Source organism: Ctenopharyngodon idella, chromosome 19, assembly GCF_019924925.1.
Source record: "Ctenopharyngodon idella isolate HZGC_01 chromosome 19, HZGC01, whole genome shotgun sequence".
Taxonomy (NCBI): Eukaryota; Metazoa; Chordata; class Actinopteri; order Cypriniformes; family Xenocyprididae; genus Ctenopharyngodon; species Ctenopharyngodon idella.
The window spans coordinates 10,939,490-11,157,845 of record NC_067238.1 but is presented as its reverse complement, the minus strand read 5'-3'; the positions used below and the strand labels follow the sequence as shown (position 1 = coordinate 11,157,845).

General features: G+C 36.7%; 18 protein-coding genes, 2 long non-coding RNA genes and 1 pseudogene across 29 annotated transcripts; 9 read left to right on the top strand and 12 right to left on the bottom strand.

The window, feature by feature from the left end:
* The first annotated feature begins 736 nt into the window (after positions 1-736).
* LOC127501353 (uncharacterized) lies at positions 737-6,978 on the top strand. The gene is made up of 2 exons (XR_007926586.1): positions 737-1,722; positions 2,821-6,978. It is a non-coding gene; the product is annotated as an uncharacterized LOC127501353 (long non-coding RNA).
* A 936-nt stretch (positions 6,979-7,914) lies between these two features.
* Positions 7,915-18,143, bottom strand: si:ch211-171h4.5 (sialoadhesin). 3 transcript variants are annotated; one of them, XM_051873296.1, is made up of 10 exons: positions 18,048-18,143; positions 17,723-17,779; positions 17,130-17,480; positions 16,819-16,979; positions 16,590-16,737; positions 14,731-15,000; positions 13,184-13,277; positions 9,827-9,845; positions 9,542-9,616; positions 7,915-8,779 (listed from the first exon to the last, which is right to left on the bottom strand). In XM_051873296.1, the coding sequence occupies exons 2-10, from the start codon at positions 17,766-17,768 to the stop codon at positions 8,693-8,695; spliced, it is 1,251 nt and encodes a 416-aa protein (XP_051729256.1). In that variant the 5' UTR covers positions 17,769-17,779; positions 18,048-18,143; the 3' UTR covers positions 7,915-8,692. The 3 variants fall into 3 exon arrangements, with proteins under 3 accessions (XP_051729256.1, XP_051729258.1, XP_051729257.1); XM_051873297.1 differs by lacking the exon at positions 7,915-8,779 and adding an exon at positions 8,816-9,442; XM_051873298.1 differs by lacking the exon at positions 17,130-17,480 and having other exon boundaries at positions 18,048-18,116.
* Positions 18,144-20,343: 2,200 nt separating this feature from the next.
* LOC127501232 (uncharacterized) lies at positions 20,344-24,743 on the bottom strand. Its single transcript, XR_007926561.1, has 4 exons — positions 24,307-24,743; positions 23,527-23,566; positions 23,383-23,424; positions 20,344-21,166 (listed from the first exon to the last, which is right to left on the bottom strand). It is a non-coding gene; the product is annotated as an uncharacterized LOC127501232 (long non-coding RNA).
* A 365-nt stretch (positions 24,744-25,108) lies between these two features.
* On the top strand, positions 25,109-36,612 carry LOC127501507 (C3a anaphylatoxin chemotactic receptor-like). Its single transcript, XM_051873504.1, has 3 exons — positions 25,109-25,297; positions 30,274-30,826; positions 32,862-36,612. The coding sequence occupies exons 2-3, from the start codon at positions 30,275-30,277 to the stop codon at positions 33,372-33,374; spliced, it is 1,065 nt and encodes a 354-aa protein (XP_051729464.1). The 5' UTR covers positions 25,109-25,297; position 30,274; the 3' UTR covers positions 33,375-36,612.
* A 10,903-nt stretch (positions 36,613-47,515) lies between these two features.
* On the top strand, positions 47,516-52,482 carry LOC127501506 (C3a anaphylatoxin chemotactic receptor-like). The gene is made up of 3 exons (XM_051873503.1): positions 47,516-47,856; positions 49,663-50,188; positions 50,281-52,482. The coding sequence occupies exons 2-3, from the start codon at positions 49,664-49,666 to the stop codon at positions 50,767-50,769; spliced, it is 1,014 nt and encodes a 337-aa protein (XP_051729463.1). The 5' UTR covers positions 47,516-47,856; position 49,663; the 3' UTR covers positions 50,770-52,482.
* Positions 52,483-54,688: 2,206 nt separating this feature from the next.
* LOC127501291 (formyl peptide receptor-related sequence 3-like) lies at positions 54,689-55,769 on the top strand. The gene has a single exon (XM_051873235.1). The coding sequence runs from the start codon at positions 55,026-55,028 to the stop codon at positions 55,635-55,637; it is 612 nt and encodes a 203-aa protein (XP_051729195.1). The 5' UTR covers positions 54,689-55,025; the 3' UTR covers positions 55,638-55,769.
* Positions 55,770-63,240: 7,471 nt separating this feature from the next.
* On the top strand, positions 63,241-65,680 carry LOC127501235 (formyl peptide receptor 2-like). The gene is made up of 3 exons (XM_051873145.1): positions 63,241-63,412; positions 64,268-64,817; positions 64,924-65,680. Exons 1-3 carry the CDS (start codon positions 63,264-63,266, stop codon positions 65,419-65,421), a joined length of 1,197 nt encoding a protein of 398 aa, XP_051729105.1. The 5' UTR covers positions 63,241-63,263; the 3' UTR covers positions 65,422-65,680.
* Positions 65,681-68,810: 3,130 nt separating this feature from the next.
* Positions 68,811-75,336, bottom strand: lim2.4 (lens intrinsic membrane protein 2.4). Of its 2 annotated transcripts, XM_051872771.1 has the most exons (7): positions 75,237-75,336; positions 72,474-72,509; positions 71,292-71,505; positions 70,976-71,041; positions 70,673-70,822; positions 70,396-70,530; positions 68,811-69,128 (listed from the first exon to the last, which is right to left on the bottom strand). In XM_051872771.1, exons 3-7 carry the CDS (start codon positions 71,464-71,466, stop codon positions 69,067-69,069), a joined length of 588 nt encoding a protein of 195 aa, XP_051728731.1. In that variant the 5' UTR covers positions 71,467-71,505; positions 72,474-72,509; positions 75,237-75,336; the 3' UTR covers positions 68,811-69,066. The 2 variants fall into 2 exon arrangements, with proteins under 2 accessions (XP_051728731.1, XP_051728732.1); XM_051872772.1 differs by lacking the exon at positions 70,976-71,041.
* usf2 (upstream transcription factor 2, c-fos interacting) lies at positions 74,491-86,946 on the top strand. Of its 4 annotated transcripts, none has more exons than XM_051872767.1 (11): positions 74,491-74,687; positions 76,759-76,802; positions 76,913-77,031; positions 78,391-78,510; positions 78,634-78,796; positions 79,106-79,193; positions 80,163-80,207; positions 80,746-80,804; positions 80,949-81,043; positions 81,124-81,252; positions 85,802-86,946. In XM_051872767.1, exons 1-11 carry the CDS (start codon positions 74,506-74,508, stop codon positions 85,886-85,888), a joined length of 1,131 nt encoding a protein of 376 aa, XP_051728727.1. In that variant the 5' UTR covers positions 74,491-74,505; the 3' UTR covers positions 85,889-86,946. The 4 variants fall into 4 exon arrangements, with proteins under 4 accessions (XP_051728727.1, XP_051728728.1, XP_051728729.1 ...); XM_051872769.1 differs by lacking the exon at positions 74,491-74,687 and adding an exon at positions 75,312-75,533; XM_051872768.1 differs by lacking the exon at positions 80,163-80,207.
* A 931-nt stretch (positions 86,947-87,877) lies between these two features.
* On the top strand, positions 87,878-88,945 carry si:dkey-211g8.4 (barrier-to-autointegration factor). Of its 2 annotated transcripts, none has more exons than XM_051872774.1 (2): positions 87,878-88,115; positions 88,519-88,945. In XM_051872774.1, exon 2 carries the CDS (start codon positions 88,560-88,562, stop codon positions 88,827-88,829), a length of 270 nt encoding a protein of 89 aa, XP_051728734.1. In that variant the 5' UTR covers positions 87,878-88,115; positions 88,519-88,559; the 3' UTR covers positions 88,830-88,945. The 2 variants fall into 2 exon arrangements, with proteins under 2 accessions (XP_051728734.1, XP_051728733.1); XM_051872773.1 differs by having other exon boundaries at positions 87,973-88,115; positions 88,515-88,945.
* Positions 88,946-93,791: 4,846 nt separating this feature from the next.
* On the top strand, positions 93,792-105,672 carry si:dkey-211g8.8 (uncharacterized protein LOC108004533 homolog). Its single transcript, XM_051872030.1, has 9 exons — positions 93,792-94,015; positions 94,606-94,645; positions 96,513-96,561; positions 96,731-99,818; positions 99,901-99,991; positions 100,225-100,291; positions 103,447-103,518; positions 103,802-103,871; positions 103,959-105,672. The coding sequence occupies exon 9, from the start codon at positions 104,022-104,024 to the stop codon at positions 104,793-104,795; it is 774 nt and encodes a 257-aa protein (XP_051727990.1). The 5' UTR covers positions 93,792-94,015; positions 94,606-94,645; positions 96,513-96,561; positions 96,731-99,818; positions 99,901-99,991; positions 100,225-100,291; positions 103,447-103,518; positions 103,802-103,871; positions 103,959-104,021; the 3' UTR covers positions 104,796-105,672.
* On the bottom strand, positions 105,080-109,717 carry si:dkey-211g8.6 (uncharacterized protein LOC794045 homolog). Its single transcript, XM_051872029.1, has 2 exons — positions 109,628-109,717; positions 105,080-107,365 (listed from the first exon to the last, which is right to left on the bottom strand). Exon 2 carries the CDS (start codon positions 107,323-107,325, stop codon positions 106,339-106,341), a length of 987 nt encoding a protein of 328 aa, XP_051727989.1. The 5' UTR covers positions 107,326-107,365; positions 109,628-109,717; the 3' UTR covers positions 105,080-106,338.
* A 3,704-nt stretch (positions 109,718-113,421) lies between these two features.
* LOC127501390 (free fatty acid receptor 2-like) lies at positions 113,422-114,449 on the bottom strand. Its single transcript, XM_051873346.1, has one exon. It carries the CDS (start codon positions 114,447-114,449, stop codon positions 113,508-113,510), a length of 942 nt encoding a protein of 313 aa, XP_051729306.1. The 3' UTR covers positions 113,422-113,507.
* Positions 114,450-116,209: 1,760 nt separating this feature from the next.
* LOC127501157 (free fatty acid receptor 3-like) lies at positions 116,210-119,875 on the bottom strand (annotated as a pseudogene).
* Positions 119,876-120,022: 147 nt separating this feature from the next.
* Positions 120,023-123,532, bottom strand: LOC127501315 (free fatty acid receptor 3-like). Its single transcript, XM_051873264.1, has 3 exons — positions 122,692-123,532; positions 121,320-121,351; positions 120,023-120,055 (listed from the first exon to the last, which is right to left on the bottom strand). Exons 1-3 carry the CDS (start codon positions 123,530-123,532, stop codon positions 120,023-120,025), a joined length of 906 nt encoding a protein of 301 aa, XP_051729224.1.
* Positions 123,533-125,132: 1,600 nt separating this feature from the next.
* si:dkey-211g8.9 (free fatty acid receptor 3) lies at positions 125,133-126,773 on the bottom strand. Its single transcript, XM_051872229.1, has one exon. It carries the CDS (start codon positions 126,650-126,652, stop codon positions 125,621-125,623), a length of 1,032 nt encoding a protein of 343 aa, XP_051728189.1. The 5' UTR covers positions 126,653-126,773; the 3' UTR covers positions 125,133-125,620.
* On the bottom strand, positions 126,645-139,912 carry tekt2 (tektin 2 (testicular)). Its single transcript, XM_051872228.1, has 11 exons — positions 139,640-139,912; positions 136,995-137,162; positions 136,566-136,691; positions 135,716-135,921; positions 134,859-135,002; positions 133,909-134,023; positions 133,199-133,306; positions 132,537-132,680; positions 131,908-131,987; positions 131,567-131,797; positions 126,645-126,777 (listed from the first exon to the last, which is right to left on the bottom strand). Exons 1-10 carry the CDS (start codon positions 139,763-139,765, stop codon positions 131,599-131,601), a joined length of 1,416 nt encoding a protein of 471 aa, XP_051728188.1. The 5' UTR covers positions 139,766-139,912; the 3' UTR covers positions 126,645-126,777; positions 131,567-131,598.
* A 149-nt stretch (positions 139,913-140,061) lies between these two features.
* Positions 140,062-145,242, bottom strand: olah (oleoyl-ACP hydrolase). The gene is made up of 7 exons (XM_051872230.1): positions 145,150-145,242; positions 144,524-144,657; positions 141,660-141,798; positions 141,441-141,540; positions 140,948-141,117; positions 140,750-140,832; positions 140,062-140,557 (listed from the first exon to the last, which is right to left on the bottom strand). The coding sequence occupies exons 2-7, from the start codon at positions 144,651-144,653 to the stop codon at positions 140,415-140,417; spliced, it is 765 nt and encodes a 254-aa protein (XP_051728190.1). The 5' UTR covers positions 144,654-144,657; positions 145,150-145,242; the 3' UTR covers positions 140,062-140,414.
* A 533-nt stretch (positions 145,243-145,775) lies between these two features.
* On the top strand, positions 145,776-168,584 carry ago3b (argonaute RISC catalytic component 3b). Of its 3 annotated transcripts, none has more exons than XM_051872226.1 (19): positions 145,788-146,526; positions 151,590-151,761; positions 151,911-152,031; positions 152,898-153,106; positions 153,336-153,472; positions 153,812-153,946; positions 155,521-155,608; positions 155,837-155,984; positions 156,192-156,311; positions 156,462-156,584; positions 158,422-158,555; positions 158,653-158,837; positions 160,214-160,373; positions 160,481-160,571; positions 161,527-161,721; positions 162,549-162,683; positions 162,774-162,875; positions 163,011-163,210; positions 163,712-168,584. In XM_051872226.1, the coding sequence occupies exons 1-19, from the start codon at positions 146,508-146,510 to the stop codon at positions 163,818-163,820; spliced, it is 2,583 nt and encodes an 860-aa protein (XP_051728186.1). In that variant the 5' UTR covers positions 145,788-146,507; the 3' UTR covers positions 163,821-168,584. The 3 variants fall into 3 exon arrangements, with proteins under 3 accessions (XP_051728187.1, XP_051728186.1, XP_051728185.1); XM_051872225.1 differs by having other exon boundaries at positions 156,462-156,605; XM_051872227.1 differs by lacking the exons at positions 162,774-162,875; positions 163,011-163,210; positions 163,712-168,584 and adding an exon at positions 162,044-162,131 and having other exon boundaries at positions 145,776-146,526; positions 156,462-156,605.
* Positions 168,585-169,899: 1,315 nt separating this feature from the next.
* Positions 169,900-186,582, bottom strand: slc9a3.1 (solute carrier family 9 member A3, tandem duplicate 1). The gene is made up of 17 exons (XM_051873537.1): positions 186,054-186,582; positions 183,976-184,278; positions 183,529-183,689; positions 182,105-182,183; positions 181,797-181,974; positions 181,429-181,649; positions 180,632-180,834; positions 180,448-180,537; positions 179,964-180,034; positions 179,744-179,873; positions 179,378-179,535; positions 179,054-179,171; positions 178,791-178,964; positions 178,662-178,710; positions 171,577-171,648; positions 171,186-171,444; positions 169,900-171,104 (listed from the first exon to the last, which is right to left on the bottom strand). The coding sequence occupies exons 1-17, from the start codon at positions 186,280-186,282 to the stop codon at positions 171,086-171,088; spliced, it is 2,514 nt and encodes an 837-aa protein (XP_051729497.1). The 5' UTR covers positions 186,283-186,582; the 3' UTR covers positions 169,900-171,085.
* Positions 186,583-187,808: 1,226 nt separating this feature from the next.
* Positions 187,809-204,742, bottom strand: slc9a3.2 (solute carrier family 9 member A3, tandem duplicate 2). The gene is made up of 16 exons (XM_051873536.1): positions 204,226-204,742; positions 193,679-193,981; positions 193,438-193,598; positions 193,201-193,279; positions 192,560-192,737; positions 192,239-192,459; positions 191,930-192,132; positions 191,114-191,203; positions 190,878-190,948; positions 190,666-190,795; positions 190,335-190,489; positions 190,030-190,147; positions 189,703-189,876; positions 189,492-189,543; positions 189,303-189,383; positions 187,809-189,127 (listed from the first exon to the last, which is right to left on the bottom strand). Exons 1-16 carry the CDS (start codon positions 204,473-204,475, stop codon positions 188,862-188,864), a joined length of 2,532 nt encoding a protein of 843 aa, XP_051729496.1. The 5' UTR covers positions 204,476-204,742; the 3' UTR covers positions 187,809-188,861.
* Positions 204,743-218,356: the final 13,614 nt, after the last annotated feature.

Here is a 218,356-nt window from a genome sequence, read left to right as displayed (position 1 = left end):
AAATGGTGAATGACCAGAATGTCCAGCTACTAATTTTAATATTTTGCCTGATATTGGCCAACATGCCCGTACAGGATAGTTTTAGTCATAACAGTCTACTATGACTGCATGTCTCACTATGGCCTCACAGACACAGACTTGCTCTCACACGCACATTTTTCGGGGATGATCCAAGCATCTGTCATTATCAGTGAGTCTAAACCAAGCACCGGTCATTTGTGACATCATCACGAGACTTTTCCTGTAGCGTAAACACCATTGTTATTGTTCCATGACCCTTAACCCATTCAAATGTATTGTCTCTAGGCACTGAAGGTGACGCTGTATGACGTTTTGTGTCTGCTAAAAGTCTTACACTTTCATTCCTTCTTTAAATTTCCAAGGCTAGACATTTGTTAAAAAAAGCTGTCAGCCAACAACTTAAAGAGTTTATATACTTTCCTTGTTTTATGTGTAAATCCACCACTGTTGAAAGTATTTACATCCTAGCCTAGTAGTTAATAGTTTCCAGGTGTCTGTATGCTACCACAGCATAGATTAATGCTTGATGATTCTGATTGGCTGACGGACTTTGATGTAACGTAAGCCATGCGCGCGCACACACACACACACACACACAAAACATTAATAAAACAAACTGGATAAGAATGAAAAACAGTTATTTTTCCCCCAAAAATATTTTTAATGTCTAAAAAAGCGCTCTTGAAAAACTGGAAAATAAAAATAACTGACAGCCTGCCTTATTTAGATTTCTTAACATGTTGATGTTGCATGATTTGTTCTTCATTCACAAATGCCTTGTCAAAAGTTTTATTAATCAGCTATTTCAAATTATGAATCTTTCTTCTTGCAGATGGAAATATACAAAGACAACCTCATACTTAAGTGCTATTCACCAGTCACCGTCTCAAATGATGACTTTCCTGTGATGCACAAACACACCGACATCCTCACACACACAAAAAAGGCTGATGGGAGGGGAGTGTGAATTCCGTTTTCGTCACTCCGTTTTTCATCTCTAATCTGCTTGTCAATGACTAACGGAATGCAAAGAATGCGGGAGAGAGACAGACGGACAGAGAGGGTGAAAGAGAGTGACTAAAGGAGTGAGTGAAAGTGAGAGGACGAGGAAAGTCTTTCATCTTATTTATTTTCCAAAGTATCTACAAGTTCACCTAATGTTAAGACGTCACAAAACTTCAACCCACATAACAGTCACAAACATTAATGAAAGACAAACACAAGGTACTGGTGGCCAAAGATGACGATAGGTGCTTCTGTACTAACCCAGGGAGTTTTTTAACACTTGATGACTGTAACTTTTTTTTTTTTTTGCATTATGTGTCTCAAAGTTATATGTAAAAGTGGCATATAATGCCACTTTTACAATATGGAAAATAAGTCACTGATGTCCCCAGAGTGTGTATGTGAAGTTTTAGCACAAAATACCCCACAGATCATTTTTTATAGCATGTTAAATTTATCACTTTTTGAGGGTGAGCAAAAACACGCCATTTTTGTGTGTGCCTTTAAGTGCAAATGAGCAGCTGCTCCCAAGAAGAGGGCAAGAGCCTGTGTTAGCAGCTCCGAGTCCGATTACCTCACGCAGAATCACTGAAAATGTCAGAAACTGTTCAGCCTTTTGTGTTCAAACCCGAGTCGGACAATGACGGAGAGACTCAAGAAGAAGTGACAACATGTGAAACAGGACATTTCTGAATGGTTAGTTGATGAATTTATCGAGCGGATGTGGAGTTATCTATCTTAAAGTCATTGTTTAGCATATTCTATCATGATAATCTATAAATCGCTCCTGTGGGAACTGTTGTAAGATGCCTAAAGAGTCAGAAAAGATATGCTGCATAAAGATAGAACAGGTATAGTTTAGTTTAATAATGGTTATAACTTTTATGACATGCTATTGCATTTGTGTTATGTACTGTATTGCAATAACATGGCCTCACCCCTTTGTTGCATGTTCTTGGGGGCAGGGTTTATGTACATTTTAGGGTTAACCCTTATAGGGTCTTTGGGGTCTTTTTGACCCCAAATGACGTTTGCTAAAATAAAAAAAAAAAAGTTCTCTTTGTACAAATGGCATGAAACTTTGTACAGTGGTTAACACTTTCTAGATCTACAAATAAAAAAAAATTGGATTCATATCTTGTTTTTATGTTAGTGTAAAAAAAAAAAAAAAAAGTCACACTCAGGGTCTTTGGGGGACCCCAGGCAACAAAATGTAATTTTGTAACAAAATAATTGTTTTTTGTAATTTTACTCTGTTTATTAATGTTTTTACTTCATATTTGTAGTTTTTGGAAGATTTATCATATCTTTTAAATTTATATAAATAAATAAACAAATATTTTTTTTGAATAGGTTTTTATACAAAAACAGATTTTTATGTAAAATTCACTTTATAAAAGACCCACATTTCTAAGTTTCATTCATGGGGATAACATGGATAATTTGACATGGTTTAGTGTAAGATTTTTGCCCATGCAGTTTTAAAAGTAAAAAATGATCACTTTTACCAGCAGATGGCTGCAGAGCTCCACTATTTGCTATGTGCTATTTGACTAACTGAAAGACATCTTTTCACAAGTTTTCTTCAGTTGGATTCACATCTAAATATTATGAAATCACAATTATGACAATAAAAATTACTTTCTGTCAAAGTTAAGCATTTTTTTGTACTGAAAAAAAATATATATATTTTTTTCAATAATGTTGATTTTGAGGATGAATTTTGTCTATTTTCTAAGCGGGGTCTCATCATAATGAAACAATATTTATTTTTTTTTTTTTTTTTCCTGGAAGATCCACACTACTGGATGTTTTGACTACATCAACGCTTTCCAAGAAGAGGGAGAAAATGGTGGCTTGAGCGGCTTCAACATGCTGTCTGTCAGAGATGATAACGTACCTAATTCATAACGTATAAATTTGTTCTTCCCTCACTGAAACTGAATTGGAATGATCAGGGAACTGAGTGAAATACTTCAGTTGAAAAGCTTTGCTGCGTTAGTGAACATTGTTCAACTTGTTGGTTTTGACGGACATTTTTTTATGCACGAATTACGCATTCTGATTCTTACATTCCTGATTTTAATATTTTCAATACTTTTCTATTCTTGATTAACATTTTTTCTTGAATCTTGAATTTAACTCTCCTATGCTGATGTAATATATATTATAAATTTGATGTGATTTTTAGTTTGATCACTATCTTTTCATTTGCAATTATTAGTTTGATAAAATGTTGTTTAATTTTCCAATTAAATGTGATACATTTTTACATGATGTGTAACATTTTATTACCCCTTCGCAGATTTTGACTCATAATATTTCCATATTTGTCAGCTACAAATCAAGGTATTTCAGATCTTCATTATTATTGTTCAAAATAATCATTATGGCATCACAAATCTATGGCAAATGTCAGCTTATACACTGCCCCATTTTGTTCAGTCTTTGTTTTGGACAGTGTTACAACCCTCCCTGTCTGCACAGAAATGATATTTTTTCTATTTCTATGATATGATCTATTTCATGATATTTTTAACATGTAGAGGAGTGGATATTATACAATATGATTAAAAGGTTGTTAAAAGTCAGGTACAATTTTTTTAACCACCTTTCAGGATTCTTTGATTTAGAAAGTTTATTAGATATAGAAATCTACATTATAAATGTCTTTACTGTCACTTTTGATTCATTTAATGCATCCTTGTTGAATAAAATTATTAGTTTTTCTCAATCGCTTTGGCACATTTTTAGAAAATTTTAACATTCTCTAACTGTAAGTGCAATTGTCACAACTGTTTGCTGGAACATCAGCACTCTATTGTATGTCTGCAAAATGTAGTAACTCACTCAAAACATTTAATTAATACTTAAAAACCTAGTTCTTGTATCAGTAAATTGGCCAGTGCCACCAAAATAGAAAGTGTTTTTGTCATCGTGTGAGCCACACTGGTCAAATGTTTAGATGTTTTTCATTATGGAAATATTTGTTATATGTGTTTTCTACTTTTTAGTTGACACTGTCTGCTTTCAACACTATACAAGAAAATCAGTTTTGTCTATCTGATTGCTCTTGTGTATCACACTGACCCCCGGTTTCACAGACAAGGTTTAAGCTAGTCCCAGACTAAAATGCATGTTTGAGCTGTTTTAACTGAAAGCAACTTGTACTGACATATCTTAAAATGTCAGTGCCATTGTTTTGTCTCAAGATAAACATCAGTAATGTTTTTTTCTAGTGTACATTTATAAAAGCTTCTTAAATATCCTAATTGAACTAAGGCCTAATCCTGGTTTAAGCTAATCCCTGTCTGTGAAACCGAGCCTGAGCTTTTTAGATACAGATTCCAGCAGTAGGTAAACATTTAATAGGAAAAGTCAATAGTACAGACACACACACACACACACACACACACACAAAATGGACATTTGTCCACACTTTATTTTAGGTGTCCTTATCTACTATGTACTTACATCAAAAAATATGTACAGTGTACTTATTGTGTTCATGTTGTATTGCAAAACACTTGTGCTGCTATTGAGGTGGAGGACAGGTTTAGTGGTATGGGTAGGTTCACGTAAGGGTGGGTTAAGGGAAGGCTCAACAGTGTAATTACAGCTGTATTTTTTTTTTTTTTTTTTTTTTAAATAAGTACAATGTAAAAACATGTACACAATAGGTGCATTGTATCAAATTATTCATTTACAGTAAGTGTTAGACCAAAGTAGTTAAAAACACCTAATATAAAGTGGGACTGAACATTTTCATTTATACAGCACATTTATTTTTGTATTTTTAAACATAACACAGTTATGTTTAGTTTGTCTTAGTTTATCATGTCTTTTTAGTTTTCATTCATTCTCATGTATTCCTTTGTTCGACTTTCCCACCACTCCTTTGTTACCGTGGTCACCGTAATTATGAGTTTGTTTGGTTCAGCAAAGTTCCAGTAATTATCTTGTTTGAGTTCCTATTTATGTACCCTCATGTTCATTCCCTGTTCAGTCACGTTCACATTTACTGTCTGTTGCTACCTTCTGGTAACCTTGTGGATATTTGATATTAAACTTGTGTTGGAACTAGGGCTGCACGATTTATCGCAATTTTATCGCATGCAATTTGGCAAAGGCTGCGATTATTATCTGCGCAGCTTGTCAGAGCTATACGGCTTTGTGATCAGTAGTAAATGCTTCTGAAATCTGAAAGCCAGAGGGCGCTCTCGTGCAGAAATTGCAAATATGCCCTGCAGCAGAAGTAGAACACGTGTCATTCCAGGAAATCCCATATTATCGCTGTAGCTGAATAAACAGAATATTGAAACGTTTGATTAAACATGACTAATAAACACACGACTGCCTTATTTTTTGTAAGAAGCCGCATCATTTCACAGAAGGATGCTCAACTGTTGTTGTGAAGTGAGTTTGGAGTAAAAACATGTTATTAAATGTCTTTTGTTGGACAAGATGTTTATAAACGCTTCTCATGTCTGTAAAGATGTTTGACGCGTGTTGCTTTTCAAATGCACATTATAAGCGATTCAAACTCGCAGTGCTTTCAGATGGATTAGCATTTGGAGCCATAGTTCATTGACAAGCTGCGCATTAAAAAATAATCGCACAAAGCCAAATCGTTTAAGCGTGATTTCAGTGGGTTTTTTTTCTAATCGTCGGATTAATTGTGCAGCCCTAATTGGAATCTTATTCTTCATCTTCTTTTTGCCTGCAACCATGTGCCACCTGCCCTCTAGACGACGAGACCCTGAAGAACCTGTTCTGGATCGGGCCAATTACCATCAGCATGTTGACCTCCCAGACACCTCTGGACTTAACTGGAGGAATACCATCATTAGGTGGCTGGAGAGTGTCTTGCCCCAGTCGAGAGCACAGCCAGACCCAGAGCCTGAATCACCATTTTCGACTGAGGAGAATTCATGTGAGCCCCCTGCAGACAGAGAGCTACCACCTGCCACGACGCGTCAGCTAGAGCCCGAGGAGAAGAGGACAGAGCTGACCCTTGCCCTGGAAGTGGAGCTCCATCGTGAGTCTGACCAGGGGTGTGAGCCTGTGGCATCAGTGGAGTCTCCGGGGAGTCCTTGATGTGACGTACTCTGCTTCCGCCACAGACCTACGGGCCGTCCGCTGCGCTCCGTTCCTCCACCCCTATGGCTGCAGGGGGCTTCTCCTTCCCTTCGGCGTTGCTTCTGTCCTCAGTCACACCGGCTCTTCGGATACTCTGGCTCCATCTTTGACACTCGTCACCGCAGCATCGCCGAGGTCTCCAGTGTCTGCGACACTCGTTTCCATCGGCTCTCTGTCTGTGCTCATGGATCCATCGCCATCATTTCCTGCAGTCATCCACCAGCTGTCATCAGCCACGACACCATCTGGACTCCCCCCCACCTCGACTCTGCTGTGGCCTGTCGGCACTGGCAAGCTCTGGGTCTGTGCCAGCGAACTATCTCCACCATTGCCGCCAGGGGATCGTCGTCTTCTATCTGCCACCATCCTTCTGTCGACACCATATTCCATCACCATCCCTTTGCCACATCTTGTCACCACATCCACGTCCACCTCCAATCCCTTTCTCCCTCTGCTTTCCTCTGTTACTGCACGAGATCGCGCCTAGCCGGAGGGGGGAGTTATGTCAGTTATGTTGAGTTTGTCTTAGTTATCTTGGATTTTTAGTTTGTTTTTATTCATTCTCATGTGTTCCTTTATTTGACTTTCCCACCACTCCTTTGTTACCAGGGTCACCGTCATTGAGTTTGTATGGTTCAGCTGTTTTATTAATCATCTTGTTTGAGTTCCTATTTAAGTTCCCTCATGTGAGAGTACGTTAATGTAGTACCCTCATGTTCATTCTCTGTCCAGTCACGTTCACATTTACTGTGTGTTGCTACCTTCTGTTAACCTTGTGGATATTTGATATTAAACTCGTGTTGGAACCGTATTCTTCATCTTCGTCTGTTTGCCTGCCACCACCCATGACAACTTTATTATATCTTCCCCTAATACCAACACCACACATTCTTACCTGTCTTCCTATTGCTCTTCACAACAAACAACTGTGAATTTTCTGTTTACATGTAACGCATTTCTACAAATAAACTGCTGTTGCTGCTTAGGCATTTAGACCTTCCCCAATGTTTAAAAATGGTAGTGATTGTGCTGGGCGAACTCCATATGGCCTAATGCAGGGCTATTCAACTGGCGGCCCGCGGGCCGAATCCGGCCACCGAGCTAATTTGTTCCGGCCCTTCAAGTATCCTAGTGTGAAAAAGACATCTCTAGAATAAACTTTTAAGTCGGACAATGGGCCCTACAGTTATGAAGTGACACGCATCTGTTCCATACAGCAAAAGCTGCAGTCGCAGCGCAGAGCATGAGTCACGTGACGTTAGGCGAGTGGCGCGAGCAGCCTCTCCCGTGAGACGCGATGAGAGAGAAAGCAAGCGCAAATCCTGGCAGCGGCAGGTCGCAGTGCCACTTCCGGTGGCATCCCCATACCACGGATTTCTCTGGCAGCTGCCCGAATTGCTGCTGTTTGCTCTGTAAAAAACTACACTGTTCTCGGTGGCGTGTGGTGGTGTTTTAAAATAATGAGGCAAAGTGTGTATTATGTGTATTATACAGGTGTATTATTATTATTATTATTATACATTTTTAATGTATCAGCTGCCAGAGTTCGTGTCAGGAGTCAGAGGCAGCTGCCACGATCGTTTGTCGCCGTTTCTGCTGTTAACTACACTGTTTTTTTGTGTTTTTTTTAAATAAAAGATTTGATGATGCATATTATATACCAGCAAGCAGATGTGACCAGAATATGAACCCAATAAGCTAAATTAAATCTTCCAATGTTATGCAGTTTCAAAATACAACATGAGCATGTTTAAATGCAGGAAAAAAGTTTACTTGGGTGTCTTGTGGTGCAAAAATACAACATATGCTTTTCATGAACTGGCCCCCATGACAAACTAGTTGAATATCCCTGGCCTAATGTATGCTTCCAAACTTGATTAGTAAGATTGTGATTTCATTACAATGGCAGGCCATTTGCCAATTTAGCAGACATTAAAAATATTTCACATCATAGGTATTTATGGAATATACATGCATGTCCAACAGATTTTGATAATTCAATGGATAATTTTGCATGTGAAGACTCACACAATGAAAGAATTCTTTAAAATTGTGAAGAGTTTGACAATTCACTGAGAATCAACGTATCAGTTTTGATAAGTAGTTATTGTGCAAATTGTAGACAGTTGTACTTACTCTTTTGCACACCTGTGCCAAAACACATGCAATTTGCTTAAATCAAGAAATTCAAATCTGATGTGAACAAGAAACTAATCTTCTCAAGTCTCATTCAAGAATTGAGCCCAAGCAATTGAGAAAAACTGTAATATCATTCAGGGGGAAAAAAAAATCTTACAGTCCCTGAACTTTTGAATGGTAGTGTATATAAAATTAAACAAAATAACCTTCAAATTCAGATATCATCTGCACAGTCATTGTGATTTGATTAATTATTTGGACTTTCCCATTATATTGTTTGCAAAAGCAGAGATACAAAACAAATAGTGCAGAAAACCACATGACACAAGCCTCAGAACAGATTGGAACCTGCATCTCCAACATGGACACCACAGCATTTTGTTTCTAGCTAACTTCTAGGCCATGGCTCCAACATGGGCTTATGTTTACTCAAGTTTCTGTTTTCGTAGTCCTCTTCAGTTCCGCTGCCCCTCGTCTGCAGTAGAGAAGGATAGAGAAGTCCACAATGCATCACATACACACTTTACTTACTATAAAAAACACTATGCTTAGTACATACAGTGTGTCATACACTGCATATTAAATTAATGTAAACAAAATGCAGATATATTTTTTCAGATGAGAAAACTGATGATTGCTGCACAAACATTTTAGTCTTTCATTCAAATTTGAAGGGAATAAAACACAAATGATGATATTTTGGTGTCTTCATTATGGTTTGTAATGGAACTGATGATACAGCAGTTCATAAGAAATCAGGACAAATTTCTCCCCTCTATCTTGCATGTACACACTCCAAAGCAAAAGCTTTTGCACATGCCTCATGTCAGCACTGCATCTAGTCATCAGCCTATCAGTGTTTATTATGCTTGCGCAACTCCTGTTTTCTGAGAAATATATCTAACTATATCCTGTCTCAGGAAATTGATAACCATACAACTAGTTGATTTAACAGTTGATTGAATTATGTCATCGGAAAAAGCCTCATAATATCTAAGCACAACTTACATGGAATATAACGGCTGCTTTCCAGAGAAATAACAAATTAAACTGTTGCAGCAGGTCTTCAATGCATCTTTAAAAGTATACTTGCATGCCAAGATGCATAATCACGTTCAAATAGAAGAATGTTGTTTTTCTGTGTGGTTTAACAAATTACCCTTTAATACCAAACATTTTTGGCAAGGAAGTAATTTCTACATATGAACAGAGCAAAAATGTATATGAAAACACTGACCTGTATTACATTGTACACTGAGTCACTGGTCTTGCGAAGGGTGGCGTACGTCAAGGGTGGCATACCTTCGAACCCCTAATAGCACGAAAGACAAATGCAGTTTATGGGTCTTTGAAAATGATAAATATCTTGAATCCAGTGAATTTCTTCCATTTCATCATTTTAACAATAAATCTTTCACTTTGTGCTCTGCGAATTTCCCTGAGAGCAAAGTTTGTGCTATATCATATTACTCTGTTTTTCTGCTCTGAGTCTTGGGATGATTTATGATGGTGTCATACTTACTTTAAGTCTTTTTAACAGGCTGAAAGAGAAGAAATAATGTAATTTAGTAACACTTTACAATAAGGTTTCTTTTTAGTTTTAGTTGTCATGAACTAACAATGAACATTGCATCTACAGCAGCATTTATTAAAGGAGGAGTTCAATTTAAAATGAAAATTACCCCAAGATTTACTCACCCTCAAGCCATCCTAGGTGTATATGACTCTGAAGGTGGTCTGGCAGAAGCTAGATATTTAGGGCCCAAGCACCGATGGTGTGAGGACCCTATTTGAATTGCTCAGTCAATTATTCTTCTTCTCTAAATTGAATTACATTTTTGAGGGCCTAAACACGCTCGAAAACTCATGAAACTTTGCACACGCGTCAGAAGTGGTGAAAATTGATGTCTGATATGGGTTTCAGAATTAGGTGTGGCAAAATGGCTCGATAGCACCACCTACAAAATTTCAATTAAGCGCCTTTCGTGCTACGTTTCATGTACAGGTATGAAATTCAGTACACACATGTAACAGCCCAGTACCTACAAAAAAGACCCTGGGTGCAAAATCTGAAAACCCAACAGGAAGTGAGATATTTAGAATTTTCTCTTCAAAATTTTTGCAGTTTTTGTCATTTCCAGTCGTTGTACTTTAACAAACTCCTCCTAGATATTTTATCAGATTAACATCATATTTGGTCAGTCTAATCTAAAGGCTTTAGCGATGTTAAATTGCGAAGATCTTGAGTTTTCGCTGAAGGGCGTGTCCGTGGCGGCCTGACAAATTTCGATGTTTCGCCATGAAATAGGAAGTTGTTGTAACGCAGGCATGCAGTGTCCGATCTGCCCCAAACTTCACGTTTTATTATAGTCCTAGCCCGAAGACATCTACATGTTACAGTCATAGCACCACCTGCGGGCAACAGGAAATGTCATATTTTACACTGTGATTAACTCCTCGTAGAGATTTAACCAGATCAACATCGTATTTGGGCAGTCTAATCTTAAGGCCTTAGCAGTGTTAACTTGCGAAGATCTTGAGTTTTTGTTGGAGGGCGTGTCCGTGGCGGTCTGACAAAATCTGATGTTTCGCCATGAAAGAGGAAGCTGTTGTAACTCAGGCATACAATGTCCGAACTGCCTCAAACTTCACGTGTGATAAGACTCATGGCCTGATGACAATATTCAGTTAGTCATAGCACCACCTGCTGGCAACAGGAAATGACATGCTTTATACTGTAATTCACTCCCAGAAACACATTTAAATATCCCATGAAGTACCAAACATACTAGAAACACGCTAAATCATGCAACACTTGGTTAAGTGCTAATGTTTGCGATTAATGCCACAAAACAGGAAGTTGTTGTAACTCATGTAACTACATGGCAACATTCAGTTACAGTCAAAGCGCCACCTGTTGGCAGCAGGAAGTGTGGCACTTTGAAACAACTTTGCCATAATTCTCCTGTATTTACTTGATTACATGCATGTCGCCCACTGTTCACTGTTTTCCTAAGGCCAACGAGTGGCGGTGAGGTCGGGTGCTAGGGCCCTTTCATCGCTGCTTGCAGCTTTAATTTACTTTATAACTTTTCTTACACAAACGCATCGATTTGCTTCAGAAGGCCTTTATTAACCCCCCGGAGCCGTGTGGAGTGCGCTTATGATGGATAGATGCGCTTTCTTGAGCTTCATACTTGTTGGTCCTTGTTGGTTCACTGCCATTATAAAGCTTTGATGCGTCAGGATATTTATTAATATATCTCAGATTGTGTTCATCAGAAAGAAGAAAGTCATATTCACCTAGGATGGCTTGAGGGTGAATAAAGCTTGGAGTAATTTTCATTTTATAAAGTGAACTAATCTTAGTCAATAGTAATTTCAACATTTACTAATACATTTTTAAAATCCCAAGTTCACATTTGTTAATGCACTGAAAACTAACAGGAACAATCAACGAATAATTAGATTTTTTTTTTACACCCAATGTAATGTTTTGTGCCACAGCTTCCCTGAAATAACAGTATTTGGTGATTACCAAAATCATTTTTTATGTTTCTGTAATGGTTAATCCACACCAGTATGTGTAAGCTCTTTAGTCACAGTTGTGTTTCTACTGCTAAAATATAATTATTGTTGGGATTTAATGGATTCAAAGACAGATCGTACAAAAGTTTAATCAAAAGCAAGTCTTTGGGAACAACTAGAAACTATCTGAAAGTCAATAACAACAGAGACTGTGGAAAAGTACATAAAAACAATGCCAGCAAGAATGCAAGCTGTTATCAAGGCCAAAGGAGGCCATACAAAATAAAATATATACATTTTTGGTTATTATCTGTGAATAAAGACTATTTAGTTGTTTCAGTTTGTTATTTGCCTAATAAATTACAATAAAATTTTTAGTTTTAAACAAGTTTTTGACAGATCACTCATTGTTAGTTCATGTTAGCTAATGCATTTACTAATGTTGACAAATGTGACCTTAAAAGCATTACCAATATTTTGCATAATATATATACAATTAAAACACCAGTGATTAGAATTAGAATAGAAACACGTCAACATTATTGCAATATTTTTGATTAATTTAGGTGTGACTATCATTTAGGTGGTTTTAGAATCTGAATGTTACATAAAATATATGTATAATAAGAATTAAATGAAAAATGTTTGCGACTAAGTCAATAAACCTGGAGAAATGCCAAAGGGATCAAGCTAGCCTCTTTAGCCCCTGCTGGTGGATGCTATAACATATTACAGGTTAGGGCTCTAGAAGGGATACAGCTACGGCCAGATTGTCCTACTGGGCATGTGCACATCAATATTGCGTCATTTTTGTCATACTGGGAAGGTTTGGGGTTGGGGTAGGTGCAGATGTTAATAAAACACAATCTGATAAGTAACAAATTTAATTTATTGTTATTTTATGGTGAGATTTTTGGAGACTTCTGGCCGTAGCTGTATCCCTTCTAGCCACAACCCATATTACACAAAATCCATCTTTCTCTGTTGGTGGCCATTCAGAATTAGTTTTGTATTCTGAATTAATCCTTTTTCAAGTAACATATAAATCACAATAATTTTCAGGGGGGTCATGCGTTAGCAGAGCTACTGCCATGCTACTGGATATAGCTTTCCTTAGATATATTATAGACCTTTTTAAACCAGTCAAACCCTGACCTATTTTTTTTTTTTTTTTCATTTCGTCTCTATTCATTTCAGGATGTGACTCCTTGATTACAGGAAATAAAGGTCTGCCTGGACATGGAGATATCAGTGAAGTTGATCTTACACTGAATCATATTTAAAAACAGGCTGAACATCATGCTATGAGTGTCAAAGTTCTTGCTGTTTGTAGCCTTTTTTCAAAACCCACCTTTTGTATTTGACTAAATCCACTGCAGTAATGAGAATTAAGAAAAGCGTCAGAAGCCCACATACAACGTACAGTGCAATGGAGCACTGGCAACCTGAATCAGACAAAAACAGAAGAAAAATGGGTTTAGCTGGTTTTACGTCACTATATTATGACATCTTATTTACTTACATACCACTACAAGAACACCCAAGGAGATACATAACTCAAGTTCACATAAAGCACATTACTTTCCACATTGCAGTTACACATGGTCTGAGAATGAACATTCTTAAGGTTAGCAAGTTTACACATCAACTAATTGCCTGCTGATATTCATACGAATGTATTTTGATGTGGTTTGGATGTTGTTTGTGATTTAATTGCTTGTTTACACTGAGATCTGACCGTGTGTCCACTTATTGCCTCTATGCAGCCACATCAATACTGCCATTCAAAGAGTTTGCCATGAATCACCTTCATCATTAGTGAAGCATAGATGAAATCATTGTTCTAAAGTGATTATGGGTCAGTGACACATAAAGACGTCCAAGATGATGAAAAGAAAGCATGAAAGCATGAAGTAATCTCCTAGACATGTAAACAAGCAAACAAAAAACGTTTTGATTTAAAGTCAAGTAAACAGCATATTTTCCTAACCCCTTAAACTGAATACATATTTGTACACATGTAATCATATTTTCCTTTTTTACTTACTAGAATTCTCCAAAGCTTATTATGGTTTGACATGTTATGTCTTGTGTTTGATATTGAGCAAAAAAGCAGCTAACTACATTAAAGCTATTATATTATGCTATATTATTTAGCAAAATTTTGTATATATCACTACAAAAAAGAAGACAGAAATTGCACTGCAATCTGTTCAGGTACTCAAATAAATTGTGAATGATTGATTAAATGAACCAACCAGATGAATCAAATCACTAAAATGAATCAAACCTCCCAATGCTTCTAGTGAGAAAAAGAATGGATATTTTAGCAAGCATATTTGATTATAACCTCAGGTCGCTCAGTTTAATCACGTTAAACTGATGATATTTCTTAAAAAAGTAGCTTGTTTGCTTGCAAAAACCTGAGGTACAGAAAATAAATTGTTATACAAGTTAACTATATATAGCCCCTCTAGTTCACATCTGCCTGCTCCAAGCGGGACACAAACCCAGGCCCGTCCGCATGGGAGGTGGGCGCTCTAACAAGGAGGCTAATGACCGCAGTCTCTAGCATCAGTTGCTAGAGCACCTCTTGAGTTCAGGGGAGTGAGGTTTACACGCACAGCTCTTACTAGCCTACACTCACCCCCCTAAACCTCACTCCCATCCGGGTCACGACACCAATGTAGCCCCTCTAGTTCGCACCTGCCCGCTTCAAGCAGGACGCGAACCCAGGCCTGTCCGCATGGGAGGAGGGTGCTCTTACAAAGAGGCTAAACACCACGGTCTCTAGAGCACCTCTTGAGTTCAGGGGAGTGAGGTTTATACGCACTGCTCTTACTAGCCTACGTCTGTTACATATATTAGTAAAGGTTCTGCTAACAGAAAGATATTTACTATTTATGTCCACAGCAACAGCCTTCGATTGGTCGGTCCCGTGGTTGTTGTAGACCTTGCAGACATACAGACCCTGAACATTATTTCTGGCTGTCATTGTTAGAGTCTGTCCTTGATTCTGCAATTCTAGCTCCCCAGATCCACTGTCTTTGTACCACTCATAGCGCCTGACTGCAGGGTTGGCATCACTATGACAGCTCAGTATCACCACACTGCCTTCAGACACTGGACCCGATGGACTCACAAGGGCTATGGTGTTTTTGGGAGCATCTGAAAGAGAAGATTGACCTGTGTCCTTAAATTGTACATAATAGACACGTTATTTAAAAAAAAAGAAAGTCTGAGACCACCTAAAAAATCAGGGATTCAAAATATAATTTAAATCAACAGAATGTTTTGAATTTTGAATAAACAAATAAACACTATGATGTCAACTGAATAATAATTAAAGATTCTGTACTATTTCATGTGACTCCTTTCTACAGCACTCAGATGTTCTTGCTTCCATTCAAGCTCAATATTTTCTTTGGATCATTCTCGAATAATGCTGAACATTATCATTATTGTCATTATAAGCATTTACACAAACTTCATACAAACTGAAAAAGCAAAAGAGGGACAAAAGACATTATGAAATTCTTGTTTGTTTTTTTAATTCAACTTAATCAAATTGCTATTCTTGTAATACAATTTTTAACTGAAAAAGTTTTAACTTGTGTACTTTTGGACACCACCATGTTAAAAAAAAACACTCAGCATTTTAGTTTCGGTGGACTTGAACTTGTGTGTACTGACGTCTTTCTGCGGTTGAAACAACATACCTTCTGATGTTCATTCATGTTTATTTTGTGCAAAAACTAAGAAGAGATGATCGGTTTACGTGTCGCTAGAACTGAAGCGGTACAGCAATCTGTCACTACACATTAAAGAGGCACAAAACGGCATTAAATGACAAAAATTCAAAAGCTAAGACTTTGTTTCATACCAAAAGTAACCTCCTCTGTCTTGTCTGTCTGCGTGTTGTTAGTTTCAGCGTTGTCACTCTTGATGAAGTGTGGCATGAGAGCACCATGGCTTGTCAGACGTAGCAACAGTAACTAAGGGGGGGGTGGGTCTTTGCAAAGCGTCAATTATCTGAACATGCTCCTCCCGAACTTTGTTAATAAAACCTCATATGAGATGAATGCGGAAAGATGCTCCCTTTGTGGCCAATAGGCACTTTTGCCGAGCATACCCGTGAGCTCTGCAGCAGACTTCTACCTGTCAGTCATAGTGCCATTACGTCATGAAAGTGTACTTCATTTTTTCACACATATGCTGTATGCACAGTTGAACACACAGCCTTTCAAAGTAGCTATAACGTTACTCCATTTGATAGCGTGCGTGAACGCAGGCAGTCGACACATGCGCTCTAGAAAGTTTAATCTTTGTCCAATGTCTGTGCTATTTTTCTCCAGAAGTTATGACTGATAAAAATGTCTTTGTATTCTTTTTAACTAAAGTTGCGCTATCTCATAATAACCCTCTCACACAAGTGCGGGCCAGTGTTGCCACCTTGTGGAACAACTGATTAGTACAAAACAAATTAAATACGCATGTGCGACCTGCGTGTACAAAATATGTGTGGTTAAAAAAAAAGGAGTGGCAAGCGAACAGTAAGCTTCGAAAAATATTCTGGTGATGAAAATAGCATCTTGTGCATTGTAGGCGGATCTGCGTGTACACGTAAAAACCAAAGTATATAGCTTACTTTGGTTATTAGGGTTCCATCTGGGACATTTCCAATAATATTTGCTCATAAATAAAAATAATTGCTTTTATGCTTATAGTAATTGCTTTTCTTTCTCTGTTTCACATACAAAGCACTCTGAGGATAATGCTGGTCTCAACAGGTCTTTTGGCGCCCTGGGAGTACAAAAGAGAGCAGGAGACTTTAAGGCGGTCATTTAGAGGCGTGGCATTGAGCATCTGAGAGGAGACCAACAGTGTCTGTCCAAATTCATCCTCCTTAGGAAAAAAGAGGTTAAAGCATCAGGACACAGAACTGTAGTTTACAATCATCATGCCTTGCCTGGTGTTATATTTCACCTGTAGGGCTGGTGTGAGCTGTTCTCCTAGTAGTGGGTTCCACTGCATCAGAGGTTGTATTGAGGGACATGAGATCACAGTGGAACAGGTCAATTTTAACTTGGTGCCCTCTAGAACTTCCAGCACCTGAACATGTGGGTCCAGGATAGGCGGTGGAACGTCTTGGAATTAAGAAGAGAGTTGAGACATTAACTGTTTCACCCGCTCGATACAATACATCAAAAAAAAAAAAAAAAAAAGGATGGGGGTGTGTGTGGGGGTGCATTTTGGCACAACATGCTGTTATTCTTTAATAAAATAAGGATTCCAACCTTTATGGACTGTGATGTTCACTCCATCCTTATAACTGTATATGAGAGGTTCAGGACCCTGAAGTCTTAAGAAATATATGTCACTGAATTCAGCAGGAAAGTTATGAAACACTGTGGTGCAATTTTTGTTTAAGATGTTGCCAATCACGTTTCCTTTTAGAAGAGAAAACTCTGAACTGAGAACATTTGCCCCATATACGGTTGTTTTCTTCCACATTACCTCAACAGACTTGTTTAGGAACTTTTTGAATGAGTCGGGAAACTCAAACTGACATGGAATTTGAACACAGAAACCACTTATCGCATCTATCTTCTGAGGCATTTTAATGTCCCATGTGTTGCTGGCAGCACCTTCATACATAAACACAAAGGGCATGTTCTACATTAGTTTAATACAGTACATAATGGCAACGTATAGATCTGCTTAACTTTACAACACAATGAATTAGAAGTGCGAGTAAAATCGCCAGCCATCCTTATAAACAGCATCATTTCGCCATAGACACTCATTCAGTATTTGTTCATGGATTAATCTAAAACTATGTAGGCTAATATTTCAAACCCAACAGTTCAACAAAACTAAAGTATCTCACCTCTCAACATCCAGATTATGACAACCAAGGCTTTAGGTCCACTCATGTTGTTAAAATCTGGAAAAAAACATATGAGAAATTTCAGTCAAGTAAACAGATGTGGCTTTTTAGACTTTGTTTTATCCTTTTTGACTTTGTGTGTAGACATACATTGGAACATACATAGATTGTAAAGGAACACTTAACCACTTTAAATTATTAAATTAATACTGATTATTACTGATTTTTACTTTGTAAAATTTCTATTGATATATTTATTTATTTATATATATATATATATATAATATTATTTGGTTTGTAATCAAAAATAATCAGAGACTTTTACCTGATGCAGAGCTGTCAGACAGTCACTCGGCAACTAAATGGATTACTGGAAACTGGAACTGGAAACACTAGAGTTTCACCATTAGCTTACTAAAAATTTTACTATTACAAAAAGATGGTGAAACAGGACATTTGTTCTTCCTTTTAGGGTAAAATAAGTTGTAAAAGGAATTTTATGTAAAATATACAGTGGTGTGTATTGAAATATGGTGTGTATTTATAATCATACCTGTATATTATTTTAAACCTAATAAAAAAAAAATAAAAAATAGTCCACTTTAATGTACAAATCAATCAGCCTAACAACAAAACTAACACTGAAACTACATTTTAGTAATGTTTATATTGAAGGCACCACTGGTGAATAGGGTAAATATCGCCAGACTTCCTCAGTCGATTAATTATAGAACATTTATACAATCATTTTGTATGTTTTTCTGAAATGTTATGTTTAAATAGGCAAACAATCTAATTAAGTGCTAATTTGCATATAGAAACAAACATTTTGGTTTTGGATATCTCTTTTTAATCACTCCATAAAAAGAAAATACAGAGAGTCAAAAAAATAGACATTTTAAGAATTAAATGTTATATAACTCAGGTTTGAAAAACACACAAACAAACCCCTCTGTACAAACTTTAAGAATAAAGATATAGGCTAGAACTGGAAAGTGCTAATGAAGTGGAGATTTGTCTCGTTTTGAGAAAATAATAATCTTTAAATAATCTATTTATTAATAATCTTTATTATATCTATCATATTGAGAAATCATGTGGGAATATGCAAAATGAAAATTTTTTATACCTATACATCTTTCCTTCTTACAAACATCTCGTCACTGTTTATTTTTCCACTTTTATCCAATTTTTTTAATGTAATTTTTTAGTGTGTAATTGTTTTAATCCCAAGACATTTACTTTAAACTCTATAGATTGCAAACTAACCCTCAAGCTTCACTGTAATAAAACAACCAGTTGATAAAATATTGTATTACTAGTCTTAAAGGGTTAGTTCACCCAAAAATAATGTCATTTATTACTCACCCTCATGTCGTTCTACACCTGTAAGACCTTCGTTCTTCTTCGGAACACAAATTAAGATACTGTTGATGAAATCCGATGGCTCAGTGAGGCCTTCATTGCCAGCAACGTTACTGTACCTCTCAAGGTCCATAAATGTACTAAAAACATATTTGAAACAGTTCATGTGAGTACAGTTGTTCTATCTTAATATTATAAAGCAACAAGAATATTTTTGTGCACCAAAAAAAACAAAATAACGACTTTTCAACAATATCTATATGGGCCGATTTCAAAACACTGCTTCAGAGCTTTACGAATCGAATCAGTGACTCGGAGCGCCAAAGTCACGTGATTTCAGCAGTTTAGCCATATGATAGGAGATCTGAATCATTAATTCGAAACAAAAGATTTATAAAGCTCAGAAGCTTCATTAAGCAGTGTTTTGAAATGAGTAAAAAAATGACATTTTCAGGTCATTATAGCTTAATTTGACATTTTGGTCATTTAAGTTATTACTTTTGACAATTAATTGCATAAATCAGTTCATTTTGACCTTAAACCATGTAACTATCTATTATCACCCACATTATTATGATATGTCAAACCACAGATTTTGAATTTTGTTCTGTAATACTAAATCTCAACAGTAAGTGGCAGCACAGTTCAACATTTAGATATTGATGCTCCTCCAGATATGTAGGGTAATACCAATTTCTCATATCTCAGTTTAAATTAGTTTCCATTAAGATGAAACCACATTCACCTAAAACAATCACTTATAATTCACCCAAAAATGAAAATTCTGTCACCATTTACTCACCCTCACATTGTTCTAAAACATGTATGTTGTACACGAGTTTCTTTGTTCTTTTGAGAAAAGAAGATATTTTGAAGAATGTTGGTAACCAAACAGTTACTGGTCCCCATTGACTTCAATAGTACTTTTTCATGGTTACCAACATTCTTCAAAATATCTTTTGAGTTCAACAGAACAAAGAAACTCATACAGGTTTGGAACAACTTGAGGATGAATAAATGATGACAGAATTTTCATTTTTGGATGAACTTTCCCTTTAACAAGAAGAAGGCATTTTTCAATGACCTGATACTAGTGGCTCTAATGCCATAACAATCAAGTTAGTTTTAGTGCATGGTATGCTAATAGTCTTAAGTATATAAACTGTATATATATATATATATATATATATTCTGTTTAAATATAAACAGAAACAGAATTCAAACCATTTTCATTTTCTGGTATGTGGTTGGAAACAAAAGGGGCGCCAGAAATATACAGGAAAATAACGGAAAATAAATCTGTAATTTTCCGGTAATAAAATACAGTTTATATAACCATAATTTTTCATAAAATCTTCTGTATTTTCTTTAGCTTTTTAACGTTTCATGAAAGACATTTACTTGTGTAAAATCAATAAAATTGCCTATATAAATTTGCCTTTTTATTTTATAAAAAGCCAAAAACAGTTTTAAAACTAGTAATGGTTTTAAAACAATTGCAGCAGTAAACTTAATATAACAATACAACAATTTGTTACAAACGAAAAAAAAAAAAGAGAAAAAGGAAAACAGTCGAATAATAATTAAACCGTCTGCGTTCAAAACCTGACCACTGGTCGACAGATGAATTACAAGGAGTCATTAAAAACAAAGCAGGAAAGAGTGAGTGTTCTCAAAGTCCATGTGACACTGATGAACATTTCTGTACAAGTGAATGGAGGGAGATTGGACTCCCTTCTGAAGAATGTTCTCCATGCATGCCTTTTATTCATAGTCTGCCATTTTGGTTCAAAGTGAAAGAACTTTTTGAACAATGGTGTCAAACTCAGGGATGGAGCAAAACTCTGCAGGACAGTGGCCCTCCAGGAACTAATTACACACACATGAACCAGCTAATCAATGTCTTCAGGATTGCTAGAACCTTCCAGGTAAGTGTTCTGGAGCGGGTTGGAGCACTTTGCAGGACAGTGGCCCCCCAGAAGCAGAGTTTGACACACATGCTGTGGACTGACCATCATCTGCTTTCTTGAAGTGCTCTTCTCAGCTTTCGATCCCTTGGGGTTTATCTTGAAAAGGCATCTGTCAAACAAACAACATGAGTAATGAAACAGACTCTACTGTATAACTCTGAATAAATTAACAGTAAAAATATCAGAATAGTGGAAAAGGGCACAGAGCATGTTTGTAGAGGGAATTTGCAAAAGAGACAGTGTTTATGCCAGAGGGTCTACGTCTACATTAACCCAGATACTTTTGCATATTTTTCACACTGAGATTTTTTATTTTTTTATTTCCTGAGAAAACATTATTATTTCTTACATTTTACAGTATGAGCAGGAAGATGATTTAAGAGTTTTCCAACATCTCAGTGTGAAAGAGAAACTTTTGGAAAATGCTAGAATGATAGTGTGGTCTGGGAACATATTAAAAATAAAACAATTAGGGCTGATCCGAATGCCATTTTTTGAGCTTCGAAGCTCGGTAGTAATCAACACCGAATATTCGAAGCTTTGGCAGGAGGAGGCTAAAGATATTCTTCTCTCTAATAAAGGCATGTGTAACGAGTAGAAACATGGTGTGGCCCCTTTAAGAGCTGCGCGCTCCCGGTTGAACTGTGTCGAACGACACGAGCGCCGCATGTATGCGGGTTATTTCTGTTTTTCTGTTGCTCATTTAAAGATATTTTCTTTATTAAGTAACGCTATAGACGGCATAACATTTGCGACGGACAGTTACACGTGTTTCATGGGGAATAAAGCGCCAGTTGTGAAATGTCAGTCGCCTCTGTTAAGTCTGTGTGGTATCAATAACTCAAGCTAAGTGAGCTAACGTTATCCCTATTTGCTCCGTAGACAAAGCGTTACAGCAGGATTCTCTGTGTCTGACTGCCTGTTTGCATTTTGATTATGTTGAGAACACGTTCAGAATTAATAAACTTTTAATAAACTACAGAACAGTGTGAGCCAGAAGCGGCGCACCTCACGCGGACAGGGCTTAAATGCTACGAGAACAGACACTGCACTAGTGATATAAAACACAGGTCTGTTAAGAGCAATACTTTTAAAAAGGTAGCCTAACATTTTTCTGACAAACAAATCACTCCCAAATCAAAAATTAGCAGCACAGTAATTACTGACACAGTAAAGGGTAGGCTATTTAAATAAAAAAATAAATGGTACGTATGGTAATAAATAAAGTACACGCTGTCCCAGTAAAATCTCACGTTTGAGTTTTAACAAGCTCCTATATTTCGCATTAGATTCATTTAGACTGATAATAACGGGTAAAAAGGCTATTACATTTTGTTTCTATTCTATTTTCCACAATGTCAAAGCAGCGCAGCTTAACCCAAAATACGAGCTTATGCAGTTGTGCGCTTCAGACAGAATACTCCAGTTGCAGGGAACACATTAGAGGGGTAAGAAGACAATTTATATTTATTAAGTATAAGAAGGTTGGGTTCCTTAAAATGTCCATCATATTAAAAACGGCTAGGCTATATAAGATAATTATAAAAAAAAGAGTATTGTATTGCTGGGTACAAGATGCTCAGGTAGTTGTAGGGCCCAAACTCAACAGTATCACCGAAAGTGGTGCTGTGGCTATTAACAATGATTTGGTCTAGAGGGTGACACGGGAGTGGATTTTCAAACCTCTCCCATCCCACTCCCACAAAAAAAAAAAAAAAATCCCATCCCATCCCAATCCCACAAAAAAACTGGGGGGAAATTCCATCCCGTCCTAATCCCAGAAAATTGACTCCCATTCCCTCCCACTCCCGTTTTGCGTTTTTTTTTTGGCCGGAATATTTTTTGGCCATCTCATAGACAAATGTCCTAATATTATTGCATATAGAAACAGCTGGCGACTCTGGTGAGATAGAATTAGCAAGATAATGTCTATATAGCAATAATAAATGTATGTGTATTTTCTTCATAAATTCTCCAGTACCGATAGCAGAACCGTTAACGTCAGAGCTTATCGATACACCAATTTAGCCACGGGGCCCATTTAATACCAGGTTTCGGTACTTACCTCTACCCACACCAAAGCAAACAGAAGAGCATAAAAAACAGGGCAACTAGAATTGAGTTCAAAATTAATTTTTTTGATTAGAGGCTGACATTTTTTTGGGAATCCCACGGGAAAATGTCAGCCTCTAATTTGGTCTACAGAAAACAAAGTACCCTTCCTGTTATTCATATTGAGAAGAGATCTGTAACTTTTTGTAAGAAACAAAACATAAAAACATAAATTCCAGCAATTATATTATCTTTAAATGGTGCAACTCTCACCTTTTCACCACACCTTTAATATCAGAAACTCACACAACTTATCTGCAGAGAGAGAGAGAGAGAGAGAGAGACTTTTTGTGAGAAATAAAACATAAAAACATAAATTATAGCAATTATATTATCTTTAAATGGTGCAACTCTCACCTTTTCACCACGCCTTTAATATCAGAAACATACAACTTATCTGCAGAGAGAGAGAGGGAGAGAGAAACATGGGACATGGGAGTGCATGGGACACATTCATTTACAAATCCATAATAATCTAATGAAATGTGCATTGAGTAATGGCTGATGAAAATTCAGCTTTGCATCACAGAAATAAATTACATTTTAAAGTATATTCAAATAGAAAACTATTATTTTAAATTGTATTAATATTTCACATTACTGTTTTTTTTTTTTCTGTATTTTTGATCAAATAAATGCAGGCTTGATGAGCATAGGGACTTCTTTCAAAAACGTCAAAAATACTAAGCCTAATGTTTCCAAACTTTTGACCGGTACTATATATATATATATATATATATAAATCATGTAGATTCGTGTATATCCCAAAAGTCGATTTTTTTCCCCCCTCAAAAAAATTATAAATCCACGCTATTCGTCGCCGGCTGTTTGGCAAAGTAAATTTTTCCCTCAGATGGAAAAATGGCAGTAAGGCCTACAGTGGAAACAAAATGCAACAGAAAGCCTAAACAAATTAGGGAGTAATGTTAGGACTTGGATAATGTCAAATACATAACAAAACTACACCTTACCGTCAACTGAGACCTAATTTTAGACATCATGAACATTTTAAATGATTAACGGCCCGCACCGTTTAAAACACACACAGTCACTGGTTTAACGACTCAGTCATTTGGACGGTTCAAAATGCTAGAAACAACATATAATAAAGAGAAGTTTAGAAAATGTGTATTTTACCTGCTTATTTTCGTTCACATCCATACGGCTGCAATACTAACGGTCGAGTGATTCCAGGCAGCTCCGCTGCTCTACTCACCGTGTGCTTTGAAGAGACTGTATCCATGCGCCGGGCGGGAATTCCTTCAGTTCAAATATTTAAATTCTTCATTGTTAAAATGTCCGCATATTTCAACAAAGAATGTATGAGTATATGATATTATAAGATGATATTGTGAGAAGAAATTCGTAAAGAAAAGAAACATTGAACGCAGTAGAACTACTTTGACAAGCGGAACAGTCAGAGTAGTGATGGGAAGTTCAATAAAAAAACGGAAATTTTGTTATTTAACAGTTACATGTTTTTCACATTATTTTACATGTATTATTTTATATGTAAATTTGCATTCAATTTCTGTAATTTTACGGAATTTTCAAAATACAGGAAAAATCTGTAAAATAAAACAGTAAAATTCTGTAAAATTACAGTGTTTTTGTTGTTGTTGTTGTTTTTACAGTGTAGCCTACATGTGAAACATTGTACACACTTAGGTGTTATTAGTATAGTAGTAGGCTAGTAGTATCAGTATTAGTATTGGTGCTATTCATTCTTTACTTTCAAAATTCAGAAAGAAATGGGATGTTTTGATATTGTCATGTGTCTTATCTACAATGTGTGCTTTATAAGTAATTTACATATGGTTTACCTCTCCCACAGGCACAATGGAGTAAACACACATAAGTTTCTGTGTTTGTTCGTGTGTATGTCTCCTCCCTCTTCCTGCTTGTCTCCTCTTTGTCTCTAGAGATTACAAAAAAGGGGAGAAAGCAGTTCAGAGAGAGGGAGAGCAGCTGGAAGTGATGTCAATGAACCCTTTGCCTGCACACCGAACATGACATCATAACACATACTCAGTCTCTGCTGGACACATTCACAATTTTCTATGCATTGGTGTTTCCTCAAAGACTAATTGTGCTGAGTAGTTCATTGAGCAAACCTTCATTAAGACAGGTAAGAACACCCACAATTTATAACAATTCAAAGTTGTTTATAAATCTTTATGAATAGTTTTTTTTTTTTTTTTTTTTTTTTTTTTTTTTATGCAGTTGTTATGATTTTTACTATCGTTTTCAGGTTGTGTGATAATTTTATTCCATTTTTGTATTTTATAATTATATATTATACATTTAATTAGATTTTTAATGAGAATTGTTACTGTTTTGTTTTGAACGATAAAAGAAGAAACACAACTAACTCTGACGCAAGACAACAGGTTTATTTTTCAAGAAGTATAATTGGGTTCCTTGCCGGAACATATTTAGTTTGACTAAATGCTAAACGTAATGGGAATACTGTAATAAGATCTTGTGACCTCTCATGATTCAGCACAGCAATTCAAAATATATAACTCCGGTTTTATATGCTGAAACCTCTTAGTTGCCAGACAACTCATATTTATCTTACTACATGGTGTAGCTCACAATACAAGCATGCACTTACACTTTGAACAGACTTATGATAAATTGCTCATGGCAGTGTACCAGAAAGACATCTTCACTTGTGCATGTTTGCTAACGTTAAGTGCAACAAGTCAAGATTGCAAGTTTTATGAAATGTTATCTGAGATGCTCTGGGGAGAAAAACAAACTGTATGCTTGAATCAGGTGCAAGAAGTTTATTTTTAAGATATGTAAGAATCTATGCAGCTGTTGCCATTTAAAAACATTGATTTCAATTCCGCTTCTGTATTTTGTTGAAGGTAAAAGGTTCAGAGTCCCCCCCCTCCACCCCTCTTTTTTTCCAGACAGATATTTTGAAACAGACTCTGAGTAAGAGCTGGGTGGCTTCTGTCATGTGAGAGCCCAAACTTTTACGTCTAGTTTAAACTGTATTTAAAATATATATAAATATTTAAACTATAATTTAAACTATATTTAAATATATTTTAATAACCACCCTGTAAATACACAAAGAAAATGTCTTGGGTGAATAAGGGAAAATAATTGTAGATGCTTATATTTGTGTACCCATATTTACTCATGTAGTTCTTGGGAATTCTTTGAACATACATACTTTACACATTACAGACTTTCATTGATGCCGAAAACTTAATTTTTTTAAGTTAACAAACTCAAAGATGAGTAGAGATTATTATTTTTTTTACTTTGTACTACACATACTAATTGAAATACTGAAAGAACAAACTCATAATCTTTATGGTTAAATGTTAGTTAGCAACAATACACTAACATGTGCTGACGTAACTATCAAAGAGCCCTTTGCTATTATATGTGCATAAATTGTTCCATTCTCGACCTAACCGCAGGCACTACTCTTCACCACAATGCTAACCCTACAAAACTTCAACATATCAGAAACAAAATAACAGAGCATTAAACAATAACACATCTCCCCTATATTAATCTTGTTCAAAAACACAAAAAATAACACTTCATTTCAACATTTATTCTCTTTACACTGTCTGTAAGGAGATCTAATAAATCTAATACCGCTAAATAATATTGGATTTTGAGTTCACATTAAAGGAACACTCCACTTTTTTTGAAAATAGGCTCATTTTCCAACTCCTCTAGAGTTAAACAGTTGAGTTTTACCTTTTTCGAATCCATTCAGCTGATCTCTGGGTCTGGTGGTACCACTTTTAGCATAGCTTAGCATAGTTCAATGAATCTGATTAGACCGTTAGCATCTTGCTCAAAAATGACCAAAGAGTTTCGATATTTTTCCTATTTAAAACTTGACTCTTCTGTAGTTACATTGTGTACCAAGACCGACGGAAAATGAAAAGTTGCGATTTTCTAGGCCAATATGGCTAGGAACTATACTCTCATTCTGGCGTAATAATCAAGGAACTTTGCTGCCGTACCATGGGTGCAGCAGGCGCAATGATATTACGCAGCGCCTGTGACCCCCTGCTTGCACAGGAAGCGTGCCTTGCAACCATGGAGACATTTGTGAGAGACTGCGTAATATCATTGCGCCTGCTGCACCCATGGTACGGCAGCAAAGTTCCTTGATTATTACCCCGGAATGAGAGTATAGTTCCTAGCCATATCGGCCTAGAAAATCGCAATTTTCATTTAGTACACGATGCAACTACAGAAGAGTCAAGTTTTAAATAGGAAAAATATCGAAACTCTTTGGTCATTTTTGAGCGAGATGCTAACGGTCTAATCAGATTCAATTAACTATGCTAAGCTATGCTAAAAGTGGTTCCGCCAGACCCGGAGATCGACTGAATGGATTCGAAAACGGTAAAACTCAACTGTTTAACTCTAGGGGAGTTGGAAAATGAGCCTATTTTCAAAAAAAGTGGAGTGTTCCTTTAAAGGGTTAGTTCACCCAGAAATGAAAATTATCCCATGATTTTCTCACCCTCAAGCTATCCTAGGTGTAGGTTTATAATGGTTGTGAATTGTTGTGGATTTGTTTGAACTGCGAGAGGCGTCTAAGCTACAATACTTCATCCTGCATCATCGCGTCAGAGGATTACTCATTTGGCGCAAGCCGACTTGCGCATACGGTCGTCCTCCGGAAGCTAGTCATTTGAATTTATAAAGTTTTAAATATAGATATTTTTCTTACAAAATTGCATCACTTCGCTTCAGAAGGCCTTTATTAACCCACTGGAGCTGTATGGATTACTTTTTTTATGAATGGATGCATTATTTTTTACTTCAAAATGCACGCGGCCCACCCATTCACAACCATTATAAACCTTGGAGGACTAAAGATATTTTTAAATATATCTCTGATTGTGTTCGTCTGAAAGAAGATAGTCATATATACCTAGGACGGCTTGAGGGTGAGTAAATCATGGGATAATTTTAATTTTTGGGTGAACTATCCCTTTGAGTACAACGAACTTTCAGTAGAATTTGAGTGAAACAAACTCATTTAATTTAATTAGTTTAAACTGTTTGGTTTTACAATGTAACTAACAAATTTATTTTGAAAAAACATTGTGGGAACAGTGATTTGCTAAATATTAAAATGTCCAGTTTTCTTGATGTGATTAGAATGTCATTTTAAAAGGTTACAATAATGCTAGTACAACATTCTCCTAGACTTATTTTTACTTACAATATAATATTCTTCAAACGTTTATTTCATATTCCAGGTACAAAAATAAGGATGTTCCGAAAATGTTGTTTTAAGGGCATTTTTTTTACATTATGAGAACATTCATCAAGTTTAAATAACATCATAAGGACAGTCTGAAAATGTTGTTTTTAGAACATTTTCTATCAACATAATGAGAATGCATATCAAATATTAAAGGGATAGTTCACCCAAAACTGAAAATTCTGTCATCATTTACTCACCCTCAAGTTGTTCCAAACCTGTACGAATAAGGTCTCATTTGTTAATATTAGTTAATCTATTAACTAACATGAGAAATACATTTGTTACAGTATTTATTAATCTTTGTTAATGTTAGTTAGTACAAAATATGTACTGTTTGTTCATGTTAGTTCATAGTGCATTATTTGGTGGCCGAGAGAGCTCAACACACTGCAACTGAAGAAAACACAAGCAAATAGAAAAAACTCTAGCAAATTAAGAAAACAACTTCATCAGTTTGACAACACATGCTGCAAATACTCACAATGCAACCAAACACAGAAATGCACTGCAACTAAATACAGAAACGGGTTGCAAAAGTTCACAATGCACCCAAATACAGAAATGGGCTGCAAATAGCTCAACACGCTGCAACTGAAGAAAACACATGCAAATAGAAAAAACTCCAGCAAATTAAGACAACGTGTTGTCATCAGTTTGACAACACGTGCTGCAAATGCAACCAAATACAGAAAAGTGCTGCAAATATCAGAGACCACAACGGAGATGTGTCAATGGGAGCCAACAAGTGGTGAACCTGGCTGGGACATGCTTATTGTTCAACGTCTACCAGTCAGCGGTGTTGTTGATGAGTTTTTTGTTTATTTTAACATCCCGATCGTATGTGATTTGTAAGTATTTGCAGCACGTTTCTATATTTGGGTGCGTTGTGAACTTTTGCAGCACATTTCTGTATTTGGTTGCGTTGTGAATATTTGCAGCACGCTTCTGTATTTGGTCGCAGCGCATTTCTGTATATGGGTGCGTTGTGAACTTTTGCAGCATGTTTCTGTATTTGGGTGTGTTGTGAATATTTGCAGCACGTTTCTGTATTTGGTTGCGTTCTGAGTATTTGCACCATGTGCTGTCAAACTGATGAAGATGTTTTCTTAATTTTCTGGTGTTTTTTTTATTTGCATGTGTTTTCTTCAGTTGCAGTACGTTGAGCTCTCTCGGCCACCGTAGCATTAACTAATGTTATCAAATACAACATTTGATTTTGATAATGTATTAGTAAATGCTGAAATTGACATTAAGATTAATAAATGCTGTAGAAGTATTGTTCATTCTTAGTTTATGTTAACTAATGAAACCTTAATGTACCATTGTTACCATTTTTTTCTTCTTCTGCTGAACACAAAAGAAGATATTCTGAAGAATGTTGGTAACCAAACAGTTGATGGGCCCCATTGACTTCCATAGTATTTTTTTGTTCCACACAATGGAAGTCAATGGGGCCCATCAACTGTCTGGTCTGGTTACCGACATTCTTCAAAATATCTTCTTTTGTGTTCATCAGAAGAAAGAAATTCATACAGGTTTGGAACAACTTGAGGGTGAATAAATGATTGCAGAATTTTCATTTTTGGGTGAACTATCCCTTTTAATAATGTTATAAGAATGTTCTATAAATGTTATTTATCTTAACAGTTACATAACTTTTACAAAACGTTAATGAAAATTAAATGTAACGTCCCCTGTTAGCTGGATTAAAGCTTATCATTAACATATTACCTGTACATGCATTCTGGAAATTGAACCAGTGACATTGCTGCTAATCTATCTATCTATCTATCTATCTATCTATCTATATACACACAAAACTTTTATTTGTCTCACAGAATGGCCTTCAATACAACTATTCTTTTGCACTCTCACTTGGACGTCTCAACCCACTCTGAGAAAACTACAGTGGATATTGATGCCATTATGGATAATATTACTATTGTCCTCTACACCATTACCATTATCTTTGGCATAACCGGGAACTCTGTGGTGATCTGGGTGGCTGGTATCCGTCTGAAGCCCAACGTCACTAACATTTGGTTGGTCAATCTGGCTGTAGCTGACCTGATCTTCTGCCTGACAAGAGTCACTTCACTCATCAAAAAACTTTTCTATGACCACTGGCCTTTTGGAGTCTTTCTCTGCAAGTTCAATGGCTTCTTCAAGTACGCCAACATGTTCTGCAGTGTTTTTCTTCTGGCTGTCATCAGTGTGGATCGAGCGCTCTGCGTCTGGTGCCCAGTGTTCACTAGGAAACGACGGACGTTATGTGCTACTCGTGTGATCAGTGTGGGAGTTTGGATTTTGGCGGTGATCTTTAGTTCACCGTACTTTGTGTACCGGCAGGTCTACCTTGGTGACAACAACTTGACCAAGTGCTCACTGGAGGTCAGAACAACTTCTGTGTGAAAATTGTTTTTTCTAAATTTCTAAATTGTTTCCAATTATCAACTCTAAACTATCTTGAATACTAAAAAAAATCACTTTCTAAGCAGACAAAACAGGTAAAAATATAAGGCTTAAAGAAATAATTCACCCAAAAATGTAAATTCTGTCATATTTACTCACCCTGTCAATCATTTAATCACCATCATTCTAGGAACGTTTGACTTTATGTATTAATTTTATTTCCGTATGACTTAGTTTTACAACTAAACACTTTGGGATGATAAAATAATGGCATTTGTGTGTGTGTGTGTGTGTGTGTGTGTGTGTGTGTGCAGTGAACTAACCCTTTAAATACAGTGCTCAGCATAAATGAGTACACCCCTTTTGAAAGCAACATTTTAAACAATATTTCAATGAACACAAAAACAATTTACAAAATGTTGACAAGACTAAGTTTTATATAACATCTGTTTAACTTATAACATGAAAGTAAGGTTAATAAAATAACTTAGAGAACAAAATTTTCAGTTTTACTCAAATTAGGGTGATGCAAAAATGAGTACACCCCACTAAAAGTCTCTGGAGCAAAGCTATATTTTAGACTACAAATGTCTAATTTAACAAGAATTCAACCACAGGTGAGTCTAATTATTCATTACACAGGTGTCCAGCAGACAGTTGACTATAAAAGGGTGTTAAAACCACTTCCCATTTCATGCTGTCAGCAATGGCACCACATGGAAGGGAAATGTCACAAGAAAATAATTTCTTTACACCAGAAAGGTGAAGGCTACAAGAAGATCAGCAAAGCTTTACTCTGAGTCATCAGTCAGAATACTGTAGCAAAAGTGGTAGAAAAATTTAAAAAAGATGGAACTGCAACCATCTCACAGAGACGTCCAGGTCGTCCACAGAAGTTAACACCTCGACCGGAGCGTCTTCTGATGAGAAGAGTTTGAAGAAAATCGGCATGCAAGTTCACTGCAGTTATCTAAAGAAGTAGAAAGCCAAACTGGGGTGACTATTTCCCGTGACACAATACAGCGTACACTGCAGAGGAATGGCATGCATGGGTGCTGTCCACGAAAGAAGCCTTTCCTAAAGCCCAGGCACAAAAAAAGCCCGCCCGCCAGGGCCCATGCTGACAAAGATGAAGACTACTGGGCCTCTATACTCTAGAGTGATGAGACCAAGATAAATGTTTTTGGAACTGATGGCTTCAAAACTGTATGGAGTCACAAAGGTGAGGAATACAAAGAAAAATGCATGGTGCCTACAGTGAAACGTGGTGGTGGCAGTGTCCTTATGTGGGGCTGCATGAGTGCTGCTGGTGTCGGGGAGCTGCATTTCATTGATGGCATCATGAATTCACTGATGTACTGCTCTATACTGAAAGAGAAGATGCTACCATCACTCCGTGCCCTTGGTCATCGTACACTTTTCCAACATGACAATGATCCTAAACACACATCTAAGGCCACTGTTGGGTTTCTGAAGAAGAACAGGGTGAAAGTGATTCATTGGCTCCTGATCTGAACCCAATCGAACACCTATCGGTAAGAGACAAGTTGAGCATCACTCTCCATCCAGCATCCAGTCTCTAAAAGAGGTCTTTCTTGAAGAATGGAAAATGATAGATGTTGCAAAATGTCGCCAACTTGTTCATTCCGTGCCTAGAAGACTTGGTGCTTTCATTAAAAATTATGGAAGCCATACAAAGTACTAGATGTAGTAGTTTTTGTTGTGGGGTGTACTCATTTTTGCATCACCCTACTCTGAGTAAAACTGAAAAATGTGTAATCTAAGTTATATTATTAACCTTACTTTCATGTTATAAGTTAAACAGATGTTATATAAAACTTAGTCTTGTCAACATTTTGTAAATTGTTTTTGTGTTCATTGAGATATTGTTTAAAATGTTACTTTTCAAAGGGGGTGTACTCATTTACGCTGAGCACTGTATGTACTTCCTTTTAGCATAGTAAACGAGGATTAATTTATCAACCTTCTGAAATCTGATTAATACTTTGTGCAGGTGAAAGAAGCATCAAAGGGTGACAACACAGCAAAGAATGCCTTATACAGCATTCGCTTCTTGTGTGGATTCCTGTTGCCCTTCCTGGTCATCCTGTGCTGTTACATTCTAGCTGCTGCTGGAATACGCAGAACAAGGTTTTCTGGCAAATCAAGGCCTCTCCGGATTCTCGCTGCACTGGTCTGTGCCTTTTTCTTTTGTTGGGGACCCTACCACTGCCTACTCCTCGCCAAGATGGTGGACAAGAAGAGCCATGCAGTCAAAGTGGGTCTTCCCATTGCTAAGGGCTTCGCGTATTTCAACAGCTGCGTGAACCCGCTGCTGTACTTCTGCATGGGACTGAATATTAGGCAAAGCTTCAGACAAAGCCTATCGAGTATTTATCGCAGAGCATTAATGGAAGAAGGACACACTGTGCAATCCCAGGAAGGCACTGCTGAAGAAAGCTCTAATTCCATTCCAAAGACTACAGGGTTAGTTCGAGGTAGACCCAAGGGCATGAGTAAAGTTTAAAAGAGCTTTATTGTAATGTTACTTTAGTTTTTTTTAGCAGTGGCGGTCTAACTGATTAAATCAAAATGTGACCCTGGACCACAAAACCAGTCATAATGGTAAATTTTAAAGCTGAATAAATAAGCTCCCCATTGATGTATGGCTTGTTTGGATAGGACTATATTTGGCCGAGATACAACTATTTGAAAATCTGGAATCTGAGGGTGCGAAAAAAAAATCGCCTTTAAAATTGTCCAAATGAAGTCCTTAGCAATGCATATCCACTCACAAAAATAATTTTTTGATATATTTACGGTGGGAAATTTACAAAATATCTTCATGGAACATGATGTTTACTTATATCCACAAATAGCACAGACCACAATTAGGATATATACTATATCCTAATGATTTTTGGCATAAAAGAAAAATTATAATTTTGACCCATACAATGTATTGTGTGACATATACCCGTGCGACTTATGACTGGTTTTGTGGTCCAGGGTGACAAATGTGAAAAATCAAGATTTTTTGCTGACAATTATGCTCCTTTATATTGTAAAATAATCTTTAGAATTTTATAAGAGAAAAAAAATCAGTAAGAGTAAAATCAATCATGTATATATGAAGTGTGATCTTGATAACTAGCTTTCATAATTTAACACTTTTGTAGGGAAATGATATATGCTTTTGTACATGATAAACTGTTTAGATTTAGAAACAGTGTTTCACAAATCTGCTTCTGTGACCTCTTAGCGTTAACATGCAAGCCACTGTTTACCAGATAATATATTTCCTCGCTATGAAGCCTATAAATTGTGGTCAGGTTTCCTGAGAAAATCTCTTGATTTAGAGTTTCGTGTAGTTCACTTCTGCCTTACGTATAAGAGTGCAAGAAACATAGACTTGTGTTCCTCTTTTCTGATCAAGACATCCTGCTTACTTCAATGAATGAAATTCGATAATTCTATTTAACAATATTATGCTGTTTTATCTATTCTTGATTATTTAGGCATTTACTAAATTGTTAAATCTAAATGCCGCAAAAACACATTATCTTTTTGATATTCAAACCAACATAAAATTGAAGCGTGTTTCTACATTAGCCCTAAACGGACAAACTGCTCATTGCTTGACTGGCTACTCTCTGCTGTCTCAGACAATGACATCTTTGTCCTGTGTCGGCAACTGTAGCAATTCGCAACCTCACCCCTAGATGCCGCTAAAATTTACACACTGAACCTTTAAATGCATTTTTGAGGAAGCTCAGCCTCCCCATATTATCTTCTCCGATAGACCCACATTATCATGATTATCTTCTCTGATGACTAAGGAGTCATTTTACATGACAGTTTTCAGCTAAAAACTGAACTTTTTATGCATCTTGGTCATTCATTTACACGACAACAGCGTTTGGGGGCCTGAAAACGCAAACTACTTGTAAACTACAAAAACGCAAATTTTTTAAAACAGTGATGTCATGCGCACGTGTATTACTTGTTTAGTCTATAGGCATGTGGTGTTACTTTACAAAGTGAAATCGCCAACTACTGGCCTGGCATGCAGAATACAGCGTTTTTAGTCGTTTTCACGTATCTGTGTACACTGTAAGCACGAACAGTACTACTAACTCATAAAGATTGAGTACGCTGCTATTAAAGTCTGTTAAATCATTGATGCAACTTAAAACAATGACATTTTCTGAATGAGGAGTTTTATTTTTGTGTAGCTCAACATTTTTGAGTAAACCCTTATACTTAAATTATTATTTTTAGTTTACTGAGCGATATAAAGTGATGTCACCCATGTCACGTCGTTGCCGATGTTACCGGCGTAACCGACGTTATCAGAAGAATCCATTCAACATCAAACTGAGTTGCAGCAGATTTCAAGTTCCCAACATGCTTTGCGTCACACTCTGTAAGGGAGAATAAATGTTGAAATTGAGTGGTATTTTGTGTGTTTTTGCACAAGATTAATACAGGGGAAGATGTGTTATTGTTTAATGTTCTGTTATTTTGATATTTAAATGTGTTTCTGTGATGTTGAAATTTTGTAGGGTTACCACCGTGGTGAAGAGCAGTGCCTGTGGTTAGGTTGAGAATGGGCTGTGAAACATCAAGGCTACCTATATGGCATGTTAATGCAAGTAAATGATAGTTTCTTTGATGGTTACATTAGTGCATACTGGTGTGCTGTTGCTAACTAACACTTAACTGTAAAGATTAGGTATTGGTTTATTCAATATTTCAATTAGATTGTAATTACAAAAAATAATATATATTTTTTTAGGTTCTACTAAAATAATCTTTGAGTTGTTTACTTAAATGTTTTGAGTAATCTGAATTTATTGGGTTTTACAACCACTGCAACAAAATAATTGAAAAATAAGAAACATTACGTATAGTTTTAAATACAGTGGACTTAAACATTAAATAAAACTAAAATTTAAAAATTTCAGTTTGACTTAATTGTTATTTATAATTATTCTTTACTTAAAAGATTTGAGTTGCTTTACTTACATTTTTTGAGGTGTCTACAATACAGAACTTATCGGATTTACAGTGTATACGGGGATCGTTTTGACAACATTGGCATCTGTACACAAACCTTTTCAAAAATGCAAAGGAAAAACATTTCCACTTTTAGTACATCACGTGTAAACATACCCTTATGGTATGATATATTTTTTTCAAAAGAGTGATAATCATAGAAGTGTCGCTTTGTTGGTCATCCTATGTGTCTTTTTATAGTAGAGAAAATGAAACATGCCTATATTGATGCCCTCTTTTTTTAGTCTCTTGCCACTTCCTCTACACCAATGAAACATGCAGAGTTTTCTGCAACTGCACTGCTGTGGATTTTTCTTTATTTCTCTTTTCCTATAATGACCTGAGTGTAGTTGTGACTGCAGTCTGATTTTAGTCTAATTTTCTTTCAAATTTTGTCCCATATAAGTCACCAGAATGTTTTGTTTACTGGGTGGCAAAACCATTTTAAAAATGTCAGCCAGTTTCCACTGGTGGTTGAAAACCTAAAAGTAAACAATAATCAGCATTGTTTCTCCAAAGAGTTTCATAATGACTGCAACACAACTTATTGAGCTGAACTTGCAGTAGAGTAAGTGAAGTTTCAGTTTAACAAGCAGCAATGCTTTCTCAATGTTGTCACTGGTCTTAAGGAAAGTGTTGTTGTCTTAATTTCCATTCCCATTTTCACATTGCATATTCACTGCTTTTAATAAAGTTGTTGATACTGATATGTTGATATCAAACTGTATCAGAAACATCTTTCTACAATTGTTTTGTGTTATGATAGATAACAGTACAGCAGTGGTTTTCAACTGGTGAGTTGTGGCACGAAAATGGGTCACTGATCTTTTTTTTTTTTTTTTTTTTTTTTTCAATTGAACCACATTGAAAAACAATGCAAAATGCAAGTAAGGCCTAATAAGTAATTATTTACAGAATTATATTACAGCACCAGCTTTTGTGGCTTAAATAAAACATTCATTACAACAATAAAAATTAGTATTATTATTTTTTTTTACTCTCTGGAGATTTTAGATGTTATGGGGGAGCTGTCAGAAGAGGTGAACAGAGAACTCAAATGCTGAGGGTTCATGAAACAGAGTTTATTTGAACATTTTGAGGGGAAAAAACAACCTCCAAAATGAAGTGACACATAACAAAATATGTGACCCTGGACCACAAAACCAGCCGTAAGTCGCACGGGTACATTAGTAGCATTTGCCAACAATACATTGTATGGGTCAAAATTATAGATCTTTCTTTTATGCCAAAAATCATTAGGATATTAAGTAAAGATCATATTCCATGAAGAAATTTTGTAAATTTCCTACCGTAAATATATCAAAAATGTATTTTTGTGAGTGGATATGCATTGCTAAGGACTTCATTTGGACAACTTTAAAGGAGATTTTCTCAATATTTTATTTTTTTTCACCCTCAGATTCCAGATTTTCAAATAGTTCTATCTTGGCCAAATATTGCCCTATCCTAACAAACCATACATCAATGGAAAGCTTATTTATTCAGCTTTCAGATGATGTATAAATTCAATCAATTCAAAAAATTGACTTTGGCTGGTTTTGTGGTCCAGGGTCACATATATGGGAGCTCCAGAGCTGTCCATACAGCCACCAGCAGACACACAGGCTGTGGAGACCATGCAAAATGCAGAGCCCAACGGACGGGGAACGAGACGAGACTGAGAACAGCGAGAGAACGACCAGCTGTGTAACTCCTTGTCTAAGCGTCCTGGGCACAGCAGCAAAAAGAGGCAGGCTAAGACAAAAATAACACACAGAACAGTTCCAAGAACACATGAGACGAAGCACGAATGATCTACTGACAACAAGGGGCAGAAAAAGCAGAATAAGTCAAACGGGAACAAAGACAGGTGAGGGCAATCAGCTCGTAATCCGCACGTACCCGCGATGCTTCCGCTGCAAAGTCAGCGCTCATTGCCCAGGCCACGAGCTGCAGAAAAGGACAGGACAAACACAGACAACAGGGGAAGACGATGATGCACCCTGAACCATGACAGGAGCTTTACACAACCGTTTGAAGCTATTTGGATAGCACAGGGTGGAGGGTGACGTCACTGTCCGAAATATAGAGGGGATACAGTGTTTCATTCGTTTTACTATTCAGCAATTATTGTAATTGGCTTGATTACACAAGTTTAATTTCTCACCTATTCATTTGTATTACTTACAGGCTTAATTATGAAGTTTTTTAATCTGAAACAGCACTGTGTAGAGAGACTGAAATACAACAGTCAGAAATCCCCTGACACAAGTCAAAGCCTCCTGACAAAAGCAAAGAGGAAGAAAGAACTTCTGTTTATGTCTCTCTCTCTCTCTCTCTCTCTCTCTCTCTCTCTCTCTCTTATGTTTCTTATTTCCCTTTGTCCTTCCTAATTTGTACTCTTTAATTACACTTACAGAACTGGAGATTTTTAATATCCTCATGCATGATATAAAACATGTATAAACCTTGAGGCTAAGCTGTGATGGTACATTACTTTTTCAATGTTTTTTTGTAAATACAGAAATGAGTCACAGAGAATAAAAAATACCCTGACGCATGTAGATGAGGCTCTACTATTTTGTACTATTTTTTTTTTTTACTATATTTTTCTACTATTTTTTTGTACTGTTAGTGTCATTTTATTCATAATCAGCTTTAATAAGATGTTAAACATTAACATCTAATGTGGCCTTCGGAGAAAGTCTGAAGAGGAAGTGAATTTTCACAACAGTGTTTTGTGTGGTCATTTCTGCACGCACGCATGCACGCACACACACACACAACCCCCCCTTCCCCATCACAAAAAACTTTCAGCATTTTTACATTTCCAAAAAAAAAAAAAAAAACTTAATTCCATGTGATTTATAAACTATTTTCCTCATGGGGACCAAAAAAAAAAAAAAAGACATTTGGTCCCCATAATGTAAGGAAAACCAGGACCACACACATACACACACACTTCCACAAACACTGGATATTTCTATCCTGTATATCCTGGAATAAATGAACCCTGGAAAGCAAACATTAGTCATTCTTCTCAGTTGAACAAAGATAGAGACATGGATACGCACACACAGTATTTACCACAGGGTGTATTACACTTGACTATAAATTAAGCAAATAAGGAACCACAAGCTTTCACTAATGACCTCGCTCAGAAACAAAAAGTATAGATGAAGCCATGCAAAAAAATTTAAAATAACCCATAGATCCTAACAGGGCCAAGCAAAACTTGACGCATATAACTCAGTGTTTTTCACCCACCTGCCAGAATGTTTTAGATGTCTTACTAATTAAAACACTTGATTCAACTCACCACCTTCTTAGCATGTTGAATAGGGAGACATCGGAAACCCAAAGACTGGAGCTGAGAAACACTGATGTATTAAAGTGTAAACTCATATGTAAAGCAGTCAACATTTCAATCAAGTTTTTTACATGACCTTTGGGGTATGTTGATATGAAGTTGATGACAGACAGTGGTGAAACAACTGATGGCTTATTTAGATAAAAGCATGAGACATAATGTTTTGCAGATCCAAACACTGATCTGAAACTGTACATTCTCAAAAAAAAAAAAAAAAAGGTTCCAAAAATTTGGTTTTCACAGCAATGCCTCAAAGAAACTTTCAGTGAACTAAAAAAATGGTCTTAGTGTGAAGAACATTTTAATAATCTAAAGATTTTTTCCCCCATTATTAAGAACCTTTTGTGCAATAGAAAAGTTCCATGGATGTTAAAGATGTTTCATGAAACCATCAATGCCAATAAAGAACCATTATTTTTTCCACTGCCTGTGTAGTTCCATTGCCTTACCACCAGAGGACCACTTCTACTAAATTTTCATGTCACTCATTTGAAATATATGTATGTAACATAATCATTATGAAATCTTGACTGTGAGCCTACAATTCTGACTGATTTACTTTCTGTTATTATTTTACATTTACATTAAATCATTTAGCAGATGCTTTTATCCAAAGTGACTTACAAATGAGGAGAATAGAAGCAGTTAAACCATTAAAAGGAAACAATATTTGCTGTGACAAGTCCCAGTTAGTCTAACACAGTACACATTGCAAGTTTATATATATATAGAAGGCGTTAGTATTAATGGGTCAAGTGTTGATGAAAAAGATGGCTTTAGCCAGTGAAAATGGTCTTGAGAATCTTTTGCTAGGCAGGTCATTCCACCAGCAGGGAACAGTCAAGGTAAAGGTCTGTGAAAGTGATTTTGTGCCTCTTCTGGATGGCACCACAGTGTGCCATTCATTTGCAGAACACAAGCTTCTGGACGGCACATATAGAGCCAGCAGTTGTTCTGTATGTAGGCAAACATCAGTGTCTTGAATTTCATGTGAGCGGCTATTGGCAACCAGCGCAAATTTTTGAAGAGAGGTGTGACGTGCGCTCTCTTTGGCTCATTAAAAAACACTCTTGTTGCCGCATTCTGGATCAGTTGCAGAGGTTTGACTGTACATGCTGGAAGGCCTGCCAAGAGAGCATTACAATAGTCCAGCCTGGATAGAACAAGAGCTTGGACAAGGAATTGTGTAACATGCTCAGATAGGAAGGGACTGATCTTCTTAATGTTGTATTAGGCAAATCTGCAGGACTGGGCAGATCTAGCAATGTGGTCTTTGAAGTTTAACTGATCATCAATTAAAACTCCAAGATTCCTGGCTGTCCTGGAAGGAGTTATGGTTGATGAGCCTAGCTGAATGGGTTGGCCGAACCACAAGCAGTTCTGTCTTGGCAAAGTTGAGTTGCAGGTGATGGTCTTTCATCCAGCAAGAAATGTCTGTCAGACAGGTAGAGTTGTGAGCAGCTACCCTTGGATCATCCAGCTGGAATGAGAGGTCGAGTTGTGTGCCCGGATAGCAATGATAGGAAAAGCCATGTTTTTGAATGACAGAATCTAGCAATGTCATGTACATGGAGAAGAGAAGTGGTCAAAGGACTGAGCCCTGAGGCACCCCAGTAGCTAGATGTGACACCCTGAAGGACCTACCTGCACTGTTAAAAATTGTCCCGTTAAAAAACAGTAAGTAACTGGCAGCACGGTTGCCAGCAAGTTACTGTTAAATTAACAGTGTCTTGCTGTTGTTGAAATTTACAGTTTGTTACTGTTTTTGTAAATACAGCATAAAGCTGTTATTTTCTACATTAACAGTAAATTACTGTCAAAAGCATTAACAGTTAATTAATGTTTATTTGCACTTTTTAACTGTAAGCTACAAATATGTTGTTATATTGAGAAATGGACTGCTAAGAAAAAAAGGTGGAATTATTTTTCTAGATTTTATGAATTACCCCTTAGAAGTCTTGCTTTAAAACCATGTTTTAATACAATGTACAAATATATCCTTTGAAACATTAAACATTTAACACAATGCAGTGTAACTTCAAAATGTGCTTTATTAAAACTTTGAAAAACTTGAAAAAAAAAAAAAGCCACTTTAATCACAAAATATTCTCAAAATTAGTGGCTGATGCAATTGGAATGACTAAAACTTAAGCTTCACAATAAAATGTTTAACTGAATAAACAAAACATTTATATAACATTAGAAAAAACTAAATGAGTGACTCAGAGAACTACTGAGTGAATAAGAATTACTGAATTATTAGTGAATAAGAATTACTGAATGAAGAAAGAATTCAATGAAGAATGAAGTCAAAATTTAGGTATTCAAGAATGAACACCTGAAAAAAATTGTGTGACTAACACACTAAAAGCATGTTTTTGTTGTTCTTCGAAGAGTATGTGTGAGGTGTTTGTGTGTGGTATGTTAGTGAACGAGTGGGTTCACTTATATGAAGTCCCACTCAAAGTCCATTAGCTTCTTAAGTAGACTGGCAACCCGAGTGTTGACTGATTTCTTTTAGTGGGCGACCTTCCCTGTCCGCTTTGATAAGACTTGTCCACCCTTGGTGCCTTTTTCAGGATTTATTCCAATGAAGCGCCTGAAAAACAAATGCGTACATTCAGAATTAGTGTGGGTAAACGTTTACATAACGAGAATGTGAATAGAAATTAAGGTAACACTTTACAATACGGGTGCGCTAATATGCATTAATTCATGCTTAACTAATGCACAGATAATCATGAGTTAATGTATGACTTATGAAGAAGTAAACCATTTATTAATGATTACTGCATCAGCAACTAATGAAGATTCTACACGACTAATATATTAAGTAATCATTAAATTGTTAAATGTGTCATAATGTATTAATTCCCTAATAACATATTATATTAACTAATAATGTAAATTAATGTGTTAATTACCACAATCGGTCAAAGCCATGCATTTCAACTTACAGTTGTCTGCTTTCATTAACCATTAGCTAATGATTTACAAAGGTATCATGTTATGACTTTACTTGTTGAGGCACATGACTATTAACTAATTCAAAATTAATTCAAAACCCATAACCACAATTACATATTACTTTTAGATTAGATTAACAATTATTTAATAGTCAGTGGCCTATGAGAAGCACATGAGGATTCACAGCAATATCCCTAACTTGTTTCTTCATTGTTGCATCCAGGACTGTAACAGGAAGTTTGTGAAATTAGCAGCTTTGAAATCACATCTTTACAGACACCACAATGATTCTGTGCTGGTGCCTAGATCACATGTGTACCCTGCAGTAGACTTTGCGTGCCATGTTGACTTGTGTAGTGCTAAATGTGATACACTAACTCAGTTTTATTCCCATCTTAAAGTGCACATTAAAGAGGGACGAAGAGTGACATGCCCTTTTAAGCAGTGTGATAAATCATTTTCAGTGATATCCACCTTTACCTCTCACCATCAATTATAGTAGAAAAGGCAACTGAATTTTTTCCATGTGTCCACATAACTGACACGCAAACATGCTGACAAGTCAAAATGGACAGTCTTTGGGCACGAAAATCTCAACAACAAAAAAATCTCCACTGAAATAAAATGTCCTTTAGCATACTGTACTGGGCAAAGTAACATTACAATACAAACCATCAACATAAAAAAATTGAACAGGAATTATTCTTACTGAGTATTGTAACGCGCCACTTATTCTATCAAGCTAACTTAAATCTAAGCAATCCAAAATACAGCCAACACTAAAGAAACAAAACAGCAACACTAGTAAAGAAAAACTCCCCTCATAATACAGTTATGTACAAATTAGAACAAGCTTACCCAAATTTGCAAGCACAACGTTATTGAAATCAACGTTTTGTCTAATATAAACTAAATGTATATTAGGCAATAAATGAAAAGATATCAATTACTCTATTACTTTGTTTCTATGATGTTAAAGGCTTACTTTGCAGAAGAGTTTATAGTATATCATATTTGAAATACTTATATAGTTATATATTGAACTCACCTTGTAATCGGGAAATATCTGAATCAGAAATCCTGCTCCACTCTGTGACGCAGTTTGCACGTTGACGGGTTTGTCACTGAAATGGACGTATAAAACAGTTACAAGCTCAGCATCCACAATTATTACAGTTATTTGCAGTTATTTGCAATTGCAAACGTGTAGCCTATCTTGTCTAAAATGAGCAAGGCAAAGGTGCACTCACCGGTTAAATCACATTGTAAAGACGGATGAAAATCCACATGTGCTCGCTGCAGTTTTCAGTTCCAAAAATACTGTTAAGTACTGTTTTCTTTCCTTCGTGGAATAAATACGGTAAAATGCCGTTAAAATTTGTCTACGTCATTTCACCAACTGTAAAAAAAACAGTAATGCGCTGCTTTTTAATATAACAGGATTATACTGTTAAAATTTTGCCGTAAATTAACAGCAATTTTTAACATTGTGAGGTAAGATTTGAACCACTGGAGTGTGGTTCCTGAGATACCCTTTGTCATGAGGGTTGACAGGAGGATCTGGTGGTTAACTGGGTCAAAAGCAGCAGACAGATCCAGCATGGTGAGAACTGATTATTTGGAAGCTGTTCCTGCTAGTCTCAGCTCTTCAATAACCAAGAGCAGGGCAGTCTTGGTTAAGTGGCCGCTTTTGAAGCCAGACTGGTTGCGGTCCAGGAGGTTCTGTGTGAGAAAGGCAGAGACTTGGATGAACACGACTCACTCAAGTGTTTTTGCAATGAAGGAAAGAAGGGATACCGTTCTGTACTTTTCTAAAAGTGTTTAGAGTGGGTTTCTTAAGCAGTGGGATTGTCTGAGACTGCTTGAATGCTGTGGGAAAGGTAAGAGTGTGAAGAGATGTGTTGATGATGTGAATAAGTGCAGGTACAAATGAAGAAGAATTGGCTTGAAGGAGATGAGTGGGAATAGGATCAAGCTGACAGGTAGATGGGCGATCGTATGGAGACTTCTGCCTCTGAGAGCGGAGAGAAGGAGGGGATAGTGTGTGTATTTGCTGTTAAGATGGTGTGGAGAATTGGCTGCTGATGGCTGTTGTTTTATTATGTACTGCCTTGTGTCTTAGATTTATACTTTTTTAATGTTAATGTTAAAGGCTATGTCTTTACTTAATTTGAGAATTTCATGGTTTACTTGTTTACTTTGTATTTGTGTTGGCTTGCTGTTTTTCTTCAGTTCTGTTAATTCTATTAACCCTTTCATGCCTAAGTTTAAAATATTCTAGCAACGTATCATGCTTGTCATGTCACACACCGCAACCATAGTGTTCATCCTTCCGTTAAGAAGATGACCAACTTCATCCAATGTCGTCTAGGGATGGGAAACACACACACACACACACACACACACACATATATATATATATATATATATACATATTGTTTAGGGGGTAGGCGGATGTAGACGCTATTCCTCCATGCAAGTCATTTTCCACAAAAATAACAAATTAGTGCATTCCTTTTTTTTTGTAAATAATAGCCTACTTGAAATGTACTGTACAATTCACAAATGTACACTCACTACCAGTCAAATGTTTGAACACTCATTTTTATTTAAACATTGTACATTAATCACCATGTCTTAGTTCATTTTGCAATATGGCCAGCTGACTACTGAATACTGCTTATGCTGCTATTAATATGATAAACTCATTTCAATAATATAAACAGAAGTCTTTGTGTCTGAACATTTGACTAGTACTATTTATCTTCATTATTTCTAATTTCTCTCCCTGTACAGTTTGCATTGGGCCCCCCGACCAGCCAAACCCGACCAGTTGTCCTCCGGCCAACCTTTAGTCAAGTGTGTTTAAACTTGTCGTGTAGGTGATTTATCTTCATCATTTCTCTTTGCAGATATGTCATCCTCCAGTGGTCCATTGACTGAGGAGTTTCAGTGCTCTATATGTCTGGACAGCTCTAGAAACACCACTAAGGCCAATTCAAGCCCAAAAGTGTCTCTGGCAATGTGGGCAGATCAGGTGAGCTGGAGTGCTCTCTGCTATTTGACTGTTGCATACAGCATTTTTTTTCTTTGCTGTCTCAGTGCGCAGCTGCTCTGAGAGAGTGGCCCCATTAGTTACGGCAAGGTGCTACGCTGAGTGTTTTAGGGCAAGGTCTTCCCATGAAGAGGGGTCTATGCCAAAGTCTTTCAATGAGGCTGCGCAATGAGGGTGCGCCCAATTTCAGCTCTCCATACAGGATGCGTATTGGTAGGCATTCGTTGGACATTCTCACAATATGTCCGGCCCAGCGGAGCTGAGATTTTTGCAGTATTGTAAAGATGCTGGGCATGCTTGTCCGTTCGAGTATTTCTGTATCTGGAACTTTGTCCTGCTACTTCAATTTCAACAGTTTGTGGAGACAGCAGAGGTGGAAGCAGTTCAGGTACTTGGCGTGTCACTGATAAACTGTTTCAGAGGCGTAAAGGAGGGCAGACAGGACTACAGCTCTATAGACCTTCAGCTTGGTGGTCAGGCTGATCCCTTTTCGTTCCCACACTGATGAACGAAGTCTGCCAAAGGCAGCGCTGGCCTTGGCTACTCTAATGACTGTTTCATCATCGATATGCACACGTTACATGAAAGGGTGCTCCCCAGGTAGGTGAACTTGTCCACTGCTGATATTGTCTGATTGTTTACAGTCATAGTGGGCTCCTGGTATGGTTTTCCAGGGGCAGCCTGGTACATCACCACAGTCTTCTTTGTACTAATAGTGAGACCAAAGCTGTTACATGCTGTGGAGAATAGGTCCAGGCTGTCCTGCATGTCACAAGCACTTACCGCATTCAGGGCACAGTCGTCAGAGATCAAATTTGAATAAGGAATAATAAATTTATTAAGTAAAAATTATAGAGACAAACAAATTAATCAAGTAAATAATAGTTTATAATAAAATTCAGAGTATTGTGTCTAACAGATGAAGAGTGAAGATCAGAGTATAGAGAAAGAAGTAACAAAAGTATTTGCAGAATGAAATGAGAGGTAGAAGAGATAAAGCAGAAGCAGAAAGAGTAGAAGCAGAAGGAGGAAACTTACACCTGCTTAAACTTATGTTTTCGTCTAATAAGAAAAGGTCAAACGGACTTATCCATTATGTTGGTGTAACGGCTAGGTCAGAATGACTGGTTAAATGTCAAAGATAGATGAAAATAGATACAGAAGGTGTTTTGACATCTTTAAGAGAACATTGCAGATCTTGCATTATCCCATGTCTGCAGAAATGGAAACAGATTTTGATACAAAGGTACATCAAGTTCAAATCTGAAAACATTATCGCTTCTGCAGTACTTGGCATGCATCCAATATCTAATCACAAACGTGTCAATATTAACTTGTCACATTGGAACACTTAAAGAACAACTGAATATAGCAAGCATACTCTCAAAAAATAATACCTTGAGAAGATGAAAATATAATGAAAAATAACCATAGGGTATGATTACATGATTATATGAAATCAAAGATAATATTGATAAATTGTAAGCCATAAATGATTACATGATTAACATGAAATATGAATAAAATGCATGAATATGAATATTGAGCATTTTGGATCCACCACCTTTTTTATTAAAAACGTTCACAAACTTGCTTACCATGTCATCAACTATCTGATATTCCGATTCTCAAATACGTGTGATTGTGTTTTGTAGTTTAAAAACCTTTATAAGTGATCTTGATCTATAATGTGAGATGGTCTCCACCATCTTAGTTTGTCAGTCGGATTTACAGCACGTGAATTCATCGGTTTCTCCCCAGAAATACATGCAAGTAGCAGGTGAACTGGGAGAAGAATAGAGTGTGTCATCAGTGTGTATTTTACAAACTCTACATGTATTATTTTACTAGAGCTTATGTGTATTTAAATGCCTGAAACATTATGTGGTTGAAAACACAGAGTAGTTGTGATAAATGACAAGCGCTGAACGCGTCCGTCTCGGGCTCTGAACCAGTCAAAGTGCAAAAGCACAGTTTGAATCTGGCAGTTATGTGACGTTACTGAATGTTCTAAGTCCCATATGTGGGACCGTACTCTCGGGGCACAGAAATAAAAATCCCATATGTGGGACCGTAGCGCTCAAAAGGTTAATAATTTATGCAGACTTATAATATTATTAAATATACAGTAGTAAAAATTCCTGAGTTTGCCTCATACACACATTGTGCCAAGGAAATGCATTGTTTATGTTCTTGAATAGCCTTTAGCATACACTTTAGCTATTTAAATGGCTTTGTGGAGTACTCTAGTGCAGAATAGAATCTCTTTGTAGACAAACTTTGCACATCTCCACCCTCTTCCTGCCTGGGGTTGTTGTCAAATTGCACGTTTTAGAATGACTGGGCAAAAGATGCAGTGAAAATGTATCACTGAAGTTGAGATGTCACTGAAGTTGCTTGTATGTTTATCTGCACATTGGTGGTACAATGACTATTTAATACTCAAACATAGTCTATGCTGAACATATTCACAAAGGATTATGGAATGCTGATTATCCTGAGAACAACAGTTTGGGCTGGTTAGAAAAAAGAAAAAAAAAGCTCATCGTCACTGTTCAGGTAAGAACATAGAAATTCATCACCAGACTTAGTTCACCTTTTTGAAAGAAGTACTATTTTACAAATAAGGATAAAAGACAAACTTAATTTTTTTATTGAATCTGGTGTGTGTGTGTGTGTGTGTGTCAGTGGTCTGCAGTGGTGTTTCAAAATGAGGAGGCAAAGTCCTCATTTATGTCACTGTTACACAATTTTAAGTTAACATTACATAAAAAGAGAGACCAAATACAATTCTATGTTGTTATTTTTACACTATGTAATGTTATGTTTATTAAAACCAAGTATAAATTTCATCAAGTTAGTGTTTTTACACATTTTTACATTTATTCCAAAATAATAACTAAAGGCAGTAACAATTTAAACAATATATATTTCTGTATATATACGTCTGTCGTTGCTATGCAACCATGAACCGCGCTCTCGAAGACGACGAGGAAGTTTCAGCAAAGGATAAATTGATTTCTAGCCCTTGCATTAGCTTTACTACTAGATATATTAATGGAGATGAGATACAAAAACCACTTTGTACAGCTATGATCAGCTGTTCGGCTGAGCTTTCGATGTTTTGTTATGGAAAGGTCAAAGCTGATCGGTTGGTTCTTGTCACATGACCTGCGGTGCGCTTGCAGCATTCTGAAAAGTTGAGAATTTTTCATCTCGATACGCCTGGAAAACGCACCGCATGCATGTAGCGAATGCATCGCTTCCATTATAAGCGCGCCTGCCGCGCGCCTACATTTGAAATAACGAATTTGAGCGCGCAAAAGACGCGATATGTGAACGGCCCCTTAAACAATTTTTACGTTTTCATTACAAAAAAAAAATTCCCTATGGAGAAAATGAAATACTTTTTAATAGTTTTAGTTATGATTTTTTTCCTCCCATTTGATTTAGTCTAGTAGGTTTTGTATCAAATACAATGTGATTTTCAGTGATCGAGATCTGGCAGCAAAGCTCAATTTCTCCCTTGGGCGAGTGATCCGCTCACAGCTTAGCCTGCCATGAAATCCGCCATAGACCAGCAAAGCAATGAGAACGCGGGACGATGATGACGTTCCATAACAAAAGCGTGAAGGCGCAAAAGCTGCCGTAGATCAGCTTACCCGGAAGTCTCCGTAACTGGCAGATTTAAAGAAAATTACCGTTGTTTGGCAAGTAAATAAATTATGGACAGTTACATACGCATTACCAATCATGTAGGCTTTATGGTACACCTCAAACAAGGGATTTAATCATAATTTATAATGTTAATATTAATCGCCGAGTCCACGAATGGCTTGGGTATGCAGAGCATTCGCAGCTTATATGGACCCCACGCCACTGATAGATATATATATATATATATATATATATATATATATATATATATATATATATATATAAAGTAAATAAAACTTCAATAATTCGTTTAATTTAAATAAAATATAAATAAAATACATTTATTAAAGTGTGAATAAGGTGTGAATGAAATCCTAAATGTAATTGGAGGAGAGAAGTCAAATAAGTTGTACTGGTTTCCTATAATTTAGTAGGGAAATTCGAAATCTATAGCTGAAAACAATGCTCCTATTATGACTTCTAAGTAAACGTTATCAGTTTAATAACCTAGACCCTCTTGGTTGCCAGACAACTCTCATCATGTTTATCTATCTGTGTGTTGAAGCTTGTGAGACTTGCATGGCAACCACAGGCTTAATTTGTACAGAGTGCGTGGGCAGATCAAAGTTGAGTGCATAAGCTTATGTAGGTTGCCCGTAAACCAAACTGAAAAAGCACCTTTTAAGGATTTATCTGTCTTGCTTGTAGAATGACCTCGAACACAACTCTGTCCTTTCACTCCAACTCTAAAATCCCAAACCACTATGAGAAAACAACAGTGGACGTTGTCTTCTACGCCATCATCGTCCTCCTTGGCACCACCGGGAACTCTGTAGTCATCTGGGTTGCCGGCTTCCGCATGAAGCCCAACGTCACTAACGTTTGGTTGGTCAATCTGGCTGTAGCTGACCTGATCTTCTGCCTGACACGAATCACTTCGCTCCTCAAAAAAGTTTTCTATGACCACTGGCCTTTTGGGGTTTTTCTCTGCAAGTTCAATGGCTTCTTCAAGTACGCCAACATGTTCTGCAGTGTTTTTCTTCTGGCTGTCATCAGTGTGGATCGAGTGCTGTGCGTCTGGTGGCCATTGTTTGCCAGGAAACGACGGACGTTATGTGCTGCTCGTGTGGTCAGTGTGGGAGTTTGGATTGTGGCGGTGATCCTTAGTTCACCTTATTTTGTGTACCGGCAGGTCTTCCCTGGCAAGAATAACTTGAGTCACTGCACACTGAAGGTCAGAATGGCTTTATAAATTACTGCATGTACCACCTTGCATAAAAATCATATTTAATAAGTATGAATATATATTTATGAATTCATTTACAGGATAAAGGAGCAGCAGATGAAGCTGGAAATTCTGCCAAGTATGTCTATTACTACATTCGTTTCATCTGTGGATTCCTGTTGCCCTTCCTGGTCATCCTTATCTGTTACATACTAGCTGCTGTTGGGATACGCAGAACGCGGCTCTCTGGCAAATCGAGGCTTCTTCGTATTCTTGCTGTACTGGTCTGTGCTTTTTTCTTATGCTGGGCCCCCTACCACTTTCTAGGACTGGTCAAATTGGTGAATAAAGAAAACAAGATGGTGAAAGTAGGATGGAGTATGGCTTCAAACTTAGCCTATTTCAACAGCTGCATTAACCCGGTGCTGTACTTCTGCATGGGACTGGATTTTAGTCGATGCTGCAACCAAACTCTGTCTGGGATTTTTCATAGAGCTCTTATGGAGGAAGGCCAATCCCTGTCCCAGCAGGGCACTGGGGAAGAAAGCTGTAGTTCCATTCCAAAGACTGAGTGTGTCACTAGAGTTTAAGAGATTTAACTTTCATTTTTTAGGTCTATCAGAATTTTTATTAGTATCTGACACATTAAAAAATTAACATACCTCAGTGTCTGGTCTTCTGGTTAGCTTTCATCAGTAGTAGCCTATATGAAATATATTGCAAAATAGTCAAAATAAGATCATTTGTAATATGTGTAATTATTTTTATACAAATGTTTATGCAATAATTGTACATTTTTATGATCGGTTATGTTTGTCTACATGTGTATGTTTGTTAATTATCAGGATGACATAGATAAGCCCACCTGAGGCAGGAAGAGAAAGCAGAAATTATTGGTGGCCTAATATAAGGGAAGGAACCATTTTTTATCAGTTTTGTATGAAAACTGTGGTTAATGTAAGCTCATTTTTAATTATATTTTTTATTTCTGTAATATTTACTATTGCAATAAATGCACAGTGTAAAAAAGCTTCTGATGCAATTTCTCTCCATCAGAAAAAGCAAAAAACAAACTTGTTTTCCCGGTTTAAATGTCTACTAAACTTTTAGGTCCTCATAGCATGACTGAGCACACTGAAACTAACATCTGCAGTGATACTGCAACATTAAAAGTTGTGCAATATTGCAAAATGATGTGAAGAAAAGCAATACTGCACTACACTAGTCAGAACTTAAGTTGATAATAATTTCACAGAACCTGTGTTATAATGTGAAACTTTTCGAAAAGATAATTTGCACATTTGCATAACCACTGAAATGAGATGGACTTGATATTGAATATGATTTCTCTGCAATAACCTAGTAAACTTCACTACTAGTTGTCAGCACAATGAAGCATTTATTTTAGAGATTCGTCCTAGCATTCCTCTCTCAGTTCACTCAGGGTGCGTCTCAATCAGCTCCCTAGCTCGTGAATCAGTTTACTGTGTAAAAAATTTTGAAAACGCATTTCAAAGTTCAAGTTTTTTAAAATGTTATTGTCTCCGTGTAAACAGAGTATTCATTAGGAGGACCATGTGACATCAAAGTGCTTTATCGCTGCCATTTTTGTGCCCAGTCACAGCTGTGCGATCTGTTTCAGTCTATGGTCCATGCTATGGTCACAGCAGCCACAACTACCAGAGGAAGATCAATGAAACACTCCCAGAACGTTCACAACAAGGTTACAATATCCCTGGGATATGTTGTGCTGTTAGCTGCAACAACAGTCATCAGAGAAACCCCGAACTACAATTTTATTAGATCCCAAAGGAGATCGGCAGAATAAACGGTTGGCTTCAATCAGAAGGGACCACTGGCAGTCAAACAGCAATGCACAACATATATAACTACTGGGACTGTCATTTACATAACATTATAATGAGAACACTATTGTAATAAAACATTGTGAATTCAATGTGTTTAGTTGTTGTTTTAGCGTGTTGTTGTGGGAAGAGTGCGTCTACTACAGGAGTTAAACATTCTGATTAGCACATAACTTAGTTCAAGCTTCACTTGTGCATCCGCATCATTTTGTGCAGATATAAGTTGTAATATTAAATTTATGTATTATAAATATCTGATTAATCTCATATAGGATGCGTTGACTTAAATAACCTGCAGCGCTTTAATGTACTGATCATCTTTAGCTTCAGTGTGAGCTCTCAAACAGCAATGCAAAACATTAATAACTATGATTGGGGCTGTAATATACATAACATTATAATTGTACACACTATTGTAATAAAATGTTGTGAATTCTTTGTGCTTAGTTGCTGTGTTTCAGCGTGTTGTTACGGGAAGAACGCATCCACAACAGGAGCTACATTCTGTAACTTAGTTTAAGTTCATCTGTGCATGATTTTGTGCAAATATAAGTTGTAATATTATGATTATTTTGTATAAATATCTGAATTATCTTATAGAGGACTTGTTCCGTTGAGTTAATTAACCTTCTAGCAAAGCGCTTCAGTTTACGGGTGTTCATTCTCTTCAGCCCAGTCGACTCCACCTTGGCTCCTCCCTCCTTCCCTAGGCTCCACCTGGGACCATCGTCCTTACGTCTCCACCAGGCTCTGTCATCCCTCCGGCTTCGCCTTGGTCAGTTGTCCCTCGCCTGCACCACGGACTTGCGGGTCTTCAGCTGCGCTTTATCCTTCCACCCCTTTGGCTCTGCCTTCCCTGCAGCTCTGCCTTGGTCCTCAGTCCCACCGGCTCCGTCTCAGTCCCCAGGCACCCTGGCTTCACCTCGGACGCTTGTCACTTTCACGTGTAAATGAACGGCCAAAATGCATAAAAAGTTTTTAGTTGAAAATGGTGTCATGTAAACGGCCCCTAAATGCAATCCTATTCAGCGCAAAATCAATCTCCCACTTTACAACAATTATCCTATGTGCAAGAAAACATTTCTCATATGTAACAAATTTTATAAATAAGTGAATAAATAAGTAAATAGGCTGGAAAGTATATATAAATAAATATAATAATAATATAATAATAAATATACCTTTTACAGCAATATTTGCATATCATATGCAGCACAATTAAGGTAATTTATAAATATATGAATATAAATAATTACAAAAGAGGCATTCCACTCACAAAAAGAGGCATTCCATTTAGTGTTCATTTAAAATTAATATGAATTTATACTATTTACATTCATTGGGCCCTATCATACACCTGGTGCAATGCGATGCCAGGTGCAATGCAAGTGTTTCTTGCTAGTTTCAGCTCGACGCAGTTATCATCTTCACGTCCAGCGGCCACGTTGTTAAAATAGCAAATGCACTTGCACCCATCTGTTCGCCCATGGTCGTGCTGGTCTAAAAACGAGGTGTGTTCAGGCGCGTTGTTGGCGCATTGAAATTTTGAGGCAACTGAAAACGACTGCGCCATTGACCAACAAAAGCCTGGTCTAAAGTCAATGGCACAATATATATATATATATATATATATATATATATATATATATATATATATATTTTTTTTGTTATTTAAAAAGACTAAGACTATGCGCTTGATGCGTTTCCTTAAAAGCCTATCTTTTTATGTGGGAGGTACAATGAAACCTTTAGCTGAACATTAGCTTTTTTTTTTTATTTAACTTTAGCTTTGATTGAATTACTTATATTTATAACACATTTTTTTTTGTTTTTTTTTCCACAAAAATATTTTATGTTATACCTTGTTGTGAAATCTTTGTTGTGTCTTTGTGTATGCTAAGTACCATACTTAAATATGCAATATAAACATGAATAATACATGAATGTGCCAAAGCCACACTTTACTTACAACATTTGTTTACATAAAAAACAAAAACAAAGGTTTTTTGCTCCTCCCCCTTTCCGCCTTTCTCTTATCTGTCTTCAGTGAAAACACACAAATGGCCTGATCAATTAGGCTACGCTGAAAAAGGGAGAAGGGAACAACTGCGAGTGATGCCAATGAACTAGCCACAGATTTATTTATCAGCATAGCAAAATTACATTTTAATAGTCATACACAGCTGTTCTTTCGGTGTTGTTTCTCTCAAGATTGATGGTTTGGCCTGATTTGTGAAAACACTGATGTGTACAGGTAAGAAATTCCACACCAATTCCTAACAAGATGATCTATATTTCTGTCCTCATTTTGAACCAACAAGTTTTTTGTATTACTACTACTATTACTACTACTACTACTACTACTACTTTGGTATCCAGACAATGCACAGCTTCCCGTTTTAATACAGCTAACATATCTGAAGCAGGGCAACAGTTGTGTTAACAACAACACTGGGATAAAGTAACTATGATTTATAAAATCTTGAATGTTTGTATCTGTGATTTCATAGAGTAATTTAAAATATATAACTGACCTTGTTTTTAGTGATGCACTGATATAACATTTCTATGGCAATATACCAATATCCGATTATTTAGAATTATCTCTGCCAATACAGATAAGGATAGCCTACTGATAGTTTCATGTTAATCGGCCCTGATCATCAGCTGTTTTTAAACAATTGGCCGAGACAATTATTGGCTGATACATCAGTGCATCCCTTGTTATTGCTGTTAAGTAACCACAATTTGAATACACTTTTGGTGTAACGGGTGCTCCTAAAACCACATTAGACTGCAAAGTGATTTTCTACCGCCTGATGCATATCGTGGTTGCATCTTACAAAATAATGAAAATTTTGTCTCTTTGAGCATTTTAGAAATTGCCAAATTAGTCTTACAAGTTGTCTTAGAAGTATCAATACAGATCTATTGTTTAAACTAAAGTAACATTTACTTATTTATCTTGTCTTGGTTGTAGAATGACTTCCAATACAACTCTTCTCCTTCACACCCACTCTGAGGTCTCAAACCACCATAAGAACACTACAGTGGACATCGAAGTCATCATGAATGAGGTCAGCATTGTCTTTCTCACCATCATCATTCTCTTCGGCACCACTGGGAACTCTGTGGTCATCTGGGTTGCCGGCTTCCGCATGAAGCCCAAAGTCACTAATGTGTGGTTGGTCAATCTTGCAGTAGCTGATCTGATCTTCTGCCTGACACGAGTCCTATCAGTAATCTCAAGCCTTTTCTATGACCACTGGCCTTTTGGGGTCTTTCTCTGCAAGTTCAATGGCTTCTTCAAGTACGCCAACATGTTCTGCAGTGTTTTTCTTCTGGCTGTCATCAGTGTGGATCGAGCACTCTGCGTCTGGTGCCCAGTTGTTACTAGGAAACGACGGACGTTATGTGCCGCTCGTGTGGTCAGTGTGGGAGTTTGGATTGTGTCGTTGATCTTTAGTTCACCGTACTTTGTGTACCGGCAGGTCTTCCCTGACAAGAATAACTTGAGCCACTGCACACTGAAGGTCAGAATGGCTGCACAAAATCATGCATATACATTATTATATAATGATTATATTCAGTAAATATATTAATGTATGTCATCTTTTTTTTTTTTTTTTTTTTGCAGCACAAAGGAGCAGCAGAGGGTGACAATTCAGCCAAGTATGTCTATTACTGCATTCGCTTCATCTGTGGATTCCTGATGCCCTTCCTGGTCATCCTTATCTGTTACATACTAGCTGCTGTTGGGATACGCAGAACGCGGCTCTCTGGCAAATCGAGGCCTCTTCGGATTCTTGCTGTACTAGTCTGTGCCTTTTTCTTATGCTGGGCCCCCTACCACTTTCTAGGACTGGTCAAATTGGTGAATGAAGACAACAAGGTGGTAAAAGTAGGATGGAGTATGGCTTCAAACTTAGCCTATTTCAACAGCTGCATTAATCCGGTGATGTACTTCTGCATGGGACTGGATGTTAGTCGACGCTGCAACCAAAGTCTGTCTGGGATTTTTCACAGAGCTTTTATGGAGGAAGGCCAATCCCTGTCCCAGAAGGGCACTGGGGAAGAAAGCTGTAGTTCCATTCCAAAGACTCAATGTGTCACTAAAGTTTAAGAGTTTTTACACTCTTTTTTCTTGTTCATTTGTCAGGTCTATCAAATAGCGTTTAAATGCATTTTTTTTTTTTTTTTTTTTTTTTATAAATATCTTACAGAATGAAAAATGAATCTACTTCAGTGTCTGGTCTTCTTTAATCAGTAGTTGAAGCCTATATGAATATTGTAAAATTAAAATTAATTTAAGATAATGTAATGCATTACATGTATTATGATTTATGAATTTATGCAACAGTACATTTTAATGATTGCTTATGTTAGCCTATATATGTTTGTTAGTTATTAAGATGATGTAGATAAGACTACCTAAGGTAGGAAGAGAAAGAGCAAATTATTATGGGCCTAACATAATTTTTAGACCATGTCTGCATGAAGATTGAGGTCATTCTGAGTTTATTTATCATTCTGTTTCTTTTCTCTGTAATATTTACCTGTGCAATAAATGCATGCCAATGAAAAAAAGCTTCTGCTGCAGTTTCTCAAAGGCCACAACATGTTTTCCCACTTCAAATGTCTTCTGTGATTATGATGCATTGAAAAACCTAAACATTTATACACTACATTGCCAAAAGTTTTGGGACGCCTGCCTTAATCCGTAGGGTTTAATATGGAGTTGACCCACCCTTTGCAGCTATAACAGCTTCAACTCTTCTGGGAAGGCTTTTCCACAAGGTTTAGGAGTGTGTTTATGGGAATTTTTGACCATTCTTCTAGAAGCGCACTTGTAAGTTCAGGCAGTGATGTTGGCAAGAAGGCCTGGCTCGCAGTCTCCGCTCTAATTCATCCCAAAGGTGTTATGTCGGGTTGAGGTCAGGACTCTGTGCAGGCCAGTCAAGTTCCTCCACACAAAACTCGCTCATCCATGTCTTTATGGACCTTGCTTTGTGCACTGGTGAGCAGTCATGTTGGAACAGGAAGGGGCCATCCCCAAACTGTTCCCACAAAGTTAGGAGCATGAAATTGTCCAAAATGTCTTGGTATGCTGAAGCATTAAGAGTTCCTTTCACTGGAACTAAGGGGCCAAGCCCAACCCCTGAAAAATGACCCCACACCATAATCCCCCCTCCCACCAAACATTACACTTAGCACAATGCAGTAAGGCAAGTACCATTCTCCTGGCAACCGCCAAACACAGACTTCTCCATCGGATTGCCAGACAGAGAAGTGTGATTTGTCACTCAAGAGAGCACATCTTGGAGAGCAAGGCTTGGATGCAGCTGCTCAGCCATGGAAACCCATTCCATGAAGCTCTCTATGCACTGTTCTTGAGCTAATCTGAAGGCCACACGAAGTTTGGAGGTCTGTAGCTATTGACTCTGCAAAAAGTTGGCGACTTCTGCGTACTGTGCGCCTCAGCATGCGCTGACCCCGCTCTGTGATTTTACATGGCCTACCACTCCATGTACTCCATGGCCTACCACTCCAGTTGCTGTTGTTCCCAATTGCTTCCACTTTATTATGATACCACTAACAGTTGACCGTGGAGTATTTAGTAGTGAGGAAATTTCACGGATGGACTTGTTGCACAGGTGGCAACCTATCACAGTACCACGCTTGAATTCACTGAGCTCCTGAGAGCGACCCATTCTTTCACAAATGTTTGTAGAAACAGTCTGCATGCCTAGGTGCTTGATTTTAAATACCTGAAGCCATGGAAGTGATTGGAACACCTGAATTCAATGATTTAGAGGGGTGTCCCAATACTTTTGTTAATATAGTGTAGGTCCTCATAGCATGGCTGAACATAATGAAATAAAACTAAATGTAGTGACACTGCAGCATTGAATGCTGAGCAATATTGCAAAATGATGTGAACAAAAATGTCATTTGAAGACATTTCTGTTAAATAGGCTATTGTATAAAACTTTTAAAATTTGAACAGATTTTAAATTACTAGGCATTATACACTTGCAGAGTTGCATCTATAAGACTCTGGAGACTGAAACACGGCAACTTACTCCCACTGTCCAATGAGAGCAGTATGTCGCAAACCGACTAGCGAACCTAGGCGAAACCACTAGAGTGAAGTAGCTGGTGAGAGCTTGGGGTGGCGCCGGTGTTGTGCCGAATTTCGACTCCCTGCCAAATTATTACCCCCCTCGTTGAAGTCGCTATCTGATTGCCTAATCCTAAACCCTCCCCCACACCTAATCCTAAACCTACCAATACTAGGGGGGTAATAATTTGGCGGGGATAGGAATTCAGCACAATACTGGCACTCTCAATACCTGCCAATCAGTAGCATGCCAATATAAACTTGTGTAAGTCTGAAGCATTGCTTTAAGCAGACACATAGACTGAAAGCAGCAGCACTGCTGGCGCTATACAACAGCTGGCGCTATACAACTCAAGGAATAAATGACAGCATCACTGGCATAAAACAGAACATGGCAGAGTCAGCATAGTTGCATAAAAGCCATCAGTGACAACTAAACGTGAGAATAAACTGCTCCACTGTGTATTTAAGTTATTTCACATGCGCGGTTAGTTGCCAACACATGTTGTCATTAGGGGCTTTTGCACCGGAGGAACCTTTTCTTAGTTCCTAGAACCACTGGCGGAAGTACCTGGATTTGCCGTGTTCACACTGCAGGAACTAATAATGATTTTAGTTATAGGAACTCCTTTTGGGGGAACTAAATTAGCTCCTACTTCAGAGTAGGGTCTAAACCAGCACTATAAGAACTACCAATAACGTAAGTGTATGCTGATTGTCCGAACGCACGCGAAACACAGGCACCCGCCATTTTTAAAAAACATTTTTACATACAGTTTATAGCCTATATTTACTCCACAAACTAACTCTATGAACATGGAAAACAGTGATAGATGGACCTCTCGATTCAAGGAGAAAATCCAACCCAACTTTGAGAGGACAAAGCGAAACATGATAATGTATTTTTGCTCAACTAGTGACATTGGACATCAACCACACGGCAAACGCTAATACTTTTTCATATATTGTCTTCTTTCTCTGTATAACAGTTCTATCTATAACATATTAGACAGGCTGTTAAACAAATTGTAAACCAATGAAAATGGAGAATGTGAGCGCTGTGTGCTCAGGCTCTGGCGTTCTCAGCGCTGTCACAATAAATGTCCAGCGCGCCGTCAAAATAACAGTCACAACACAGCTCACATCACTTCATAGTTCCTACTGGTGGTGCAAATGCAACCAGGAAAATGGCCCTATAGGGGAACTATTAGTTCTTGGGGAACCACCCTGGTGGCTAGTTCCTATAACTAAGTTCCTACCTTGTGCAAAAGCCCCTCTTAGCCAACTTCTAATAGAGTAATGGTCAGAAATAGCATTCACAGAATGGCCGCGCCGGAACGCATGTATAGGAACGCAATTTCCAGGCATACGACCTAGTTGAAACCATCTCTTGCCAAGTAGGTGGCATAGCCTAGGCATATATGGGCAGCAAATAGCTACCTAGCTCAAATGACCTTGCACAGATAACACATGCAGTGCAAAAAAGGATTTCTAGATGGTAAAACCTAGCAAAGGTCCTAAACAGGCATCATAGAAGGACAAGGGGGTTCAACCCATGGGCGTACGGGACACCCCCGCAGCCCCCGCGGTGCGTGGGGGCCCCCACCCTATGATGGGCCCCGTCGCAGATTCACCTATTTACTATGTAGCCTTTGTTTTGTTTTTTTTAACTCAATTGAACTCAATTGTCTAAAGATGAAAATAAAGCATCCAAGTGAAGCCCAAAAAATGAAAGCAGAAGATCATAGAAAATAGTGCTAAATTATCACAAAATGGGGGAAAATTCACCACTGTTTCCTTCACCCGTTTGTAAGGTAGCCAAGACAACAGCAAGCCTTGACGCGCTGTGTTACTGTTAGCGGACGTGTGCCGTTAACTGAGACAAATAAATATGTTTGGTCTTTGCTGAGACATCGTTGTTATTATTATTATTAATATTATTATACTTTGCACAAACGTATTTACCCCATCGCCAGCTCTGCTAACGGTCAGCTACCGGAATGTATAAAGTCCAAATGTTGCCTAGCCAATAAGTCTAGAGTTATTTCTTTATTTTTTTACTGTAAATACATGAATTTAGTTTAGGCCTATATCATTTGATGCACCGATCGAAATTACTGAAAATTTGTGGCCGAAACAGCAATTTTTGTTTTTGATCGAAATAGTTTTGGAGGGCTGAAATCATTGACTGAAACAACGAGGTTTGGAGCTTCTCCTCACGTTTTGACTGCGTTCTAATTCGTGCACATCGTGATTAAAACCACAAATATGTCGATTTTCTTTTTTTATTATTATTATCATTGATAGCCTATATGTATTTTCAAGATCAATCTTTCAGTCTGTCTTTTTTTCTGTTGATGCGAACAAAACTCCACTAAAATTTGTAGCGCACCCATCCAATAATAACAATAAACTCTGCTTTAATATGAAACAGAGTCTTTCTCAAGTTTTAAATTCTGTCGAAAACAATTCTGACTTCTTTTCTCAGAATTGAGAGATATAAAGTTCAATTCTGAGGGGGAAAAGACTTACTTTTTTCTCAGAATTGCAAGTTTATATTTCACAATAACTTTATGCACGCATTTTCGACCTTTTTTTCATGCAATTCTGTTGGGGGGGGCAATTGTTCAGTGACGGAAAACAATTGCTTCCATAGCGCCTCAGGCTCAGCTCAGACTTAGCGCGTATCAAGCGTGAACTAATCTCTTCCTCTTTACTACTATTACAGCAGCAAGTAAACATGAATGAACAGCAGAAAGAATGTTGAAAGATACAGAGCAACTTCCCGAAATGTATCGCGTATCAAACTATTGCGTAATCGATCAATTTCAACCGCGGAAAGACGTAAATAAAACAGCTTGTGAACAATGTCACGTAACGCCACATTACCTCATTACCTCAGAAAAGCCATTCAATGACCATAAAGCTATACCCTAAAATAGTATTTAATATACAGCACTGTATATTTATTATATTTTGACTTAACCTGTTGTTGTCTTCGTTAATGGATGTTAAGTATACAGCCATCATTTAAATGTTTATATTTAACCAACAAATTGGAGTAGAAACAATTATATTAAAATGTTTATATAAAACTTCCTTATATAGCTAAATGTTTTATTTTCAAACTTTTATTTGATTGTTGATTATTAAATGCATTTTATTTAATTAATTAATTGATTAACCAAATTTATTTTCATTTTCCTTTTAGGTTTTTGACTAAACTAATAGGCTATTTTAATTTATGTTTCGGGGGGGCTCACAGATGTGCAGTACACCACTGGTTCAACCGCCTTTCTCCCTTCAAAAAACCCATAATTAAATTATGCCTCCTGACTGAGCATTGTTCTACCTGGGCATGAAATACTGCAATAGCAGCCACATACAGTACACCGGGTTACACAGGGCAAATGGACAAACCAGTGGGTCTTCATTCTGCACTAAGCAACCAAGCCACAAATACTGCCTATTTGTAAGCATACAGGCAAATAGTAGAAGGGGTTCTAGCTTCCGCTGTACTATTCATCACCCATTGCAACACACCTAACATTCACGAGCTCTGGAAACCACTGCTGGAACATCCTGAGAATAGGCCATGATTAACCAATCGTCCAAGTAATTAAGAATGCGAATGCCACCCAGTCTGAGAAGGGATAAAGCTGCTTTCACGCACTTTGTGAAAGTGCGAGGGGCCAAAGCTAACCCAAAGGGTAGGACTTTGAACTGATAAACCATGCCTTCAAAGGTATGAACCAATCCCTGGCCTGAACATGGTCAAGGATTTCTCTTTCTCAGCTCGGGGTTACCACCTCTATCGCCCGTTTGGCAAGGAGCGAGTGGATTTCCATCTACAGCACTGGGGCCTTCTGGTCCGACACCGCTGATGTCATCACACTGCTGAAAGGGGGTGGTCTGCATGCAAACTGAAGCATATAGCCTTTCTCTATTGTATTCACCACCCAATCTGACACTGCTGGCAGTGCATGCCACGTATCTACGAATCGTGAGAGAGGCTGCAATGACTCATGCTGAACTCAAAGCAGCTCATCACTCAGAGGAAATCAACTCTGTTGATTTCAAACAGAGTAGGAAACATATGTTCTGTGCTCTGCATGCCGACGGGGGGCTGCTCACACTGTAAACTGTAAAAAAACACAGGACTTACATTCTGCATGACACCACCTGAGGGAGGGGAACCGCTTACACCGTGTGAGAGTGGAGGAATGAGAGGAGGAAACAAATTGATATTGAGGCTTGCTTGGTTTTGTTTTTATTGCAATATTTATTACAGGCAATACAACATTCTAGACATTCAACATGACATGACGAGACTCTGGTGTGGCGGCCATGACTTGACAAGACTGTGATGGGTAATGCGGGGTTGCAAGGTTCCTCTTCTGCATCTCCCACAGTAAATGATAAGCCACTCAAAAACAGTCTATGTACTGTGCAAGGTTCCAGTTGTAATCACATCAGCCAACTAAAATCATAGTCCAAGCCACTCCAAAAACAGTCCATAAGTGTAACGTCATCCCAGGAAACAATATGGCTATAAGTGAGGAAATCTTCCACAAAATACCCCATTGGGCACCCATTCTGATAAATGGAGCTCAATTTCTCCTAGGCTCAGCTCCTTTTATCTACAATTTCCATACCTTTCTTTCTGATGGTCTTGTGTTCTGTCACGCGCTGGCTTGACGTGATAATCCAAACAGAGAGGCTTGATGCAGAAGAACGATGAACTCACATTTAATAAACATCAGGAACCATCAGAGACAAACACCAGCACAAAACTTCAACACAAGACAAAGAAGATAAATACACAGGATGATGAGGAACAGGTGAGACACTAATCAATGAAACAATGAATAACCATGGCAACCAAGGAAAGAGGAACTAAACAAACAGGAACTGAACACAGGCAATACAAGGCAAAAAGAATATCAAAATAAAAGTCCATGAACACAGACACAGGGTAATTGTGACAGATCGCTATATAGATACACTTGTAGATGTCTCCTCCCCCTTCCTGCTTGTCTCATCTTTGCCTACAGAGAAGATACTTATTAATGACCAGAAAAGTTAGTGAAAAGTGGAGATGAGCTCACCCTGGTGTGATGTCAAAGAACCAGCCACTGAATTATTTATTGGCGTAGCAAAATATTACTCTAATACACACACTTCCATTCACAAAGGATTACATAAGCAGTGGTTCAGTTTTGTAAAAATGCCTTATGCTGTGAACAGGTAAGAACACCTACATCAACTCATCACCAGATTATTAATAGTAATAGTTTATTTTTGTTTGCTTGTTTTTCCAGGCCATGCAATATAGTGTATATATATTTTTTTTCTGAAAGTGTCAAATTGTATTCTTTCTACATTACTGCCTCTAGTTTTCAATAACTGGTAACACTTCACTTAAAGCCTTTATATAATGCAGTATAAATGTATTCATAATGTACGCTGTAGTGCATTATATTGTTTAATAATATATAATAACCAAAGTTAAAATGCATTATAATATTTGCACATTCTTTGTTACATCTGAAATTGGTTGTTTGTCATTTGTTTTTATGTATTATATTTTATAAAGGTGTAACAATGTATAATAATATATTAGAACTGTGGTTACGATTATTCATGGGATCATACAATGTATTATAAGGTGCATTACAAGGCATAATTAATGCGTAAAAAAACTTTTATAATGCATTATAAAGGCTTTAAGTAAAGTGTTACCAAATATTTATAATCTATAACTGTACACCCTATCAGTTTCAAAAAACGACTACTCCCATTGTGTTTATCTAGCAGTGCTTGCAAGATCAGTACTTTGAATACACTTGTGGTATAACAATCACGAAAGGGTTTTCTCTTGTCTGACACAGATTATGGTGCATCTTCTGTGCAAAATTATGAAAATTGACATTGATATTGAATGAAAATATTGATATTGAATATCTCTTTGAGCATTTTAGAAATTCCTGTAGCAAAGTAGTCTTCCTAGTTGGCTTACCAATTTTTTGCATGAATGAACAGATCTATTGTTAAACAGAAAAACTGAAGGAACATTAATGGCTTTATCTCTCTTGGCTGTAGAATGACCTCCAATACAACTGTTCTCCATTATGCCCGCTCTGAGGTCTCAAACCACCATGAGGACACTATAGTGGACACTGATGCTATTATGAAAGAAGTCAACGTTGTCTTCCTCACCATCATCATTCTCTTCGGCACCACCGGGAACTCTGTGGTCATCTGGGTTGCCGGCTTCCGCATGAATCCCAGTGTTACTAATGTATGGTTGGTCAACCTCGCAGTAGCTGACCTGATCTTCTGTCTGACACGAGTCACTTCACTCATCAGAGATCTTTTCTATGACCACTGGCCTTTTGGGGTCTTTCTCTGTAAATTCAATGGCTTCTTCAAGTACGCCAACATGTTCTGCAGTGTTTTTCTTCTGGCTGTTATCAGTGTGGATCGAGCGCTTTGCATTTGCCATCCAGTGTTCACCAGGAAACGACGAATGCTAAGTGTTGCTCGTGTGGTCAGCGTGGGAGTTTGGATTTTGGCGGTGATCTTTAGTTCACCATACTTTGTGTACCGACAGGTCTTCCCTAAAAAGAACTTAAGCCAATGCTCAGTGAAGGTCAGAATGGCTTCACAAATGCCTGAAACAGTATTTTTTACTCACAAATCTGCATTTACTACATTATAGAAAATATGTGAATATGAATGTGTGATTTCATTTACAGGAAGAAGGAGCAGCAGAGGGGGGCAATTCAGCAATGTATGTCTATTACTACATTCGTTTCATCTGTGGATTCCTGTTGCCCTTCCTGGTCATCCTTATCTGTTACATACTAGCTGCTATTGGGATACGCAGAACGCGTCTCTCTGGCAAATCGAGGCCTCTTCGGATTCTTGCTGTACTGGTCTGTGCCTTTTTCCTATGTTGGGCCCCCTACCACTTTCTAGGACTGGTCAAGTTGGTGAATAAAGACAACATGGCAGTAAAAACAGCATGGAGTTTGGTTTCAAACTTAGCCTATTTCAACAGCTGCATTAACCCATTGCTGTACTTCTGCATGGGACTGGATGTTAGACGACACTGCAAACAAAACCTGTTAGGGATTTTTCATAGAGCTCTTATGGAGGAAAGTCACCTTCTCCAGTACCAGGAACGCACAAGGGACGAAAGCTGTGATTCCATTCCAAAGACGGCAGACGCTAAGTGTATGACTAATGTTTAACAGAAATTAGTTTGAAGCAAACTTTGTCATGTTTGCTTATCTGGCATTTGGAATAAATATAAATAAAATCATTATCTTAGAAAAAGTTGCCTAGTTGAATAATAAATGCTTTTTATGTTTTTAAATGAGAGTGTGAAAATTATTCTTTGCTGTTTGCGTCTTCTGCAGTTTCAATTTGAAGACATATTTACAAAATGGAAATCATATATTCACAAAATGAAGCCAGAACTATTGAACCATTATATTATTAAACTTTACATTTCAGAAATATTGTTCAATTTGAAATTCTTTGTTCAATGTGTTTGACTAGTTGGGACAACACATGGGGGAATTCATTTTTTTCTTGCATAACATTTCCAAACCTGTGGCACGGTTTCACAGACAGGGCTTAGATTAAGCCAGGTTTAGATGTTAGTTCAATTAGGAGCTTTTTTTAACCCTTAAATGCATGAATGTTTCGCCAATCATTCTTACATATTCTGAGCTTTAGTGACCTGGATCTATAGGCTATCTAACACGGATGGATCACTACCTGTTGCGATAATATAAAACTCCCCTGATATTAGACTAACAGTTACAGAAGAATAAAATAAAGCATATTTTGTTACTTTTTGGAGCTTGGAAGGTTTCAGATTAGAGCAGATGTTTTGTGGAATCATCACTGTCCTCGTCAGAGCTCATTTCTCAGTACCTTCAGCTTTTTTTTTAATATGCTTGAGATAGCGAGTAGGCTATTTAGCCCATTCGCGATCTCAAAACATTTTCTCAAAATCATTTTAAATAATCATTTAACATATTTTGATCACTGACAGCTTCACCAGATCCACCATCAAGCGACAGTGACACTCTGATTGCGTTCAGTACGTTAGGCCTACTTGCTCTGCAGTACATCGCTGACTCCCGGTTCAGACTACACGATTTTAATCCGATTTTGCCACGATCTGCTTGACGTAGGGTGTCGTGGGGATTCGTAAACAACAATGGGCGTGGGGACACAAGATTAGATAATTTCAGCTCGTGTAGTGTGTCATAGTGGACAACAACCGATGCCGTGTCTGCAATGCTTCACGACTTCAAGACAGAAAGACTAGCATGTTTAATTTTTTTTTCTGGGTCGGCCACAACGAGTTCAGTCACATGTGTGACACTGGCCAATAGAAGCACAGAAGCTCCTTCCTACATGCTTTCAAACATGTCAAAACGAAAGAGAGACAATGGTATCGTTCCTGTTTGGTGTAATTTACAGTGGTGGAAATGTTTGTGGAGCTATGGCAACAATACTCCTGTGTTTATAATGTTTCCTCGAGGGACTAAGTTACCTCGACAGAGTGAAAAAAGGTAAATAAAACATATGTTACCTCAGTTCTCTTTCGAGGAAATCCAAATATCCATGCAATCCAGATATGTTTCCACTTTTGGGATTTTCTGACGACAAGACGGAGCAAAACACACTGCTAGCCATTGTTTGTACCATGGTTTATACTCACTGCACCTTCTGTCAGTCGATAGTCCCGCCTTCTCGATGATAGCACGCACGCGGTTAATGACGGCATGCGATGAACAACGTGTAGTCTGATGACATGTTTCTTGTCCAAGACATGACGAGATTTTAGGAGTCAAAATCGTATAATCTAACACAGTGACTATCGTGACCGACAAAAATATCGTGTAGTCTGAACCCTGCATGAGCCATTTCACGTTTTGCTAATGATACTTCCTATTCTTTCGTTTTTTTGTCTGAATGAAATGTCACTTCATCATTGTGTATCAGACATCGCCACCTTGTAGAATAAAGGTGAATTGCGCTTATTCCGTCATCAAAGATTCCATTATTATTGTGCAGAAAAAAATATAAATATAAATATAATATAAATGTATACACTGATACACACCTCGGGTCGTTAGCGACCCTATACAGTTTTTACAAAAATGAATGGGAAAACAGGCCTTCTTTTATATTTTATGACTTTTTATATATTTTATGATTTTTTATGTTTTATATTTTATTTGTTATATTGTTTATAATGAATTGATTGATGAATACTAAGAAGGCTGATGTCTAACTTTAAAAAAATGATTGAGGAGGAGGGTTTTGAATGATGTCCCGGCTCGATAAAGACTCGAGGTATGCATATAAGGGTTAAAAATGCTCAAAATGTTGTGCATTTTGAGACAAAACAATGGCACTTTAACATATTTAAATATATGTCAGTGCAAGTTGCTTTCAGTTAAAACAGCTCAAACATGCATTTTAGTCTGGACTAGACTTAAGCCTCAAAAGTTTGAAACCGGTATTTCATAACCTTGAACTAAACAGGAACCTTTTTTGTTATCTGTCATCAATGTTTTTCTAATTCATACGTTTCTTATAATAAAATGTTACATCCGCAAACATTTCTCCAAAACTTTTAAGTCCTAATGGCACAATGTATAGGTATATAGGTACATATACTGTATATAGGTAGTATATATATTTTTTTTAATATGGTGCCACTTCATCTTACTTTAGAATATGTGGCCTTCGTCAGAAAAAAACCCAAAGGAGGAAATGAATTGCATTTTTATAGCAGAAAATATATTAGATGGTCACTTCTACATTTTGACCTCACTTGGTAAAAGTTTTATTTAAAGAATTGTTCAGAACTGTCAGGGTTACATTTTGTTCAATGTGTTTCAGTTCTGTTCTTTCTGTGTTTGTCATTTTCCCAGTGTGTCTGATTATTGATTCCTTTCACCTGTCCTGTTAATTATCTCATTAGTATTAATACTTTCTGTTTGGTTCTGTTCTTGGTCTTGTGTCAGACTTGCTATGTGGATGTATTGTCCCCATTATTCGAACCTGTATTCTGTGGATTATCCGATTAAAGCCTGTTTCTGTGAATTCCTCTTCTTAAAGCCTGTTTCTGTGAATTGCTCATCTTCGTGCGATTAGTAGCACCCACGCATGACAAGAACAGGAAGTACCATAGCTCATTTCTATGAATAAAAAGCCAAACAACTCTGAGCATTTAAAAGTGCTGAAATGATAAAGCTCTGGTAAAAACTGAACTTAGCAAAAAACTTTCTCTCTCTCTTATTTAATTTTTTCACACACACAGTGTTTAACACAGGATGCTCCACACTTGCTGACTATGTAATTAAGATGGTGTGAAACTGCAAGTCTGATACTTACGGCCACATGGTGAAACATATGCAAAGAGGTTGCAACACTGAAGGTGAAACTGTATTGCAAAACAAATAGTTACATAACTACATGTGCAATCTACAGCATGAACAGATGCTCTAAACATGATAAATAGCAAGTATTTATGTGAGATCATAAATATATTCCATCCAATGCAATATATCAAGAGAGAAATTTCACAGAAAATGATTTTAATTGATGTGGATTTTTATTGAAAAAAATTATGAAAAGTGAAATAAACATTTGTGAAAACTGGTATATTTATCTGTGCAGAATTATACAAATATATTTGCATGTGTAAAAAAGTCCTTTAATGCTGTTTTAGGCTATTGATATGGTGTATTTTTTGCAGTTTAGTGTTTTAAGGCATAACATTAAAGCATTCCTCATAAATCTGCTGAAGGTCCTGATGATTTCCGGGCCAAAACTTTCTGCTGCTTTGCAGTTTTAACTGCTTCAGGTTAGCGACTTCCAACCACTCTCCTGGATTCATACATTCTGTGGGCACACATGTAGAATATCCCTGCAAAAGACATGTAAACAAGTGTGAGTATTTCTTCAAGTTTCACCTAAAAATTAAACACTTTAAGAATAAGCAATTATGTTTACTTAGCTCTTTTGTATGTTTTAACCATTGTTAATAAAGTGAGCATGCATGTCTACATTTTTAAGTACATTTAAAAGTGGGATGCATGCACTTGCTGGTGTTGCGTTTATGACAGAACTTCATCTTGACATCTATCAAAGTCCTTTCAACCACACCCTGAGGCATAATCAAGGCAAATTTCCTTGATTATTTCCATTCTGCACCACTAGAACTTTTCATTACTTTTAAAGGGTTAGTTCACCCAAAAATGAAAATTCTGTCATTAATTACTCACCCTCATGTCGTTCCACACCCGTAAGACCTTCGTTCATCTTCAGAACACAAATTAAGATATCTTTCATAAAATCCGATGGCTCAGTGAGGCCTGCATTGCCAGCAAGACAAATTAACACTTTCAATGCCCAGAAAGCTACCAAAGACATATTTAAAACAGTTCATGTGACTACAGTGGTTCAACCTTAATGTTATGAAGCGACGAGAATACTTTTTGTGTGCCAAAAAAACAAAATAACAACTTTATTCAACAATATCTAGTGATGGGCGATTTCAAAACACTGCTTCATGAAGCATCGAAGCTTTACGAATCTTTTGTTTCGAATCAGTGGTTCACACTGCCAAAGTCACATGATTTCAGTAAACGAGGCTTTGTTACGTCATAAGTGTTTCGAAATTTCAATGGTTCACCACTGGGGGGCGTGACTTTGGCAGTGTGATACGTGCTCCGAACCACTGATTCGAAACAAAAGATTCGTAAAACTTCGAAGCTTCATGAAGCAGTGTTTTGAAATCGCCCATCACTAGATATTGTTGAATAAAGTTGTTATTTAGTTTTTTTGGTGCACAAAAAGTATTCTCGTCGCTTCATAACATTAAGGTTGAACCACTGTAGTCACATGAACTGTTTTAAATATGTCTTTAGTAGCTTTCTGGGCATTGAAAGTGTTAATTGTCTTGCTGGCCATGCAGGCCTCACTGAGCCATCGGATTTTATGAAAAATATATTAATTTGTGTTCCGAAGATGAACGAAGGTCTTACAGGTGTGGAACGACATGAGGGTGAGTAATTAATGACAGAATTTTCATTTTTGGTTGAACTAACCGTTTAACACTCCCTCTGTTCTACCATTTAAAGAGCTTCTGTGGGTCAATCTTTGCCCCTTAAATAGCAGTTTTATTATATCACCTGCAAAGAAGGTCATGAGCATGGCCACCCATCCTAGTATGTAGGACCAGGAGAAGCGCCAGTCTCCGAAACGCTTGCCCAGGAAGCTTAGGGTTACGCCAGTGTAGATCGCCATAGCCAGCAGCACAAACAGAGCTGGGTGTGAACAAAGAGGTGGATTAAAAAATGGATAGAGGATGAGTAGTACCATCAATATTTGACCTTGACCTTTTATTTACAGTTAAATATGCTAAAATGTCACATTCTACAGCTCATTGTGCGTGCGTTTGTGACTTACTGGAGATGAAAAACATGATTCCTGCAGCAAAGGAACGACTGAATCTCTCAAAGGCAGAAAAATGGGCAAATGAGAGGATGCCTGCGATGATGCCCGCAAAGCACGCCATTCCTGAGAGGATCATGAATGCCCGTGTGGCATTCCAGTATGCTGAAGACAGAGACAAGAAATGTTCTCAAAGCAAAAGTAAAGATGGGTATCCTCCTCCTCTTCTCATCCCTCAAAAAAATCCCAACCAATTCTTGTCATTGTTTGTTTGATTTTTCTCATTTGATCTAGGAAAAACTGTCCCTGCAGAATCACCTTGAACGAACCACAGTACAGCTCCCGTAATCTCAGATGCCATCTTATTAGACCACTTTGGAGCTCCTGTTCAGAATACGAATGAGCAACACAAACCAGTGTATGGAGCTCTGTATAGCAAAAAGAATAAACCACTGCCATCTACAGGCAAAAAATGGTCTCAAATGAAGGTGCCAAAATTCTTGTATAATGTTATACGAGACTTTACATCTGAGTTTTAACTTCACATAGATGTACAATAGCCATGATAGCGCATATTACAGACACACACAAAAAAAAATATGTTTCTGGGGTTTGCATGAATAAATTCGCTTACCTATACTTGCTGTCTGCATGTAGCACTTGTTGGCCATGCAGTACCTCCACAGGCCCTGATGGGCATAGCTGCCTGAGAGGCGATACTGCATCCAATAATCTGTCGCCGTGGAGACCACTATTAGGATGTTCCCCACGATGGCACAGAAAAGGCCGCCGCCCATAAAGCTGTACATCCTGACACACACTGTTACTATGCAGGAAGGAGATATACACTGAAGAGATATGAGAAATGAGTAATGAAAAAGTTTTGATTTTACTACAGATGCTTATACTGTCCACACATTCATGAATGGCTCTTAAAAATGTAAAAATTAAAATGTATTAATATACCAAAATTACCCAGTTACTCAAATTAAAACATTTTTTTTTAATATAAATTTGCAAATTAGCATTGCGCAAGCTTCACAATAATAGATTTCAGTAACGCTTTTACAATAAGGTCTCATTTGTTAACTTTAGTTAATGCATTAACAAATGTGAACTAACAATGAGCAATATATTTTTACAGCATTTATTAATCTTTGTTGTGTCAGTTAATAAAAAATGTTCATGTTAGTACACAGTGTATTAACTAATATTAACAGATACAACTTTTGATCTTAAAAATGTATTGGTAAATGTTGAGATTAACATTAAGAATGATAGTAACACTTTACAATAAGTTTCATTAGTTAATATTAGTTATACTTTAATGAACTAAGAATTAACAATACTTCTACACCATTTATTAATCTCAGTTAATGTTAATTTTAACATTTAGCCTACTAATACATTACTAAAATCATGTTAATTAATACACTGTGAACTAACATGAATAAACAATGAACAGCTGGAATTTTATTAACTAAAATTAACAAAGATTAATAAATACTGTAACAAATGTATTGCTCATTGTTAGTTAATACATAAATGTTAACAAATGAGACTTTATTGTAAAGTGTTACCAGAATAATAAATGCTGTAGCAGCATTGTCCCACTGAGACATCTGAACTTTATGATATTCCATGTTATATAGTAATTAAAAATGTCTGTAATGTCCGTAATGGACATGCTCATCATAAAATAACTAGTTCTATTTCTCACTGCATTGACGTTTCAATCAGTGATCTGAATATTCAGAATATCTAGGGATATATATACAAAAAAAAAAAAAAAACATGCAAGTTTTTCATCGCTTACCTTGTTGCTACTGAGGCAAATCCCTCTTTGCTTATCCTGTGGGGAAAGAGGGAGTGAGAGAGTGGAGAGGGAGAGAGAGATGTTAAGAGGCAAAAGAGAAATGAACAACCTCTGTTGCCCTTTTTTTGTTGATGGTGGCAAAATCTTTTAAATGCTACCTCCTCTGTGCCTGAAACAAATACACTTGAACTGGTTAGGGCAGGGGCCCTGGTGTGTCTGACTTTTCACTGTGTGTATGCATGATGTCAATAGTGCTTCTTTTGTTTAAAGAGTAGACTGTTCTGTAGCTGCACATATTCAATGGATTGCTTTGGTGCAGCGGTCAATGCAAAATGCTGAGTTGCATGGTTGCTTTGACAGGGGCCACAGCGTGGCTATACACACAGGCATACCTATAGTTTATAATGCAATAAACCCAATGTTTCCCATTCCCAAATCGAATTACTGAATTGGTTTTTCAGTATAGTTCAGGCATTAGGGAAAATTCCATGTGGATAACATTTTGATCTGGAAAAAATCTATAAATATAAGTAAATGAACTATAAAACAAGCTAGAGAACCCAAAGAAATGTATTTAGCATATGTATTGCATGATTGCATTCACAGCTGTGTAATCAAATATGATTTTATTCCTACGAATTATGTAATGTCATTACACATATGTAATGAGTGAAATTCTTAGGTTCTTGTTTTACAACAAAGCAGTAATGACTCCAAAATGCAGAAAAATATCCATCCATTTTTACATGCTTATTTGGAGCTTAAGTAAAAAATCCACACATATAGGATATGATATAGCTTCTCTAAAAGCACTTGGATGCTTGCATTTTAAAAAGTAATCTTTGATTTTAGAGTGTCAATGAATGCTGAATGTAAACTGTAAGAATAACAGCAAAGTTTGTACTGTAGGGAGGAGATCTAGTGACAATTTATCACCAGTTAGTATCTTTCCTGGTGATGTTTTGCCAAACAGGAAAAAATAATTATTCGTTTTCTCTTCAGGGTGTCTGTCCTTGCATCAGATCTAAATTAAGTGATTGGGTACAATTCACAATTTCCCACATTTATTTTGATTGAGGAAAATATGGAACCCTTGACAATTTGCAGGTTGTGGTGCATGCATGGTGAGGTATGATTTGCATGTTCAAATCCATGTTGGATGGTGAAATGAACACAATAGTGGCCAAAATTTACATCTTAACCCTTTATTCAAATATTATTAAAGAATATGTAAGCATATTGTGTAGTTGTGCTTGGAGCCAATTGTTTTATTTGTGATAACGCAATGAAACAAGCCAAATTGTGCAGCAGACATCATTTTTGGCCAGGCTGTCATACAAAAAATTTATGCAAAAACAAGAGACAAACGACAAAATATTAATAACTGATTTTGTTGTAGTCGGTGTAGGCATTTTCTTCTGAGCTTTTGGTTTTTCTATGCATTTTCTTTACTTTTTTCCATAATAAAATAAAACCTGTAGCTGTAGTTTGGCTTTTTTTTTGCCAAATTTTATCAGATAAATAGGCCTTACCTAGTTGCTTTGTTCTTCCCTTATTTTTAAATGATATAAAAATAGACTATTTAAAATATTTTCGTCATATTTTGATGGTTTGATTTAACTTGTAGTCATTAAAACCAAATATCCCCTCTGGACATCACTTTTGGTCACTTTTTGCCATTGAGATGACTGAAGAAAAGTGTCCCAATCAACCTGAATTCACCCTAAATAGGCAATTATGACAAGGCTCAAATAAGACATTTGTGTTGATTTCGACAGCTCAATTTGCCATGCAGCACAGCCTCATGGCTAGAGCAGTGGAAGTTCAGGAAAATATAGTAGGCTACTACTGGGAAAACAACGCTTTTACCACTAGCAACAAATCTCATATGTGTATTTACGCAAACGTGTTACACGTATATCGAATAAATAATTCTTATCATATAGTCCGTGTAGATCATTCGTTGTCCAGTTTATTAATGTCAAAGATTAATAAATGTCTATTTCCTATCCACAGCTTCTGCATTCGTGTCATGTGGTTTGACCAAAAACCCGGATTGGATCGCAGCGGTCACCTGAGAAAAATCACCACTCGTCATATTTGCGATTCCTTGTGCTGGTGTGACCAAGGGAAAAACGTTTATTTTGTAACGTTACATGTTAAATGTTTTGAATTTACACAAGGACAGATTTTAAATCGTAAGGAAGACACAAGGTAAGTTAAGTTCATTCAATTATTAAATGCGATTTAAAAGCATTAACGTTATGTCATTCATCATGAAACACGCGAGGTTGTAATAGCAATATGCTATATATAACGTATCTTATTTGAACTTTAATTTTCAGTTTCAGGGTGGGAAGTATATCTCAATAATTTAGACTACCTGTTCCTTATGTTTCTACCCCGTACCTGTCAGTTTCAGAATACGTACACAACCATGAGCGTGTTGTAACATGTCCACCAAAAAAAAAAAAAAAAAAAAAAAAAATGTTTTATTCTTTTATTTAAAACTAAACCGCACTTGTTTATAATAAGCACTCCACTCCATATCTTATTAGCGGCAGCGCTAAAATGTGGCTGCTAGTTAAAAGCTTGCGGAAGGATACGTGAAAAACTATAGCAAAGCAATGCAGCACGGTTTCGAAATAAGCCGAAAGGGTGATTTTTAAGTATTTGTGAAAGCCTAAGAATAAACCAACAAACACGCCTAACGTTGACCTAGAAGCAAAAAGTAAATGAAAAGAAACGACTAAGACACTCAACAGGTCGAGAGCTCGTCTCGAGAGAAGGGCGGGAGGGAGTTGTATACGCAACAAAGCCGCGCAATGAGCACAACAGCAACCGGTACACCTTCCGTCTTCCTCCACAGCGGTCTCCATTTTAACTCCTCGCCCAGCCTGCACCTCACGTGTCCTGGACTGTCTTTCTCACATGACCCGTGTGTTTGTCCCCGTGATCAGCGCTTCCATCTCCCGTATTTCAAGTGTCGCTGAATATCGCATTTTAAAATCCGTTCGCCTTCATGGATATGCTCGAACAGAGCTTGGACACCTCGACGAGGTGAGAGCGCGTCCTTTATGTACGGCCACCCTCAAGGCCCAAGTCAACCATTTTCTGCTCTGTTTTTATAGCGAGGCAGTTAGCAATCATCTTTTAACTTTATTTTCTGACTTTTATTAAGTTTTATGCATGCCATCAATATAGTACGTTAAACGTAAGGTACGAATAGCAGGAAGAAAAGCAACAGTTCGCAGGCCTTTTAACATTGATCGTCGACATATTTATATCACTATTAGCCCGATTGCTAATTTGATGATTTTTGTCTATTCTTGGTTATTAAAAATACACGACCCCAAGCCGGTGTATATTTAATTTTAACAAGATACTTCAATATTTGTCTTTTCCGAAATATCAGGTTCATTTTAAAGGATTTAAGTAGAAATATAGCGTTTAGAGCTGTCGGAACAAAAGCGCTTCGGCAGTTTAATGCATATATTCCCTTCAACCTGCAACCAACCCCAAGTCTTTTCATCCAAAGGCTTTATGTGCATTTAACATATTTGTTTTTGTTTTTTTAATTCCGTGTTGTTTATTTGGCTACATTTGTTATCCGAAGAAAAAATACCAACAGCAACGTTTTTAAATTTCACTTTAAAAACTGTGAACATTTGGTTAATGACGCGAAGGGGGGCGTTCACCGTTTCTTCACCAAGTTAAGTCGACAGACGTAGGTTAGATGTATATCGACTACAACGTCTTGCTCCAGTCATTTGGAGTTTTTAATTGATTTTCAAGTCATTTAAATGCCTCTGTTTTTTTGCATTAAGACTAGTTATGTCCGATTCTTTTACGAATCGTTCTTTAAGTCGGATCTTTTTATTGAATCAGTTGAGCCGGTTCGAAAAACCGCTCTTTTCGATTCTTTCGGAAATCTGCGCGGTTCTCGAGTGAACAACAAAAAGGGAATTTAATAGCAGTACATGTAATAAAGACTGCTTAGACTAGTATTACAAGTTAGTAATCTAATTATTTTCTTCAAGATTGTTCATAACAAGCCAGTTACATAACTGGCTCCAGGAACTAAAGGGTTGAAACACATACAGTTGCAATAAACAATTATTTTTTTTGAAACTCTTTTATATAATTATTTGGCAGAAATGGGTCCGACTTTCCATCACTAGAATGTGTCAAAATTCTATATGGTATTTCTCTGTATCTCTAGAGTTTCATTAGAGAGGTGAGTGGTTTCATAAGATGACCCGAAACATTTGCTCTCTTTTTGCAGTCACGAGAAACAGGAAACTGAGGAGGTTGTTCAGCTGCAAGAGGGTAAGTAAAACATGCAGCTGTAAAGGATGTACACATCCAATTAATGTTTAAAAGAAGAAGATGCATCAATATAATGCAGTCCATTAAGACATTTCTTGTGCATTTCTCAGGAGAGGGGGTGGGGGCGGAGGAGCAGGCAGCGGTTACCATAGCGAGTGTCCAGCAAGCAGCAGCGTTTGCAGACCACAATGTTCAGTACCAGTTTCGGACAGAGAACACTGGTGGACAGGTCAGTGCAACCTTTGACCTTTCCTGGGTTCAGACTGTGGTCATTCTGTAATAAAACATGACTTGGAGTACTGTGTCCCAGTAATTGCTCTTATGAGAATGCTTTCATGTGTAAGTGGTATTTTAGTTTTATTTATATACTATTATAGTATTTGTTAATATTTTGACTTATAGGCAAATAGCTATATAGCCATTCTTTTAGCAAACTTGCATTCTAAGTATGTAACACCGACTAATCATTATGTAATCAGTTTCTAATGGATAAGATGAATTCCCATCCTGCCTTTTTTGTTGTTGAACATCCTGTTTCAATTGTAAATTAACAAATTATGGAAGTAAAATGTGTTTCAAATGGCAATTGATTTTGACTTTAAAGGGTTAGTTCACCCAAAAATGAAAATTATTCCATGATTTACTCATTCTAAATGTATATGACTATCTTCTTTCAGACGAACACAATCGGAGATAAATTTAAAAATTATCCTGGCTTTTCCAAGCTTTATAATGGTTGTGAATGGGGGGGACCACATTTTGAAGTAAAAAAAAAAAATGCATCTATCCATACATACTAATCCATACAGCTCCAGGGGGTTAATAAAGGCAAAATAAAATATTTAAAACTTTATTTACTATAATAACTAGCTTCAGGCAGACAGGCAGGCAGATTTGATTTGCGGTGGAAGAGTAACCTCTGACCTGACGCATGACGTAATGATGAACGCAGAAGCGCATAGGATAGTCTAAAATGAGAATTTTTAAAGAGAAATGTCAGAGGATTTCGATATAAGAGAAGAGGAGCTTGAGTTTATTGCCCAGCCCTATTTGTGTGAATCATGAGAGGCGTCTAAGCTTCCGCTACTCCTACATCCTGCGTCATATTTATTCTTGTTGCGCATGTCGACTTGCACAGTATACGTACGGTCATCTGCCAGAAGCTAGTTACTTGAATTTCTTACAAAATTTGAATTTTTAAATATTGAAGTTTTATATATATGGATATTTTTCTTACTAAAATGCATCGCTTTGCTTCAGAAGGCCTTTATTAACCCCCTGGAGCTGTATGGATTACTTTTATTATTGATGGATGCATTTTTTTTTATTTGCTTCAAAGTGGGGTACCCCCTTCACTACCATTATAAAGCTTGGAGGAGCAAGGATATTTTTAAATATATCTCTGATTGTGTTCGTCTGAAAGAATATAGTCATATATACCTAGGATGGCTTGAGGGTGAGTAAATCATGGGATAATTTTCATTTTTGGGTGAACTATCCCTTTAATACTTTTTTTTTTTTTTTTTGCTTAATTTTAAAGATACAAAAAATCTTACATCAAAGTTCTATGTGTTCTTTTCTGATACAGGTGACGTATCGTGTGGTCCAGGTAACAGAGGACCATTTGGAGGCGGCAGGAGATGGAGGTGCGGCAGTCAGTGTAGTGTCCACGGCCGCCTTTGCGGGTGCACAGCAAGCAGTAGCACAGGTGTGTATGGATCAGACTGGAAGGAAATATGGACAAAAAAAGCAAAATATACAAAAAGTGATATGAATGCAGTGTCATATTTGCCAGCATGCATCTTATATTTCTATATCTATCTCTCTATAGGCTGTCATCCAGAACCCTTTTAGTAATGGAGGCAGTCCAGCAGGGGAAACAGTGGGGGGAGAGACACGCTTCGCCTACTTCCCAGCAGCAACTGTCAGTGACGGTACAGCTACGGCCGTCTCAGTGCAGGCCACGTCTGATCCAACCCTCACACAGGCTGGAGGTCAGTTTCACATGCCAAAGTCCAAAAAACAGTGTTGTCCATTGGCACTGTTAGTAGGTAATGTTGATTCTAGTATGTCAGCAGCCCCAAAATACAACTTCTCATGCAGATGCTGTTTTTCTAGCATCTGGCATTGCATTGTATTGAGTACATTTAGTAATTTAATGTATAATTACACAGTAATTAATGTGTAATAGCTGCTGTAAGTCGTTAGTATGTTAGTCTACTTTCTTCCTCATACAATATTGATAAGATCATTCATGTTCATGTTTTTTAAACATTATTTTAACCTTTTTTTGTTTATGCTAGGTCAGTTTTACGTGATGATGAGTCCACCAGATGTTTTACAAACTGGAACACCCCGGACCATCGCCCCTCGTACGCACACTTACTCTACGTAAGTACCGATCATGGGTCAACATCCCTTACTTTTCCCCAGTCTGCACGGCCCAGTCCATCCTTTAAACCCAATGCTTTGTACGTAATGTAATTTTTTCCCTTTAGGGCTGTCACTAACAATTATTTTGGTAATAGAGTAAGCGGTCGATTATTTTGACAAGTAATCAGATTTTTTTTTGTGGTAATAAAAATAAACCCAAGCAAACAATAGCCTTTAAAATGACTTAATATAATAATACACATATATAATAACAATGAGGCAATAATTTTTGGTTCAAATAAAGTATCAAAAGCAAGTAATCATGGTTTTATAGAACAACACTGTCAAAATACATAATATACATTATACAAACAATCATCTTATGTACATTATAGTGTTGTCAAAACCTTAAAAATCTGATGAAATGGCGCACAGCGCGTTCCCAGATGAACGTTATAAGCAACCTGAACTCACAGCAGAACTGAACGGAGCCGCTCTGAGACGCACGTAACCTACACGCATGTAAATAAAGCGCATATACACTAAACACGCAGGGCATCTATTTATTTAATTGGATCGCAGCCTTTGTGAATTCACAATAGCACAATGCAAAAGTATGGTTTTTAAATGGTTTTAATATATCGTGCAGCCTTAGAAAACGGTCTAATAATGCGGCTCATGGATTCTTGTCTGTGGAATGCGCCACTTCTGGTATTTTGACACGGGTAAATTGCAAACAAGGATTTTTTAAAATCAAGTACTCTAATTGAATCGAGTAATCGTGACAGCCCTAACCCCTTTACGTCCCTCAAAATAATTTCAGTTTGCAGAACAACGGTAAACATGGAGTGTGGAATTTGATTTAAATATGACAAAACTGTCCAATGCAATGATTTCAAATACAAGTATGCAAAGTATTGTCCAATCAATTTGAGTGCAGTCAGAAAAACAACCAAAAAATTTGTCCCACTTGCCTGCCATCCCCAGAGACCTTGGTGAACATGAGACTCTTCAACACAGCAGATCAGACTGGTGAGGAAGACCTTTTACATCCCCACCCCATTTCAGCCGCCAGCCTGTCCTTCTCCTCTAGATTCTGCTGCACAAGCCCTTTAATCACTGCTGGGCAGCTGGCTGTTAATTCAGTACTGTGTAAATACTGTATGTTTGGTGCTATTAAATTATTATTATAATATGTTTGGTGGCGTTTGAGTTTTCTTCATATTCGGAAGACATCAGATATGATAAATCAGATAAATATGAATTAATTCTTGCCTGCCTCTCAATAAAACGAAATGAGGAAAAATCAAAGGGTTACTTGTTTATTTCAGGCTTATTACCTTTTTATCCAGATTTAAGCAAATCTTTGGTTAAATTTAATTGACCTGACTGAAATTTGTGCTTCAACTGTGGTGATATTAGCAAACGGGCTGGAGAAATGTTTGTTTTCAAGTAGGCTTAAGCTGTGTTGTGTTGTGCAGATTTGTTTGGTGATTTTTGTAGTTTAATAGTGCAATAGAGCAAACTAACACAAGTCTCCTCTTTTTCTCGTCTCTCTGTACTTGTACAGGAAGATTGATGGCCCCCGGGCACCTCGTGATGAGAGGAGGAGAGCACAGCACAATGAAGGTGAACTAATGCATGTTTTTTTAGAGCTTTCCTTATTCTCTACACAATAGTGCAATTACTCAATGCACTGAGTAACTCAGATCAATTTGGACTGTTGTTAAATGTTTTTTTTTTTTTTTTGTGTGTGTGTGTGTGTTTCTGCAGTGGAAAGGAGAAGAAGAGACAAAATCAACAACTGGATTGTCACACTGTCTAAAATCATCCCAGACTGCAATATGGACAATACCAAAACAGGAGCAGTAAGTACCAGATCTTTTCTTCTTGGACCTATATAACCTCTTTTCACCTGCTAATGTTAATGAACACCTTTCTTCTCTAGAGTAAAGGAGGCATCCTGTCTAAAGCATGCGACTACATTAGAGAACTCCGACAGACTAACCAGAGGCTGCAGGAGAGCTACAAGGAGGTGGAGAGAATACAAGTGGACAATGAGCTACTAAGACAACAGGTATGTTTGTTGGTATCATTGAATATTAGGGGTGTGATGAGACAGGTAGCTCACGAGACGAGACGAGACACGAGACACGAGACACGAGATTGAGTTCACGAGAACGAGACAAGATTTTTACACACTATTTTTAAGAAATCCTCAAAGATGAAATACATGACTAGAAAAATAATCTTGCGTGTATTTGAAATGTTTTAACTAATCATCTTGTAATGAATGTCATTTCGGTTCTACTTTCTAAGTATGAATTATCATATGCAGTAAAAGACAATAATACTATATATACTATATATATACTTTGTATATATAAGTACTGTAAAAGATTTTGCCACAAACTGTCTTCAGACCTTACTGTACATGATTTATGAGCTTCTACAACTTTTGACCTCCTAACTGAACTCCTTTCCACAAATTGATCATAGAAATAAAAACAGTATAAATAAAAATGGTAACACTTTACAGTAAGGTCTCATTTATTAACATTAGTTAATGTATTAACCAACATCAACTAACAATGAGCATATATATATTTGCTACAGTATTTATTAATCTTTGTTAATATTAACTTATGTATAATCCAAGGCACTCGAATCTTGTAAAAAAAACTATTTTAAAAAGCCTTTATTTCATCTTGGCTAAATCTTAAAAATAGGTGACACATACAGACTGCACACCTACACGTTGCGGCTGGTATTGCCTTCTTCAGGGTGTGAGTAACAAACACATTGAGAGTTCATTTTGAGCAGCAGTTAATTAGTCTAATGACAATCACTTGGTTGTACTACACAGGACAAACAGAGGAGAGGAAGTTTCAACGATTACATATCAAATGATATCAAACACAGTATAATCAATATATATAAAAAAAAAAAAAAAATTAAAAAAGATGAAATGTTAATTAAAATTGTCATCCATTGTTAGTTCATGATAGTTCACAGTACATTAATTAATGTTAACAAATACAACTTTTGATTTTAATGTATTAGTAAATGTTGAAATTAACATTACTAAGATTAATAAATGGTGTAGAAGTATTGTTCTTCTTTAGCTCATGTAACTATATTTTACTAATGTTAACTAGTGAAACCTTATTGTAAAGTGTTACCATAAAAATGATTAACAGATTTCTTTTAGTCTTATTAAGTGCAAACAATAAGTGCAACCATAATCAAAGCACTCTCTCAATATTCAAAGTGTAAATAAGGCCAAATTGTTCTTCAAGCATGATACAGAGCTGAGAGATGGTTACAACTACACAGCCCAGCCTAAGATAGCTTTCATATTGGGAGATAGTTGCATGCATCAGGGAGCTGCTTTCAAAATGCGGGGTATTGAAATTGCGTTTCAATACGCGTTTAGTTTACTTTCACTTTCGCGATTGCGCGTACTTTGTGAATAGGGAGCGGCGGCGACCGTTATCCAACTGAATTAAATGGTTTTTATTTCTATAAAAAGCAAAACGACAGTGAAGGTGTAATGTAAACGTAGCGTTGGCACATTCTATCCTAATTTCACCCTCACGCTCTGTCATGGCAATATCACGAGACTGCTTTTCACCTCGACGAGAAATCTCGTCACAATTTAATCTCACGAGATCTCGTCACACCCCTATTGAATATGTAAAATAGACAGTGGGGTCTCAAAGTCAGACTACCAGTTAAGATGCTTCTTTTTTTCCTAATTTATTTTTTTGTTGCAAATTGTATTACTGTATAAGCATAACAGTGCTAGTTGACTTGAAAAATGAACATTTAGTATTTAGTTTGTCACTTCTTTTGCTTTAATGACAGCAGCACTCGAGCTGCATGAACTCCACAAGTTCGTGTAAAACCTGATGAATATTTATCCCCGAATTCCATTTTATTTTTAATAATCAAAATATCTAATCCTATATCTTCATAAAACTTTAACAATTGAATAATTTATCAAAATGTTTAAAATAGGGCCCTATGAAATTATTATTTTTTTTCAGAAATTGTTTTCTGTTTTAATTTTTCTGGATTCTGTGTTTTATGGTTTAATATAAATGTATTAAATAAAACAATGGATGCATAAAATGAATTCATAAAACTTAAAATAAAATTAAGTTAAATTAAATAAACTAAATCAATTAAAATGTAATCAAATAAAATTTGAACAATTCCTTTATTTTTATTTATTTTTTATTTTTTGCAAACAAAGTGCTACATAGTGCGACAGCTAGTTATTCTAATTTGAAATGTGTGTTTCATGTCGGAATGTCTGTTTTTGTTGCCAATTTACCCAATAGTATTTCGACACCCAGAGTCACCAGTTGGCAGAAAACACAGCTTATTGCAGCCATGGAAGCCAGCAAATGAACTGGGTCAGAGATCAAGGATACTATGTGAATTAAAAAGCCTTGGCAATAAAAACATTTGCAAACGTATACATTAGCTGATTGTCAATTGCGCACGTTCCTGTTGTGTGTCCTCAATCTGGCAATCCGCGTGAACATCAAGTCTGAGGAGGAGGGAGCAGGGGAAACCACTCTCTCCAATTTTTTGAATTTGCACTGCAGTACCCATTTCAACCACTAGCTGTCAATATTACAAACTGCACCTTTAAAACATGGATGAAAAATTGTGTAATATTGTATGATATTCCTTAAAGTAAATGACCTTAACAAACTGTATTATTATTATTATTATTATTATTTTGTTAAATTATTAATAATAATAATAATAATAATAATTAATAATAGTTAAATCGAACTTTGTGACTGGATTCTGTGATTCCGTCCACATTTTCCACATCATGGAATTCATAGGGCCCTAGATTGTGTTGAATCTTGTGCTTCAATGGGAGAACGTAATAATGCAAATATAAATAAATGCCAAATAAATAAATGCTGAATCTTAAGATTAGGGGTGTAACGATACATTCAGCTCACGATTCGATACGTATCATGATACTGGGTTCACGATACGATACACATTACGATATTTTTTACATCATTTTGAAACTGAAATTCAAATAACAGATTTATTTCCAAAACATTAACAATTTTTACTCTTGTAAACAATTTTGTGCTCTAATAGTAATTTATTTATAGGTGATGGTAGGGCACATTAGTCATGTACACAACATATAGTAGGCTAAATGATAATTCATAAGTGGTCAAACATGTAGAGTATACATTTAAACCATTAAAAATATGTAGCAAAAGAGGTTACCTTTGTTGAATTAATTTATTTCTAGAATAATTAGTGGGGGCCTGTATCTATGCATCTGTATTTGTGGAACTAATGGTCACTCTGGTTTGTTAAACACAATCCAGAATGCACTAAACACACTACTTTATTATAGAGAAAAATAACAAATGAATAAAAATAAATATATAATATATAATCATAAGCTGACCAAAAAATAAATAAATAAATAAAATCTAGGTAACTATATAATTCAGCAGCAAAAAGTATGCTAGCCTAATTCTTGAAAAACACTTTGCACAGTAATTTTATTAAATCTAAATATGTTAATAAAGTTTAAAATACTATTTGCATTCTTATGATATGAAAAAAAACTTTATATTTGATTTATTTATAAATGAATGTAAATAATTATATGTATTTATAGATTAGATTATAAGATTAAAAGATGTTTATTTTAAATGTATTGTGCAGATTTTTAATGGGGCAACAAGATATGATAGATACGACAGAACAAAATAGGCTATTAGTAATCTTTCAGTATGTAAAACGATGATAATATGAAACGCTTCAAAACAGCAACACAAACCGCTTATGCGCATCCCGGGTGCAGAATGATGTGCTTAAAGCAATATGGAGTCACAGCGCTGCGCATTGAAAAGTTCACGGCACAAAGAGAATCCCTGTGTATATCTGCATCTAACAGTTTATTAATGTTTCTTCTCACTTTTAAATTCCAGTTGTTGTGCGTGTGACGCCAATTCATAATCCTTGTGTTGTGCGATCTAACAGACAACCTGTAGCCAGTATGATGACATCATTCAGAAACGGCAATAAACTCCAGCAAGATAAAGTCGTTTTATGCAAATCCACAGCCCTTTATCTACACATCAAGTATTATAATGGGAATATATCATATTGGAGAGTTTTACCGTGCTGACTGTCATTACTGAACGCGACGCGCTGTTTGAGTGCTGAACAGAGAATGATTGACAGCTGCAGCGGAGCTATGCAATGGCTTCAGATGACTTTGAATATAGTAGGCTACACGAAAGACTAGCACCCAATTAGGTTATTTCTTTTGCTCCATTTTTGCCGTATAAAACGGCGCAATTATCAATTGGTTATTTAAATATCGCAACAGGCCTAATTTCCGTTTAATTTTGAGACTGTGGCGGGACAAATTAGAATGTGGTGGGCCGCCACAGTCTACTTAATGTGTGGGAAACACTGGTGCTCTCTTGACTTTTGAACCCCTACAATGATACTGTTATTGTGACTAAAAGACAGATTAGGTAAGGTTTATGAGATCTGTGGTGTTTTGCTGACCAAGTCTGATTGGGCACATTGTAATATGTTGAATGTCCATTGTTCTGCAGATTGAAGACCTGAAGAATGACAACGCACTGCTCAGAGCTCAACTACAACAGCATGGCCTGGAAATCAGTGAAACTACTTCACAGTGACAAAAAAAAAAACATTCTCACGAATAAACAGTCTCAAGTGGAGAAATAACCCCTCAATGACTCACTTGCTCACGCCTCATCACAGACTTAAGATGTTCTGCAACTCTAGTAGGGTATGAATGCTTGTTTGATACACAGACACACTTCCTTCTGACAAAAGACTCTCTGACCGTTGTGAAAATAAGATCTGCTGTAAAAGCACACTTTGTTTTTTCCTTGACTCCCGTGAGAACTCAACAACCTGGACTGATCCGTATGGAAAAACCCTCTTCTTCCAGAAGTATCCCGCTTGCCACAGGTCTTTGTCTTTAGTTTGAATCTTGGAATTGTGAACCAGTTATATGCCTGCTCATGCCTAATGTTCATCTTTTGTTCTGTTTGAAACATTTTGTGGATTTTATTTTTGCTACAACATGCAAATGTTACTACTGTCTCTGACATGACAGAAGGTCTTTTTTCAAGGGTTTTCGTCTGTATCGTATTTATTAGCTTTCAAGACATTGTGCAGCAGCAGGTATACAAAACAGCAGGTATACCTTTTGCATTTGATTTAGTTTTCTGTCCTGCAGTCTTTCCATATATCAGACTTTCTGAAATAAGTTCATCAGGCTGATCAGAGACTTGACTTCGTGGCACATCAAGACTAATTTACAGTATGAATATGCTTAGAATGTAAATGAAAGTGTATGTTTTCATTTAAAATAGAGACGTATGATACCTAAAACTGCATTACCTACAAATTTCAGTTTTCAGAGTCCATCATATTTAATGCACTGTGATTTTAGTGAAGGATGAACGAGTAGCTCAGGGTTTTGAGGTGCAGGAAAATAGCCGAGGCTCTGGAACTCCCCGCTAACCTTGTAACCCTGCACTTTTTGCCCGTTGGCTTTAACATACTAGATTCTAAACGTGTACTGTATATATCGTATGTTTCAACCAGTTGTTCTTAAGTCAATTAATTCAAAGAAATGTTCTTTATAAATCCTATTTCCCAGACTCATTTATCTACAGCAAATAAAATGGAAGATGCACAGTAGAAACGGATAGAAATGCTACTATTAGTAGTGTTCTGACTCATTTTGTTGTAGCTAATCTTCCATCTTATTTTGTAATGATCTCATTTGGTTTAAACATTCATCAAGAACAACATTTTGAACAATAAAATCGAAGACGAGCTATAAAACCACTTAACTTTAAAGAGTATGAGCATAAATGTCTGACAGCAGTGGGAGTTATTGTTAATGAGCTATGCATAAGAAAACCAAACAGTTTAAAAGCAAACCGATTTATTTTCTTATACCCTCTTGACCTTCTAGTTTTAGTTGGTTTATCTCCTTGGTTTCAAGGCCGATTCAGGCCTGTTTTTCCCCTTTCTAGTCAGACGGGCTTATTGCAAGGCTTGGATGATATAATGCTGGATTATAAAATGTTACTATTGACTGTTTACTAGCACCTATTAGTTTATCTTCCCTTGTCTCTGGTCTTGGGGGTGGGGGGGAAAGCATAAGATTTTAAACAGATCAGCAAATAACTATTAAACATTCTGTGATCATAGCAAACCACGTGTTGAACCAGTGAAACATCAATATATGTTTGAAATATTCCATATAGCAATACAGAGAGTGCACAGATAACCTTTAAACACTGTCCTCTTCACAGTATTAATGCTGAACTTGAATGACTGTGATTTACAGAGTCCAGAATCATAGTCTAATGCACTGCTGCTTTTAAAATCAAAGTATGGTAAGAGAATATTTTTTATTCATGTACGTCTGGTTGAATTGACGAACCCTTAGCATGGCATTCTTACCACTGGTTTGATATCTATAAGCTATACTACACAGTTGCTTTGTTTATACCTAATGACTGTTGATGTTTATGTATGTACTTACATAAAAGAGAAAACCAGAGTTACAATATGTAGGTTTTTTTTTTTTTTTCTTTGAAAGAAACAAGTGCTGAAATAAATTTGAAAAATAACTCATGCATTTAAAGGATTTCTTATCTTCAACTTCACCACTTAAATACAATCGCATGACAAGACATGTGTGTAGAGTCATTGTGTTTCACTGGTTCTCGCTGTTAGGTCATACAGATCTTCTAGAGGAACTCTATATATGGTCTTCACGTAGGCAGGTCATGATTACATCAACCCAAATGAAATGGAAAGCAGCACAGGCAGGAAACACCTCTGTAAAAGTGTGGCCTCTGTAAAAGGGAAAAGACGGTGAGTCCGTAACAGAATTATTAAGTCGCAGATTTTTAAAGATAAAACTTTTATTATGAAGGTGTGGAGGGTGCATTGGCATCCTTATACTGATTTTGCTGTATATTTATAGGATCAATACTACAACTACAAGTGGGACTCTTAATGATATGCTTCATCTATCATTGTTAATATTTTTTTCAGCATTAAATGCATCCTACTTGCATGAGAACTATATGAGAATACATTTATGCATCTATTTGGAACATATTTTAAAGAATAGTGTAAATAACCAATCAGAAAGTGTCCCAGTTTTATCTGATCACATATTATAAAACACATATTTCATATTTAGTATCTAGTAATCATGAATCTTTTTCAAGCTACAGATCTCACTTATCTTGTTTATTTTCTCTCTAGACAGACTTTGCAACAAATGTCACTGTCGACCCACAATTAGCTGCAATGACAACGTCCCAAAAACACAGACGTTTCTGTTCTGAGCCGATGGGGGATAAACTTGTATATGAGCTTCCTGGAATTGGTCCTGTGCTGGGCGGAAGACTGCAGAACAGGGGTATAATAAGAGCGCGAGATGTCCTGGGGCGATTCCTGGTCTTGAACAAGGATGAGTGGAAGTTTAAGAACTGGCTTAGAGACTCATGTGGGGCAAATGCAAAGCAGCAGAGGGACTGTTACAACTGTATGAGGGAATGGACAAGTAATAATTTGTAAAGAAGAAAATATTAACAGGTTTGTCAAATAAAGTAATAATAATTAATTTAGCATATACCCAAATTGGTTTCTGTGTTATTTTCAGTGATATGGAAATAAACAATACGTCTTTGTCACTTTTTGTACTGTCTCATCCATGCCTTCATCTGTCACAGTAATAATGTCTTTGAATTATTTTTGGTTTAAAATCCCCCATGAAACAATACTGCATATTTTGCGGCCATGTTAATTACTGTTAATTATGAGTAATTGAAAAATTCTGTACCTGATGCAACGGGATCCAGGCAGACAAGCAATGATTATGACAAAGATCAAATTTGAATAAGAAATAACAGATTTATTAAGTAAATTATTTATTCAGTTATATTTTCAACAAGCCTGCTCAGTCCAAATTTGACCGAACTGTATGAATGGCCCTATTATAATTGTTGCTGTTGTTGTTCTTAAAAACCCTAGAAACATCTCCGATTTTGGGGGGCTTAAATGTGGGAGGTGTTTTCTGTGGAAGTTTGATATCATTGTGTTGATTTGCATTCTTTATGTGTAATTTTTTGTGTGATCTCATTATAGCAAATGTTTTCTCGTGTTTTATTTAATCTGTTAAACATCATTTCATTAGCATGCAGACATCCCTAATCATAAACCAGCCAGCACTTACTGGAGACAGTAGGGAGTCCACTTATATTTCTTTATTATAGTCCTTGGTCAAAAAAGTTGTTTATATGTGGTAAGATATGTGCCAATATTGCGTTTAGAAAAAGCTTTTGTTACATACAGTCCAAGAAAATACATGATAAACAACAACAACAACTTTAAAGTTAAAATGCAGAACCTGTTAGTGCTTCCATAGTTTGAACAGCAGGGTGCCTTCTCATCACTCTGCTCAAAGAGTGAGTTGTGTATGGCAAGCCGTTTTAACATTTAATCCTTAAAAAATACTAGTATCTATTTTCATGCTATAGTACTTATTTTTAGATACTGATAATAAAGTTAATAACTAAAAAGCATTAGTTATTAACTTAGGGGCTGCTTACACAACACTTTAAAAACCTTTAATGCATTCTGGCCTTTCATTTACACGACAACGGTGTTTGGTGGCTTGAGAACGCAAACTTTGAATAGGTTATGTGTTAAGTCTATTGGCATGCGCGTTTGTGTGTAGTCTTTTTTTACAAAGTGACATCACCAAATGACTTGTCTGGCCTGCAGTGTTTTTAGTCATTTCCGCGGATCCATGTGAACAGGAATCATTCTGATAACATTTTTATCTGTACAGAGGGAAAGGGAAGGGAAAGAGGCCTTCGCAGGGGATAGTCTAGTTGACGCTTCAGGGCTGCATTGTGGTCGTGTCTAGGCGCAGGTCCTTCATCTGGTCTGGATACGGCCCGGATCCGGCAGACTACAGTAAACCTCAGGATAAACAAAGAGACTAATATTAGTGTAGATGCCATTCATCTTATGAAGTAACGAGTACATGAGGTGTTATGGGAAGTATTCCTGGTTCTGGCAGACCTAATTTATGCAGAAACTGATAATGTGTTATGTGTATGCCAGGTTAAAGAGATGTATTTTTAGTCTAGATTTAAACTGACAGAGTGTGTCTGCTTCCTGGACAATGCAAGGAAGACTGTTCCAGAGTTTAGGTGCTAAATAGGAAAAGGATCTACCGCCAGCAGTAGATTTTGATATCCTAGGTATTATCAACTGGCCAGAATTTTGAGATCGCAATAGACGTGAAGGACTATAATGTGTTAAGAGCTCGATCAAGTACTGGAGAGCTAAACCATTTAGTGCTTTGTATGTAATTAGCAAGATTTTAAAATTTATACAATAGGGAGCCTGTCAAGATCACTAGCTGGAGTGCCCATGAGAGCCACCAGGAGGCACTCAACCAAGGACTTTCACCATTTCATCAAAGACTTCATTTCCCATCATCCTTTGCCCGGACTCATCTGCCATTATTGTTTTCAGCTGTGTCTCATTTGTGTCATTACCCTTAGTAGTTTTGACTATAAAAGCCTGGTCTTCACAGTCACTCATCGCTAGATTTTGTTTGTCTGTTAGACTGCACTTCAGAGCCTTTGTATTTTTGTTTTCCTGTCTTGGTTTCTGGTTTATTTCCCATGTTCTCTGGATTTTCTGTTTCGCCTGTGATTTGGATTTCATGATTGTCTGGACTGCTCAGTGCTGTGTATGACCTTTGCCTGTTTTTTGACTCTGGTTATGCATTACCTTTCAATAAATGCTGCACTTGGATCCTCAGCCTTCATGTCTCTGAGCAGCTCATAACAGAGCCAATGCAGTGTTGACAGAACTGGGCTAATATGGTCAAACTTCCTGGTTCCAGTAAGAACTCTAGCTGCTGCATTTTGAACCAGCTAGAGTTTGTATATTAAGCGTGCAGGGCAACCAGCCAGTAGAGCATTACAATAATCTAATCATGAATGCATGAACTGTTCCACATTTGTCATTGAGAGAGTAATTTAGATATATTTTTAAGTTAGAAGAATACGGTTTTACAGATGCTAGAAACATGTCTTTCAAATAAAGATTGGCATCAAAGAGCACACCCAGGTTTCTAACTGATGACGAAAACTTAACAGAGCAGCCATCAAGTGTTAGACAGTATTCTAGGTTATTATGTGCACAAGTTTTTGGTCAAATAATTAGAATCTGTTTTTTCAGAATTAAGTAGTAGGAAATTACTAGTCATCCAATTTTTATATCAGCTATGCATTCCGTTAATTTTGTGGATTGGTAAGTTTTGTCGGGGCATGAAGAAATATAGAGCTGAGTATCATCAGCATAACAGTGAAAGCTAATGCCATGCCTTCCTAATGATATCTCCCAAGGGTAGCATGTACAGGGTGAAAAGCCATGGTCCTAGTACTGAGCCTTGCAGTACTCCATACTGAACTTGTGATCGATATGACACCCCTTCGTTTACTGCTACAAACTGATAACGGTCAGATAACTATGATTTGAACAATGCCAATGCAATTCCACTAATGCCGACATAATTTTCGAGTCTATTTAAAAGAATGTTGTGGTCGACATTATCAAATGCAGCACTAAGATCGAGTAACACTAATAGAGATACAACCATGATCGGATGATAACAGCAAATCATTTGTAACTCTAATGAGAGAAGTCTCAGTACTATGATACGGTCTAAATCCTGACCGGAAATCCTCGCAGATACTATTTCTTTCTAAAAAAGGAACATAGTTGTGAGGATACTGCCTTTTCTAGTATCTTTGACAGAAAAGGTAGATCCGATATTGGCCTGTAATCGACTAATTCTGTAGGATGAAGTTGAGTTTTTTTTTAAATAAGTGGTTTAATAGCCAGCTTAAAAGTTGGCTATTAAAAATTTTTCCTCAGGGACACTACAATGCACTACTGTCTGATGCTACTACTGCACTCGTCTGATGCGATACTGTAGTAGACATAGTTGGTTTTGCAGTGGCTAAATGTAGTTTACACGAGACTAGATAATGATTTGAGATGTCATCACTCTGCTGCAGAATATCAACAGCATCAACATTGATTCCATGTGACAATATTAGATCTAATGTATGATTACGAAAATGAGTGGGTCCTGACACGTGTTGCCTAACTCCAATAGAGTACAGAATGTCTCTAAATGCCAATCCCAATGCGTCTTTTTCATTATCTACATGGACATTAAAATAGCCAACAGTTAGGACTTTATCTGCAGCCAGTATTAACTGATAGAAAATCAGTTAAATTATTTTTATCAATTATTTGATAAAGTCTGTATGGTGCCCTGTATACAGCAGCCAGCACAAATTTCAAAAAGGATTTATCACTTACACTAGATAGTGTTACATAAAGCACCATCACTTCAAAATAATTATATTTGAAAGTAGATCTCTGAGAATACTGAAGATTACTTTGAGTAATACTTATTCCAAATGTTACTAGTAAGATTTTTAATTGAACTCTACAGTGATCACTCTGACTAGTCATAACATAAGATGAGTGAAATCAAGTGTAACGTAAGTTCTGGCAGGTCACATCAGTCAAGCTCGCATCAGCTGACTCCCAGGTGACTCATCCATATATAAGCTCCTCAGTATTATCAGCAGCTATCGCATTTCTCAGGAGCTAATTACTTTCCTCCATCCCCAGCTCCTCCTCTCGTCAGTCATGATTTGGACTTCTGTTTCCCCTGAATCAGACTAATTGTTGAAATATGTGTACATGTTAAATTATTGACATTAATGATATCTGCATATGTTGATTCTCTTATTCATGCTAGGCCTAAGGGGGGTAATTGCTGCTCTCTCTGCTCTTGTCCATGCTAGGCTGCATGGATGCGCAGGGAGCTCTTGCCTGGAGAACTTGCCCATGCCAATACAAATTCTATGCAATTATCAATCATATTTGATAGTGGTCCTGACAGAAGTGAAAGTGACGTGACATGTAGCCAAGTATGGTGTCCCATACTCGGAATTTGTGCTCTGCATTTATCCCATCTAAGTGCACACACACAGCAGTGAGCAGTGAACAAACACACACACACACACCGTGAACACACACCCGGAGCAGTGGGCAGCCAATTTTTCTGCGGCGCCCAGGGTTCGGCGCCTTGCTCAAGAGTCTCACCTCAGTCGGGGTATTGAGGGTGGAAGAGAGCGCTGTACATTCACTTCCCCCCACAGACAATTCCTGCCGGTACTGAGACCCGCAACCTTTGGGTTATAAGTCCGACTCTCTAACCATTAGGCCACGACTGCCCCAAATAATAAGCACTAGTACCTAAAGAATAAGCACTAGTAGCTATAATGAATAAGAATAAGTACTAGTACCTAATGAAGATACTAGTATCTAAAAGATAAATATTAGTTGCATGAAAATAGATACTAGCAAGTTTTAAGGATTAGATGTTAAAACAGCTTGCCATAGTTTGTGAAGTTTCGTTTCTCGAGAAAAGGAAACTTAAACCTCACATCATTCTAAAGCAAATCCTGTTTTTATATATCTCAAGTCTCAACTCGTCGATTTTGACATAAATGACAAAATGAACGATTTATTCAGCTATAGGTACAGTTTTTGATTGGACTATACGGAAGGGTATGTAAATCATCTGTGACAGTACAGGTTTTATAAGAGGCGGGGCTTCCCTGGACTCACTCATTCAGAATAAAAACGATGAACAGGTAAGTCCTTCAAAACTACTGACTTTATTACCTGAATATTATTTGGATTCAAAATAAAAAACAAACAAAAAAAAAAACAGAGATGTGTTTTGGAGTTGACAAGCATTGTAAAATAGATGTGTTAACAGGAATTGAATGTTTTAACCAAATCTTAGTAGTAGATTATGTAACTCTTGTCTCTAAAGCCGGGGACTCACTTAATGCTAAAACAATCTAAGACTGAGCTCAACACACAGACTGTTTCCTTCGACTGAAGCAGATTTAAATACTTACACATGGAATTTAAACACTGACTGTAAACACAGACTGAACGCAACTGGCTCTGACTCGGGGCATTTGATCAGTTGTAAGTATCAAATTACATTCATAATCAGCCTTACAATCGTTAAATGTGTCCCCGGCTTAACGGAATTTAAAGGATGTCAAGGAACATTACCATTTTACTTTTATTTGACAAATTAAGCACTCTGAAGGTTTTAGTTCTTGGTCATTTTTACAGCTTGGTGCATTTTGGACTGAGCAGATTTGTCTTTTTTAAAGCACAAAGCACAGAGAAGATGTTTTGACATCAATCTGACATCTTTTCACAGAAACAGTAAAGGACGATCTTCACACATGCCTGAAAAAATGGTATTATTTTAAACAATTTCATTTTTTATACTTTATACTGTATATAACATGCTAATGATCTGACTTGTATAATGATGTGATAATGCATTATGCAGTATTTCAGTTTTCGTTTCTCAGCGATTTATTGTACAAAAAGAAAAAAGCAACAATAAATAACTAATTTTAAACAGTCTTAATAATCCTTCAGACTGATATATGCATTGTGGTTTGACGTAATTTCAAAGATACATCAGAGTACACAGTACTTGAATTATTTGAATTCTATTAAAGTTTTTATCTTGTTTATATGTCTGTGTGATGATTTAAATATGCTTTAAGACAAACCATGTACAAATTCATCAGTCAGCAGCACCATTTCTGAGTATTTTCTCTTTAAAACAGCAGTTTACCAAAGAAAGTCTCAGAAATGCAGTTTAAAACCATCCATAATTCCTACCATCACAAACATGTAACCAATCCTGTCAACATGCAGGGCGGGCTTTTCTCCACTGACTTTCTATGATGTTCAAAGAGTTTCTAAGGATGCTGTTTTTTTTAAGACAGATATCTGACTCTGAGATGGCGAACGGGAACATGATTTGTGTAACATTAGCAACACATTATTAGCTGTTTGATAATGTAATCAAGTCAAAGGCTAATCATATCAAATACCGCTATGTATCCGACGTTGTAGAGAGCAATACATAAAATGCATTACCATTCTGATAGATCAACTTGTAATTCGCTCTTCCTCCAATTCTTTTTCTGAATCAGTTTCTGGTTCAAACATATATGGCTGAATTAAACCAATTGATTGAGTGGAGGCGGGGCCTAATTTGCTTATTCATGAATTCACATAGGCTATATTAAAGGGTTAGTTCACCCAAAAATGAAAATTCTGTGATTAATTACTCACCCTCGTGCCATTTTATACCCGTAAGACCTTCGTTGATCTTCGGAACACAAATTGAGATATTTTTGTTTAAATCCGATGGCTCCGTGAGGCCTACATAGGGAGCAATGACATTTCCTCTCTCAAGATCCATAAAGGTACTAAAAACATATTTAAATCAGTTCATGTGCGTACAGTGGTTCAATATTAATATTATAAAGCGACGAGAATATTTTTGGTGCGCCAAAAAAAACCCCAAAATATCGACTTATTTAGTGATGGCCGATTTCAAAACACTGCTTCAGGAAGATTCGGAGCATAATGAATCAGCGTGTCGAATCATGATTCGGATCGCGTGTCAAATCGCCAAACTGCTGAAATCACGTGACTTTGGCGCTCCGAACTGCGGATTCGACATGCTGATTCATTACGCTCCGAAGCTTCCTGAAGCGGTGTTTTGAAATCGGCCATCACTAAATAATTTGTTACTTTGTTTTTTTTGGCGCACCAAAAATATTCTCGTCGCTTTATAATATTAATATTGAACCACTGTACTCACACGAACTGATTTAAATATGTTTTTAGTACCTTTATGGATCTTGAGAGAGGAAATGTCATTGTTCCCTATGTAGGCCTCACGGAGCCATCGGATTTAAACAAAAATATCTCAATTTGCGTTCCAAAGATTAACGAAGGTCTTACGGGTCTGGAACGGCATGAGGGTGAGTAATAAATGACACAATTTTCATTTTTGGGTGAACTAACCCTTTAAATAAAGCAAGGGTGTGGTTACATTAAGGCATGAAGAAATGAAACATTTAAACATGTCTTTTTGATGATCAACGATTTTTAAGAGATAACATTATTAACTGCAGGGCGACTTTAAGACATATGAAAACTGAAATTGCAAACATGCTTCGTCAGAGAGCAAGTTTCTTTTTGCTTTTTCTGTTCTTTGCTTTTAATATCATGCCATCTTGAATCAATCCTTTGCAGGAACCACAAAAAGGCAAAAAAAGGAGGAGGGGGGCCATCAAAGATGAAGGTAAGAGCAAAGACTTGCAGGACCACAACTGAAACAATATCACCATCATCAATGCCCTGTACCAAAAAAAGATTCACACAGTTAGGCAAAAGCTACACCAGCTAAGCAAGACCTTAGTATCTTCTGTTACAGCACTATGCAACTTGTATAATGTGTTTTTGTCTATCAGAAAAAACACATTTTGATGAGATGTGCCATAATCCAAAACTCCACTGTCAGAATCAGTGTTGCTCCAAGGATGGAAACAAGAGCAACAAAAGTGCACAGAGCAAAGCAACGGGTTTGTTTTGTGTTGTCAAATGTTTAAATGTTACCTTTCGTACTGTATGTTTTACCTTTCGTACTATATGTTTTACCTTTTGTACTATATGTTTTATACTGTGTAACTGTTTCAAGGGTGGTTCCACAATTGCTCTCTAGAAATTGTGGGTTGAATATCCAATTCATAACACTTTAGATCAAAAGATGGGTTACTTCAATCCAATTTATTTTTACTGGTATAATATTAAAGAAAACAAGTGATGTACAACTTTAATTGTCTAATACCCATTAATTTTTTAAATATTAAATATATTTTTAAAAATAATATTTTAGTACAAATAAATATAAATATAATATAAAGAAATATTATCAAATAATATATTGAATATATTTTAAAATACATATTTTTTGGAAAACATGGATCCATCCACAATTGATGCATTTGACAAACCCAAAATAACCCAGTATTACCAATGGGTTAATAAAACAACCAAGCATTTTCTAGAGAGTTTTGTTTTTAGAGGAGTCTGTTTGGATGGAGATGGTGTATTTCTGGCTGCTGAATGTGAAACAAAAGTGAAAGAATAAAAATAAAATAAAAATGAATAACAATAATAATAACAATAATGATAATACTTTGATTTGACATCATATAAAGCCCATATACTAGTAATGTAATAATGTGAACACACATTCTTAGCATTTTGGCGGCCAGATATACAGTGCATTGCGCCTACAATGAGACATCATTCTTTTAAAACAATCAATTATTCTACAATACGGGATTGAAATGTAAATAGGCTAAGTAATTTATCAGTTAATTTATAAAAAATTTCAAATGAATGTCTCAGATTCTGAATAAATAGAGATTGAAATTCAAACTGAAATGGCTTGATAAGTATTCAACCCACTCCTCCCATAACCAGGTGAACATAACACCTGACATCTCAAAGTCGCGTTCCATCCACCATGTGTCAACATTCCTTGGAACACAGTCAGCTTTTGAAAACTTCACAGCTAAGGCTGGAAAACTTCTTTGGAAAGTTTCTGACAGCTTCGAAGAACTACAAAATACACAAAATCCAACTACATAAATGTCTGAGGAAAAAAAGCATTCTGCACAATCTTGCTTCTACATTGTCTTGACTGAGGTGGCGATAGGCCTATAACTCATCCCAGGATCTCGTGATGAACACTGGCCATTTTTATGCCTTTACAGCAGTGCTGACAAGTATTGACTTAACGCTCAAATGATCATGTGCTGCCAGCAATAGGACCAATGATGATGATGTGCTCTGAAGCAAATCCTCAACAGTTTGTTATGGAAGATTCGCCAAGCTAAACGGGGAATACGGTGATGGACAAATCTAACAGTCACAAAGTGGTTGATGCTTATCAAGTTATATTAAGATGTAGATGTGCAGTGCTTGAAGTGCAGGTTCACTGTCTGGCGTGCATGACACGCTGGGACTCTCTAGCACGACCGCGGACACTTATAACTTCAAGCACAGGATATATCGATACGAGAAGGGTGAACTTTCTGGAGGTACTCTGTCCAAACTGTAATACTTCTGTCTGTTGAGCCAATAATTCAAATGGAACCACCTTTTAAACTACAAATTAATAAAAATCTACAACAAAATGTCCAGAGTACATTTTTTTAACAACATTTCTTTGGATGTACGAACAGCATCGGCCATGTCGGTCACGCTGCGCAATCGTGAAAAGCGGTCCAAAGACGGGTCTACATGCGGGAAAAAGGTTGCAACAATGTAAGTGCAACCTTTGGTGTGGTAAAACTCCAATTAAGGTACCAAGGACAATACAACTGTATGTCAATGTGTCAGTAGCCCATGCTGCAATGCAATTATGGTGGATGAAGATGGACTCACCAGTCAGAAAAATAAAAATAAAAAAAACAAATCATCTTAGAAGATTTTAAACATCTCTGAAATAAGGCTCAGAGTTGGAGATGTATTTGGAGAAATCATGAATATTGGAGAATTTGTAGCAACTTGTTTTGCAAGCAACATTATGTCAATACCCCACTTTATACTGGAGGGCACACACCTTCTCATCCCCTGCCTTGGTTATAGGCAAGAACAAGTTCACTATTTCGTCAAATGTTTGAGGTACAATAGAAGAAGAATGCATTGGGAAAAGGACTAGATGATTGCTTTCTGAAAAAGCAAAGCTTAACCAACCCTGTTCCAGTACATTATCAAGGACAAGACCTGCAAGCAATTTGATCCCCACTATAATGCTTTAATATCACTGAATGTGTTGTGTGATATGCAATCTGACTGGATATATCAGATATTTTGGAGGGAAGTTTTCTTTGTTACATGAACATCAAGACGTTGTCAACGAATGGACCAATAGATTTTGATGCAAATGCCTGAAACGGCCACAGCACATGGCATTTTCTTCAAGATTTGTCTCAAAGGAATGTTTTACCAGCAACAACCTTTGTTGCCAGCACTTTGGTAGATGGTTACATGTATCCAAAAGCTTCCATCCAAAAATATTTGGGACACTTCTCCTGTTTTGAAGAGAAGGAACTGATGCCATTTAAAAGTGTATTAATTATGCACCTCATGATTGAGTTTCTTTGAGGAAATGTTCTGCTTCAGCTTTTCTTCCTTCATGGATTCATCAAACGGACCACGTGGCAGCATGAGCTCTGAACAGTTTCTCTCTTCTTGTTCTCGTTCTGAAGAACATACAATGAAGAAGACTCGTCGAGGACCACACCTGCCCGATCATTCACATCGCCTTCAGCATCTCACGCGTCAAACCAAAAAGACCAAACAAAGAAGGCCATTTATAGGTAAGAATAATGTGCGATTGCGACTGATTCCTTTTTTCTTTTCTTTTTTGAATGCATATTTCAGATCTTCACTAATCGTCAATAATTTTTCAGCATCAACAAAGCAGTGAAAACTTCTTCTGAAAATGCAGTCCCAATTGAAAACTCCTCTGCCAAAAGCCTGAAAGTAAGTAACATTTAGTTATGAAACTATAGTTTGATAATAATAACAAAAAGAGTAATTTTGTCTATTTGACATCAAACATCAGAACTCTGATTCAGAAGAAGTGTGTTTTCCTGAGACCAACCTGAATGCTGGGCCTTCATCTGAGGATGACACAATTGAACAGAACAAAAGAGGTCCATTTTTATTCATATGTTGCTAAACATTTTGTGGCATTGTATGAGGATGCAGTACATTAGTTACATTCAGTCAAAGCTTGGGTAATATTTGACAAGTTCCTTTGGATGAATGCTTGCTAAATGATAAAGACAGCTGCATTAATATCATGGACTGGACACAAACATGAACTTACAGGGTAAACTTCACACAATATATAATTTTAATTACTTGTTCTTTGCCTGTAAAACAGATACTCCCAAGATCACATCGCTGTCTCGTAAAGAGGAGCCATGTTTGTCATCTCTCAAGTCACCAAAGTAGGTTCTTTACCTCCCTCAGTTTGTTCATATAGTAATCAGTTGCATAATATTATGACGTTTACATTAAGGTATAATTTTCTCTCAGAGGTTTATATTTCAAATTCACTGTACCTCAGTTTACTGTAACGCATTTGCCAAGTACATAAAGGCAGTTGGTTCATTCCACATGTTTGTATATTTATTACAATGTAAATGTACAACCAGAATTCCGGAAAAGTTGGGACGTTTTTTACATTTGAATAAAATGAAAACTAAAAGACTTTTAAATCACATGAGCCAATATTTTATTCACAATAGAACATAGATAACATAACAAATGTTTAAAGTGAGAAATTTTACAATTTTATTCACAAAATGAGCTCATTTCAAATTTGATGCCTGCTACAGGTCTCAAAAAAGTTGGCACGAGAGCAACAAATGGCTTAAAAAGCAAGAAATTTTGAAAAGATTTAGCTAGGAGAACATCTAGCAACTAATCAAGTCAATTGATATCAGGTTTGTAACATGATTAGCTATAATAGGGATGTCTTAGAGAGGCAGAGTCTCTCAGAAGTAAAGATAAGCAGAGGCTCTCCAATCTGTGAAAGAGTGCGTAAAAATACTTTAAAAACAATGTTCCTCAATGTCAAATTGCAAAGGCTTTGCAAATCTCATCATCTACAGTGCATAACATCATCAAAAGATTCAGAGAAACTGGAGAAATCTCTGTGCGTAAGGGACAAGGCCGAAGACCTTTATTGGATGCCCGTGGTCTTCGGGCCCTCAGATGACACTGCATCACTCATCGGCATGATTGTGTCAATGACATTACTAAACGGGCCCAGGAATACTTCCAGAAACCGCTGTCGGTAAACACAATCCGCCGTGCCATCTGCAGATGCCAACTAAAGCTCTATCATGCAAAAAGGAAGCCATATGTGAACATGGTCCAGAAGCGTTGTCGTGTCCGGTGGGCCAAGGCCAGTGGTGGACAGTAACGAAGTATTTTTACTTCGTTACTGTACTTAAGTACATTTTTCAAGTATCTGTACTTTGCTCGAGTATTTTTATTTTGAGCAACTTTTACTTTCACTTCACTACATTCCAAAGCATCATACTTTTTACTCCACTACATTTCATAAAACATATTGTTACTCCTTATTTTAAAATGAAGAAATCGTCACATGCTCAGAGATGCAGAAAAGCGGCTTCCGATTTGTGCACAAACTGATTCTTTTCAATCATCCTGTTAAATCGATTCACAAATCACATCAACAATTCATTCGCGAACTGGACTGATCGTGTTGCAGCTGTTCTCGAGTCAACAAATCATTGATTCAATGATCCGTTCAGAGCACGTCTCCAGTGAATGAATTTCATTGTCTGACTGAAAATTAGCTAAGAACTGGGGGATCCTCTGAGTGCGTGCACAACTGATGATGAAAAGTAAATCAGCCTACTAATGTTGAATTTTAGGATGAATTATTGTAACTGAAAATCATATTTAGGTCAGTTGTTTTTGAGCTAAATCTGCTGTAAAGGGCGATCTGTTTAAGCCCACTGAAAGGCTTTAATGCGGACACGTCCACAACAATGTGTCTACAGATCGCGATCTCGATTCAATCAGATCAAATCACATTTTAAAACTAACTTGCCGCTTCAAATAACGGTTGTATCGATTACATCGTTACGGCACTAGGAGGCGACAAGTGACTGTTAAAATGTATTTGACATTGAATGATTCATTCAAAAGATTTGTTCAAAAACATTCATTCATCCAGTAATGAAACAAGTGTAATAGTTATGAGTGAGTCATTAAATCATTCATTCAAACCTATTTTTTTTAAATTAATTAATTAATATTTTGTCCTCTAGTAATTAATTATATGCAATTTTGTTTAGTTGTCTATTCAGAATCATGGGAGAATCATTTCTTTTTGAAAAAAACAAATAAAAATCTTGATTCTCATTTTATCCAGAATCAACTCTAACACAAATTAAAATAATGCATGCACGTTCATCTTCCCCGCTGCTGCAGCAATTTTTTTTTAAAAATGTTATGTATTTAGCCCTATAAGTTTCGTCTGTTTTTATATTGTTTGTCAATACACATTACATATTATGTATCTGAATCCACTAATCTTCCATCCATACTGACTAGTGCTGGCTATTTGACAATTCATAATCATTCATAATTATTTTGAGCAATAGGATTATATAAAATATATAATATAAAATTAAATTATATAAGTGGATATAAAATTACAAAATAAACATTCATCAATCAGTACTTTTTTACTTAAGTACATTAAAAATCAAGTACTTTTGTACTTTCACTCAAGTAAAATTGAAAAGGAGCACTAAATACTTTCACTTGAGTAATATTTTATGATACGTATCTGTACTTTTACTCAAGTTCTTGATTTGTGTACTTCGTCCACCACTGGCCAGGGCTCATTTAAAACGGACTGTTTCAAAGTGGAAAAGTGTTCTATGGTCAGACGAGTCCAAATTTGACGTTCTTGTTGGAAATCACTGACGCCATGTTCTCCGGGCTAAAGAGGAGGGAGACCTTCCAGCGTGTTATCAGCGTTCAGTTTAAAAGCCAGCATCTCTGATGGTATGGGGGTGCATAAGTGCATACTGTATGGCCAGCTTGCATGTTTTGGAAGGCACTATGAATGCTAAAAGGTATATAAAGGTTTTAGAGCAACATTAAACGAAAAATACATCAAAGACAACCACAAACTCTTCAGCAGCTAGAAACCTATATTAGGCAAGAATGGGACCAAATTCCAGCACCAAAACTCCAGAAACTCATAACCTCGATGCCCAGACGACTTCAAACTGTTTTGAAAAGAAGAGGAGATGCTACACCATGGTAAACACGCCCCCGTCCCAACTATTTTGAGACCTGTAGCAGGCATCAAATTTGAAATGAGCTCATTTTGTGCATAAAATTGTAACATTTCTCAGTTTAAACATTTTTAGGTTATCTATGTTATATTGTGAATAAAACATTGGCTCATGTGATTTGAAAGTCATTTAGTTTTCATTTTATTCAAATTTAAAAAACGTCCCAACTTTTCCGGAATTCGGGTTGTATATCTGATACTATATGATAATCATTGTTGTCTGCTTCTACATACTGAAAAATTTTCTGTTGCAACCAGGAGACCTTTATTTAACTGCCCACCTGAAGATGAAACTTTCATTGCGGGAAATGGCAAAAGGATAAGAAAAGGGTAGGCCAAGTCAAAGAGTTTCTCAACACTTTTATTTGGGATTGACACTTAATTTCCTTTGACTCCAAAAAATGATGTCAAAATTATATTGACAGCATGTCAAAATAAAAGTCCTTTAAAATAAAATGTAATCTGTTACCCAAATACAAAATAAATCAATTCCACATTAAATTGATTATCAGTGGATATATTATATATAGTCATTGTTGGTCAAGATTATTCTCATGTTGGATTTTATGAGGATTCAACTTCACAACCTAACTACAGTTTGTTTACATTTTAGTGACTACAGTCAGCCTGAGGACTACAAAGAGCCTGAGGAAAGCTCATGTTTGGAGGAAAGAGGGAACAATGTAAGTTAGATCTGTTATACAATTATCATTTAAATATCAATATCAATCCTGACTGTGCAGCTCATGTTTTGTGTTTGAAATTTCTAGCAGTCTAATCGTGAGGGGACTGAAAGCAGGCCAGAAGTTGTTCTGTCATTCGAGCAAGAGGTTATGAACGAGAAGAAGTTTTTGAACGATACTCCTGATACAATTGATCAAGGATCAGATAATCAAAACTCCACCGCAAAAATACCTGACCAACCATTTGAAGTGCGTACATCCTGGGAAGGGTGTGCGGTTCAGAAAATTAAAAACATTGCTGACAGGAGCATCGAAGACTTAGACATGAACAATAACAACGGTGCAACCATCAAAATAATCAATTTTTTCCACTATGCCAAAATAATTATTTTTCTCCTTGAATTTTGGTATAAACAAGAAAAGCATAATAGGCAGGATATCATCTTTCAAGTTGGTAGATTCACAATACGGTTGCAAGCAAGTGATCTGTACTGTTGTCCAGTCGGAAAAGATGAAAAAGATAACAGAAATCTTAATTATGCAACAATGAAAACATCAAAAGAGTTCAATAAAAAGTATTCTGAGACACTTTGGAACTACATGGTGGGGAACCATGACAAAGTTAAATCTTATGTACAGACCCCTGAAGACGCCACTGCAATATGTGCCATTTTGTTCTCAGAAGTGATTCGGTATCCTGACATGTTTTTCCACAACATCTTAATGATGATACATTATAAATCATGGGATAAGTTTTGTGACTATCATCCCATGGTAACCGGAGGAACATGGAAACATCAGAGAGAAGATGTCCCAATAAAGGTTAAAAAGAGAAAACATCAAAACCTTTTGTTTTGTGCTCAGAAGATAATAAGGAATGAGGGAAAAAGAGACACTCTATTCCAAGTTACCTCCACAGTTTGAAGAAGTGCCTTGGAGAACACCCTCTGATTGCAATTTTGTTTTTTTCTCTGGTGTTGGAGAGGGAATGTCAAGTGAGCCAACTGCATTGGCTTGACTAAAAGAAAAAAAATAATAATGCGGTTTAGACTGCTTTATAGAGCTAAAGTTAACCCCGTGTTATGCTATAGACTGATTAACGCAGTTTGTTGTTGTAGTTTGTTATTTTAGTTTGTTTTGTTTGGTGTGTCGGACGCGGGTACACTGCTTTGCAGTTGAGCTGCATGTGGGCGCACTGAAGAGGTTTCTTTTTCTTTTTTTTTTGTTTTCTTGATGGGGTAGCTCTTAAACATTCTGAAAATAATTCTTGCACTTGCAACCTCTACAGTATTCTGCCAATCAAACACCAGTAAGGAATTACTTTCTAAATCTTATTATCAACTTCGACCTTAACCAGATTAATTGCTGAAGGGAAAGTGGTGTCGGATCTGAGAGTTCAACTAATGATCATCAGGGTTTGATTCTCAGCCCTGTAATATTGTGAATATGGTTAAATTCCTACCTACATTTAATGAGAAAAATCCAGATGTGTTTTTCTCTTTATTTGGGAAAATTTCTGAAGAAAGAGCGTGTGAAGAGGCTTCTATTGCCCTATCAAAACCTGAACGAAGAGATTATGCAATCGTTTTAACTCATAGAAGCAATAACGATGGTGAAATCATGGGGTTCAATCTGTTAACCCAAAATTTGATAAAAATCGAAAAAAAAAAAAAATGTATTTATTTATTTAAAACAAAAAATGTATTTATTTATTTATAATATTTATATATTTTATAATTTTATACTAAACATGTTTTACATGTACATTTTGTATTGTTTCTTTAATAAATATGATTTTTTATCTTGTTGTTGTCATTTTGTGACTGTTCATTAAAATGTATTACATAGAAGGGGTGATAACATTTTGATAGGAAAATATAATAAAAATATAACAGTAGGATTTCAATAACAGTATCTGTATTATAAGTATTATTGATTAGACATTTGTTATCAGCAAATGTAAATATTGTGCCATCATTAAAGAGGAGTCTAAAGGCTCAACACAATGCATCAGTAAATTTTGGTTATCAGCTCCTTTAATGTCAGATGTTTATAGTTCTTACCATTGAGAAAGTCAATTTATGGGGACTAATAACATAATGTGAGGAAAAATTACTTTACTACTAACTCAGAAAGCTTTGTTTATAATTTGATGTTGTGTGCTACAACATGTGAATGCACATGCATGCTTGGGGTAAGAAAGTCACCTCCATAAATGGGTATTTGACATGATACTTTTGGAAAGATGACACACTGTTGTGAATAAAACAAAGATTACTGGTTTTACAAGAAATATTCAAGAAATAATCCAAATGACCACTCAGAATTCATAAACTTTCTGCAGGAAATGTATAATCTAAATTCAACTGAGATTTATTTTACCTTTCATAACATAAACTTCACAGTACATGCACACAACACTTTCTAAAGGCCTAAATGAAATAAAATACTCTCTGTGGCTCGGTGCTCACCCCAGGTCAACGGGTGGGTTTGTCTCCTTGTAGGCCTCAGATTTGGAAGGGCCAGCAGGACAGCATCTTCTGTATGTTACAATGTGCATTTTCTCTTTTAGACCATTAACACATGTTCGTATCGCACTGCGAACGGCAGCCGAGGAAAAGTAAAAGATGATGGGGTCCAAACAGGCATTTAGAGTGCTGGTGATTAAAGCCAAGTGACGCCACTCCTCGCTATTTTCGTGGATGAAACCAACCACGTGTGAGACGTTATAGGGGCTGAAAGAGATGGTGAAAACCAACAGCGTCCCAACCGCAAGCCCAATAGCCCTGAGTCTACGACGTCTTCCGAGATGGGGCAGATTGGAGAGAATTCGAATGAAGTTTATGTAGCAAAAGCAGCAGATGAGGAAGGGTATACAGAAAAGCACGAGAAAAAGCTCCAGACGAACCGGAAGTAGAATGTTCAGTTGCTCTATGGTGAAATTATCATAGCAAATTCTCACGTGGGGATTGGGCTGTAGCTTGCTGTTGCTTGAGTTGTCAGTTGAGTTTATGTATGGCACAATGTACACGATGCTGAGGTTGAGAGATCCTAGAAGCCAGAGGAAGCAGCTTGCAATCACAGCGTTGCGTGGTCGGCGGCCTAAAGCGTATCGGATCGGAAACGCAACACCTAGATAGCGTTCTATGCTTATCGCAGTCAGAAATAGTGTGCTGGTGTAGATAGTGGAGAAGAAAAGAAAACTGCTAATGGAGCACAGGTAATAGGGAAGGCTCCAGTTGAAGCTGTCAATGGTCTCCTTCATCTTAAATGGCAGGACTGCGAGGAAGATGAGGTCAGATATTGTCAGGTTTAGCAAGAGAATGTCAATAGGGGTGGGTTTGTGGTAAACTTTTCGACAGAAGGTAAAGAATGCTAGGATGTTGGCAGGAAGGCCGATCAAGAAGGTGAGGATGTAGAATACCAAGAGAATCTGGTAGACCAACTTGGCCATTAGACTGTACCTCACAGATGGTCAACAGGTGGTAGAAACACTGTGCAGAGAACAAAACGGTAGAAGTCAATAAGGTACAAAGAATTATAACGGACAAACTGAAAAATTAACTCTCAACTCTCATCCACATCCACCCATCATAAACATATTCTACACGGCTCCAGGGGGTTAATAAAGGCCTTCTAAAGTGAAGCGATGCGTTTGTGTAAAAAAAAATCCATATTTGACAAGTTATGAAGTAAAATATCTAGCTTCTGTCAGAACGCTTTCCATATTTAAGTTACGAAGAAAGTGTAAAACTCTAGCAGTTCAAAAACCTTAAGGCCTGTACACACCGGGACGAATATCGCACGCGCTTATCGCCAGTGTTTTTCGAGACGTTTTTTGTGTTCATACCCAAGTGATTTTTACTGGCGATGCGCAGAGTGAACGTGCAAATTCACTCCCTGACAGTATATGGCGCTTGTGCTGAACGGTAGTGCAAATAAACATATTTATGATATTAATAAAGTTAAAGAAGACAAAAATACAGATATAAAATGTCATATATGGCATATACATGACATATGAGAGATGGTAGTCAGAAATGGTAGTGCAAATAAGTCACAATGACAGTAGTGCAAATAAACATATTTATGAAATAGACATTCTCAACTATATTTCTTGAATGCAAAAGAAAAAAAACGAACAGTAAAAATAAAGAAATAATACACATCTATTGGTGTGGCCAAGAACTGGCAGAACACCCATAGCGTGCATCTCAATTAGTTCAGTAGTCAGGGCACTGATCAGGGAGTCGGCCACATTCATTTACACGGTATACTGATACACGACCTAGGAAGCTAGAGAGCTGATTGAGACGCAGGGATAGTTTGTAGGGGTCTTCCTCGTCTACTTACTTCCTCTTCGTCGTCTTGGTATCAATGTGTGCTCGGCAAGACCGTTTTGTGTTTGAGCGCCACCAAGTCGTGTTTTACTGTAACTTCAGCAGCTCCACGCACGTGAACAAAAGCGGCAATCTCATTGGTCAGCCAGTTTTTAACGCGGCGCGTCAAACCAAAAAAAACGAACCCGAGGCGTTTTTTAAAAAATGACGCTTTTACCCCTGCCGTTTTTCGCACACTCACATTGGCGCCCTTTGTTTAGTCACGAGGCGATAATCGCACGCGATATTCGTCCCGGTGTGTACAGGCCTTCACGCTACGTCCTACGCCTTCTCTATTCAACTTACGGAAAAAGTGTAACCGACGCGACACCAGTTTACACTTTCTTCGTAACTTTAATACGGAAAAGAAGTCTGGTGAAAGCTAGATATTTTACTTCATAATTTGTTAAATATGGATATTTTTTTTCACACAAATGCATCGCTTCGCTTCAGAAGGCCTTTATTAACCGCTTACTGCCATTATAAAGCTCGGATTCGTCAGGATATTCATTAATATTTCTCAGATTGTGTTCATCAGAAAGAAGAAAATCATATACACCTAGGATGGCTTGAGGGTGAGTAAAGCTTGGGGTAATTTTCATTTGAAAGTGAATTAATCCTTTAAAAACTCCTACTCTTACTAAATTAATTGTGTGTGTGTGTGTGTGTGTGTGTGTATTACACTTTCTAACAAAGTCATGAAAATTAACACCACAGTTTCATTTCCACTAAATTTAAAAGTATGAATTGTATTCAATAGTATTCTGATGGAAATGACAGTAGTGGAAATTACATTTTTGTAATAAAATGATTGAATCCTTTGTCTTGCAAAGGGTCATTTTCATAGCATTTTTGCATCATACTTAAAACATATTTACACACATAGCTTAACTGTAAATGCCACAAAATAATAATGACATTTACACTGATTTTACTTTGTTTTCTCAATATTACTAATGCTCTTCACATTGCCTCCTTGGCAACAAGTCCTACTAACTTTATTGGGGCAAAATTCTACTGTGTTGTGGAAATGACGCCACAACTGTAGGAAAGTATGAAATATTTAAATAAATAATTTTTATACAATAAAATTCAAAATTGTTTTATTGATTATTGATTTAAGCATTATTGATTTTCATATTTTACATTTTAAAGTCTGGCTTTTGTGTGAAATAATACATAAAAATAAAAGGCAAAAATTATAAAAGAAATGGAAAAGTTTCCACTTTAGTTTCAATTTGATCTTCATATAACAAAAAAAGTTTATATTTGTTAGTTTTAATAAAAATCACTCCTTGCAACATTCCCTATGTGCCTGAAGTTGAAGAAATATTCTCTGTTCATAAATAAACATGTCTAATAAACAAAATTACTCACCTTTACAATGTAGGAAAATTAGGATCTTCAGCATTTTGTGTCTCTCCAGTATCACACAAAGTGTCTGCGAGCTCCCTTCACCTCTGTCTTAGACATTCTGAATGCATAATTAGACTACGTGATGGGTGCGATGTCTCAAAACAGCGGAAATTTAATCAATTCGGAACATAATCTGCAACACTGAGGCTCATCAAACAATGTCACTTGGCAACCCTGGGAACAGTTAGTGAGAACACAGGAAGTTGTCATTACTGCCACATATGGGGTATATGAGGCTCCCCAAGAACATAAAGAACATACTGGCAAGATAAGAAGCAAGTGTTTGTTTTGTGTGTTTGTGTGTGTGCGTCTATGGTTCTAGTAAACCCTATGCATGGGGACAAAATTTTCCCACAAAGATGTCAATATCCTTGTCCTTGTAGGGATATTTTGGTCCCTATGAGGAAAACAGCTTATAAATCATATTATGTGATATTTTTTTAAAAATGTAAACATGCAGAAAGTTTTCTGTGATGGGAAGATTAGGGGATAGAATACAGTTTGTACAGTATAAAAGTCATAATGTCTATGGAATGTCCCCATAAAACATGAAAACCCGACATTCAATAGTATATAGTGAGTCATTTTCAGCAAGATGAGACAAGTGTAGGCTGTTCTAAAAAAGCCAAAGGGTAATTTCTTTTAATGTTTAAAGAATACAATATGATTAAGACAACTAAATTTCACAATGTACTAAAGTACGTCTAAATTTAAACAAAGCATCAGTATGTGCAATTTATAAAATGAATACAGCAGGTTCATTATGAGAATAAATAAAACGTTCATTTTACAGCTTCCACAAAAGAGCCTGTTTCCTGTAGCTCAGGGTTACTCATTTCTTCTAGAGAGTCAACTTCCTGCAGAGTTTAGTTCCACACCTGGCTGTAATTTTAAGTAAACCTAGTGTCCTTGGTAAGTTGATTCAGTTTCATTTAATTACAGTCAGAACTAAACTCTGCTGGAAAATGGGCTTTCCAAGAACAGAAAGAAGTATTGCTATAGATTAAAGGGATAGTTCACTCAAAAAATAGAGTGCATTTTGGTGTCCTGTCTCAGACTGGAGCTGTCACTGAAGCTGTTTTTTTTTTTTTTTTTTTTAACAGCACGTTCAAAACACCCTCACAAAAACACTGCAAAAAAGCCTACAAACACATCCTGCTTGTTACCAGAGCAATCGTTTAGTGATTATTTTCACCAACAGAGGGAGCTGCAAACTACACTGATTACTTAGAGTCAGCAGAGCAGTATTAGCCTATATCAGTTATTAAAAGAGACACCATCATCATCGGTTTCAAGCAAGGGCGTTTCCTCCGAGGAAAAAAACAACTGGATGAGAAAATAATCGATATTACAAAAATAAAACAACGCAAATGTTACAAAATTTGACATTAAAAAGTGTAAAAGTCACTCGTTTTTCTAAAGAAACACTGTCAAACAGCGACACCCGCAGGTGAAGTTACAGCGGGGAGCCCGCGTCTCTGTGCCTCCCTTCAGCTCACAGAAACAAAGCACAGCCCCCTAAGCGTGCGGTGGGTTTAGTGGGGGGTAATTGAGAATGAATGGGGGAAAGTCACATGAGAGGAGGCAATGCCTCAATTGCGCTATGATTGGATATGATCGGTTATGATTGGTTTGTGCGATAAATCCCGCCTCTTGTTTTCGTGCGCGTTCTTGTCGAATCGGTCTGAATGAAGTGATGGCGTTAATGGAAGACTAATTAAAAAGTAAGAAAACAACTGTCACTTAGCTATATCACCGCTTTATTTTATGTCAAAATCATTAAATGAGCAATCAGCGTGGTGAAATTAAAGGTACATCTTTGTGTCTGTGAGTGAGTGACCAGTGTGTACAAGCTTGATGACTGCTGAAAATAAATTGACTATTAAAAGTAAAAGCTTAATATTTATAAATAATATAGATTGTTTAAATTGTTACTGCCTTTAGTTATTATTTTGGAATAAATGTAAAAATGAGTAAAAACACTAACTTGATGAAATTTATACTTGGTTTTAATAAACAGAACATTACATAGTGTAAAAATAACAAAATAGAATTGTATTTGGTCTCTCTTTTTATGTAATGTTAACTTAAAATTGTGTAACAGGGACATAAATGAGGACTTTGCCTCCTCATTTTAAAACACTACCCCACACCACTGGTTTCAAGGCAGTCATATACTAACTATTCAATGTTAAATTAAAGTAATATCTGTATTTACTATGTAAGAGGGCCTGAACAGGGTGCAGTATTGTCTTGCTCGGAACAAACCCCACTTGTGTTAAATGCAGGGTAGTAGGTGATTTGCTTCAAAAATATTTTTTGTTATGCTGGTTGAAAGTCTTCACAAGTCTTCTTATCCAGTGTGCGAAAGTTCTACAAATCACGCTCCTGTAGCACCATCCCCATCCCTCCTCCTCCCAGGCCCTCCTTTCCTACTATTTTTCATAGTGTGATGAGTTGTAGCTATTAAAACCAGTTCTAGTCCGTTTGACCAGCAAACATCATAATAAGTATTAATTATAATAATAGTAGCTATAGGTAGGTCCCCACAAATATACTTTATGTATTTAATCACTTTATTAACCAATATCTGTGCTACTGACCTTCAATGATGTAATTCAACCATACTTATTATCAAAAATTACTTTAGATTAGAAATAAGAGTGATGAACTTCTTTCTCCTGCATCCTATTCTTCTTTAATCCAAAATGGCAGCACAGCTGAAAGGTTTGTTTGAGCGGCGCCTGCTACTGTACAGATGTGAATTGTAAAGAATTTTTAGAATAAGTAGCGCAAAAGTAAAGTATTGCATTGCTTTTCATAAAAAGTAACTAACGCAATTAGTTACTTTTTTAGGGAGTAAGGCAATATTTTAATGCATTACTTTCAAAAGTAACTTTCCCCAAAACTGGTTGCGAACCAATTGGTTCAAACAATTCAGGTTTCCAAAAGCTTTGTTTCTCCCATTACAGACTAAAAATCACAAACATTTTGAAACCTCCAAACTTATGAAAAAGTTAATCGATCAGGCTCTTGGTTTCCAATTCACTTACTCCCGACTGTGAACATGCAAACTGATTGACAGGCAGAAAGCACCCCAAAAGCCTTCTGATTGGCTAAATGAAGAATCTAACCACGGCCCGCACCACTTTATTTTTGGGCGCCAGACACTACTGTCACAGAGATCAGTGTGATGCCTTTTTTTCCCTCTTGGGGTAGGATCCTTTTCTGCATAGGCTGTCATTACATAAAAAAATCACATACAGCACTTTTATGTGAAGTTTAGGATACAATATCATACATTTGTTTATTTGCTTTGTGTAATTTAAATAGAAGTAGTTTACAACAACAATTCATTGCTTTAAAGGGATAGTTCACCCAAAAATGAAAATTCTGTTATCATTTACTCACCCTCATGTCATTCCAAACACGTAAGACTTTTGTACATCTTGAGAACACAAGTTAAGATATTTTTATTGAAATCTTAGGGATTTCTGTACCTCCATAGACAGCTACATATCCCACTTTGACACTTCAAAAAGTTCATAAAGAGATCGTAAATCTAATCCATACACTGTAAACCCTAACGCTCAAAATAATTAATTGATTGGAGTGGGACAAACTCAAACAAATTAGTTCAGTCAAATGAACTTTTATGAGTATTTAGAATTTTCTTTTTCTTTTGTGTTCATGAAATTGACACATTTTCATATGGATGAAATCTCAATTCATATGGATTAATTTTACGATCTCATTATGAACTTTTTGAAGCATCACACTGGTAGTTGCATAGACTGTCAATGGAGGGACAGAAATATCTCAGATTTTATTAAAAATATCTTCATTTGTTGTTTTGGGTGAACTGACCCTTCAAATTGGCATAAAACCGAAAAAAAGCCTTAGCACATACTTTGATCACCCTTCTCATCTCCCTGGAGATACAGAAAAATATAATAGGATCATAACATGCATTCAAAGTGCTCAGAGTTAAAGCTGTCATGCGCCACTCTGGATTTTTTTTGTTGATGAAGCCTACTAAATGTGATATATTGAGGGGTGCAAAACTACTGGCAAACACAAGGAGAGTCCCCAGAGCCAGTCCAATTGCCCGGAGTTTACGCTGTCGGTTGATGAAAGGACATTTTAACAAAATACGAATGAAACTGATGTAACAGAAGCAGCAGGTAAGGAGGGATAGAAAGAAAAACACCACTGCTAAACCCAGCCGCACTGGGAGCAGTTCTCTGAGCTGTTTCTCTGTGAAGTTACTGTAACATGTCTGAGGTTCTGTCACCAGAGGGCGCTGATTAGTGGTGTTGTCGGCTTCATCAGAATCTATGTATGCTGCCTTGTAAACAAATATAAAACTTACTGCAACAATCACCCAGATGCCTACACATACAGGTACTGTGTAAATGATTCTCTTCGGACTTTTATACTTGACTGGAAATGCTATACACACATAGCGCTCAGCGCTTATTGCTGTCAAGAACAGGCTGCTCGAATAGACAGGAAGAAAGAAGACGAACAGATGGAAGTGGCATAGGTAATAGGGCATGTTCCAAACCATGTTATCTGCGGCCTCTTTCATCTTGATGGGCAGGAAGGTGAGAAAGATGAGGTCAGAAATAGCGAGGTTCAGCATGAATATGTCAATGGGGATGGGTTTCCTCTGAATCTTGTTAATGCATGAGTACAATGCCAGTGCACTATTAGGAAACCCAATCAGGAATGTGATGATATATATAGCAAGATACACTGCTGTAGGTGCATCTTCTGACATTGTTGTTGGCTTGTGGTAATGTTCTTCACTTCAGAAAACAGCCGGTTCTTCAGAAGATACCGCCTGTAATATATACATACACTTATTTTAGATGTATTCTCCTGTTTTTTTCATTATTATTATTATTGTTTAATTTGGAACTTACCAAGAGTTATACCTCTGTTATCAGTCTTGATAAAATCAATGGGCTCCTTTGATACACAGTTCCGTGACATTTAAGCCACCTAGACAGCAAACTGTATATGATTTGCATTCATCATATTTTGAAAACATATTTAGAATTGAGCCACTGTTTTCTTTTTTTTCACTGAAGCACGAAAACAAACAAGAATGAACATCATTGGTTCTTGCACACGTCACACTTGAGCTTCCATTAACCACAACTGATGCGTGAGTTGATGAATGTTTATATGTGAATAAAAGCCTACATTCAATCTGTTCATCATATAAAGTAATCGTGTCACTTCAAAAAAAAATGGACTAAAACGCTCAGTTCATATGGATTAGTTTAACAATCTCTTTATGAACTTTTTGAAGCATCAAAGTTTCAATTATGGCTGTCTGTGGAGGGACAGAAAGCTCTCATGTTTCATCAAAGATCGTCATTTGTGTTTCGAAGATGAAATGAATGAAAATGAATTAGAAAAATCATGAACTAACCCTTTAACAAATACAACATTTGATTTCCATAATGTATTAGTAAGCTTTTTGAAAAAATGCTGTACTGGTAATACAAATCAATTGAATGTGCAAACAAAAATATAAAAGAAATTAGATAAATGAAAATGTTCATTTGGATCTTTATACGATCAGGTTTAGGTATAAAGTTTTCGGTTTCTGATACAAGTAAGGAGTGTATAAAACCGCAAACAATAACTAGCGTCCATCAGATTCACTTTTAATTGATAATTAAATATAATACTCTGATGCATTTATAAAAAATGACAACTAATGGTAAAAGCTGATGTTAAAGTAAAATGCAAAAAAACCCATTCATATCAGCAGGGTAACATTATAGCTTAAATTTGACTATTATCACTACTCTGTTTTTATAGACTTTCAACACAATAAATAATTAAACGTGTGTATTCCAGTCCAACATATTTTCAAAAACATCTGAATAGATTATACTCACCAAGGCTCTTCAGGTTATGGCTTGAGCTTCCTTCTCATTTTAAATACTAACTTTTAACATGAATGTTTATTACAGCTCACATTTTCCTGGAATGTATCTAATTGCAAACCGCAAACTGTCACATGGGCTTTTGTCCACAGTTATTGTGTAATGCAAAAATAGATGACCATGGTATTTTTTTTTTTTTTTATCTGATCCAGACCTGAGGCCTGTAAAATGTAGAGGTGTACACACACACACACACACACACACAGGTTTGTTTTGCTATCAAAGTGAGGACATTCCATAGCCGTAATGGTTTTTATACTGTACAAACTGTACATTCTATCCCCCTACACTACCCCTAAACCTACCCATCACAGAAAACATTCTACATTTTTACATTTTTAATAAAACATTGTTTAGTATGTTTTTAAAGCTATTTTAAATATGAGGACTCATGAAATGTCCTCATATTTCATGTTTACTTCGTAATGCCAGTGTAATACCCATGTCATTATACAAATTTGTGTCCTCATAAATCACAAACACACACACACACACACACACACATATATTATAATATTACATGCGGCAACATACTTAAATTTCATACTTACAATTCATAATATCCATACACCAAAAACTGCACAGAAAATGAAATGATCCCAGAGAATGTAACAGCAATTTAATTTATATTTACAATGCCCATTTTAAACATATTACACATTCACAGTAATAATTATAGTATAAATAACAATAATTACAGAATAAGTGTTTCACAGAATAGTTACAAAGACATGGTTCATTAGTATTAGTATTTAAAATGTTCTATAGTTCTTCTCACATGTTCAAAGGATCTAATAGATATTACTATTTTACAATATTTACTAACTATATTTATTTACTATAGTTTATATTTTTGGTTAAAATCACTAAAAAATGTAATTATATAATACAGAGGCAACCATTAGTGAATAGCAGAAGCTGTGCATAAACAGCTGGTGTCAAAAAAAAAAAAAGAAAGAAAAAAAAGAGAAAAATTTTAAAAGAATGTGCACTTTCTCATCCAATATCTTTAATGGCCACCAAAACATGATCTTACAGCTCATATCCTTCCCCTAAATTGCTTTTTTGGTTGACGGACACTCATAGGTTAAAAAAATTCCATGTTCTCATTTGTTCCATGAGTGTATGGCGGTACCCTAATCAGGTCACTTTGTTTGCTTTGTTTGCTCTTGCTTTGTCATCTTTAGATTCTCCATGGCTTATTATTGACACAGCCTGTGTAGTTGTTGTTTGAGGGTTCCTGGAAGTCCCTACTGCAGTGATGCTGATGCCACAACTTGCATGATGCATACCTTTGCTTACGGCAAAGTCTGTCCACCAAATCCCTCGGCGTCCACGGCGAAAGCATCAACATAACCACGGGCTCTAGAAACACATTGCAGGAGCTCGAAAGCATGGCTTCACTTCTCCACCCCACATTAGTGTACAAGACAAAGCCCACCACGTGGGAAACATTGTAGGGTCCATAACAGACCACAAACACTACTAATGTAGGAGAGCGCAATGGCTAATACCCTTCTTTTCCCACCAGAGGGCAAAGAAGAGTGTCTGACAAGCACAAGGCAGCGCAGCGTGCAGAATGCTGACAAAACAAGCTGCAGGAGGAAGAGCAGCAGCGCCATCTCTAGGCGTAATGGCACCAGCACTTCCAATTGCTCCTGATTCCGTTTCATTTAATAGGTTGTTTGCACATGACGTCATTGCTGCACGCGAAATGCGGCTGGAGGGCAAGGAGTGATTTTTCTATATAGGAATCCCATCACAAACTCAAAATTCCTATGTTTTGCGTCGTTTATGGTTGATCAAATCTATCAAACCGACAAACCACAATGAGCTTTTATCGTTTACGTAACTTATATCGTTTTTTAACTTTAAAAGTTGTCATCTTTTATAGCGTTTTGCGTCTGCCGATACTGAAATGAATATGGATACCTGCTTACCTTTTTTTGTTTTTGACTTGGTTAAATAATCACATTCTTCATGGTATCGTTTGCAGGGAAGAGAAGATATTTTATCCCATTGCATGATCATTTGCTGTTTTCACTTCAGTTTTGTAGAATTCCGTTTACAGTGTTGATCTGGTTACCGTGGAAACAGTGTCACGCGCTGCTGCTTCAGCCATCATATGGTAGAAAATGTCCAAATAAAAAAAAAAAAAAGTGTTCAACAAGCTGACAGAAGTCGATCCATTTTTTGTTGGAAATGTAACTGTAGTTTTGATGTTTTCTTTGTAAATATTCACTTTCCCATATGACCACGGAGGAGAATCGGAGGGGCGGATACACCCTTTTTTACAGTCTATGACAGACACACTGTATTTTTTTTTTTTATTATTTTTTTTGTGGGGACAGTTGCAACAGGGGACGGTTGTAACACCTTGAATTCCTCCAAACAGAAACAACCTAGAGTGATGACACTCACTGTGCACATGCTCAGTTAGTTTCCCTCCATTCTTGCCATAAAGGGAGCCACATTTGAATCTTCCTGACGGAGTTATCTACAAAAGATTGTTTTTGAGGTAAAAAAATTACTATCCTTTCTGATCTACTTTTTTGGATGCTGTTATAGGATCAAATGTCTATGAATTCAAACAAGTATTATTAGAATCACTGTTTTGTAAGCTAAAAATAGAAATGGCTAACAAGTGTCAAACTAGCAGTCAAGCTAGTTCACATGAGATGAAAACATGGTTGGTGATACTGGGACGGTTGTAACGCCCCGTTAAAATTGTCCCAGTATCACCAACCAAGTTTCATTTATATTTTAAAAACTAATCAAGCTAAAAAAAAAAAAAACTGCATAGTTTCTCTTTAATGTGCAAATTAAAAGTAAAATGTGCAATGTGCATTGCAAATTAAATGTAAAATGTCATCAAATCACATTTGACTAGGCCTACCGAGCCCCCCACCCCCTCTCTCTCTCTCTGTTGTTGAGAATGTTTGAGTTCATGTTTAAACTTTTTTGAGGTGTTCTACCCAATAAATAATTTTCTTGCATTATAATTTGACTGTTTCATCCTCTTTTTTTGTCATTCGTGTGAAAAAAAAGGTAATCATTACTTAAAAAACATGAAATGAATAGTCACAATAACATGACTGATAAATAATATTTTTTATTTTGAGTATATGATTGATTCATTATGTATATTTTAGACATGTTACAACCGTCCCTGTACACTGGGACGGTTGTAACAGTGGAGAGACTGTATTAAAATCAATTTTGCAACCTGTACATATTTCATAAAACCAATTAAATACATTGTTTCAGCAGTTGACAGATTGAAGTTTATAATATAACAAATTGGTTATTCCAGTAAAAATGGTTTTTGATGTATTGATAAAAATTGCAAAAAGTGTTACAACTGTCCCTGGTCTCCCCTATTTATTTCAACAAATGACAACCAAAATCAAACCCATAGAAGCTTGTGAACAGTTTTGAAGTGGCTGCGTGTATACTCATTCACAAGCCGAGTGAGGGTCATACTCGCAAATGTAATGTTAATTATTAAACCAAACAAAATACAACACTTTCAAAAACACTCAGCTTTGTGATTATTTTATTGAGTGATAGGGAGTGGGTTCAATCAGTGACATTATTAGATTTGCTATACGGCGTCTCCCCTCCTCAACCAGCTTCCCTTAGTGTGTTTTTACACGTAGAAAAGGCGAAAATTGTATTACACCGTCCAGTTTTTTCCCTGAACGATGATGTGAGCTCCTGTTGCAATTCTCGATTCAGCATAAATAACCTACAATGGCGACATTTTTCACAATCACGAAAGAAAATCAAAATGCTGCCCTTAACGTCACTAGTAGAAAGGCAGCGCAATATAAACAACCCAGACTAGACCTGAACACGGCGTAACGGCAGCTTCACATTCTCTATATCTACCTATTCGATGGCAGTCAAGTCTTTCAATTCAGTAGAAAAATCGCTCCTCTTCATAACATAAGGTTCACGTCCAAAATATGTTGTGATTTTCTGTTTATACCTTTCTAAACCAGCACAGACGGACTTTTCTCCATCTCTTCCATTCTAATTTTCACTGCTTGCCCTCCACATTAATTTCGCGCGTCACCAGAACCACGTGATTGCAAACAACCTATTACAGTCAGAACTAAACTCTGCTGGAAAATGAGCTCTCTAGGAACAGAAAAGTATTGCTATAGCTTAAAGGGATAGTTCACTCAAAAAATAGAAAAATAGAGTGCATTTTTGGTGTCCTGTCCCAGACTGGAGCTGTCACCAGTTTTTTTTTTTTTTTTACAACAACCTCACAAAAACACTGAAAAAAAAAAAAAAAAAAAAAGCCTACAAACACATCCTGCTTGTTACCAGAGCAATCGTTTAGTGATTATTTTCACCAACAGAGGGAGCTGATTACTTGGAGTCACGCTGCTGCTTTATCCATGAAGAACTGAACCTGGATGAGAGCGGAACAGTATTATATCAGTTATTAAAAGAGACACCATCATCGGTTTCAAGGTAGTCACATACTAACTATTGGTATAACTATCACATACTAATGTTACATTAAAGTAATATCTGTATGTACTATGTAAGAGGGCCTGAACAGGGTGCAGAATTGTCTTGCACGCAATTTTAAATGTTCCCGCCATCACAACTCGGAGCAGACCCCACTTGTGTTAAATGCAGGGTAATTGTAATTACTGCATACAGTATTTTCACAATATGTGAAAATGAAAATATTAAATTCAGTTAGAAAATGTTACAAATATTTGTTTTATTTCTGTAATGTGTTTTTGTAAAGTCATTATTTTGTTACAATGCTGTTTTGACCTGTTTGCTATTTGCAGTGTTTACTTTTTACTATTTTTCATAGTGTGATGAGTTGTATCTATTAAAACCAGTTCTAGTCCGTTTGACCTGCAAACATTATAATAAGTATTAATTATAATAATAGTAGCTGTAGGTAGGTCCCCATTTTTAATACCTGTTATTACTTGTTTGTAATAAGTGAGATTTCAATGATATTTTAATAACAATAAAAGAGGTCAAATAAAATCTGTTAATACAAAACCAGAAGCTTTTTATACAAAAAAGCTTGCATTTGCCTAAATATAAACCTTGCAAACTGTGAGATTTTTTCATTAAACTTGAACTTATACCGCCCACTTTTTCTATCACCCCGACATATTGCTCTTACTGCGGTATTTTTACCTGTCAAGCAACAGAAAAGCAAGCGCAACATCTGTTTCTTTTCAAGTTTTATCGGTGTTCGTCATTATTCTTTTTTGAACCTGTGAATGAGTGTCTAATGGTTTTAACTGATCTCGGGTCAGATTTATAGGTTCATTATTAATTAATTTAATTGTAATACTTGTGTGTGTATAATACATAAAGGAGAATGATAATTAATTGCTTTTAATTGACCTAGCCATGCCTAACAGTCTAACACACAACTCACTTGCACGAAAACATTTAAAAACAGTGAAATGCAATCTAAGAATTTTATGCAAACCTCTAATAATTAACTGTATTAAATTACACAAATATACTTTATGTATTTAATTTCACTTTTTTAACCAATATCTGTGCTGCTGACTTTCAATGATCTAATTCAACCATACTAATTATCAAAAATGACTTTAGATTAGATTTAGAAATAAGAGTGTTGAACTTCCTTCTCCTGTATCCTATTGTTCTGTAATCCAGAATGGCAGCACAGCTGAAAGGTTTGTTTGAGCGGCACCCGCTACTAGATGTGAATTTGCATTTCCTTCAGCCTGAGGCTTATTCATTTCATTTTTGGTGTGAAAGGGCCTTTACATTTGCCAAAAATAGAACTTTTTTGTTGTTATTAAAAAAACAAACAAGCAAGCCCAGCCCAGGTGAGAAAAAGTAACGCAAAAGTAAAGTATTGCATTACTTCTCATAAAAAGTAACTAACGCAATTAGTTACTTTTCTAGGGAGTAACGCAATATTGTAATGAATTACTTTTAAAAGTAACTTTCCCCAACACTGGTTGCGAACCAATTAGTTCAAACAATTCAAGTTTCCACAAGCTTTGTTTCCCCCATTACTATGACAGACTAAAAATCACAAACATTTTGAAACCTCCAAACTTATGAAAACTGCTTCAAGTTCATCGATCAGGCTCTTGGTTTCCACTTTACATATTCCCGGCTGTGAACGTGTAAACTGATTGACAGGCAGAAAGCACCCCAAAAGCCTTCTGACTGGCTAAACGAAGAATCTAACCACGGCCCGCACCACTTTATTTGTGGACGCTTACAGACACTACTGTCACAAAGATCGGTGTGATGCCTTTTTTCCCCCTTGGGGTAGGATCCTTTTCTGCATAGGCTATCATTACATAAAAAAATCATGTACAGCACTTTTATGTGAAGTTTAGGATACAGTATCATACATTTGTATATTTGCTTTGTGTAATTTAAATAGAAGTAGATTACAACAACAATACATTGCTTTAAAGGGATAGTTCACCTAAACAAATTTAATTCTGTCATCATTTACTCACCCTCATGTAGTTCCAAACACGTAAGACTTTTGTTCATTTTGAGAACACAAGATATTTTTATTGAAATCTTAGCGATTTCTGTTTCTCCATAGTTAGCTACATAACTACCACTTTGACGCTTCAAAAAGTTCATAAAGAGATCATAAAATTAATCCATACACTGTAAACCCTAATGCTCAAAATAATTAATTTATTGGAGTAGGGCAAACTCAAATTAAACTAATTAGTTCAATCAAATTAACTTTTATGAGTATTTAAAATTTTCTTTTTCTTTTTCTTTTGTGTTTTCATATGGATGAAAACACAATTTCATCCACATTTTCATATGGATGAAATCTCAATTCATATGGATTAATTTTACGATCTCATTATGAACTTTTTGAAGCATCAAACTGGTAGTTGCATAGACTGTCAATGGAGGGACAGAAATGTCTCAGATTTTATTAAAAATATCTTCATTTGTTGTTTTGGGTGAACTGACCCTTCAAATTGGCATAAAACTGAAAAAAAGCCTTAGTACATACTTTAATCACCCTTCTCATCTCCCTGGAGATACAGAAAAATATAATAGGATCATAACATGCATTCAAAGTTGTTAGAATTATAGTTGTCATGCGCCACTCTGGATTTTCGTTTTTGATGAAGCTCACTAAATGTGATATGTTGTAGGGTGCAAAACTACCGACAAACACAAGGAGAGTCCCCAGAGCCAGTCCAATTGCTCGGAGTTTACGTTTTCGATTGATGAGAGGACGCTTTAACAAAATACAAACGAAATTGATGTAACAGAAGCAGCAGGTAAGGAGGGGTAGAAAGAAAAACACCACTGCTAAACCCAGCCGCACTGGGAGCAGCTTTATGAGCTGTTTCTCTGTGAAGTTAATGTAACATGTCTGAGGTTCTGTCACCAGAGGGCGCTGATTAGTGGTGTTGTCGGCTTCATCAGAATCTATTTGTGCTGCCTTGTAAACAAATAAAGAACTTACTGCAACAATCACCCAGATGCCTACACATATAGGTACTGTGTAAATGATTCTCTTCTGACTTTTATACTTGACTGGAAATGCTATACACACATAGCGCTCAGCGCTTATTGCTGTCAAGAACAGGCTGCTCGAATAGACAGGAAGAAAGAATACAAACATATGGAAGTTGCACAGGAAATAGGGCATGTTCCAAACCATGTTATCTGCGGCCTCTTTCATCTTGATGGGCAGGAAGGTGAGAAAGATGAGGTCAGAAATAGCGAGGTTCAGCATGAATATGTCAATGGGGATACATTGTCTGTGAATCTTGTGAATGCCTGAGTAGAACGCCAGTGCACTATTAGGAAACCCAATCAGGAATGTGATGATATATATAGCAAGAAACACTGCTGTAGGTGCATCTTCTGACATTGTTGTCGGCTTAATGTTCTTTACTTTAGAAAACAGCCCCTCAGGTTCTTCAGAAGATACCGCCTGTAATATATACATACACTTATTTTAGATGTATTCTCATGTTTTTTTCATTATTATTATTATTATTATTATTGTTTAACTTGGAACTTACCAAGAGCTTTATCTCTGTTATCAGTCTTGATCAAATCAATGGGCTCCTTTGATACACAGTTCCGTGACATTCAAGCCACCTAGACAGCAAACTGTATATAATTTGCATTCATCATATTATAAAAACATGTTTAGAATTGAGCCACTGTTTTCTTTCTTTCATTTTTCACTGAAGCATGAAAACAAACCTCTTCTGGAAGCTCAAACGTGCTGCATAAAACACAAGAATGAACCTCATTGGTTCTCGCACACGTCAAGCTTGAGCTTCCAATAACCACAACTGATGTGTTAGTTGATGAATGTGAATAAAAGCCTAAATTCAACCTGTTCATCATATAAAGCAATCATGCTCAATTCATATGGATTAGTTTAATGATCTCTTTATGAAGTTTCAATTACGGCTGTCTATGGAGGGACAGAAAGCTCTCAGATTTAATCAAAAAGATCGTCATTTTTGTTTCGAAGATGAACAAACGTCTTATGGGGTGTGGAACAACATGAGAGTGAGTAATTAATGACAGAATTTTCATTTTGGGGTGAACTAACCCTTTAACAAATACAACATTTGATTTCCATAATGTATTAGTAAATGTTAAAATTAACATTAAGTAAGATTAATAAATGTTGTAGAATTATTGTTCATTCTTAGTTCATGTTAACTAAAGTAGTTAACTAATCTTAACTAATGAAACCTAATTGTAAAGTGTAACCAATTATTTAATATTAATTTAATCTATCTGCTGGGGTCAAACTGCAGAGAGCTTTCTGAAAAAATGCTGTACTTGATAATACAAATCAACTGAATGTGCAAACAAAAAAATAAATGAAATGAGATAAATTAAAATGTTCTTTTGGATTTTTGTATGATCAGGTTTAGGTATAAAGTTTTTGGTTTCTGATACAAGGAGTGTATAAAACCGCAAACAATAAGTAGCGTCCTTCAGATTCACTTTTAATTTATAATTAAACATAATACTTTGATGCATTTATAAAAATGACAACTAAATTCAAATTTGACTGTTATCACTGCTCTGTTTTTATAGACTTTCAACACAATAAATTATTAAACGGGTGTATTCCAGTCCAACATATCTTCAAAAACATCTGAATAGATTATACTCACCAAGACTTCAGGTTATGGCTTGAGCTTCCTTCTCATTTTAAGTACTAACTTTTAACATGAATGTTTATTACAGCTCACATTTTCCTGGAATGTATCTAATTGCAAACCACAAACTGTCACGTGGGCTTTTGTCCACAGTTATTGTGTAATGTAAAAATAGATGACCATTGTTTTGTTTCGTTTTTTTCTGATCCAGACCTGAGGCCTGTAAAACGTGTAAAATGCAGAGGCGACACACACACACGCACACGCACACACACACACACACACACAGTCTCAATTCATAATATCCATACGCCAAAAACTGCACGGAAAATGAAATAATCCCAGAGAATGTGGCAATTTATATTTACAGTGCCCACTTTAAAACATATTACACATTCACAGTAATAATTATAGTAGAAATAACAATAATTACAGAATAAGTGTTTCACAGAATAGTTACAAAGTACATGGTTCATTAGTATTTACACTTCTCATATGTTTAAAGGATCTAATAGATATTACTATTTTACAATAATTGCTAACTATATTTATTTACTATAGTTTATATTTTTGGTTAAAATCACTATGTAATACAGAGGTAACCATTAGTGAATAGCGGAAGCAGTGCATAAATGGCTGGTGCCAAAAAAAAAAAAAAAGGCATTATTTTTTAAAAGAATGTGCACTTTCTCATTCAATATTTTTAATGGCCACTAAAACATGATCTTACAGCTCATATCCTTCCCCTAAATATGTCTGTTTGGGTGACGCACACTCACAAAATTCCATGTTCTCATTTGTTCCATGAGTGTGTGGCGGTACCCTAATCAGGTCACTTTTATTGACGAGTCTGCTTTGTTTGCTCTTGCTTTGTCATCTTTAGATTCTCCATGGCTTATTATTGACACAGCCTGTGTAGTTGTTGTTTGAGGGTTCCTGGAAGCCCTACTGCAGTGATGCTGATGCCACAACTTGCATGATGCGTCCCTTTGCTTACGGCAAAGTCTGTCTACCAAATCCCTCGGCGTCCACGGCGAAAGCATCAACATAACCACGGGCTCTAGAAACACATTGCAGGAGCTCGAAAGCATGGCTTCACTTCTCCACCCCACATTAGTGTTCAAGACAAAGCCCACCACGTGGGAAACATTGTAGGGTCCATAACAGACCACAAACACTACTAATGTGGAGAGCGCAATGGCTAATACCCTTCTTTTCCCAGCAGAGGGCAAAGAAGAGTGTCTGACAAGCACAAGGCAGCGCAGCGTGCAGAATGCTGACAAAACAAGTGGCAGGAGAAAGAGCAGCAGCGCCATCTCTAGGCGTAATGGCACCAGCACTTCCAATTGCTCCTGGGTGAAGTTTTCATAGCATGCGGAGACATTATGCTCTGATAAAGACACAAAATGTCCCCCTCCTTCAGCAAGATAAGCAAAACCCAAGTGTAAGAGCACTAAAGCCCACAAGATGGCGCTCACCAGGCAAGAAGTACGGCCCCGGCGGTAGAGCTTGTAAGTTATGGGGAAGGCGATACTCAGGTAACGGCCCACAACGACTGCTGTGAGGATCAGACTGCTACCGTAGACCGAGAAGAACAGAAAGAAGCTGTAAACGGGACAAACCTCAGCTGGAAGCGCCCAACTCTGAAGCACCGTCTCGGCCACTTTGACTGGCATCCACAACACCAGAGCGAGATTTGCCACACATAGGTTAAGAGCGTAGACTACATTGGGAGTGGCACCGTGTTTTCGAGCCTTACGGATGTACACGAAAAGAACAAGGAGGTTGCCGGGAAGTCCGAGCAAGAAGGTGAAGATGTAGACCAACATTGAGACACAGCTGGACACAGTCAACTCCATGTCAGATCAATTTCTAGATTTGTTGCTCAATTAACAAAAACCAGATACTCCTTTTTACAGGCTCTCCATTGGCCTCCAGTATTCCATTTGGAAGAATAGTTGTAAAATGCTGAACAACGTCCAATCTGTGTGAGAAAAAAATAGATGAAGACAATGAAGAAGTTCTTATTTGCAAGAAAATTTGTATTTATTTGGAAGGCACAAAGTAGGGCGGGGAGAAAAAGGGGGCGTGGGAGGGGTGTTAGATGGGTGGTTAGTGCATCTAAGAGCTTGAATTGGTCTGATATGAGGCAAGGGGATGCGTACTTAATGTAGCAAGATGGCATTTATATGGTCTCTTGTTGCCTTATTTGCCCTTGGAGCACACGCCAGATCAGGCCCTTTTAGTGAAATGATTCAGAATAATTGGGCTTTACAGGAAGCCTAGACCATACAACCGTGACTCTGTCACATGAAATGAATGGACGGTTAAACCATTAAAGCTGTAAACCTACTAGGAGACTATTTGGGGATGTCATTCAGCATTGGCTATTGCATACAATGAATTAGCTTGACGATTTTATAGCATCATGCAAAAAGCCTTTGGATCTGTTTACTAAGCTTGATCTCACTGGCTGTATATCATGCTATCATGCATCTTTATATATATATAAAAAAGTCACCTTGGATTTAAATAGGCAAATACTTAAGAGTCTATGACTGGCTCAAACTGTGAAAGAATGGTTGGGAGGGAGCATGAAAAATAATTTCACACATGAATTGGAACCTCTGAGTCCAGACCTGAACCTCATTGAAAGTCTTTGGGATGTGCTGGAGTAGACTTTACAGAGTGCTCGACTCTTGCATTGTCAATACAAGATCTTGACCAAAAACTGATGCACCTCTTGATGGAAATAAATGTTGTTATGTTATTTCCATCAAGAGGTGCATTAATTCCAATTAGGGTTAGAAGATCTGTTGCCAAACATATAACATGCTAGAAACATAATAATCACTGCAATAGTGATCCAGTCATAGACTCTTGAGCATTTGCCTATTTAAATCTAAACAGCTACTTTTCCGGGCAGTGTATATGTAAGCAATAAGGTACGAGAGGCTGTGCTGTATCGTGACTGACAGCGCTAGTCAAAGCATTTGTCAGTTGCGTCTTGTTCCGTGTTCACAACAATTCAGTCTTTTCAATGTAAAAGTCTTCGCTACTGACTGACACACTCATTATTTGCCATCCATGCCGCCATCTAATGGCTAATACTGTAACAACTTCAGCCGTGACTTATTCACGATACAGCACTAGCCTCGAGTACCTTATTGCTTTTATAAAACGGTTACCACACAATAAAAATATTAAAGCCAAAAATATGTATCAATGCAACTTTCATGAAATAAACTTTCAATAAAAGCCTTCCTTCCGCCGGAAAAAATAGTCCCTGACCATTAACAGCAACAGAAGTTACATTATTACGCCATTAGATGGCGGCAAAGACTGTCTTTATGAGTGTGTCAGTCAGTAACGAAGACTTTTACATTGAAAAGACTGAATTGTTGTGAACACGTAACAAGACGCAACTGACAAATGCTTTGACTAGCGCTGTCAGTCACGGGAAAACCCCTTAACTGTTAAAAGGACAAGATAATACATCGGACATTTAAACAGGTTTTTTATTATGAACATAGGACTGACCTGAAGGAAAATGCTAAATCTAAATGCAGGTAATAAACTCGCTCAGTCGACCTCTTTCTCACAATACTCTTCTACACAATACAGTAAGCTTAAATTCAGTTTGTTAAAAAGAAGTATATAAATACTAGTGTTAAAGAGAAGTATATAAATAAACTACTATAAATAAATACAAAATAAAAGTTTAAAATTCAATAAAATTCAATAAAAACAGTGAATTTAGTACATTCTAAAGATTTTTATTCTCAAAAAATTATAACTCAAACCATGCACTCCTAACCGCATCAAATTATGTATTTAAATTCACTGAGCATGAAAACTGAAGAAAACAGAAAGCTTCAGCAACAATTTACAAACTCATTTTAGGTTTACAAGAATAGCAATGAACAGCAAAAACAAAATACATAGCAACACCAAAGGTAGCACCTTAGTCTTTATATAATGGCATTTAAATATGAACTGATTCACATGCTTTAACAAAATGTGACCAACTATGATTTGAGCTCTGTAATATTTGCCATCCATTTAAACTCAAAAGGAAATACCTTCCTCCTTGTTATTTCGCATAGATGCAAATAGTCCCATTTAGAGGCATTAGTGTAGCTGTTACCCAACAGAATTGCTAAACCCTCACCAATGGATGTGCATAGATTTTTGTGTCACTCATTCTTTTATCTTGTTTATCACTGAGAGTCAAAGTCCAGTCTAAATAGAGCCTTTCATATGACATTAGCGTCTCTTCCCACACATAAAATAATAGATGGATTAACGTTGTTGTTGGAAAACACCAATGATCCACATGCAGTTTGCTTGTCATGAAAATGAAACTATACACAAGTAAAACCTTTAAGTGTGTATTTATATTTGAGATGTTTGCTCCACTCTTGATCATAAAATCAAATTAATGTTTAAAATGCTAAACCATTACCACATCAAAAACACATGAAATATTGTCTTGAGACTGGTAAAGACATAAGAAGAAGAGGAAACAGAAATTTGTACAATACTAGGAAAAAACCAAAACAAATTTATGCAATTTAAAAAAAATCTCACATTTATTTATTTAATATATTTTTAAATCATCATTAGGTTATCAAATAATTATTCACTATTTATTTACCTTATTTAGTTGTCCCTGATTAGTTTCCACCCTCTCTCTTACCAATTAAACTAGCCATTTTTGCAGCTTTGGCTGTAGCACAACTGGTAGATTGTGGTGCTGGTAACTCAAAGGATCTGGGTTTGATTCCCAGGAATGCATGTACTGAAAAAATGATCCTTTGAACACACTGTAATCCGCTTTGGATAAAACTCTCTGCCAAACATGAAAATGTAATCATATCTACCCTACTTCCTCTTTATTAACTCATCGTGGCTGGCAGACCAAGTTGATAAATACCAAATTTGATTACCTTGATTATCTGGTTCAGGATTGTTTAATAAATGTTGGAGCTAAACTCTGCTGGACAGTGGCCCTCCAGGAACTGAGTTTGACACCCCTGATTCATACTGTAGCTATGTTCACACTGTCAGTCCAAATCCAATTATTTGTGTATCTGATTGGAATCGGATCTAAATTATTGACTGTCCACACTGTGTATCTCAACTTTTCAAATCTTATTTGTATGTCCCGTGGAATATCTGCATTGGTTTCTATGGCTATGACTGTTTCCTGTTATAAGAATGTTTCCTATAATAACGTCTCACATGTTTATGTTTTACATGGCGTGAGTAAGTGACATAAACCACGCAAAATCCGATTTGAGCAGTCAGACTGAAACAGATTCCCAGAAATGCGATTTGAATAGGATTTCAAACTAGGGGTTGCACCGAATAATCAACTAGTTGACTAATGCTCTGACAGTTTACGCATCGACTAGTTGCTGATCATGGCCTATAGAGGGCGCAACAGAATAAGAAAGTCCACATTTACGCTCCGTATCCAACCGTAAATGACACACTATAAATATGGTATAATAAATACATACTTCGAGAGCGCTCCACAAGATATGTTTGATTATACCATCTGGATGCTCAATGTTGATCGAGTGAATGCACAATATTCTGTGTGTTTCAACCACAGGGACCAGGGTTTAAATGAAGTTTCGGATAAAAATTCTCCCCTCTAAAAGTCCCTGCTCACGGGTTAGTACTTTTTCGAAGTTCAGGAACTTTCGGGGGTGGGACTTGGGCGCTAAACATGCAGATTGGTTGAGACTCCATGAAGCATTTTATTTCAACCACCATTTTTAAAAGTCTGTTGCGGTGTGTGCAGAAAGAGTTGTTTGCTATTCAAATCAACACTGGAGTTTAAAAATACGACCAATGGACCGACGACGAGGTTCAGGCTTTATTAAGCTTATATGCGGAGGACGAAATCCAGGATATCTGGAAAGTCGAACTGGAAGGTCGCGCACAGTCCTACGTCAAAGGACAAATCTTCACGGTACTTTAGACCGCTATGAAAACACAGACAGCAACAGGTCTGGGGGAAAAAAAGTTCCTAGGACAAATTGTTCAAGGTAATTTCAGTGGAAACGTGGTTCTAGTAACTAAAATCCACAGCTTCACTATTAGTAGAGAGACGCTGCCAGGTAGAAGTAATTCACACATGCAATCATTCTCTCACTAATGCATTCATATAAATGTAATCATACTGTGCTACTTTATCTGTATCTGATTTAGAACGAGCAGAAATCTGTGAGAAATATAATGACCCAAAGACAAAAGCACTGATAAAAATAAGCTGTTATGTAGGAGCGATAGCCTTGTGGGCAGCGCTATGCCATATCTGTTCACAAGGTGAACCACATTCGAGTCTCAGCTCGATGTTAAGGCTTATTTGTTCATTAATGACATCATCAGCGACTAGTTGATGTTGACTTGACTTTCATCACATAAATGTTGACTTTAAAAAATCTGAAGTCATTCAACCCCTATTTCAAACTACATATGAATGTAGCTCAAAACAGATTCGTAAAAAGCACATTTTTTGCCGTTCTAAATATAATCGGATTCCAGTCGGATATGCACAAAAATTGGATTTGGACTGAAAGTCTAAATGAGGCTTACGATTAAAGTTGCAGTCACATTTGTGAAATTTCAGCAAAATTTTGCAGGCATCCATTGTCAATAGCGTAGAGATGTATAAAGCACAGCTCACACAGACGTCACTTTCAAACCAAATTAGATTTGGCCCGTGAAATTTCGCTGAGCAACGGTAAATGTGACTGTACCTTAAGTATGAGGTAAGAATCAGGACGTCGACTCAAGCGAGGTCCAGCTTGTGTCTGCCACTAGAGTTGGTGAGAGGCACCACAGCTGAACGCAGACCCTCAGTCTGGACCCCCAGAGTCAGGCGCAGGCGGGTCTGGCTGCTGCGCTGCTCCAACGACAGGGCATCCTGCTTACGGGACAGATCCTCTATCATTTGAGCTTCATGCTGCTTCAGAGACTGCAGAGAGTGCCTGGTCATGGACAGGACACAGTATCAAAGGTGTTTACAGGTCAGATTCTTTTTGAATTAGCATTATTTATATAAATGAAAGGAGGAATTGAGATAAAACAGTGGACTTACTGGGCTTCTGCCAGCTTCTGTTTCAGTGCTAGAATGGTGGCTTCCAGTTGTTTGGCTTCATCCACCAAACCAAACTGTACCTAGGTGTAATGGGTTATGACAAAACCAAAACAGCAGATTAAGATGGATTGTGTTTGTTTTTCAGTGGGTGATAGTAATTAACTAGAACAAAGGTCATACATCTCTTTATTGCAGATGACATGAGGTGCGGTCACATTTATCGCTGTTCTGCGAAATCCAGCCATTTCAACCCACCTTTCTTAGTGTCATCCCAGTTATTTTAACTGTACAAAAACAGCCTTTATGCTGCTTGATATTGCAAACTGCTATTTCTAATCATATTAATTTATTATCATATTCATAAATATAGTAATTTCAATAGGATTACACACGATCAGGTATTTTGTGTGAGGGCGAAAGGTTTTGCGACATGTTCAAGTTGGTCACATGGATTTGCTCCACTGATCAACAGAAAGCTGTTCTATGACAGTGACTTGTTAGTTGTACTTCATAAATCACCACACTATTGAAAATAGACAATGGACCTTTTTTGCCTGCAAAATTTTGCCGAAATTTCACTGTGACGGCACCTATATGCAGTTTACCATTCAGCTGGTTGTGGAGTTTACCTCATCTCTGCACAGGTCCATGCCGGGCCTCTTTATCCTGTTCTCTAGACGGGTGTGGACCAGCTTTAGAGGAGCCATCTTGGCATGCAGGTCCTCCTCCAGGCCACCAATATCCTTCTCCAGCTCAGCAATCTCATCCTGAGTCTGAGAGACAGTGGGACAAATTAGAAAAAAGAAAAATGCCCTATTCATTCTATTCATCGATTACCACATGACACATGGATAGTCCCTAACAACCAATTTCCTACACTGTGCTCATGTCTCTCATATCACTCCACGGTCTGTCTTCTCACATGGCTAATAAAATTGTATACACTCAAATCAATGTCCATGTATTGATTTTTTTAGGTGGGAAGTCATATAATAAAAGTATATTTTGCAGTCATTATCACAAAATAAACTCCTTCAGGTTGATACAAAACCTGAACGCCTCACTTGATCACCCTGTGGGGTTTATTTGGGAATAATGACCAACTAACCCATATTTCATTGCTGAACTTCCACATTCACATTACAATTGAGTGTAAAGCACTTTCTTTAACTACTTATTATTTTGTATGACAGTTAGTATGCTGTGGCCAAGATTCTCTGTGTTTCACTGTGTATTCAAAACCACGAGAAAAAATATAAAAAAGAGGGGGATAGTAAGGATGAAGCCTCACAGTTTTCAGCTGCCAGTGCATTTCATGATGGGCTTGTTCTTGGTGGTGAGTTCGCTTACGGAGCGCAAACTCCACAGCCATTCGTTGGGCTTCCAGCTCATTCTGCACCTAAGAGAGACGAGGCATGTAGTGAATGGCTTTCATACTAAATACTGTTACATTGTTCAACTACAAGTCATTTTGTTCATCTTAAAAGTTTCTTGAATATTTTAAATTGAGCTTTTATATATATATGTGACCCTGGACCACAAAACCAGTCATAAGTCGCATAGGTATATTTGTAGCATTTGCCAACAATACACTGTATGGATCAAAATTATAGATTTTTCTTTTATGCCAAAAATCATCAGTATATTAAGTAAAGATCATGTTCCATGAAGATATTTTGTAAATATCCTACCGTAAATATATCAAAATGCATTTTTGTGAGTGGATATGCATTGCTAAGGACTTCATTTGGACAACTTTAAAGGTGATTTTCTCAATATTTTGATTTTTTTGCACCCTCAGATTCCAGATTTTCAAATAGTTGTATCTCAGCCAAATATTGTCCTATCCTAACAAACCATAAATCAATGGAAAGCTTATTTATTCAGCTTTCATATGATGTATAAATCTCAATTTCAAAAAATTGACCCTTATGGCTGGTTTTGTGGTCCATGGTCACATATATACGCTGAACGATTAAATTTGTAGACCAGGTGTTGCACCTGTGCTCTTGTGATGCTGTTATTCTCTCTTATCTGTACAGAGGACTGCATCTCTTCTTTGGCTCTGGTAATATTGTATCGGCTGAACTGCTCCCACTGCTGGGGAGTTGTGGAACTGCAAACAAAGTGGACAAAACACACCATTATATTATATTATATTATATTATATTAGTACATTACTTTAATATTTCAAAAAGTTTTCCTTTGCAAGTAACCAATTATATTTTTTATAATATTATGCATGCTATTTATAATTTTCTAGTACATTTAAATTAATGTTTTAAATAGTTTTCTTTTCTTGCAAGTTTTTCAAATCATCAAACTACAAAAAACTAAAAATTACTAATGTTTAGAAAATTTATATTGATCATTTTGATTTATTTTTAAGTGTTTAAGTATGTTTAAGTATAAAAATAATACAGACATTTTTTACCTAATGAAAATTAATTATATCATTACCATAGAGGATTGACATTTATGGAGATTTAAAGTCACCATGAAAAACAAAACTGAAAATTTCTAATTTTTTTTTATTAATATTGCAATATTTATTATAAATGACGTATATGTGCACATAATTTTCTTAAAATTCATGTGCCCCCGAAATCTTTAATCAAAATAACTTCCCCTCCCTCTTGCAGCAATACCTCTTCTCTGATGACATGTTTACTGGAGTGAAGTGAACCTGTCAATCACATGAGATCGACCAATAGCAAACCACAACGATCCAATCAGTTCCTGATTAACAAAATCAAATACCACCCTACATTTTTTCTCATTTAAGAACCCCTTTCACTCGGATATACATCACAATAGAGAAGAAAAGACTATCACAACTTCCTTTTTATGCCGACTTTAAACTACATACCTATTTGGGCGCCTTCTTGGCCTATAATATAGTCTCTGGACATTATTATTATTATACCTAGCACATTTAGTCATATGCTCACCCAGGGGGCACTCTTGTGGGGTTGGGCTTCAGGGAGATCTCAGGTGACCGTATAGTGAGAGACAAGCATGACATGTCCACATCAAGGGCCTCGATTTTATCTTGAAGGTCAATGGTCAGCTGTTGCCGTGCTTCCTGTAGACGACTGAGAAGATCTGCTGAGATTAGAAACCAGAAACCACCTAATCTTCATCATATCAACAGGCAAGTAAGATATGATGTATAATAATTTATCTAATTTTCACTGTCATTCAAAAACAAACAAGCAGATTCACTGTAAAACCTAACAGTGAAAATCACTAAAAGAAATGTTCATTTTACTTAAAATTTTCAAAACGTTAATTCAACTTAACAAATATTTGTGATGTGAACTCAAAAACTAATTATATTAAGCAGAACTCAATCTGAATAAGTTGCTAGAAATAATATGCTATTTTAACTCTAATGATTTAAGTTACAGAAATTCATTTAATCTAGTAGCTTACGTCTATGGCTGACCACAACATATTTAAACAAAACTCCATGGTTTTAATTTTTTTTTTTAAATAATGTTTTCTGAGAAATTACATTTGTACAGGGCTCTAGGTTATATTTTTATTAACTAAAAGCTAATCAAATAAATACATAAACAATAATAAATACATGAATCTATTTCATATAAGACTACAAGCCTACATTAAGCCTTTTTAACCTAATTTTACTCATGGCAAACTATTATCCCGGTGTGTTTCATAAGAGTCAAGAAACACCATGCGCATTTTCCCTCTTGTCAGTCACGTCCGCCCATCCATCCACCATTGCTATTGAGTGCTTCAAACCAATTAACGTCTATGTGATTCAGTGTAGTACTATACTTACCACAGCTGTTCAAAGGCCTGATCGATGCACCGCTGAAGGCTGAGTTGTGCTCCATCAATCACCTCTACTTCCTTCTTAAGTTCAGCTTCTACAGGGTCACTGACCAGCTCCTTGCCACGACGACCTTCCCTCAGGGTCAAGCACTCCGCAGTGACTTCAAGGGGCTGAACAGTGGCTGCAAGGGCTCGTTCTGTCTCCTCCTTGGACTTAGCAATGTTTTATGGGTTCATGAATACACTTGAGATGTTTTTGTCTTTCTTAAAGACAAATTCGTCTTACATTGCATTATATGTATATTTTTTTACAAAACATTTCTTCAGTGTAAACTAATTCTGAATAAAAAAGATTATTGGAGTACATTTTACAAGAAAAGACTATTTAAAGGGATAGTTCACCCAAAAATTTAAGTTATCCCAGGATTTACTTACCCTCAAGCCATCCCATCTTCTTTCAGAAGAACACAATCGGAGATATATATTTAATAATATCCTGGCTTTTGAAGCCCAAAATAAACGCATAAATGCTTCAAAACACGCCCCCGGTTCACTACCATTATAAAGCTTGGAAGAGCCAGGATATTTTTAAATATATTTCCAATTGTGTTCGTCTGAAAGTCTTATACACCTAGGATGGATTGAGGGTGAGTAAATCATGGGATAATTTTAATTTTTGGGTGAACTAACCCTTTAAGTGTTTCATGTTTAATTCAGTGTGTTACTTGATGTTTCTTTACAGCAATTTCTGAATTAAAATTGTTTCTACATGTACACCAATTTTTTTTCAGTGTTGTAAAGACATTCAGGTATGTCAGGTACTTAAAATAACTTCAAGGAACCATGGTATAAATCACCAGAGTTAGTGCGTCCATTTCTGCATCCACTTCCTGTGCACAGGCTTTCAGATTCTCCTTCCAGCGTGTGATGTCATTGATTCTGTCACTCAGTCGCCGGCTGCTGTCATACTCATCCCAGTTTGTCTGACGGGATGAGAAAAACAGCAAAGTATTTGTTGGTTATGCTTTATTTTGTGTCCTTGTTACAGTGTAGTTACACATTTAAATACTGAGTGATATTAATTAACTACATGCACTTACTGCATAATTAGGGTTAGGGTGTGGTTTAGTAGTTGCTTGTAATTATGTATAATTTTATGTTATTATTTACTGTTATATGTAAGATGTGTAACAATGACACTATAAAACAAAGTGTTACTTATTTGTTCATTAGTGGTAATGTTTTTACCTGTCAAACAACTTCCGACCCTGATCTTAAATGATTACCTTATTGGCCGTCTCATTACGCAGAGCTCTTCCTGCCTGCCGTATCTCGTGTGAAATATTGCGCTTGTGCTCAGCAGCATCTGAGATCTGTTTATTGTCAGTTGCCCAGTCAGACACACTGTAACGCAAGCTTGGCTTCGAGCTCAGGGTGGCCATGTTTGCTGGTATCTGGTCCCATAGAAACAAGAAGACAAACACAAAAGAAGTAGTTCTGGTCAACAGGCAAATGGTTAACCATCTGAATCTAAAGGCTTCTGTTTGAGTTTTACCATTCTGATTGTTATTCATGCATCAAATACATTAATAAGACATTTGCTAATTGTTAATTTACATTATTGATGTAAACTAAATGTATATTATTATAGGCAGTTGTGGCCTAATGATTAGAGAGTCTGACTTGTGGGACACCATACTTAGAATTTTTTTTAATTATTTGTATTATTGGACAGACTGTCGGAAGTTGGAAATTCTTCTCAAATTCATCCTGGTGATGTCTAAACTTCTCTGTTTCATACTCATTTTGGGTTTATATTAACAGCTTCAGATGTATATCAGGGTCACCAAAGTCAACAACGCAGCATCAGAGGTTACCCAAATTTGTTACCCCACTCTTTGTGCTTTTTAAAAAGCACTGTATAAATAATCTTTTTTAAATGTCTACAGAGTAACTTTTGTGAAACCTTTTCTATTAAACTATTTCAAAATAATGGGCTATATGCACGGTTACTTCCTGGTTGTCGTTAAGCCAGCTCGGGCATTTCCGGTGAACTGTTGGCTGTTCATTCTGTAGTCGCTGTACATCGACACAAAACCATCAATGGTTGACTTTTTAATGTTGTATTCATATTTTAATGCACTTATCACATTTACCTAATTTTCCAATAAACCAGTTTTATTGATTGCAATAAAGACGAAGCTATTGGGACCGTTTAAAAACGCCGTGTCTGTAATTAGACACACACACGCATTTTTCCCCCAGCACTTCAAATGTTATTTTTAATGTGATGACCACAAACATTATTTGTTCATCCTTCTGACATTGTCCCCATCGTAAAACCGAACGTTTCAAAATGTAGTAAATTCAACATTTGATAGAAAACACTTATTTAAAAATAAAAAAAAGACAATAATTACCACTTTAACCAGCAGGTGGCGGCAAAGTAGCACTTATTTGCGCATATATCAGCCATTTCCTCTAATAGTTTTTCACTTCGTTTTTGACTAAATATTAAACATCATAAAATAACTAGGTTTAAAAATACCTTTTGTCATTGTGAAGTATGAAATACCCCAAAAATCTTAAGAAAAACAATAACTTTTCTTGTGATTCATGACAGAAAGCGAGCACCGCGCTTTCCCTTTGTAATTACAGCAGCTGTCAGTCAGTGCAGCGCAAGATCAATGATTTCAGCACACGTATAAAAACACACATTTTATTTAATTAATCTAACTAAAGTGCACAATAAATATTTAATTTTTGAAGCTTTTTTTTTTTTTTTTTTTACAAAAAAGTGTGAAAACTGATGGTCGAATTTAATTTAGCCAAGGAGGAACAATGAGGTACGTCTTTATTTATTTATTTTTTTTATGCCGTCTTACGTTTGAATAACTAAATTAATGCTATGCCTGACTATTTAAGTGACTATATTCTGATTATAAACTAAGTATTACACTACTGATGCTCAACACACCAGCAAATGACACATCACCGGAAGTTTTCGAGCTGGCTTATATTAATGCGGAAGTTCTAAAGAACGCTCCGTGCATATAGCCAAATCAATATAACATACACTTCAGTTAATTAAAGCTCTGAAAATGACAGCAGTGCAGCTTCTGTTAGCTGGTGAAAAAATAATGTTCTTTTATAAAGACATATATAATAGATTTTCAGTCATTATTGTGTCTTTGCAAACCACTAAAAGCTCAGCTTATTACACACCGCATCACCAGAGTCAATTTAGAGAACATTAAAGCTATCCTGCGCGAAATAGAGCAGGGTAATGGATTTTGCCTCTGTGGCTGTTTATAAAAAAACAAAATGATTTTAGATATCACCAGAGTAAATTTGAGGATAATAAAAAATAAATAATAAAAATAATGCAAATTAACAATTAAAGGGATAGTTGACACAAAAATGAAAATTTTGTCATCACTCAACCTCAAGTTGTTCCAAACCTGTATGAGTTTCTTTCTTCTGTTGAACACAAAAGAAGATATTCTGAAGAATGTTGGTAATCAAACAATCGACGGTAGCCATTGACTTCCATAGTAGGAAAAAAAAATACTATGGAAGTCAGTGGCTACCGTCAACTGTCTGGTTACATTCTTTAAAATATCTTCTTCTGTGTTCAGAAGAAAGAAACACATTTGGAACAACATTAGGTGGAGTAAATTATAACATTTTCATTTTTGGGTGAACTATACCTTTATTACACAGTTTCATTCATGTATTTAATTCATAAATAATCAGGGCTATTTAAGCGAACTGCAAAAAAGTTAGGTGGAAACCTTAGATGGAATTCATCACCTAAAATATGACTTTGACTTATATATTCATATAAATCTACAGTTAAAATGTTGAAAAAATAAGTTAATGTAGGCCTACGCTATTTGTAAGCCGCCACAAAAACATTTATCTGACTTACCGAGACGGATGAAACTCTCAGATGTTTTGTTTGTCTGCTGTTGTGAGTCCAGCAGTAAAGACGGTTAGCGGGTCTCCTGGTAACGGGGCGACGCAACCGCAGCTTATTTAATAATTTAAATAGCATAGCAACGCTAAACAATTACTCACTGACACCGTTTCATCATCTTACCGTAACATAGTCTATGACCACTCGTCTCAGCTATTGCACGTTATTAGTGCTTTTGTTTAATCGCATATAGACCTGAATATCACTTGCCATTCACCATCAACAACCACCACAACATCTTTTCACATTTTTTCTTAGTAATAAAGACGTGTAAAGTGTAAAAATAATAATAATTAATTGGACAATGATTTTTGTCAAAATTTTGAAGGGAAAAATCTTCTTTTCAACCAAACCAAAAAGCATGAAGCACGAGAAACTTGCTCAGACTGTTTTATTTCATACAAATAGTTCAGCTATATATTTTTTTACAGGTTTGAAGTTGATTATTTGATAATTATTTTCATATTTCAGCTTTTTTTTATCCTCAAAAATTACTATATCTGTATATACATAGGATTATATAATCATGATATATTGGTCAAAGTAGTTCATGAATGTTTGATTAATGGAATGATTGATTACTTCTGGAATTAACTGGCTTACTCTCTGTCTGTTCTAATTTTTTTCTTCCCACAATCATAAGAAATCATTTCATCAGTGAATATGAATTATGAGTACATGTATTTATGGCACAGATTTAGCATAGTTGCAGTTGCAGACAGAGTTTCTATAGATAGTCCATCTCTGCTGTCTCAAGATGTTTTGTGATGCAGTCCAGTATATATTTTTCATTTGCTGCTTCTTTCAAGTAAAAGTGAGATCCAGGAAGCATCTGCACAGTGAAGTCACCGCTCGTCATGTTCTTCCAAGCTGTAAATCAAAGAGACACAATGCAAGACTTGCACATAAAGCTTGTAGAATGATGATAAATTCATGATTGTTATTATTACACTGAACAAATAATCAATTTGTTCCAAGTTGACGGCTTTATAAAACCAAAGCCATGCTGTTGCAACATTGTTTTAGTTTGTAAAAAGTTAACCATATGTCTGTCAGACTCGCCTTGTAAGTCATGGGGTGCATCTTCTTTTCCATCAAAGCATGATACTGGACATGATAGGAAAGGTGTTGATGGTCTGCTGCACCTGTCGGATGTATTATATCATACAGTAAAGATGTAAGTTGTCTCATGCCACATATGTTGATGTTTTTTACACTAATAAAATACTTAAGTTTGTATGTTTGTTTTCAAAAACCCACCTATAGTTGTCCACTACATAGAGGTCTGCTTTCAGCGCAGGCAAGAAGAGTTTGGCGAGCTCATCATTGGCCAGTATCTCTGGGGGTGTGCCCCCAATAGATGTTACCCAGATAAGGAACTCTTGATCTGACAAATGACTTCTTTTTGGTGCCTGCAGTCTTGTCTCAGACTTGCAGAAAAGTTCATTATTTTATTACATAATATACATTTAAATATATAAGTATAATCTTTTTTAATTAATAAAGAAATAAAAAGATTACACATTTGCAACCAAACAAAACATCAAATGAATAAACCACTCAATGTTGTGTATCTGTTTTATGAAATCTGTTCATTTTGGGGTTTTGAAGATACTGTGTATTTCACATAATATGTGGGGTGATCATGCTTCATGTTTGTTTTCATGTGGCAAATGGTTCTGGTGGTTTTCTCATAATTTTCAGTTCCTTTTACAGTTGACAGATATGATAATACTGAGCAGATCACACTTACATATGGTGCAGAGGCTCCAGAGAGAAACATGTGGATCGGTTCAAGGTTGTAGACTTTCTTTACATGCTCGGCAAAGGCAAAGCAGGTCATAGCTCCAAAACTACAGAAAAAAAAGTATTATATTTCCTGTCTATCATGTCCTGGTCATACACATCAGGATCAGAACATTATATAAACCTGTCACCATTTCTTGTATACTTTAGCAACAGTCTCACATACCTATGTCCGAAGAGTGCAAATGGCTTTTCTTTGAGTTGAGGAAGTATCACACCTATGACCTCATCAATGATTTCCTGCATATTTTGGCAAAATGGTTCTTTGGCTCTCCCTTCTCTTCCTGGCAGACGAACTGAGTATACTAAAAATATATGAACAATTAAATTAAATGAGGTTAAAAAAAAAATATATATATATATTACTGATAAAAGCAATTATTTTCACTTTCTCTATATTTAAAAACAGCTGATGATCAGGGCCAATTACAGGTGAATCTCAATAAATTAGAATGTCGTGGAAAAGTTCATTTATTTCAGTAATTCAACTCAAATTGTGGAACTCGTGTATTAAATAAATTCATTAAACACAGATTGAAGTACTTTAAGCCTTTGGTTCTTTTAATCGTGATGATTTTGGCTCACATTTAACAAAAACCCACCAATTCACTATCTCAATAAATTAGAATACTTCATAAGGACAAAAAAAAGGACATTTCTGTTTTAAACAGAAATGTCAGGCTTCTGAAAAGTATGTTCATTTCTATGCACTCAATACTTGGTTGGACCTCCTTTTGCATGAATTACTGCATCAATGCGGCGTGGCATGGAGGCAATCAGCCTGTGGCACTGCTCAGGTGTAATGGAAGCCCAGGTTGCTTTGATAGCGGCCTTCAGGTCATCTGCATTGTTGGGTCTGGTGTCTCTCATCTTCCTCTTGACAATACCCCATAGATTCTCTATGGGGTTCAGGTCTGGTGAGTTTGATGGCCAGTCAAGCACAGTAACACCATGGTCACTGAACCAGCTTTTGGTACCTTTGGCAGTGTGGGCAGGTGCCAAATCCTGCTGGAAAATGAAATCAGCATCTCCATAAAGCTTATCAGCAGAAGGAAGCATGAAGTGCTCTAAAATTTCCTGGTAGACGGCTGCGTTGACTGTGGATTTCAGAAAACACAGTGGACCAACACCAGCAGATGACATGGCAGCCCAAATCATCACTGACTGTAGAAACTTCACACTGGACTTCAAGCAACATGGTTTCTGTGCCTCTCCACTCTTCCTCCAGACTCTGGGACCTTTATTTTCCAAATTAAATGCAAAATTTACTTTCATCTGAAAAGAGGACTTTGGACCACTGAGCAACAGTCCAGTTCTTCTTCTCTTTAGCCCAGGTAAGATGCTTCTGACGTTGTCTTTGGTTCAGAAGTGGCTTGGTACGTGGAATGTGACAGTTGTAGCCCATTTCCTGAAGATGTGTGTGTGCGGTGGCTCTTGATGCACTCCAGCTTCAGTCCACTCCTTTTGAAGCTCTCCTAAGTTCTTAAATCGGCTTCGCCTGACAATCTTCTCAACCCTGCGGTCATTCCTTTCACTTGTACACCTTTTCCTACCACACTTTTTCCTTCCAGTCAACTTTCCATGAATATGCTTTGGCACAGCACTCTGCGAACAGCCAGCTCTTTGATCCTCTGTGGCTTACCCTCATTGTAGAGGGTCTTGATGATCGTCTTCTGGACAACTGTCAAGTCAGCAGACTTCCCCATGACTGCTGTTGGGATTACTGACCTAAACCCAGTATTTATACCCTGAGAATGGTAATTTATTAGAACTTGAAATTAAATATTCTAATAATTTGAGATACTGATTTTTTTATTTTGATGAGCAGCAAGCTGTAATCATCAAAATGAAAACAAAAAAGTCTGGAAATATTTTACTTTATGTCTAATAAATCTAGAATATATTTAAGTTTTACTTTTTTAATTAAATTACAGAAACAAGAAAATGTCTCTTGAATTTAGGGCTGTCAAAGTTAACGCGACAATAACGCATTAACAGTTAAAGGGTTAGTTCACCCAAAAATGAAAATTCTGTCATTAATTACTCACCCTTGTGTCGTTCCACATCCGTAAGACCTTCGTTCATCTTCGGAACACAAATTAAGATCTTTTTGATGAAGTCTGACAGGTTTCTGTCTCTCCATAGAGATCCAACGCAACTACCACTCCAAGGTCCAGAAAGGTAGGAAAAAGACATCATTTCAAGTACTCCATGTGACTTCAGTAGCTTAAACTCAATTTTATGAAGTGACGTGATTGCTTTGTTTGCGCAAAAAAAACATAATTTACCACTTTACTTAGAAAAATATTGATCTGCAATGCGCGTTCATGAGAGCTTCACAACGTATGTGTGCTGTGTTCAGACTCACGCATCAACTCAATGCACATGCGCGAGTGTTCACGAAAGCATCACGTTGCATGCATTTTGTGTTCAGGCAAGAGCTGGCATTGTTGCGTGAAAACACTTTGGATAATATTATTTTGTAAATAAAATGGTAAAATATGTTTTGTTTTGTTTTTTTGCACAAACAAAGCGGTCACATTGCTTCATAAAATTGAGTTTAAGCCACTGGAGTCACATGGAGTACTTTAATGATGTCTTTTTCCTACCTTTATGGACCTTGGAGTGGTAGTTGCATTTGATTACTATGGAGAGACTGAAACCTCTCAGACTTCATCAAAAAGAACTTAATTTGTGTTCTGAAGATGGTATTATGGATGTGGAAAGACACAAGGGTGAGTAATTAATGACAGAATTTTCATTTTTGGGTGAACTAACCCTTTAATGCGCATTAACAGTGACATTAAAGGGTTACTAACCCTTTAAAGGGTTAGTTCACCCAAAAAATAAAATTATTCTCCCTTAAGCCATCCTAGGTGTATATGACTATCATCTTTTAGACAAACACAATCTAGCTTCTGGCAGACGCTTAATGTTGCATTTAGCTCAGGAAAGTTATCCAATGTTCACTGTTCGCAATCAGCAGAGAAATTTTGTATCAGTGCATCTCTAATGTATATCCGCCTTTACCTTCAATAGAGCTGTTGAGAGCTTTGCCCCAGCGAGCATAGTGGATAGAGCCTCCACCTGCCCAGGGAAAACAGATGAGCCGGACAGAAGCATCTGGGCACTTGCTGAAACAGGTTATGACTTTATCCATCCCTCTGAAACATTATGACATGCATTAATCCTAGGCAAAACTGTCAATAAATAAAATACCTACTAAAATATAGAGTCTATCTGATCAGTGCCTATGGACTGATGGCAAATATGGAAGATTCAAAAAACACGAGAAGAGTTACTGACCAATAACTGACCCTACATTACATTTGTTTACTTGGGGTATTTCATATGACAGTGAGCTACACAACGCTTACATAATTTTGAGTTATTGATCTTAATACTAGCTGCATTTTAGCTTAATCTGTCACATTTATGAAAAAATCAAATTTTAATATCCCACATAAAAAGGGTTTGATTTTTTGTAGTTCATAAATATTCTGCCGTGCATTCACTACTTTATGCTGCTGATTATTTACATACTGCAATATGTAAGCCATAGATTTGTGATGTAATCTTTCATGTTTAAATTAATAATTTATTTTATAGATCACAGAACAAAACAATAAATTAAAACCACCAGATACTGTTCTCACGTTTATAGTGCAGAATACACCCCAGTACGATCTTCTTCTCTGGTAACGACATACATGCTTAAGCACACTGCTGCCATCTGTAGACCATAGTTTGTAGCAAACTAACATTCCCCCCCATACACATGTATTGCAGTTGGTTTTTGTTTTTTTACAAAACAAAAATATAAGATTACCACAATGATGAACACTAAATGGGATAAACAGAGAAATAGACAAAAAGGGCAAGGAGGAAACTGTACAATAAATGGGATCAAAAAAAAGAACAGCCTATAACATAACACACGCACAAGACAGCACTAAAAAAATAATATTTGATATAGAGAACATAAAACTTGTGTTTAAAATACTTTAAAACGTTTTAAATACTTTAAAGAGGACATAAAATCAATAATACCATTTTTAATACCAACTTTCTTTACTTTCTTCACAATAAAAACATTTTATAGAGAGTCGATTTTTTTTTCATTTATGTTCTTAAACTAATTAACAATAAAAGGCGGATCAAATAAATGACATTATGCTAGGAAGTGACGGTGTTTCCTGCGTTTGGTATTTCCTGTGGGTCTCCCTGATTCGGTGTTGCCATGTCCACACATTTCAAGCATTTTAATGTAGCCTTACGCTTGTTGCTTCACAAAGTAGCTTGAATCGCTTATAGGAATGGACGATTAGGTTTTGGCGGCTTATTTCCATAACACAGTTATATAAAACACAAATAAACGTATTTAAGATGATTTTGGAGATGCAAGTCGCTTATTCCAAGTTAGTTTTATCAGACCAGCTTGGTTGCTTTCGCACCAATCTGGCAACACGTCCTGACTGTACAGAGATGGTAAACCCAAGGCAAACCGGTAACACACCGACAGAGTCGATGAGACGTCAACGGCCGCTGGCAAACTCGGTCTAAAGCGAGTGGAATAAAAGACAGAATTTCCACTCAGCGAGGGATATTAAGCTGTAAGCCTCATATATGTGTGTATGTCTTTAAATTATAAGAGATTGTGACTTTAGAAGACACACTGCGAGTGGTTCGAGGCTCCTGACAAACTCTGTTTTCGCGACGGCTGTTAAAAATATTTTCTTCGAAGTCTTTTGGCTTGTCAGCTGGTAGCAATTACGGATCTACAACAAACGGTAGGAGACACGGTGGGGAGTTCGTGCCTTTTGGTTGACTGATTCGCTACTGGTTGGGTGGACCTCCGACCAGAGCAGAGCCTCCGAGCGGCCCGCTTCAACACCCGCGGTAGGAGCCGGAGTGTAGGTCGGTTTACGGAGGATATTCAGCGGCTTTAAACAAACACCCTTCAGCCGGTATTTGATCCCCGGAGCCGGCTAGAATCCGGACAGAGACCTCATGAATGGAAATCGGAACTACAGGTACGTCGCTCTTGATGTTTTCAGACCGATTTAGGATTAATGTCTGTCTATTCCGTACTATGACGTATAGACTCGGTGTAACTTTGTTACGTCCGCCGTCAGCACAAAACACATTCATTGCTTAGCAAAAAGTCCTTGGTCAATTACTAACTGCATTCCGAGATATGAATAAGCATTTAGATTGAGACATTTACTGCTCATGTACGTTTGGGCGTAGCACCCAAATTTTTGTGAGTTTGGTTAGGGTTTTGGGGTTTTTTGGCGATCAAACGCCGTGTGTGGAAGATCCTCCTGACTCACTTGCTCTGCTGACGTCACACCATTGTGGCACAGCTGTCACGCACAGGTGCTGCGTGCGTCAGGTGCGGCAGTCCACGAGCTGCCGGTGGGAGTGTGTAGCTGGGGGAGGGGCGAGTTTCTGATTGTCCGTTGCCATGACGACTGTCACTGAATCACCGCTTTATCAGTCTGAACGATCTCACATAGGATGGAAATCGTTCTGTATTTAAAGGCACAATATGTAAGATTGTTGGATTAAAATATCCAAAATCATTAGAGCAATGTTGTATATTTTGTTTACTTGTGTAGTTACATTATCCCAAATGTTACAAGAATTTTTAAATCCAGAGAAATAAGCAATTTTAACCAAGACACGGTGCGTGTCAGTGCGTTGCCTATCAGTGACATCATACCCGCGTTACCCTCGGTTTCTGGTTTTATTTTATAGAAACCATGAAAACACCAAAGAGCTTTAGTATATTAAGTTTTATTAGACAGGTGAGCTGTTTGGATGGATACATTCATTGACAGAAAACTAATCACGTTATATAGCTCAACACAGCAAGTGTTGAATCTCGTTTTTATTTTTATTTACAGCGAGTACCATGTTTTACCATGCCTAATAGTGATCTAGCTTACTGCAGTGCGCAACAAGTGTCTCATAGCAGCTGCCGAGAGAACGCAGAATAGCACTATAACAACTTTAAACACATCTAAAGTGATAAACAGCGCTGCATTACCCCACTCATGAAGCGGAAGCAGCGACTGTGGCATAATAAAAGCGGCCTCATTTCTGCTCTGCTTCATACTACAGTAATGTTAATAATCTCATCCATGAACATGATTTCTGCCCGAATCCCATCCCGATTCTTTTCCACTGGCTGTAGATGTGAAGACAACACATCCCATGATTCCACGAAATCAAGGCATCATCAAGCTACGCCTTTGTTTTGAATAACCGACCTCTAGCAGCGAAAATTTACATACTGTGACTTTAATAAGAAGTAAAGTTTATTTAATGTAGATTCCGCAGAATGTATAGTGCTGATACAATGTATGTATCTAGGGGCGATTGGGGGGCTTTATTACTCCCCAGAAGGAAGAGGTTGAAATTTTACAAGTCCGTTTTAATTTACACACAAGTACCAGGCGGTAAATAAATATACAAGTAACGGTATTTCTTGAGAAAATATCGAATCATTATTTATCACTTTATATGGGAATTTCAAAAAAGTTAGCTTTTTGTTTTATTTTTTAAAAAAAGTCTTTTATATTGTTGACTTTTTGCTAAGATGAGAGGCTTGTGCAAGATGAGTTCAGAAAAGTCAAGTGTCATTGTCAAGTCATTGTAAAATTTCCACATTTTGTATAAAACTGTTATTTTTAGTCATAAATTGCTTATTGTCCATTAGCTAGCAATTAGGAACATGCTGACAATCTAACAATGGCCAAATATGACACTTATTTAAACATATTTGAGAATAATTGGCCTGGCTGATATATCAGGCTGTTATTAATAGAAGCTTATTCGTGGTCTAGTGCAAAATTGTCTGACTAAACAGGAACAGACAACATTAAATTCTTTTGCTTGACTAGCTCTGAATAATTAAATGACGTGAAAGGAGATGTCTCATTCTCTGAATGAGTGAAGCCCTTGTAAATGTGCCAGTCACCTATTTGCCAGTTAAGTGAGCGTTACACTCCAAGAAACACAATAGGCTTTCAATAGTGTATCTTACAACATCACTGTCAAACCTGCAGTTCCTCTTAAGTCTATGATGTCAAGAAACGCCTATATTTAGCCCACTCTCTCAGGGATTACAACTAAAGTGAGAAAAAGACTCATGTGAGCATGAATGTGTGTGAACAGTACAATCAAGTCTTTCATGGTCAGATTTGTGCACAAACGTTGTAAACGTGCATGTGAACTATGAGATCAATTGTACCTGCGCCTATATATAGAAACAGCTGTTTTTCCTTTAATTGGTTGTTAGTGTATTTATGGTTGCCATGGCGAAAAGAAGCCACATGAGTGCCACTGGCATAGCAACGGCACACTGGGAAGTGTAAGATGCAGTTACAGTCGAATTCCCCTTCCACACCTCTCAGTAACAGTTTTGTTCTGTAAACCCCCTCTAAAGCATCTGTGCAACAGCAGTAACAGTCTCGCCTACTGTTAAATGGTGTGACAACGCAACGTGTACTAAACGTGTGCAAGTTGGTACTAAAAAAAGTTGACAGTACCAGCATTTTTTGCAGTACCGGTAGTACAGAGCTCTCTTTAGGGCTTTTCACACTGTGCTTAACCCCAGGTTATCGTTGTTCTAAACACCGCTTTTAACCCCGAGTAAAGGAGCGTTTCACACTTGTAATTTAGATGCAGGGTTAGCACCGCTTTTTATGAAACCCTGCTCTGGCTTTGCAGTGTTAACCCTGCGTTGCGGTGCCAAACTTGTACAGTGTGAAACGATGCTGTGTTAGAATGTTACAGCTAGATGCTTAGCAACAGACAACTGATCGCATATTCATATTTTCCTGCTTTGGACAGTCACGGAAACACTGCGCATTGTAGGCTATATAAACAGTAAATTCAGCGTTTGAAAGGAAAAATGTCAAATGCTGACTGAAAACAATTTGAGTGAATAAGAGACTGTTTTATTCTTACCTTTTATAGTCCGAAATGTCCATTCAGTATAAACTCGATAGTACAGTCGGCAATACGAGGATGCACAATGCTAGAGCTATGTAAACAGGTTTACCCAGAGATTTCAGTTTATCCAGTGTCTTGAACTATTTAAAGTATGAAAAGCCTTTTTGAGCGTCGACAGTTTCTATTTACAGCGTGCTTTTAGAAGCATTGAGCATTGTAGCCAATCACAATTATATCTGTTGAGCGTGTAATTGCAATTGTCCTATCAGAGGAGTTAGTCAGAATCCTCTTAAAGGATTAGCTCACTTCAGAATTAAAATTTTCTGATAATTTACTCACCCTCATGTCATCCAAGATGTTTATGTCTTTCTTTCTTCAGTCGAAAAGAAATGAAGGTTTTTGAGGAAAACATTCCAGGATTTTTCTCCATATAGTGGACTTCACTGGGGTACAACGGGTTGAAGGTCCAGATTGCAGTTTCATTGGAGCTTCAAAGGGCTCTACACGATCCCAGCCGAGGAATAAGGGTCTTATCTAGTGAAACGATTGGTCATTTTCTAAAAAAAATAAAATAAAAATTTATATACTTTTTAACCACAAATGCTCGTCTTGCACTGCTCTGTGATGCGCCACGCATTACGTAATCATGTTGGAAAGGTCACGCGTGACAGGCGGGTGAGTAAATTATCAGGAAATTTTAATTCTGAAGTGAACTAATCCTTTAACACCACTGAAAATCCACAACGTAAATTCATTGTACTATTAAGACAGCTTTTTTTATTATGAGTTTTCACGAGAGTGCAGAATTCAGTGAGCTTGTGATTAGGGACGGTCCTTCTCTTGCTTTCTGTTTATTACCCATTCACAATCTGAATACAAGTTTACTCAACATACTAGCGCTGGTAACTTTTTCCTGGTAACTTGGGCAAAGCAACCTGCCCTGACTCCAAGACATTTACATTTATGCACTTAGCAGACGCTTTTATCCAAAGCAATATTACAATAGAGGAGCATAAGCAGTTTGTCACAGAGCCAACAATATTGTAGTATACAATGGCAGGTTTATTAGAGAGCCAGATTAGGAAACAAGAGTGTGTGTGTGTGTATGTGTGTGTGGTTCAGGCAAACCCTAAGTTATGGGGATAGAAATGTCCCCACAAAAATGGCAATATCCAAAATCCACTTTTTTTTTTTTTTTTCAGAAAATTCAGAAAGTTTTCTGTGATGGTTAGGGTTAGGGGATATATATAAAGTTTATATACAGTTTGTACAGTATAAAAATCATTGTCTATGGAATGTCCCCATAAAATACGAAAACCCAACTTGTGTGTGTGTGTAAGTGAAGTAAAGACACACACTAATGGCAATTATTTCTGTCTCATCAATTGATTGCAAATGCTGATTCTGCTAATTCAGTGTTAATTTGGTCATGTGTGGATTAAAAAAATCATGGTTACAGATGTCTTAAAATGGTCCTTCCAGTCAACTTCCAGGTTTTTTAAAGAAACAAATTCCAGGTTTACTCTCGAAAAATTAGTATTTTATTTGGCTACACTGAGTATACCTATATGAAATGTATATCATGTAATATCAAATACAGAAATATCAAAAATATGCATGTCAGAAAAAGGGTGCTTTTCAATATTCAAGTCGATCTGATCGCAATCATTCTTTGTAAATTTGTTTTGCAGGTATATAATGGTATGTGCAAAAGGTGTGGGTTATCTGTAATGTGTGTGGTGTGATGATGCTGAGTGTTGTGGTGTTTCCAGTGAGTAGGCATTTAGAGGAAATTTCTGATTAGACAAATAACACCCCCTCTTTTTGAATGTCAAGAAATGAATGGGTCATTGCTGCGTTATTATTAATTGGATATCAGTTCATTTCCATGAATTGTCAATGATGACAAATGAGAAATAATACTTGTATGTCTGTACGAAGGTTTTTGTGGCTTGAATTTCTTGATTATGATCATAACCATGTCGGCTGCATGCTTTCACACGTCATTTCTTGTGGGGGCTTGTTTAGGTTTTCACTTTTAGTTCAGTGGTAATAACTGATGTTGAAAGTCTAACTAAAGTATTAAGTTTTGAGAACTCATATTAATGGAAATCCCCTGTCATTTTCATGACAGGAGCCGTTGGGGCTGCGCCCCTGTTCTCCGTACCTCGGAGGCCAGGCTATGGCACCATGGGGAAGGCCATCAAGCTGCTGGCCAACTGCTTCCAGGTGGACATCCCCAAGATGGACGTCTACCTGTACGAGGTGGACATCAAGCCGGAAAAGTGTCCACGGCGTGTTAACAGGTGCCAAATATATAATAATTGTCATTGTTAGCAAAAATGATTTATTTTACAAACAGCTTATTTACAACTAAGAGACTCATGAATTAATATAGTCAATTTTGTAGTCAAATGATTAAACCCATGATGACTCTTTCTGTTATGTCTTCTAGGGAGGTGGTGGATACCATGGTGCAGCACTTCAAGGTGACAATCTTTGGGGACAGAAGGCCTGTCTATGATGGCAAGAAAAGCCTTTACACTGCCCAGCCATTACCAGTGGCCTCAGCGGGGGTAAGACACAAAAATGGGCACCAGGGTTGGTGGGAATTACCTTATAGTACAAAATAGACCTTGATATGTAACATGATTAAATGTGTTTATTATCAAATTCCTTTATGACACCTAATGTAGTTCTTTACTAATATTTGCAGCAAATGTTTGCAATAGGCTTACCAAATTATTAAGACTTAAAGGATTAGTTCACTTCAGAATTAAAATTTCCTGATCATTTACTCACCCCCATGTCATCCTAGATGTTTATGTCTTTCTTTCTTCAGTCGAAAATAAATTAAGGTTTTTAAGGAAAACATTCCAGGATTTTTCTCCATATAGTGGACTTCAACGGCTACCAACAGGTTGAAGGTCCAAACTGCAGTTTCAGTGCAGCTTCAAAGGGCTCTACAGGATCCCAGACAAGGAATAAGGGTCTTATCTAGCTAAACAATCGGTCATTTTCTAAAAAAAAATAAAAATTTATACTTTTTAACCACAAATGCTCGTCTTCTCACTAGCCACGCATTACGCAGTCACATTGGAAAGGTCACACGTGATGTAGGCGAAAATACCACAGTAGGATGAAAAACTCCATCTCATTTTCACCTCCAACTTCAAAATAGTCCGACATTGCTGTTTTACCTTTTTTTTTTTTTTTTTTGTAAAGGCAGTTTTTACTTAGTCTTTGCACATTCACTTTGTAAACACTTGCTTGGTACCTTCTGCCTACATTCCTAAAAAAAAAAATATATATATATATTAAAAAAATTACAACTTAAAGGAACATTTCATACTTTTGAAGGTTTTTCATGATTATGCCTTAATCATTTTATCCAGTATGACTGAATAAAACACATTTATGTAAATTTGTGCAATATCTGAAGGTGGACCTGGATGTGACGTTGCCTGGTGAAGGTGGGAAGGACAGGCTTTTCAAGGTCACCATTAAATTCGTGTCACTGGTCAGCTGGCACATGCTGCATGAGGTCCTCACAGGGCGGAGCACGTCTGATCCACTGGAGCTGGATAAGCCAATCAGCACCAATCCCGTACACGCTGTAGATGTTGTTCTGCGCCATCTGCCCTCTATGAGGTAAGAGTTCTCATGAGTTCTCTTACTTGATCATAAAGGGCATTTATTATAATTACAAACAAAGTGCTTGTTATGTCTTCAGCAGTGCACTGCATACCTAGTCAAATAAGACTAGTGTTTTGTTGAAGAATAGTGTGTACCATAAACTGTAAGCAGTTAGATAAGGTTCAATTAGAAGTGCACATGTTTGTTCTGTTACATCTGTGTTATTTGTCTTCTCTCATTTCAGGTACACCCCAGTGGGACGCTCCTTTTTCTCTTCCCCCGAGGGCTATGATCACCCGCTGGGTGGGGGGAGGGAGGTGTGGTTTGGCTTCCACCAATCAGTGCGACCAGCTATGTGGAAGATGATGTTGAACATTGATGGTAAAGTCAGAGATTATAAAAACACAGTTTCACCTGAATTATCCAGTTACATTATCTGGATGTGGTTATGTGGTTATTAAAGATCAAAAAAGATCAAATAATGACCGTCTCTCAGTCTCAGCAATGTTAAGTGTGCTATTTATGTGCCATTAATGTCACCAAAGTTTAAAAATAAAATGTTTTCATCTATCTTTCATTGGTCAGACAAACAGAAAGTCCCACTTTTAATAGCATTACAGTGTTTACGGTACATTTTAGGGGGATTCAACCTGCAAATGACTTGTTCGTTATTTAAATAACTGTTAGTGTAACACTGACCGAGTTTTATTTTTCCCATAGTGTCTGCCACGGCATTCTACAAAGCTCAACCTGTGATTCAGTTCATGTGTGAGGTTCTGGATATCCACAACATTGATGAGCAGCCTCGTCCTCTTACTGATTCCCACAGAGTCAAATTCACCAAAGAGATCAAAGGTTTGTGTGAATGGGCAACATGGTGGCGAGTTATAGAATTTACTTTGTTGTAACTTTTCCATGTTGATGGATTTCCACTGCTAGAGCCATTGTCAGAATTCCATTATGAATTGTTGAGTAAAGCACTAACAATGCCAAGGGATTGACCATTGGTTTGGGTCATAGGTTTGATTCCCAGGGAGTTCATGATATACCCCAATATACCCCACCATTCAAAAGTTTAGGGTCATTACGGTTTTTAATAAATACTTAATACTTTTATTCAGCAATGATGCATTACATTGATTGAAATTGAGAGTAAAGACTTTTACAGTTACAAAAAAAAAAAACTTTTTTAAATAAATGCTGTTCTTTTGAACTTTCTATTCAGCAATGAATCCTGAATAAAAAGTTTCATACCTATTTTTAATGCGCATTTTGGGATATTGCATAAAAAAACGCTGAATGCAAACGCCAAGAAGCGCATAAAATCTAAAAATGCGCATAAAAAACATGCGCTCAAATGAGTAGGATACATTTTTTTATGCAGTACGAAAACATGCGCATAAACTATGATGGAAACACTTCTACCGAATAAATTCCTTGATGCGCATCGAAAAAGACATGTGACTTTGCGATGGCACGGCATAACTGGACCAACCAGCAAACCGATCTTGTTGCGCAGCATCTGAAATGCTGTTTTGGTCATTCTGTAATGCTTGAGCAAAGTCTGTCGTTAAAGTGGTTCAGTGTAATTCCCTCACAGAAGCATTGCGTTCACAAACACCAGCATCTGAATGCAAGATAACATGACCACGTTTATGAGGCACAAGTAATTCATTATATACAAAAATTATTATATACAATGGCTTCTACTGCAGCAACTTCCATTTTTCTTAGTGATGTTTAGCGCCAGTTTATTAGAAAGTGAGGATTTTGATCTCTTCGACTCACTGGACGGAAACAGTGCTATTATTCGCAAATGTTTTATGCGATATTCCAAAGTTAAATTCGCAACATTGGATGGAAACATAGCTATGGTTACACAAAAATATTAAGCAATTGTTTTCAACATTGATAATAAGAAATGTCTCTTGAGCAGCAAATCAGCATATTAGAATGATTTCCGAAGGATCATGTGACACTGAAGACTGGAGTAATGATGCTGAAAATTCAGCTTTGCCATCACAGGAATAAATTTCATTTTAAAATATATTCAAACAGAAAACGGTTATTATAAATTGTAACAATACTTCACAATATTACTGTTTTACTATTTTTTACATTAAATAAATGCTGACTGCAAAAACATAAAGTAAAAATGTTATATATCAGTAGCTGGTTTCCATTCACATATTTTAATGCACATTTTGGGATAAGATACAACTGCTCGGTAGAAGTGACAATTTTGTTCTTTTGGATACATGCTGTTTGAAAGTTGATTTTTGCATAAATAATATTTTGGAACTTGGATTGATACATAATGTTCACTGTAGTAGAAAATACTCTTAGACCTATATTAGTCTTGTGCTGAGCTGTAAACTGACCAGTTGTGTCTGTATAGTGGTGTAAATTTGATCTTCTCCTCTCATCAGGTCTAAAGGTGGAGGTCACCCACTGTGGCACCATGCGGAGGAAGTACAGGGTGTGTAATGTTACTCGACGGCCAGCTAGCCACCAGACGTAAGTGTATATGCTGCTTTTTGCATCTTTCTTATGAGAATGTGAGTTTTGATTGTGCCTCACTTAGCAGACAGGTCAATAAGTCTGTACTGTGTCACTAAATGAAATATTTTACTGTCCTGTTTATGTTAAGAAGCAAGCAAACACTTAAGAAATTATCTCAGAATCTTTCAATTTTGTTTAAATCTAGTCTTTCCAGTTCCACATTCATTTTTTGTTTTACTTTAGGTTTCCTCTACAGCTGGAAAGTGGACAGACCGTAGAGAGAACAGTGGCACAATACTTCAGGGAAAAGTACAACTTACAGCTCAAGTACCCCCATCTGCCCTGCCTGCAAGTGGGGCAGGAACAGAAGCACACGTACCTGCCTTTGGAGGTGAGAGATCTGATAACTTACCATATGTTAGCAGGAAGCTGGCTACCATTTCCTTCCACAAATGCAGATGGCAGCCACCATCTCTTCCCTGATTTGTGGATTTTTGAACATCATCATTTCTAGACATTTAACAGCCCTTTTAGAAGATTTTAGATGTCTTGATCCTTTTTAATGGTGCCCATATCGGCCATCCTCTTCACCACTCAGGTATGCAACATTGTGGCAGGACAGCGCTGCATTAAGAAATTAACTGACAACCAAACCTCCACCATGATCAAAGCCACGGCCCGCTCAGCACCAGACAGACAAGAGGAGATCAGCAGACTGGTGAGTTCAGCACTACATAATAAAGATACTCAGCAACATCTCTGCTAGTCTTTATGATATACGATCCCCAGTGGCGGAAAAACCAACACTGTCACAAGGCTTTTCCATAAGTCCCAATTCTCATGTCTATATCTCTTGCTCAAACCATAGGTGCGCAGTGCCAACTACAACTCGGACCCCTTCGTGCAGGAGTTCCAGTTCCGTGTACGGGACGAGATGGCGGAGGTGACGGGTCGTGTCCTGCCCGCCCCCATGCTGCAGTACGGCGGCAGGGTGAGCTCTGAACACTTTCTGGTACCCGTTCCCTTTCACTCATGCGCCGTATGTTTGTTTGTGTTTGAGTAGAAGGCTAGAAATTGGGCATGGTTTGTGTCTAGATTTAACATTTAATATTATAGTTAGTATGTATGCTAATTTGTAAGGAGAGTTAAGGCCGTTCACACCAAGAATGATAAATATATTAGCATCCACACCAGCGGACAGTATCGTTCTGTTTATTCTAAGTGCGCACTTCAGTTACATTGCCTGCCGCTTTAAATGCTCAAGCTCTTTAAAGCAGGATGGATTCTGATTGGCTGTCAATGTTTTTAATCGTTCATCAGCTGGAAAAATTGTTCTGAGAATGTTTCCAACTATATTGTTTCCCTGTGCCGTTATCATTGTGTGGACTCTGCTATTCTTTTATATTTAGAAAGATTTTTAGAACTATATCTTTATAGTTATCGTCCTTGGTGTGAACGGGCCTTTAGTTGCTGTGTCTGTTGCTTTAAATGGAATGAGGATTGTTGCTCATGTTCAATTGCTTGCTTGTTCTGTTTTTAAATATTTTTCTTTTGCATTTGGAAAATACAATTTCTTTTCTCATTTTTATGTTTTTATTGTGTGTTATATGTGATTAAGTGTAGATATTGTGAATATATGTGTAGCCATTTAATATTAATAAAGCATTTAAAGGGTTAGTTCACCCAAAAATGAAAATTCTGTCAATACTTACTCACCCTCATGTCGTTTCACACCCGTAAGACCTTCATTCATCTTCGGAACACAAATTAAGATATTTTTGATAAAATCCGATGGCTCAGTGAGGCCAGCATTGAAAGCAAGTTAATTTACACTTTCAATGCCCAGAAAGGTACTAAAGTTATATTTAAAACAGTGACTCTTAAACCACTGTAGTCACATGAACTGTTTTAAATATAACTTTAGTACCTTTCTGGCCGTTTGAAAGTCTAAATGAACTTGCTTTCAATAGAGGCCTCACTGAGCCATCGGATTTTATCAAAAATATCTTAATTTGTGTTCCAAAGATGAACGAAGGTCTTACAGGTGTGGAATGACATGAGGGTGAGTAATTAATGACAGAATTTTCATTTTTGGGTGAACTAACCCTTTAATGTATGATTTTTGTATGATTAAATACAACTGTTGAATTTCTTTGCAACCTTTTTTTTTTTATTTTTTTTTGGTGTCAAGTAAGACTTGATATATAGTTGTATAGACATTTTATGGTGTTATTTTAACTTTTTTTGAGCTTGATAGCTCTTTTAAAATGTCCTTTATGCTCCACAGAAGGAAATTCAAACGAGTTTGGAACATTAAGAGTTTGAGTAAATGGTCATTACATTTTTGAGCTTGAACTATCTAACTTGTATGGTACTAAAAAGATATTTTTCAAATGTTTAATATTTTTCAGTCTAAACCAACAATTAGCATTTACTTTAAAGGGATAGTTCACTCAAAAATGAAACTTGGCATCATTTATTCACCCTCAAGTTGTTCCAAACCTGTATGAATTTCTTTCTTCTGCTGAACACAAAAGAAGATATTTTGAAGTCAATGGGGCTTTGCTTTCCATATTCTTTAAAATATCTTCTTTTGTGTTCAACGGAAGAAAGAAACTCATACAGGTTTGAAACAACTTGAGAGTGAGTAAATGATGACAGAATTTTCATTTTCCCTTTAAGATCCCAAATTGAGAACTTTGAGGGTTTTTGTTGTAGCAGTGTATACTGTAATTAAAGTTTGGCGAAACATTAACATCCTGTAGCATCCAAGTTTGTACACTATTTGATCTCAGTAAATTAAGACAACCTTTGTATGCATGTTACAGAATCGTACAGTAGCCACCCCAAGCCATGGAGTGTGGGACATGAGAGGCAAGCAGTTTCACACTGGCGTGGAGATCAAGATGTGGGCCATTGCTTGCTTTGCCACTCAGAGACAATGCAGAGAGGAAGTTCTCAAGTAAAGCTTTTTACCATCTTTCGGTCATTAACAAAGCACTATTTATTAATGTAATTAAAACAAAAATACTGAAGTATCTCTCTTTGTCTTTTTGCAGGGGCTTTACAGACCAGCTGCGGAAGATCTCTAAGGATGCTGGGATGCCCATACAGGGCCAGCCATGTTTCTGCAAATACGCTCAGGGAGCAGATAATGTGGAGCCCATGTTCCGTCACCTGAAAAACACCTATGCTGGCCTACAACTCATCATCGTCATACTGCCCGGGAAAACTCCTGTCTACGGTAACTATATATGGACAGATGCAAGCATGTTTTAATGTGCTTTTTATTTGGTAATCAACTTCCTAAAGACTTTGTGATTAGATTAAAGTTAAATTAGTGGCATGAATCTTCCTTGAATTATGACTTGTACTTTTTACTGTGAATCAGTATCTATATCAAAACTATGCATTTGCATCATTATTTAGGGATTTTTTTTCATGCATGTGTAAGTAAAAAAATATATATTTACAGCAAATGTTTAATATTTCTGATTACAACAAAAGAAGTATACTGTACTGTTCAAAATGTTGTGGTTGGTAAGTTTTTTTTTTTTATGTTTTGGAAAGAAGTCTCATGCTCATTTATTTGATCAAAAATACAGTAAAAACTGTAAACATTGTGAAATTGTTACTTTAAAAAAAAAAAAAAAAAAAAATATATATATATATATATATATATATATATATATATATATATATAATTGAATATGTTGTTACTGTAATGGCAAAGCTGAGTTTTCAGCAGCCATTAATCCAGTCTTCAGTGTCACATGATCCTGATTAGGTGCTCATTTCTTATTATTATTATTATTAAAGTTGAAAACAGTTGTGCTGCATAATATTTTTGTTGAAAATTATTTTATTTTTTTGTATTTAATGAATAGATTTTTTTAGGGTTATTTTATGAATAGAAAGTTCAAAAGAACAGCATTTATTTGAATTGGAAATCTTTTTTAACATTATAAAAGTTTTTATTATCAATTTTAAACAATTTAATGCAATTTAATTGCTGAATGAAAGTATCAATTTCTTTAAAAAGAAATCGTACTGACCTCAAACCTTTGAATGGTAATGTATATGTAGTTATATATTGTAATAAAATATTATAGATTCAGTATTATACAGGATAATGCACATAAAATGTGTTGTTTGTATAACTGACACCCAGATGTATGCAATAGTTCAACATATTGTAGTCTGTACCTGTGTCAAATCAAATCAAATTATTTGCACAACATCTTGAACACAAGCGTATGTTTTTGGTGCAGTCTCCACAGCATGGCAGTATGGATAACAAGTATAGGGTATATACACAATAGACACATATATACAGTACAGTATATACATATTAAGAGACTCATATACAAGTAGTAAACAATATACAATGTGACTTCCAACACAAAAAAACATGAAAATTATAGAAAAAACAAACAAAAACTACCAAACTGGATAGGAGCTCTCAACCCGTCAGTCATACTCAGTGCCATCTTGGTGTCCTTCACAGCCTTGGGTTTTGTTTTTGTCAAATTAAATGAATTAAATTCTGTGTCTGTTCTCCCATGATATATTCTTTGAGCTATTGGCTGTTGCACTGAAGTCTCTGTTCTTGTTCTCCAGCGGAAGTGAAACGTGTTGGAGACACTCTTCTGGGAATGGCCACTCAGTGCGTTCAGGTAAAGAATGTGGTGAAGACCTCCCCTCAGACCCTCTCCAACCTGTGTCTCAAGATCAACGTCAAACTGGGCGGCATCAACAACATACTCGTACCCCATCAACGGTAAGAGAAATTGAAAGTAAATGAAAACTTGGTTTCCTGGTTAAGACACAGTGCCCTTAATGTACTAAACATCTTGTTTGTGTCTATTTATATTGTTTGTTTTTTAGCCCATCTGTTTTCCAGCAGCCCGTCATTTTTCTGGGAGCCGATGTCACTCACCCGCCCGCAGGAGACGGCAAGAAACCCTCCATTGCTGCTGTGAGAAAGACAGACCTCATATACGCACCATTCATATCAGATACTTTACAATTTAATCATATCGTACATATGTGAAAAAACTAATTTGCAACATCTCAAATCGTATAATAATAATAATAATAAGGGACCTGAAAGTTGAACATATGTGGATTTTATATAGTCGGCATGAAACGGAAGTTGTGATTACACTCTAAAAAATTACTGTAAAAAAAATGAAACAAATTTACAGTTAAATACAGTTTTCCATTGAAACAGCAATATACCATAAAAACAATGCATTCTGGGCAATATTTGTCATTTTAAGAAAATAGACTACTTTCTCGAAAAACGACAAACAATATTACCCAGAATGTATTGTAATATACAGAAATAATATACTGTAAAAACAATGAATTCTGGGTAATATTTGTTGTTTTCGAGAAAGTAGCCTAGAGGTTACATTCTCGAAAATGATTAATAATGCATTGTTTTTATGGTATATTACTGTTTCAATGGAAAACAGTATTTTACTGTGTAAATTTGTTTAGTTTTTTTTTTACAGTTATTTTTTAGAGTGTAGTCTTTTCTTCCTTATTGTGAAATATATCTTAGAGAAACACGCTTCTTGAACAAGAAAAAATGTAGGGCAGGACTTGATTTTGTCCATTGGGAATTGATTGGATCGTTGTGATCCCATGTGAGCGACAGGTTGTCCCGCCCTCACGCCAGTAAACACGTCATTAGAGAAGAGATGTCATTGCAAAAGAGAAGGAAGTTATATTGATTTAAAGATTAATACAAAACACATGCACATAAAAAAAAAAAAAAAATGATGTGCACGAATAAATTATTTATAATAAACACTGCAATATTCCATGCAAAAAAAAAAAAAAGATTTGGCCATTTTGATTTCATGGTGATTTTAAAGAAATGCTATTTTTCTCTCTCTCCTCACTTCAAATTTGATGCTGAACAGGTGGTGGGTAGCATGGACGCTCACCCCAGCAGATACTGTGCTACAGTCCGTGTCCAGAGGCCCAGACAGGAAGTGATTCAGGACCTGGCGTCCATGGTGCGAGAGCTGCTCATCCAGTTCTACAAGTCCACCCACTACAAACCCACCAGAATCATCTTCTACAGGGATGGTGTGTCTGAGGGACAGTTCAGACAGGTGAGGCTCTCCAGCGCCCCCTCTCTTCCCTTAACCTGCATCGCATGTTACACTAATGCTCTAATGGTGCTAAAAACCATGTAGTATTCTTGAACTGCACAGGGTGCACATTAACAAAAAGTCTGAAATTAGAATCTCCTGATTTAAGGCCATTAAATAGTCTTAAATATTGAAAGATTTTTTTCATGCTGGCCATATATTTTAAGACAAGGTCTTGAATCTGTTTGAAAATATATGCTTTTAGGCTGTGTAGCACTAAGTCTTTGGTAGTAGCCTAGCCAGTTCGCAACTTGACTGTGTTATGTACATCTTTTTTACGTAGTACGTCACAGTGCTCGCTTCACCAGAGATGAGTCGGGGAGGATGAGTCCCTTGGGAGAAGAGAGTGGGCAAATTCGAGCGAACAAAATGCGAGTGCAAATTTAACTCTCAGTAGTTCTATGATGACTGGTTTCGGAGATGGTTGGCAACAACTAATGACAGCCACGAAGTCAAGCAATTTATGCCGCTAGACATTTAAATTAGGTACTATGGGAACAAAGCCAAATTAATTACGAATGATTTAGATTTTTAGAATGCATTTTTAGAATACTTTTAAGAATACATTTAAATAGCCTCCTTTTAAATAGAAGGTTATTTAAATGTTTTGGAGTACTGAGTTGAATACTGTTTACATATTACATATAGTACAATGTATTTTGAGAATGGGTAAGTTTGTTCTTTATGTGTATGGTATTAATTTTCATTTCTTCACGTCTTAAAAAGGTCTTAAAAAGTTTTAAATTAGATTTTTAAAAATGTTTAACCTGTTATGTCTTTCCTTCTAGGTGCTGTACTATGAGTTGCTGGCCATACGTGAAGCTTGTATCAGCCTTGAGAAGGAATATCAACCAGGAATCACCTACATCGTTGTGCAGAAACGTCACCACACTCGTCTCTTCTGTGCTGACCGCACTGAGAGGGTGAATATGAGAGAGTTCCCTTGAAAACATTGTAACTTTTTCTCACTTTTATAACTTGCACACTCACTTTTCATTTATTTATTTATAAAGGTGGGCCGCAGTGGTAACATTCCAGCAGGTACCACAGTGGACACTGATATCACCCATCCTTATGAATTTGACTTTTATCTGTGCAGTCATGCTGGAATACAGGTATGAACACACACAGCCATGAGCACAACTCTAATAGTGCATTATTGCCTGTTATATTGATTGATTAATTGCATTCACAATTACATAAATTGGAAGTCATCTCATCAAAATGATTATTTAACCCCATTTACTCAGGGTACAAGCAGACCTTCACACTACCACGTGCTATGGGACGACAACTGCTTTACAGCCGATGAGTTCCAGCTTTTGACCTACCAGCTGTGCCACACATACGTGCGCTGTACCCGCTCCGTCTCCATCCCTGCGCCAGCCTACTATGCCCACCTGGTGGCCTTTAGAGCCCGCTACCATTTAGTGGATAAAGAGCATGACAGGTGAGGGATTTACTGGCCTGGTTGATGATGTCTAGGTACATAGCAGAAATTCTGTCTGATCTAAATGAAAGGCTTTTAGAAGATGTCACTCACTTTGATTTGAATAGGCTTTGCATATTCTTGGTTGCCATAGGTGCTCCTTTGTTAAAGTGAGCCAAAATAACCATCATTTCAATGATTCAAAGTGATGGTTTGAATTCAGGAAGTTGAATTATTCAAGCTAACTTGTAAAGTTCATACAGTCACAGGTTTTTGTGTTGCGATACCATATAAAAGTCTTTTTTTATTTGAAATAGAAATCTTTTGTAACATTATAAATGTCTTACTGTTGATCTTTGCTGAATTACAGTATTCATTTTTTTAGAAACAAAAAAATCTTAGTGACCCCAAACTTTGGAATGGTAGTGTACATACATACTGTATAAATCTTCTTATGTCAGGGAAAATGTATGACTTTATAGCATAAATGTAGGCCTCTGCTCATTGCTTTCTCTTTCACAGCGCTGAAGGCAGCCATGTGTCGGGCCAAAGTAATGGCCGAGATCCTCAGGCCCTGGCCAAAGCTGTGCAGATCCATCACGACACTCTGAGGACCATGTACTTTGCCTAGCCCCGCCTCCACAGACCCGTCAATCGCCGGTCATCATGCACTTAGCGGAGGATGGCTTCTCCCAATCACAGGCTGCTAAAGAGAACCAAATGTAACAGAACTTACAGGAGGAACTAGCACTGTTATGCAATAGAAAAACAGCCAATCTTTCCAATCTCCTTTGCTTACTGATTGTTTTTAATATGTAGATTGCAGCTATACCATTATTTATTAGATTTGTAGATCTGTTTAACTATTAATTTTGCCTGCTGAGGTCACAAAACCAAGCTTAAAGGTTTGCTCGATCAAATCATGTTAGATCAGCGAATGAGGCAGTGTTATTTGTTTAGGACAGGAGTGATTAGCCCTGCTCATGCCGATTTCTTCTTAGTTTCACAACTAATCAAACGCACATATAGCTGGACATCAGTGTCTTCAGGTTCAGCCTGAAAATGACAGGAAGGTGTGTTCGAACAGAGTTGAAACTAATCTTTGGAACACCTTTGGTTTAGGATTAGTATTCAATTAGGTTTGGTGAAGTTGGATTTTGGAGGAATGCCACTAGAGGGCAGTGCAAGTTTTTGCTAATAGTTTACCATGACATCTTACTTTAGGTCCTCCACTGTTCCTCTGGACATTTGTTGCGCTAATCTGTGACCAGTCTTGATATTTTACCATTAACTGTTACTAGTAAATCATGTTTTTCCAAAAAAATCTAATCTAGCATCTGCAGAAAAGACAACTTAAATGTCATTCCATTTTGTTCCAACCAGTCGGAAATCCATATTTGTACCTTTACATCTCATTTACTATGTGTCCATGTCTTATTCCGCTTCTTGAACATTGGAGGCACCACTTTTCTTCCAATTCCAGTCTTTCAAATGATTCTTTTTACCTCTGTGATACATTAACTTTCTGGTCCATGCACTGCCTGGAAAATTTTGCGCCTAACATTTAACTATTGGTTCCTTGCGGTTCCTTCTTTGCGGCTCGCTCATTAAGCAGAGGTGACAGATTAGCTAAGAGCTGCAGAATCACCAAAAGAGGAACTTTAAACTTTGAAACTCAAAGGGTTGGTAAAAAGTTTCCACGTAGTCAACCATATGTTTATGTATGTGCGTTGAATGCTTTGTGCCTCGTTCGGTTTATGCGCTTGCAACGCAAGTGTTCGAATCAGTCAGAGCGTGACCGTAACACACTCTATGGATGTGTGTGCACATATAATTCCACCCAAGGCAACTCGGAGGCCTGTTATCCATTAATATTGACTTTAGAGCTGTTAGACATTTCATTCTCATTTATGTTCTAGCTTATTTATAATGTTGCTTTAAACTTGCATTGTCAATAGTGCATCTGTAAATTATCTATTTAACTTACCAGTTTCTTAATTTTGCATTTTAACCCTGTGAACTATGACACAAACTGTCCCATAAGCCTTTTAGTGCAATAAGCCAATTATTGACGGCTCTGTCGTAGACTTTCATTATACAATGCAAACAGTACCTTAAGAGTGAATGCTTTCGTTTTAAAAATGTTTTGCTGTATGTGGCATTGTGTAAGAGAACTTGAACGCCATGGATATGGCGGGTTTTACTGAAATGAATGATGTGTTTTATGGCTGGAATGCTGGGTTGAGTTTACAGAGGAGATGGATACTCTCATGAATATGTTGTATGGAAAAGGCTCAGTTTGCTATTATGATCTTGGACAAACCTTTCATGTAAAGTCAAATGAGATAAAGTGCCTGTTTTATAGGAAATATCCCTAAAATGCAATTCTATTGGGGTACATTTTAAATAAATATATATTTGTGGCATGTACATATGGTTGGACAGATATTTAGCTATTGAAACTGTTATTAAGGTCATTTTGTTTAGGGCATTTTGAATAGTTGAACTAATGTAGAACTGACTAAAAGTCCTGGAAAGTTCAAAAGGCAATTCAAAATTTTAAGCATTCTTTTGAACGTTCAAACTTTCAAAAGCTCTTGATGAATTTTCAAACATTCTTTTGAATGTTCAAAACCTCTTTGAACTTTCGTTTTCACTCTTTCAAACTTTTGGACATTTTCGTTTGATGTGTTTGTTTGAAATTTCAAACTGTCATTTGAACTTTCATACTTTTGAACATTTGCATTTTCACATGTTCGTTTTGAGTTTTCAAATGTTCGTTTTGAATTTTCAGATGTTCGTTTTCAAATTTTCAAACATTTGTTTAAACGTTGAAACTCTTTCTTTTGATCTCTTTTCTTCAAACCCCTGCTTTTTCATAGCCCTTGAGTATTCAACTTGCATTCCACACAGACCAAACTAATGTGCCTCTGAAAACAGGGGTGGCGGGGAGTATCGAGTAAAGGCATTTGGATTGTAGTGGGGTAGGTGGAGGGTTCTATTTGTTAACTCTGTGGCCTCTGGCACACTTTCACATCACCCTTAATGTGAATGGCACTGTGGTCTTTTTGTCCTATAGCCACCAATACGTGTCGACCAGTGTAGCTGCTAATTTACATAACAAACTACATCTGCTTTTATATGTAGAGAGAGAGAGCAAGAGAGAAATGACTGACAAATATATTGCTGCACTTAAAAAGCTGTACAGTCTCAGATTTGGCGAAACGCCAGAGGTGCTAAGAGGTGTGGTGCTGTAATTCGGGGGATGTAAACCACGCTAATTTCTATCTGCTCCACATTTCCTATGAATACTTGTCATGGAGTTTTTCACTAGGTGAAAAAAATGTTGAACTTTAGAGCCTTGTTTGGGTTTTTTTCAGAGTGTGATGATGTTCGGTTAGCTCGCTATTTTTTTTTTTTTTTTTTTTTTTTTTTAAACAAAAATACTCCATTTTGGCAAATTACCAGACCCACATACTTGTTCTTATATTTAAATAAAATGTCTGTTTTAGCGAGTTAACTGGAATTTAGGAAAAAAAAAAAAAAAAAAAAAAACCTTGCGCTAATGTCAAATAGCTTCGGTGCTCTTTTTCTTTTGTTTCAATGTGCTGAGAACTGTTACTTCTCTGCCGCTACCAGCATTTGAATTTACTTGAATAAAGGGGAGTGATCAGTAGAACCTTCACCCATATGCATGGCTTTAGGTGGCAGCTTATACAGCCTTCTGAAATTGCCACGGAATAAATTGTTAAAAAAAAAAAGAAGTAGGTGGGGCATTGCATAGGGGTGGTGCTATTCTAGTTAGTGGGTGTGGCTTAACTGGCACCTCCCACTACAACTGTGACACGACACTCTCCACCCCTTGGCTTAAAGCTGAACTGCGGATACCTTAAAGCATTTTTAATTCAGAGAAGTGTATTTGTATATTTTTAAATAACGGAACTGCATAATGCACATCAATTATTTTTGCTAACAAAGTCTATGAAAGATTAAGCAAAAGATGATAATAGTGATGCTAATCATGATAGTGACTAATATAAATTGGGCTAATATGCAATAGACTAGTAGATTCGTCTTGTATTGTTTTTCGAAAGTCCTTTGTGAGTGTCTCTTCATCGTCCTATGGTATTTATGACAGAAATGATGTTGTTCACAAAGGGATGAACCTTCAGTCCTCTTTTTAATTCTAACGCTTTTATTGACTTAAACATGAAGGTACCGCCTCAAATATTTTCATTTAGTTGATTAAAAACAGGGCAATTGACACACAAGCACATTAATGGCTGTAGTTTACTAGTCCTCTTGAACTCGTGTCTGAATAGATGAGTGATCAACTGTTTTCTTCAAGCCTAGAGTATTTGCTGCTTGACTTTATTTTCCTGACTTTGTTGAGATGAAGATTCATCCTTTCGGCAGATGAGTTAGTGGAATGTGCCTTTTCTGATGGTGCTGTTTTCAGACAGATAAAATCCCTTTTTAAGGGCCCAACAAGTCTATATTGAAGTTATATTGATATGATATACTGTATAATGTTTGTTTAAGAGTGTTAAAACTGTATGTGTGGGTGTGATTGTGCCTCTTTATTCGCCAAGAACACGTTAAATCACAGAGCTTGCCAGGGTCTCTGGACCAAAATTTCTACAAAGGGTTATAGATACTTTTTGTAAAGATTTGGCACTGCAAAACTAATAGATCAAGCACTGACCAGGCAGGCTAAACTGTATGAAGCCTGGAAACTCATCCCAAGTGATGTTTTCTCTTCATTTTTCACTTTCAAACCATTTTTAACAAACAGTGTCAAATCTGTGTACTCTATATGTGATGAAATAGCAATAACGTAATTGGTAATGTCACTAATATTTGGCTTGAATTCCAATTTTAGACACTTTTTCGTAAATTAACTTCATGAATCCAACTGTTACATTTACTAACATGTTTAATCAGGTTGATTTGGTGATTTATAAAATGATGATATCTATATCTGTGATTAAATTCAGCACATTATTGAAGATGAGCAGGAGTATCAGCGTCCAGATTATCATACTATGCAAGCTTCTTCTCATCTTGAAGGAGCTTCATAGGATTCTTCACAGTCAGCACTGTTTCCATTGTGATGCAACACATTCAGCGCTCTGATGTAATGGTTTCGTTATGGTGTGATGAAATTATATAAATGATTGATAACAGAATTGTCCAGTTTTATATATATATTTGTCCCTTTTATTTTATCTCAACTCTAATTGTGTCTTTCATTAGGTCTTTTTATTTGGTTGTTCTATTTAATTGTCAATATTTTAATTAAAATGTATGTATGCAAACTTTGATGGATATGTCTTTTGAACTGTTTGTCTTTGACAAAAATGATACATATGAATAAATATTGAATGTACATGCATTTTTTTTTGTTTACTGTGCAAGAAAGGAGTGTGTAGCTCAGTGTTATTAACTAAAACTTAAAAAATAATTTTCTGTAATTGAATTAAAGCTGAAATCAAATAAAATGGAAAAACTTAAACCTAACTTAAAGGGTTAGTTCACCCAAAAATGAAAATTCTGTCATTAATTACTCTCATGTCGTTCCACACCCTTAAGACCTTCGTTCATCTTCAGAACACAAATTAAGATATTTTTCATAAAATCCGATGGCTCAGTGAGGCCTCCATTGACAGCAAGACAATTAACACTTTCAATGCCCAGAAAGCTACTAAAGACATATTTAAAACAGTTCATGTGACTACAGTGGTTCAACCTTAATGTTATGAAGTGACCAGAATACTTTTTGTGCACAAAAAACGAAAAAACAAAACAATATCGACTTTATTCAACAATATCTAGTGATGGGCGAATTTAAAACACTGCTTCATGAAGCTTCGAAGCTTTACGAATCTTTTGTTTCGAATCAGTGGTTCAGAGCGTGTATCAAACTGCCAAAGTCACGTGATTTTAGTAAACGAGGATTTGTTGCGTCCTAAGTGTTTTGAAATTTCAGTGGTTCACCACTGGGGGGCGTGACTTTGGCCGTTTTATATGCGCTCCGAACCACTGATTCGAAACAAAAGATTCATAAAGCTTCATGAAGCGTGAAGTGTTTTGAAATCGCCCGTCACTAGATATTGTTGAATAAAGTCGTTTTTTTGGCGCACAAAAAGTATTCTCGTCGCTTCATAACATTAAGGTTGATCCACTGTAGTCACATGAACTGTTTTAAATACGTCTTTAGTAGCTTTCTGAGCATTGAAAGTGTTAATTATCTTGCTGGCAATGCAGGCCATCGGATTTTATGAAAAATATCTTAATTTGTGTTCTGAAGATGAACGAAGGTCTTATGGGTGTGGAACGACATGAGGGTGAGTAATTAATGACAGAATTTTCATTTTTGAGTGAACTGTCTCTTTAAATTAGAAATCTTGCCTTAGCAACTAACAGAAAAAAAAAAGTTTACGTACTAAAATTACTAAATCTGAAATAAAAATAAAGCTGTAAAAATGATAAAAGCACATAGCAAAAGTTCTAAAACTTATTGAAAATATTTATTTGAAAATGAAAACATAAAAATAAAAGTTAACTCAAAATATTGATAAATACTATAATAGTATTTAACTACTAAAACAGCACTTTTTTCAGATTGATATCCTTTCATAGTCATAAATAAAATTGTCATCATAATTGTACAGATGTAGACGAGTGAAGCAAGAATGTAACAGATTAGATAAATAGAAATGTTGATAAATACTTTATTAATCCCACAAAAGAAATTAAAATGCCCAGAGAAATGCATTATTTGAATGACAAGAAAACAAACGATTGATTTTTTTTTTTTCCATGTACAAACATAGTTCATAACAATTAACACCTCAGTCACAGACTTAAAATACTAACATCACCACTGGTTTCTAAAAGTTTCCAGAGCAATGAAAAACTCACTTGATATAATTATTTACCTAATACCTTCCATATTAATATACTTTCATATTGCAGTGCAGGGAAGAATGTGCCTTGTAGAGGTGACATCACTGTAGTAAAGTGCCATTAAAAATTAAACCACAAGGTGGATCTTGAGAAAGACAAAATGGCTTTGCCCTCACTATATTAGCATTATTGCATAAAATACATCCCTGTCTTCTCAACCTTTCCCCCTCACACCATTTTTTAAAGAAATCAAATCTATTAATTTTTATTTGCTTTGAGACCATCTATAGGCTAGTGTAATCCTACAGTAAAAGTTGACAAGAATACCCTTCCAGCAAATATAAACTGACTAGAAGTAACAAGTAGCAAATAATGTTCATGGCTGTGATGTAAACTGAACTTTATTGGCTATTTTAAAGGGGGCCTATTATGCCTCTTTTTTCAGCACCTCTTTGGTCGTTTTTTTGCACATGATTTGGGCGGGAATTATTTAAATGAGGAATATTGTGATGTGTAAGTTACAGTGCTTACTGATATAACTCCCTTTGGAGTGGACTTTGTAATTTTGCAGACCTTTTTCATGTTTAAATAGCAACATTACACACTAAAGAAAGAAAAGCATAATAAGACCCCTTTAAAGTCCAGAATTCATTTTTCAATGGGAAATATATCAACACAAGTAGGAAACTGTTTTGACAAACCATTTGAAAAAGGCAGGTGCATTGCTTGATAAGCTTTTCTTTTTCTTTTTCTTTTTTTCTACTACTGTATGCACCTAATAGCACATGAGTATGTTGCCCTAAATGGATCCTAAATTAATTCTACAAAGTGCTGGAAACATCCATGGGATTTAGTTCCATGCTATTTCATTGACGTTTGGCAGTTTCGGTGGGATCTCTTGCAGCAATTGTCCAGTTCCACCTCGTTTTGTAGATTGGACACTGTCATGTCTGTGAATGTGCTTTGTGACATGCCACCTTTAATCGTCTATTCAAAGACTGGTCGTCTGTAGTCATAAATAAACATGGTCAGTTACAATCTGTATTTTTTCAGAGAAGTGTTGGTAAACAGGTGGATGTGTACTCACATTTCGTCTTGGTCTCCTTGGGGATGTTCCTCGTGCTCCTCTAGAGATAAAGAAACATCAGCCATCAGGAAGGAGTCCGTGGAGCAGTTGCTGATCCTCATGGGTGCAAGACGCCGGAGTCTGTTGGGCGTCCAGGGCAGGTGTCTCTGGGCCCTCTGGGAGGGTGCGACATTCATGTCCATCTCAGATTCCATTAGCCAGGGTGGGCTGTGAGTAGGACTGGCCACCTCTGGCATGAATGCTGGATTCTCTATGCCAGCTTCAATGAGATATGGAAAAACCATACACAAACCTTTAACTTCTTACTTTTGCAAATGTGTTTTTTAAAGTTATTGTGTAGATTTATTGCTCTTTATTTACAAAGCAACATCTTTTCAGACCCTTTTCTTACCTCCAGTTGTATATTTGTCTCTCATGTAAGTATTATTCACAGCACCAGTCTCACTACCCACAGCGCTGTCAACTAAAAATACAAAAATATGCTTAGTCAAAAAATAAGTTTATATAAATAAAGGGAAATATGCTATTGTTAATGTAAAGAGCCTTTTACTTGAGTGAATACCATGTTGAGGTTTATATTTTGTATTTTTAACTATGATTTTTCATTTTTTAAAAATATTTATCTGTTTGTTTATTTATTCAGTTTATTTTAATATATTCCAGTGCATATATTTATTACATAATACATACATATTTAAAAAACAAAAAAAACAAAAACAAATATTAATACAAATATTAAAGCCAGAAATATGTATCAATGCAACTTTCATGAAGTAAACTTTTTCTAAAAGCCTTCCTTCCGCCGGAAAAAATAGTCCCTGACCGTGTACAGCAACAGAAGTTACATTACTACGCCATTAGATGGCGGCAAAGACTGTCTTTATGAGTGTGTCCATCAGTAGCGAGGACTTTTACATTGAAAAGACTGAATTGTTGTGAACACGGAACAAGACACAAGTGATAAATGCTTTGACTAGCGCTGTCAGTCACGGGAAACCCCTTAAAGGGTTAGTTCACCCAAAAATGAAAATTCTGTCATTTATTACTCACCCTCGTGCCGTTTTACACCCGTAAGACCTTCGTTGATCTTCGGAACAAAAATTAAGATTCAATATTAATATTATAAAGCGACGATAATATTTTTGGTGAGCCAAAAAAAACTAAATAACGACTTATTTAGTGATGGCCGATTTCAAAACACTGCTTCAGGAAGATTCGGAGCGTTATGAATCAGCGTGTCGAATCATGATTCGGATCGCGTGTCAAACCGCCAAACTGCTGAAATCACTTGACTTTGGCGCTCCGAACTGCGGATTCGACACGCTGATTCATTATGCTCCAAAGCTTCCTGAAGCAGTGTTTTGAAATCGGCCATCACTAAATAATTTGTTATTTTGTTTTTTTTGGCGCACCAAAAATATTCTCGTCGCTTTATAATATTAATATTGAACCACTGTACTCATATGAACTGATTTAAATATGTTTTTAGTACCTTTATGGATCTTGAGAGAGGAAATGTCATTGCTCCCTATGTAGGCCTCACGGAGCCATCGGATTTAAACAAAAATATCTCAATTTGCGTTCCGAAGATTAACGAAGGTCTTACGGGTCTGGAACGGCATGAGGGTGAGTAATAAATGACAGAATTTTCATTTTTGGGTGAACTAACCCTTTAACTGTTAAAAGGACAAGATAATACATCAGACATTTAAACAGGTTTTTTATTATGAACATAGGACTGACCTGAAGGAAAAGGCTAAATCTGAATGCAACTCACTCGATCTCTTTCTCACAATACTGTTCTACATAATACTTGAAAATTGAGAACATACAGTTTACGTTGCTAAGAGTGGTTGCTAAGGGTGTTGTGTAGTGATACACAGAACCGTTGGGTGAAGCGGTCATAGCCGTGTTTTATCGTGAATAAAACACAGCTATTGACCAATCAGAATCAAGGACAGGAACTAACAGTTTTATATATAAAAATATATATATTTTCATATATATTATATATGTATATGAGCACGCCTGGCAACCGAACGTTGCCTCAGATGCAGTTCACAGAGCAGTATATATACCACCCGAGGACCAGGGTCAGTAGAGTGTTTGGTGTCAGAATGGGAAAGCTGCTGAGTTATCAGAGTTTGATAAAGGACAAATTGTGATGGCGTGGCACCCAGGAATTTGATAACGGCGTGCTTTGTAGGCTGTTCACGTGCTGCTGTAGTAGGTATATATCAAAAGTGGTGCACAGATATCCAAATGATGAACCGTCATCCAGCTGTGTGTTTCCACAGCTCATTGATGCCAGAGGGGAGCAGAGACTATTGCACATTGTTCACAGCAACCACAGGGCCACAGTGCGACAAATCACCAGCAGTGGCAGTCAGTCTACAACAGTGGCAACCAGGGCAAAGTGTCACAGCACAATTCATCGCAGCCTTCTGCATATGGGCCTGCGTAGCCAACGACCCAGCCAGGTTCCCATGAAAACTGCACACCATCGCCAACAATGCATGAAATGGGCCCAAGATCATCGAGATTGGACCGTGGATAATTTTGAAGAAAGTGGCCTGGTCTGACGAATCATGATTCCTGGTGCATCATGTCAAAGGACAAGCATGGATACGCTGATTACCAACAGAGGCTATGGCACCTGGATGCACTGTTGGGCGGACACAGGCCGGCAGCGGCTTTCTTGGGACACTTTAGGCCCCATTATCCCAATAGCACAATCCCAGACAGCTGTCAGGTATCTGAACATCGTTGCGGACCAAGTGCACCCATTCATGGCAACTGTGTTCCCTGCCGGTGATGGCCATTACCAACAGGATAAAACACCATGCCACACTGCCAGAATCATCAAGGAGTGGTTCAAGAAACATGATGGTGAATTGCTGTTAATGCCTTGGTCTTACATGAGCTCAAACGAACATTTGTGGTTCAGCTTGGAAAAGCAGGTTCACGGTACTTCACCACCACCCCGCAATGTACTTGAACTGGAGTGTGGCAAGCAGGACGAGGCCGAGGGCCTTGAGAACGGGGCGAGGCCGGTGGCGTCAGTTGCGCACCGCTCCGGGAGCATAAAAGGAGGAGCGACGACAGTGAAGGATGAGAGAGGACTAGGCCTGGACTATTTTACATTATGTTTTGCTTTCACTTTCATTTTGTGTTTGTTTATTTTATTATTATTAAAGTGTGTTAAACGTTCCCCGGTTCCCGCCTCCTTCTTCCCTGATTTACATACCGTGTTACATGTGTTACATGGAGGACCTGCTGTTGACATTATGGTACTAGATACCTCAGGAGACCTATTGTCACCTCAATGAATCAATGCTTTGCCCCGTACCCGCTGTTTTGTGGGTTAAAGGAGGCCCTACAGGTCATTAGATAGGTGGTCATAATGTAAAGGCTCATCGGTACATACAGTGGGTACAGAAAGTATTCAGACCCCCTTCAATTTTTCACTCTTTGTTATATTGCAGCCATTTGCTAAAATCATTTAAGTTCATTTTTTTTCCTCATTAATGTACACACAGCACCCCATATTGACAGAAAAACACAGAATTGTTGACATTTTTGCAGATTTATTAAAAAAGAAAAACTGAAATATCACATGGTCCTAAGTATTCAGACCCTTTGCTCAGTATTTAGTAGAAGCACCCTTTGATCTAATACAGCCATGAGTCTTTTTGGGAAAGATGCAACAAGTTTTTCACACCTGGATTTGGGGAACCTCTGCCATTCCTCCTTGAAGATCCTCTCCAGTTCTGTCAGGTTGGATGGTAAACGTTGGTGGACAGCCATTTTTAAGTCTCTCCAGAGATGCTCAATTGGGTTTAAGTCAGGGCTCTGGCTGGGCCATTCAAGAACAGTCACGGAGTTGTTGTGAAGCCACTCCTTCGTTATTTTAGCTGTGTGCTTAGGGTCATTGTCTTGTTGGAAGGTAAACCTTCGGCCCAGTCTGAGGTCCTGAGCACTCTGGAGAAGGTTTTCGTCCAGGATATCCCTGTACTTGGCCGCATTCATCTTTCCCTCGATTGCAACCAGTCGTCCTGTTCCTGCAGCTGAAAAACACCCCCACAGCATGATGCTGCCACCACCATGCTTCACTGTTGGGACTGTATTGGACAGGTGATGAGCAGTGCCTGGTTTTCTCCACACATACCGCTTAGAATTAAGGCCAAAATGTTCTATCTTCGTCTCATCAGACCAGAGAATCTTATTTCTCACCATCTTGGAGTCCTTCCATGCGGGCTTTCATGTGTCTTGCACTGAGGAGAGGCTTCCGTCGGGCCACTCTGCCATAAAGCCCCGACTGGTGGAGGGCTGCAGTGATTGTTGACTTTCTACAACTTTCTCCCATCTCCCGACTGCATCTCTGGAGCTCAGCCACAGTGATCTTTGGGTTCTTCTTTACCTCTCTCACCAAGGCTCTTCTCCCCCGATAGCTCAGTTTGGCCGGACGGCCAGCTCTAGGAAGGGTTCTGGTCGTCCCAAACGTCTTCCATTTAAGGATTATGGAGGCCACTGTGCTCTTAGGAACCTTAAGTGCAGCAGAAATTTTTTTGTAACCTTGGCCAGATCTGTGCCTTGCCACAATTCTGTCTCTGAGCTCTTCAGGCAGTTCCTTTGACCTCATGATTCTCATTTGCTCTAACATGCACTGTGAGCTGTAAGGTCTTATATAGACAGGTGTGTGGCTTTCCTAATCAAGTCCAATCAGTATAATCAAACACAGCTGGACTCAAATGAAGGTGTGGAACCATCTCAAGGATGATCAGAAGAAATGGACAGCACCTGAGTTAAATATATGAGTGTCACAGCAAAGGGTCTGGATACTTAGGACCATGTGATATTTCAGTTTTTCTTTTTTAATAAATCTGCAAAAATGTCAACAATTCTGTGTTTTTCAGTCAATATGGGGTGCAGTGTGTACATTAATGAGGGAAAAAAATGAACTTAATTGATTTTAGCAAATGGCTGCAATATAACAAAGAGTGAAAAATTGAAGGGGGTCTGAATACTTTCCGTACCCACTGTAAATTGCTCTGTTAGACATCTATAAATATGATTTAAAAAAGATTAATATGAGGCAAAAGTACAGAATGTCACATTTTATTATTCGCAACACAAAATGTTTTACCAACTAAGAAGAACAGCACTTTTACAGTTTCATCCCTCTGCCTAATGTGAGCATAAGTATTGGGACAATTTAACTTAAAGCAAATGTAAAAGTGTAAAAGCTAATATTAAGTTGTAAATCCCTTGCAAGCAATCACAGGAGCGAGTCTGTGACCCATAGACATCGCCAGACTCTTGCTTTCACACTTTGATATGCTTTTCCAGGCCTTTAATGCAGCCATTTTCAACGGTTGCTTGTTTTGGGGAGTTTCTGCCATTAGTCTCTTCTTCAGCTGGTGAAATTCTTGTTCAATAGGATTTAAATCTGGAGATTGACCAATCTAAGACCCCAAAATTTCATGATAATCTTGATTGAGTTGGCAGTAGGTTTTGGGTCATTGTCCTGTTGCCATATGAAGCACTTCCCAGTGAGTCTGGTGGCATTTTCTTGAACACTTGTAGGATTCTTTTGTACACTTCTGAATTCATTCTTCTGCTTCCATCATTGAATAAGTCAATAAGTCATGAGTGAGCCTGTTCCAGAGGCAGACATGCATGCCCATGACATGACACAACCTCCACCATGCTTTCCAGATGAGGTTGTATGCCTTGGATCATTTGCAGTTTCTTTTTTTTTCTCCACACTTTTGCTTTCCCACTTTGATAAAGGTTAATCTTTGTCTCATCTGTCCATAAAACTCTGTTTTAAAACTCTGCTGGCTCATCTCTGTGTGTTTTTGCAAATTCAAATTGGCTTTCCTATTTTTAGTACTGATCAGATGTTTGATCTTGCTGTGTGTCCTCTGTAATTCTGTTGGTGAAGTCTCCTGCGAACAGCAGATTTTGAGACTATCACCCCAGCTTTCTGGAGGTTGCTGATGGTTATTTTAGAGTTTTTTCACAGCCCTTGTCATTTGTCTATCATCAACTGCTGTTGATGTTCTCAGCTGACCTGGTCGTTGTCAGGCTGCTGAAGCTTGCTAGTGGTATCTATCTTTTTCAGGACATTCCAAACTGGACATTCCAAGTCAATCTCCAGATTTAAATCCTATTGAACAAGCATTTCACCAGCTGAAGAGAAGACTAAAGGAGGAAACTCCCCAAAACAAGCAACTGTTGAAAATGGCTGCATTAAAGGCCTTGAAAAGCATTTCAAAGTGTGAAAGCAAGAGTCTGGTGACGTCTATGGGTCACAGACTCGCTCCTGTGATTGCTTGCAAGGGATTTACAACTAAATATTAGCTTTTACATTTACTTTAAGTTAAACCGTCCCAATACTTATGCTCACATTAGGCAGAGGGATGAAACTGTAAAAGTGCTGTACTTCTTAATTGGTAAAACATTTTGTGTTGAAACAGCCAATAATAAAATGTGACATTCTGTACTTTTGCCTCATATTATTTTTTTTTTAAATCATATTTATAGATGTCTTGACACCACAGCTAACAGAGCAATTTTTTCTTTACTGCCCAAGTACTTACAGAGGGCACTGTGTGTGTGTATATATATATATATATATATATATATATTAAATATGTATGTATTTATTTTCAATTATGAAATGGTTAGTTCCTGTCCTTGATTCTGATTGGTCAATAGCTGTGTTTTATTCATGATAAAAACATGGCTATGACCGCTTCACCCAACGGTTCTGTGTATCACTACGTAACACTCTTAGAAACGTAAACTGTTTGTTCTCAATTGATTTTGTTTATTGAAGCTTACTGTATTATGAGAAAGAGTATTGTGAGAAAGAGATTGAGTGAGCGCGTTTATTACCTGCATTCAGATTTAGCATTTTCCTTCAGGTCAGTCCTATGTTCATAATAAAAAATCTGTTTAAATGTCTGATGTACTATCTTGTCCTTTTAACAGTTAAGGGATTTTCCCGGGACTGACAGCGCTAGTCAAAGCATTTGTCAGTTGCGTCTTGTTCCGTGTTCACAACAATTCAGTCTTTTCAATGTAAAAGTCTTCGCTACTGACTGACACACTCATAAAGACTTTGCCGCCATCTAATGGCGTAATAATGTAACTTCTGTTGCTGTTCACGGTCAGGGACTATTTTTTCTGGCGGAAGGAAGGCTTTTAGTGAAAGTTTACTTCATGAAAGTTTCATTGATACATATTTTTGGTTTTAATATTTGTATTGTGTGGTAAAAGCAATAAGGTACTTGAGGCTAGTGCTGTATCGTAAATAAGTCACGGCTGAAGCACAGCCTCTCGTACCTTATTGCTTACATATATACACTGGAATATAATAAAATAAAACTGAATAAATAAACAAATATTTTTTAAAATGAAAAATCTTAAATTCTTAATAAATGATGCTAATAAATAAAATATTGTTACCCTCATCTCCATATTGATGACCTTTGTCCTCTGGGTGTCCATTAGACATCTGAAAATATTTATAAATTGTGAGGTGCAATCCTATAATTGACTGATTTGGTTGAAAGAAACGCCATGGAGGTCTAATACCTGATGGTTTAGCTCCTTCTTGTGGTGCTTTGTAATCTTTTTGGCAGGGTTGACACCCATCTTAGCAGATTTGAAGGACTCAAGGCGGCTCCTCATGGTCCTTTGGAAGATCTCCTGCACCTCGTATTCACTCTGGTTGATGCCGAAGTGGCTGCGACTGTATTTGTGATGGTGCTGCTCAGAAAGAGAGGAACAGATAAGACAAATGAGATGCAAACCATATGCATGTGTGTGAATGTGTGTTGGAGAAGAGCAATTCATACATTCTTTCTGCTCCTGTACAGGTGCTGCTGTAGAAGATGATGGGCATTGGTGTCTTCCACCGCATTCTTCCCGTCTTGCACATGGATGTCCAGGGATACAGAGGGAATAGTGTCTTTTCTAATCGACAAGAGGCAAAACAATCCTAATTATTGGCAAGCCTCATCATCTACGAATGTATTTGTCAAATGTCAGCGCTTTAAGCATTGCAACCCTAGCATAGTCCCATACATAGATCTGATTATTCCTCTCCTTCATTAGTCATAACTGTTTCATGATCAGCATTGATTAAGCAATTGTGTTTAAATGTATTTCAGTGCACTTACACAATTGAGGTTACTGAAATATTTCCAAGCTCGTAATTTGACATATCAGCCATTATATCAGGCATCACATCTGTAAATTCTGAATCAAGTTGTTTTTTGAAATCTATGTTGGCTGCTTCCTCACTACGAATGAAGGCCAGAGAACCTTGGCGTTCACCCTACATGAAGAAAGAAAGAGGTTAGATATATTTTTCATGATCTTTATTGTTGACAGTCACAGTACTGAAGTAAATTTGTATTGCAATGCAATCTACTGTGCTTGTATATGAAACTATTGCAAACGTTGTAAAAGGAAACGCGTGCAGTTTAAGATAACTAAAAAAATGGCAATATTATGCGATATATGAAGCTAGTCTATGATCTCACCTCACTGACATAGTTTATAGCATCCTCCAGATTGAGTTTGTGGAAAATACTAAAGAGGTAGTCTCTGTTTTTTCTGGCCTTAGGTTTCATCAAAATCTTGCTGATATACTTCTCCTCAAACCTGTTCCAACTGAGAGAGAGTATCAACACATTTAATATTAGCACATTAAATTCATATAAATATCTGAGGAGGTTATTCACAGAAGTGAGGAAGGCATACCCTCTGGTCCACCAGTTATCTCCTATACGGCCACAAATGTCCTCCACTGCAGCTAGGATGTGGTCAAATGCCTATAAAGACACCATAAAACATGACTAATTAAAAAAAATATATATACATATTATTTTCTAAAACAATTACAGTAGTTGGTAAAATGAACACATAAAATGAAATCATAATATAAATATATAATAAATAATTAAATAAACCTGTATATATACATTTGATTTTATAAATATATACATACATATTTTTAAATAAATATAATATAATACATTGAAATACATAAATACATAAAATACACAAACTAAATTTTAATATATTTAAACAAATTAAAAAATGATAGATAGATAGATAGATAGATAGATAAACAATAAATATTAATATAAAAATAAATACATAACTAAATTTGAATATTTAAATCACACTTCAACAAACTAATGAATTAATTAAATTGGCATAATTGCCATTTAGCAATAGTTACCCTATTGTTCAGTTTCTCAACAAGTTTCAAGTCAGAATGAGCAGCTCTTTTGACCTTGAGCCACTGAACCAATGGCTTCATTGTGATTCCCTAAAAACAAACAACACACATTATTTAAGTACAGGACATAAAAAAATTATTTTGAGTCTCATAATTATTATAAGAGTGACGGATATGGTTTAACCTGAAGAATGACAGTGAAATACACCACAATGAGTGTGGTACTAATCATCAGATTCTTCTCTGGGATCTTGTCTTTGTCTAGCATGGCTGCTAGTCCGTACGCCACTGCCCCCCGCAGGCCACCGTAGCTCATTACAACCTGGTCAATGACCTCGATGGGAACCAATCTGAACTTGTTTAACATCCAGGTAAACAAGAAAACACCTGAAAATATAGAACAAACATTCCCAAACATATCATTAAAACACACCCCAAAGACATTTGAGACTCATTCTTTGAAACAGGATGCCTTTTTGGAAAGGGTTTTTTAATGAAAATGCCTAAATTTAATTGTTCTATATCATTCTAATAAAATAATATTTATGAACCTACCATTAGCATTCAAGAGTCCATAACTCTAAGTCTATAACTATATGAATTTACTATAAAATAGTTAATAGTAGAAATCTTGTCAATAGCATGACAATATGACTATGACTGGCCATACAGATGCTATGTCAGCATATACTGTTTTATAATATTTTTAGAATTACAGCATCACCACAAGAAATAATGTATTTTTAATAGAATATGTTAATGTTTTGGCTGATTAAGAATGACTATTGTAGCACCACTTATTACCCAGCAGGCTTTGGACTGGAAACTTTAGCCAATCTGAAAAAGTGTGCAAAATGGGTTTGGGGGAGTGTACTCCGCAAATTTGCTGTTGTGTTTTATCACTGTGGAACTTTTTTTTATAAAAAGGATGGATTTTTTTTTTTTAAACTGTGATTTGATGTGCTGTTTAACTGTACTCACCTATGATCCTGTAGATAAAGATGAAGAGGAGAGTGAGGAGAATGAAACCTGTGTTCCAAACCCATATCTCCTTATCGATGGCTGTAATGCCCAGGAATAGAAAGATCATGGTTTCTGAGCCATTCGCAAGCACCTTCATAGCATGACGAACCGTTGTGACCGATTTCTCATCCATGTTGGCGTTCACATATTTCTGACAGCAGACACCACAGAAAGTGATCCTGTGACACAGAAAGCCGTTCTTTTTCATGAGCTGCTGAATTAATTGCTTGAAACATTATGCATTGAGTCTAAATTCCTGCAGTACTTGTGTTTTATTACTGTACATTCCCAAATTCTCTATACGTTACATTGTTCAAGAGACTTACGAAAGTATAGCAGAGAGGGAGAGCATCTCTGCTGTCAGGTAAGCCAAGTATCCCACCACAAAGACAAAGCCGGCTTCGATGATCTGAATGTGTTTGGTGCATTTGGTCAGCAGGGACAGCAGGATGGCAAACAAAACGCCAAGAAACGAGCCTCCAAATGCCACCACAACAAATGAAACTATAGGAATACAAAAATGAAGTGGAAAACAAACAAACAAAAAATTAACACTAATAAGTTTCAAGTTAAATGAATGGTTATTATTATGTTTTCATAAATATGTATGAGGGGTGGAGTTGAGTATTCATACCTATGCCCTTAATAATCTCTGCAGCGTCAATCCTTGGGCCTCCAAGAGCAACAAAAGCATCAAATACATTGTAAAGCACCTGCAAAAGAGAGACAAAAAGATGATCCCACTTAAAGGATTAGTTCACTTTCCAATTGAAATTTCATGATAATTTACTCACCCCAATGTCATCCAAGATGTTTATGTATTTCTTTTTTCAGTCAAAAAGAAATTAAGGTTTTTGAGGAAAACATTCGAAGATTTTTCTCCATATAGTGGACTTCAATGGTCTCCAAGCGGTTGAAGGTAAAAATTAGCACTTCAGTGGAGCTTCAAAGGGCTTTAAAAGATACCAGACGAGGAATAAGGGTCTTATCTAGCGAAACGATTGGTCATTTTCTAAAAAAAAAAAATTTAAATGTATATGCTTTATATAAACAAATGATCACCTTCAAGTGGTTCCGCCAAAACCGCACTTCCGTATTTTTTAAAAAGCTTACGCTGTATGTCCTACACCTTCCCTATTAAACTTACGGAACGAACGTGGCGCCAGTTCCGTTTTTTCCTTAAGTAGAATAGGGAAGGTGTAGGACATACAGCGTAATCTTTTTGAAGAATACGAAAGTGCGGTTTTGGCGGAACCACTTGAAGGCGATCATTTGTTTATATAAAGTATATACATTTAAAAAAAATTTAGAAAATGACCGATCGTTTCTCTAGATAAGACCCTTATTCCTCGTCTGGTATCGTTTAAAGCCCTTTGAAGCTGCACTGAAACTGTAATTTTTACCTTCAACCATTTGGAGACCATTGAAGTTCACTGTATGGAGAAAAATCCTCAAATGTTTTCCTCAAACACCTTCATTTCTTTTCGACTGAAGAAAGAAGGACATGGACATCTTAGATGTCATGGGGGTGAGTAAATTATCAGGAAATTTTCATTTAAAAGTAGACTAATCCTTTAAACAACGTTTTGCTAACGTTCCCTTTGAGTTATTAAAACATTATTTTGGAATGTTTTCTGAATGTTCAAAATGTCCATTTTTTTAAATGTATTAACAACTTGTTGTTTTTCTTGTTTATGAGAATGTTAAGGAAACATTGCATTTTATTATTATTTGAATGTTCTCTGAATGTTCTGAAACAAGCTGTAACATTTAAACAATGTTAGATGAACTTCCAACTAAAACATTTCAGAGAACACTCCATGAACTGTGTATAGGCCTAAATAATGTTTTGTGCTAATGTTTTGAGAACATTATTGAAGACCCGATCACTTTGAATGAACTTTCTATAAACGTCACTGGAAGAATGTTTGTTTACAGCTTTGAGAGAATCTTTTGAGAGAACGTTAGCTAAAGTTCTGAGAATGTTCCCTGTTTGCTGGGATTGCATGTGGATAAATAACTGAGCATAATGGCATTTCCTTTCTAACTAATACTCACCACTGTGACGCCATCATTGAGCAGAGACTCTCCAAACACCAGGATAAAGAGCACCTCGTTCACATGCACTTCCTCAAACACGGCAATCACAGCCACAGGATCCACCGCGGCTATTAAACTACCAAACAAAAGGAACTGCAGCAGACCGATGTCCAAGTTACCTGATGATTACAGAAACTGTCAAATTAATTCAGTATTTTTAATTTTTAATTCAGTATTTTTACTCTCTGTAATGGCATACCAACCCAATGCCACTGAATTGGTAATTGCATACTATACAGGGCATATTTGCCCTTGAGGGTCAACAAGGGCTTTACAGTATATCCTTGTTTTGTTTAAAGATGAATTAAGTGGGCGTGATCCATGCAAAAGACACACTATGTGCACTAAATTACATGCAGATTAGCAGAACAGTGAGAATGCAGAAAATCACAGTATTGAATTTACCCATCACTCCGGCCTCATAGCAGCCCCAAAGAGAGAGTCCTACTGTAGCTGCGTTCCAGCAGGTTCCGAAGATGGCGTAAATGAGAATGGCACCCAAGTTGCTGAAAAATAGCTTATTGGGCATAAAGTAACTTGCGTCCAAGATGATTTGTGGCAGCAAGTAGAAGAAGAAAGTGGTAGGAAGCAGTTTGTAAATCTGTGCCTTGTCTGCTCCCCAGACGATTCCTCCCAAAATAAAGCCCACGATGATGAGTAGACCACTCTCTGGGATCACACTGATGACATGATGGTTTAGTTCAACCACTAGATACAGAGAGAGAAAGAGAGAGAACAGATGACAAATTTTCAGAAAAGAAATATATATAGCTTTATGATAAGTTTATGTTTCTCATGATCTTGGGTTTTGGTCAACAAAAAGTCATGTTCAAGATGTGGACTGGGTTATTATTATTATATTATCATTATCATTATTTGATGTCTTTTGGTGTCCATATGTACTGTATGTTTCGTGAGCTTTAAATATTACATTCACAAGATGTATATCAATTAATTATCATGAGCCATACCCAGAGATTCCATAAATGGTTTTGTAAAATTGATACAGTGACATTTGCATTTATGCATTTGGCAGATGATCTTTAGATCAGTGGTTCTCAAACCTGTCCTGGAGTACCACCAGCTCTGCACATTTTGTATGTCTCCCTATATCTGACACACCAATTTCAAGTCTTGCAGTCTCTACTAATGAGATCGTAAGTTGAATCAGGTTTGATAGATGTGGGAGACATACAAAATGTGCAGGGCTGGTGGTACTCCAGGACAGGTTTGAGAACCACTGCTTTAGATGACATGTACCAAAAATCCGAGTGCAAGTACTTTCTTTCTTTCTTTCTTTCTTTCAGAAAATGACTGAATATCATCTGTAATTAGATGTAAAGCTAACAGGATTCATTTGATTCATTTATGATTATCATACTGAGGTACTAAGCTGTTAATTCCATTCAATTATCATTTTATTTACTTATTTTAAATGATCTCTTTATAATAATTGTGCACAGCACATACTATTTACTCTTTTTTCTCCTCTTTCTTCCACATTTTTAAGATCATATTGATTAAACAGGGAAGAAGAACCAATCCCAAACATTAACAGTATGAAAGGAAAGAACAGATATATTGGACAGTTTATATCACTCCATAATGATAAAGGAATGAGGGTAAGAATACCAGATACGTTATTCACAAGCCTCATGCTAGATTATAAACCCTTCACATGAGTAGCAACGTGCGTAAAACGTTATTTCATGTGAATCGCTGAGCTTTTGAGGACTGCTATTGTGCTCAATTTGCAGTTGTCAAGTTACACGGTATTGTTTCTAAAGTTCCTAGTACAAGTATCCATCAAGAGATCATCTTCCTTTCTCCGAACTCAATTCAAATGAAATTCAACCTCTCATTAAAGTATGACATCAACTTTAGAACAAACTCTTTAATTTATTCATCAAGAATAATTCTGATGTCTCTTAATATATTATATTGTACGCAAGCCTTCAAATATGCTAACAAACTTTATTTTCTAAAGTTTGAACTTTCAATCGATTTTGACTTCATAGATCAACCAAGCTAACAAAAATATGTTCTAAGATTGTTTTACTAACATTCCCATTTAGTTATGAAAATGTTATTTCTGAATGTTCTCTGAACGTTCAAAATGTTTTTTTTTTTGTTTTTTGTTTTTGTTTTGTTTTTTCAGTTATGGGAGCATTAAGAGAATATATTTTATTATTTTGTAGACATTATGGGAATGTTACTTTTGAATGTTCTCTGGACGTTCTGAAACAAGTAACATTTTAAAAAACACAGATGTCAAACTAAAATGTTTCAGGGAAAAAAAACTTTCCATGAATGATGCATAAATAACATTTTTGTGCTAACATTTTGAGAACATTATTAAAGACCAGATAACGCCGAACAAACATTCTATTAATGTTACTGGAAGATTGTTTGTTCATAACTTGCCAGAACATTAGCCAAAATTCTGAGAACATTCCCTGTTACCTGGGAAGATACATACATACCTGATAGTTTAGCCAATGCAGCCACAAATACCCAAACTATCACCAGGTATGGGGTCTGAACATGATGCCATTCAAATGTGACTATTGGGAGTCCAGTGAGATTCGGTTCCAGTCGATGACGAGGATCCTGGACCACAACTGAATCTCCACTTAGTCCTTGGATTGAAGGGTTAACAAAACACACCAGGAAAACTGCCCTCAGCAAGCAGAGATAAGTAGAGCTCGGCATTGCGATGGATGAATGATAAAGATGCACTTACAGTATCATTCTCATCTCTAAACTGTGTGTACTATAGTTGTCCTTCACAGAATCTCACAATCCAGTCAATTAGAGGTTCCCAGTGTGCTTGATTGTTCTGAAGTGCGAAGTTCATGGAGAGTATTGCAGTTTCCCCTTTTAGTTAGTTTTCTTGTAAATCTGCAGTCATTTATCTCTCTCTAGGTGACTTGGTAGTGTTTCCATCAGTTGTCCCTCTGTGTCTGTGCTCCTGAGAGCAGTGGTTCAATCTAGGTAGTGTAAGAGTGTAATAAGAGTAGTGCTGAAACCTCTAGTCAGCCTTTAATTTGTTACACAGAAAGGGGGCTGAGATCTACGTCACTGGACTGTTACTCTGTCACGTTTTTGATGATTACTCTCTGCTTCCGTTGAAATGTTTTACACTGGTTAGTGTTCAGCCAACTTTAACAGACCGTACTGCTGCATTATTATGTTGAAGACTTTTAGCACACGTTTTGGTACAAATATTCTGTGCAGATACTACACCATTTTCATTGAAATTTGAATTGTGAGACTTCCTAAAATACATGTACTACAAAAAGTTGAGTACATTTTATTAAAGTATGGTTCAGACAATGGTTGGCTTAAAAACTTGCAAAAAACAATATAATTATTTAGACCCATTTAGGGGATTGTTTCGCCAAAAACATTGTTTACTCACCCTCATGTCATTTTAAACCTGTATGATTTTCTTTCTTAATTCCTTTTGAGTAAACGATGGCAGATTTAATAAAAAACAACAACAACAACTTTTTCCTCATTATATAAATTTACTAAATTAATTTAATATTTATAAGGATGTTAAACCATCCTGTTTTGTGAAATCATATTGCTGACTTCCGTTGGTTTTAGTATATCAGTTTAAAAAAAGAAGTTTCCACACATTTTGAGTTAAACTTTTACTTTATTTGGCCCCTGTCTGAATGTGACGTAAAAAAAAAAAAGGAAGTGATCGGTACGGCCTGTACCCATGCGTGTGTGTTGGCTTTAATCGTAGATCCTGGGATGACAGCTGTACTACCTACTGAACTGAGAAATAAGTGGAAAGGCTAAAGGCAAAACAACACAACCTCCCCTTGAAACTGTATTGAAAGTGAAATGTTTAACACTTATTCCACAATTTTTTATATTATCTACAAAGGTCATTGACACAATAGCTCTCCACTTCTATAGTCACCGTAAATTGAGTAAATACAGTATTTTTGCTGCTTCGTTTACACGTTCCTTTTTGTCCTGCTGTGTGTTTAATAATTGAGGGTTTATGGGAAAGTGTTCTATTTTGTGTGTTTTGTGTGTTAGTTCAAATCCTGCTCAAATTTTTATTTGCTCATTTTTGACAATTTAAATTGTATTACTCAAACTCCTTAAACAACATTTGAGTTATAGTTCAAATACAAGTTTTATAAGACACTATTAACTGATTTCAGGTAACAGATCTCACCAGTTCTCATAAAGCATGAAATTCATACACAAATAAGTTACTGTTAAACTATTATTTTTAATGACTTACATTTTAAAGCTCTTCATTCTACTAATAAAAAATTTATAGCTTTGAGTAAAACTCAAAAATAAATCATTGTAAGATACAGAAATGTAGAAACAGATATTGTGATACTACAAAGAAGCACCCACAGAATGACCATATAATAATAAATAACCATATACAACATACTGAATTTAACCTTACATAAAGACCAACTTGTCCAAGGTCAAAAAAATATTTAAGACGTACCTAAATATAGAACCGATAGACAATTGCTAATCAGTTCTAATGTGGCACTCTGACAAAATATGTCTAAGAGTATAATTCTTGTATAAAGAAAACCCTCAAGAACATTCCATAACCACTAACATAAGTACACTGTAAAAAATTATTTTCATGATTTGCTATCACAACATTTTTTCTTTTGTCAAAGACCCTTCGCTGGGAGTTTGATTGACAGGCGATCTAACCAATCATAATGCCGAATCCACTATTTTGTCCACCAAAGCAGTCAGGGGATTTAGTAGATTAACGTAGGTGGACTTGAACTTAAACAGTAACTAAAGGGGGCGGGTCTTTGCGAACAGTCAATTAATGTAGTTCAGATAATATAGTATTTTGAGATTCTGTTGATTACATCAACCGCCCTTATTGTATTAGCTCAAATTTTTTATTTCAATTAACTCAATTTTAAGGCAACCAGGTAACTTACTTTTTTAAGTTAAACCAACAATTATTTTTTACTGTGTACTTCAATGACAATTTCTCAACTAAATCCATATTTATTCTCTTCTCATCATGCTTTTTATATAAAACATTTCAGAGAACAGAACCGCAGCTGCATGACTTCAAGTCACTTGCTTTAGTTACTGCTGCGAGTGTATATATATATATATATATATATATCTTTAAAGATATATGATGAATACTATGATTCAACACTATGATTTTCTAATCTCTGGGCTCATGACATAATAACAGCCTAAAATGACAGGATTAACCTAATCACATTTTTGGCAGGTTAATGTTGGTGGATGGAAATATCAGATTACAATCTAGTATGTGTTCCGGGCTTTTCCTCAGGTGCCTCCTCATCAACCGAAGCATCAGCCATCGCAAAGGAGTCTGTGGAGCGGGTACTCATTCTCAGCGGTGCTAGATGTCTCAGGTTGGTGGGCGTCCAGGGCAGTCGTCCCTGGGCTCTCTGGGACGGTGCCACAGCCGTGTTGTTCCCAGTCTCTGTTTGCCAGGGTGGGTTTCGCATGGGTGCAGAGGTGTCCATCTCAGGTATGAATGCTGGATTATCTACACCAGCTGCAGTAATTAGAGTAATTATGATGTTGAAATGAGACACCATAGAAACAACCCTCTAATAATAGTTTTTGTTTTTTTTCTACTCACTTGCAAATGTTATGTAAGTTTATATTGTACAATATGACATTAATATGTGATGTAAATTCAGTATGTAGCTACATGAAATTATTCTTACCTCCAGGTGCGTTTGTGCTTCTCCTGGAGAAATGACCAGCAATGTCACTGCTAGAGGCACTGTCTGCAGAAAACTCAAAATCTGATTGGACAAAAAATTATTTTCATCAATATTAATACTAAAATATTCCAGATTAAGTAAGCATAATGCTAAAACTAATTAGTGATGTATGAGTTATATAAAATATACCTTCATCTCCATATGGATGGGTTCTGTTTGGGTCCGCTGGCTTTCCATTAGGCTAAAAATACAATTATAAACAAAATAAGCCCACAGATTTTGAAACAATTTTTTTGTTTATTTAACATACAATTTTAAAGCTTTTTTAGAATGTTATTTTGATTTTTTTTCTCACTTTTTTTCCTCTCTCACTAGACAGCAGGACATTAAGATCTAATACCTTCTGTGTTGAATCCTTCTTGGGATGTTTGGAGAGTTTCTTAGCAGGGTTGACACCCATCTTTGCCGATTTGAAGGACTCAAGACGGTTTCTCATGGTTCTCTGGAAGATCTCCTGCATTTCATCTGGATTCTCGGAGGCTTTATAGTGACTGCGGCTGTACGTGGGACGGTTCTGCTCAAAAACAGGAGAAATGGATTGATTTGGATTAAATTAGATTTGGATGAGTTTTTTCCACTGGGCAGACATAATGATCCAAATATTGATAAGGAAACAATACTCCATGTAAAAAAGGGAATCGTGTTGTGTGAGCTGGACAATTCTTACATATCTTCTGCTCTTGTACAGGTGCTGCTCTAGTAGATGATGGGCATTGAGGTCATTAGGCATGGTCTTCCTGTCTTGCTCATGGATACCCAGGGATACAGAAGGAATCGGGTTCTTCCTGAATTGAAAGAAGTCCACATAATTGTAATCAACATGTATAACACATTTAGTCATCTAGATATTTGTGCAGTTTTCAACCTCATTAAAAACATTAAAAACATTAAATAAAGGAACTGCATTCAGTGATGAATGGGCTACAATATCTGTGAGGTGGGAAAATTTAACACATTTAATGGAATACTTACATCACTGGAACATTGTCAATGCCAAAATCATATTCTGACATGTCAGCCATGATGTCGGGAATGATGTCTGCATAATCTAAAGCAAGCTGCTTCTTGAAGTCTACAGAGGCACTGTCATCATTACGAATGAAAGCCAACGAACCTTTGTTTTCACCCTAAATTTAAAAAACAGTTTTGAGCACATCATTTAGTAGCTGATAAAATAATAATTAAATAAAATGAGGTACTATATAAAGATGTGTCATTCGAACAGTACTAAAAAAAGGAAAAAGAACATTCAGCAAGTAAACAAAACAACGGCACTACGCTGAATTAGTAGTTTTGCTCTCACCTCAGTTACATATTTTGTGGCGTCCTCAAGATTGAGTTTGTGGAAGGCACCAAAGATTTGGTCATTGTGCTTTCTGGCTTCGCTCTTCATTAATAGCCAGCAGACATACTTTTCTTCAAAATGTTTCCAACTAAGAAACAGAAAAAAAAGCACTTGAGTAAAAGTGCCCAAACGCTTATACAGTTATATATATTAGAAAGTGAAATGCTTACTGTCTGGTCCACCAGTTATCTCCCATTCGGCCACAGATGTCCTCCATTGCTGTTAGAATGTGCTCAAAAGTCTAGAGAGACATAGACAATGATATACTTGATTTTTTGATGTTGCTCAAAAACCACTACTGTCCTTTACGACGTCACGTGCAGGTGGAGGAGTAATATTTATATATATATATAGATGCCGATCATGCAGTAGAGGGATACAGTATGTCATCATTACAGTTACTTACCCTGTTGTTTATTTTTCCATTGAGTGTCAGATCTGCCTGAGTTGCCTTTTTAACCTTTAGCCATTGAACAAATGGTTTCATGGTGATTCCCTACAAAAAGAGCACAGACAATGACTTCAAGTTAGTTAAACCATGTCTGTTGTCAAGTTAAAGGGTTAGTTCACCCAAAAATGAAAATTATCCCATAATTTACTCACCCTCAAGCTATCCTAGGTGTATGTGACATTGTTCTTTCAGCCAAAAACAATCAGAGTTATATTAAAAAATATCCTGGCTCATCCAAGCTTTATAATGGGAGTGAATGGTACCCTAGATTTTGAAGCCCAAAAACGTGCATCCATCCATCCATCCATCCATCCATCTTTAGGTGAGAGTAGCCTCTCAAGCTCCTCTTCTCTTACTGTTTATCGAAATCCTTCAACATTTCTCTTTAAAAATTCTAGTTTAAGACTTCTAATTTGTGACTGGTGCTTTGTTTTGCTATTCTCTGCTATACGTCATGTGTCGGGTCAGAGGTTACTCTTCCACCGGAACTAGACTTGCGTACAGCCGTTACCGGAGTTATAAATATGGATATTTTTCTTACAAAAATGCATCGCTTCACTTCAGAAAGCCTTTATTATCCCCCTGGAGCTGTATGAATTACTTTTATGATGGATGGATGCACATTTTTGGGCCAGGATATTTTTGAATATAACTCAGATTGAAAGAAGATAGTCAAATACACCTAGGATGACTTGAGGGCGGTTAAATTATGGGATATTTTTCATTTTTGGGTGAACTAACCCTTTAAAGCATGTCCGTTGTCAGACGTACCTGAAGAACGACAGTGAAATACACCACAATGAGTGTTGTACCAAGCATCAGATTCTTCTCTGGGATCTTATTCTCATCTAAAGAGGCTGCGAGTCCGTAAGCCACTGCTCCTCGAAGACCACCGTAGCTCATTACAATCTGGTCAGTGATGTCAATAGGAATCAGTCGAGACTGATTTAAGACCCAGTTGAGGAAGAAAACACCTGTTTATAAAAAGATTTTAAAAACTGTCAAAAAAAGCAGTTTATAAAAAAGTCATCAAAATACAATAAAGATTTAGGCAGAGTTTACAAGAAATATATGACTCACCCATGAACCTGAATACAACGATGAAGAGAATAGTGAGGAGGATGAAGCCGGTGTTCCAAACCCAGATGTTTTTATCAATGGCCGAAAGTCCCAGGAAGACAAAGATCATGGTCTCTGAGCCGTTGGCCAGCACCTTCAAGGAATAACGTAGCGTTGTGACCGATTTCTCATCCATGTTGGCGTTGATGTACTTCTGACAGCAGACACCACAAAAAGTGATCCTGTCGTGCACAAAACCACAGACAAATTATTATAAACCCATTCATTTACTATTTTATATTTATTTATCTGCATTTATCAGGAAAGCGTTGAGTTCCTTACGAAAGTATAGCAGAGAGGGAGAGCATCTCAGCTGTCAAATAGGACAGGTAGCCAAGCACAATGATGAAGCCGGCTTCGATGACCTGGACGTTCTTGGTGATCCTGGTCAGCATGGATATCAGTATGGCAAACACAACACCAATAAGCGAGCCTCCAAATGACACCACAAAGAACGAAACTAGGAAAGCAAAAAAGTGTGTTGTGAGGGGTGTCATATAAATAAAATAACACTGCATCAATTGGCTCAATTTATGAAAAAGTATTTTCACTGCACAGTAAAATCCCCAGGGTTAAATCAAATCCGCTCAGAGTACATATGGTCCCTCTCTAAATAGTGTTAAAGTAACACTAAAGCAGAGTTAAAGTTAATGAGATAATTAAGTGATTAATAAGGCTGTGACTGAAGTAAGTTGTAGTTCTTGTGTTTCTCTTTTCTTCAGAGATTCTTGTTAACAGCAGGTGTTCATCACTAATGCGCAATCATTAATTAATTGCTTAATTATCTCATTAACTTTAACTCTGTTTCAGTGTTATTTTAACACTATTTAGAGAGGGACCATATGTAATCTGAGTAGAGTTGATTTAACTCTGGAGATTTTTCTGTGTAGTAATCGAAGGGTTTTGGACGTCTGTGTCCATACTTATTCCTTTGATGATCTCTGCAACATTGATCTTTGGCCCTCCCAGAGACACAAATGCATCAAACACATTATAAAGCACCTGTGACAGAGAGAACGAGAAAGAGGCGTTATATTAGATGGATGCAACAGCTATCAAATAGACTCTTGACAGTCAAGTCAATTTCTAAATGAACAGGTCATGGTTACTCAAAAAATGAGCTGTGACATTTAGTGTTGTTGAGAAAAACTAAGACTCACCACTGTGACGCCATCATTGAGCAATGACTCTCCAAACACCAGGATGTAGAGCACTTCATTCACATGCACTTCTTCAAACACGGCAATCACTGCCACAGGGTCCACGGCGGACATCAGCGCACCAAACAACAGGAACTGCAGAGCGCCAATGTTCAAGGTCCCTGAGGGTTAGCGAAATTGTTAGTTTTCTGTTTCAATATATTTTCAGAATTTATTCCTGTGATGGCAATCTCAGATTTACCCATTGCACCCCCTTCATAGCAAGCCCATAAAGCAACGCCCACTGTGCCCGCATTCCAACACGTTCCGATAACGGCATGGACAAGAATGGCACCCAGGTTGCTGAAGAATAGTTTGTTTGGCATGCAGTAACTGGCATCCAAGACGATCTGGGGCAGCAAGTAGTAGAAGAAATTGACGGGGACCAGTTTGAATGTCTGCGCTTTGTCTGCTCCCCAGACGATTCCTCCCAAAATAAAGCCCAGCATGATGAGAAGACCACTCTCTGGGATCACACTGGTGAAACTGTGGTTTAGATGAACCACTAGAAAAAGAGATAAGAGACAGAGAAACAGAATATGACAAGCTGCATTTTCAGCATCATTACTCCAGTCTTCAGTGTCACTTGATCCTTCAGAAATCATTCTAATATGCTGATTTGCTGCTCAAGACACATATCATTCATTATCAATGTGAAAACAGATGCATTATATATATATTTTTTTGTGGGAACTGTCATTCAGGATTCTTTGATGAACAGAAAGTTCAAAAGAACAGCATTTTTTGTAACATTATAAATATCTGTTAACTGTTACTTTTAATCAATTTAATTCATCCTTGCTGAATAAAAGTATTAATTTCTTTAAAAAAAAAAAAAAAAGAAATCTTACTTTCCACAAACTTTTGAACTGTAGTGCATTTTACATATTTGAGTAATTCTTCTTAGATTTACATTCAACTTAGATTTTTAATAACACATATTTCAACATTTTTTTTATTTTTTTTATATGAATCACATACGTGACCCTGAACCACAAAACCAGTAATAAGTCGCACGGGTATATACATTGTATGGGTCAAAATTATTGATTATTCTTTTATGCCAAAAATCATTAGGATATTAAGTAAAGATCATGCTCCATGAAGATATTTTGTAATTGTCCTACCCTAAATATATCAAAAAATTATTTTTGTGAGTGGATATGCATTGCTAAGGACTTCATTTGGACAACTTAAAGGCGATTTTCTCAATATTTTGATTTTGATTCCAGATTTTCAAATGGTTGTATCTCGGCCAAATATTGTCCTATCCTAACAAACCATACATTAATTCAAAAGCTTATTCATTCATCTTTCAGATGATGTATAAATCTCAATTTCAAAAAAACTGACCCTTATGACTGGTTTTGTGGTCCAGGGTCACATACTGTATTATAACGCAGACCTTCAGACTTAACTACTGTGTGAAAATATTATTTAATTGTGTGTACTTAGGATAAATTGCTAGTTATAATTAAAACTAAGGATTCTGCCATTTTATTCCAAATTGTCTTTTCCACCACAGAATTTCATCTCAATACATAACTCAATAATCAATACATAATTTCCAGTGTAATAGAAATGACAATGTGATGGAAATCTTTTAGAGAAATTGCAAAATGTGATGCGAGTCATTGTTAGAACACAATAAATAAACTATAGTGAGAGAGTAAAAGGTGTAACAGGGCCAAAAGGGCCTATAGTTGAAGAAACACCTTTTAAGCATATTAAGCTCACTTTGTGAAACAGACCATAAACAACTGAAACAATCAAAACCTTTTAGTTTACTGGAACTTTGTGTTTCATGTAATCAGTTAACTTAAAATGAGCTAAAAATTAAGCTGTGCCACTTATTGGTGTTTCATCTTCTTCCGCAGGACAGGAAGTGAGAGGCGGATGGAGAGCTCATCCTGCTCAATGTTTAAGGTAGATTAGTTAACATAGGCTAAACATATTTTCTATCTTGTGCACCATCATTCTCATCGATTGCTTGTATCTTCTCTTCCACCACAATAGAGTGGATATCATGTCTCTTCACCTAAGATGGAGCTGCACTCATATCTTAATAATTTGGTTTTTGGAAGTATCTGATCAGAAATGTTTAAGTTCATACTGAAGTCTCAAACTTCGGTATATGGGTCAGTGACGTGACGGGTCATTTTTTTGTCCAAAGGCCTTAATAATAATAAAAAACAAAGATATGACATCCAAAGTAAGTAAGTTAGTACAATTAGATCACCTTTATTGAATCCAAAAGGTTTTAATTATATTTTGCTACATATAAAGGTATTTTAAATATTTTGAAGTGTCAAAAGGTCATTCGGTTTAACCATCCAAAGGCCAATACTGCCTTTTTATTTGTGATTAAAATATCTTAAAATGTAATAAATGTATATATTTTTTATTCTGCTATGATTTTATAACATCATATATCAACATATTGCAAAATGGAATTAAAATTATATGTAGAAGTCGTTGCTTTGTTATGAGAAAGAATGTCCGGAAAAATGAATTTCATTGATGTAATTCGGAGTAACCAATATAATCATGTGACAGGATGTGACATCATTCAGACACCTGCAAAGGACCACATTGTTGTGAAGCAAAGTAACTAACTCTCTCTTTACTATTTGAAAAATTCATGTTTCACTTGCTCATACGCATGTCCCGAAACATCAGGTCATTCGGTACAACCGCTATAAAACATGGAAAATGTTGTAATATTTTAAAAACTTGTACTAAATATAAAATGTTTGATTGTCTTTTGGTTAGCTAGCTAGCTAGATATCAGCCTGTTAGCATTGTTTGAAAATATCGTCATTTGGTATAACCAAAAGTGTCATTTGGTAAAACTGAAATTTTGGTTAAACCGAATGACTTTTTTGTTGACAAATTTTGTCCATCTTGTAAAAAATGACAAAAGCAGTGTTAATTGATTATAAAAACAACGTTATCTCATTCATAACATTTATTAAAACTTCAAAATTAATTATATCTCCATTAGGTTTTTTTACACTTTTAAAAACCTTATTCGTCAATTCCGCACCTTTAGTTGAGACGTGAGATTACTGGGATATTTTCTTCAGGAGAAAATTCTGAGAAGCAGAAGACTTAAGCAAAACACTCAATTTGCTTTCCATTTAATCACATTAGTATTTAGGAAAAACAGTTGAGGGATCACTTACATGGTTTATTTCGTTCAGCATTTAAAAGCTTTGCCACTGCCAGACATGGCCTGTCATGCTTTCATCTCAATGAGATTATGCTTTTGAATGTCCACAATTACTGTACTATGCAATGTGTTTGTAGCATATAAATGACATTATGCAACAGGATTATTTCACTTTGATCAGTGTTATTTTATTACGGTCCATTCAGCCGTGTTGTATTTAAAGCCTGCAATTGTTTGGCCAACCAACAATTATAGACTATGCCATTAGATTTTTATGTGGAATATGTGTTTGCTCTTGGGTCTGGAGTAGTTTAATTCCCATCAACTGTGTGATTGGGCAATAAAAGCTGTAATGCTTAACAAACAGAGCTGGCCTAAACTGGTAAATTGTTCTGCACCTTGTTGACCCCTCTCTTGTATATGTTTCTGTAACTACTATCTACACCCATTGTTAAATATAATAAGGAAAGTTCAGCTTCAGGGGGACGTTCGCATGCATTATGCTGTGGGTGACCTTGACTTAATGCTTTTATGAGTGCGCTAAAATTATTTAACAATTGTGAATACTAAAATAGTGGCACGCATTTTTTTATGGAAACCCATAAGTAATGATTAATGCAGTTCTTTCTCAATGTCTCAAATCATTGTCGACGTGTACGATGAGCATGCAGTCCTTGTATCTCGACAACGGCAGAAGTTTAATTGAAATTGTTTTCTGTGCTTGAAAATCAATGGTCAACATTTGAGAGTACATGATACATCATGTCCTGTGATTATGGATATATTTGTGCTGCCTCTGTGACGCATGCTGCACACTTTAGCTAAGGGACACATCTTTTTAAATGTCATAATATACTCTGTTACCTTCAGAATTTTACGCAATTATTAGCTGTAAATAAGGATTTTAATAATTAAAAGGTAGGTATTATATTTTTGCATTTATATCACTGTAATAATACAAACTGTGGGGACGACAGGAAATATTGGGGTGAACAGGACAGAACAGATTGTGAATATTGCATGCCAGATTCTAACATAAAGTGTCCACATGAGAACCAATTATTTAGTTAATTACACTGTAAAAAAAAAAAAAAAAAAAAAGTTGGTTTAACTTAAAAAAGTAAGTTACCTGGTTGCCTTAAAATTTTGAGTTCATTGAAATTAAAAATTTGAGTTAATACAATGAAAGCGATTGGTTTAATCAACAGAAACTCAAACTATTATGTTATCTGAACTAGTTGATTTGACAAAAGAAAAAATGTTATGACAAATCATGAAAATATATATATTTTTTACAGTGTAGTTAGTTTGTATAGAGACAGTATTAATAACAACATACTTTGATTTCTTGTAAGGCAGCTCTTAAACTATATAATTTGGTGATTAGTTGTTGTTTTTTTTAAAGTATTTTAGTGCTTTTTTTTGTTATTTTAGTGTGTATTGTTTGTGTTAGAGTTAAAGTTAATCTGGTTTACTGCAATAAATTGAACATTATACTTTAGACTATTACAGTAATAGAAAAAAGTCTCAGACTTATTTTCAATATCATGCACTAAAGCTGACCTAACACTGTGTCTTTGAGGAAAGTCAAAGATTCAGGCGGGCCATTAATTATTTAATGTAGTACATAATTAACTAGCAGTAAGGTATTGTTTCAACACTGTAATTTCTCAGAGTGTAGATCGCTCCAGCTTTGCCCATGACTGCCAATGCTGTGTTACAGATCATGTCCTGGAACTAAATCTGAATTACATACCTCATTTGCTCTTTGCCAACAGGCAATTACCAGAGTCTCGTTGAGTTTATGAACATGGGATCTTTGCACATGCAGAATTTGAACGTAAAACTGCAGGTCACATTGACATGAAACATGAGGAAACAGATAGCACTCACCTTCAGATTTTAACATTATGTTGTGGGTTAGAATTAGTGCTGTCAATTTATAAAACATTTTAATCTGATTTATCACAATATGCACAATTTATTAATCAAATCGTAGTTCATCACAAATATATATATATATATATATATATATTGCTGAATCAAAAAGCCCCCCTGAAATTAAAATGTATGTTTTTTAGCTTTTAGTATGAATATGTTAGCCTTAAAAGATTAGTTCACTTTCAAATTAAAATTTCCTGATAATTTACTCACCCCCCTGTCATCCAAGATGTTCATGTCTTTCTTTCTTCAGTCGAAAAGAAATTAAGGTTTTTGAGGAAAACATCCCAGGATTTTTGTCCATATAGTGGACTTCAACAGTTACTAATGGGTTGAATGTCCAAACTGCACTTTCAGTGCAGCTTCAAAGGGCTCTACACGATCCCAGACGAGGAATAAGGTCTTATCTAGCTAAACAATCAGTCATTTTCTTAAAAAAAATAAAAAATGTATATATTTTTTAACCAATCAAAGCATTCACCGTGCTCTCCCAGCTAATTAGGTGCTGAGACTTATATATCAATATAAGAATACAAAAAGGGTCTGCACCCTGAAGCACTTTAATCATGGTACACAGGAGATAAGATGACAAACATTTCGGCTCTTCGCCTTCATCAGTGTAACAATTTCACTCACTCTCAATAATAATACAGAAAATGCACTACAAATCCTCAGGTGATCATGATCATAATTAAAGCAACCAGATAATCAGTCCACAGACTCCAGTTTAAGTCCATCTGAAACAACAAATCACAATTAAAGACAATACTAGGAATAATCACACATCTGGCAAAAAAAAAAAAAAAAAATCACAACAACAAGGACCACATGAAAGATATAACTTTGAAAAACAAACAAACAAAAAAATAATGATAAATAAATAATTGTAAACAATAACACATCAGGCAAAATTGCCGTTCATAAACATTGTACCCTAAAAAAAAAAAAAAAAATTATAAAAAACAAGAAAGATCTTTCTTGTTTTTTTATAATTTATTTATTTTATTTATTTTTTTGATGGAACTATTCTGGAATCCTGGGAATTATTTGTCTGTTTTTCAGAGTTATATCTTTCATGTGGTCGTTTTTTTTTTTTTTTGCCAGATGTGTGATTATTCCTAGTATTGTCTTTAATTGTGATTTGTTGTTTCAGATGGACTTAAACTGGAGTCTGTGGACTGATTATCTGATTGCTTTAATTATGATCATGATCACCTGAGGATTTGTAGTGCATTTTCTATATTTTTATTGAGAGTGAGTGAAATCGTTACACTGATGAAGGCGAAGAGCCGAAACGTTTGTTATCTTATCTCCTGTGTACCATGATTAAAGTGCTTCAGGGTGCAGACCCTTTTTGTATTCTTATACTTTTTAACCACAAATACTTGTCTTGCACTAGCTTTCTTCTTCTTCTTCTTCTTCTTCTTGTAGAATTCCGACAGCGTAGACGCTGCTAAGTGTATTACTGCCCTTCACAGGTCAAAGTTTGAACTAAATTCTTATACTATATGCTAGTGCAAGTATAAAAGAATTAGTCATGAGAGCGCAGCGCGAGTCATATGCGCGAGTTGGTGCAGCCCACAAAACATATCGGACCCATTTAAATTCTGCACAAAATGCTATATTTTAAAGTGATATGGAGGAGATTAGGAGGAGAAACGGTTAGAGATTAGAAGGAAACTGAGGTTCTACTGAGCTCAACTGCTCTAGCCAAGCTATGATATAAACAAAATGCTATTGGCTAGTTTAAAAAAGAGGAGGAGCTTTTCCTGTTTCAGTTGAAATGCTGCATGTTCCAAGGCACTTCAGTGTGTCTTTAATATAAGCCTATCATTGACCTACAGCAGTGGTTCCCAAACTTTTTAGAGTGGATTACCCCCTGAGGCATTCACCATCCTTCTGTGTAGGCCTACCCCCTCTCTTCCACCTAGACTGCACCTTTTCCATTAAAGGGTAATATTTGCCCCCTAAATTGACTTTCCAGAGCATTTTTTTATCTTTATAAATACCTTTACAACATTAATAATGTTTTAAATAAAAAAAAGTTCAACAGAGAAATATGCAATGATGATAAAAACATGAAAAGTGATTCTTTTAAGTACTAAAACCGCCAGTAGGTGGCGGTAAGTCACTGTCTTAACTCAAGCGTCATCGAGTCATTCGATTCATTCAGTAACAAAGCAAGTGGCTGTATTTATGAATGAATCATTGAATCAATGACTTTCACGAACGATTCATTCAAAGCCACAGATTTTCTCACGAAACACCATTGTGTGTTGTAGTTCTGCTGTGACTTTCGTTGGAACTATTGTTTCGTTGCAAAATAGAGCAAATACTGACAATACTGTGACGAACATCACTTGATGTTACCTTTTGTTTGTTTAACTGTTGTATAAAAATCAATACACGCTGCTTATGTGGAAATGGATGCAGTTTGGCCGCAAAAGATGTGGTATTTTGATTGGATGTCATGTATTTACGGCATTGTGCCTGTTAGAAAGACATGCTCGGTATTAATGTTATTTTAAGGTGGGGAAGAATTAAATGAACTCAGCATTTTGTTCGCCTACCCCCTCAGTATTTCCTCAGTCAGTCATTATGACATAAACAAGATAAACAGGATTTTACTTGTCAAATGCATTACAGGTGTCAAAATTGGTGTAGTTGTTGTGATTTTTAATGGTGTTTTCTGTAGCTGTTTATTCTATTGGCTGAAACCACTAGGAACTTATAAACCACACATACTATTGCAAATAGTATGTGGTTGATAAAAATAAAACCTTAAATACTTAATACACCTTTCTTTTCCATCTCTAAAACATTCAGCCTGTCTCGCCTACTGTACATCTAAACTTGACTCATCACCTTAAACCCAACCTTCATAACACTGTGCTCTTTGTATTCTTTGGTAATTTCTTGTCCATTCAGTCTCCTTTTAAATCTGTCAAAGGTCACACAGTGTCATTTTATGCCAGTACCAACAGCAAAATCTTCACCCAGTTCTTTGTACAGTTATGTTTTGTCAAGCCTATTCAAGCTTTGTCATTAAAATCCCTTAATACCCTCTACGCCTACTTCTGCACCTGATCTAACACCCATTCAGTGGAGCACTGCACTCTTAGTGGCACTTTGTTCGTGTTGCGTGCTTCTGGGTCCATCAAAAAAAAAAAAAAAAAAAAAAAAAAAAGCACAACGCACACACTCTCGCAATCACTGCAGTAAAAAACATGAATGTAAATATGAGTGTCAGGGAATTCCATTTGTATTAAGTCTGTAGTACCTCCATAAAGCCTCTAAGTGGCAGACATATATGCTTTATTCCTAAGTCACTTTTCAGTTTGGGGAAAACCACCTTCTGAATCATCCAAATGTTGAAATTTAAAAGAGGAAAGCATCGCTAAAGAAAGCAAGTGAGCTTTATTCATTGTGCTTTGTCTTTGTGTCAGCATTTTATCCACCTTATTCCTGACTAGCCTACTGCGTTTCGAATTATGGGTTCCACTTTTGGTTTGGGGAACTTCCAATTAGTTCATGCACTGAAGTTCATGAACATTTTTTATTAAGGCAACGTATAATACATAATACAGATATATATCACTATAGTTATATTTAACCCGTCCGTTATTGCTGTGGAAAGAATCGCGCTTTTTCATGGCCTGTTGAAAGTACCTTGTTGATGCTTTTACACTTTTAAATGTCCTTTTAATGTTCGTTGGTTGAAGGGTGAGTAGAATAATGTCATCTTATTGTACCCAGTTTAAAAATAAAACGTATTATTGCGTTCATAGAGCGAGCCTTTCACTGACTGTTTACAGCTTAACGGAAGTTAACCCATAATTCGCGCAAATCGTCATGGGGCGTAGGAATAAGGTGGATAGAAAAATAAATTGACTGATAACTGAGAAGAGAATGGAGAGCAAATGTAAAAACTGCAGATGAGAAATGGCCCTGCCTTCCCCGTTACTACGAGAATACATGCTCCATTGTGTTTTTGAGCTGTGCCAGGTTTCATTGTGAATCCATACCCAAAGACAAAATCTAAAGCTTTGTTTTCTCAAAAAAATAAATAAATAAATAAATTGAATAGATTTCCAATCAGTTTCTGTTATACACTGTTATAAGAAATTATTTGTTAACACTTTACAATAAGGTTTAAATTATTAACATTAAGGTTGATGCGTTATGTATTGGCCAGAGGAAAACTGGCACCCCGACTAAGCCTGGTTTCTCCCAAGGTTTTTTTCTCCATTTTAACACCAATTTGCCACTTGTCTGCCACCTAATGTCACCTGATGGAGTTTGGGTTCCTTGCCGCTGTCGCCTCTGGCTTGCTTGGTTGGGGACACTTGACTTGACATTTGATATTCAACAGTGCTTTGATCTGCCTGCATTGACACTATTCTTTAAGAGCTGCTGTGCAGCCAAACAATGTACCAGTTATCAATGTAAAGCTGCTTTGACACAATCTACATTGTAAAAAGCGCTATATAAATAAAGGTGACTTGACTTGACTATTACAAACTAACAATAAACAACAAATTTGGTAACACTTTATTTACGATAGTCCACTATAGACATTCTACTAAGTACATGTCAACTACCAATCTAATATCTGCTAACACTTTATTTTGATGCTCTCCCAACAATCTGACTATATTTAACTTTTCAAGTACGTCAACTTATTCTACTAACCCAAACCCTAAACTAACAGTCAACTTATACTCTAAGGAGAGTTAATTGACATGTAGTTGCAAATTAATAAGTTAAAGATGCAAAAATACTTAGTAGAATGTAGAAAGATACAAAGATACTTAGTAGAAAGATAGTTAGTAGAATGTCTAAAGTTGAATATCAAAACCACAAATTTTATAGCATTTATTAATCTAGATTAATGTTGATTTAAAATATACTGTATAATTGTTCAACTATTTATAACACATCAGCTAATGTTCTTTTATAGAACTTGAAATGTTAAAATGTATTAGTTTACATAGGAGTTCATGTGATTTCATGTTAGTTATTGCATGAACTAACTTCCTTTAATTAATCAAAGTATTAAATCAGTATAAAAAGAAGGATGCTTGTATTGTATTTGTCGTGACTGCATTTAGTAGTTTAATTTGAGGAGCTTGGCATAAAATGATTGTGATTTTGTTATTCAGCACATTGTATGGGCTTTAAGTACAGAAAGGTTCTTGAGAGTTTGTCTTGTAATCCGATATTGAAGATATCAGATAACCTATTTGATTCCCATTTGACAATAAGCTGTCAGATTTGCACATTCAGTGGTATCGTAATGGTATTCAGTAGGAGTAAATTTCCCCTCTAAATTTTCTGCATTAAAAATTTTAATGGCGAACATACCAATTCAGACTGCCAGATGGGATGGAAAACGATCTGGTAAAGAATGGTCACAAAGAATACCTTAAAACATTCTTTAACTATATAAATACACCCTTTAGCGAACATTTGAGCAAACTTTAACCAGCATTCCTCAAGTTGGATTTTGCTTAGTCAGCTTCAGAGTCAAATTTTATGTGCAGACAAAGGGTGAATTCTTATGGTCCTTTGCTGTTTGTAATTTACTAACATTGTAGATGAAAAAAAGATCAACATGGTAATGGAGCTCAGCTTACCTAATTTACAGAGCCAGCAGGTCAATATCCATAGGGCCACCAGGTATGGAGTTTCTACATGATGCCATTTCCAGATGACAATAGGTAATGTAGTGATGGTCGCAGTGGTAACATTGGTTGAGGTACCAGTTTCTGATGACTTTGAAGAATAGTCAAGGCCTACTTTATCACTATCTCCTTCTAATGCTGTAACCTTGCATGGTGAACTGAAAATGATCAATAATGCTAGAAGAAGTCGTAGAAGCGCCATAGCAGACGTTTGTTGATCAAAGAATGGTACGTTTTTTAATGCCTACTTGCATTAATTAGCTCTCTTTGATATTGTAATTATGCAGTCAATCCTGAATCCTGGCGTTTCTAAGTGGCTATCATCAAAAGGTGTCTTTCTCCTCGCTCTGTCAGTTTGAGATTGACTCTGACATGCATATGGTGTCCATTCCTTCTCTTATTGTCCCTCCTTTTTACAAAATAAAAATTCACTTTTGAAGTAGTCTGTGGCCCCTCCCTGTTGTCTCTCACAGGTGTGTACTAATTTGTGTGGGACTCATCTGAAGGATTTGTACAACAGGTTTCTTTAGTGATGGAGGCGGGTTCAAACACCTTGGGCCAAGAGTCAGATGATAACAGAGGTCCATACATATGGCAAAGACACAGTCGAACCATTGTCTCCTATCAGATTGTCTTGAAAGCACCTACTGTGCACATACAGTAATGGCCAAAAGTGACGTCCGGAGGGGATATTTGTTTTTAATGACCCTACAAGTTTGATTAAACCATCAAAAATACGACAGAAGAACAAATTCCCAAATAATTTCTTTGCATGACCGCCTGGGCAAAAATTATGTTGGCACCATTTGGCCTGTTTCACGAATGAAACAACCGACTCCAAGCACAACTATGTAATATGATTACAGAATCTTTAACAAATGTTTAAAAATATTTGAATAAATATTGAAGATCTCAATTTTCCTAGGCCGGATATTACTTTTGGAAATAAAAAATGATTGCATTATTATGGCAAGTTCAAATTGTCCAGTTCATTTGTTTGTGTTTGAGGTGAAAACCTCCTTCCTCCCTCATAACACCGGAAGAGACGTCTATGACTGGCCTCCATAGCCCCCATGGATTGCTGTTTATAGGACTCTGTGTGCTATCAGAAAGTCATACTCACTATCTGTTCCTGAATTAGTCTTCTGACCTATTTTAAAATGAATCCTGTGCCAAAGACAGATTCCAGACAAAGACAGAAAAATATTATTGATTTAAAGTATTGATCTGTTTGAAGAATTCTATTAATATAGATAACAAAATGTAAAATACATCTAAATCACATTCTAGTTAAAGGGTTAGTTCACCCAAAAATGCAAATTCTTTCATTACTCACCCTCATGTCGTTCCACACCCATAAGTCCTTCATCCATCTTCGGAACACAAATTAAAATATTTTTGATCAAATCCGATGGCTCAGTGAGGCCTCTATTGCCAGCAAGATAATTAACACTTTCAGATGTGCAAAAAGGTACTAAAAACATATTTAAAACAGTTAATGTAAGTACAGTGGTTCAACCTTAACATTATAAAGCGATGAGAATACTTTTTGTGTGCCAAAAAACAAAATAATGACTTTTCAACAATATCTAGTAATAGCCGATTTCAAAACACTGCTTCGAAGCTTTACAAATCTTTTGTTTCGAATTAGTAGTTCGGATCGCATATCAAACAGCAAAAGTCATGTGAACTATTGAAATTGCGAAAACACTTATAACGTAACGAAGCCTCGTTTACTGAAATCACATGACTTTGGCGCTCTGAACCACTGATTCGAAACAAAAGATTTGTAAAGCTTCGAAGCAGTGTCGGCCATCACTAGATATTGTTGAAAAATTGTTATTTTGTTTTTTTGCCGCACAAAAAGTATTCTCGTCACTTCATAACATTTAGGTTGAACCACTGTAGTCACATGAACTTTTTTAAATGTGTTTTTAGCACTTTTTTGGACATCTGAAAGTGTTAATTATCTTGCTGGCAATGGAGGCCTCAATGAGCCATCGGATTTTATAAAAAATATCCTAATTTGTGTTCCGAAGATGAACGAAGGACTTATGGGTGTGGAATGACATGTGGGAGAGTAATTAATTACATAATTTTCCTTTTTGGGTGAACTAACTCTTTAAGATCAGTACACACAGTTCCCCCTATATATTACTATATAAACATTTGCATATAATTGTATTTCATGTTTTATTTAATAAATTAATTAATGTATTATTTTATCAAATATATTTATTAAATAGGGCTATTTATTTAAAAAAAAAAAAAAAAAATCCAATCACTCTGTGTATTTATGAATTAATTGAGTAGTGTCTATTTTAAAGAAACTTTGATTAAGTCATCATTTAGGCTATAGTTTTTCCAAAAATATCTTTACTTTTGTCCCTACTATTTTCTGAATATACAATTCAAAATTGTCCATGAAGAATAGAAATGCAAAATACATAGACAAAATTGCAAAAGTGCTATGTAATGTGTTGCAGTGTCATCTTTCCGCCTCAAAATGAAATACCAAGAGGGATTCAAAGAGTTCAGGGTTTACAAAGGTTGTGGTTTCGCTATGATATGGAGGTAGAAAACATTTACAGAATCAATAAGCCTCAAGGGTAGTATAACATGATGTTCCATGCTGGTTCAGACCCTTTGAGGATGTCATCTTTGCATGGTTTACACTACAATGCCGTACATAAAAAAATATGAATTCTGACGTAATTAAGTTCTTGCAATGAAAACATAAAGATGCAATCTTTTGTTTTTTTGTCATGTACTTTTTGGCATAATTTGTGATGTCCTCCCATTTGTTTTGTTTGTTCCAGACTGTTTATTTTCATAACAACATTTGTATACATCATAAAACAGGCCATAGACAGTATTGTCTGCATTGTGATTTTTTGTTCTGTTTAATATAGAGGGATTCTTTTAAGTTAAGAGAGGTAATGCATTCCTTTTGACAGACCACCGAGTTTGTGATACTGCAACCCGTAGGAAACCCGAAAAGCAGACAAACCTCAAGGCTTGTTTTAGTCTAGCTTTAAAAAAAAAAAAAACACAGTATGTCCAAAACTAAGGGAAATGTTAAGGGTTAGTTCACCCCAAAATTAAAATTCTGTCATTAATTACTCACCCTCATGTCGTTCCACACCCGTAAGACCTTCGCTCATCTTCAGGAACACAAATTAAGATATTTTTGATAAAATCTGATGGCTCAGACAATTAACACTTTCAATGCCTAGAAAGCTAAAGAAAGCTAAAGACATTGACTTTGGCAGTTTGATACATGCTCCGAACCACTGATTCGAAACAAAAGATTCGTAAAGCTTCGAAGCTTCATGAAGCAGAGTTTTGAAATCGCCCATTACTAAATATTGTTGAATAAAGTCGTTATTTTGTTATTAAAGTATTCTCGTCACTTCATAACATTAAGGTTGAACCACTGTAGTCACATGAACTGTTTTAAATACGTCTTTAGTAGCTTTCTGGGCATTGAAAGTGTTAATTTGTATTGCTGGCAATGCAGCCCTCACTGAGCCATCGGATTTGATCAAAAATATCTTTATTTGTGTTCTGAAGATGAACGAAGTTCTTACGGGTGTGGAACGACATGAGGTTGAGTAATTAATAACAGACTTCATTTTTGGGTGAACTAACCCTTTAAAAACTATAGTTAAAATGCACCTGAAAAAGCTTTGTCATGCTCATAAATCATATTTTCATAGTCCATATTAATCAGTTTATTTTTAACACAGAGATAATTCTGGGACTTCCTTCACATAATCCAATGAAACAAAAACCCTCTCTCTCTGTTTTATTTATTTGTTTATTAATTTTACTTTTACTTCCCGCTAACTTTGTTAGGGCAACAATGATAAACAAGAAAGCTTTTTCAGTACCATCAGACTCCCCATGCACCCTGTCTTTCAACCCATGTTTGAAGGTGGAACACACTGTATTATTTTGACTTAGGCCTCATGAAACTGGTTGTGTCACAGGAACGAGGGCTTGGCCATTAACAAGCCTCCTGAGTGGCTTGCTAATATTTACTGTTACCAGTGAAGGACTTCTCAGCTAGAAGGAAAGTACATTTTACAGCTAATTTAGAAAAAGGTCAGAACACCATGAACCTGTATTGACCTGTATTTACATGAGGACACACCCGTTATGTGTATTTTACTGTTCATTCAATCAGTGGTGCAATCAAACATCGCTGTCGTGATGTAAAACACTGTTTCTGTCAACTAAATGTTGATCTTTTCATTTCAGGATCGAATCTGAATGTGGAAAAATACTTCATTTCAAAGTCAGAAAACAATGAGTTCTGTTCGCTTTGATGGGATTATAAAAGGATGACTCACAAAGATGAGGAGTGTATCATTTTCACAGAAATTTCCCTCCCTCTATGCTCTCAGAAAATAAATGAGTGTTCAAATCATTTGTTTTAAAGAACAAACAAATTTAATTTGCAAAAGGTTTATATTATTGAGTCAAAAACCCTAGGGTTCTACATAGAATCCCATTGAAGCTTTTTTTTTAAGCGGTGACTAAACAGTTTTGTTTAGTGTAAATGATGGTATGTGTAATTTAAGGTATCGTGATGGGAAGAACATTTAAGCCTGAAGCTTTCATGTGATTTACACAAGCAGGACATGTTCCTTGATCAACATCCGTTGTTGTTCCTGCAATAGTATTTTTATCAACCAGTCAATGTTGTGCACACCTTCAGCGAAATAATTTTTTTTTTTTTGTACCAGTTAGCTTTAAAAATACATCTTTGTTAAAAAAACAAACAAAAAAAACAACTTAACTTTGTCTCTGATGTTCTTAAGAATCTTAAGGAAGAAATTTAAACAAATCAGATCACTGGAAATGTTTAATTCCTATTCCTTTTTACTTCAGAGATTTCCTATTGAATTTACGTCAGTGATTTCCTTAGAAATCTCTGACTTTTGATTGCACTGCCAAAATATGAGGACAATTTGACATTTTTGAAATCTTATCTCAATCAGGACCTAATCAGGACATTTTAATTGTGATACAAACTTGAACATTAACATCTGCAGAATGTCATTAATTCACAAATCTTCCTGGGAATGTTTTGGTGATGTATTTAAGATGGAAAAATGTTTTAAAAGTTACAACTTGAGGATGAAAATACACACAAGAGTGAAGTCATAAATGCATCAGACGAGTGAAGTTTACACAATAAAGCATGTTGTGGCAATAGTGTCATAGTAGACCTATGGGTAGTCAATTTGTTACATGAAAGCTGACTACACTCCTTTTCTTGGAAAATTTAATTTAATTAATACTGCACTCTCTACCTAACTAAATATATACACTAAAGTCTGGGGTCAGTGAGATTTTTCTGAAAGAATTTTTTAATGCTTACCAAAGTTGCATTTATTTGCTCAAAAAAAAAAAAAAAAAAATATATATATATATATATATATATAAACTGTAATATCGTGAACTTTTAGTATAATGTAAAATACCTGTTTTATATTTTATTATATTTTAAAATGTAATTTATTCCTGTGATGGCAAAGCTGAATTATCAACAGTCTCCAGTCTTCAGTGATCCTTCAGTAATCACAAGACACAATTCTTATTATCAATGATGAAAACAGTTGTGCTGCATAATATTTTTGTTGAAACCGTGAGGTATTTTTTCAGAAGAACAGCATTAATTTGACAATATTTGTAACATATTATTTTTGTAACAAAGTATTTATTGTCTGTTTTCTGACTATAAAAGTAGTATTTGTTATATATAACAGCTTTATCTCAGCCAGTCTGTCAGGAGTTTGCTGCTGGCTCTTATGTTTTAAACATGAGATATAATTCATTTTGGGTATATCAAATGGACAGTCTTTGGTCTTTTTACTCTATTACTTGTTCCAGAGCAAATCGATTTGGCTAAGGGAAAAGTTAAAGGTGACCTATTATGCCCCTTTTGACAAGACGTAATATAATTCTCTGGTGTCCTCAGAATGTATCTGTGAAGTTTCAGCTCAAAATACCCCACAGATCATTTATTATAGCTTGTCAAATTTGCCCCGATTTGGGTGTGAGCAAAATCAAGCCGTTTTTGTGGGTGGTTTGCTTTAAATGCAAATGAGCTCGTGCTCCCCGCCCCCAAGCTCGCTCGTCATTCTAATATACTGAGGCATACATAATACAGAAGCTAACACAGCAAATATAACTCGCAAAATGGATCATTACAAACTGTTCTTGGTGCAGCATATAACATAGGTATGGCATGTATTTTGTGGATGTTTGCTAAAATTCGATTCTGAATGATTTTGATAGCGTGCTGCACGGCTAACGTGGCTAAAGCTACACACTGTTGGAGAGACTCAATAAGAATGAAGATGCGTTTATGAATTATACAGACTGTAAGTGTTTTCGGGTTAAAAATGAAAATAATGAAATGGCTCTGGTCTCTGTGAATACAGTAAGAAACAATGATAACTTTAGCCACATTTAACAGTACATTAGCAACGTGCTAACTAAACACATTCAGGAAGACAATTTGCAAACATCACAAAATAAATATATATGAAATTGGATCAGTTGGTATCGATCCATCTTTGAGAATCAATTTCTGTGCAAATCCTGTGTTTTACTGACGATTGTGTGAAGCATTCTAGTGTTAATGACTTACACATACTGCTATATTAATTTTTCTAGCCACATTCCTTCATAAATAAAATTACACCACTGCGTCCTTAGTGGCTCAGATGCCAGGGGTTTATGGAGGCTCATATGTTTGCTATTAAAGCCATTAATAGGTCAGTGATAATGTTTTCATAGCTGAGACATATCACGAGCTCAGGGACGGTCGGTCTTGAGTGCTGCTGTCCTGCAGAGTTTTGCTCTGACACAACTCACCTTCCTTCACGTAGCTTTAGTAAGACATTCAAGTGTATTTGATCAGGATTGTAGCTAAACTGCAGGACAGCTGTTGCTGCTGCACTCCAGGACAAGTGTTACTCGTCGCTTGCGAAAACAATGGCGGCGCCGTGGGTGGAAACATACAGATTCAGGGGGCGGTAATATTATAATAAGATCCCCTTCCTACGTCACAAGGGGAGCGAAATCAGAACAGCTCGATTTTTCACATGCTTGTAGAGAAAGGCTTACCAAATCAAAGTTACTGGGTTGTCCTTTTTCACATTTTCTGTGCTGATAGATTCACCAGAGACCCGATTATAGCTCTTAAACACGGGAAAAGTCAGATTTTCATGATATGACCCCTTTAAGCTTCTTAACTTTTATGTTTGTAATTAACTTAAATCCTGTACTATAACTAGCACTGCTTTTGTACTTTTGACTGTTTGCTTGTATTTATTTCCTATTGTAAAATCTTTTTATACTTTTATAATGGCTAATATTGTTTTATTTAAATATTATTTTTCAATAAATTTGGTATTTGTCGTATTTGGTATTGAGAAAGAGTCCGGATTTCTACTTCAGTGAAAGTTACTTTATTGCGCCATTAGATGGCAGCAAAGACCATCTTTATGAGTGAGTCAGTAGCAAAGACTTTTATATTGAAAGGGGCTGAAACAAAGTTGTAAACAAGGATGTTGTTTTTACTTTACACAACACCTTAAAAGAATCAACTTACAAATGCATTGACTAGCGCTGTCATGGGAAATCCCGCTTAACTGTTAAAAGCACAAAGCCAAAGATAACGCTTTTCCTCAGCAGACACTGATTTTGTGATTATGAATATAAGATTGACCTGAAGAATATCAGCTAGATGCTGGTAATGCACTCGCTTAGTTGATCTCTCTCATAATGCTGTACTCTACATAATAAAATAAGATTCAATGAATCAACTCAGCATTCCTTCGTTGCTAGTTCTAAAGTGACATTTTAGAGATGTGAATCTGTGGCAGAAGGAAGTAGTTCCACACAAAAGAAGAAGTTGTTGTTTCTTATTTATTTACACACTTGTGCCGTCAAACTGTTTTTATAAATGCATTATCACACTTGTAGCCATGCAATATGGCTCTGTATCAGCACAGCTATGATTGTCTATGGCCGAATCACAGCCTTTCTGATATAGAGCGATATCGCATGGCTACTTGTGTGATATTGCTCATATATAGAATAAGGAGGTTGATTGGCTCTGGTTTGAACATGCATAAACACAAACAAGATTTGAGAACTTGGATGAAAGACAAGATTTTCAGTGAATAATGACGAGTTGTGGATCAGCAAAAGGATGTCTGTAAGAAGGTAAGGAGGCTTTAATGCAAGGAGGAATGACTGGAATTTTTGTACCATAAAACTAAAGCTATTGAATCAAATGGGCAACGGAAATTTCCATTTGGTCATCATAGACAACAACTCTTTGTGCTGCCTTCAAACAGCCATACTTGGTGCAGTTGATCAAAGATGAAAGTTAAAGCCACTCCCCTGCCCCACCATTCAGACCACTGTGCTCTTAATACCCATATACAAATCATATACAAAACTACCAACAACATCAATGTGTGGCCTTAGGGAGTGAGATGAGGTCTGCGGGACTGCTTTGACAGCTCTGATGAGCATGTTCAAGAGGAGGTTAAAGGGTTAGTTCACCCAAAAATGACAATTCTGTCATTAATTACCCTCATGTCGCTCCAAACCCGTAAGACCTTTGTTCATCTTCGGAACACAAATTAAGATATTTTTGATGAAATCCAAGAGCTGTCTGACTCCTCCATAGACAGCAATTTAACCATCACTTTCAAGGTCCAGAAAGGTAGTAAAGATATCTTGATTCTGCTGTATTCAATTGTCATATCAATGACATTATGTTTTCAGTCGCATTTAATAAACGCAGTTTACTCATCTATGTCACAAACGGTTGCACACTAAATATGTGCAAAACCCACCCAAACAGACAAAAAAAACCCAGGTAGTGCCTTATAATTTCCCCCATCTAGAAGGCACAAAGTCCAACATAAAAGTGCAGGAGGGGGCTTAGGAGGTGGGCGCAGGGCAGACACAGGGGAGAAACACAGGAGCCAGGTGGAGCAAACAACGAGAGAGTCCAGGAAGGAGTCGATAGCAGCAGAAACCAAGTAGGAGTTAATAAGAGAAGGAGCCGGGTGGAATCCGCAGCTGTAAGGAACGAAGCGCAGTGATGAAGGAACGAAGTGCAGCTGAAGGCCCGGAAGTCCATGGCACAGACAAAGCAACGAGTTCACCCCTACATATAATTGAATAAAAAGTAAAAAGTATGCATAATTGGTGTCTGTAAAAGGATTCGCTACACCATTATCTTTGAGAGAAATTGGGATTGCCATCTTTGTCATAGGCGGCACAGTCACCTGAGCAACACTAACTGCAGAAATTTGTACCGGAATCAGGGACTGGGGCGGTGAAAGAGGCACTTAAGTGTTATACGGTTGTAAACGTGCATGTGGTATGTCAACGGTAACAGTGTGTTCAATTAAGAAATACCATCCTATGAGAACAGGATGAGTAGCTGTGCGTACCACATGGAAAACGTGACATGAGAAAATGTGACATCTCCAATATGTATGGGAGCTATTACAGAGGCAATTATATCCAATAGCTGTCCAGTAACCGATGACACTAAAACAAATTACTTACTGATAGACTAAGTAGACAAAGCTGGAATCGATCTACGACAGTCATCAGTAATGAGAGACAGACCTGACCCAGTATCGACCAAAGCACATAGTTCAGTACCAGTCAGCGCAATTTGAATGAATGGTGTAGGAAGTACAGTAGATTTAAATACGGTCCCTAATGACAGCTTCTACTTATTTCCCCGATGTGGTGAGAAAGGAGCTGTCCCCTTGTGAGATTGTGTCAGCTGCGTTGCGGGAACTCCTCCCCTTCTCTGAAATTCCTGAATTCTTATAGGATAACGGCAGTTAAATTAACTGGCTTATTGTTTTGTGAAATATGCACAGTATATAATACAGTGGAACGACAATTGCGTCAGAATCTTCTCTTTCATGCTACTGTCATCGTCAAAGACACAACAGAAAATACATCTGTCTTCACAGCATCTGATGGCAACACTTCTGTAGAATCTGCGCGGGCCCCATCGACCCGCCGGACTCCCACAAGCACTGCATTGCCTGCCTGGCCCATGCTGAGGCTGCCTTTTCTGACTCGGATTGTATCCACTGCACAGACCTGCAGGTTCATGTCTTAAGAGCTCAGAGGGATCTCGCTCATGGCCTTATGGGAACGAGACCCACTGCCGCCAGTGAGCCACTGGTGGGCTTTCCCCCTCCTCGGAATGAAGACGACTCTGCCTCGGGCCATCGTCCTCGGCCTACACCCCATTCTCCAGTCCTCTTCTCAGACGAGAGCTTTCAAGCACCTCCCGCCGTTGCGGACTTCGTCTCTTCGGCGCTGATGAGGAAGAGGACTCCATGACCATTTCGGCTTCGGAGAAGGATTGGGCAGAGTCGGAGCGAGATCACCCTGACACCGAGGGCCCTGCTGACCTCCGTGATGAGCTTGCCAGGGTCCTTGCAAAAGCAGTTAAGGAACTCAACCTTAACTGGGATGCTCCAGAGGAACCTGCCAGGAGCAAACTCGACTCCTGGCAGTTCCAGTCGGGAGAAAGTTCTCCAAGGAGAAAGTTACCAAGGAGAAAGTTTCTCCAAGGAGAAAGTTACCTTTTTTCCCGGACATCCACGAGCACGTGGTGAAGTTGTGGTCTGCACCCCAGTTGGCGTGTCCATGCTTCAACGGAAGCCCATGGGTATGTACGCGTGCCCCCAATCGCCCCTCACTTATGCCCTTCTTCGACTACGCTGGGCGCGGACCTTAGCTTACCGTCCAAATCCTGCAGACTGACTGCACACCTTGCTGATAAGGCTTACACTTTCGCCGGCGAAATGGTGTCCGCGCTGCACGTGATGGCGGTGCTGCAGATATTTCAAGCGATGCTCCTGCAATCCATGGACGGCGGCAGCATCACCGCAGATAGGGTGAAAGACCTGTGTGCGGTGACCGACTTCACGCTGATGACAACCAAGTGCTCGGCCCAGGCCATTGGATGATCCATGGGCTTTATGGTGGTTCTTCACAGGCACCTATGGCTCACCCTAGCTGACCTGAAGGACACCAACCACAAGACGCTCCTCAACGCGCCAATTACTCCCTCCGGCCTCTTTCGCATTCTGAATTATCTGGAAGATTGGCTGACTTTAGCCCATTCACGAGATGTGCTTATCAGCCATACAGATATGCTGCTGCGCCATCTGGACTCCCTAGGGCCGCATGTGAACATGCAAAAGAGCATGCAGTCTATAACATATCTGGCCGTGTGTTTCAACTCGGTGGAGATGCGAGCTTGCACATAGAGACCATCTCTTCAGCTCTGCACCACTTCAGACCAGGCCGGTCTGTTCTCCTGAGGGAATTCCAGAGGCTCCTGGGACTTATGGCTTTGGTGTCATCAGTTTGCCACCTGGGTCTTCTACAAATGAGGCTGCTGTAGTTATGGCTGAAAACTTGAGTCCTATTGAAAGCATGGACCTCGGGTCATATGCACATTGTGGTCATGCACAGCTGCGTCAGTGCTCCGAGACTTTGGTGTGACCCAGATATGTTCAGACACGGGGTCCCCTTGGACTGGTGACAGCACGCACTGTGGTTATGACAGATGCGTTGACTTTGGGCTGGGGCACAGGTGTCTTTAGACATAGTGGCCTTTCTGCCACAGCTGGAATAGCGACATGTGGCTGGATAGGTGACAAGAGGTTGAAAATGTAAATTATGTCGCCTTTTTTTTTAGCTTGATCTGTCTCCATCTCTTTAGTTTGATAAAATAGGAGATGGTTTCACTATCAAGCACTGATACATCTACGATGGGAGGGTGGATTTTAGGGTTGAAGTTGGAAGTAAAGGTGAGTTATAAGCATCTGAGAAAGGCAAAAAAGGCTAAAATACTATAATAACATCAACATCAGAAGAGGGAGACGAGTGAGGTATAGCAGTGGTGGAATCTGGGGCATGGCCCAGATTTGCTGAAGGCCTGCTGCTGCGGCATAACACTCGAGGAGGGCCAGATCTTGTGCGGGAGGAAGATGGTGGTGTTGAGAGATTCGAGTTTGGGGCCCTGCAGGCTTTGCTGTGCTCTATTGGCTGCCTTGTATGCTGAAGTGGATTTAGAAGAGAGGTTGACTGATTGCAAGGAGACGTACAGATCGTAAAGCTGGGCCAAATGCTGGGAAAACTGTCGTTGGATAGAGGTAATATATATACCACCTCTCGTGCTAATTAGGTTGATTATCTAAACATGCTCCTCCCAAACTTTGTTAATAAAACATCATTTATTGTGATTACACTTGTCTGTCTGTTATGTTTTTCTTTATAACTGCGTATTTTTTGAGAAATGGTTATGGGTAGATTTAGATGTAGGCTCAAAATATCTTTTTAATGCTATATTGTTACTAAAATTATAATTTTCCTACACATTTCTGTCCATTATGTTTTATATTTTCTTTTTATATCCTCTATAAAATAGTTATATTTGGTTTTGGGGGTAGGGTTAAGGGATCTAAAATGTATCTATAAATTGGTAAAAGGGCAACTATACAAATATTTTTATGATGTAAAGTTCTGTAAATATTTTATGTTTAGCTGTAAATACATAATAATGTTTATGTTTCAATGTTGTCAATACATCCATATTGTACATTTCAGCATCTAACAAAACATACAAAAATGTACGTTTTGTACCTATAAATGTTACATACAACAGGTCCTGATGAAAATGTTTAGCAAGCAACCTATAAATTGTCAATTTCATTATACATTGTAGATGTTTTATAAGGTATAGGGGTCATGCTATCCATCAAAATCCGTTTGATTTGCATTTTGATTCGATTGGTGACTGGCTCAATAAAGCCTGGAATCAGAACTTATTCATCCCACAGACACTAAGAAACAAAATTTAGATACTTGGAATAACCACCTCACTTTGCAACTGGATACGTGCCTTCCTGAGCAAGAGGTGTCAATACAGTCATACTAAACGCTGGTAAACCACAGGCCTTTCTCACTCACAATTGCATTACAGAGCAGCAGAGCATTAGCCTTATAATCTAAATAAGAAAGTACTGACAAGCTTGGCCTTTTTGAGGAGAACATGTTTAAGTGAGCAATTTTCATTAAGAAATTGAAACCTTTATTTTAAAAATTGCCAAAAATAGAAGCTGTTATGAGTCTTAAAAATAGGCATTTTAAATGCCCCTTTAAAGATAAGATAAGATAAGATAAGATAAGATATGTTCATAAATCCCCTGGAGACAGGCTTGCAGAAATAATAAATAATAAAAAACTGAATACACATTAAATACAAATAGAACTAAAGATACATACAATACTAAGATACAAACAAAACCAGAAAACTTGTTACTTTACAGATTTATGTTTTATATAATATGCAAATGATAAGAAAAGAGTTGTTTTACTAAATACAATGTTATTACACATTGTACTGTACATCTTGAGCAGCAGGTATGAAGGACCTATGAAAATGTCCACCACTGACTGTTCATTTGTTATTTTTCAGTTTGCATTTAATTTCTTTTAAGTAAGCTACTGTCTGACTGGAACAGCAAAGCACTGCTATGCTATCTTAAGGTAGCCATCAGTGTGGGTGATGCAAGGCCAGAGTGTACTGAATATGAAAACTGAGTTGTCATCTGTAACGTGAGAAACAATAGAATAAGAGCCTGAGCTGGTGACAGCTGGTGAATGGCACTGTACGCTATGTATAAAGAGATTCAAATGTTAGTGTAACATCGAGACATCACACCCACAAAAGCTCAGATGTGACATACAGTTTTTTCAGGAGGTTTTCTGCTTTAAAGGGATAGTTCACTCAAAAATGAAAATTCTGTCATCATTTACTCAAGTTGTTCCAAACCTTTATGAGTTTCTTTCTTCTGCTGAACACAAAAGAAGATATTTTGAAGAATGTTGGTTAATCCCTTGATGTACCAATATATATATATACAGGTGCTGGTCATATAATTAGAATATCGTAAAAAAGTTCATTTTTTTATTGTAAATTATTTAAAAAAATGAA

Excerpts from the sequence above, each read along its gene's own strand:
- si:ch211-171h4.5 (XM_051873296.1), bottom strand. The coding sequence starts at position 17,768 with ATGAGTGGACCTAAAGCCTTGGTTGTCATAATCTGGATGTTGAGAG. Across the intron at positions 15,001-16,589 it reads CATTATCCTCAGAGTGCTTT|ATGCTCCCAAAAACACCATA; the intron begins GTATGTGAAACA and ends CTTCTCTTTCAG. Across the intron at positions 8,780-9,541 it reads CAGTGTACAATGTAATACAG|ACGAGGGGCAGCGGAACTGA; the intron begins GTCAGTGTTTTC and ends TCTCTACTGCAG.
- LOC127501507 (XM_051873504.1), top strand. The coding sequence starts at position 30,275 with ATGGCCTTCAATACAACTATTCTTTTGCACTCTCACTTGGACGTCTCA. Across the intron at positions 30,827-32,861 it reads TGACCAAGTGCTCACTGGAG|GTGAAAGAAGCATCAAAGGG; the intron begins GTCAGAACAACT and ends TACTTTGTGCAG.
- LOC127501506 (XM_051873503.1), top strand. The coding sequence starts at position 49,664 with ATGACCTCGAACACAACTCTGTCCTTTCACTCCAACTCTAAAATCCCA. Across the intron at positions 50,189-50,280 it reads TGAGTCACTGCACACTGAAG|GATAAAGGAGCAGCAGATGA; the intron begins GTCAGAATGGCT and ends ATTCATTTACAG.
- LOC127501291 (XM_051873235.1), top strand. The coding sequence starts at position 55,026 with ATGACTTCCAATACAACTCTTCTCCTTCACACCCACTCTGAGGTCTCA.
- LOC127501235 (XM_051873145.1), top strand. The coding sequence starts at position 63,264 with ATGAGCTCACCCTGGTGTGATGTCAAAGAACCAGCCACTGAATTATTT. Across the intron at positions 63,413-64,267 it reads ATGCCTTATGCTGTGAACAG|AATGACCTCCAATACAACTG; the intron begins GTAAGAACACCT and ends TCTTGGCTGTAG. Across the intron at positions 64,818-64,923 it reads TAAGCCAATGCTCAGTGAAG|GAAGAAGGAGCAGCAGAGGG; the intron begins GTCAGAATGGCT and ends TTTCATTTACAG.
- lim2.4 (XM_051872771.1), bottom strand. The coding sequence starts at position 71,466 with ATGTACAGCTTTATGGGCGGCGGCCTTTTCTGTGCCATCGTGGGGAAC. Across the intron at positions 70,823-70,975 it reads TGTACTGTGGTTCGTTCAAG|CATACTGGAATGCCACACGG; the intron begins GTGATTCTGCAG and ends CTCTGTCTTCAG. Across the intron at positions 70,531-70,672 it reads AATCATGTTTTTCATCTCCA|CTCTGTTTGTGCTGCTGGCT; the intron begins GTAAGTCACAAA and ends GTTCACACCCAG.
- usf2 (XM_051872767.1), top strand. The coding sequence starts at position 74,506 with ATGTGGTTTGACCAAAAACCCGGATTGGATCGCAGCGGTCACCTGAGA. Across the intron at positions 80,805-80,948 it reads GAGAGCACAGCACAATGAAG|TGGAAAGGAGAAGAAGAGAC; the intron begins GTGAACTAATGC and ends GTGTTTCTGCAG. Across the intron at positions 81,253-85,801 it reads ATGAGCTACTAAGACAACAG|ATTGAAGACCTGAAGAATGA; the intron begins GTATGTTTGTTG and ends ATTGTTCTGCAG.
- si:dkey-211g8.4 (XM_051872774.1), top strand. The coding sequence starts at position 88,560 with ATGACAACGTCCCAAAAACACAGACGTTTCTGTTCTGAGCCGATGGGG.
- si:dkey-211g8.8 (XM_051872030.1), top strand. The coding sequence starts at position 104,022 with ATGAACGAGAAGAAGTTTTTGAACGATACTCCTGATACAATTGATCAA.
- si:dkey-211g8.6 (XM_051872029.1), bottom strand. The coding sequence starts at position 107,325 with ATGGCCAAGTTGGTCTACCAGATTCTCTTGGTATTCTACATCCTCACC.
- LOC127501390 (XM_051873346.1), bottom strand. The coding sequence starts at position 114,449 with ATGTCAGAAGATGCACCTACAGCAGTGTATCTTGCTATATATATCATC.
- LOC127501315 (XM_051873264.1), bottom strand. The coding sequence starts at position 123,532 with ATGTCAGAAGATGCACCTACAGCAGTGTTTCTTGCTATATATATCATC. Across the intron at positions 121,352-122,691 it reads TGATCCTATTATATTTTTCT|TAGCGGGTGCCGCTCAAACA; the intron begins GTATCTCCAGGG and ends ATTCACATCTAG. Across the intron at positions 120,056-121,319 it reads CTCAAACAAACCTTTCAGCT|GTTCAGTTCTTCATGGATAA; the intron begins GTGCTGCCATTC and ends GCTCTCATCCAG.
- si:dkey-211g8.9 (XM_051872229.1), bottom strand. The coding sequence starts at position 126,652 with ATGGAGTTGACTGTGTCCAGCTGTGTCTCAATGTTGGTCTACATCTTC.
- tekt2 (XM_051872228.1), bottom strand. The coding sequence starts at position 139,765 with ATGCTATTTAAATTATTAAATAAGCTGCGGTTGCGTCGCCCCGTTACC. Across the intron at positions 133,307-133,908 it reads ACAGCATCACAAGAGCACAG|GTGCAGAATGAGCTGGAAGC; the intron begins GTGCAACACCTG and ends CGTCTCTCTTAG. Across the intron at positions 132,681-133,198 it reads TGCACTGGCAGCTGAAAACT|ACTCAGGATGAGATTGCTGA; the intron begins GTGAGGCTTCAT and ends ACTGTCTCTCAG.
- olah (XM_051872230.1), bottom strand. The coding sequence starts at position 144,653 with ATGGATAAAGTCATAACCTGTTTCAGCAAGTGCCCAGATGCTTCTGTC. Across the intron at positions 141,118-141,440 it reads CTGGAGCCTCTGCACCATAT|TCTGAGACAAGACTGCAGGC; the intron begins GTAAGTGTGATC and ends CTTTTCTGCAAG. Across the intron at positions 140,558-140,749 it reads TGCACCCCATGACTTACAAG|CTTGGAAGAACATGACGAGC; the intron begins GCGAGTCTGACA and ends TTTGATTTACAG.
- ago3b (XM_051872225.1), top strand. Across the intron at positions 153,473-153,811 it reads GATGATGTTGAACATTGATG|TGTCTGCCACGGCATTCTAC; the intron begins GTAAAGTCAGAG and ends TTTTTCCCATAG. Across the intron at positions 155,985-156,191 it reads ACACGTACCTGCCTTTGGAG|GTATGCAACATTGTGGCAGG; the intron begins GTGAGAGATCTG and ends TTCACCACTCAG.
- slc9a3.1 (XM_051873537.1), bottom strand. The coding sequence starts at position 186,282 with ATGCCGAGCTCTACTTATCTCTGCTTGCTGAGGGCAGTTTTCCTGGTG. Across the intron at positions 179,536-179,743 it reads CTATAAACTATGTCAGTGAG|GGTGAACGCCAAGGTTCTCT; the intron begins GTGAGATCATAG and ends TTCTTCATGTAG. Across the intron at positions 171,445-171,576 it reads AGACAAATATACAACTGGAG|CTGGCATAGAGAATCCAGCA; the intron begins GTAAGAAAAGGG and ends ATCTCATTGAAG.
- slc9a3.2 (XM_051873536.1), bottom strand. The coding sequence starts at position 204,475 with ATGGCGCTTCTACGACTTCTTCTAGCATTATTGATCATTTTCAGTTCA. Across the intron at positions 190,490-190,665 it reads CCACAAAATATGTAACTGAG|GGTGAAAACAAAGGTTCGTT; the intron begins GTGAGAGCAAAA and ends TTTTAAATTTAG. Across the intron at positions 189,128-189,302 it reads AAGCACAAACGCACCTGGAG|CTGGTGTAGATAATCCAGCA; the intron begins GTAAGAATAATT and ends TAATTACTGCAG.